This window comes from Vidua macroura, chromosome Z, assembly GCF_024509145.1.
Source record: "Vidua macroura isolate BioBank_ID:100142 chromosome Z, ASM2450914v1, whole genome shotgun sequence".
Classification (NCBI taxonomy): Eukaryota; Metazoa; Chordata; class Aves; order Passeriformes; family Viduidae; genus Vidua; species Vidua macroura.
This window is the reverse complement of record NC_071611.1, coordinates 7,325,217-7,607,313: the sequence shown is the minus strand read 5'-3', so window position 1 is coordinate 7,607,313 and position 282,097 is coordinate 7,325,217. Positions and strand designations below refer to the sequence as shown.

Here is a 282,097-nt window from a genome sequence, read left to right as displayed (position 1 = left end):
TTCTGTTTTACCACTGTGTTAAGCTTTAGCTTTGCTGTTGGAGAAGCACCAAGCACTGCTGAGTAGATCCATCAACATGAGAAAAGGGGCAGGCATTGCCTGCCATCAGTGGATGGAGAGCTATGGAGAACACAGACCCCAGAAGGATTTGGTCCACAGGAGACATGATTCTGTCTCTGCTCTTTGCTAGCCATGTAAGGAGGGCAGTGCACAGCACAGTTTGATACACCATATTTCAAGAGCTCCAGAAGTGTTATTAAACTGTAGGGAGGGAAAGGTGTTTTCCCTGGCAGCAAACACCCTTAAATTGCTGCAAGTTGTGGTTCTGCTTGTTTTCAATTTTGCTGCCTCGAGAGACCTTCTGGGTGTTATTCACCTGGCAGACCCATGCAAATCCAAACTTTTTTCTTTTTTTTCTTTTTTTTTTTTATCCATACCTAAATTTTAAAGGCAATGAATCATGCTGTAGTGTCTCACTGGAGAGGTAAGACTCATCTGGCAAAATATAGTAATCTGGGTTTTAGGTCAGATGAACTCCAGCTGTCAAGCTATTGAAATATGCTTTGTAGGAAGAAATAAATCTACAATTTATACTATTCATTCTTGACAGGGAGAGTAATTTGTTGTTGGAACAGAATGCTAAAAGGTGTTGTGGATTCTCTATTGTGTGAGGTTTTCAAATTAAGACTGGCTGTCTTGCAAAAAGTTCTTTCAGTTAAACTGCAAACTGCAAGTCTCACTGGAGGAAATTTCCAGACCTCTCCACTACAGGAGGTCAGTTTGACAGGATTTGTCCCTTTTGACCATAAAACCTATAACATTTAAAATGCAAGATGAAAGCAGCCATAGATTCAATTCCTCTAGGTTTTTGACTGGTCTAAGATTATTGCTGCAGGTGCTTTGACATTTTTGGTATATCTTGGGAAGCTCTTCCATGTCTGTTTGCTCTATTCCATCTGTAAAATGGCAGCAGCAATGCTGATTTCTTTCAAACCCTGCTCTGTTTCACCTTGTGGAAGCATGAATCAAAGGCTGCTTGGCACTGCAGTGTGGATGGGAGAACAGCAGTCTCCTTTTTTGCAGCCCTTTCATCTCAAACTGAGTTTCAGCTCTCCATTTGGTAGTGGGTGTGCTGAGGATGCAGGAGCTGGTTGCATTTGCTAAGCACCTCCAGACAGCTTTGGTGGGGCTGTGCCAGGGCAGGTTTCCACATGTACTCAAAGCAGATGAGCATTGACGGATCATCTGCTTACTGCTTTCCTTCTCCCCATCCCCTACACTTTTGTGAAGAAGAGAAAATAAGTAAATGGGAGGGAGACAAGGAGAACATGCTCTCAGGCTAACGATTTCTAACCAGGATACACCTCTGAAACTATAAGAAATATACTGTCTGAGATGGTGGTTTTGTTCATTGCAGGATCACTGATTGCCTTAGCCCTTTTCAGGGAATTTGCCCAGTTTCCATTTAGCAAATCTTCTGCTCTCCCTCGTCCCCAGGATATCCACTTGCATTCTATTAATTTCTGCTGCTGGCCAGGAGCCAGCTTAATTAAACCTTTTGGGATGTGAGAAACTTTGTCTAAAATGTTAATCACTCCTCTACACTTCGTCTCAAATGAAAGTGTCTTTGACTTCTTTTTCTTGCTTGCATAAAATCTTTCACTTAAAGCATGGACACAGCTCATCTGCATCTCAGTCCATGAGTCTGGCCCGGACTGGCTGGCTCACAGGACCTGCATGGCTGTGTGACACCTGGCTTTGCAGCTGGTGGCATAAGAGGGAACAGGCTCCCTTTGAATGAAGGTAACCACCCTGGCCCAAGGGCCTGGGCTTTGGGATGAGACCTTCCCCCTGCCTCCAGGACAGCTAAGAATAAATTACCTGCTGCTCCTGCTTGCCCAGCAGCCAGGGCCATGGATTCCCACAACAGTTACTTGGGTGTTGGGATATGACTTGGTCCCTCTCATGTGTTACTCTGGTGAGGGCCAAAAATCTGCAATCTGGATATAAGATGTGAGACTCAAGTATAACTCTTTAGATGTTAAAACTTCCAGTGTCCTCCCATTTAACCATCTTCAGGAGGGAAAACACATCCCTGAGTCCTGTAACATTCATCACATATGGTGTAGATGTAATACCCAAGAATAGGGTGGGATAGAGAGATAGTTGAGGCTCTGGTCACATCTTGTTGTCCTAAAACCCCTTTTGCTCCTTGAAAAGGATCTGTGTATACTGTGTATAGAGCAGCTATACATCGGTGGGTATGATCTACTCTCATCTAATTTGGGACATCCTACATTTACCCACTTCTCAGTGTCTGGAACACCACTAGCTCTTTAAATTCATCACTGTCCCTGGTGGAAACATGAGATAAGAGAGTCTCCTCTATCTCTGAGCAACAGAGCCACGAAATGACACATTGCCAGAGCTCTCCCTGTGTCTGTTTTTTTCACAGCACTTCAAGTGCTGAGCAGACATCAGACACTGCAGCCCAGCCCTGTGTCTACCCTGATGAACAGCTGAGCTTAAGAAATATACCATAGGGATGAACATTCCTGGTACTGGGATGATAGTTGTCCTTCCAGACAGAGGAGAGAGATGATGGTGTCTCCAGACTCCAGACAAGAATGATGGAACACTGAGAAGATTTTGTGTTGTCTCTGGGGACCTGAGCATGTAAGGGTGACTATGTAAGAGTGTTGGAAAACCCATCAGAGTAGGCAGGTGCAGAAGCTATCTGAGCTCTGCAGCATGAGACAAGCACAGTGCAAGAGGGACAAATAGCAGCTGAGAGAAGTCTGGAAGCCTGCGACTCTGCTGCAACTGGCAAGTGACAACAGGAACTTCCCCTGAGACCACCTGAAAAGGAGAACTAAATTTCTTCACTGACTGTGCTGACTATGGGCTCAACTCAGTTGCCTAGGTGCAGGGGTCAGGAACCATTTGAGATGCCCTGGGTCATCCTGCCTGGCTCTAGCTGCTACGCTGGAGGGGCTGAGATCTCCTGCAGGCCCCATGTCACATGTCCAAACCCCACGCAGATAGCTTTAAGAGTCCTATGTGTGTGCAACTGGGTCAAGTCCTGGAGATCACTGAACTGGAGTGGAATTCCCCCTTGGAAACCATGGCCTGGGTAGAGGCAGAAACTCCACAAATCTCCACAGTTCCACTGCCTTTGTGTTAGTGTGTTGCATCCCGGGCTGGGTTTCAGTTGGGGGTTCTGATGAATGTTAGTTAGCCGGTTCTGTGTACCCCTGTGTACCCCCATTTCCCCTGTATCATGGTCTGCTCCAGGTCACTTACCACTGGAGCATCCCCATGTCAGTCTTGTGGTCACCCCCCCGTCCATTCCTGAGAGTTCTGTGTCTGTCGCCCCATCCCTGCATTCCTGTTCGTCCCAGAACCCTGTATCCACCCCTGTCGTGTCCCCATTGGCGCCGCAGTCCACGTCACTCCCCCGTTGCCTGTCCCCATTGGGCGGGGGGGCTTCTGCCCGTGTCTGCCCGCCCCCTATTTAACCCCATGCTTCCTTTGTTCGCTGCCATTTTGTCCATGCAGCGCTAGGGAGCGGCTGCTGTTCTCCATCGCAGCTCCACGCGACAATAAACCCTCTCCAGCCAACCGCAAGGACAGGGTGCGCCTCCTTCTCCTCTTTGCCTCATCCCAGCGCTGGTTACAGGGCACGGCCAGCCCCACACCGGTGGCTGAACGCCACAGTGCCCGGGCCATGCGGCAGCCCCGGTCCTGCCGAGAAGCAGCGCCTTAGCTGGGCTCCGGAGCTGCCCCGGACTGGGGAGAAGAACGCAAAGCCGCATCAGTGCACCCATTTCCACAGAGGCATAGGAGTGGCACAGGGAACAGATGAAAGGTCTGCCTGCCCCTGCACCCAGTCACCCACAACAGCCACTTAAACCTACCTACCCTCTTTAGGAATGCTTCAACAGGGAGCAGCAAAAACCATGTGGATGAGGTGTCTCTTGAGCTCCCAGACGCTCTTGGTTTGGTTTGTGACAGACTTCATTGCAACTAGCTCTCTTGAGGAGCTGGAGTAACACTGCACTTACATAGTAACCAAAAGGGGTCTGTTGGTTTATACAGGGAGAGGCAATGTCATTCACTATCCCAAGGAGAAACACTGATGTCTTATAATTAATACTAATTTTTTTCTAATTTTCTTGCCAGAAGACAACTTTCCTGCCAGGCAGGTTTAGCTTGTCCCAGGAGATCTTCAATTGTTTTAAATTGTATTTGGGAGTACAGGAACACCTTCCTGAAGAACCTGTCAGGGAATACCCCAGATGTGAGGTTTCTGGCTGCTTTCAGTGGTAAATGGTCCCACATGGATGTTCCCTGCCAGATATAGCAGCTAAGGCTCAGCCTGAGATACTGGAGCTAAAAGAAATGTCGTTTGAGTCAAAGAGATACACGGTTTCCTTGTCCTATCTGAACTGAGCACACTCAGGTGTCAGTCACACAAACATGTCATTTCATATGACAGGCTCTTATTAAGACTGTACCCTGTCCCTGGCCAGGAGCCACAAACCCAGAGCACTAATGCTAAAGGCTAATACTGGATAACACTCACCTCTCAGGTATGAGTCACAGGGACAACTTGTAATAGCTGTATTTTGTGACTTGACTGGTGCCAGCTTGGACCCTGAAACAATTACATTTTCACTTAAACCTTCTGGGCTTTCTTGGAACCTCTGAACTCCACCCAGCACAGAAGGGCAGAATTTCTGTTGCCCTTTAACTTTGCTTTCCCTTTCTTGCTGCATTGCTTTAGGTAATCTCCAGGCAAATAGTTGTCTGAGTCTTTTAATTTACTTTGTGCTCACTCAGGAAAAAAATTACAGGTCTATTGGCCTTCCAGGAGGAAACAAAATCATGGGAGAGGAGAAACCATGTTGATAAACTTCCTCTGAGCCAGTGTGACAGGCATACAGGTCCACAGGAGAGCCACAATCCAATAAGTCCTAGCTCAGCTACTCCCTGAAATCTAGGAGCAGTGATGCTGCTGATCCAGCACGTTTGAAGGATCACTGAGACCAAGATGAGTCAAGTTGGAAGGGACTACTGGCTGGGTCATCTGGTCCAATGTCTCTGCTCAAGCAGGGTTATCCTACAACCCATTTCACAGGATTGTCTCCAGATGATTCTGGAATACCTGCAGTGAGGAAGACTCCACAACCAGGATCCCTGGCCAGAAGAAGCTGGCTTTTGTACCAGTCCTTCTGAGATTCATAAGCTAAGTGGGGCTATGAAGGGCTGTGTGACCCTGACTGCCTGCAGTACAAGGTGTAGGTAATGTAGTCTTCCGCCCTCCCTGCTTTTGGGACTGGGATTACTAGCAGGAAAATACTGGTGACAGAAAGCAGCAAAGCTAGACAGACTATGACTCTGAAGGAGTGATGGCAGCAATAGTTCTGCTTGATTTCAGTTCAGTGACTTTTAAACTTTGAATTCCATGCTCAATGAGAGTGGCCGGAATGAAACCATTAACTTAAAACCAGGGTGCTTGGGTCTATCCTGAACTGTAGAACCAGAAAAAAAAAAAAGTATGTATACATGTATTTTGTATGTATAACCAAGGGAAAATTAACACAGGATGGAAAATCTCAAGGACTGCCCTTGGTCTCAGGAGATGGGAACTGGTTTTGGGAAGGGTGGATCTCCCTGTTTGTGCCATAGGGCACTTGTGTGTCTCCGGCAGTGTGCATGCCAGGTGTCTGGAAGCAAGGAGTGGCGATGCAGAGCTTTCCCACGCCTGAGACCCTTTGCTGGTCTGGGCACAGGCCTTTGGGTGTCTTTAAAGTAGAGAGAGAGAGAGTGAGAGACAGAGCAGCACCACCCTGCCCCTGGGCAGGCAGGGAGAAGGTGCATGCTGAAGATGATAATGTCGTGTACAAAAGGAGACAGCCTGTGCACAGATTTGCTATTCAATCATTTTGGTTAAGTGTCTTGGTATTTTCCCTTCCCATGACCTCTTCTCCACTCAGCCCTTTTATGTGCCTCTGCTGCATTTTGGTGTCTCTTAGATTAATTTGTCTTCCAGGTTTTGTCCTGTTCCTCTCTTTCATTAAGGCACTCTTCCTCCCCTTCAGTGGCAGAGTCCCCCCCGCCCAACACCATTTATACTTGTGAGTGATGGAGGCAGGGGTGAAGGACAAGCCTTGATAAAGCAAGTTGTGAATTTGGGGGCACAAGGAATCTAGGAGCTCTTGCTCCAGGCAAGCAGCCAGCCACATTTCTCTGAAGAGCCTTCATAAAATCTTCCCAGCATTTTATCAAAGAGGTGATGCTGTCATGGGTTTCTTTATTATTTCCCTTTGGGGCTTTGTCTCTGCATGGCTTCTTCCTTTCATTTTTGAAGAGGAAACATTTGCATCTCTGTCAGCCCCTGGGAGGAAAGTAACATACAAAGGGAGCAGGGGTAATGACAGAGCCTTTTCCTGAGCCAAGGTAACACAGCTTTATGGTCACCTATGCCCTAAACATGTGGGAACTGAGCTCTTCCCTTGAGAAATTTAGGCCAGGAGGTGGTCAATAGAAGAAAGCCATGGCAGGAGTTCAGGGTCACAGCCTGTGTGCTGTCCCATGTACCCTCCCAGCTCTGTTCTTCCACCTGCTCCCCTTTCCCTCTCTCCTAGGTCTCTGACCTTGACCAGGTTTCCCTTCCTGCTATGCCTGAGCCTTCCTCTCTGAGAGGGTCTTCAGGGCTTCCTCACCTCCCAGCCAGTGCAACCACTCAAACATTTCAGCCAAACCTTGGGAAAATCTGTTTAAATCCCTCCTCTGTCCTCTTCCCCTCCTATTGAAGTCTACCTCCATATGGGTTTCACTGCGCAGAGGCAAACCAGGGACTTTTCCATGGTGGAGGCGGAAGGAGGGACAGAGTCAGGTGAGTTTCCATCCTCTGGTGCTTGCCTGTTCCAGCCTTTGCCCCATATGTACCATGCCATGGCCTTGCCTGGGGCACTGCATGAGCTTGGGACCAGAGTTCCTTCAGGTGACACCCTGGTTTGTGCTTCTGATGTATCTGCCCACTGGCAGAACACTGGAAACTAAAAAAGTCCTAGGTTTAGGATAAACATTACTTAGCAACAACCAAAACATCAGTGTCTCACCAATGTTGTTCTTACACTAAAGGCAAAACCCATTTCTGTACCAGCTACTAGGAAAATTACTAAGAAAATTAGCTCTTAGCCAGGACTTATCTAGGTGAAAGTCCACAACTTGCAGACTAAGGCTTCAGCAAATCCAGCTACTCATGCTAAGCAAGTAAAGCTAAGAAAACAACATAGTATATCACACAACACTATAACTCTGTGGCTCATTAGATTTGAAACTTACTTATTTAAGCTAAACAGCTAATATATCTCAACAGTCCTCCCTTGAAGAATTCCTGCTCACATTCTGAACACAGCTCATGAAACATTTAAAATTGTGTGATTATTCGCCAAGATTTTATGTACAAGGTGACTCTTAGTAACAAGTTGAGCTTGGATGCAGCTAAAGCCAAGTGAAACATTCCTTGGACTATTATTGCAACAGCACTGCAACAGCAAAAGCAGTTGATCTACAGTTGAATGCTGGTCTCCTTCCCTGATTTTTCCCACTGAGGTCGTGTATCAGACCTAAGCCATTGCTTAGACCCTAATGCTAACAGAGAGGACCACATTGGGTGCTCCAAATTCCTTGATTCACTTGTGGTTATGCTCAATCTATGCACAAGTGCATCAGCACATATACTATATAAGAGTCTCCATCCTGTCCTTCTAGTACCAGCTGCATCTCTTTTTGTTCATCTCAAGTGGGCAATAAATAATAATACCTAAATAAATAATAAATAATATAATAAATAAAACAAATAAAATAAACACTAAAATAAATAAAAAATAAATAATAATAATAAATAATACCTACTGTCCCTAAGTGTTTAAGAGCATATTGTCCAATTTCAGATATTTGTGGGATCAACTCCTCTCTTATTAGCAGAGTCAAAATTGAATTCATTGTTGTGGGGAGAGGGACTGTAGATGGTATTGAGTCATTTTTTTCACAAGGTAAAGTAGTTGGTAGTCTGCCAAGTTCACTGTTAACTTCCACGTAACACCTGAAATTAAGAACAACTAGTATGATTGGAACATAAGATCTAATTTCTTTACTACCTCTGTCACAGTAGGATCATATGCCTTATCTGATTCACAACAAAAAATGGGAGTCAAGAATTTGGAACTTGAACCCTGTATACTCTTTGTAATTTTTTTTTTTCTTTCCAAATTTATTACTTTTCCACCACTTTGGATCATTCTTTCTTTTTAGTTTGCCACTTAGCCATGCTGTGGTTGTCACCAGAATTGACAGCATCATGAGTAGAGTAAGATCCCAATTAATTTTTTGTTGATTTTCAGGATTCTGTTATCAATCAACTGGCTTGGTGATGCACTATTTATTTGATGTGAGAATGGTGTATACAATTTTCTTTTCCTAGAACTTGAACAGCAAAATAAGAATACACTAAGACAGCATATAGCCCCTCCCTTTTGACTTCAGGTTTGATTTTCAGAAAAATACTTTAATTAAGACTTTGTCTCTAGGCTATTTATCATGTACCTGCATTTCAGGTGGTGTCACTTGGCACCGCTTGGGCATATTTTCTTTTATTTTTAACCCTTTTTGCATACATATGCCTCACTGGAGTGGGACTCTAGTCCCAGCAGTTAAAAGTCTCAGGTCATCTGTGTGCAGCTCCTTGAAAGGTGTGACAATGCTCAGGCACAGGCTTCTCCTTTAACATGCTTAATTTCGTTCTTACTTCCTTACTCTACTTTCTCTTGCATGTCTGGGAGCATCATGAAGCACATCCCTTAGAAACCCCACTTCAAAGACAGGAGGAAGCATGAACAAGTAAATGACTGAAAAATGTGTGTCTGTCTTCTTTCATGGTGTATGTCCTTGCAGGTAGTTTGGTCTCCTATTTTTCTCCCTTCTGGCATCACAGATGTTCCATGAAGGGGACAGAGTGGTGTCTCTGGGGGACAATTTGTTTTGCAGATTAACGCTTGGCTGTACCCTGTCTCATCAGCCATACACCAGATAGATAAGCAGAAAATTCTCACTATTTTTTTTCCTGTGAGGTTTTGTTTAGCTTCTTCAAAGGAAACCCAGGAAAAATCTTCCAGAGTGATCTCTGTGTTAACAAGTTCTCATCTTCAAAACAAGCTTCACCTCTGCCTTGGATCCAGAGCCCATGTGGTATTCTTCTTCTCTTGTTTTTAGCATATGAGTGCTCTGCAGGCAGGGAAATCTTCCCACACAAGCAGTCTTCTCTCCTGCAGGGGATAATTTTACTCTTGGAGACATCCAATGAGATGATTATCCCCTTCTGTCTGGTTTCCCCAGGAGACCAGGGCTATGTGATCATGCAATAGGGATGTGCAAGAGGGTGAGTGTGCGCCTTGCCTGCACTGGAGAGCATTTGGCTGCTCCCCTGATACCTTTGAAGCACTCAGCCCATTGTGGGCAAAATGGGGGAAGGGCTGATACAGCAAGAGTGAAGAATTCCTACAGTTCTATAAATGTCTCTGGGTGGATGGAGAAATGAAATAGTGTTATGACCCTGTTGGGAGGACATTAGTAAGTATGAGAGTTAAACGATGACAGCCTCCAAGGATTGGAAGAAGGGAAGTAGTCACCTGTGATAACAGGATCCCAGAGTTGAGATAAATATATATGTAAATTATTTTCAATGCTTTTTTTAACTTGGAAAACAATCTTTGTTTTGAAAACTTCTCTTGCTTAAAATATAATCAGCTCAAAGGTGACTGTGCTTTTTAGATAGAAAGGCCTGTTTTGGCTAAGCAGGTTATTCTAAATAAAACCCCCTTCTAGTTAGATAGAGCCCCCTCCACATTCAGCTGCTGACTGCTGAAACTCAGTTCTTGCTTATTTTCCCATGTCTGGAAATATATATAGTAAAAAAATATAAAAAAGGAAAAGGAAAAGAGAGACTAAAGCCTAAAGTCTGTTTCAGTATGTCATTGGACAAACCAGGCCCAAACACCAAAACTTGACTCATTGCTTTAAGTCAACTGAAAATATCTGTCATTCTGTGCTGTTACTCATTTCTAGGGAGGCAATTATGTTGGTTTCTCTGGTTCTGAGGGAAAATGTGCACTGCTCCAGGGAGTAGAGTTGGTTCATGGAAGCTGGGTGGTGTAAGATCCCAGCAGAACATTGCACCCACTGCCCACCAGCCAGTCCTTGACCTGTACCCTTGGCACTTGGTGACTATGGAGCAGACTCCTCATCTTGCTATGTTGCTCCTCATCTTGTTGTCAGTAATCTTTGTTATTTTCTCTCTCATGAGAAAACAAAAAAGAGCAACGAGGACAAGGATCAAAGCTTCAAGGCCACAGAAGAACTGCGGGTGAATCACATGGATACTCTCCAGATATGAAGCAAACACAGTCAAGTCATCAGGGTGCTACTGATCCTGCTGGGAAGGGGCCAGCTCTTTGGGGAGGTTAAAGTGAACTTAAAGCCACCAGAGTGGGGAAAGAAGGTGATTTTCTTCCAGGGCTGGTTCTTTATCCGAGCTGTGCTGGGATGCTCATTTGAGGGGCTTGGAGCTGTGGAGTTGACGGGCTGCTCTCCCAGGTTTTTTCTCCCAGTGGTGTGAATGCAGCTGGGGTAATGTAAGCCTGTTTACAGTAATGCATGGTAAGTATTACAGCACTGCAGTTGCCAGGATATAAAAGCCAGGAGCATAAACCACTTATATTTCTCAGCTACATTTATAACAGAAAAATACTTTTATTGGGGGAGTGGTGTGATTATTTTTTTCCACATTTCTTTTCCCATTCCTGGTTGCAACTCCAGGGTGTTCAGTCTCTCTGCCCAAGGCATGAAACCTGTGATTTCCTGCTCTAGGGATTTTGCAACACACTCAGGTGTGTCCCACAAGCCCACAGTTCAAAGGGTAATTTGACCACAAGGCTTTTTAAATCTCTAACAAGAAGAGAACTTCTGGAATGGGGAACACAACAATGCCTATAGTTAATTACTGTGTGGCAGTTGTAGCCACGGTTCAGTGGGGATTTTAAAGAAAAACATAATCATCAGGCACAGTCCACAGGGGTTCACCACGAGAATGTCCTGTTTAACTAATTTTTTATCCTTCTATGATAAGATCACCCACTGAGTGGATGTAGTTTTTCTGGATTTAGGGAAGGCTTTTGATACTGTCCCTCACAAGTGTCCAGCTGTGGGATAAGCAGGTTCATGGTGTGCTGGGTGAAGAACTGGCTAAAGTATCACTCAAAGGGTGGTAATGAATGGGTCCTCATCTGGCTGGCAATCAGTCACCAGTGGTTTTCCTCAGGGGTCAATTCCAGGGCCACTTCAATATATTTATCAACAATCTGGATGCAGGAGTGCACCATGAGCAAGTTGATGACTGCTGTAAGTTCCTTCCAACAAAAGTAGTCTATTCTGTTTTTCTGATGTAGAGGGACAACTCTTGTTAAGGAAACTTCCTTGCCCAGCCATCCAGGAGCCACTCTGGACATCATACTCGCACCCCTTGACCTGAGGCCCCTTCCCACCTACATGATTCACACAGACTGGGTTTGCTAACTGGCTTGATCCCAGGTTTCCCACAGAAGTAGAGTTTCAAACATCTTGATCCTTAAAATAATTCAATAATGCTGCAATAACAGAATAACAAATTGAGCTACTGCCTCTGATGAGGAACCCCAACAGAGAAATCCCTGAGCTTTTATACCCTCCCAGTCTAAGTGTGGGGAAAGCCTGGAGTCATTGGCTCCTGGTGTGTCTCTGAATGCCCAGTCCCCTGCTCAGGCTGCAGGACCCTGTGCCCTCTGTTATGCAAAGGGACAGCAGTTCACATCCTCTTGCTTGGGGCTCAGCCTCTGGCTCCTGCTCTCCAGAGCTCAACCTGCAGCGTGCACACTGACCTGCCTGTGTCAAATACATTCCTCAGCACTATCGTCCCCTTCACCTTCCACTTTTTTCTGTTTTTTCTTACCTGATCTCTCTTCTTATTCTTTGCCTTTCCTATAAGAACAGGTTGGGCTCCGGGTCTCTCTTATCTATCAGTTCTAAAAAATGTCTTTTATCTATCAGTTGCTATGGTTTCAGTGGCTTGTAGAAACTAAATATGACATACAGACCCTGTATTAGAGACAGCTATGGGATGACTCATGTTGTGTCTTCCAGCCTTGTCGGTGTTTGGGGCAGGGTTTCTCCTCCCAGCATGACTTTGTAGGGGGCTCTAAGGGCCTCACCTGCAAGCCATCAGATTATGGTTTCCCTAAAGTGACAGTCCCTGGAGAGCATTTCCTAAGAAAAACATATTTGACTGAAAAGAAAATGAAATAAGAACAGTGACTGACTGTACCTTTAGATGTTGGCTCTACAAACAAGGAGGCTTTTGTATTCCTCCAGAGCCTGTTTTCCTAGAATAGTTTTATATTGTTTTATGCATTGCTTCCCCACCTCCTCCTCTTTGTTGCCATAATGGAGAAAAATTATGGTGACATAATTGTGGACATGGACTCCCCTGTGCCTCACTTGAGGACATATGCTAGTTCATAGTGGTTATAGTCGATGCCAGACAAGAACAGCAGCTGGATGAAGAGCCAGGGGACAGAAGAAGGAAGCGAGACCCTAAGGATCAGCCTGAAAAATGATGGTTTGAACACAGAGGGGGTATCAGAAGATGAGGGACAAGGAACATTCCCTCAAGAATGAGGAGCACAGGATAAAAGATAAAAACACATATTTTAGAACCAGCAGGCAACACAGGATACCTGGACTATCTGGATTGGGACTGAAACCCTTTGTGGTTACCACTGATGGATTCCCATGCAGGATTTGACCAATTGAAGGAAATGCTCATACATGCTGGTGATATAGCACCCCATCAACCCAGTGTCTGATGAATCCTTCCAGCACTGTGCTGAGTCCTTGCCTTGATCCTTGTCAAGTTCCTTGAAAGTGCAGTCAGAATGGGAGCTGCCATGCAAAGGCTTTGCTGAATTTGTGAGGCACCATTTGCTCATCGTTGACTTTTGTTCCTCCTACCCTGCTTCAGACACTTGTTTCTTGGACATCCAGCTTGGAGAAATATTTCTGGAGCCATTGTTAACACTGCATAATGCAGCTTTGCTGCTGTTGGCTTATGCTTTTGGTCTGGTAGCAGGTGTGGGATATGATGAGAATTCAGGATTGCTGATTCTCCTTTCCCTCTTGGTTCACTCTTGACTACATGCATGTGAACAGAAGCAACCAAGATATTACAATTTAGAAAATTGTGGGGAGTTGCAATGATTGTGTGTTCTCAGTCTTTCCCATCTGTATAGATATTTGTAACATGAATCCAAAACACTTACAAATTATCCACTATTCCTGGGTTAATCAATGCTATTATTCAAAAGAAGGGAAAAAGAAGAGAAACTGGCTTAAGCTGAGGAAAGTGTGAGACAAGAAACACATATTTTGTACCTTGGTGATATTCCAGATGGAGCCAGAGTCACTGCAGGTCACAGACACTGTAAGACCTACAGCACAGCCTTCATAGGGGAACTCAGAGGCTCTTCCCACTCCTACTGCACTGCAAAGAACTTCCCTGGAAAAGTGTTCTTTTCCTGGAAATGCCCTCTCCATTACCTGTCCCTGGTGTGGTCTATGCAGGTGGGTGATGTACAGGTTCTAATCCTTTTGTTTCCTGAAGTACTGCACTATCATGAGCAGGAGAGAGCATTATCACACCCACTGATTCTCAAGAACTGCAATGTCAGTCAAGCTAAACAAAACAAAACAAAGAATTTGTATGTGACAGCAAATGAACCAGAAGAGCTTAGTGCATTGGAAGAAGAGACAAATAAGAGAAAAGCTCATTTTGTATTAGTCATCCTATGGCTGGCCTCCATCACCTCTCACTGTGCACCACACAGCCAGCCCAGGACCTCTTTCTCTACCTATCCTATCATGTTTTTCTTAGACAATCAATGCAGCCTTAAATTGTTCTTCATGGAAGCAAATGCACATTTCAGTATTTATCTTTCTTTTGTACCAAAACTCACTGTGAAGTTCTGTTCAGATTCAAATCTTGCCTCCTCTCCCCACAAACAAGCTCTTTCATAACTGACTTGATTAGGAGGTCTGTTGCCTGTGAAATTACTTACACTGAATTTTTATTGTAAGGTGAGGCAGAACTTTTGTTCTCCTACATGCACTTGCACATGAGGCTCATCACATTCTGAACTGGGTCTGACAACCAGTAAGTCAAGGATGATTTGGCTGCAACTGGTCCCTGACCTAGGTTTTGTGGGCTGCAATCTTTTGTTTTTATGCAACATGGACATGAATCCACCTCAGTTAGCAAGCCAAAAAGCTGTGTTAATCCCAAAATACAAATTACTATGAAGCAGAGGCTATTTTAGATTACCAATGGTCCATTTCGTTGGTAGTGGTGGCAACTCAGAGACTGTCTGCTGCTGACCACTCATCACAGCTCTCAGGCTGGCACAGGAACATCTAGAATGTATCTGCCTGAAACAGATCATAATTTTCTGGCTTATTTTTCAACTAAAACAACTCACTGAACCTCTCTGTGCCCACACAAAAAGTTGGCAAAGCTGATGGAAGACTGTACCTCCAGAAGCTTTGCCTGAAGACATCTTCAGAAAGCTGCACTTCAGTCTTCTGCTTGGACTAGCTGGGCTATCCCCAACACTTTACAAGGCTGGCCACTTTACATACATTGATTTGCCTGTGTTCCAAGGATGGAGATAACTCTGGTGACCAGACCCAGGGCTGGTGCTCCATCCCAGCTGTTGTACATGTAAAATAGTGTAGAAAATGCAAAGCTCAATATGCCATGGAACACACAGGTGGAAGCATAGAAAGCAGATGGAGGTCTTGTGGTTTGTGTCACCATGGCATTGGTACACGAGATCATGGAATGAGGCATAGGCTGTATGGTCTCGTTCTTCTACCCCATACCCACAGATGTCAAGTACATCTCCTATCAAGAAATATTCTATACAGCACTCCCACAAAGAATGGAAGATTTCACCACAGCCCCAACCACAGCCCTTTGCACAATAATGGTTAGCAAGGTATAAAAAATACCCCAGTGCTGCATCTAACCACAGGATCAGAATTGGACATGGAATTGCAGGGACAGGTTGACAGGTTTGTTGTCTTCACCCTCCCTGGAACAGACACCTTTTGGTAAGCCCTGTGTCCTCAGCTGTGAGTGTTGACATGGGGTATTAAGCTTGTGATTGCAATTGTACTGTTGGTGCTATGTGTAATTTCTCTGTATTATCATCAGCAAACTAAAAATCCCTGACATATTGCATTCAATAAATTGTGCAATCCTTAAATCCCCCTGGCTCTTTTGAATGTGATTTGACATATAGGTCATTGACTATTTATGCATCCGATGCTGGACCTCTAGTTATGCTTTTGCAAGACCAGCTAAAAGGTTTTTCCTCAAGTCCACTGTGGACCTCCCAGAGTTAATTTTGTTACTCCTTCTTATATCAACTGTGCCTGCTGAGAACAGCTCCACCACTGTAGTTCCACTATTTGTTGGCTCTTATTAGATTTCCCCTTCAGACTCCTCTTCACCAGACTGGTTCCAACACCCTAGAATCTGTTTCTACGACACATTTCTGTTTCCTGGTCTTGGTAGCTCTCCTCTGCTCCTCCAGTTTCTTGGTAGCCCTGTTGAACTGGAGACTCAGCAGTGGAGATTGTAACTCCTTTGCTCTGCCTGCCCCAAAAGGCCATAACATAGATCAGCATGTGGTTTGCCCAGTTTGCAATGGGATCACATAGTTGGCTCATAATCTGTCTGACATTAACAACAGGAGTTGGACTTGGTGATTCCTGTGGGTGCCTTCCAACTCAGAATATTCTGTGATCCTATGAATATGGTAAAATATCACAGTCAGGTCAGAGTAGGGCAGGAATATCCATCATCAGTACCTGCACTGTTGATGGACCCTTCCCATGGACTCAGCAATGTCAGTGCTCAATTTGCACACAAAACATGGCTCATGTCAAAGCACTGTTTTCCAGCCACCTGAGAATAAAAAAAGCCATAGCAGTAGACTTGCACTCAAAGAGACCTCAAAGGAAAATGATATTGCTTTATGATAGAGAGGTGTGATTTAACTCCTTTCTCTGACTTACTCTGAAGCCCAGTGTCCCAAAAACATATTAAGAAGCAGTGTGGGAAACACCATAATTTTAAATAATGACTGCATTGCTTGTGGTCTGTAAATATCTCATCAGATATTGCTGAGGATCTCAGCTCTGGTACCCTGGGAAAGTTCCAACATAGATAATTGCCTCCTGCCTAATTCAATTCACATTTAATAGAGTGGCAACACTCAAGTGATTGCCCTGGGGTGAATAACTGGTGGGAATCAAGAGTGCACAAAAAGCACATTAAGAAACAGAGATGGAAATCCATTGAAAATCAATGTTTGGGGAAAAGTCCTCCTCCCTTGCCTCAGGAAGTCCTGAGCCAATTTCCCACTTTCAGCTGCACCAGCCTGAGCATATGGAAAGACACCTTGGGTTGTGCTTCTTCTAGAAGGGTGATGTCATGAAGGATTACATTGGGGGTGGCGCCATGAGGGGTGCCAAAATTCTTTCTGCAAAACTCTTAACAAATCTCATGTTTTCTTCAAACCTTGTTAGTAGGTATTATATGGACCATGGACCTTTGGTTCTATGCACTTGCTGTCCCTCCTATGGAAAAAGGAAGGCATTCTATTTGCCATCACTGGTGGAAGAGCAGCAGTACTGTGAGCACACAATTCTTGTAATGTGGTGGTTGGTGTACTCTGTGCATTCAGAGCTGACACCATTTACATCCTGTGTCCATCTGTGTCCAGTATTCAAACATGCCATCTGCAAAGGAAAACCAGACATATTGCTAGGATAGCTGGAGATAGGCAAGCCAGAGGGACAAGAAAGCCTGTCTGGTTTAGACATGGCTAAGCTGACACTTGCTCCTTTGTTGTTTTCTCTTGCACACATGAAAGCAAATCTTTCCTCCCCACACATGAAGCAAATTGGTTGGTTTTGCTGAAGAAGGGAAATTGCTGAAATTGGTTGGTTTTGCTGAAGAAGAAGAAGAAGAAAAGTTTCCTGCCCTGGCAGAGGCTTCTTTCTCTACTCTATGTTCTTTGAGATTCTATCTGCTGAATTTATTGTCTCTTTAGTAGACTGACAAGTTTGCTGGGCTCCAGGATCCTCTGTGCCAGGTGCTGCATGTGAACCTAGCAAAAAATTTCTTAGAGATCCTACAGCCCCAGATGGGTCAAAGCAGGACAAGAAACAGCTGCTCCATATCAGGCGGCCATCCTTGCATAGAGGCACGGAGGGGTGCAGCTTACCTCCACCTGTCTTTGTTGTGAAAAATTGCACCACTGCCACTCCTCTGCTGAATAAAAATCTAGAGATCTCAACTTCCTTGTGGTGCTGAGATCCTTCTGTTTCCTCCTCTGGGAGGCACCTGGGTTCTGGTGGTCTTCCTCCAAGTGTCCTTTCAAAAAATTGTGCTTTGTCCTGGGAGTAATCTCAATATTACATTTTACAGTCAAATTTTGAGTGTCTGAACTGCAAAACAGCCCTTCAGAGAAAGCCCCAGAAAGAAGAATCACAGAATCATAGAATGGTTTGGGTTGGAAGGGACCTTAAAGATTGTCTTGGTCCAATCCCCCTACTGTAGGCAGTGATGCCTTCCACTAGACCAGGTTGCTCAGAGCCCCATCCAACATGGCCTTAAACACTTGAGGAAAGGGACATCCACAAATTCCCTGAGCAACTTGTGCCAGTGTCTCACCACCTTCACAATATTTTTCTCCTAATATCTGATCTAAACCTGCCCTCTTTCAGTTTGAAGCCAGTCCCCATTTTCCTGCACTACATGATCTTATAAACAATCTCTCTTCCATTATAGAATCGTGGATTTTTTTTTGGATTGAAGGAGACTTAAAAGACCATTTAGTTCCAACCCCCAATGTCCTTTTCATCTGTGCAGCCCTGGGATTCCCTCTCCCAACTCTCTTTTAACATTAAGGGAACAGCTGCTTGTGAATCCCAAGTGGTGTCCCTGAGCCAGCACCTCAGCAGGGAAGCTAGCCCAGAGCCTTCAATTCTGATCCCTGAAAACAGACCTGCTGTAGTCTGAGCAAGTACAGAAAGAGAACACCGAGAGAGTAGGACCCAATGAGATTTTTCCATTTCAATCTGAATGGAATCAATTACTCACCCAACTGTGCTTTTCTTGTTATGCACTTAAGGGATATTCTCACTTAAGGGAATTCTGAGCCAGAGACTTTTCTACAGGGTGTGTTATAATTCAAATAGCAAGCTGGGGCAGCTCTCCCTGGCAAGCTGGAGCTATTGAAAGGATCTTGGCTTCAGCAGATGAAGATAATTGGGAAGATTGGACAAAGGAGAAAGAAGACAGGAGAGAAAGCTCATTTCATCCAGTTATGTATACAGGTTGTTAAGCAATCACATAACTTAGTAGTAATGATTCATCTTGGTGATGTCTTGTTAAAGTTCTGGGCTAGTTGTGTCTTGCATCCATGCTCCAGGCTGAAATGGGGACAAAAACCATCCCTGGCTTAGGGTGCTGGTTAGATATTGCATAAGGGACTCAACTTTCTTTCCTAGTGGATGCAGAGGCTGACTCTGAAGGGATTATTGTGCCCCATGGGTGGGGACTTTTGAACTGGCAGGAGCAGACCACAGGTGGAGGAGACTACCTGAAATGGGGGAAGATATGCTTCAAGGCAGTGGAAAATATGGGGCTTTGCCAGCAGGCTGCTCTTGGCAAAGTCTGCTCTTGCCAACTGTAACCTTGGCAGAGACCACATACAAATCATGCACAAGCTAATTCTGCTGATATTAATTAGACAGCCGTTTCCTTTGAGGCCAAAGGCATTTTGGATAAGCAGGCACTGTCTTATTGTCCAGGATTACTCTGGTTTAATCCTGGCTTTGGTTTAGGCAGATTTTTTTCATCCCCCTCATGGAATCTCTGTCTGCAGCCCATAAGAGGAACTCGTTCTCTTTGACCATGACATGATGGACCCATAGTGCAGAGCAAAAGGAGAAGAAAGAACCTTTGCTTTTTTGGTATAGATGTCAGCCTAGCACAGTAGGGGATCCCATGTTACAGGCACATGGTATTATTGGTGACAAGCTTAAGTGTCATGCTCTTAGCTTTGAATCTACAGCAAGCCAGACTCTGGACAGCCTGGGGCAAAGGAAGGTCTAAGAAATGGGAGTTACCAGATCATTCCTGGAGTGGGGATGTCATAAGAGACCTATGGCATATTTGAGTTTCCAAGCATTGAGTGATGTCAGTTCACCTTCATGTGATAAGGAATTAATTTTTTAGCTTCCTTTGCAGGAGGTTCACTGAGTTTTTCAGTCCATGGTGGAGGTGGGCTCACATCCCTGAAACTGAACCTGAGATCCCAGCAAAAAAAAGTCAGGGACTGTGTGACAGAAGGAGGGGATTGTGCTTCCCTAACCCTCTGTACCAGGTCTCTGTGCTTCTGGGTCATGTTACAACACAGATTTGAATCAAAACAGAGTTTGAGTCCTGAATAAATTTAAATTCAATTAGCCAAGATTCATAAACAGACTTTAGGCAACAGATACGTTTTCATATGTGCCTGACCAGGTACATGTGCAAAGTTGGTGTGTCATTCCCTGCCAGTGTCAGCCAAGCTAAATGTGGGCAACCTTGTCCTCTCTGCCAGCATGGCCGCATGGCCCAAACACATTGCCCTTTTCATTGCTGGATGACTGTTAGATCTGCTCCATGGACTGCCTTTCCAGGGGAGCACAAGACCACTAGCAGTGGCATAAGGGAGAAGAAGGAGGAGGAAATGGAGAAGAAGGAGAAGGAGAGGAGAAGGAGAAGGAGAAGGAGAAGGAGAAGGAGAAGGAGAAGGAGAAGGAGAAGGAGAAGGAGAAGGAGAAGGAGAAGGAGAAGGAGAAGGAGGAGAAGGAGAAGGAGAAGGAGAAGGAGAAGGAGAAGGAGAAGGAGAAGGAGAAGGAGAAGGAGAAGGAGAAGGAGAAGGAGAAGGAGAAGGAGAAGGAGGAGAAGGAGAAGGAGAAGGAGAAGGAGAAGGAGAAGGAGGAGAAGGAGAAGGAGAAGGAGAAGGAGAAGGACACACAGAGCAGACAATACAGGAGAGGGAAGATGTGATCTTGGTTTAACTGCCACAGTGAGATATTATAAGGGCTTAGTGCAGTCAAATGACACCTGATTTGACCTAGAGACAGCACTGTACAATCTGTGCTGGGTCTGATCCAAAACAAAGCCTGCCAGATCAGAGTTAATCCTTGGAATACATTTCTGTCAGCAGTGTAAACTTAAGTTGCACCAAGGCTTTGCTTCACATGGCTACAGCTTCTTTTTCTGTCACTAGGAGCCCCTTGGATGCAGAGGGAGAGGGCAGTAGTTTTCTACTTCCCCAGCTCCATACCAAAGAACAATTCCTCTCTGACAGGCCAGTATGGCAGGAAAAAAATCTATTCCTTGGCACAGACAAAAGGCAGGTCAAGACATATTCCACTGTGATTTTCTGCCTCATAAATTACAGATCTTGATGGCTGCAAACCCACGTGAAGCACAAAAGCTATTCCCTTAGCAACGGGTGGTATAATGAGATCAGAGTAGGTGGAGCTACCCCCACATGATTCTATGTCTTGCCTCACCTGCACTTTGCTTTCAGAGTTGGTGATGTCTCCAACCTTGCCACACGGGGTTGTCACCACAGTGGGACTGTTGTGGGGAATGAGTGATGCAAGTACAAGCAGCAGGTCCTTTGCAGGGTCACTTTTGGAAGGGTATTTATGCTGTCCAAGAGACCACAAGGAATTCACTTAGCTCACTTGTTGTTACACATGAATGTTTGAAATCACTTAAAGAATCAGAAATCCAGCCAATCAAAACAGAAATGAGCCAAGAACTATGTGTGTGTGTGAGACAAAAGGAGAGCGAGGGCAAGGATAAAAAGGAATATGGCCTAAAATCTTAACAGCACTCAACAGTACTTAGGCTTAACTTATAACTTAACATTAATTTATACCTTAAACTTATCTTATAATTTAACCATAACAATTTAACAGAGGAATAACTCTTAACAAGGTATAACCTAACTTATAACTTCGAAGTTAAATTTAGCATTTTAGCAAAAGAAAAAACACTTAGCAGCATTTAACTTAGCTTATAACTTATGACTTTACCTTACTTAGAGGCCTAACTTAGATATCTAAGATACTTAAACATCTAAGAAAGGAGCATTTCTTCCAGATTTGCTGTAGCATATGCACATGTGCATGCACAGAGGCAAAGAGTCAGTGCAAGGAAGGTACTTGTGAAAGATTCCCCTTTAAGGTAGGGAAATACTCACTTTGGATGCCTTTGCACCTCCCCAGTGGTCCAAGGGTTGGGCCCCGAGGCTTAGGGCTGTTGGCCTAGGATTCATTGTCATCCAGCAATTCTCTGAGTACAGCAAACATGAGAGTTGGCTGGCTCTGAGAGGTTCCACTCAGAGGGAGATTGCTGGTCACAGACTGATAGGGCTCAGGGGAGCTCCAGGGGTCTCTTTTTGGACCATTTCTTGTAGGGTCACAAGACAGTGGGCTTTAGTCATAAGAATGTTTCATCCCAGCCACAGTTCAGGTCGGCACTTTCTTTGAAAGTGTGAGAACAGGGATGCTTCTGCTATTCAGGAAGAAATATAATTTCCAAGGCTGTTCATAAAGAAAACAGTAGCTTGTTAGACTGCGGCAGTGCCTGGGAGCAGTCTGTTTCTAATAAGCTCAAGAAGAGCTGAGCCCAGCTGCTGTTTGCCAAGGCCAAGGCCTAGTGAGCATTTCGCAGCTGCAGCACAGCCTGGAAAAGGCGGGGGAATGCACCACCACTAAACCTGAGTTTAGGTCTCTTCACTGAGGGATTTAGGACCTGGGTGTTGCCCCTTTCTATGCATACACACAGTGCTAGCATAACTGGATCTGTTGCAGTTAAATTTCTCTAGGGATTGTGTCATGCAAAGCACTATCAGAGTGTCTCATGAATCTGTGGGTTTTATAGCTTTGGATCATCTGATATGTGGAAAATTGTAAGGGTAATGCAATACCTCACCTCCTCAGGTGGGATTGAAGTTGCAGGCTAAGACTGCAGTTTGGGCAACCAAATGCATTTAGGCAGCATTTGAAATGCTCCACAGTATGTGAAAAATCCCAGTGTGGGTGTCAGGCCTGACACAGGAGCTGCAGCAGGCCCCTAGGGGCGGCTTCACATGGCCTTTCGAAGGCAGCATTTGGCAGATTTGAGCACTACGTCAGTGACTCTGCTTGGGGTCCCATCCTGTCTTCAACAGGCACAGTTTGGTGCCTCAAAACTGATCTTCACCCACAAAACTTACAGGATTTGGAAGTCCAGATCCCAGTGGTGGGGTGTGCACTCTATGCTTCATTTATTTCTATGGTCTTGGGATATGCAGTAAGAAGAGTGTGTCTTTCTCAAAGCCCAGGTTCACCTTCATTTTCATCTGTGTTTGCAACCTTTTTTGCCCTGGAATCTAGAGTGAGGTGGCTCTCATAATGAGGTTTTTCATGAACCAGTGAATGTAGTTTTGGCGTTCCTCATATTGAGGTACAGATGTTTTCAAGTCCTCCTTAAGACCATACAGAGATCTAGAACCAAGCTGTACTCCTTAACCTTAACTATGCTTATGCAAAAGTTAAAAAATAAAGATGACAAAAACTTTCTTGAAAAATATTACATTAGGGATTTTTCTCTTATAGGCAACTGCCCTAGTCTTTTAATAATCTTATAATCCCTGTTTTAAATATCTGCCTTTCTTCTTTCACATTTGTTTTCATTTTCATTCTATATCCACCTGATTATCATTTCCATACATTTCGTATCACTGGGGTTGGAATTTCCCATGTCTTATCTATATGGCATTAAAAAAAATTCTCATTATACTGCATGATTATGTTGTTATGTAAAATTCTTTTAATCTGTTTCCATAAAACCTAATGTCTCTGGGGCAGGCTCATTAAAATCTTGTGGTTTCCCAGATGATTGCTTGGGGCCTAAAAGACACACAGAACACCAGCCATTTGTCAGTATATCATCCCTATCAGCTATATTTGTAACATGCCAGGCTTGAAGTAACAGGGCAGACTGATTACAGACCACATTTGGGGGGGATTTTGTTTGCATATATGTCACCGGTAAGTTAAGAAACTTTTTATTGGGGATATTCCTGTTGTAAAATTTTAATTTCATATAGCCAGGGTATCTGTAGCCTGATCTCCTGACTTGCTGAAACCAGTGACTTTTTGGTTGGTTTAGCAGAGTGAAGGCCTATCTGTGAAAATGTATTCATTATCATATATTATCCTGGAGAGAGCTCCTTGCCAGAATGTTTTTTATCCCCACAACCATGCTGTTTGTTAGTGAGTGAGAAATCCTGGTCCATGTGCTTTTGGGATCATAATTCCAACTTTCAACTCACCACCACCACACATTCATCACCAAGCCATGCCCTCAGGTGCCACATACACATGTTTTTTGAACGCCTGTGGTATGATGACTCCACCATTTCCCTGGGCAGCCCATTTCAGGGCTTTACAATGCTTTTCAGTGGAAAAACTTTTCCCTGTATCTAATCTAAACCCCTCCTGACATGACTTGAGGCAATTTCTCCTTGTCCTGTCACTGGTTGTTTGGGAGAAGAGATTGACCCCACCTGGCAACACCCTCCTGTCAGGGAGTTGTAGAGAGGGAGAAGGTCCCCCCTGAGCCCCCTTGTCTCCAGACTACTAAACAACCCCAGCTCCCTCAGCTGCTCCTCGTCCAACTTGAGCTCCAGACCCTGCCCTTCTCTGCTCCCTTCTCTGGAAATGCTCTAGCACTTCAGTGTCTTTCTTGTAATGTGAGGCCTAAAACTGATCACAGGTTTTGAGGCACAAGTCATGGAAAATTTGATTATCCCTTGCAAGGCCATTCAGGTGACTTGGCGCTTTCTACCTTCTTCGTTCCAATCTGTGCAATATCAAGGTCATTTTTCTTGTGGCATACACAGCTCTGGACACGGGCCAACAGCATCTGACACTGGTTTCAGAGCTCTGCCATCACTGGTGAAACCAGGTGGGAGGTAGCTGTGTGAGCACCTGTATTCCACACTGGACAGCTCCTTTTGCTCTGGATCTTGGAGGCCAGCATGGCACCCCATACCCAGCCTGCTCCTGGGACCTGAACCCATGTCTCCACATGGTGCTGTGTCACAAGCTCTTCCAGCTGGTGCTGAGCTATGCCAGGCACCTCTGTGCTGAATGCTCTGGAGTTTTGCTTGGATCTCTACCCCTGTAATTCATTGTTTGCTGTTTCTGGATATTTATCTGATGTTTGCTGTAATATTTGAACGAACAATCTCAGAATGGTTTGGGTTGAAGAGACCTTAGAGGTTGCTCAGAGCTTCATCCAGTCTAGTCCTGAATTCTTGCAGGCATGGGCTTCCACAGATTCTCTGGACAACCTGTTCCAGTGCCTCACCACCCTCACAGTAAAGATTTTTTTTTTTTTTTTGTAATATCTTATCTAAACCTACTCTCTTTCAGTTTGAAACATCCACACTACTACAACTTGTCAAAGAGTTGTTTTGTCTGGAGGCCTGCCTTGCCTTGAGCAATGGATGCATTTCCTTGTGAATGTGTGAGAGAATAAAAGAACAATCAGACAAATCCAATGACAGATTTTGCTTTCTGAAAGTGACTGATGATTAAAAAATGCCCAGACCAATGCAGACTTTCAGCAAACATGATCTTCTTAACACTATCTGTCACACTCATTTGGGAATACCTTTATTTTATGATGCTTATCACCCAATGAATAATGTTCGACTGGAAAGGGATGGGAAAGATGAGCATCATTCCGAAAGCTGGGGTCATGTCTCCATGTGCTGCAGGGCATGGGTTTCCAGGTTCTTCCTTATGCAATGTGTTAGGCTTCACACTAAAGGCCTGGAAAGAGGAGATAGAAACTGACGCTGAAAAGCACATAACACCTGGGCTCACTGGGGATGATGTGTGCACACTCAGGAAAAATCCTGCAACAGAAAAGGATGGCATTGATGGAGTAACATCACACTACTGAGAGATGGAATGCCAGAAGTTGTAAGGAGGGTTCAGTCAGTTCCAGATTACTTCAGCTTAAGAAAAAGTGGTAAATGAAGTTGTCTGGATCTTCACACTTCAAAGATCTCCAGTGTAAACAGACAATCTGCATCTGTGTAAAGGTTCAAAGAAATGCCTTTTGCACCATGTGGAGAGTTTGTAGCCACACCATAGCCTTTTATCACAAGCCTAGTGGTAAAAATTTACTTTTTTTTTTTCTTGATTTGGCTGCATCTGTCCATTTCCAAGGCACGTCTTGCTCACCTGTGATTTCTGCTTTTCATGATAAAATTTTTTTCCTGTCGGTGGGACTTGGTTGGTAACTGACTGAAAACAAAGAGAGGGTGGAAAACTGACAGAGTGATATTTTTCAGAAAAAATGCAATCCAGGGCAAAAATTAATGCCTTTGCCAATTCACATTTCCTGTTTCCAAGTATGTAGTCTGTTTTAAGGAGGCTTTCCATGCCAGACCTGTGCAGATGCATTTGCACTGCTCTACTGCAGTGGATAGCAAGAGAGAAGGAGTAGATGAGTGGCTGAATTGATCTTTGTTCTCCAAAATCCCCCAGATCAGCTTAGCACCTACAGTCTTTCAATGCCTTATCACCAGGTTGTCTTTGGCTGGCTCCTTTTTTTCCCCCCACAAAATTAGGCTTTTAAAAGAACTTTATAGGTTCCCATTGTTTTCACTAATTCCTTCACAAATTCCAGTGGGATGTAGAAGGCTGCCACTTGTCCGTTGCCTTCCCAGGACCTGGGACCTTCTTCATCATCTCCAGCTATATGGGAGACTTTTTGTGCAGAAAGCAAGAAAAAACAAAGCCATCTAAACACATTAAATCAAGTTGCCAGGGTCTTGGGGTCAGGCCACTTTTTCAAGGGACAAGAGCAGATCCAGGTTACTTGAAAGCCCACTTAGACATGATTCCTGAAACACTGACTTTCTATTTTGAGATTCCTAACCACTGCCATGAACAATAATGTGTGGATATTAATATTGTATTAAAAGAGTTCATCTTATGTATTCATTGGGTTTTTTGATACCATGCCATGCAGCATTAAATTTGGCTTGATGTACCAGTTAAAACTGGTAAACTGGTCTGCCTCCTGGAACACTCTCAGGCTGCCAGCCTGGAACACTCTCAGTGAATGAGCTCTGCTGCTGGTAAAGTTGCACATTGGAGAAGTTCACCAAAGAGGAGGTTGAAATCTGAATGTCTGACAAGAGGTGTGAATATCTAATAAGGATGTACTTTCTACATCATCCATCAATGGATTAAGCAGGTGCTTTTTTTTTGAATGCTCAAAGACGACATTGCTGATGACTCATGCTGGAACAGGGAGTTCACTGAACACACTAAAGTGCGTGCAAATTTATCTTCCTTCAGGATATTTGAAAAGCAGCTGCATTCCCTGGCAATTATTCCAGCTGAAAAGGTAACTACTGGCCAGGGTGCCAACAATTCATCAGTGTTAGTGGCATAAATGGCATAGTGTCAAAGGTAAAATAAAATATCCTTTGCACTCCTTTAAATGTCTTGATCTCTTGAAAGAGGAAGTTTCATGATTTGATAGTATTCAGCAATTTGATTCTGTGTATTTTCTCAGGAGTGTTGCTGCACAGGTGCAATAACATGTTAACTACCATATTTTTTAGCCACAGAAGAAAGCATTAAAGCAGCAGTTTTATGTTATGACATTCATATTATTTCTAGTCTTCAACTTCTCTTCCCTGGTTCACATATTCTTTGCCAACAGGAGCTCTCACCTTAAAGGACTGACCTGGCTGGCTGGAAAGTGAACCCTGAAGGGTATTTTTAAGAAAGACAGATCCAGTGCTGGCTGGAAGAGAGAAGGAGCCCCTGTCTGGGGAGAAGTGCAAGGAGAGGGCTCAGTGCAGCCTTCTGGGACCTGGCATTGGCACCATGCCATGTAAAATCTGCATGGGAAAGTAACACGTGAAAATTGGCACACTATTACAGGAATGCTGCTCTTCCAGGCACACAGTAATTTCTTTGCTGACAGACTCTTGGTTCTCTGACTCCCATGGAGCCATGGGTGTGACTTTGCTCCCTTGAAGCATCTGGGTGCCTCCAGCCTTCCCTCCCCAGGTCCTGTTTCAAGCATTGACCGCACATCAGCAGTATGTGGGGAGAGGCAATAAAATTCCCTCCTTTCTGGCCTAGAGTTATTTGGTGAAGTTCTGGGGGGAGCACAGCTGAGGGGTACCTTGGGAAGCTCCATATCAGGAGTGGCAATTAGATTTACACTGACCTACCCCTTGGCTGGTTTATTTATTTGTGCAATCACAGCTAAGACAAATGACTGTCAAATTGACCTGGTCTAGTGGAAGGTGAGATGGGCTTGGAACTACATGATCCTTAAGGCCCCTTTCAACCCAAACCATTTTGTGATTCTGTGAAAACTCCCTCAGCCTGTAGTCAGCAAGCACATGGTGAGACTCCTGCTGCTCTCACCCTATTGGGACAGATGCACTAACTCTTGTATGGAGTGGTTAGAGTTGCTGTGTTATGTTTCCTTGCCTGGTTAACCAGACTGGTAGTTTTTGCCAGTCTCTGTTCTGGAGAACTAGGAATCACCTCAGAAAATGGGTGGATTTGAGTCTTCTATAGCTTTTTTTTTTGGCTGGATGACTTCACTGTTGAAATGTCATAATACATTGTGGTTCTGTCTTCTTGCATCATGGTTAAGTGGAGGTAAGGAGACACTTGCTCTACTGCTCCCACAGAACCTGTGCCTGGGCTTTTGGAACACTGCTCTTTTACTGAAGGTATTACTTAGGCATATTCTTTCACTGGAGGTATTAGAGCTGTTTGAGATGTACAAGGTCCTGAAATCACAGACAGCCCCATGTTAGCATAGCCCAAATGTTAGCCCAGTGAGGCTGGGGAATTAGGACTGTCTTCTAAAGAGAAGAAGAAAAGGAGACACACTGTAGTTAAAAATGGCTATAGTGACAGTCCCTCTAGCCTTTTTCAGGATCTATGTCCTGGTAATGTGGGCAAGGGGTGACATCCCTGCTGTGGCTGCCAGTACTCTGGGTGACTCTTTTGATGCAGCTGAGTACCCCAGCCTTGTGTACAGGGCTTCATCCTGCCCATCAATTTGTCTGCTGTTGCAGAAAAGGGCTTTGCTGGCTTTGGGCTGCTGGGAGGGGGTCCCTTGTCACAGTGCTGCAGTGACTGTGAGGGACAAGGGCTGGCAGCCACTGTGTGCTTGCCTGGTTCTAGGGCTCTGCTGGATTCACCCTTCACCCAGGCGCATCCTGTACTTCTGGTTCCTTCTCAAGTGTTTCATCACAGGAAAAGGGTGCTTCTCTTGGCCCCAGCTGATCTTTCCATCAGAGAGTTTATCCTTAGCTCTGACCTTGCTTCTTCTTTTATAAAGCCAACATTGTAATTCTCCCTTAGGAATCCTCCCTTTGAACGCCAGTTAGGACTGTGCAAGGCTTTCCTCCAGTATCTCCTACAGGAACTGTACACCTCAGTTCTTTCTAACCTTTACTTTCTTTGTCACACTTTTGTCACTTTTTTTTTTTTTTTCCAAATCTTTCTGACCTGTGTTCTTCAGCTGTGATGTACATCTGATATATTATTTTCATGCTTTGAAGACATACCTTTATGTTTGAGCTCTTAGAATGAGAGAAAATAGCATTAGGTTGTGCCATGAGAGATTTATATTGGACATTAAGAAAATTTCTTCAAAGAAAGGGTGGCCAAGCACTGGGAGAGGCTGCACAGGGAAGCTGTGTTGTCACCATCCCTGGAGGTCTTTAAAAGATATGTAGATATTTCATTTAGGAACATGGTTTATTGGTAGGCTTGACACTATTGGGTCGATGGCTGGATTCAATGTTCTTAAAGATCTTTTCCAACCTAAACAATTCTCTGATTTTGTGAAACCCACTGGAATTTTCTGCTACAACTCTGCAGGACAAATTCACATATATTTTTTTAGATGCTCTAGCATCTATGTAAGCCATACATCTAGATGGATGTCTTTCTTCTGCTGATCATAGAATGATCTTCCTTTTCATTTTATCCCTTTTCATCTCCCCTTCCTACCAGTGGTATTTTCAGGGTTGGATTTTTAACTTTTCTTTTCTCACAGATTTCTCTGACGTCCCCAGTCTCTGTCTTGCCTCCCTGAAGAGTGTGACTACTGTGTTATCATCCTTCTCTCCTGAAGGATGCAGCATGAAACATGGACATGCTGCAGAAGACAGGCACTTCATGCACACCATGAAATTAAAATATAGAACCAATTTAGGAGGAATCTTGAGAGAGAGCATCTAATCCATCTCTCATTCCTGGAACATGATCCTATCAACTTATATAATCCCCTAACAAATACTGGTCTAATCTGTTTTTCCAAGCCACCCAGGATGGAGGATCCATACCTTCCCAGGCAAAACGTCACTATTGTTACTATTTGAAAATTCCCCCAATACCTAATGTAAACCCCTCATGATAGTTTTTCCTATCCAGCCCTGTTTTTCTGTAGACCTATATGATGTGACTGGGTATCCCCTGAGTACTTTTCTTGCTTTCACTTTCTCTAATAAGTCTTATTTTCCAGGTCTCTTATTGCTGCAGATTGTGCCTTCTCCTTGCTGTGCTTGGTTTTATCTCTAAAACAGCAGATGAAAAGGCTGCAGCTTCACACTCTCCCTCCATGAGAGGTGGGAAACAGGTGAGTTCTATATGATTCAGTGAGACTAGTGTGGTCCTGTTGTTCAGGGAAAGCCCCCAAGCACTTCACTAATCATGTTAAATGAAAGGGCATGAAATTAAAATCACCAGAGACAGTTACATCTTCTCATCTTCCTATCTGTATCTGCAGTCCCATATTTAGTCAAATGGCAGAATCACCCCAGTCTAGGTACCCCTGCCTGCCTGGGGCCATGACTTTATTGTTTGTGTGGTTTAAGACCAATAAGAAATTAATTTTAAACAGGCTGCAGTCAGGACTTTGATTTCATTTTAATATATCTACTTCTGCATGAGACCATTTCTGAGCTGAAAAAGAATTTCAGGGTGAGGATATAATTCTCCCTGGCTTCAATGTGATATCAGCTTCATGGACAAAGGGGGACCAAGGCTCTTATCTAGTGTGATTCCCATTCTTATAGCACTGTGGGCTTAGCTAAGAAGTGGCCCCACTGGACTACTCAATATATTGGGAAATGTCAAAAGACACCTGTCCCTTGAAGAGGTTAATCTCAAATGGGAAGGGGGCATAAGGGCACTTCAATTCTTCCTTTCTGTCAATTCAAAAAGTCCTGGAGGGTCTATGTCCAATATGGTGCAGGACAAGAGGATATCTTCAGAGTAGGGTATGGTTTTAATGAGGCAGCACATCCCGATAAAACCTGCACATGAGGCAGGGAACCTATGTGCCAATGGCAAGTTGGTCTCTGCCGCTTGTCATTAGCTCATCATGAGATGCCAGGGCATGGAAAACTGCTATAACCTTACCTAATCTGTGACCAGGCTGTCTTGCAACCACATCGATGCTTTCTCTATGCTGACTTGGTTTAATTTAAAGCCCAGAAGGATGATAGAAGACTTCCTTATCAACTGCCAAGTGTTTTGTATCAAAACCCAAACCCTGGAGTACTGGCTTTGCTGCTCTGACGTATTCAACCCCGAGAACTCTTGACTAAGCCTGCTCCAAGCTGTGCTTTGGCAGTCACTTTGCAAACTGAAGCTGCACTCTAGCTTGGAGAGGAAGCTCACTGCTTTGGCACTGCTGCTTTCCCGCTGTACTCTGGGCAGGAGAGCTCCTGACTCTATGATGGGAATGACAAAATGGGAAATGAGCCATCAAAAACTCAACCACAGAGGAATTTCCTGGCTGCTCCTTGCTATACTTTGTTTCTTTGAGCCTAACAGTGAGACCACACCAGGGCTTTTCAAATGTTTTCCTCTCCATATGGATGGTGGAGGCTGAATATTGTTCAAAGGGTTTACCAGAGACATACCTGGTATCACCAGGAAAGCCAGTCTTACCCCACAAGATGCACACTCTAAACAGGGGAAAACCAAACAGCATCACTCATGCGAAGAAAAAGGCAAAACCTGTGCTTTAAAAGAAAAAGCAAACACTGGTGTTAGTGCTCAGCAGTATATATATTGTTCAAAAGACTTGTCCAACTTCCCTAAAACACTTGTTTTACTTCCCTAAAACACTCCCTTTCCATCCAGTTTATAAAGCCCTTGTGGTACACAGTGCTTTGTTGGGCAAGACTTGGCAGCTCCCTGGGCTTACGTCCCATCAGCATGAGAGTATCTCTTGGACTCAGCTTCCTCCTGGCTTTCCTGGACCCAGGTGAGTTTTTTACTGGGACCTGTGGGGTTGTGAGACATGAAAGAGGTCTGGGAATTGAGTACTTAATGTGTGAGGCAATTGCTGCCATCTGAGCCATGAACTCCCCTCATTTTGGGGGATTTGCACTGCAGAGGGGTGAGGGTGACCGGTCTTGGAGGATCTTTGGTCCTATGAGCCAAAGTGCAGATGAGGGTGTTGGCATTTACATCATGAGCTCGCAGTCTGATTTTCTGTAGTGCTCACTGGTGATATAGCCAGGATAACCATCAGAGTGACTCAAGTTACCCTGAGGCAGCCAGACCTATGGTAAGCTGAATTGATCTCCAGGCTCATTTATTTTACTCATGTCCAGGGTTGTGTGACATTTTGGACATAATGTCATCTCAGCTGTCCTTCAGCTCTGCTCCAGAAAAGCACAGCTGTCTTGGAGGTATTGGGTCACAGCAGATGCCATGGCTGCTGCAAGGTGCCTTAGTTGGCACCTGGGTTTAGGGAAGTGACACATGCCCTGGACCTGTTAATCTACATGCTGGACTTTTGTGGGTGTGTGTCATGGAAGAGATCCTGTTTGCTCTCTGTTGAAATACATGCTATTCCTTTCTAAGTGCTTCCTGATGAGTATCTGATATTCTGGTCTGCTTAAAGTGTTCCAGCAGGTATTTGGTGAAGTGGTTTCCCCTAATGCCTACAAAGAGATATACAAAGAGATAATGCTTACAGAGAAAGGCTGCAGTTTGTACAGAGTATAGCCAGTACCTGCTGGCAGCTCTTGTTCCCCAGCCACTCAGGTGCCCTTATTCTCTACAAAGAGAGAATTTGGTGTCTGTGAATCCAGGGACACCTGAATGTCTGCCAGAATGAAGGGATTTTGTAGGGCTGCTGTCATCAGCAGCTCTGGAAAAGCCCAACATAGATTGCACAATGAAATAGAAGGGAAGAGAAATGTGAAAAGTGCTGATCAGTGCTGAAATCAAATGTCAGTGAAAGAGGAAGTGAGATCCCTTATGACTGCTGCTCAGGAATGTGTCCTCCTTTCCCCAGGGACCTGCCTCCAGTGTGAGGTATGTCACAGCATGGGAAAAAGCTGCTCTGGCCCCATGAAAACGTGCACTGGTGGTGAAGACACTTGTGGCATTATTCTGCATGAAGTCCTAATAGGTGAGACATCCTCTAAGCCAGTGTGGCTTTCAGAGTGGGGCTGGTTGGAGACTTGTCTCTCTCCCCACTTCTGTCACTGGTGGTATGGTCCATCCTTGGATAACCTGTTAATTTTCCTTCTACTGAGAGATGACCCAGAGATCAGGACAGTCTGGGATAGGAAAAGCTCTTTACTTTTCTATCTCAAGAAGCAGTTTTCTGCTGGGAGGGTTTGGTTCTTAGTTGTGGAGGGAAGGACCAAAACCTCAGAGTGGCAGGAGGCGCTGGTGTTTAATTCTGGTGAAGGTGAGTAGTTGAGTCAGGAAGTTGAGAGACTCAACCATGACTTACACTAAGGTGCTGACACCTAGCACTAGGGATGCATCGGTGATGTGTGGAGAGAGAAGCTTGCCCCTCCTTAAGCAGGGATGGGGACACCATGCAATCATGCAGTGCCACCAGGGATGAGCTATCACCTTATCATTGTAACCATCATCATCATCAATCAGTTTAGGTTGGAAGAAATATTGAAGATCATCTCATTTCAAACCCCCTGCCCTGGGCAGGGAGACCTTCCACTAGACCAGGTTGCTTAGAGTCCCATCCAACCCCATCCAACCTGGCCTTGAACACTGCCAGAGATGGGAGACATCCACAGCTTCCCCAGGCAATTTGTTCCAGTGTCTTACCACCCTCACTGTCAAGAATTTCTTCTTAATATCTAATCTTAATCTATCCACTTTCAGTCTGAAACCATTCCCTCTTGCCCTATTAGTTCATGTCCTTGTCAAAAGCCTCTCTCCAGCTCTCTTGGAGCTCCTTTGGGCACTGGAAGTTGCTATGATGTCACTAGAGGAGCCTGCCCTTCTCCAGGCTGAACAACCCCAACTCTTTCAGATTGTCCTCAGAGGAAATGTTGTCAACCAGTAACCATGTCCCTGTGGCTGATAAATCAAAGCTAGTGCTGAGCCCTGACACAGCTGGACACTCAGTTGTGTTAGAGGCATGGCCTTAGTCATTGCCCAGCCTTAGTGATGTGATACCTTTTAAACTGAAGTCTGGCTCATATCCTAGCAGCTTTGGTGCTGGCAGCTCCAGTGCCTGCCTTCTTCTGCTGCTGCACCCACCCTTCGTCCTTCAAGCACTTCAGCAGACTCAATTTAGCTGTTCTGCTCCCTTTTACACCTTCTGGGCTTGACTGATGGGGTAGACCAGACTTGCCAGAGTCAGGATGCTTGTGGCTGTGATGGACTGTGCACTCTGCAGAATTTACACAAGCTGAGCAAGCCTGTGCTATGGGTCAGAGGCATGTGCCACACCATAATCTCTGCAGTGTCCTGGCTCACTGGTGATGCTTCTCGGGGGGCTCAGGGATCCCCCTTAGGCCCTGGGACAGCTGCCTAGAAGTTGGTACATGATCTAACTGGAGGGGAAGGGAGTTACTTTGTGTTGATCGACTTGGCACTGCCTTCTGCTTCATAACAGGGGGGATGGCCATCTCTTCATCCATCAAGTCCTGCCTGCCATCCCACGTCTGCCACCTTGGTCCTGTCACCGTGAATTATGGGAAGGTGAAAGCAAAGAGCCATTTGGTTTGCTGCACGGGCGATGACTGTCGGACCACCTCCGTGTCATGTAAACTATTTATTTTCCTTACAGCCCATCCCCTCTCTCTCTGATCCATCCCATGGTGAGGCCTTCCAGGCTAAGCCATCAACTGTGTAATTCCTCTCATTCCCATATTGAAACCAGCTACAGCCCATGTCTTTAATTCCAGTGCCACCAGATAATGATGTGCCCAATGGATACCAGTGTCCTGCCTGCTACAGCGTGGACTCCTTTCAGTGCGGTAATGAAGTTGTAAACTGCACTGGATCTGAAGACCAATGTGTTGACCTTGCTGGGTTAATGAATGCTGGTAACTGCCTAATATTTGGGGTTGTTTTTCATCTTCTTGGTAAAATGGGAGAAACTAGTCTAAGATAAAGCAGTACTGAGATAAAAATGGGCAAAAGGTGTGAAATAAAAAAAGAGGAAGATACAAGGAACTTAAAGCTGAAAACTAAAACCTTCAAGCTGATCAAAGGGCAGACATTGTTTTCCTTTCCTTCTTCCCAGTCATGCATGGATAATTGCTGGAATTCTTCATAACATGGCATAACTGAGATCAAGAGTGGAACTGGTTTCTGGGGGCAGTCTGGTACACGAGTGTGTAACAAACTTGACCAAACCCCTGAACCTGCTGGCCCTAGCTAGGATGTATGAGTGTGAGTCTGGATTTAAGCCAATTGCCAGCTCAGTGGAGGTTCAGATGGAGCTTTGCATAAACATTGCTTTCCCATTGGGTAATAGCAGTCACTTGGGACAAGACACTGTGGCAGTGGTGCTTCTGCATGAGGAAAGCCGGGGACAGGTCACCTGCCTTGAAGTCCAGCCTTTGAACAGCTCCATCAGAAATCTTTTCCCTACCTCAGGTCCTGTAATTAGAGAGAGGAAAGTAATTTTTCAGCAATTTTTCTGGTCACTCTCCTTTCCACCCCTGCTGCAGGTAAAAGACTTCCACCTGTCATGGCACACCTGTGCTCCAGCAGGCAGGAAAAAACCCATGGAAATAAAAGGCAGCAACACTAGCTGTAGTAGCAGACTGAAAAACAATTACCTTGCATATGGTTATGGATGAAGTTTCTTTGAGTTGATAATATTGCTAGGTGATGTTGTGATGCCTGAAGGTCCTTCCTATAGAATTTATTAATGTGCTGTCCAAACCCTGAATTAGATCATGTTTCACAGAGACAACATGAAGGAAAATAAGAATTTTCATAGTCACAGCAATGAAAATAGAGTGGCAAAATTAATTCAGTGTATGACTGAAATACAAAATCCTCCCAGCTTGTCTTAACTTGATTGATCAGCCACTGTGAATGGAGAAGGCCCATGCAGTGTGATAAACTGTGCAGAGAAAGCAGCAGTGTAGGGGAGCACAGGAAGGTGAGGAACTAATGAAGTGCCTTTACATGTTATTTGTATTTGAGATAAAATTGTCCAACAAAGTATTCCAGACCTCCATAACCTGCACAGCATCAGCAAAAGCAAGCAACAGGAGCAAGAATATCAGAATGGGGAGTTAGGCCCTAAGCACCTGCTCAAGTCTCCTCTTGTAAATGCTCCAGTGGTGGCAAAGGACAAGTTCAGGCTTAAGTGGGCCTGTCAGTAGGTTTCTCTCTTGATTTGACTAAAATCCTATAAAGCCTTCAAGAATGAATTCCTCTTAATAAATGGCTCAGGCTGTATTGTCATTGAGACTTCTCGACTCCACGTCAAATCTGACTGAGAGAAAGTTATCCAGTTTGAATGTCATGAGAGGGTCAGAGAGAGAAGGAGACAATGAATACCTGGCGTACTGTTACACAGCCCTGGTTTCTTTAGGAAGCCAAAGTTTGGACAGAAGAATCTTTAAATGGGAGAAAGATAACTACTTAGGAGATTTTCACTTTTTAACTTTAAATGCTTAGAATTTTTAAAAGTCATCTTTATTTAGCAGAAAGAAAGAAGACAAACCTTAAATCACTCATATTTCAAGTCAACCAAGACGACCTTGCTGTTTCCTCAGCTTTGTTCAGGGGATGGGAACAGACAGTGCTGATGGGTTTGGAACCAACTGGATGTAATGAATGGGCAGTTCTTAGCTTGGAAATGGGGACTGCACTGGCCAGGGCAGGATTAATGTTGGGGATTGGATCCCCTGATACATGGCATGTATTTCTTGTATTTCCCCTGCACAGGTGGACTGTCTCTGAAAGCTGCCATGAAGGGTTGCACCACCATTTCTGAATGCAGTATGGTAGGAGATGGAAAAAACAGCCTGGGGATCATGGACATAAAGTTGAAACGGTTCCAATGCAGACCAGCTTCTGCTATGTACAGTGTGGTGTACAGTTCTGGGGTTGCCGCTCCACACAAGACTTTCCTTCCTGTCCTATCAGGATTCATCCTGGAGAAGGTACTTTTCTGACTCTCACTAGTGCTGGGTTGAGAAAAACCCACAGCAAATCCCAGCAGTGGTTTGCAACTTAGTCCTTTTTGCTGTAGCTTCTTCTGCATGGGGATTTTATTTTCAGATTAGCTCTTCTTTTATATTTTAACAGAATAAAGACAACACTTACACTTCTTTTGTTTCCTCATTGATTTAATCTCATTTAAACCTTCATCAGTTCAATTTCAACTTCAATCAGTTGTTGGTTTTGTGTTGCATTCCCTCAGTGATTTGGCCATACTGAGACCATATGAGACTGTGTGAAGTCTTCAAACCCTTCACAAGGAAGTGGGTGCTCTCAAGCCAGCCCTAGAGCCTACATCCACTATCTCAGTAAAAGTGGCAACTTACAAAGCCACTTTTCCAGGCTCTGAAAAGGACTGGAGATGAGTCCCTGAGAGGTTCAAGCAGAAATGTCACTTTCCCCTTTTTCCAGCCCTTGTATCCTGTTTGTCCAAGTAGGAGGAGTCCCTCAGCTCAAAGGGCTACTTCTGGCCCTGGGTCACAAATACTATTTGCTTCAGAGTAACAGTAAACAAACTGCACCTGGCAAGAAGTTGCCTTACCAGACGCTCTCCAGTTTAGTCTTAAGTTTCATGATTATCTGGAATAAATGCTTTTGTTGGGAACTTTTAATTAAGGTAACTTTCCATGGTGACTGACTGCTGGGAGTCCAACTAATGGGAAATTTCAGCTCAATGCTTATTTTCTTTCTGTTGACTGAACTACACCCACAGCTTGTGTAGCCTTCCCATTTCCATAGCCTTCCCATTTGCCACCCCCTGGCTATTCTGCCCCAGCCACCCCTTGCCTCATGGGTTGCAATCACACAAATGCATCTGAAGAAAAACACCTCATCAGGCAGCACTGCCATACCTGGGAGTTAGTACAGGCTGTGAGCTAAAGGATGGAGTGGTGAGAGCACTAGGAGATGCTGAGGTATACTGTGGAGGCATGTTAACAAACTTCAACATCTCCCTGTGTGTCTGCTCCCAGATGAATGGCCCAGTTTGGAGCAGACTACAGGACTATTAAGCAAAGTTCATGGTTGTGTCTGCCCCTAAAAGCCCCAGCTCAACAGGGCAAGCACGCATTTTGGGCACGGAGTTCCAGGGATCAAGCAATACAATTTTATCTCCTAGCTGAGTGCTAGGAAAGCCTTGGCTGCTGAAACCAGACCACAACATGTGGCAGTAGTGAGATGACTACGCCTACATGTGTATACATGAATGTATACATGATCAGCTTATAACTTGCAGCATGGGGAATGAATGTTCTTGCAGCTTTTGTCTCCCCAGACTTTCCCTTCTTCCCAAACAGGCTGAAACACCTTTCTTTCTAGAATTCCCACCAAATTATTTGGGATAAAATGTCATGTTATCTATTATAATAAAGGGGTGTGGGTCTGAGAGTAAAAATTAATTTTTGAGGTAGGGAGTGAACTGATAATACAGATTTAATGCAGGGAAAAGAGTCTGGTTAGACTCAGTTAATTATTTGCAGAGGCTGAACAATTACAAAGTGGATGTTAGAGAAGGAACACAGCTCCCTCTTCATGGTGTAGCCATACACTGATACTGCAGCGACCCACTCATTCAGCATTCTTCCAGATCTGATAAAATCCTGGAATTAAAAAAATTCTCTATCTGTGCAAGTACATTATCCCTGAACACATCTCCTGCACGCTCACGTGGAACATTACATTGCTGTCCATGGCACCCCTGTGGCAGATCTCGATCTGCTTCGATGGCTCAACCCTTCACTTTCTGCTCATTCCACTCCAACCTGTGATGTTATCAGGATGGAAAAACTGAATGGATCTGTTTAGCCTGGTCAAGACTTGGGTGATACACATCCAGAGGGCCATGGTGCTGGGGCAGTACTTCGGGAAGGACAAGGGGGAGAGCAGATAGCAATATTTCTGATGAGGGTTTGTGGTGCAGAAAGTAGAAGCAGCTTAATTTTGACCTCTAACTCAATGTTGTGGCAAACAAAGCTGTTGCAATCTGTGGCTGCATAAATGATGGAGTGACGAGTGGAAACAACCCTGCATCTTTATGACTGATACGCTTGTGCTTGGTCCTGTTCCACCATCCACATTTTAAAATGTTGTTACAAATGGAAAACATTAAATAAAATGCCTTAATGTGAAAGTCTTCAGGAGCATAAACCTGTGATCGTGCAGCATTGCGTTCTTCTCTCCCCGGTCCGGGGCAGCTCGGGAGCCTGGCTAAAGGCGCTACTTCTCAGCCGGACCGGGGTTGCCGCGTGTCCGGGCGCTCTGGCGCTGAGCGCACCGGCGTGGTCTGCCGCGCTCCGTAACCGGCGCTGGGAGGAGATGAAGGGGTGAAGGAATGGCACACCTCGCCTTGCGAGGTTTATTGCTTCATGGGCGCCACGGGGGCGCATCTGTCCCCCAGCGCCCGTGTCGACAAGATGGTGACGAAACAAAGGACGCATGGGATTATATAGGGGGCGGGCAGACAGGGGTGGAAGCCCCCCTCGCCCAATGGGGACAGGCAACAGGGGAGTGATGTGGACCACGGCAGCCTACGGGAACATAACAGGAGTGGGTACAGGGTTCTGGGACAAATAGGAATACAGGGATGGGGTCACAGACACAGAACTCTCAGGAATGGACAGGGCAGTGGCCACAAGGCTGACATGGGGATGTTCCTATAGCAGACAACCTGGAGTGAACCACTGTGAGGGGAAAATGAGGGTACATAGAAACGGCTAACTAACATTTATCAGAAGCCCTAACTAAACCAACCCGGGATGCAACATGATTCTACTGAAAAAAAAAGGCAGGGATGTGCCTTGTTTACAGGTTATTACCACACTTACGTGGAATTCATAAGATCTTAAAGGGCTCTTTTTTACATGGGAGTGCAGCAATAACCTGACAAAACCAAAGGAGAGAAAGCAACACCATCACTGTGCACAGAATGCAGCCATTAGACCAAAGGTTCATCAGCTATTGATGTCTGAAACCTAAAATGAAGACCTTTCAGAAATGGATGCAGACAGGTTAAAAACAGTTCAGGCAGAGCTGGGAGAAACGTGATAGACTGGATGAAGGTGATAGGATGGTGAGCCTTTCTGATCTCAACTTCTGGCTTCTGAGGAGGGAGATGATGCTGAAGTGTGTTCAGATAAAAGCAACACAAAAGATGGAAAAAAACCACCTGGTGACGCCAATTTACTAAACCAAATCACATAGTGGCATCTTGGTGTCATGAGCAAGGAGAGATGAATGAGCAGCACTTGCCTCTCAGTAACTGCAGGGTGTGACAGCAGAGGTGGGGGCATCTCCAGAGATCCCCTGTAAAGCTCTGGGAAACATGGGAAGCCCCACTGCTCACAGGTTTAAATTGAGGATATGCAGCAAGAAGCAGCCCTTGAGGTTATAAGCAAGGAGAGCTGTGGCCAACACCCACCACTGTAAATGGAATGACTCCTGATGATTTTAATGGGCTCTGAACCAGGCCTTAGACACCAAAATGGGTTGTTTCCATTTCAGCTTCTTGTTATAATATATACAAACCCTACTCCCACACAGACGCACATATGCAGACATGTAAATACCAGATCCTCCCTTAGATCTTGCAGATACTTCAGCCACCAGAGACACAGACACTAACAGCCCTGCATGGCTGGAGCTGCCTTCCTCACCCTCAACACCCACCATGTCAACAGCAGCCTTTATCTCCCCTTTTGTAGAGCCAAGAGGGCTCAGACCACTGTCCTGGCTTCCCAGGGAGTGGAAAATTGATCATGTCCTTCTATTCCCTCTCTCTCCTCTGACGTTTTGGTTCTTACCCAAACTGCTGAGACAGCCAGAAAGCCTGGTGGCAGGCAGAAAACTCATAGCATATCTGAAACAGGAAGATGGACATGCAGGAATTTTGCTCAACAGGCTGGTGATTTTGTAGGGTAGAGGGAAAGTGGGGACACAGCCCTGAGCTCGGTGGGTGGACTGGAAAGGAGCAGAGCAGGAGAAGTCATGGAGAAGGGGTTACATCTCTGTGCAGCCATGCACCATGCAAGGCAGTTTTTATCAGATACTAAAAACCCTTGGCTCCTTCTTCCCAGAATATCTGTCTGGGAATGTTTTTTCTCTTTTTTTCTCACATATTGGGAAACATTCCTGTCTCCAGCTGTTTCACACCTGGAGGTCAGAACACCAGGACCCAGTTTATCTGACTAAAGCTTGGCCTAGGGTTGTATTTGCAGAGGAATGCAAAATTGTTTCCATCTTTAAATTTTTGTTTAATATAATTATTATGTTTCCCATAAGGAAGTTTTTCCAGTACCTTGGGCTAGCAGGTTCAGTGGGTATTTCGAGGCTCACACTTCTTCAAAGGCAAAATGAAGATAAATGGGGAGTGAACAAGAAGGCTTTATTGCAGACAGGGACATGTGTCCTGCTGCATACCAGAGACAATTTTTTCCACCTCTTTCGGGAAAGGATAGGTGGGTGTTGAGCAATCTGACCAAATCTGGGCTTCAGCAAAGGGTCTGCATCCGAACATATGTTAAATTCCCAGGATGGCTGAGTCAACACTGCTCTTGGAGTGTTGGTGGGAATGATCCCAGGTCCAGAGTGATGTATTTGCCTTGAAGAACACATTTTACCTTAAAACTGTGTAGCACAGAGAGCAAATGCTCCACAGGTCAGGAGTAGGATAACCTTGTGTCAAAGCCTACATGGTTTCACCTCCTAACTCTCTAGGCACCTCTACTGGATGAAAACCTACTGTTCCCAAATTTTCACAATATTTTCCCTTCTCTTGGTTGCAAATGTGAAGAACAGCATTTAGTACCTACTTCTATTACTGACACATGGAAGAAGCACCTCTCCCTCCCTATACAAGTCTGAACTATGGCAGACTGTCTTAGGATCAGAGAATTATTTAGATTGGAAAAGACCTCTAGGATCACTGAGTTCTCTCATGTATATGAGTGAATGAAAACAAAATTTATTCCTGCAACTAACTTGGAATCACCTAATAAATCACTCAAAGCATACTTGCAAGGCTTACTAGTTACTAGGGCAAGAGCGACATTTGGATGCTGCCACTGCTGACACAGTAGTTTGGTTGTCATAGGCAGCAGGAAGGGAAAGTTATTTTTCACAGTTCACTGCATCCCATGGTCACACCTCATGTCAAGTTTCACGTCCAGGGAATAAAGTCTTGAGCATCTTAGCCACAAACTTGTGTTGTGTAGTGATGGATTCAGATTTTATCCTCAGAAGAATCTGGTAGGGAATATCAGATCATAGCACACTCTCCAAGCAGGATTCTGCTGCAAATGGTGTGGCCTGCTAGAGAAAAACCTGAAAACCACTGGCAGATTATTTCCAAAGGAAGAGCTGGTTGTGGAGATTGGGCTCTGTGCAGGCTAAAGGGAGTTGTGAGGTTACAGTTCTAGGAAACTACGAAACCCTTTGTGGGGCCCAGATGAGGACCCATCTCATAAGGCTGGTTGGCTTAAGAGAGGCTGATGCAATTTGGGAAATAGCTTGTCACAGCCTGTGCAAGAAGTCTGATTGGAAAGCTGGACTCGGTGCAGGAGCTCTGGAGGGGTGGGAGTTGTAGCAGATAGTGTTGCAGGATGCTGAGCTATAGAATTAGTGAGAGGTTCAGGGTATGCTTAAGAAATCAGGCTTTACATAAGTGGTTAAGTTCCCACACAATCTGTCTGTAAAAGGATGGGTTTGAGATGTTTTAATTAGTTCAATTTCCTCCTCCTTTTTCTTTATTGTGTTGCAGAGGCCATGACTGAGTACTCACATACAGTGACAGTGGTCTGACACACAGCTTTGCTGGATGGAAGTTTTTGAAAAGTGTGATTCAGACTGGTTGGTCTAGGATTGTAGCTGTGGCTTTATTTATCTGCCTTGTGCTCTCAAACCTCTATGGTTCACTCAGGAAATTTGCAGACATGAGTGTGGGAAACTGTTTTTCTCCTAAAATGGGAGATGAAATGGTCATTGTTTTCATGATGACAAAAGGGGCACTGTAATAAATTAATTACAGTGTTATGAGATCCTTCATATTACAGGAAGTGATGATCACGATGCCAATTACGTGCTAGAATTGCTATAAGCTGCCAAAACTGCTAACAAGTACCACAAGCCATGAATGGCCCCAGACTGAATGCACATGGTGCTTAGGACACTAAGGACCTGTGGGAAATAAAAAACCCATAGAATTACAAGTCACAGATTCATAAAGTCTGGAAAAGCCCTTCAAGACCATCAAGTCCACCTTTTGAACTGAACACCACCACACCCACTAAACTATATAATGGAGTGCCATGTGTACTTCTACTATACCTGGCAAGTAGACCTGGTCACTGACCAACACCATGGAAGTGTTATCAACTAATTAACCACTATCATTCCCCATTTCCAGCTTCTCTTCCTTCCAGTTTTGTGTAGAAACTCCTGCCTGTGGCCTCTGTTCCCTTTGCCTGGTGGGAAAGGTTGAGGGGTAAGCTGTCAGAGGCAGCTGTGGAAACTCCCTGTTTGCATCTTCATGGTTGAGTTCTAGCCCCTGCAGAAAATCCAGACAGTCTGGACCAAAACCAAGATGTGCATCTGGCATACGTCTTTCTCAATCCTTTTTCATAAAGAAATTTGGGTGTTTCATGGCTAGTTAAAGAACAAGAATGGTGACTCAGACTGTGCAGAGGGAGACCTTCAAGCTCTTTAGGACAGTCCTGAGCAGGAGAAGGGGAAGGACGGGGTGGGGGGATCAGAAGTTACTGGACTCTGTGACGCACATTCCTGGTACACATCCATGCTCTCCCATACCTCCATCTGTATTGGTTGTGGCAGTTCCTCTCTCCGCAGCCCATCTGCAGCACATGAGGAACTGCTCACCCACCCTTTTTGGATATTTAGAGGAAGATAGTGTCTGCTTGGTGGTCTGTGGGACATGCTGGAGCCTTGCAGCTATTTCTGGCACAGGCTCTTCCTTCCCCTGTATCTAGATATTCTGCTGCCCAAGTCCTGGCTCGGGAGCAAACCCTCCCTGGCTGAGCTGCACTGCCATAAAACCTCTAAACCCACACCTGCTCAGCTTTTCAGCTCTCTCATGCCTCAACACAACCCACAGAAAAGTGTCAGAGAAAGGAAGGCTGGTTTTAAATCCAGGCATTTATGCTGGCTTATGTTTTCTGATTAAAATGAGAGCTGGTTGGCAGCTCATCATGGGGAAATAATGGGCAGGAAACCTCTGAGAGAGGCAACAAAGAGAAAAAACATATTTCTTCCTGAAAATATGTTTTTCTTCTGTTGTTGTTGGTAACTCTGTGGGAAGGTTCATGTCTCAGTTTCCCAACCTGTAAGAAGGAGTACACTTTTCTCAAGGAGGATTCTTTAGGAAGACATAAGCTGGCACCAGAGTCACCTTTTTTCTCTGCATTGTTGGCTTTTGGATTTCAATAATGGCTGGATTTCTTCATCAAGACCTGAGAAAATTCAAAAATATAAATTGAGCTTTGATGCTGTAAACTGGGCTAGTAATCTCTTAGCTGTTATGTAGGCAGGCTACAGTGACAAAAATGAAAATGAATGGAATAACTGAAAAAAATTCACAAGCAGGGGCAAATACATGTTAAAATCAGAAAAAAAAAATCAAAATTTGAAACAAAAAATCAGCCTGTCAGAGAGAATATTTTCTGCTATGAACTTGGCAGTTTGCAGGTCTTGATGCCACATGCTAATAGTGCTAAAGGTCCCTTCCCTATTCTTATTCTGCTTTTCCTGATTGTGCTCTGGATCAGCACAGCAAAAGACATGGTAAAAACTGGTAACTGCAGCAGATGCAGATGGTGGAGCTTTCTAACAGAATTTTGGCTATCTCCTCTTTCAGCATTTCAGAGTTGCTTTTCAAAGATAAAGGTCCAATATTTCAGGAAAAACCATAGCACCCCAGAAAAATAGAAATGGAGAAATCTCAGAAATCACCAGATACTGCACTCTTTTGCAGTGCTGCAAGTTGCAATTGTTTTTCTCTGCAGCTTCTCCAGAAAACTGTCAGCCAGGAAAACCAGATTTCCTGGGGGACAGGGTGGCCTTTTAATGGGGTCACACAACACTTCTGGTGGGGATATAATCTCTTGGCAGGTTTTATTAGTTAATTTCTTTTCTCTTTCTCGCTTTCCCTCTCTGGCCTTTCTGATAATCACTTGCACTTGCTTAAAATTAGCTTGAAAGTGACTTTAATGAGATCTGAAAATCTTTTAGAGGTTGCAGCAAGTGTAACCTCACACTTCCACCGTATCCCTAACTGATACTGCAGGTTATGCAGTACTAAATTGGTGTGTAAAGTTCATAGTACTGTCATTTGTCAGTATTTTAAAACTGAATTACCTAGGGAAACTAGGTGTTGCATTTACTTTTTCCCTCTATTTGTTTCCTCTTTTCCCAGTATGTCCCAAAAAGTATGATTTCTACCATACTTTTCATCTAGTAAAAGATATGCAAGATTTTAATTTGCTCACAGTTTTGTGAAAACTGGCAGCTGGATAGAGCAGAAAGATCTGTGTAGTTGCTGCTCCCTGCTCCTTCCACACAAACCAGAGGCAGAGTTCTGCACAATATACATGCTGTTGACCAAGGAGCACTTATGTCCTGGGTATTAATGCAATTCAGATACTGCTCCAAGCCAGCCACAGCACACGACCCAAATCTCCAGCCAAACTAGTAGCAGATTCTGGAAGGAGCTGCAGTATCAGGCTGGAGGAGATTGGAAATGAAACTGTAGGAAAGGTTACCTTATTAACTCCGTTGGTCACAGAACAACTTATTTTTAACAGTGTCTTTTCCCCACGGGAATAATTTTCTCTTCATCATTTCCAGATACAATTCTCATGTCTTTAGCAGCTACATCAGCATGGGATTCTTGGATGCTGCATTTGGTGCAGGCAGTGCCTGCCAAGGGCGGTCATAGGCCACAGGGAAAAGTCATGGAAGGGGAGAAGCTGCTGCTTGGCAGGACCTGTAATGGATTTACAAGAAGAGTGGAGGCAGGGGAGGAAGCTGGCTTCCACAGAGGGGCTGTAAATGCCTCCTCCACTATTGGAGGTGATCCCGCAATTCCTTTTGTGGTTGTCTCTGACTTCCATTGGAGTCACTGCTTACCCACATGCACTGCAAACTAAGAGATTAGCAAGAGGACAGCAGACACCTTTTGAAAGGCCAACTTTTTGACCCTTCTTGACATTGGATGCACAGCTACTTTGAATATTTGGCTGCTTCTTTTGTGCCTGAATGGCAGGTGATGACTTTGAGAAATCTGCTCCAGTTCTGGATACTGGTCAACTGCAAAATTAGTTTCCTTTATTTGCTTCATCTGTGTTTGCGTAGATGCTGCTGCACACACTTGTGAGGTTCCACTTATTTCCCCCTGAGGTGCAGCATGCCAGCAGAAGGCATATGGTTCTATTCCCTGCACAGCGAGTGAATTTTCCTTGCAATCCTCAGGCCTCTTGGTCACTGTGGATCAGACTGGTGGGAGCCATGAGCAGGATATAAAGGCAAGAGGATAGTACATCCAGTGGGAAGGGGACATAGACTTCTCTCTGTTGTTGCCAGTAAAGCCAGTGAGTCATCTCTTCCAACAAACAGTTGTCTTGTGTTGCTGGCTGCTTTGCACAGCCCTCAGCTTAATCAAATAACATAGCTTTGGATGCAGCTGCTGACCAAAAGAGTCTCTTCATCTGAGACTTCTTGGTAGGATATGTGGTAAGAATGAGGAGATATTTCCAGAAAACCTGAAAATTATTTTCTCATGTTGCAATGTACTATTGTGACTGGGAGAGACTTTGGAAACTGTCAAAGTCTGATTCATCTGTTGGGGCTAGGGTAGTTTTTGGCCAAATCTCACAGTTTTATTACAAGTTTGGTTTTTTTTTAAGTTTAGGTTTTAAATTTCATGTGTGGAAATAGGTAGAAACCTCTGAGTCTTCACATCTTTCTTGACTAATATGATTGCTCCACAGAAAATTAGTCTGAAACCAGCTTGACGCCTCCATGTCTTTACAGTCTGACTGTGGCTAGCCTGTAACAAAAATACCTCTCCTACATTTCCTTCCCCATATTCCCATTCCCCTCCACCTATTTTAAAAAGGAGAGGCTGGTATTGTTTTCTCTTTGTCCTTGGGAGATCAGGACAAACTTGAGAAACCACTAGATATGGTAGAAATGACTGTAAGCCATGGGAAGAAACTCCCTCAAAAACTTTAAACATTAAACTGCAACCCAGGTGACACTTCATTCTAGAATAATGTCTTATGAGAAACACTTGGTTGGCTGTTGTGTACTCTCCAAACAGTGAGGAGCCAGCTCATGAAAAGTGGAGAAGGCTGACATTATTATATTTTTAAAGCCTGAGCAGTTGAAAGGCTTCATATTCCCACACTACGAATTTCTATCTATGAATAGCTATCTCTATAGCTTTCCTATGTCTATGTGAAATGCTCTCAGAATGAACACTTTTCTTAGGTAAAAATTTATTTCAGCTGAAGTTTGGCATAGGAAGATTTAAACTAAGTAACTTTGCTGGGTCAGCTTGACAATAAAATCCATATCCATTCAAGTCTCCACAGCTTCTAACAAGCATCACTTCAGGCTTTTCTTGTCTCTATTACTACTTATCAGCTGGGCTTCTTGCACAGGTGATAATGTCACTGTGGTCTTTGCCTCTGACTGCATGGTGCAGTGGGGTTTTGGGAGATGATTTCAGTGACAGTTTTGGGCTTTTCAGCTGGTTTCAGTGATGCTCAGTCTGCCCCTTTCATGGACAGGGAGGTTGCAAAGTTGGAGCAGAGATTGGTCGGAAAATATCTGAGGATAACCTAATGAGGATGGGAGTGAGAAGCATGCTTCTCTCTTCCTTTCCAAGCTGTGGCTTTTGTTAGAAATGTGTTTCTAGCCCCAGATGGAGTTCTTTGGTCAGAATTACGTGACCCTAAACCTGAAACAATTGTAGGTGGGTCAAAGACGGTGAGCCTAGGTGTAAGTGATCCCACTCTCATTTGTAATTTCATCTCACAGCTCTTTGAGAGTTGAGAGATGCAAGAGTTTGTGGAAAGATCAGTTTGGATAAATGAAGGGCTGAACTGACAGTCCAAGAAGACATGGGGGTCAGCTACCATGTAGGCACAAGCTGGAAGTAGATGATACTTGATACTTGTTTACAAAATTTGTTCCAAAATTCCCAGCAGGAGCACCTCGAATAGCTGCAACTCTTGTTGTGAGAGTTGTCCTGTGCATCTTCAAACAGTTCAACAGACTGGATGGGTTTTGAGGGAAGAGGTTTGTGCAGGGTTCACTCCTGTCTTTGAAGCCACTGTCTGGAGAGGTTTTCTCAGCTCTGCTCCACTAGCGCCTGGCAATCAGCTTGGGTTTCTGACAGCTTCTGTCATGCTATGCTTAAAATGCTGTTATGTGCCAAAATGAATACATTATATTCATATAGAGCCAAAAGTTTTATTAAAATAGTAACTTAAGGGATAACAAATGTATTATTAGTCCAGTTGCAATGATACTAAGATTTATAATCCAGATTAATACAGAAAAATCCTTATTAGTTGTCACGCTCTTAAAACTGCTACAAGGAAAAGTTGCAATATCTAATCCTCCTTCCCAGTGCTATCCTCACCTTCTGATGTCCCTCAGTTTTGTGGCAGCCTTCTCAAGCAGAGAGGTGGTGGTGACTTGTCTCTGTGAGTCATCAGTGTCCTGAGTTGTCACCAGGACAAACATGGCCCTTCTCTCAGCTTGTCTCACCAGGACAAGCACAAAATTCACGGTGGTGCTCTTTGCTCCTCAGGCCTGCAGTCTGGGGCTATTTTTATGTTTTTTTTTTTTTTTTTTTTTTTTTTTTCTGATTACACTCTTTCTCCTTCCTAGTAGTTTCCAGGTAAAGTTTAAAAGTTGCACAACAGCTTTCCCCAGCCTCAATTAACCTAAAGGGCTATTTCTTGTTATGCAGTGACTACCTATGCTTGCCATTTTACCCTATATGGTAACACAGAGATAAAGCCAGAACAGGTTATACAGAAGTTATTTGACCACTGGCAATTGTTAATGTAAACGAACACCAGCCCAGGGTCAAGATAAGCCTGGATGCCAAAGCTTGTGTCTTTCACCAGCAATTTCAAGAATTATATTTACTGGGCTATATCAATGCTTTGACAGAGGCAGACCTCCAAATATTTTTGCATCCTATGGCAGCAGGAGGAGACCCCCAAACACAAGAACCCACCTAAGAAGAGGTGACAGGACCCTGCTTAGTAACACACCCTTGCTGATGTGCTCAGGTGAAAGTCTCACCATTGCAGGTGGGATGAGAACTGGTGGGATGTGTTTTTTTTTTTTTTTTTTTTTGTCCCAGGATGTAAGGAGCTTTTGTCTATTGCTGGCTCTGCTCATCCTTTTTTTCCACTGTATGTTTGTTCTGTTGAGGTTGTATTGTGTCTGAGAGAAGGACCATGCTTGTTTATCTTTTCTTTCTTCTTTTACTGACAACTGTGAATTGTTTTCAACCTTTAGTCTCTGAGGTGGCTGGAGACAGTTAAAGCAGCTGATATTTCTGCAAAGGTTTTTGTAATGGGCAATGCTGTCAAGCTTCCCTTGGGAATAATGAGAAGAGTCTCAGGGCTCTTTTCAATCCCAGAAGTAGTTTTCCTGCCTCTTTATTAACTTGAAAAAATTAGCGAGGTGCAAAAATTTAATTTTTTTTTAATTTTCTTTTTTTTTTTTTCCTTCTTCTTTTTTTTTTTTTTTTTTTTTTTTTTAATACGTAGTCCTGTGCTTTATATTATGGTTGTCTACAGTGCTAGGCCTGTTGCAGCTGGTGGTCAGCTTAGAGATGCTGAGGTTGTCTGAGTGGGTGGGTGTGTGCTTGCTTTTCCCCTGGGTGTCAGTGCTTCTCCCGTTCCAAGGGCAGTCCCTCACAGGAGTGGCTTCCCGAAGGCAGGGGTGCTGCTGCCACCTCTTGGCACTGGCAATAAGGGACTAGCCCAGCATGGGAAGCAATGTCATGGTGCACTGGAAGAGGCCAGCGTGTGGAAAGCATTGGGTGGGCACCTCTTGATTTTGGTCATGCCTTTCATGTGGTAAGCTGTGCTCTGGTGAAGGCCAAAAATCTGAAGCAGGTGTAAATTTTGGTCTAGTCTAGATCCTCAAACACCACCACCCTTTATTTCATTTCCAAAGGATATTTCATGGTATTTCATTTACAAAGGAAATTTTTCCAGTTCCGGATATAAATGGCATGTGATGCGGCCCTCTACAGTTTCCAGGGACAGCCGTACAGCCGTGTAATGAAAGTCATCTTTCTGAAGCTATTATTGCTTCTAAAATGCTATTAAAATTCTTCACTGCTATATGCATTACTTTCATTATGATAAATGGAAGGGTGGAAACCAGGTTACTTTAAAGTCACACTAAGATCTGACCTGTTCTCTATGTAACTGCAGTCATTACTTTCTGTTCCTTGCTATCCTGGTTCTTAAGCGGTGTTTATCAGCATAATATCTGTGTGCTATCTAGGAATGCATTAAGCAACAGATGTTAGATGCTGAGCTCCCATCCTGCTCATGGGAGAAAAATATGTATAATTATACTGTTTTGTTTGAAATGTTCATTGCAGCAAGTCAGTCTCTCCCTCGCTTTTTCACAGAGGCACATGTGCAGACACACATGTAGAGCTCTCCTTTTAAGCTTGTGGAGGTACACCAGGAGCCAGGGAGGCATGTGATGGCTTTTAGCAATGGGAAAGTTTTGCTCCACAGTGTGGCTGCCCCCACACAGACTCTTCCTCCTACAGAGGAAGATAGAATCCAATACTGCTCAAAGTACTAAAGGCAGCCTCAACCCTGAAGCTGCAGGCTCTTTTAGACAATTTGGTCTCCTGCTACCAATACCTTTGCAAACAGAGAGTGGAGGTGATTTGTGCTGCCCTGTGGGAACGTGGTGGCAGCTCGCAGCAGCCCAGGATTCACAGAGAGCCTATAATAGCCCAGGCTTATCCAGGCATTGATGTGTTGTGCTGCACAAACCATACCACACCGAGTCTGGGCACACCACCCTCCTGCTTCCCAGTTTTTCCTCAGACAGTCCTTCTTGTTTCCCCTCTTTTCCCCCCAATTCCTCTGTTTTTACCCCTGCCCGTTTGAGTGGTTGGAATTGGAGCTAAGCCAGAAGCTGTCCTGCTGTGAAGGTCCTTGCCTGTCTGAGGCCAGCCCAGCACAGGGCTCAGGGCAGGGACCCATCCTGCAGCAGAGATCCAGACAAGACCTCTGTGTTAAGGGTGCTACCAGCGCTGTGAGATCTCTGCTGTCTGGCTGTTGGCTTCTAGCTGAAGGCACCATCTCTGATTTACAAGCCCTCTGTGACAGAGTCCTGATCTGCAGATCACCAGCTTTTGAATTTTTCAGGTGCTAGATGCTGGGGAAATGAGATAGTGAACAGCAGCTCCTGAAGGAATGGGGAATATATAAACCTGCTGGATCAGTCACATTTGGTGTCTCTCCTTGGTGTAAGACTACAACACAACCTTGCTGGCAAGTTAGTTGGAGAGCTGCTGTGGCAGGAATATGCAAAACAGTTTTTCAAATGGCCTTTGTTTGCTCTCTAATCATCATCTGAAAAAGATACTTCATTAAAATATGTTTTACTGAAAGAGAGGAGGGACTGGACTGGTGCAAGGTCCAGTAGAGCCAGGGAGGTAACTACAATGCAAGAGAGCGGTCCACAGCACATTTCAGTCAATTATTTATAGAAACTATGAAAAGGAAATACGAATGCAGGAGAGGGACTACAACAACCAATTTTGTGGCATTTTCTGTAAACAGCAATTGACTGATGTTCCAGTGACTCATTCACATGGCATGTTCCCAGATCTGATAATATCCTGGACTATGAGCAACTCTCCTATCTATGCAGGTTTTTTTTTTTTCTTAAACATATTTCATGCACCTTTGTGCATAACATAACATTGTTATGCGTATAATTGCGTAGTGGAGATCTCTATCCTCTGTTTCTATCCTTTGCTTACGTTTGCCTTGGCTTACGATCCTATCATGTGCTGAAAGCTGAGCAGGACAGATCCGGCAAAACGGGTCAGCGCTTGACAGGGAAACCTCTGATTAAACCTCTGAGTGCTGCAGCAACTGCTGACAGCATCTGTGAGGGATAAACTCCTTCCAGACAGGCTGGGTAGGATACTGCCCATGGGAGCACCATTTTCCTTATATGTGGTCATCCAAGTCAACCACCAGCTGATACTGTAGGACTTTTGCACAGGATTTGCAGTTTTCTTCACAATTATGGGTTGTCAGCAAGCAGGAAGAAATTGAAGGTATCAGGAAGGCTTTCTTCAGGACTTTCAGGACATTATCTTCATTTCAATAAATAGATGGGTGTTGAATTATCTGATACAAAACTCAGAATAATGTAGACTTTGACCCTGGGTTATGGATTAGAGTCAGTCTGTTGAGAGCTTAAAGATGATCAGGATTCATTTATCAATCTCAGTTGCTTCATGTTGCTCAGTCTTGCTATCCTGTTAGCAAGAGTGAATCAACAAATGCAAATTATGAACACGTTTTTTCCCTCAGTGCTGACAACCTAGAACATAACATGTTTATGTCACTCCTGGATTATATCTTGCTCTATGCAGATGTTGATCAGGGCATGATGTCTTCCATCAGGCTATTGCCTATGGGTACAAGGCACTGTGATGGATTATTTTGGCAGTGTTTCCAAACAAGTCAGAGTCCAAAAAATATGGGGCAATAGTATGACAGAAATAACAGCTAACGGGAACTTATCCAAAGCTCCTGAACAAACACATGCTTTGAGAGTCCAGCTGCAGCCCAAGGAGACCATGGTGAAGCCAGACATCTCTGTTCTCCCATACCACTCTGTGTCTTCAACCAATGTACTGTGTCCCACACAATTGCTGATTGTAAAATTTCCCTTTTGGTGCTTCTAATGTGATTGCCAATGCAGGCTTTAAAAGAGGTCGCGTGAGTCCAGAGGATCTTTTCATGTCCTAAATTTCCAGGATGGCCCATGGCAAACCCCATGGCACTTGCAAGGGAGTGAGATCCTGCTCTGACGCTCCCCTGACGATCCACTACAGCTCCCACGTGGATCAGGGGCTGGACTGACCAGGAGGGAGGAGGGTGCAAGCTCTCACCCCAGGCACAGAGGAGGGAGTGTGGCCAGGGGTCCTGCAATGCTCTCAGGGCTCTGGCAGCATTTTTCTCCCCCAGGCCCTTGCTGACAGTATTGTGTGACTGCAGTGTGGTGGTGTGGCATCCAAAGCTACCAACCCGTGTAGCTGAGCAGAAGAGAAAGCACAGGAGGGGAGATGGTGTTTGCACAGGGGCGGAGAGAGGCAGGTGAGCAGAGAGCAGGCTCTGCTCTGCTAGGTTGCCTTCTCCTGTGAAGCACTGTACAAACAGAAAAGGTCATAAAATATGAGATGAACAAGACAAAGTCAGTTATTTATTGCCCTCAGCTTGATCATTCCCCATGGTGAGTTTTCAAGTGTCTTTTGCTTCAAGTCTGCTTTTAAATGATGCATATGATGTGGCTTCCTCCAGCTCCTGAAGGGAAAGAGAAAGGAAGATCTACCACAGTGCAATAGATATCCCTCAACTAAAGCTTTTGCTGTATCTAAAATGCCATTTGAATTGCTGCATTGCTGTAGGCATTATAGTAAGTGCTCTGGTGAGCTGAGGAGTTGCTCTGCTGGCTTGACCTGTTGTGGGTATGAAGGATGCTCCCACTTGTCCCTCTGACCACTGACATCGCCAGTGGTGAAGTGGATGTCCTTGGCTGTCCTGGAACTGGAAGAAGTCACTATCTGCACTGCACAGTGGAGAAAAGAGTAATGAGAGGGATGACCCAGCACTGATGGCACTTCCAGCACTCATCTGGGGCAGGTGTTTTAGCAAAGATCACACAAAATGCTGGTGCAGGTGCCAATGTCTCCTCTGCCCACCACAGGCTGCATCTGAACAAGGTGTTTTGGCCACCTCCTGGAGATGGGGAAATAGGCAGGGAGGAGAGTGGATGCTCAGGTCTCACACTGGTGAACAGTAGAGCCAGGAATATATTTTTACCATTTTCATGTCATCTCAGATGTGAGCAATTCAAAACAGCAACTAGTAAAATCTGTTAGTCTTCTGTTCCTATGACTTAAGTACTGAAGCAGTGGACATCCTATTCCACTGGACAGCTCAGGTAGCCAGGCAGTGGTTACTGGGATGGGTTGGACCCGTGAAGAAGATCTATGAGAGTGTGACATGAGACGAGTGTGTGAACAGAACAAATGTACTTCCCCAGAACTATTTTACAATCTTCAATGATTTACAGTTCAAGGACCACTTGTGATACAGCGGTGTTCATGTTTAATAGCCATGGGTGGATTTTTACCTTCATGAATTTAGTCTATCTTTAGATGTTTTTTTAAGATCTTCAGCATTCTGTGTCAAGGACTTTTAAACATTCATTACATAGCCTAGTGCATAAACAGCAGTTTGAGCTTAGTCTGAGCAAATTCATTGCAGCAGTCACATATTTCCCACCAGATTCTTCACTGGCTGCTGCTGTAGGTGTGAGGTCCAGACAGGCACCTGCTGTGCTTAATGCTGCAGTTTGGCACATGTATGAGCAATTGAGGTGCCAAATTACTATCCATATCTTCACAGGCCTCTTATGGTTTGTATCTCATGGCAGAGCCTGGGGGCTGTGCTGTGGCCCATCACATCAGGTCCTGTGCAAATACACCCCAGGTAGTTCGTGAGAGCTTAACTGGTTCGTGTCAGAAGTGACGGACAGATCCTCTGCCATTCTCATAAGATTATATATTGGTAATTTGATTTGATAATGAGGTTCCTATGTAGTCAAAATTCAGAAGGTGGTGTGTAACAGTTACTTCTTCACTAGGAAATGGCTAATAGGGATGTGTACATTTGAGTGTCTGTGTAAAAACAAACAAAGGGACAAAAAAGACAGTGACAAAATTTAGTAATTGCCATGCGTTCGGGATGTCTGCACTGTCAGTGGTGACTGGTATGTGGTGTCCCGTGCTTAAGGAAATAAACTGCATGTCAGTGCTATGCTTACTGTGAGACAATTCATGAAGCTGTCACTTGTGTCATCCAGGACTTGTGCTGGGAAACTACATGAGCTAGGAAACTGGCTCGTTTTCAGGGCCCATCAACAGATGGATTTTTAGCTTCTCCGTGTTCCTCTGGGTCAATGTCTTTACATGCAGGAACTGAAAGAATGGGAACGGACAAGAAGCAATCCAGATCCACACCTGGCCCCTCTTTCCTCTGTCTCAAGACGGCACAAGAGGCAAAAGGGGCTGAGGGATCATGAGGGTGGTGGGGACTAGGTGATGCTGGAGGAAACTTCTACTTGCACTGAAATGCCTGTGGGGATCCTTGGAGCTCCAGGAGAGGCTGGGCAGTGTCTGAGGGGATTTGTGGGCATGTCTGCAAGGAATGTGTGGCATCTCCCCACAGCTGAGATACTGGGAGCTTATCGGGGTTTCCTCTGGATGCCTTCACGTCCGCGCCAGCAGCAGCAGCCCTCTGGGCTGGGGTGGGCTGGCGCTGGGAAAGCTGACCCAGCCATCTACGTCCTGGCCTTTCCCTCCCCTGTGGAGAGACAAATCCCACGGGGCAGGCACTGCTCAGCACTGATGTGAGGCATGCCAGATGCTGTATGGTCTTCACACACCCCCTGGAAGGTGTGATATGGAGGGCACAGTCATGTTCTGGGGAGATAGCTGGGTAATTCACTGGTTACACATATGGGCAATGATTAGTGTCACCAGCTGGTTCCTCACACCGTAAAACGTCTGGGTAACAGACTGCAGAAAAGATGGACTTTTTACAAGGGCCTGAAGTGATAGGGCAAGGGGGAATGGCTTTAAACTGGAGTAGGGCAGGTTTTGATTAGATATTAAGAATAAATTCTGTGAGGGTCATGAGGCCCTGGCACAGGTTGCCCAGAGAAGCTGTGGCTGCTCCATCCGTGGAATTGTTCAAGGTCAGGTTGGATGAGCAACTTGGTTTAGTGCAAGGTGTCCCTGCCTATAGCAGGGGGCTGGAATGAAGTGGTGTTTAAGGCCCCTTCAAGCTAAAATGTTCCATGATTCTGTGATTCTATGGTCTGCCTATGGGTTTAGCATCATCTCTTGAAAGGTTTACAGGCATAACTTCTATGGGTGGAATGTATGGATGCAGTACACCCTTAAGCACCTAGTGAAGAACTACTGGCTCAGCCTTGCTCTGCTTGCTCAGCAGCAGAGGGAGCAGGCATGGCTGTGTGATTGTCAGCAGGCACTGCTCTGCTTTTGCTTTGTGAATGTCAGCGCAAACTTGTGCTTTTTGGTGCTGCTCAGGTGGATGCCGGGCTGGTGTGTTTTGCAGAACATCCTGCACTCCAGACTGGAGTGCCTGGGGAAAGGATGAGGCAGAAAAGACAGTATGGGATGAAGTATAAGGGGTTTTGTCAGTGGCATTGTTTGTTAGTGCCAACTCACTGCAAACTGGTCAGCAGGACACAGCCACCCTGTGCTGTCTCTGGGTACAGTCAGAGGCAGGGAAATGTTCAGAGCAGTGCGCTGGCTTCACCATGCTCTGCAACTTCAAAACCTCTTTTACCTGACCCAGTATCTCCTCCTCCAGCCTACAGCTTTTCTCTTTAATCTCTCCTTTCAGAATGTGGGTATTTGTGCTCCTCTAGGAGAATGACTGGCTGCTCTTTTCTCCAGGGTGATGATGTCCTGTGAGCCCATAGCTTCCCCAGCTTTCACTTTATCTGTGGATTGAAAGCAGACCAGAGTAGGCGGCTCAAGGCTCAGAGAGAGCACTTGAACCCACAGAGCCTGCTGCTCCCTGCCTGGGTCTGTGCAGCCCCACAGCAGAGTCCCAGCACAGGCAGGCAGATGCTCTCACCCAGAGGGGTAGAGTGGGAACATGGCCCTGAGCAGGTCAGGAGAACAAGATGATCATGGAAATTAGGGATGATGGCAGGTCAGGAGCCAGCATGACCCTCTTGGAAATCCCATGGTACTTTGTGGGACCTCTGCTGCTTACAATTCTGGTGCCCCAAACATAAGAAAGACATGGAACTGCTAGAGAAAGTCCAGAGGGGACCACTAAGTTAATGAGAAGACTGAAGCACTTCCCCTACAAAGAAAAGGTTGTGGCTATTCATCCTGGGGAAGAGAATGTTGTGTGGAGGCCTCATAGGAATTTTCCAGTACCTGAAGGGGCCCACAGGGAAGCCAGAGAGGGACCTTTTGCCAGGAGCTGTAGTGATAGGACAGGGAATAATAGGTATGAACTGAAAGAGGGGAAATGTAAACTAGATATTAGGAAAAATACTTTACTGTGAAGATGGTGAGATACTGGAAGAAGTTTCCCAGGGCAGCTGTGGATGCCCCATCCCTGTCAGCATTAAAGGCCAGGTTGGATAGGGCCCTGAGCAACCTGGTCTAGTGGGAGAGGTCCCTGCCCATGGCAAGGATGGATTGGGACTGGCTGCTCTTTAAGGTCCCTTCTATTCCTTGACATTCTATGATTCTATTACCTGATCTACTCATCTGCCTCCATTTCATTCTCTGTTAAATATTTGGTGGGGGAGATTTTCCAGGGCTTTTCACAGATCAAAGCTGGTGGGTGCCTCAAAAAACTATCACATTTTGCTCCATTTAAGAGTGACTTCATCCTGTCTGATAAGTCAGACAAAGGCAGGAGGAGTGTGGAGGAATGTTCCTGGTGACCAGGAGGGTTCCACTCTGTTGCCCAACAATGAGGCCAGGGCCACCCCTGGCAACCCCATCACACAGAGTCCTGCTCTGCCCCTAAAGATAGACAAAGCCAAGTAATTCTGCTCCTGCTGGCAGCATTATCTCATAGATTACCTCTGTCTGAGTAGCCCTGTAGCTGTAGCAGTCCTGTGTCTGTAGCAGCCTGGGGCAGGGCATCACTCTGCCCAAGGCAGGACCCCACCCATGAACAGCGACGACGTGTCTCCATATGGCCCTCCACCTCCCTCTTCTGGCCAGTATGACTGGAGCAGGCCTAGTATCAGGAAAAGGCAGCATGCACAGGTGATGAACTTTTGGCTGGCTTCAGGGCAAGAGACAATGGGTGAGCTGAAAGGCTGTGGAGGCCAGTATCCTGGGAATGGAGAGGGGGGTGGCTGTACAGAGAACAGACATCTGCTGAGAGACACATAGGGTGTGTGAGACTTGCTTAAGTTGTGCCTGCCATCCATAGAGAAGAGAAGGAGACAGACCATGAACGTGGAACATGAGACGATAGGGAGCAGGTGCTCCAGGTTATGTCAAACAGGGTCTGTCCTGGACAGCAAAGGTCATACCAGTGCTGTTATGATCTCTCTGACTGCATCTTGCTTCCTGAAAGGCACTGGAGATATTTCAGTGCCCTGGTTATTTGGTCAGATTGAGGAACAAGCTGTTCTTGCCCACGGTGAGCAACTCTTCTGCTCAGCTGTCTGCTTATGCTCTTCTTGGCCTCTGTGGAGAAAATGCTCCACCAGCAGGGCTGAAGTGAATGGAGTGGCAATGTTCCACCTGCTGATTTGCCCAGTTAAGAGATAAATGAGCTCCTGGGTGCAGAGGAAGCATGTGCACTGTCAAATTGAGTCAGAGAAGTTATTCCTTGCCGAATGCTCTGGAATGCCGGGGGACTCATTCTTCCCAGGGCTGCTCTTGCAGGACCCAGGGGAATTTTTCTTCTGGTTCTTCATTACCATGGGTATCAACACCAGAACTGTTAGTGGACCTTGACTGTGCCAAAAATTTCCTTTCTAAACTGAGACTTTTATTAGTAGTGCTAAAAGCATACCTGTCTTGGGGAGGAAAGTGGGTTTGGTTTAGCAGTTGGCTGCTTAATGTGAAGTGGAAAACGTGGCAAAATCATTGTCAGACCACTGTTGAGTGAAGTTTCAACCTGTGAGGATATAAAAGCAAACATCAGGAGGTGGTATGGAGCTAAGCATGAGCAGCCAATGCCCTTCTAACAAACCTTATAGGATCACTAAGTGATAGCACCCGCAAAAGGTAAGTTAACTCATGACTCTGATGGGCTAATGCTGCACATGGACAAATGGCTTTGAGAATTTGGCTGGAAATTACAGGAAAGTGTCTAATCTTCAGAGTAGCAAATTCTGGTAACAGGGTACAACAGAAGGAGCTGGGCAACAATCGTCTGCCACTAAAATGCAGAGTGGCCAGGTCACCATGGTGCAGCTGCCTGTGTCAGTAGGGGACAGTATTTAGTGACCCCAGAGATCCTCGTCAGCCCTGAGGGTAAGTGAAACTGAGCAAGTATGAACAGGTTGCTGTTGGGAAACCAGCAGATATTTGCAATCCAGCCCTTGGCTGACTCACTTGGCTTGCACTTGCTCAAGATCATCATGTCTGGATGCAGGGAGAAGGGGCAGTCCAGCCCACCTGGCAGTCCTGGGGGTGCATCTTGGAGCCCATCACTCCATGTCTGTGTGCATACACTGGAGGGAAAGTGCCAGTGTCTAGCATGAGTCATAGGTCAGGCCTCAAATGCTTATTTTAGGTGAGGAAGAATTGCCCTTTGGAGCCGCCTATTTTTCTCTGCTTGTTATAAACTCGGGCTCACACAGTTTGGGTTTGTGTACTTGCAGAGCAGAGGTGCTCTGACCTACATGAGCTTTAGAAAGGTGATGGTTTTGTTATTTTTACAGTCCTTGAACACTAGCAGGCCACTTTAATGTCTAAAAATTACCATCAGAACCCCAAAATTAAAGGATTCTCACATTTTCAGCAGCCAACAGAGAAGCCCTTCTGAACATCTTAAGGGGAGAAATTAATGTCTCAGTGCCATCTTGTGGAATGACCTGTATAAAAGGACAAGATCCTAGAAGCATGCTGGAGTTTTATAGAGTTTGGTGGTAATATTGGGAATTATGCTGCAAATATTATCACCAAACCAAAGATTTCTATGGCAAACTGGGATTGCATTTTTCCTTGAGGAGAGTGCAAGTCCACAGAAACCCAGTATTCCCAGAAAGTGCCTGTTTTTCAGCCTGAATCAGAATATTGAAGATGCCTACAATTGATGCCTGAATGCAGGAGACAAAGCATATCAGATACACAGCAGCTTCACTGTTTGCCCACAGGAAAGGAATCCACTTGGAAATTCCCTGAGATCTAGGAGGAAAAACAAAGTTGTAGGTCCAGTTGTGGGTGTTACTGACCCACTGATACCTTGTCCATCAGAGAAAGGCTGTGAGATCTCCAGCACATGGAGACACAAGGATCTCAGGTGACATGTAAAGTCAGCTGGAAATCACCATGAGCAGAAGAAACTTGAGGGTCTTGTCACCGCCCCAACCTGCTGCTCCAGGACCCATAGTTTGTGCTCCACCAATAAACATTTGCATGGCAGAGAATGAAGTGACCTAGAAAGGTTTATTCTGTGCTACAGCATAGGTCACAGACCCACAGGACAGAAACCTTCCCACCTAGAAATATGCTGTAGAAACACCCTTGCAAGCAACATGATTATCATCTATCATAATTAAATGATCCTCAGTATCAGAGACAGACCAGTAATTTACTGCATATTTAGCCAGGTGTTCACTGAGGTCAATAGCTAATCTGTTGCTGGAGGAGGGATTACCCCAGTACATAAAACTCTCCCTGCCACAAGACATACAATGATCTATGGAGCAGAGAGGAGAATCAGCTTCCCAGGTTCTTCCAAACAGCTGCTGAGTGCCCTGTGGGTGAAAGAAAAGCTCATGAACTTTTGCCATGCAGTAGAGGATAGGGAGGCAAGGCCAGGGGCAGCATGAGCAGAGCACCATGTCCCCATCAGGGCAGCTGCTGACACCACTGCAGAGCTGTCCCCTCCAGAGCCACATGGAGAAGCTGCAGCAGGTTGAGAGGAAGGAGAAGAAAACCAGCAAATAACCAGAAAAGACTTGAGGGAAAAGGTCTTGAGTGTTCAGTGGATATAAGTTTTTCCATGATTAATCAAAGGTATTAAAAACTCTTCACCGTGGAAAGGTAAGAGCACCTGGTGAGCAGGGAGATAGGCAGAAGGAATGAGGAGATGGAGGAGGAATCAGGACAGCAATGGTTCTGCTCTGGCAGCCAGGTAAGACTGAAGATCTCTTGGGCCACCTCTCCTTGCTGAGGTTGGTTCCTCCTTGCCCTGTATGAAAGGACAGACAGGGTGGCTGGTGGCAAGGCTCTCTGTGAGTGTGAAGGCACTGCAGAATGCACAGGTGCATTCAACAGGAGCAAGTATTCCACCTGAAACAATGCACTGTGCTCTTCCCAGCTGCAGACAGCAGAGCACACCAGCTCCAGGCAGAGCATCTTTGCTACAGAAGATGCATCCAGTAGTCTTGCATGGGCAAACAGTCTCAATCTAATCTGCTTAAAAAAACCCGTACCGAACCACCAGTCAATGGGTTACAATGCAGAGCAGAGACAAAATTCCTCTTCAGTTCCTGTAGAAAAGGTTAAGGAGAAAAACAGGCTTCAGGAGCACATCAAGGCTTTTTGACAGCTCCACTGTTCTGGGGTTAGGCTCTCCTGGGCAGAGGCACAGTGTCACCAATGCCCTCATAACAGAAATATTGCATCCCTACCCTACAGCTTTTAAAGGATGGATGCTGGGGGAGGGAGAGAAGTGGGGGGAAAGACTTTTAAGCTAGCTGCTGCTTTATTGGCTTGTTCATGGTTAACCAAAGGAGAGAAGGTGTCTGGGGGTGAAGAGAGGGTGCCAAGTTTCAAAGGCTAACCTGGCTCAGTGCAGTGAAGTGTGCCATCACAACAGGAGCGTGCAGGCAGCTTTAAGGAGGCGGGGAAGACAATGTTGGAGAAGACTAAGAAGGTGTTCAGGATTCGTAACACTGCCATAAGGAAGTTGCTGGCAGAAGCACTGGGAACATTCATCGTCATGGTAAGGAGGAGTCTGTGCATGTGCATGTGTATGTGTGTGTATGTGCAGCCATTTAAGGCAGCGATTTGTGAGGTCAGTGGTTTCCTACCACATCCTCAGGGTTGCCCAGTGGTTGGTTGCTGCTGCTCACCCTTCTGCTTTGGTGGGCAGTTTCCCAGCAGGCAGACCATCTGCCAAAAACCTTCTGGAGCAAAAAAGTTATGTAGGGAAAGGGAGGTGGGTACTGGGATAGAATTAAAATATCACAGAATTATTTAGGTTGGGAAAGACCTTTAAGAGTTCAAGCATTAACCTGGCATTGTGGAGGCCACCACTAAACCACGTCCCTAAGTGCCACATCTACATGTCTTTTAAATACTTCCAAGACATTATATATTTAATATCTGTAAACCCACCACTTCCCTGGGCAGCCTGTTCCAATGGTTGACAACCCTGCTGGTGAACGGATTTTTCCTAATATCCAATCTAATCCTCCCCTGGCACAATTTGAGGCCATTTCCTTTTGCCCTGTCACTTATTACATAAGAGACCAGCCCTCCTGCCTAGACCCTCCTGTCAAGGGGCTGGAGAGAGTGATCAGGTCTTCCCTGAACCTTTTCTCCAGACTGAACATCCCCAGCTCCTGCAGCTGCTCCTCATCAAGCCTATGCTCCTCTGGACCCTTCCCCAGCTCCACTGTCCTTTCTGGACATGTTGCTCTTTCAGTTTTCTTCTAGGAGAAAATTGAGGAAGAGTTTGGGAATGAAATCAAAGAGTAGTGTCTACAATGCTTGTAGAAGATCCCATACAGTGAATGGAAGCTTTTCCTTCTGCTGTGCCAGAGGTGTGGTGTAGCTGGGGGGGGGTCTGAACTGGTCTGGAGAACAGACCCAGACTCTCCTATCACTGACAGCTGCTGCAAAATGAAAATAGCATTCACCCATCTTCCCCTCGGGGTTGCCAGGGTAATGAACGTCCCAGAGAAATTCTCCAGAACCACAACCCACCACTAGGAACTGTAATTACAGGGCGTGAAGCATGCCAGGATTTCACTTTTGATTTTCTTGCTGCTAATCGAACAGTGCTTATATAAATCATACATAAACTGCCCCCTTGCCTTAGGGATCTGTTTCACAAAGAAATAATTAAGCGGGTTTGAGCTCCTGGGCTGCTTCAGAAATGCTTGGGTAGAGGATTAGGAAGGTTTTGCAATCACTTTGGGGTTGGTGGGGGTGAAGTACCCACTAGAACCAGAGATTTTGAGTGTTTGATAACAGAGCAGAATGGGATCCTCCCTCTGAAAAGGCCCAGTATCCATCTGTGCCAATTTGCCACACCTGGACTTAGCTGGGAAGAGACACTTTAGATTAGACAGAGGCTGGCATGCAAAGGCTGGGCATAACCTAAATAACTTGTACTTGGCGATTTAAAGAGGAAGAAATTAAGATTTGTGTAAGCATAGGGACCTTCTGTCACAGCTTTCTGTACCAAGGAAGGCACTCCTTTCTAAGGGCAACAACTGCCTGTACAGAGCATGGTTGCTTTTTATCACGTAATTTTGCACATCCAGCTCTTTGAATTTCACTCCCAGGTAGGTTTGCATCCATAGTAAGTCAGAGTACAGACATCCATGACTCCTCTGCAGCAGCTTAGCAAACCCTTTTGCTTTTTCCATTCTCTGTTATTTGGTGGTAGAACTTCCCAGGTGATAAAGAACAACTTCAGAGTTGTCCTGTCCGGGAAGCAGAATGAGGTGGAGAATTTACTCTGCACTCTGACAGTTCAAGGTAGATTTTGCAGCCTGCAGATCACACTGGCTCCTCCTTCACTGATCCATGTGAGGGAAGAGAGAAAAGGAATGCAGTGCACATGGGCCCCATCAAGGGCTGAAGACAAACAGCATCCAGCATCAGAACAAAGCATAGAGCACCCAACTCTTCAGCAGCCCCTTGGCCCTCAGTGCAACAGGCAGTGTTCTGGATGCACCCCCAGAATGCCTGAATGGCTGTTATTTGGACAATAACACTCACCCAGGGCCTCTTAGTTTAATGGACAGGAAGCGTTGGTAAGAGGAACCAGGCAGCAGGACTAAGCAGCACAAGGACTAGGGAAGAAGAAATTGAAATAAATGGTGTTTTGGGAGGATACAGGAAGAAAACAAGTTTGGCTCTGTGCTGAAAAACAGATTCTGTGTCCTATCTTGTGGTTTTTTTTTTCAGGATAGTGCTGTTTATGCACAGTCATGTCTCCTCCCCTGCAACCCTCTCTCTGCACCTGTGTCCTCTCCTGCAAAACTTGTGCCTTACATAATTGTTGTCTTTTGTATCTGGCTTTGGAAAAATCAGAGACAGAATTTGTGTAATTTGCAGATGTTAAGGAGACATCACAAATTGTTTCTGGGGTCTTTTGCTGAGGCAGACTGAGAAGGGCTCACTCTGTGGGGGCTGTAGCTCTGTGCAGAGCACAGAGTGTGGTTTGTGTCTACACGAGCGATAAGAAGAGCAGCCTCTCTGGGGGACAGGGGATTTGGGTGATGTCTGAAAGCAATGAGGGGAAGCAGACACATGAGATAAAATTTGGATGCAGGCAGAGTAGCCAGAAAAAAATCAGAGTCGAATAGTAGAAGCCAAATTAGAAGTTTATGTGCTGGAGAACATATTGACTTTCTTGTCTTTGAAAGACATGTCACCTTGGATAAACATTGATGCAGTCCAAGGAATAGGATACACTTTCCAAACCCTTAGTGGTTTGTGAGGCAGAAACCTCAAGAGATGCCTTGTCCTTCTCTAGATTTCAGTGTAAGAGCATGCAAAGAACTGATTTTTCCACTCTTACCACATCAAAAGCATGAAATAGAATTCTCTCTTTCAGGACAGAGCAATGTCTTGAATACCTGTTTTCCTGCTGCAGAGTGTTTACCTCTAGTTCTTTTCCCTGGTTCTCCTTTAGCCACTAAAAAAACCCACTAAAACTTTGGCTGTTTCCAAACTGAAAATATATGTATTGAATGGAAAAGTTAAAGCAGAATTTCCTTTCTTGTCTTTTGCTCGAATATTACCAAAATTAGAGTTGAGTTTGTCAAATAGCTGTGTGCTGCCCAAACTACATATTTAGTCAATAAATTGCCTAAAACACCAGGAAAAGAAGGACAGTAAGAATTTGCACACCTTCCTTCCATCCATCCACCTTGGATGTTGTCTCCCAGTAGTCCACGGTGATGCTCCACCAGTTCATGTCCCTGGTTTAAGGCAGAGACATCTGCACTGTGGCTGAGTGAATGACCCCCACTGAGCCCCAGCTCTTGGTGCGAGTGTTTGGGGGTTTGTCTCCCCGTAATGAGAGTGTCTAGTTTGGTTTGGTGAGCACCAATCTCAGGTATCACTTCAATTTTTGCAGGGCAAGGCTGTTCTTTGTCTTCTGACACCGTAGAGACTTCCTGTCTTTGGGAGCTCATTACTTTTGCAGAAAACATAGCAGAGAAGCTCAGTCTACCACAGCAACAAGAATACTTTTAACACTCCTTTCTCTCTTCCTTTTTACACAGGTTTTTGGCTTGTCCTCTGTGGCACAAGTGGTATTGGGAAAAGGAAACAATGGTGAATATCTGAGCATCAATATGGCATTTGGCATTGGCGTTACCTTGGGCATCTATGCAGCTGGAGGAGTATCTGGTGAGCAGCACTGTCAGGCATGGGACATATCCATGTCCCATAAAGGCCAAGAACATTAGGGACAGGAGGAGTGGGGTGTGGAAGGGTGCGTTATGGCATGGGCAGTGCCCTCACCCAAAAGAGCAGTCCTACAGTCCTCAGGGAAGAAAAGCAGGAGAGGCCAGGGACAAGGCATGCACAGCATACATACAGAATACTGAACCCAAACTTGTCTTCTGAGCTGTGACAAGGCAAGTGGGACAGGGAGAGGGAAGGAGGTTTGGCCAACCTCTTCTGCTTGGCCTGCAGAGCCAAGTTTCAGCAGCTCCCCCATTTGGGACATGCCAACATGGCCCAAGGAGACAGGGAGCTCCCAAAACCTGCTGCTGATATGACCCATGGGGAAGTAAATAATTTATCGTGAAGGAGAGCTTACTGCTGATGTTGCAAAAGGAATGGCATGCAAATTTTCTCCTTATCACACACACCCATACACAGATACCCCACATGAACTTGGGATGTGGTGTTTCAGGGCCATGAGGTGGCATCCCTCACGTGACAAGAGCATTACCTTTGCCTTCTGCAATTTCTGCATTCATTTGCACCAAGAGAAAACATTAAGGGCCCTAATGGGTAGAAAATTAAAGCAACTCCTTGCTCTTAAACTGTTGGAGTAGAAAGAGGTGCAAACCTGGGCTTGGCTTGGAAATGAAAAATTTTCCATGTGAGCAGTCAGGAGCAGTCAGCTCTTGATTTTCTTGTCCTTTTGGAGCTGGTGGAAGCACGCTGGGGAAAGCAGACTGAGGAAAGTAGGTCCTACAGTCCCAAGTGACTTTTGAGAAGGAGCTGATCTGTTAAGGGCAGAGGGCAGTGCAGAAGAGATCTGCCAGCAATAATATGGTTACAAAACAAACTTCACACCTTCCTGACATAGTAATGTGGCTTCATCTGTGTCACAAGATGTTTTTGTGGTCTCTGAAATGACTGGCCATACCCACATAAGAGCAGAGGGTCTAAGAAGGGATCTGCCCCCATTCCAGTTGTGATTGTTGGACTGTAGCAGGTGGTACATGCACTTCCACTTCACTCTGTCCTGCACTTTGATGAAATGATGGGTGTCTGCATCTTACCCCTTTTGGATTCTGGAGCAGAAGATGGTCATGAAGGCTGGAACATTTACTGACCCTCAAAATTTATACCTATCAGGCAGGAAAAATAAATATTTTCTTTAGAATCCTGGGGACATGAAGCCTGGAGAACACATGTGTGTTGCATCAAGGGCAATCTTCAAAAGCACCATTGTGATTCCAACCTCCTCCACAGAAACTGTTCCATCAAAACACAGGTCCTCATCTACCAGTAGCTACTTAAAATGTGCTGAAGTATGGTCTCTTTTTAAGCTCAGTAGGGAGAAGTTCATTGAGAAGCTCATAGGGAAACTCATGCCATCCCAAGAGAGGTTTATCTGACAGTCTCTGGATGCAGCCTGTCCACAGAATTCTCAGAAGACAAGCTAGGAGCTCTTTTACCAGCATAATTCAGCTGTACAGAAAGAAAGGATAATTCTGTGTCTGTGCAGGAGTAAAACCCTGACCTGAGAGATTCTTATTGTTCTTGGTCTCTCTGGGTGATTACTGCTGGTCATGGGGCATAGAACCAAAGATTAGTTTGGGTTGGAAGAAACCTTTTTAAGTTCATCCAGTCCAACTGCCCTGCAATGAACAGAAACACCAACTAGAGTAGGTTACTCAGAGCCCTGTCCAACGTGGCTTTGAATGTTTCTAGGGATGGGGCATCCACCATGTCACATGCATCAGTGTTGAGGCCTCTTTTTTCTGTGATTTTGCAGGAGCTCATCTGAATGCTGCCGTCACCATTACACAATGTATTTTAGGAAACATCTCCTGGACGACGGCTGTAACTTATATAATCGGCCAGTTCCTGGGCTCCTTTATAGCAGCAGCCACCGTCTTTGCTCTCTACTATGGTAGGGTTGTGTCTTTTATCACAGAGGTTGCTGTAGGCATAATTTCAGTCAACCCCCAGTGTTGTCAAAATATGTCATTTTGTGTACTGCAGCAAAACTGCAGCATGATTTCTGGGCGAGGAGGGCAAGCTCCTGGCTTGTGGGACAGACCACAGCTCAAGTTCAGAGAAGGTCCCAGATATACCTCTGGGAAGGATACACACATCCTGGAGAACACAGCTCCTTTTACTCAGGGCATTCCCACTTCCAAGACCTGTCAGGTCAGGGCTGTAGAAGGGCAGTAGCTGCATTTTGTAAGCATTTTGTTTCTAGGTCTGCAGGGCCTTTATTTATGTGAACTACCATGTATTAGGTGCTGCTGGAGCACGGGGTGGGGGGGACTCTGCTGCTCTGTGGAACACAGGTTTGCAGCCATTTGGGGTTTGGAGCTGTGAGCAGAGGACCCACCACTCATTGTCTCTAGCATGTCACTGAAGGGCAGAAGGTTGGAGGCCTCCAGTGCATCCAGACCACCCAGGCTACCCTAGGTTCCTGGAGCAGGGATAGGGAGCTGGTAGGTGTAAGGAAGTGACTGCAGACCAAAGTGTGTGGGTAACAGTTATCGGTGAGATCATGCTCTGCGAGGAGTGTGTCACCTCCATCACATTTTCCACTGCCTCCCTTCTCCCTGATGTCTGTGCTGGCTACAATGGGTGGACCGGTGTATGTGTCCTGTGGGATGAATGCTGTGCTAACTTCCATAATTCCCACTTCTAGATGCTATCTATGACTACAGCAATGGGAACTTTACAGTGTCAGGACCAAAAGCCACAGCGATGATCTTCTCTACGTACCCTGCTCCCAATGTATCCTTGCAGGGAGCCTTCTTCACAGAGGTCAGTGGGAATGGCTGTGATGTGCCAGGAGAAGGTGGGTGGTTACCGGTGTTGCTGCAGGGCTGCTGCAGGTCCCCACATCCCCACATGCACAGACTAAACCACAACCTCTTTTCCCAAGGAGCTCAGCATTCAGGCAGGCATCTGAAAGGTAACATCTTGGTGGCTGGACAAGCCTAAAGGGTTCTGCCCTGAGCCTACATGTAGGCTGCTCCACAGCTTGGTCCAGTGGCTCTCCAGACACCTTCCCTGTATGCCATGCAAGCAGTGAGGAGTAAGAAGCTGAGTTACATCAATAGCCGTCTCCTCTGGGTTCTGGGCTGAACTATTCCTTCCCTTATTGGATTCTACACCCTCTCCATGCTCTTTGGCAGCTGTGCTGGCTGCCCATCCCCAGCACAGAGAGCCTGGGACTGTCTCCACATGAGCACAGCCTAGACTGAACTCTGTGTTTGAACAGATCCATTGAGACTCTGTGCAGTGGATTCCCAGCTTACAGTACAGTGTCCAGATGCCCAGAAATATGAAAGGGATTCTTCATGGGATGTGGGTCACTGAGACACCAGAGAAGGAAGATTCACTTGAATGCAAATCTTTGGAAGCCTGTGATTTGGACTCTGAGCTGATAAAACTCCTGCCTGGGCATGATGAAGAAGATGGTAGAAGAGCCTAGATGTGGGGAGGGGGTCCCCTCAGCCTTCTGTGGACCAGTGTCCTTGATGCACAAGAAAGCAAATAAGAGTGACAGTGCCTTGTCAAAAGCAGTTTCTGGTTTTGCTGGTGTCTCTGCAAGCAGTCCAAGTCTCTCCAGCTGCATTTTCTGAAGCAGAAAGAGAGAGGTGTGATCTCCTCTATCAAAACTATGCTTTCTTGATGTCCTAGGCACTGCAAATCTACAAATGCCAGCTATGTAGTCACTGATGGGAAATTCAGTTTCCCAGGTGAGAATCTGATATCTGCATACAAGCTGTACAAAACATCACTTCCTCTAGGGATGATCAGGTTTGTCTCGTGAGCAGTTTCTTATGGCTCTGCTCTTATTAGACAGAATATACTTAAAATAACCCATTTCCCTGACTTGAAAGATAGAGAAAGATGACATTGCTGAGAAGTTTGTATCAGTCTTTGTGATGAGGTTTTTGCCGAGAAAAGAATTTTCTTCAGTCCACCTGTGAGGAGGGAGTAATATTTGGGCTTTGATCAGACCATGAATCTCATCTGCCCTTTCATTCTAGGAAGTCTCTTTTGCTCTGCTGGGCAGGATCTTTCAACCTTCCCCATTCTTTCTCCTGACCTGTTCTTCTCCTTTTCTGTTCCCGCAGTTTACAGCAACAGTTATGCTGATCCTGGGTGTTCTAGTCATCCATGACGAGAAAAACAACGCAGCCATCAAATGTGCTCAGCCCATGCTCACGGGTATGCTGGTCCTGGGCATTGGTCTGGGAATGGGGCTGAACACAGGCTATGCCATAAACCCCTCCAGGGACCTGCCCCCCCGGATCTTCACGGCAATTGCTGGCTGGGGAACGGCCGTCTTCACGTAAGTGACCTGTTTTGCTCTTACCCTGCTCAGCTTGCCAGGGGAGGGGATAAGCACAAGATAAAATGTGTCATTAAGCTTTTTTTCTTTGGACCAAGTGATGGTTATCATTGCAGAGTGTGAGGATTGTGCCTACAGGAGCCTTGTGCATCATGTACACAAAATTTGGAGTACACTTATTCTCCAGCATGGGATTCACCTTGACATGCAGAAACCTCAGTTTGGGCACTGAACTGTCTGCCTGTTCACTGGAGATCCAGCTGTTTTTTGCAGTGAGCAGAGAGACAGAATTCAGCTCACATGAATGCAGGTGGATTGCTGAACAAGTCTCCTAAATTTAGAGTCTGAATTTGGACATGAAACCTTGTCTTCCTCTATCTAGTAAGATAGTGTCATGTTATGGCTTTTCCTATGGTGAGATCATTACCAGAGTCTCCTGTCCCGGACACCCATTTTCCTTAAATTCCCAGAAAATATATTTGAGAACTTGGTAGAGGAGTCACAGATTTTACTGGAAATGGGGAGGCAAAATGCCTATGTCTGTCTGAGAGTTCCACTCATCAAGACCACACAGCCCATTTATGTTGGAGAACAAGAAACATGCAGTGTGGAGCCCTTTCCATGCTGATGGGGAAAATGACCTTCCCTCCAGCAGTTATGTGGCGGCGACACTGAATTAGTCTAAGTCAATTGTAGGCTTAGTGCCTGAAGTTGGACAGACTCCTCTGCTTACACAGCTCACTCCTGCCCCAGCAGGATGTGGTGGCAGGGCAGTGATTCCAGTCTGGCTCACCAGCTGCCTCTTCTGTGTTTCATTTTAGGGGTGACCATTCCTGGTGGTGGATCCCAGTCACAGCTCCAATTCTGGGAAGTCTTTTTGGTGTTTTCATCTACAAACTCTGCATTGATTTTCACAACCAACCTAGCCATGAAACTGAACATGAGAAAGAACAGGCAGGCGTGGAGACTTCCAGACTTTGATGGTCATGTGCTGTGACGACACATGTGAAGGGCATATCTGTTTGTGCACCATGCAGGTGGACAGATGAGGGACTAGATTTCAGTAAAACTACTCTGCTTAAACAGATAAACTCGGTATCTGTGATATGGAGAAGACCTATGTAGGACTAGACCTGGCTGTGACCTGAAGGAATTATTCAATCTCCCTGTGTAAAAATTTACAAAAAAACCCTACCTAAAAACCAAAAAACAACAACAACAACAACAAAAAAAAACCCAAAACAAAACTCAACCCTCAAACAATTATAATATTCTGAAGAAAAGCAAAGCAGAGCTACAAGTCTCCAGATACGTATATATTCATATGAATCAAAATACAGGCATCAACAGTGGCAGATACAACATGATTAAGTCAATTAACACATAAATTTTGATCTGGAATATTCTTTGGTAAGAGACAGACACTACAGCGATAGACCGGGGCCTAGGCTTGCTTCATTTGCATATCCACATACCTAGTTTGGAACAGCACAGAAGAGAGAAGAAAAACAACAGTCTAAAATAGAAACATAAACTTGTTGGGTTGTTTTTTTTTTTGGTGGTTTTTGTTTGTTTGTTTTTTTTTTGTTTTTGTTTTTTAATCTGAACATTCAGGAAGCATTAAGAAATTACTGAACTAAACTACAGGGTCTCCTGAATCCTGCCACAGTTCTGCTGGAACATGCTGGCAGCAAAGAACCATGTGTGTACTGACACTCTAGACTTGAGCTACACCAACTACCACCACAGAATAGAAGTCAGGGAACTTCTGTGACAGTGTCTCCAAAATCTTGAACAAACTGCCCCCCACAAACTTTTTTCCTACTCTGAATGCATGAGAAATGTAAGATGTTGCCCTGCTGCTGCAAGAATTCTGCTATCTCCATCTGAATGAGGAAGTGGGCCTGCAAGAGTCTTAAAAGTTGGAGGTGTCATTGGATTAGAGGCAGAACACTATCAGAAGCTGCCTGTTCCCACGAGGGTGACAATAGTCTGAACTTTTCTAGAAAGTGCTTAAGCAAGTGTGGTAATGTATGTCAAGCACATAACTGCAGTCCCAGGGCTGGGTGCCATGGATAAACAAAACAGAGTTCTCCAAGAGCAGGAAGTGACGGAACATCACTACTGCACAGAATTCCAGAAAAGGGCATTTACTGGCTTTAATGGTCATTCCTATCCCAATATTAAAAGCATAGCTGAGGTATTGCTATGGCATGGGATAGGGTTGGGTAGGAAGTACTGACGCGTGCTTTCTCATAAGAGCTCACTTTATGTCAATAGAGCAGCTAGAACAGATCTTCACCTGTCTCAAGATGCCCATGGGCTTGAGAGGGTGCATTAGAGGATTTCTTGTCATCTGGGAGTGGCAGAGAGTGGCTGCTAGGCCATGCAGCAATGGCATTTGAAGGTGGGCCCTTGGCAGTGCTGGAAGCAGCAAAATATACCTGAGCAGTGGCTGATGGCTGCAGAGACTTTGTACAGTGACTGCGGGCCAGAAGTAGAACAGCTGCCACAAAGTTCAGTCTTCTGGCCTGTGTGAAATAAACTAGCAATTTCTGAGTAGCTCAAGAGGGACAAGCTAAAAGCACTGTAACCCATCCCTTCTCAGTGAGAGATTCTTTAACGCATTAAAAAACACCCCAAACAATCCATCCTGAACACTGCTCTTGCCATATATCTTTGCATCCCGTGTCCATGTGCTCTCCAAAGTATCTTCAAATACCCAATCACTTTCGAGGAAAATATTCAAATATTTATTAAAATACTATTAAGCACTTACAGAATGGCTTCATTTTTCTGAAGGCCATACAAATACTCATGAAAGCCTCACAACATCCCTGTGAGGTATGTTTGTCTTGTGTAATTATGTGGTGGTTTTTCAAAAATTAGAGATGATGCTGTTTAAATAGTAAATGCTTACTTGAAGACAGTGATTTTGATTTTCATATTCAGGCACAAAATGTGTTGGGTGCTACCATGATTCCAGTGTATTTGGAAGACAGAATAGCATAGAAAAGTAATGGAAATAAACAGGAGTAACTGAAAACCAGCAGTGAATGGGTTAAAGTGCAGTTCTAACCTGAAAACTTACAGTATAGAAAACAGCATCAGGGGCTTCTAAGGCTGTAGGATCTCAGTGGCCCCTGGTGAGATCCTGCCCAACTGAAAAGTGTCTATTTCAATGGTCAGGTTTGCAAATGAATGTATGACAAACCAAGGAGTCCTCCTGGCTGATGTGACTCAACACCATTGACTCTCTGCTCAGCAGTTCCCACAAAGGGAGGTAACAAAGGATCTTGCAGCTTCTGACTTCAGGATTATTGCAAATCATATCACCATCTGAAAAGATACAGCACAAAGGCCAAAAAGTGGTCTGGGCTGCAGAGCTAGTGGCTAGGCTAATGCAGAGACATGGAAGTCACAAGTTCCATTGTACCATGAATGTCAGAGCAGAAGTTGGATGAAGCACAGGGAAGTGCAGAGTTTGATTCTATCTGGAGTGAAAAATACTTCTGTGTTCAGTGGGTTCCAGCCTGCTCCCACAGCATGCAAGATCAGGACAGTTTTCTTTCAAAGGACATGGCAGAAACATCTTCACACCCTCTACTTCAGCATTGGTCTGTTAAAGTTACAGTGAATTACATCTACTTTCATTTCACTGCTGCAGTTGTACAGGAACAAAAGCTTCCCTATGGAGCAGTGACATCAAAGGTTTCTTCATGCCCTCTGAAAAGTACATGCTGCAAGTAGCAGAAGGGAATAAAATTGATGTATCAATTTTTTTAAAGAGCCTCCAGGAACTACATCCACATTGTGGCTATATTTCATGCAAGTGCTGCAATGTGTTTTCCATGGGCACATCTCTTCATGCACAAGGAACTTGCTCTGAACCACAGAGACTCTGCAGCAAAAAACATCAAAGCTTATTGCAAATGTTGTCTAGTGGGCTCACTTCCTTGAAGAATTCCCAGCTAGTGAGGATGTCTTGGCAGAGGTCATGCTTGTGTGACTCTTTTGGGAGCCTGGTGGCTGGGAAGGTTGTTTCTTCTTGAGCACTGGAGTTTTGTTCTTGCTTTTAAATACCTTATTGGGGTCCAGCTTGTTCACAAAGGAATCAGCTTCTTCAGACAGGAGAGCTGTATTGATGGTTATGGGTTTATACATGTTAAACCATTGCTGAAAGGCAGAATGGTGGGGAAGGAACAGGTTAAATTCAAACTGCAGTTAGACAATTCCACCTTGCTCCCAATCTTCCCCAAGACTTGAGCTTAATCCTATGCCACTTATCAGTTTGCAGTTTAGAGGACTTGGAAGAGTGCTTGTGATAAGGATACACAAGGCACGGCTACAGCCCCAGTCCTGGAACTGCATTCCAGATAGGGAAGAGGAGAACCAGACACAATCCTAACACCACCTTTCCTGCAGTGTGACTGCTGTCAAGAGCGAATCCTGATTTACACCACAGGAGGAAAAGCAAAAGGAGGGGATGAAACAAAGTGACATTTATTTAGATTCAGATAAACAGAAAGGATTAAGAAAACCTTTGGAATTTAAGTGTGCTTATAAACTGAAAACCACCTAGTTGAATTTCTCAAAATGTAAAGTTCTTCCCTCTCTTCACACATAAAATAATGAAATTTTAACTTCTTACACAAAGAATTTTGTGTTAGTTTGTCTTATTGTTTCTATTTCTAATTTTCTGTTTTTCCATTAACAGAGTCAGGAAATAAAGCTATAGTAGTTATTGTATTTCAAATCACAGTGAAACCATCAGCAAAGTGTTGAGCAGGACATACAGAAGTTCAATTCGAAAATATAGATAATATTATCTATTAATGTACTGCTTAGTGGAAAACAGCTTTAATATATCCCCTTGAAAACTTTTAAAAATGATAATGGTTAACAAACTAGGAGGATTTTAACCAACAGGGGCTGCAAATTATTAGGGAATATATGAATGATTCCTCTTGAGGTTTGCAAATATACTGAACATAATAAAATATTTATAGCAGGAAAGGCATTAGGAATGAGAAGAACCAAATTCTACAGCCACTGTTCAATGGGAAGTCAGGAGTGATTTTAGCAATTCTGGTGTGCACAGAGGACCAGGGAATCTCATGCTGGTCAGACAGCTCTTGTGTCTGGGTGAAGTGCAGGACACTCAAGTCCGAACAGGCCTTGCCAAGGTGCACTGACACTGTGCTGGCTTATAAGCTGTGTTCAGTAAGATCATCAGCTCCATTCCCTGATCTCTCACAGGAGGGAGGCAGGGATAGGGCTGAAGGCCCAGTCAAACAGAGAAGAGCAGCAGAAGCCTCTAATAGCAGGATTTTGGCATGGCAGAATAATAATTTTAATAACAATAACAAGTAACTGGAATGCTCACAAGGCTTTATGTAGAGGTTTTCTTTAACACCTCTAGGACTTTAAATTGCCCTTTTTTGAGCATAATTTTTATGAAGCCCAACTGCTGAGAGAGAAAAGCAGGGCTAACACAATATTAGTAAATTCAAATTACCATGAAACAAATGACTGCTAACGTGTTACAGGGAAAAAACTTGTGGTCCCTTCCGCTGCTCACCTGGGAGGCCCCCCTGAGCAGACAGACAGCTTGCCAAAAGATAGGAAGATGTTTTTCCAGTCTATACTTATGCAAAACACTGACAGGCTGGACTCTGCTGTCCTACCTTGGCCTGGGGGCTGACCCCATAGCTGGTGAAGGCATACTGCCATTGTGGGAGACCCAGGTGGGTGATGAGCAGGCGGTAGTAGGCTGTGAAGGTTTTGGTGAGGAAATGCCAATACAGAGCTCTGTCCAGGAACCAGATCTCTGTGTCTGGGGAGACCACTAGAATAAAACAAACACAAATTACACTGTTGCTTTGCAATATTAAGATTAATCCCTGGCCATTGTAAGGTGGGAGACACAACACCCTAATCAGATGGGCTGTTTTATGTACCTCCAGGCTTGTTCCAGCCCAGGTGCAGAATCCAGAACTTGTCTTTGCTAAACTTCATATGGTTGATGATTGCACATCTCTCTTAATTTGTTGAAGTCACTTTGCAGGGCCTTCGAGAGAGACATCAACTCCTCCCACTTTAATATAATGGACAAACTTAGTAACCCTTCCAGTCCTGTGTCCAAGCTGTTCATGAAGACACTGAAGAGCACTGGGCCCAAGATGGAGCCCTGCAGAACTCCACCAGTGACCAGCTGTCAGCCTGATGTGATGACTATTTACTATTTAGCCCTATTTACCATAAGCTTTTGTGTCCTACCCATCATCCAGTGTTCACTCACTGCATGGGTACTTGACTAGCTGTGTGCTCGACAATGAATGCAATGCTGTTCCTTCACAACCTGGGAGTGACATGCTACATTGAACATTCTTGGACATCAGCAACTTTGTAGTATATGTTCAAAGTACAGTTATGGCAAACATTTATCCGCCCCACAAAGTAAAAAGCAACTAACTCAATTGTCAGTGATCTGGATTACTGAATAGTCCAGAGTCTGGAAGTCATGGTAGTATGTGCTGCCAACAAAAACACATTTTGCAAAATCTTTCCACAGTGATCAAATATTTCTCTGGTGGTGACATCCTTTGTAGCATAAAAAGAAGGTTTTTTCTTGGGAGATTGAGATGCTGAACACTGTCATTTAAACAGACATTGTTGACATTGACACCTGTAACCAAAGCTCCCTTGTCTTGCCCAGGTTATCCACTGTATGTGCTGAAATCACTAACATGGGAGGCAAGAGGCCAAGAACTTCCTGCCATAGCAGTTGTAGTAACACACAATGAAAGGCACAAGATAATAACCCAAGATTTTTCTTAAGAATCTGTATATTGCAATTGCACAACCCTACACAGTAAACACACATACATGTGTGTTTACACATGTAAACAGATGACAACTATTTTACAAGTGCCTTGGGTGTTTCACTACTCTCACTGATAACAGTTACCTCTGTCAAAAAGAACAGCTCAGCTCCCATTTCTCACACTCCCATTAACCCTTCCTGCCACATTTTGGCTTAGTTAGCACCTGGAGACCCAGCATCTGTGCACAAGGAGGGAGACCCAGTCTAATTCTGTCTCAGCATTTTTTACCATCTACACTTTGTTTCTAAGCAGAGTTATACCCTTTCTCATCAAAATGTAACGGCTTTGTTCCAAGACATGGAAGTAACCAGATTAGTGGAGCTCTGTATTATTTCAATACTTCCCTGCTTCTATGCACACAGGAATCATAACTCAGACTCCAACACTAAAAGGAGTGAAAATGTTAGATCTAGTTAAGATTTAGCTCCTGACTTCAGTGGAGACAGGACATCCCAGTAAAAGTTTCACTTAAAAATTGCAAAGAAGATCAGAAATACAAGATAACTCTCCACATGTGGCCTCCAGATACAATCCACAAGAAGAGATAGCTAACTTTTCTTTTTTCAGTCTTACCTGGTTCAGCATGCTTATAAACAAGACAGACTTTCCCATTCCCATTGCATGGGTCTAATTCAAAGATAAGACTACGAGAATCAAAGTGTGGCTTCTCTGGTTTGTCTCCATTACCTAAAACCAAGGAAAAAAAATTATGAAACATGTTTGGAAAACTGAATGTGACACAGTTGCAAAGAGTCTATCTGTTTTATACATTAATAAATCAGTTGATGAAGAACTGAATCAACCTATTACATTTATACTTCTTGGAAATTATTAAGTTCCCTAAGTTTAAAATAAAACCAAGCAAAGAAAACCCAAAAAGTGAGAAAATTTTTCATCTCTGTTAGGAAAACAAACCACAGAGTCAAAATCAGATTGAGACATTAATTTTGAAGAATTAAGAATTTTAGGAACATTAAGATGATAGTTAAATTAGATGTTGCTGAGTTAGAGGAAGTAGATAAATAGGCTTTGTTCATAGTTAACAGTAGCCGGATCTTAGATAAGATATCCAGGATCTAGTAACTCATTGCTTGTCAACTTTATGTTTGGGTAGCTGTGCTTATCATGAAAAACAGAATGTGATAAACAGATTTCAAGGACACAAAAACAGTTGCAGACTTCCCATACTTGAGGAATCCATTGAACACAGGAAAACTACAAGGATTCATTTGTCACGTATGCATTGAAAAGGTGGAAAGGTCAGAACGAGGAAGACTTATTTTACTTCTTCGTTTTAGAGACCCCTTCCCAAAATGGACCCCCGACTCATTTCAGGGAGCAAAACTACGCATGCTTAATAGCCTTTTTGCCAATTACCATATGAAGCGGAGCAGAGGAAGTGACAGGGATATGAATTCATATTTTGTGTATTCAAGACTTCTGTAAATAAAAGGGCTTTGTAATACATGTGATTTTTGCAGTACGCATTAGGGAGTTATCCCATGTGCTGCCCGGCTGTTATAATAAACATACACTTTCTAACTTTAAACTGTTAGAGTTTTTGTCTGTCTCAGATGGATATTGATATTAGATTGATATTCATATTTTAGTAAATCAAGATGGCTGAAAATTGATAAGCTGTCTTCTATTTCCTCCCTGGCATTAATCGAGTCAAGGTTTACAGATGAGGTTTACAAACCCTGAGGTTTGTCTAATCTTTTCTTAAAGTTCTCCAGTGTTAGAGAAGGCACAGGCACAATCTCTAGGTACTCAACCCAAATCCATCACTTATCACTTAGAAGTTTTCCTCATGGATCCTGAATCTTCCCTGCTACAATGGAAGCTCATTATTTCTGTTGTATATATGATTCCTTTTTCTGTCCTGATTATTTTTTTTTAAGGAGGACAGGGAGAACAATTTATTCTTTTTCTCTTGTGACAAGACTTCAATGAAATTGAAGAGATATATATTTATCCATACATTCCAGTGTGACTTCAGCATCCTTCTCTTCTCAACAACCATATCTGACTCTTACTCAAGACCCTCAACCATCACTGAGCATTTCTAGAAGATCAGGAGTGCAGCCAAACTGTAATGTAAAAACTACTTTCAGCCACACTTAGAAGCTAGAAGAGCTTATAGAGATGCAGAGACAAGATTGAAACGAAATAGCATTCTTTTATGAAATTGGTGTGACACCTGGCTGTGTTCTTATCCTCTTGATTTTTCCAGCTGGATGTGAGAACTCTGACAAAATGAATGGATTTTCTTTTTTATTCTCTCTAAATAGCAGCATTCCCAGCATTTTTAGGCAGGGTAGCCTCATAGTTATATGTACATACCAATTCCAGCTGTGTTTTCACTACCAAAACAAAACCTGTTATCTTTTGTTCATTTAACACCTTAAGCACACAAAAATTTTGGAAGCTGAATCACTGGGGCAAGGCTCAGGTGAAAGTTTAAACAGGGAAAAGGCAGAACAGGCTGTTAAAAGAGGTTGCAAATAACACTAATCCGCACTACATTCACAGCATACAGATCTACCTTACAGCCAAGGCTGTAGGGAACTAAGAAGAGACATGATAGATGCAGACCAGGAGACAGAGAGTCAGAGAATCACAGAATGGTTTGGATTGGAAATGGACTTTGAAGATCATCTTGCTCCAACTGCCCTGACATGGACAGGTACGCCCTTCTCTAGACCAGGTTGCTAGACCAAGTAATCCCCATCTACCTGGGGATCTTTTCTGTTGCTGTATTGTAGAATGGAAGGGACATTAAAGATCATCTTATTCCAATTACCCTGCAGTGGGGGATAGCTGAGGTGCTAAGAGATTTGGGTTTGTTCAGCTGGAAAAGAGAAGGCTTCAGGGACCTAATTGTGGCCTTCCAGTACCTGTAAGGGAGCCTACAAGAAAGATGGAGGGGGACTTTTCACAAGGATATGTAGTGACAGGATAAGGGGGAGTGGGTTCACACTGACAGAAGGCAGCTTTACATTAGATATTAGGAAAAAAATCTTTACTGTGAGGGTGATGTGGCAATGGCACAGGCTGCCTGGAGAAATTGTGGATACTCCCAACCCTGGAAGTGTTTTAAGGCTATGCTGGATGGAGCTCTGAGCAACCTGGTGGAAAGTGTTTTGGTCCACATATTTTGTGCTATATTCTAATATAATTAGAACAAAAGGGATGAGACAGAGCAGGTTTTCTAGCTTGTTAACAGTGCCTTACCTTCCTCATCTGTGTCATCTTCCAGGTCAGCGAGAGTTGGAGCACTAGGTAGAGTGTACATAGAGGAACCCCCAAGCCGACACAGTTTCGAGACACTGTTAATCACCATGGAGCCCAGGGGCATCGGGGTATCTGCAACAAAACCAATCATTAATCACATCAGTGTCAGGAAAGCATGGGAGGCATTTATTTTCCTCCAGACATCAACCTCTGCAGGGTGAAGAATGGTTATACCCAGCAGATCTGGACATTTAACTTAATTAAGACTCTACAAGATCAAAAATGAGGCTTTTTCAAACACAGACTCCCACTTACATATGATGCAACACCATCTCAGAGCTTTAAAGGTAAGGGAATTACACTGCTGGCAAGGACTGTGCTGCAGCTGTTAGCTCAGTCCTGTGAAAAATTAAAATCCTGGCTATAGGATTTCAGCTACAGTCTCTTCCTCAAAACTCTTTTCCCTGCTATTGCCCTTCCTATATGAAACCACCCCATACATTCACAGCTTACTGGGCAGCCTGTCCTCTTCCACTCTATGTACCTGTTCAGGGTACATCCTCTTGGTTCCCACTTCCACAGAGGATTTTATCAGTGCATCAACATGTGGGTGCTCCTGAAAGAATCCTACAGGACTTGTCCTCCTGAGGACTCAGACTGTTACCAGACATCAAGGCAGCAAGCACTCTGTTCAGCCACGTGCCAGTGTGATGGGTCTCAGATGACACTGCTGGATGTTTGCTCAAACAAGACAGCTGTACCAGCAGCCTTGATCTCCGTGCACTTGTGAGCCCTGAAAACAAGACTCCTCAGAGGTCGTAAGTCCCACTTGAAACATGATGGGAGTCATGCAGGTGCTAAAGCACTGATGTGAACCGTCTCTGAAATTTCACTTCCTGAGGAAGACCCTGCATTTGACACCCATCTCCAGAAGTGAGCAGTGTCCGCAGCCCAATTGGAGAATCCTGCCTGAAGGCAATGAGAGCCAGGATAACAGCTGCAGAGTGAACAAATTACTTGATTTTTCCTGAACAAGGATGGAAAATGAAGCTTGGACTTTAGGTGGTGGAAAGCAGAATCAGGCTCCAACATGTACATACATGTTTCAATGAGAAAGAAGTATTATCAGAGGGTGACTCTTCCTACTGATTTATGATGGGATAATGAGCAAGAGCTGTTTCTCTCTACATGAACTACAGAGGGAGTTAGGTATGAGGTTTAAATGACACACCTAAATCTGAGTGTCAACAGATGGCCAGTGTATTACAGAATAAAATTTATGTAATGAATAATTAGTTTCTTGCCAGAAAGAAAGAGTGTTTGCACCTCTTCTGTGGGATACCAGAACATGCAAGCAATAGATTTTGCCCTGAGAGATGTGTATTGATTGGGCAGAAAGTAAGTTTGCAGTTAAAGAGGTTCTGTAAAGGAAAGACTGGCTGCAATGAATTGAGCTTCTCAGTGGAGGGGAACACAGGGACTCACCATCAGTCTTCACACTCCAGGTCATCTGGAAGCCATCAGTCATCAGATAGAAGTTCTTTAAATCCTCAGGTAATATACAGGAGTTTTTCTGCAAATAACAATCAAAGTGTAATGGGGAAATGCAGAACATGTCTCAAACTCTAAGAACAACTGAAAATGGATACAGAAATATTTGCCACCAAGTTTCTTGCTTAACCCCAAGGTGACTCAAATCAGTTCAAATATCTCATTCTAAAGCCTTGAGAAAAAAACAGTGTATTTCTTGGGACTCTACTAGTCTTAACAAAGGTAGCTTGGGAAAATTTCACAATAAGCAGTTAGTCATCACAAAATTATTACAGCATTGTTCCCAAACTGAGACATCATATTACCGTTTGAGATTAGCAGCCACTCCAAACTCACATAAATCAGAACAATCAGCTTTTTCATATATACGGCTTAAAAGAGGAGGGTTTTGCTTTAAGTGCAATCAGACTAAACTTACCTGTTCCACTAAAGCATGTATATTATTAGCACAATGACTCTCTTCTTCTGAGGGATTTCAGCTCCAAGTAGGTATAAGAAGTATGGACTCAAATGCTGCACATACTCAAGTAGATTTGATGTTTCACTTAACAAAAAACTATGTGTACAAGCACATGCAAAGCCAGACTCACAAATCTGCTGGTTTGGCTTCATCCCTCCAAACTTCAGTGCATGACTGGGGCTCCTAAGCCTGCTTCCTTTTGAGCCACCAGTGAAAGAAGCAACCCCAGTTGCTTCTAGAGCTCGAGCTTCTAGGAACCAGAAAACTTCTCCTATACCTGCTTGGTTGTGGAAAGAGTCTTTCTTTATTTAGACTCTTCAGTTAAGCTGCAAATACAAGGATGGAAGGATAAAGGCTTAATCCTCAGAACAAAAAGAAGCTCAAAGAACTATAGGCATTTGTAGACCCTGCTCCTGGGGACAGGACTAGCTGCAGACCAGTGACCCTATGCTCTTGCTGAAGTGTCAAGTACATAAAATTAAACAAAATGGAAACCTGCCAGTTTTAATAACGCAAGCAACAAGCATGGCTAAAGGAGTTATTACCTGTTGGTCTATTTGTAACAGTTTTAGAGAAAAAACCAGATTGATTCCAGTGAGTTCAAATTTAAAATAGTCACATTCAGGACTCCAAAAGAATCCGACCTCAAAACTCAGGAGAGTGTCCCATGATGGAGGTTCCACAATCTGCGCATGTTGACTTGTCCAAGGGTTGCACCACTCTCCTTGTGGAAATGTTTCATTAAATAAAGACAGAATATTCTAGTAACCAGTACCTAAGGAAAAGGAAGATGCACATGCAGTTCAAATATCCCTGCTTCACTTGGGGCATGAATTTTTTAACATCTCAAGAGATGTTAATCTCATCCAATCTATCCAGCAAGAGCAACCTGCCAGCTGTGAATCCAGCTGCAATGCTGACCTCTAGTCATCAGCTGCTGGCTGAGCAAGGGAAGGTGCTGGTCTCATCCAGTTCACATGCCCTCCCTCCCCTAGGACCAGAACAGCCTTTCTGCCAGTTAAAGCCTTATTCACAGACACTTTGGGTTGTTACAGTCTCTGTCACCTAAACTGGGGTGTACACACTATGTAGGAGCCCCTAATCTGCCCACAACCTTGTAATTGTTAATTTACTTTTAAAGCACATCCATTAATGTTGATTGACTGCTCCTGATGAGTCCCAGACACTAATGGCTTTGCACCTTGCAATAGGGCAGGTCACCTTACTTGCTTCATCAAGCAGCCTGGTCACTAGCTCAGAACTCTTTTAATCCAGATAGAGAAAATCTTCAGGATCCACAGGTCTTAAAGCAGATAACCTGACACTGCAGAGGCCATTTTGAGAAGAATTTACTACCCTATGACAAAAGTCTGCTGATGGCTGAGGACCTGGTGGTAAGTTTAAGGTGATTAGTAAACCACATGAACATATCTGAAGTTCTTCAAATGCTTTTAACAAACACACCTTCTTCTGTGGTTCTCCTCAGTCCTAAATATTTATAATATCATGCTGTGCTTTCAGCACTTCCAGTTTCAAGCTGTACCTGTAAGCACAGTGACTATGGCTAAAACTATGAAGAAAGAAAGTATGACAGACCTGCTATAAAGCCTCAGCAGAATACAAAAGTTTACATAATACTTTGACTACATTTCAAATCCCCCAATTTCAATTAATTCATTGCAGCAGTAAAAACATGTATATGAATGGGTCCCCTGGCTTCAGTGGTCAAGCAGGAGAACTAGATCCACTATGATGACAAAATCTAAGGTTTTAAAACTTCCACTGTAGTGTCCAGATAAATCTTGCTACAACTCAGGCACAGCCCAATTTAGCAAATATAGCTAGCTAAGACAAGAGAAAAATCACATCGGAATAGGTTTTATGCTCTGAATCCTTCTGTTGAAAAAGATCAACATGTGCATGTTTCTCCAGATGGCTGCTCTCTGAATTTATTTCAGGATTCTCTCAACCAATACTTGCTGGTGCAAAATATATGGATAAAAAATGCAGTACCAGAGCAGGTCTGGGGTCTATAGGAAAAGGCCTGTAAATAGAAAACTTCATTAACACCCATTTCTCCATCTCATGGAAAGGATTGATTGAGCTGTCATATTATGCTTAGTCACATGACCATATAACATCAGAACAGTAATCTTCTGACAGCAGTCAGAGAAACAAGACACTATATATTAAAAACAGCTTATCAAACTCTGTGTTCTTCTTGCTGAACTGGTAGTTCTCAGGGTTGTGTTCTCCAGCCCCATAAAATACACTGCTTCTAAATAACATGTCAGACTTGACTTAACCACAGCCCTGGCAAGCAGCTGTTTTCATTCCAGTTATCTGGTTATACTCATCGGCTCATAAAACAAAATATCCCAAGTGCTTAATATGGTGTGTGAGGTCTACTCCTTTTCTTTGTTCTCTGTAATGTCTCAAAATAGTCATACAGGAAAGCACAGTCTATTGAGTACAGTGAAAAATTTAAGAATCTGATTTTTGCGGCCAGGACCTGATTAGACATGGATCCAAAGCTAAGAACTCTGATATATGGCAATTCACTTGAAACACTGTTGAAACAATGCCTCTCAAGCAAATACACTGAAGAAACAGAAAGCAATCAAAACATATAGCTCTAGAGAGACTTCTCTAAAAACATGAATGAGTTTTACCCAACTTCTGGGGAGAGAAGGAAAGCACTCATGTCACTTCTCAGAGCTTCCAAGAATTAGACCACATCAGTAGCCACCCTTCTCTCTCCTTAATGTCCTGCAGTCCTATGGCTGGTTTGTCCTAGCTGTCAGTGAATGTTGATGTTAATTTATGTAACATATTGAAATGTTCTTCTTGCACCTTCAATAAATCTGACCTGGCGGGCTCCCGGGAGATCACCTTCATTTTCTGGGGCTAGAATAGACTTGATCCCCTGCTGCAGAGAACAGGATTTCAAAGTTCTCTTGAGGATAGTTCTCTTGTGCAGCCAGTTTTTCAATATGTTATAAAGCTTAACAAGAGAGGGAGCACTGTGTAAGGAACACTACTTACCTCCCAGAAGTCCTCCAGCCTGTTCCCCATCACGCAGCTTGAAGAAACATAGCTTTCCACATGCACTGGCTCTGCTGGATCCACTTCCCCATCTCTCCCACATCACAGCCACAAGGCAAGCTCAAGGTAGGTAGATCCTGTGCTCATGGAGATCAGGGATGGGAGGCTTAGCTAATGTTAAGGGAGGACAAGGATGCCAAAAAGGACTGTTGAAGGTGCACACCCTGCACGGATACTTGGACTCAAAAGGAGATGCTGTAGAAGCAAGGAGGATGACATTCCAGATGTGTGCTGGAAACACTACACAGTAGAGAGGGAGGTTCCTGGTTTGTGTGTAAGGGTTCCAATGAGGAACCAGGAAACTACAGGCCTGTCAGCCTGACCTCGGTGCTAGGGAAGCTCATGTGCCATCACATGGCACCTCCAGGAGATCCAGGGGATCAGGCCCAGCCAGCATGGGTTTGTCAAAGGCATAACTGACCGACCGAATCTCCTTCTGTAACACAGTGACCCTCTTAGTGGACGAGGGAAAGCCCAGAAATGTTGACTTCCTGGACTTTAGAAAAGTCTTTAACACTGTATCCCATAGAATTCTCCTGGAGACAGCAGCTGCTTGTGGCTTAGATGCTCTGTTCTCTGAGTTAAAAACTGGCTGCTGGCCTGGCCCAGAGAGTGCTGGTGAATGGAATTACTTGCAGCAGGCAGCTGGTCCCTAGTGGTGTCCCAGGGCTCTGTACTGTACTGTTTTTTATCTTTATTGATGATCTGAGTGAGGAAATCAAGAGCTCCTTTAGTCAATTTGAGGACAACACCAAGCTGGGTGTGGGTGCTGATCTGCTGGAGGGCAGGAAGGCTCTGCAGAGGGATCTGCACAGGCTGGATCCACGGGCCAGGGCCAGTTGTGTGAGGTTCAACAAGGCCAAGTGCTGGGTCCTGCCTCTGGGTCACAGCAACCCCCTGCAGCTCCAGGCTGGGACAGCGTGGCTGGAGAGCTGCTGAATGGGAAAGGACCTGGAGGTGCTGGTTTTCAGTGGCTGAACACGAGCTGGAGTGTGCCCAGGTGGCCAGGAAGGCCAATGGCACCGGGCTTGTGTCAGCAATAGTGTGGCCAGCAGGAGCAGGGCAGTGGCCATCCCCCTGTGCTGGGGGCACTGGTGAGGCCACAGCTGGAATCTTGTGTTCAGCTTTGTTTCCTCACAGCAAGAAGGACACTGAGGTGCTGGAGCGTGTCCAGAAAAGGAAATGGAGCTGGGGAAGGGTCTGAAGCACAAGTGTGGGAGGAGTGGCTAAGGCAGCTGGGCGTGTTCAGACTGGACACGAAGAGGTTGAGGGAGACCTTCTCACTTTCTAACATCTGAAAGGTACTGAAAGTCCATGAAAGCCAGGTGTGGGTCAGGCTTTCCTCCCAAGTAACAAGTGAGAAGGACAACAGAAAATGGTCTCAAGTACCTCTGTGTCCCTCTAACAAAAATGCAATTTTCTATTTTTTGAAAACCAAAACAATGATGTGACTGACTCATTTTTCTTCTAGCTGATACAAAAAAGAAAATGTGATTCAAACACTGCACCAGAGTGCCTCCTAGCAGTATTTTAGTGTAACACCTATTTCTAAAAATTGTACGTGGAGGGAGTAGGGCCATTGCCAGCCTAATTTTAGGAGTGGGAAAGGTTTCTTAGGATGATATAGTTATTAGCACTGGTTTTCTGGTGACCAGGGAACTCTGTCTCTACTCCCTCCTGTACTTCTTGTCTCTCTTTCTTGGGGAAAAGGTAACATCTTTGTAGGTTTAAATATGAGGAAATATTGGAAAATCATTTTTTTTAAATATAATGAATTGCTTACAATTTTAGGGGAAGCGATGCTTAACCGATGTAAATACACTTGGCAATCATACACTTTAAACATTTTTGTGTGCTTGCTGATTTCCAATAAATTCTTCAGGAGCGATTTCAAGCTTCATTTCGTGACAGGTAACACTTAGCAGTTCTTTCTGCATTGGAAAAAATTCCTTCTCTCCTACAGCCTTACTGCACTAACTCCTGTCATGAAGCTCAGCTTCCCCTGCAAAGCTTCATGACAGCTAAGAGACATTCAAGAAGCTTAAAATTTTAAAGATTATTTTAATCTCAGCAAGGTGAGATTTTAAAACACAGCAGTATCCAGTTACATAGTAGCACAAACATGGCACAGCACAATTTAGAAAACATGGCTGATGGAAACAAAAAATGCATATACCCAGCATGAATAAAATAATATATTAATTAATAATTTTTAAAATGTTGATTTTCTTTTAAGAGCTTCTGAACTTTTAAGAGCTTCTGGATTTTTTTCTCAGTAAAACAATCTTTCCTTGCAAAACTGAAACAGCACTGGAAAAATTGATTCCATTAAACAATAATCTAAAGAATAAAGCTTTTATTTGGTGAGTCTCAATAGAGAGAGAAGTTGCTGGGGGAAAAATAATGTAGTTTTGGGAGCAGTTTCACCAGTTTTTCCTACATCACAGAAAAACAGTTTCAAAATGAAAGATGTAGAAGGAAGTTTAAAATTTTGTTAAAAATCTCAGCCATGGAGAAATGATTACGTGCATAAGTATTGCCACCTAGTGGCCATAAATCCGATAAAAAAACCAAAACGTATTCAAATTCAAGAAAGGTAAGTTTCAGGAAAAATCAGGTACAAGTTCATCCTGGAACGGCTTTGTGAATTGTTGAGTGCATTGTACTTAATCATCACAGCAGGACATTTTGTCCTGCAACTGTGTAGACTGGGTTAGATTTACGCTTCATCTCCAGAGCTCAAGGGGAAAAAAAAAAGGAGAAAAAAATCCAGTTACCTTTCTATTTGAGAAGGGAGCTTTAATTTGTCAATGCAATGGGAACCAAAACCAAACAGACAGACAGCCAAGTCCATCACTATTGGAAGTCCAACTCAACTGTACTCATTTACTTCCACAATTGAGTTAGTTGATTGCTGGCTGGAGGGGGGAGGGTGGGAACTGAAATTTTGTTTTGGCTTCTCTTGAATGAAGTGCTTCAGCTACAGCATTTGTTTGGCTTTATAAGAATAGCTCAGTTTTGAAATAATAGCTTTGTTTGGCTTTATAAGAATAGGTCAGTTTTAGTTTTGAGGAGAAGCAGCACCCAAAAATTAGAGGAATGAGCACCATGTCGAGGAGAAGCAGCCCTCTCCACTCAACAGAAGAATGAGCAAATATCACTCTGTGTTCCCAGACCTGAGCTGGCTTACAGTCGTGGTACCTCAAACTTTCCAGCTCAGTTAACCCAATACCAGGGGTTGGTTTACACAAACCTGAAAAACAGGACATTTCTCCCTGACCACAAGTGCTGACTTCTGGACAAGCTTCAGGAAGTAACACACAGGTTTACACCACATACATTCCAAACTGGAATATATATATATATATATATTATAATATATGTTCTTGGTAAATGTCACTAATTGGAATAGGGCATTACCAAAACTAGTGTAAGACTTTTCCTCACTGTTTAGGAAAAGCAGTAAATGGCAAGGTGCCAAAGGGGAAGGTATTTTATGCAGTGGTAACAAGAGCGATCTCTTGGAGCAGCTGCTTTAGGCCACAGCCAGGGTTGAGCAGAGGGAGGATGATTCACTCAACTCCTTTCTCTGCCATGTCCCTTTCCAAAGGCCAGAGTGCTTCTACTGTCCCATCCTTACACAAGCAACACCTACCAAGCAGTTACTCAGCCATGGCCATGGGATTTATGAAGATACATATATTCCAAAAAGGGAGCGAAAATGCCAAGAGTCACACAACAGTTTTCAGGAGCCTTCTGATCACACAGACTGATGCAATAAGATCAAATAAAGCAAAGTGAAGGTAGCATGTGTCTTTCATAGCCTTCTAGAACAGGCAATGGGACATGCCCTAGCCAAAAGATTAGGCTGGGTAGCCAAAGAGGAGGTGAAAGAAAGGGATATGAGAAATTGAAGCAAATGGCTGAGACTAAAATGAGAAAAAGGTAACTGGAATAAACGGGGTAATGTTATTTGCCAGCCTGAGGCCTTTACCTTTAATGGCCATGGATAAGAAAGCGCTGCTTTGTTTTGTTTGAAAGGGAGTTGGAAAATGTTTTCAGACCTGAGTCAGAAAACTGTTTGCTCCCCACTGAGTCACCACTGCCTACTACAGTTATGTAGTTTCTTTTTAGAGCCGTCATGCTGAATGTACCCACACTGATGATGTTTCTCTAACATATCAGGTGCATGTGGCAACCTAAAAGAGTGATACCTGATTAAGAAAAAACCAACAACACCTGTTTAGACTGCACTGTACATCAAACTTGGTAACAAGCTGTCTCATAAACACAAGGTTGCCATTACATTTGACATTCTCCACGGGCTGCTGCACATTCAAACTGACCTCACTGCAGTTTTATGAGGAAAATACTCACTTGCTCCCAAGAGACGATTGTGTGGCGTTCAGCTGGCTCCTTTTCCACAAAAGTCACTTCAGCAACTCCTGGGGAAGTCTCTGAAAGGAAAAGAGGAGCATGTTTGCAGCTGGCATGGGTGACACCAACACTGTGAGACAGACAATTTTGCAAATTACTGAGTGACAGACAGGGAAAAGGCATTAATGATTGCAAGCGTTGTGCTGGTGACTGAGCAGTCACTTTCTTTTGTCTGTAACTGTACTTTGCATGTCTTGGCATGAGGATGTCTAGTGCTGCACTAAATGTTATCCTTTGATTTTTTTAATACATATAAAAATGTGCATATATGCACATATCGTGATATATCTACACATACACTAATTTAGTGGGTGGCATTCCTGCCCAGAGTGGGAGGGGTTAGAACAAGATGATCTTAAAGGCCCCTTCCAACTCAAACCATTTTATGATTCTATGATGTAAGCACACACAATTTGTCTTCAAGGTGTCACCTTTTGCAGAGGTTTTATGGAAAACGAAAAAAAAATCAGTGATGGGTTTTGAGGCAAACTCTTACGGGGAATGAATCTTTATTTGTAAGCCTGCCCTGTGTTTTTTGTTGGGTAGGATATCCTCACCTAGGGACAAGATGCAGTGCAGTGCTCCTGTGAAATGCTAGCAACCCTATTCCACAAGGGCAGGCACACTTCAGCTCTGGATTCAGTGGGTTTGGAAAGACACAGAAATCTGATCCTGCTGAAGGGATCTGGATGAGCAAACATCAGTTCTCTGGAACCTCAGCTGGACACATGAAAATTTGCTACAAGCACTGAAGTCACATCAATCTATAAAAATATTCTGAATGTTTTATGGGAAAGAATGCTATATAAATGTAAGCTACTAAGCCACATGGTGCTTTCAGGTGTGTGATAGCAGAATAGACTCCTTTACAATTACTATTTTATAATGGTTTATGTCATCCACAGCTAACTGAAGTAATTCCCACTGAGATAATTCTCTTTGGATCAAGTCCAGAGAGACTATTAAATTGTTGTGGGAACTGCAAGCCCAGCAGACAGGGCCATGGAATAGCAGTGTTAACTATGCAAGGCTTTCAAGACTGGCTCTGCTGTGAAAGTATTGGCCCCTAAAGCAGTCACACACATTACAATTGCTTTCTGGTAAAACATACACAGTGCACCAGACAGGAAAAGCAGGCACTAGACAGCTTTGGTTTGTTTTTTATCTTCAATGCCAGGCTTTTAATTCTATCAATAGCATTGTCCTTGTCTGTTCTGTTGGTGAAAGAGTGGCTCTCAGTTTCAGGAAACCTAAACTTCACTTCAGTTGGAAATATTGATTGTTAACTTGTCAGATAATTGAAAAGATAAAGCATGGCATCAGAGAAACCAACTCCAAGTTAAAGACATTTAAAAAAAAAATTCATAGTTGGTCACATAGGTAAATTTGTCTGGCCAAGCGGGACCCCCAACATACAGAAGACTCTGATCTTTCACCAAGTTTGACTTCTGGTAGGTGGGTCCAAGGCAGGGTGATCTGTCTCTTGCTCAAATATAAGCTGTCTGAACAAGAGAGTGGAATAAATTACCTAACTGGTCTTTTCCATCTAAGCTATGCAAACCTTATGACAAGTTGAGGAGATTATAATAACAGAGTAATTGTTATTTCTGTGATCAAAGAAAACAGGAGGGATGTTTAATTCATCATGCACAACATCTTGGCTGGGATGACAGAAGATTAAATTTCGTATCAGTCAAGAAGAAGATGTCTAGGAATGAGAGAATGCAACTTCTAAAGAGGTCTAAACCAAATCCAAGATCAAAAGAAAGAGAAATTCCATCTTAAAAACCCAAATATAATATTAAAAATATACTGTGGGTAAACTGAAGAACATGTTTAACAGATGTGTGTAGGTATGGACAGGAGCGCCATTGAACATTTGGGTAAACTTTGCAATGAGTTGCATCTCCTTCCAGATGGAAGAAATGAAGAAGCCACTTTAGTGGCACCTAGATACATGATAAAGCTTAACTTCTTCAGACTACACCCTAGAAATTAATCTGACTCAAGATCATGGTAAACTCTGCCCTATTTTTAGGACATTTCATTTAGAAGCTTCCAAAAATGCTTTACAGCATTAATCAGAAACAGTCAATGTAGTGGTGTGACACAAAGCTGAAGCAGGAAATCACAGGATTTTCAGTCTTTACAGTACTGCTAATACTGCCTGTAAATTGGCTAAACTCTCAGCGTAATTTTAAAATGTTTTAATAGTTACATTCTTATCTAATAGAAAGTGCTAACAGTGAAGAATGGTTCTGTCTTGGGCAGTCCAGAAGAGCTAACACCTTCCACTCTGACTTAATTATGAATAATAAATCTTTCTGGAATTTTCTATTACTCACAGAACTTCAGCAAAATGAATACTGGCAATGGGAAAGATCTCTTCCTTTTTTCCCCTCAAGGTATAGCCTCCATAATGCTTGTGAGAAATATCCCTTCTGTAGGGACTTCCACAGAGACTAAGGTTAAAAAAAAAACCCAAACCAACAAAACAATGACTGATTGTACTTTATGTTAGGCAGAAAATATCAAGTGACTTTCCAAAAGATTTAAAGTGAGATAGTTTCTAGTAGTAATAAATACCGAGCAAGGCGTCATTCTGAATGAGATAGCCTTTGTTATTTGAAAGAAACAAGCACTGAACAGACTGGTAATGTTTCCCATTAGCTAAGCAATTCTAATTAATTTGGTGGCAGAGTTGAAATGCCTTGGACTACTTCACTGGAAAAAATGTGCCGAATTCCCAGAAGGTGCGGAGAGACAGAGAAAAGAAGTGACAGTAAAACATCACTGTGATGGACATTCTTGTATTGCACAATTCAAGTTGTCAGAGACACAGAGAGAAACAGAAAACACAAACCAGGAAACACCTTCCACGCGAAAAGGATGTTGCAGGACTTTCAGAGCCAGATCTGCATTGCCATGTTGTGCTGGTGCAGACAACACACCTACCCAAAGCAGTTTATATGGCAACACGACATTTGGACACAGCTCACATCTCAAAGCTCTCACACACCTGAGGGCGGTGAAAAAGTGGGCAGGGCTAGTCCTGTTTTTTAAAAAGAGCTACTTCAAAGAAGCTTTTGCTATGATGATGATCATCAGTTTCACTCACAGAGTAGAGGTAACATTATCCTTACCTCAAAACCAACAAAACAAACAAACAGGAAAAAAAATCCACCCATCCCCCACCTCAAGAAGTCCGATAATAAGTCAGTATGACAACACTGATCAGAGATTGAGGGTGAAATCCTGTCCTCACTGAAGCTCAGAGAAAGAATTTAACCCTGATCTTTTAATCTCATCTGTCTGAGCAGCTACCCAAACCTATGTGCCACTATAGATACATTGAGGTTACCAGGTGAAACTCACTGTCCTACAATGCTGCTCTGGGGTGAGATAATAACAGAGCTCACTTCTGGCTGTAAAATTCCCAGGAAGAAATTCCAAGACTGCAACTTGTAATCTTGTTTCACATGGTTTGGGATAGATGCATGGCTTTTCAGCCTTACAAATAGGACAGTCCTGTGCTCTATCTGCTGAGGTATCAAAGGTCTAATGCTGAAATCCTTTGCACACATAAATACTTGCACAAATCCTTGTGATTACACTGATATAGTAAAGTTTTGTCTGAGAATACTTCCTTTGGATGCCTTGTAGTCCTGCTGAATTCAGAGGGAGTTGAGGGGATGCAAGAAGGCTCAATATCTGAGCAAAACCTGGAAATGACAAGCAGGGAATTTTGTGGAACAAATCTCAGTGTGGGAATGAGCTGCAGGGCAACTATTTATGGGGATCTGATCCTGAGCAGATTCACAAATCGGCCTTCTATCAGAACACTGCACCATGCTGAACTCCCCTTCATGGGGCATGCTCCCTGCTGACCCCACATTACCACAGAGGATCAAATTTAGGCATGATTAACACAGCAAGATTGTGTGGAGACCTCACAGAACACTGCAATATCTGGAGGGGGCCTACAGGGAAACTGGAGAGGGACTCTTCATTATGAACTGTAAGTGAGAGGACAAGGAGTAATGCATACAAATTGAAAGAGGGGGAAAAGGTTGGGTTGGGTATTAGGAAGAAAATTTTTATTTTGAAGGTGGTGAGACACTGGCCGGTTTTCCCAGAGAAGCTGGGGATGTCCATCCCTGGCAGTGTTCAAGGCCAGCCTGGATAAGCGCTTGAGCAACCTGCCCATGGCGTCAGGGTTGGGACTGGATGATCTTTGCGGTCTCTTCCCACCTTTTAACATTCAATGATTCCATGATTTTTCATAAAACACCGCCTTCTCCTTCTCTGGTGTTTATGAAACTCTTAAAGTCGAGAGATTCAGGATTCCTGCCGTTGCTTCCAGAAACAAGGATGTGTCCGTGTGTGGGCACAGGCTGCTCAGCTGCGCGATTCACCGGAGGGGCTGTGACAAACGGCTCCCCCCGCTCCCGGCCTGCCCCCGCCCCGTGGGGCTGTAGCTCAACGCCACTCACCCAATATCCTTGTGACGCCCAAGGTGAGCTTGTCCAGGTAGGGCTTGATGCCGCTGGGGAGTTTTTCCTCCATCCTCCGCAGGACCCTCCTGCCTCTGCCCAGCCCGACAGAGAACAATGCCTTTCTGGCCTTCCTACTGCCCCGTAGCCGCAGGGCACGCTGGGAATAATAGTTCTTCCAGGCAGCGCCATCGTCGGCTCGTGGCGGCCACCGACGCTCAGAGGACCACGATTCCCGGCATGCCTCGCACCCCTCCGCGTGCCTCCGGCGCAGACAGCCAATGGGCGGCGAGAGCCGGGGGGGCTGCGGGGGTATGCAGGGAGTGGCGGCTGTTTCAAGATGGCGGCGGCGGCCGCCGGTGTGGGTGGGAGTGCTCGCCGAGGCCGGGGCTGTATCCTTGCCTGGGGGTCGGTGTGAGGGGACAGCGGCGAGAGGGGCCGCCAGGGGCGTGCGGGGCGGCCTGTCGGGGGGTTTGGCGTGGAACCGATGCGGCGCTGTGGGTCGGGTGGGGTTCTGTGGCCGTGGCAGAGGCTATGTGAGGTCTCCGCTGGCGAATGTGGAGGGGGCTTGGCCTGGGCAGAGGGATTGGGTATCTTCCTGTTTGTAGGGAGCACGCAGGATTTCAAAGCAAAAGTGACCTGGGAGAGAGGGAAGGGTCGTAAGCCCCCTTCAGTGTGACCCAGCTGTGAAATCCCGTGGCAAGGAAATATATAGGAAATGGGGAGATTGCGTTCAGTTTATGGGGACTTGTCGGGGAATCAATAGAGAGAATGAGGTTGAACAGCTCGGAGAAGAGGAGGCTCAGGAGTGACCCTATTGCACTCTACTACTGCCTGACAGGAGGTTGGTTGTGGCCGGGTGGCGGTCGGGCTCTTCTCCCAGGTGACAAGTGACAGGAGGAGAGGACACAGTCTTAAGCTGCTCCAGGAGAGATTTTGGTTGAACATTAGAAAGCATTTGTTCACACAAAGGGTGATTGGGCATTGGAGTGGGCTGCCCAGGGAGGTGGTGGAGTCACCATCCCTGGAAGTGTTTTAGAAAAGACTGGACCTGGCTCTCAGTGTCCAGTCATAGGTTGGTCTCGATGATCTTAGAGGTCTTTCCCAACCTCATTGATTCTGTGATTCTTTGAAACTGAGGCAGGGAAGAGATGTGTCTTTTGTGACTGGCACCTAAGCTTGACTACAAGCACAGCATTTTGGGTGAGCCTGTGTGGGACTTGGAGGGCTCTGTCTGTGAGGGATGAGTGTGATGTTGGGGTGGTTTCATCTGCAGAGGACCTGCAGGCTCCTACTGTGGGAGGCTCCGTGGGACTGGACACGTAGATGGTGTGGGTGGTGGCTGTGGTGTTGGGAGCCTGGTTATCAAGAGATGTGCCTGCGTGGCTCAGAGAGCCAAGAGCTGCCACTGCTGTTTGGGCTTGTGTGGCTGGCCTGGGGGCTCAGTGACTTGAAGTCATTGGGGTAGAACTGACAGTCTGGCCTGGTGGACATTTAGAAGCTGAAAATTTAGTTCCAGTTATGAGGGGTTTGAAGCATTGCTGTTAGTCAGACTGAGAATGGGATTTCAGCATCAGGTGGAAGAAATTGGAAAGAAGAGGATGTGTCTGTGCTCCTTTATTTATGTTTGACTGCACACTCCATGGGATAATGTGCAAGTGAAACAGGACAACCATCCCATGGCCTGTTTAGGGAGCATGTCGTTATGATTTTCCATCTGTGTAAAGTAAAGAAGATTGTCTACAACTTTTTCTGTGCTGTGAATGGGATGAAGGTGTGTGGCACGTCGGATTTATTGCCATTACTCTGCTTGGTTGTGAAAGTGTTTGTGCAATTACACTGACAATCTATTTTTATCAGTGAACAGGTTGTTTCCAATGACTAAATATGGTTTATTGAGCCCAGCAGTGGCCTCATGCATCATGATATTCCAAGGAATGAAGTTATTTTCTGACAACCATTTCCATTCTACGTGTTTTGGTGAATAGGCAGTGTTGCCTCTGGTCTTGGAAAAGTTTAAATTCTTAGAAAAGCACATGGCATCATTTAAAAGTAATGGTAGTGTATGCTTTCAGAAAAAGAGGAGCGGGGTGGGGAATTTTGTAGATTGGTTTAATACCTGTGGAAAACTGAAGTTCTCTCCACCCTTGTTGAATTGACTCAGCACGGGAAGGCAGGCTGTATAGATGAGCTGTACCCTGGTGTTGAGTTCTCTCTCTGCTGTTGCACTGAACTTCAGCTATGGTGGTACAAGGCTTTTAATACTACATCTGCCTTACTGGCAGTCTAGGGAAGCACGTGGCAGTGGGTTAATGTTAAAAGGTTGATGCTGGTGCTGTCCCAGTCTGCTACTCTGAGGCAAGGGCATTGCTTATGAATCAGCTTCTGAGTCACTGTGATTTTCAGTCCAGCTGATTGAAGTAACCTGCTCTAGCTTTGAGTTGTTCTAATACACTGGAGAGTCGTCCTGGTAGCTGGGGGGAGTAATAGCGACAACTTTGACTAGTCTTTGCATCCTGCTACTAGGAATTTATCCACAACAGCTGGCAATACCAGAGGTGACGCTGTTGAGCAGGACGGGAACAGAGAACTCCTGATCAGAAGGCAAAGAAAATGAACTCTCTCCTTATTTCAAATGTACCGCTCTATATATAGAGAACATTGAGAAGACTAATTTCATTGGTCATAGAGTAAAAACATCCCACACCATTGGTGTGCAGTGAATGACGCACAGTGGCAGAGCATATCCATAAACAATGTGAATAACAAGAGAGATTAGAGAATTACTTACATTCTTTCCCAACTGCTTCCCAGGCTCTCGCCTGGTTAGAAAACCTTTCTCTTTCTCTCTGACTGAGCTGAGAATACCCACACAGAGGCACACTCTAAAAGCAGGATGTTGTTTAGGCAGATCGTATTATTTCCTATAGCCATGTGTTGACACGTAGATTAACTGTATGTCAGTTGGTAGGAACTGCCTGTGCTGAAGTTTGTTGTTTCCTGAAGCAGTGTGAGCTGAACATAAAATTCTCAGTACCCTGCAGCTTGCTGTTGTGGCTGTGCTGACACAGCTGTTTGGGTTGGGCTGTGATCCAGACTTGGACTTTTGATCCATCTTGGTGCTTTTTGAAAAGAGGGTATGCACAGTGCCTTCCTCATGGAGTTTGTTCAGTGTCCTCGCCCCGTTTGTGCTATGGAGTGTGTTCTGGCAGCTGCAGCTCACACGTGAGAACAGAAATGCTCCCAGTGTTTGTAGAGAGAGCTGGCTTTGACAGCAGTACTCACTGAATGTATTTTTAAACTGGTGTGAGGCTGATGAGTGATAATTGTTTACAAGTGATAAAGTGCATCAACAAGATCATAAATGAGCCTGTGATCAGGCCCTTCCAGTGTGACAAGTACCAGTTCTGTGATGGACAGTGGGTGTTGATTGAAGTTGCTGTCCACAGGGGAAAACTCCCAGACTTTTCCTAATTTTCTCCACTCCATGGTAATTTACTAAAATTAAGTTTTTGAGATGGTGCTATCAGAATCAAATTTTAGTTAAGGCAAGAGTTTGTATAGGGTCATTGAAATATTTTCAGAATTTTACTTTATTGTGTGAATGCAGCTGAAAAACCTTAAATGCATTTGTCTGTTAACAGTACAGAAATTAGATAATTGAGTTAACTGGCCAACCACAGAAAGTTGAGGAAAGTAAAGGGGTATAAACAAAAGATAGTGGAGGAGAATTTTGTGCCCTGTGCTTTTGTTTTCCACTTTAGTATTGCCCTAGTTTCAGCTGGAATATAGTTAATTCTTTTCCTTGTACTTGGTATGCTGTGTTTTGTATTTAGCATGAGGATAATGCTGATAGCACACTGATGTTTTGAATGTTGCTCAGCAGTGCTTACCCAAAAACATGGACTTGGATGACCCATGCTATGCCAGCGAGCAGATGCAGAAGAAGCTGGGAGGGATCATGTCCAGGAGAGCTGACCTGAACTGGCCAAAGGGAGATTCCATACCAGAACATCATGTCCAGTACATAAACGGGGGAATGTTGGCTGGGAGCTGCCAGTTCCTGCTGGGAAAAGGAACCGAGCATTGCTCCGTGAGCAGCTGTACTGTGCATCACTGGTTTCTTTCAGGTTTTAATTCTCTCTCCCTCTGCCCTTTATGTTGCAGTTAGTATTATTATCCTATTTTATTTTATTTTGTTTCAGTTATTAAGCTTTTCTTATCTCTGTCCATGAGGTTTACTGTTTCTCTCTGTTTTTCCTCCCCACTTGGGGCAGGGAGGTGGATAGGGAGTGGCTGTGTGGTACTGAGTTGCTGGCCAGGATTAAGTCACAAGTATGTTAGTTATTTATGTGGGAATGACAATCTTTATGTTCAGCTAAATGAAACTGCTCCTTTGAGGAAGACAGAATGATTTACACCCTTCCCTGAATTATATTGAGTCCTATTTTTAGTGGCTTTTAGAAGGCAGGGATTCAAGTTCAGCGACTGCTAGCAGTCACAGTGACTGCTAATAGCACAAATAATATAGTGCCCTGTTGTTTCTGATTTTAAAGTGTTTTATGTGGTCAAGTAATTCAATAGTTAAACCTCTAGGATATTTGAAAGTTCTTGTAACTTCTTAAAGAAAATCAGTCCTCAAGCTTTTAGGTCTTACTCATCATGTGATGATCAGATGAGAATGACCAGTTTGAAACCTTTTGCATTTATCCTCATTTATGTTTCTTAGAATGTATTGCCCAGAATGGATTTAATTGCAATATCAATAAACACTGTTTCAGAATTTGCTTTCCCTACACATCAAGATGTCCCATATAAACTGTTTAAATTTAAATAAATATTATTAGTTCATTATTTTAGTAATTGCTCTTGTAACTGGAGCTGGTCCCTGGGATCTTTTGCAAAGGTGACCTCTGAGATAATCTTTACAGGCTGAAAGTTAATGCACAGTGAAGAAGGAGTAAGGCCTTTTGTTTTAGCAAACTTTGTGGTTTTTTTTTCTTTTTTAACTAAGTTTTCCTTGCTTTTCTTGCTCCCAAAATGTTGACTGTTTTCTTATCAACAGCTATGCAAAATAAGAGACCAAGTACTTCTTTTTACAGTCCTGTTTAAAGAGCTAAGCTTGCACTCTTTTTATTTCCTTTAACAAAGCCACATGCAGCTTCTGATGAAGAAGATCCACTTGTACCTGTTTCAGGTATGACCTTCTAATTTACATAAACAAAGGTTTTTTTTCCTGTGGATGATAAAATTTGCAATGTCTTTTCAGGTGTGTGGTTTGTGTGGGTAAGTGTGTGTAAGGTAGAGAGTCATAAGTTGTAATGGGACATACATGATTATAGCAGAGGATTTATGTTCTGCTGCTTAGATAAGCATACTGTATAAGATGAATAGTTCCAGGGGAGTTGTTTCTGTTGCAGGTACAGTGTGGCTTTATCCAATTTATAAGGCAAGCTGAATTTTTAATGGAGTCTCCAAGGAATGTTGAAGCATTAAGAGGTGTTAGGTCTTTTGTAAATTTTGAAGATATCAACTGAAATGAAGATTCATTGTGTACAGATAAAGCAATTGTTTTTTTTTTTTGTTAGCTCTTTTGACCTTGATTTACTGAGTGCATACTTGTGTACATCGCTGGGGAAAAGATGAATGTTCTTTGTTCCCCTTCAGAATTCTCTTAATTGTTTTCAAACACAGCTCTTAAAGTGACACGAAGTCCTGGAAACATATCTGGGGATGGTTAACTCTACACTGAAATTGTGTGTGCGTCATCCAGCAGTTATAAGTTTTGAGGAATTGTACTCTCTAGGTTTGGGGTACCCTTCAAAACTACTGGCCAAACATCTCTTGGATGACAAAACACATGCAAAGATTTTTAAGCCAGGTGATGTTGGATTGTTTTTCTCAGGGCTCTGGAAAGAAAGCAATGATCCTAAATGATGGAAATGGATTCACTGTGGGAAGTTTTCTGCCACTTCTGTGGAAGAGAATTTCAGGACCATTGTTTTCGCTTGTGTACAAGCATGGAGATACTAGAGTTTATAATTTAGTTCTTTCACTTGAATTCTGGTACACTTCTGAAATTAATTATGCAAATATTTGTTATTGACCTGCTAGTATGAAGTTAATATTTTTTGTTCAAAACTTTTTGCACTTCTGAATAGTCAAAAATTAAACCTTGAGGCAGTACCAAGTAGCTATGGGCTTTAATCTGGCCCTGGGAGGTTTTAGTGTTAGTGCCAGTATTGGCACTTTGTAATTGCAGCATCAAGATTTTCAGTGCTTTCATGTTCTTGCCATTTGTAGTGGTAATCTAATTCTAATTATGGCAGGAAGTGTTTGACAAATGATCTGTGGAGTGTGCACTGCAGTGTTGCCTTGCTCATTTGCCTGGTCCTGAAAGGAACAAGCAGCCTGAGCATCAGCAGGTTGGCTGTGTAACAGAAAAAGTGGTATTTTATTATATGAGTGGTGCTTTTAACAGCTTTACTGCTGGTTGGTTCTTTCCTGTCTTTGGGTATCAAAGCAAAAGCTCAATTTTATGCTTTTGCATCTTGCTCAAACACAGTTTATTTGTACTGAACTTCAGTCTGAAGACATAATGTACATTTCAGAATTTACAAAATGTTCATTGTGATTGGGTGTGCTTCAGTGCCATGCACCTCTTTTTCTGCTGATGCATTCATCTTAATGAAATTTTGTATGGAGTGAGAGGCTGGGGGGAACTGCAGACCTATTCCTGAGGTACTCATTCTTTTCAAAAAAAGATCTGCTAAGGCAAACTTGCCTTTGTGGAAGGCAAGAATAGGGCCACTTTTCACTTTATAATCTGCATGTTCTGCTTGACTTTCATTTACAGGAGTGTCTACAAAAGGAAATTTAAGAACAAGTTGTTTGCCAAAATATCAAACAAGTCAAACAGAACTGAAGGTGCCTGTAGCTGTTGCTTCTGTTTCCATGGATCCTGATAGAGGCACAGGGCAGCAGGTCAGTAAAAGCAAACTTTTCTTGTTCTCAAGAGTGCACATATTAGAAAAAACAGCTGAAAATTCTTAGATTGAAAACACTTAAACAGTTTCAGAGTAGTTATTTTTACAGTCTCTTACGCTTTTTACCTGCTTTACATGGTGGCTATCTAGCAGAAATTATCACCTGAAGAGAACAAAGGCTGAATGTGCTAATTTATGTAAGTAGTGTGTAAATGGGACTGTGTAAAACAGATTATTTATATTTCTATGTGTGGGTTTGTACAGAGGCAGTGCATGTAGCCCTGGGTAGTGCCTAATGTATACTTTACTACATAAACATGAAAGAAGTTTTGTTCCGTTTATTCATTTTCATTGCTCTAGTCATCTCATTTAGAAATTACGTGAATAAAAACTCATTTCATGGACCTTTTTGCTGTGCCTGTTCATGTTAGAAGGGTAAAATCACTTTTTGTTTTTGATAGTAAAAGTTCAAAATGCATTTGAGCAGTACAAGTAGCTTTGTCAGTTGATGTCAGCTGCTTTGAATTTTGTGGTCTCCTCCTGTGAGACTAGGTGATGTGTTTCTACAGTTCCTTGCATTAGAAATTCCAAAGCAGCGGGGTTTCCTTTGGAAGGTTATTCTGTACTGTGACAGATGCTGTGATGTTTAGAAATCTGTTGAGAGATGCCGTTTTTCTAACGTTGTTTGTGTAGTACAATGACTCTGTAAGTCATTTGGGTACTGTTGAGTCTCTTGCCTAGCAGTCATCTTGGGCCAGCCTGTAAATCACTTCGGTGGTTTGCAGGTTTGGCATCTTCCCACTTGCAGGCAGGATCTAAAACCTTTGACTGCTTCTGCATTGCTGTTTTATTATCATGCAGTTAAATCTTGTTCTTTATCTAAGATGTCCTTCTCTGCCTTCTGTGTGCTGAGTAACTGCTGTGTGCCAGACATGTAGGTTCAAAACACTGATGTGAAGACAGGTTGCTCAATTCTTGTTGCTTTGACAGTGTCATTGCCCTTCGAATCCTTCAGCATGACACATGACTAGTTGTTAAACTAGTATTAATTTTTATGGCTTTTCCTGGACTTGTATATTTCCCTTTCTCTGTTTATTTGTACTTGCTTTTCGAGGCTGGTATGTACCTCTACTTTGCAAATGATGCTGTTAAGTGGCATGCAGATAAATTCCACAAATAGCCCCCATTATGCAGAGTCTTTATGTAGAAGCATCTCTTCATAAGTATCTACAAGCCTGCTGCCTCACAGATGCCTTCATATGCCACATTAAAATCTGTTTTGTTGAATGGTGCATTGATTGCGTTACTTGTTGTCTAGAGAGTTTTTACTCCTTTTTTGTGAAAACCATTGTATAAATGGGTTTTAGTGTACTCTTTTTTTAAATATAATGCCTGATAAGTGAAATCTTAATTGGTGACTTGTGCTTTTGTATTATTGACAACAAGATGTGTTCAAAGCTATGTTTCATTTTTGTCTTTCTAAACCTTGTGTTTTTCGCTTGCCTTGCCAAATTCTTACGGAGACTTTGTACTCTGAAGATAAGCTCTGAATACTTGAAACAAACAGAACACATGTTTTTACCCGTTATCGAAGAAGAACTCACAACTTTCTGCAAAGCGTTGTGTACATGTCTAGGGGAGAGCTGGATGGCTTTAGTATGGCATGGAGTCATAGAATGGTTTGTGTTGAATGGGACCCTAAAGATCATCCAATCCAACCTCCCTGCCATGGGCAGGGACACCTGCCACTCGTGCAGGCTGCTCAGAGTCTCATCCAGCCTGGCCTGGACATAATTCTCAGTAAACTGCTCTAGGCTGGAGTAGGTGAGCTGCTGTGGTCCTTTCTGTGATTCTGTATGATTTTGTCATGCAGTTGTCACCTTCCAAGGTGTTGAGAATATCTTCCCCGTACTGAGTTCCACAACTGTCTTCTATCGTGAACTGTGTAGAAAGGAGAGAAATCTGGGAAAAGGAGAGAGTCTTGGCCTCTACCTCCTTTGTGGTCTTCTTTAGATGGTCGAGCTGTTGCTGTGCATTATCCACAGCTTCATTTTGATCTGTGTTATGGTTACAAGTCTGCCTCTGAGAATTTCTTGTGTATCATCTTCGCATACTTGTGGGTGATAGAAAAAACTGATTTTCCTCTTCATCCCACAAAGGTTTGTCTGACAGTACATACATTGGTTTGGGTAGTAGTTTTTGAGACTTTCTTTTAAAATCCCTTTCACTAATGTGATCAAGCTTCATTCTCTTTTTTGAGAACTGTAACTTTTCATTCTTCTTAAAGAAGCTCCATCATCTGTCTGCTAAAAAAAAAAAAGTCACACATTTTTAGCAGGCAAAGTGAAATTTCTTCAACCATACGTTTAGTTGAATTCAGTCAAGTTAGACATTTTCTCTTCATTTGTAAGTGACATATTTGGGAAAAAAACTGTGAAATCAAATGCCCCTTGAAAAGTGCTAAAATTCGCCTTGTGAAATTGCTTTCCCCCTTGCCCCTGAGAAGAGTTAAAATGTTTTTTTTTTAAAGTTAAAAAAGAGTTTAAAAAAATTTAAAATGAAGGGTCACGCAGGTATAACATGAGTCTGTGTGAAAACATCACCTCTCTTTGTAGTGGACATTATTCTTTAATTGTTTTTAAGATGCTGTTTAATTAGCTAAGAAGGAAAGGGGTCACTTCCTCTCTGGTGTGTGTAGATCAGCTGCTGTTGCTGATAATGAGAGAAGCCCTGTGTTGGCTTTGTACTCTTTTGTGCACTATTGTGTTGACTTGGCCAAACTGCAGGGCATCTGGTGGCATTCTTTTATCTGATGTAAAGCACTGCATGCACTTGGTGGGGGTTTGTAAACGTTTAAACTGAAACTCCTTCAGATGGAGTGGACATACTGAAACTTGCCAAAATCCTGAACAGAGCAGCGTGGCTCTTACTGCTGCATTTATTTTCGGGTTCGTGTTTCGTGCTTACCACTAGCGCTGCGGAACTGAAAACCCGATCACAGGAATTTTTGGTGAATAAAACCAGTTTGGAGCCGTTTCCTGTGTGGAAACAGCCGAAGTCGGGAATGCCGGGCAGCAGAGTGCCCTCTGGTGGGCACACGTGGAAAGTGCAGCGGTTCTCTCTGCGTTCCCAGGAATGCGCGAAAGATCTGAAGTGCTCAGCCCTGCTACAGCCTTCTTTTGACAAGTATTATTTACGAAAGCAGCATATATTTAGTAGTATAGTGTGTATATATATATATATACATATATACGAAAAAAAATTCGTTATATATATATTCATAGATCTAGTATATATTTACAAAATAAGCAAATAAGCCATGAAAATGGAACTGTAGCCACATGTGAAAGTGTGTGTGCTTTTCTCTGTGTTAGAAAAATGAAATGAGGGATGTACTCTCTGCTAACAATATTTTGCTGTTTTGTATGCTTTGGTCATAAATGCTAAGGCACATGTTTTTTTCCTTACTCCCTATGTTATGATCCTAATATGATAAAGTTTGAAGTTGGATTTGGATATTGCTGCACTCGATTTCCAAGTCATGAGAACCTACTTCTCTTTATCTAGTATGAATCAAGGAATAGTGCATGTCTTAAAACTTTACCCAGCGTGTTTTAGTATTGAAGCTAGCAGGTAGCATTTGAATTTCAAATCTCTTAAAATAATTCTTCACAATTTGGTAATTTGTTTCATTGAAATGTACTTACATTTTAAAATATATGAATTTTATTTCCAGTTGGAATTGATCTACTTTCAGCTTCTAATTATTAGGTCTTGAAATGCTTTTAATAGCTTATGAAATATTTGTTTTCTTTTAAACAGTACATTCTAAAATGTAACTTTAAATTTTCAGGGCACTAATGAAGGAGGAATGAAGAGTGCTTCTTTAAAGGATTTGTGTCCTGAGGACAAGAGACGCATTGCAAACTTAATTAAAGAACTTGCCAGGTAAGAAGAAGCATCACCTGAAAATGCATTAAGTTTAAAGAGAGTCGTTTCTCTAATTAACATCAACCAATGTAGAACTGCTTTAAAAACCTGAATATTTGCACAAGGTAATTTCTCTTGCTGGAAAAGGTATGAAGCAGCCTGGTTGGTTTTTCCTTGCTTCCTGAGTCCCTAAATATATATTTAGAGCAGAGGCCAAAATTTCATGACCAGCACTACTGCATGTGTAATAACCTAAGGACAGGACTAGGATTTTGTTTGTTGTGTGTATCAAGTGCTATAAATAAACACATTCTGCATATGGAAATGACAAGACTTTGTTGATATGAAACTTTGTAGTGCTTATTATTTGGCAGAGGAAAGTTTTTATATGGAAACCCATGTTAAAGGTGCATTGCTGATCTTGTGGCTGAAACAGGTTGGTAATGATTTGCCTGTGTAATTTTTACTTATCTAGCCAAACTTCTTCTTGCTTCCCTTAATTTCTTCAGATTCTACCTATTCCTTGAAAAGAGAGGTAGAAATAGTGCAAGTTTCTCAGCTTTAGCAGAAGTCTTTTTCTAAGTTTCATTCCAGTGCTAGTTACATTCTCAAAGGTAAAGGAGGTAAAAAAGAAGTTGAAATGAAGTGAGGAGATTTTTGTCCTGCTCTTTGTCCCTAATACCTCAGAATCTCTGGATTCTTAAAGAGTGGCTGTAAAAATGAGGAGGAGCAAATGGGCCTTTGGCAGGCTTTGCCATATCAGTGGCGAAGCTCTTGTCAGATGATCCCAGGTCCTTTGAGCTAGAAGTTATTGTTAATAATTACTGTTAATAATTAAATGCTTTTTGACATAGATCTCTTATGTCTGTGCAATAATTGGCAAGCATTACTGTCCTTTTACATTTTATATAGGAAAATGTGGAAAATTAGAGAAATTAAGTGACTTGCTCAAGGTCATGCAATAACTCTCTGGTGCAGCTAGGAATATTTTCTCTCTGATTATCCCTATCCACTGGACCATTTTACTTGCTAATAATTTGTACTAATACAGGATTTCTTACCATACAGTATTTTAGTAATTTCTGAAGTTCTTCATGCTTGCAAGTCTATTTTATCATGCCCTGTGTTAGAAAATGTGTAGTTAAGACTGTCATAAAGAGTAGATTGGTGGGAAGCCTTGTTACAAATTGTCAGACATTTGAGCTATTCGGACACTGTTGCCACTGTTGATATATAGAGGTATATTCTAATATTAAAAAAAGCCTTTTATTACATTGTTCCTCATAATACACTGCTCCCTAGTGAATAGTAGTACAGTAATTCATTCGAGCATGGGATTCTTCTTAAATCTCAGATGCTGTGATTTTTCCCTGAGGACAGTTTGATATTTCTGCCTGACATTTCTTTGAAGAAAAATAGAAGGTGCAGCAACATTAATTTTGAAAAGTAAAATTAGTGGAACACTATTATTTTATACTTAGTTCTCTTTTATTTTTAAACCTAATCATATTTTTATTGGCTGTAATTAAAAGTCCTTTGCAGAGTAATAGGGAAGTTGAACTTTAATTCCGCTCACCTCGTCACTTTTTTAAAACTCTCCATAATTTTCATCCTTAGTTGTGCAATGATAGAGAGTTTTTACAAGCAGTAGAACATTCTTTTCTACTTTGGAGAAGAAAAAGGAGCAGCAGAATGTTGAAAGTTTTACAGGAACACTGTCCTGCAGTAAATACTTGGAATAATAAAGGTCTCACTTGGGCTGTACCTCACTGTTCCTTATTTTGCTACAATTTATGAATAGTAGTTGAGGATAATTCATGCACATTTGTTGCAGGATGGTGAAGAGAAATAGATTGGTCAGTAAGTAGCTGCATGAAAGCACTTTTAAAGTGATAAAATCCTGTTTGTGTTGCAAAATATGATTGACTCCTGGGGCTTTAATTTCAGCCAGGTCTTGCTTGAGCAATCCAGGGTAGTGGTCCTTCCTCAGCTTCTGTGACTATTGAAGGAAAGAGCTCTCCTGTACTTTTCTTTGTATTTTTTACTTCTCTTCTTCCAACTCTCAATCCCACTGTACTTTCAAATATTGAGGGTGTGTGTGCCACTGCACTTGTTAAATTGCTGAAGTGTCAGACTTTATAATGGTATGAGTAAATTCTGATGCTAGCTACATTAATATCATTTTCTCTGGGAAAAGAAAAAAAAAAAAAAGAAGAGCTTCTGGGCTATAAAGATCTCCTTCTGGGGATTCCAGTGGCTGACATTACCTTAGCTGCTCGGAATTGTACAAAGTTGGATTTTGAGACAGGGTCTAAAGAAAGGACTCAGCTGTATCCTTTCTAATCCTCCTTTCTAGGCTAAATAATTGTAATTTTTGATCTCTGCTGCTACCTGTAAATCTAACCGTTATCTTGCCCTTCTTTGAATGTATCCTTTTAAGGTGAAATGAGAGTGGCAGACTGGAGACAGAGTTTAAAATACTTGAATGTTGCAAATTTGAGCTTTTTAATTTATTGTGTCAGCAGATTCTTTTAAAATTGCTTTTATAGAGGAATTTCTGAGAAGAATGAGTCATGCCCATGAATGCCAAAGTGCTTTGTGGGTAAGTGGAGTATTCTTGAGTGTGATCAGTCATTATTTTCTAAGACAACCAGTGTGGCACCTTCATGTTTTCAGTAAGGTCCTCTTGGCGTGGCGGTGAAAGTGGCACAGTAAGAGCGAATTTTATCTCTCCCTATAAGCAAAGTCCTTTCAAAGAGACAAAGAGGACTCTCTCTGAGCTTTTATTCCTGCAGGCTGCTCCTGAAGCAGTCATCAGCTTATGTAATGAAATGAGCAGTGACATGGTGAAGACACAGAAAGATTCTTATACTCGCACTCGCTGCCAGTGTCAGGACACATTAGCCTCTTCTGAGAAGGAGCAGCGTGGGGCCCGCTGGGACGTAGCCAGTTGGCTGTTGAACATTAAGGACTTGATAGACACCACACTGAGACTGATAATGAAGTATTCTAGGGTCAAATACTTCGAGTGATACGCAGATTTTGAGAGATCTCTCTTTCTTGGCCTTTGGTTAAATAGAGAGGATCATAACTCCTTAGCAGAGGGAGTGAATGTGTGTGTGTTTGCAAGATTCACTTCACTCCTAACTGGTATATAGACATAGTTCTGTGACTTTGGTGCTCCTAGTATGGCGGGTACATCATAAATACTTCTCCCCTGATCACAAAAGCCTGCACAGCTCACATATGGAATTTACCTTTTTTTGAGTGAATGGTTCATGAAAATTTAAATTTTGTTCTTAGTGGCAAAAATTGGTATCTAACTATTTTGCATTCTTTCTTTCTTTGAATAAGATAACTTGGAGAAAGCTGACTTCCTGTTGTCTTTGCAAACAAATCTTCAAAAGCAATTTAGGTAGAAAGGTATCATAATACCCTTCTGCACCTATGAGAGGGAGTGATTTCCCTTTCCAAATGAGATACAAGATGGTTTTTGCTATTATATTAATGTTCTGGCTAAGGTCACTGGCATGCCCAGAATGACTTGTAACTGGCAGCTACTAAACCAGCCTTCAGACAGCCTATTATCCCTTATTGAGAAAATGCTTCCCTCTACCCAAGACTCTGGATTCCTAAACCCTTTGCAGGGTGCTAGCAGTTTGGGATACTAGTCGTTTCTACTGTCTTTGATATGAAGCTTAAATTGACCATCTGAAATTGAAATTTTCTAACAAAAGGTGAAAATGAGTGTCAGAACAGAACGTTAATTTGGATGCAGAACTGGAAACCATTGGAGAGGTTTCAGTAAAGCTATTATAGTGTATATTTGCTGTTTTTCTTCCAGTCCTTAAGATCTTTGAAGGAATACTTGCCCGTGGTTTGTATTACAAATCATATGTGTTTGGCCTCTTGTGTTGCTGTCTCCTGGGTTACACGACTTTATATTTAACCAAATTGTTACCTGCCTTTAAAATCAAACTATTTTCTCTTTTTTTGTGTGTTACTTCAGGGGCAATTTTGTGCTGCAGTTTTCTTAATTGGTCAGGCAGTGAGACTGCAAATGAGATATCCCTAAGCTTGTCTGGAAATTACTTTGTGTTGATAGGTAAAGCATGCCTAGGATTATTGTATCACCAATCACACTTACTTTCTGTGCTTAAAAAGTCATTTGTAGCTATAAATTCATGCTGTGAAATCTAGTTTTGTATTTTGCAGGTTGCATATAATAAAATTTATCCCTTGTGTAGCAATTTCAATAAGGTTTTGGGCCCATAGCAGGTTTTTTTTTAAATTGTTTTTTTTTTTTCTAATGTATACAAACTGCATATGATGCTTGAGTAAAATGTGTCAGGTTTGTGAACCCTGATCCTTGGACAAAAATTCTTTCTTTCTTTCCTCCCCCTCTCCCCCACCCTTCCATGGTGGTCTTCCCTGTTCCAGATGCAATTCTTTGCCTAGAATTTAAAACTTGTAGTTTTCAAGAATGGTCACTAAACTTTTTTAATCTTTGCTAGACAGTTGGCAGACTAATACCAGATCGGTGTTTATTAAAAGATAAGTGTTCCCAAGGAGTGTAGGACTGATCAGTGAAGTTCCCAGTGTCTATGTCTCTGTTTTTTGTTTAGTTTGTCTTCTGTCTTAACTAGCTGAGCTGCAGTGTTCTTACTGCATTTCAGATTTTTCTTGGTAAATGCTCATTTTTAAAAATTTAAAAAAAAACAGAATATGCTGTTTTTAATTTGCGTTTCCAACTCTGCCTTCAGTCAGAAAGAGCTGAGTTCTGTCCCTAATGTAGTGTTGATGTGAGTATTATCATGGCTCTTTCTTGTGTATGTCATTTTTTCATTAAACAAATAAAACTTGAAGTGCTGTTGACTTGTGCAGTGCTTCAAAAATCCCACCTGGAGAGCATCAGTCCTACTTACTCAGTGGAATGAGTCAGTGTCATCAGCAAACTCCTTGATCAATACCTTCTTTAGATTAGACAGAAATACTAATATCAGCAGTGGACCTGGGAGCACACAATAATAGTTGGAACTGGTGAATGAGGAATTAATTTTAACACTAAGGTGGATATCCTAGAAGGACTTTTTGTCAATATATTTGCATTACGAGTTTTTCTAAAGAGGCTCCTGTAAAATAAAATGATTTATTTAAATGCATCTAGAATTATATAGGCTTTGAACTGTTGAATTTAAAGCAAATCTTGAACAAAGATGGTGCATGTCCTATGGCACAAGGTAGGTGAATGTGAATTGAATGCAAGAAAATATTGCAGACACTAAATGGAAGGAATAGTTCCAGGGATTCATCATCTTTGCTCTCAGCTGTCAGTTGTCTGTTTGATCCTGGAAGCAAGAGCAATGGACCTGGATACCAGCATGTTTCTCAGTGAAGCAGCTGAGCCCTTTGTAGTTGTGCCTTCGTTCCTTCACTGCTCTTTTCTGACCCAAGTGGGTGAACAGAGGGTGAAAATACTTTTGAGGAGCATTATATGAGCGTTGTAATGTTTTTGTACAGCATCAGTGAAGTCCTCCATAGTTCTGCTAAAAATCATCTGTTCTTTACTGCCAGAAGGCAAAGAAATAACTTTATTAAAAAAACCCCAGCATCTCACTGAGCTATTTATAGTAAGTGACATAAATCCAGCATAATCTGATGAGATTCTTGTATTCCTTTTCTCTAACTTTCTTTTGCCACCTCCTGTGAGTAACCATCTTTTGTATCTTGCCTGCCCTTTATGGGCTGTCTCCTGCTTTGTGATACATAAACACATACTGCCACATTTCTTCTGAGATCACTTACTGTTCTCAGTCATTTACTGCGTAAGATATGTGGCACAATATATTCATGTGTCTGGGAGTGTGACAGCTTGCTGTGATATGTCTTAAATAGAAACACAGCACGTGAATGTGATGCACACTGATATAAGCAACAAATCACAGAATCTAGAGATATGTAAAGCCTGCTAGATTTCGTCTGATTTTTCTAGTGCTCTCTTCTTTCATACCTTTTTTTCTTATACTGTTGTTCAATTTTAGTGTTATTGGGTGCCAGCATAGCCCAGCGTTTGTTGCCCAAAACCCTTTCCTCATGCAGCATCACTCCTGCAAGTTACTGAGCAAGCTTCCTTTCATAGAATCCTGGAGATAATACTTGTTCTCTCTTTCCAGTTGCCTGCCCTACTCTTGTTTCATTCCTGTCTTTCATCCACGTGGTCTTTGTGTTCTTCATTGTGATTTCCTAATTAACTTTTTTTGTTTCTGCATCTTTCACTGATTATGTGAATGAAAGTCATACATGCTGTAGTCATTTAGGTGGTTGCACTGGACTCAGAGGAAACAAATGGGCCATGGTTGGATTTGAAAGCCGCTACCTGCAGCTTGTGGCAAATGTGCTGTGGCTGTTACTGCAAGGATGTTTGGTGGATATTCCTCAAAAGTTTGTTACCTGCTTAGCTAAGGAGTGCAGAGGAGTTTGTTTGGTTCCAGAATTGATACAGGTAGTTCCTGTTACAATGTTTCTTTAATGCTATGTGCACAACCCTTTTGACAGCTTGAGTGGAGGGGAAGGGGCCTAGGAGCAGGTTGAACTCATCACACCTTCCCAGGCTGGGCCCAAGGTTGTAAGTGAGACCTTGTGCATTTGACTAATGGAATGCTTTTACATGTAATCCGTGTCTTTTTTGTTTTCCCTGTACATTAGAAACTTTACAATTAATAATTTGATCCAAGCTTTCAAACCTCTCTAATTTAAAGAATTTGATTATCCAGTATCTGTTGTCTGTCTCCCTCTAGGTTTGTAGAGAAACAGTATGAGTTTCAGTATTATTATTTTCAACTTTATGTAGTCTGCTTGAGCTGATATGGGAGGGGCTGTGGGTTGATCTTGGAGTTGGGGAATACTGCTTGTCTGTAATTCACTCCAGGGGAGTGACCCAGTTGTGGTATTTATGACTTTTCCACTGGAAGATCAAAACAAATCTGTGCCCTCTTAAGGGAAACAGTGATATCAAATGTATGGCTCAGTCCTTGAATGAAACATTCTGTTTGGAATATTCATCTAATGGGACAAGTGGAAGGCTTAGTCTGATACTTACATATATATATATTTCATTTTTTCCCCTCCTCTTTCCTCTTCCTATAAGATTGTTCCACTTTAAGGAAGTTAAAATTGGAGTTTTCTAAAAGTTGTATTGCTTTGGTCTCCTGTCACCTGTGTTGTGGCAGCTGTTTCATCATCATAAAAGACTGAACTTTAAGAGCCTTCAGCAGCAGAAATTGCCTAAGTGCAGAGCAATAATATTTATTAGTCTAAGCTCATTACTTAATATTTTTGTGGAGCTTTTATAGAACCATGATTTCCAAGCCACGTTTTAGCATAGTTACAGGATCATCTGTGCATAATGATCTTCTTGCCTACGTGATACCAGAATAATTGTTTTTATAGCCTGCTCTTGAGGTGCAGAATAAATGATCATTGCAAGCCTTTCTCCCATTGTCATCTTTTAATCTTGATCCAATTATTTACACTGAGCAGCAAGATACAGGGTGCCATGCCCCAGACAGAAAGGAAAATTTACGCCTGCAGCTTGATATTTGAAGATCCTCAGAAAAGGACAAACTGTTTTGTTTGGAGAAAGCTAACAGGAAGAATTATTCTTTCTTGGACTTCTATTTGACCAGTAAAGGTGAAAGAAGGATTAGTTTATAGATTAAGAAACAGAAAAGTTTTCCAGAATTTTCTTCCTGTCATGTCAGCTAAACTCTCACATCTGAGTTTTCTGTCTTCGTGTCCTAGGTTTGTAAGTATCCTAGTGAATCTTCCTTATGGCTGCAGATAATCAGACTGGACAAACCTAATTGTGGGTTCAGGCCCTAACTTTGTTCTTCTATGCTGCCCATTAATGTGCATGTACTCTACTGAGACCAATGTTTTTGAAAAAAAAATGTATTACATAAAGTCATATGCATCTTCCTGTGTAATGTATTATAAACATTGTGTGGAACTAACCTTTTTAAGCGTGGAGAGGATGTTATCCCTTTACCTGCAAAGTGGTGGAGGAGTTGGAAGCCAGGCACTGTGGTTATGGGCATATATTTTATTTTTCTCAAATTCTTTTCAGGGTAAGTGAAGAAAAAGAGGTGACGGAAGAACGGCTGAAAGCTGAACAGGAATCATTTGAGAAGAAGATCAGACAGCTAGAGGAGCAGAATGAACTTATCATCAAGGAAAGGGAAGATATCCTTTTAAAATATGTGCAATGGCTCACTGAAATAAAAAGTGAAGTACAGAGGAATAATTGTTCTAATTTATGGCATAGAATAAATCTGCATGTGCTGCCATTCAAAAGCAATCAGAGAGATGACTTGTCAGCATGACTTGTCAGACATTGGTTCATTTGAGTTTAAACTGCCATCCAGCTGTTCCTATGATGTTGTTTTGCTATGAAATAGATATTTGTCAACTAAAAAATGACAATAAGGAATTTACACATTAAAATAAGATTATAGCTATTTTTTAAAAATTCTGTTAGGTGGTCATAAACTTGCATGGTAGGTCTAAAACTTGCCTAGTATTCCATTTCTCTCCATGGCCAGAGAAAGGGAATCTACACTAAATGAATACAAATTAAATATATGTACTAGGAGGTTTAGCTAACTTAGACTTTTTATTTGGTGTAGGGTTTGTTTGTATATAAAAACAGCAGATTCTCTTTTCTTGCTGACTGTGACTTGCATTTCTTTAAGCTGCATATGCTTAGTCCTAATCCTCGAATATCACATGCAAAGTGACTATTGCAGGAATTGCTATTTTTCTTTCTGAGATGTGACAGACCTTTACAAAATTCTCTTGTTCATTTCTCTTCTAAATCTCTGATATTGATGCTTTGTTGTTAAATAAGGATTGGCTGCAGTGGGATAGGGAAGAGACAGGACTGCAACTACAGGAAAAGCAAATGGTGTGTGATTCATTGTTGATAGGGAGGGTAGTAATGTTGTTTTAAAAAGCATGATGGAGCCCAGTGTGCAGTATTGTTTTCGGTCCTGAGCCATCCCCTGTTCAAGTTAAAAACGAAGTTAGTGACAAAAAGAGGCTGTTCAAGCTATTGGCCAGTGTTGAAACAGAAATAGAGATAATTCAGAAACTTAAACATGAATTTAGAGGAGGGTTCTTGAAAATTCTGGCAATCCTATTTCATGGGTTAGCACTGGGAGGTGTTGCAAAAACAGTACTACTTTATGATGGAACTTGCTTGGCTTAGGAAAGGCATTCAGTGATGTGTGGTCTCTGTCAGGAGAGCATTGCCCCTGATGACTTAGAACATCCCTTGTAGCACAGTGGCACTTAATTTTCTGGGAGAAAATTTGTCTGTTTGTCCTAAATAATATACACATCAACAAACCTAGCTGGCTGTGAACTGTTATTGGAAAATATTTTATCTGATGTATTTCAAGAGCCATTAGATATGACAACAGCTCTTTGACATTGATTTCACTGAAGCCAGTATTTTGTTGTATATTACATCTTGTGTATTCAGTCAGCTCATGAATGTGGGTGGGATGCATGTTCCTGATTTTTTGTTATTTATCCACACAAAGCTTTCACTAATTCACATGAAGTTTATTTGGCTAGTGAAAAGTAGACATGCTTGCTTTTTTTGTTGTTGTTTGGGATTTTTTCCCTTTTCTTTGTTTCTTTACCAGAAATAGATTGCACAAGCATGAATACTTTTCCAGAAGTCTGGTAGACATGGCAGAAGGTTAATGCATGCAATTTTACACTTCATAAAACTCTGTAAAACCTAGATATATAAAACAAGGTTATAATTTAAAACAATGTGATTTTAACTGCTGCAATACTTGCCTATCATACATGAATGATTCAAGATCTTCAGTGTAACTCTGATCACTTAATTTTTTAAAGCTTGTTACAGAGACAAGAAATAGTACAAATGACTTGCTGAGGCTGAATACAGATTGTGGCTGTATTCAAGTACAGCAACTTGAAATTCTTTAATTTCTTCTGTGTTATAGTGTCCACTTGCAAATAAGGTATCAGGGATATAATACCATAAGAAAAAAATTTCAAGTCTGTTGAAATCAAATTTTACCTTTTATTTTACCCCACATAGCTAATTTAGTCTCTATAAGATAACTTTCTTTGCTGCAGTATTTAAAAGTACCCTGCAGTAATAAATTGGTGCTTCTGATATAAATGCAGCTATCCCGCAAAGTGCAATTTCAGCTTGGTAAGGGTTTAGTTCGCTTAGCATGGGGACTGTGTGGGTTGTTTTCAGCAACATGTTTTTTTTTTTTTTTTTTTTTTTTTTTTTTTTTTTTTTTCTTTGAGATTCTTGCAGGAGAAATATTGTTTGGTGCTTGAAATCCCTGCTTTGAGGAATATCCATCCTTATTTTGTTGTGGTTGATTTTTCTACCCCGGGGAAGCTGTGAAGACCCCTCTGTTCAAATTTGCTGCTGATGAACTGTGACAGAAGCTTTGAGGGAAGGGAGATGGGTGGTATGCAATGATCTCACTACAAAACTTTTAGTATCTTACTAGCATTTGGGAAACAGCATCTGTCTGCAGCCCAAGCTCACATTTACTTTGAAACTGCTGAGTGCTGTCTGGGGTAGGGAACAACAACTAAAATTTCATCCAGATTTAGAAGTCAATTCTACCTTTCCTTGGCAGGTGAAACTTTGAAAATTGAGTACTTAGTACTAGGGCATGCTCTCAAAGGAGGAACACAGTGATGAGCATGCTGTGAACCATAAATAGTCCAGCCTATTGCCAGAGTTGTCAAATACTTAGTATCACAGAATTAAGGAAAATTAGGGATTTCAAGTAGTCAGCTGGTCTACACCTTCTTCCTAAAGAAGTATTTAGGCCTATCATATTATCTTATAATTTGGTCAAAAGTAGCTGTTTTGGCTTGATTTATCTCATGACATTGACACTTCAGACTGACTACTTTCAAAAGAAACTTGATCCAAAGTGTTTCAAACAAAGTGTTCCAAAACCAAAAGAGGATCAAAACTTTGTTTTGTTTGTAATAAAGTCTTGCTTATAATAAATTGGAACGTTCTAGTGCTGCTGTTAGAAGATGTAGCACTTAGTGGTGTTCAGGTATGCATGCTGGAATGACATCTCTTGCTGTTCTTACTAAAATTGGCCCATCTGGGCTGAATTGGATAATCCAGTAACAGCTGCACACACTCTTTTGATGCCCTCCCCAATGAAAGCATCTTACAACTATGGAGATGATAAAGTGGTGGGGAAAAATACCACTTTCTGAAAATTAAGTTTACATAAGAGATAAAGAGGAAAAATGTAAATGGTGTGTGTATTGGGAAAGTGAGATCCAGAACGTGTCTGGAAAGAAAGACTTGGAAAAGGAGGTTGGGCTGGATGTGGGTGATGTGAAAGTAACAAAAGCCTCTAACTGATGGCTTCAGAAATGTTTAGGATAATCAATTAGGGTTAATAAGAGCTGAGATGGTCGCAGGTGACCTAGTATCAGTCAGACAATTGTAAGACAGCTCATTCAAGCAGGGATGTGTCTGTTTAGGGTATTTGAGCAACCTCTGAACTTGGGACTAAGCTCATGTGAGAATTGCCATGTCACCTCCTGTGTTGTCTTCTGCAGCATCTACTCTTAGTATTTGTGTTCTCTTTGCTGCCGTATGTTGATTAAACTGCTTCTAGTGGCAGTACAGATTCTGGAAATGGCTTTGGAGTGTATGACTTGCAACTTCCTTGTTCTTATTTGTGTTATTTAATTTACATTTTCACAGTAAGGGATGAGCAGTATGCACCATGTTGTGCACTTAGAGTACTTGTGCTGCATCTTCTTCCTCTTTTGCTGGGAGCTGCTGATAGAAAAGCTTTTGGCTTTCCTTTCTTTTTTTTTTTTTTTCCCTGATGTATTTTCAGACACCTATTATTAATTTAGGTCCCAAATATAATTTATTTTAACAATCAGGAAGATATCCTTTGTGAGATGTCCCAATACTGTCATGATACGTGTCTTAGGAAAAAAATTATAATGAGATTATTAAGAAACAAATACTACTGATACTTCAGAGCTCAAAGAAATTATGTTGTGGTCTTTAGCTTTTCTTGTTATCACCATTAGGGTTTTTTTATGTAAATTTGATGCAGTTGCATAAATGAAGAAGAAAAAGCAGCTGTAACATTTCTGTAAAGTCTTACTAATAGGTGAAGAGGAAACTTATTAAAGAAATTTTAAAAAATTGGTTTTTTAATTCTGAGCTCTGTTTCAATTATTATATAGGCAATGAATACGCAGATAAAGGAAAGAAGAGATTCTGTTTATTACAAACTTTTTTTTTTTTTTTTTTTTTTTTTTTTGTAGATTTAAACTAGTCAGCTGTACTATGCTGCTGTTTTGGTTTATATTTAGAATGCACCTGGGTTACTTAAGCTTTTTGTTGGAATTATTTTCTGGCTGAACATAGAGTTACAAAATGGTTTGACCTTGAGATATCAATCTAGGTCCAACCCTTGGACAGGGGTACCTCCCAGTAGACCAGGTTGCTGAAAACCCAGCCAAATTCACACAACAAATCCTGTATGATTTACTTGGTTAGTCTTAAAATTGATCACAGACTCTGTTTACATATGTCCTTAATATTATAGAACTACTTAATTAGTTGGTTTTGCATGCAGTTAACATGAATATTAATTTAACTAAAACAGTTCATTTGCTTATAGTGTTAGTGAGACATAGAATATTAATTTGCTGGAAGAATAATGAGCTTTGTAAGTATTATCTAGAGACTTTAATAAAATGCTTTCAGTTTTGCTGTAGTACTGTTCATTACATAAGTCTTGCATACATAAATTAGGGCCACTTACATATTTTCTTCTTTTCCTATCTTAATGTGTTAATGTAAAATGAGTTGTATTTTTCAGAAGAAAAAGAGTTACTGGCTTGCTTAATGCAAAGTACAAAACGTTAGAAGAAGGAGATATCAGAATACCAAATTTACTTGCTGGTTCTGCCTTATTTTCTCTATAATGTCAAATCTGATCTTCTGAAAATGTGAACACTTCTGCTTCCTTTCCTTTTTTAATCAGACCCACCAAGCTGTCATTACACATGAGGGAACAAAGGTGGCCTTGCACAGAAGGTTTTTGGCCATGTGCTTTGTTGGATGTGTGGTCCCAGTGTCCTGTGTGGCAGGTTCATGTGTGTGTGCCTCCGTGGGGCTGCTGTTGGCAAGGGGACAGTCTGCACTCAAAGTGACAGCACAGTGTCAGAGGGAGGTGGGGCACGGATATTAACACTGCAGTTTAGCATCTATATAAGAAAATGGGTCCCTGCCTTGCTGTGCCCCCACCCCTTCGCCCCTGAAAAAAAAAAAAGGCAAGAAAATTTCTATATAAAGGGAAATTTGCCATTTGCAGTAAACTTGTGCTTTTGAAAGTCAAGCTAATTATTTAAAACTCAGTAACAATTTTAGAGATCAACTTTGGCTAAGTCTGTTCCTGATGGTATAGTTTCTGACAAGTTATGAACTGAGGATTTGAAATGACCGTCATTATTTTTCTTTTATTTCTTAACTTGGCTCCCTCAGCTTATCATTTAAAGTCTTTTCCCTTTCTGTTTTTCATATGTGAATGCATACTATATATCTTCTTGTGCATCATAATTTGTTTGAAGGTGTGTGAGGAGAATGGAGAATTAGTATTTTGCTTCTTTCTTCCATTTTATCCAAGTACATTACTCTTTGAAGGTGTTTCTTTTACTATTATTTCAGGTATCCTACTAGTAAATGTTTCTAAGCAACCGCTGTAGTCTGTTGAAAAAAAGCTGCACTTATTAAAAAGTCCCTGAATATTTATATGCTATTCTGTAACTGCAGTATTGGTTAAATAATGTATGTATTTACGAACTGAAATGTAGAAGAATCAGTCAAGGACTACTGGGTAAATAAGATATTTTGAATTTTTCATGAACTTTTAAACTAAAACAAGGTGAAACATATTGTAATGTTGAGTATTCAAATGGATCAATGGCTGGAGATTAATTTGAAACTTTCTGTGCTTAATTCTAGTTAGTGCCTTGTAGCACAATCTAGCAACACTGTCTATGATATGAAAATACCCCGAATCAGCAGGCAGCATCTAAGCAGTCAAGAACAGCCTTTGTAGAATGTGAGCTGGACAGGCTTTTTCCCCTAAACCTCTGCACTCAGTGATGTAGGGCTGTCTGTGAGATGGTACTGTCAGCATAGAAATACAGCTGTGCAATGGGAGAAGCATATTTGCTCTGTGTTTTATACCAAGGGTGGAATAGCGTACTCTGTGTGTCTGACTGAAGCGAAGATGTTCCCCCATCACCTCTTGTGTAGAATTTTGGAGTTCCCCTGAGGTGAGTGTTGAGGGCTAGTAGCATTCTTTCATCTCCCATGTTTCATGATGTTTTTACATTGTGGTGATCTGTACCTGGTACTAGAGACTTGATGATTTTGAAACTGAATAAGAGCTGGAGTTCTGCCTTGCCAAGTTGTGGATACCCGTGGGTAGCTCTATGCTTCGCAGACAGCCTGTCTCCCAGCTCTGGGTATCTGAAGCACAGATTTATGATATTATGTATATTAACTGTCTTATGGGCATGACAGAACTGGATATGATGATGGGCTGCCCCTGTCTAAACTAAACAGGAGAAGCCTGTCATTGGAGATGCACCTTCAGCCATGGCAATCTCATACATCAATATCAGGTATTTTAAGAAAAAAGCCATGAAGTAGTTCAGGTAAAAAAAAATTCTCTGTAGGAGTCAGGCTGGTCAGTTTAAGTGTCTCAAGTGAAAGACTGGTCTTTTTGCTTTTTGCGGATATTTAAACTGACCAGGCTACTTACCTGACTGAATCTGACCACTGGTTTTGTGGTTATTGCTGAAACATTTGGCTTTAGGCATGTGAGCTTTCAAAGTGATGTTTGAGTTACATTTTTTCTTTATGACATTTTGCTCATTTGGAATAAAGACTGAGTTCTTTTAAAAGGAGGCACAAATGGGAAAATGAGATCATTAATTGTTGAAGCTGGTACTGTAACAAATTGACTAGAAATGTGGATTCAGAGAAATTGATGTACTTTATCCTTCTAAACTAAATGAATTCTCCATCTGCTTCAGCTTCTCAACTATAATGAGGACGTAGGGCTGACTCTGCTATTGGTTTCTCTGTCTTCCTGCACTATTTTGGAAAGTTTAAACATTTCTTGCATAATTAAATACACTTTCAATAAATCAATCTCATAATAATTGTTGTTCAGGGGAGTTCATTATTCAGTTCAGTCTTTTAAATTACTCTTCTTCTTTAAAGGATTCTTCTGATGTAATGGCTTCTTCTAAATCCATTTGCCATGCTCTAGCTTGTAATTACTTTAGATTTGAAGAATAAAATGAATGGCTTTATTATTAATCAGTAGCAAATTTGTCTTACTGTTTTTAGAGTGGCCTTCACTCATGAAATAGTTTTAATGGTCTAGATAGCAAAACACTTCATACCTCTCTTTCAACAGAGATTTAGTGAAAGCAATCAGATAGTTTTGTGGGTTTTTTTTCTTCCATCTCTCTCCCATCAAACATTTGTCACAGTGACTGTCATCATGTGTTTGCTGTTGTATTCTGCAAGCTGCTGGCCTTCTGAAAGCCTTATTTTGCTGCCTGCTTTTAGATTGGAAGTTTTTTAGGCTGGGCTAGACTTTATTTTTGCCTTGTGCTGTGGGGAGTACATTGCACTTAAGCATAGCATTAATTTAATGTTGGCTTTTACGGTGGACATTGGCCTGTAAGAAATTTGTCACTGTTCAAGCATGATGAAAACAGCATCTGTTTCTTAACCTCTTTCTACTGATGTGGGATTTCATGGACCTTAGTGACAGTGCTTTTGTAGTCAAGAGTTGGAAGTCTGTGCCTTCCCATAGCAAAATGCTATCTTGTTTTACAGCAGGTAAGACTGCACAGGTGATTGTCCTATGTTAATCTCCTCCATTTGGCATCAGTTTTTTGTCCATAGTCTCTTGTAAGGTTGTTCAAATCCATCCTTAATTTTAAACTGTCAGTCAATGCAAACTAATATAATGCATTTTTAGCCTTGCTAAACTTCTTAGGATCTAGTGGATGTTACACTAATATCTCATTTCCATAGACTACTTAAAAAATGCAAGTCAGTTAGTTGTGGAGTTACAGACATTCAGTCAATCTCAGCTTTTAATTTCCTTAGGAATTCATTACTATAACAGCACTCTTGGTTTTGTTTCGTCTATCAGTTGTGATGTTTAACGAGGGCTAAGAATTTTGAGTAATACTGAGGAATCAGAAAAAACATCCAAAGAGGAATGAATAGCATCCTTAAAGTCTTAATTCCATAGCTCTCTGGGAGGTTATTAAAAGTGTAAGTTTAAAACTGGATGGAATTTATCCAGATGCAAGAACTTCATTGAAGACTTCCACATATACCTTTTATCATTAGTTCTATTGGCATTACACTTTCTTTGGTCTAGTTTCAGGAGTTGTAGTAGTTTTTCATTTCACATTTACAGTTTTCAGTTCAGATTCTAGTATGTATGTATTTATTTAAATACATTTTTAACTGTGGAAATGGTAAACTTTTACTGATGGCAGTATGGTCACTTTCATTGCGCATATGGCAAGAGATTTACATAAAGGTCATCCCCTTCTCGGGACAAAAAATACCCCAGGGTTTATAGAACAGGGAGTACAGTTGTAGTAATAAGGATTATGCTGCTGATAAGTTCCCCTCAAGGCCCAGTGATGGTAATACCCCTATATTTTGTCTTTAAAGAAAACTGCTGAGAGGCAATAATTTTTTTTTTGTATGTGTCCCATTTTCATTAATGCATGGTAATTGATGGAGTTGCAGTGACTTGTAACAGTAATGAGTTCTAAACATAAGAATGCACTCCTTTCTAATAAGTGAGCACTGCTGGGGTTTAAAAGCGTACTAAATCAGTTGCTTTAGTATGAATTTATTAGTTTTTTTCAGCATTAGCTTTAATAGTAGTTATTTACATAAGCGTACATCCCATTAACCGCCATCAGGGCTGGAAAACATGCTGAACTGTTCATATTTTCATATAATTATTGAACATAATGGTATCATTTGCATTTCTAAACAGTGATGTTTCTGTCAGGCTTGGAAATAGTGTCTTTACGCAGTCCCTATTTCACATCCACTTATTTGACATCGTTAAATTTTATGCTAATGTGCTTCCCTAGAATGTCATCAGTAGGACAGATGCTTGCACTTTAATATACAAATCAGTGATGCTTTTCCCTCCCCCTCCCCTGAATTGCAAAAGACATAAAAAAGCATATCTGCACTTTTTAGATATAGTTTGCTTCATTCTAAAGAATCTGTAAGAAATGAAACTTAGCTTTCACCCCCGTTAGTCACTTCCAAATGCTGTAATAACAGGTACCTTCATTGCGAACAGTGGGAGACTGTCCTCTGCCTGAAGGAGGAAGTCTTCTAAAATTCAAGGCAATTATGTTAAAATAAAAATTGTAGCCTTGAGCTTGCCACCTGTGTAAGGTATGGAGTCTCATAGGGCAAGCTGCCTGGTCAGGCAGTGGTCCATGTATTGGCTTACCTTCTTACCAGCAGAGCATGGCTGTAAAGAAGGTTAAGGGAGGAAGCAGTTTCACCTGTTAGGCTCTGTCAGCAGAAGTGCATTTTGACTTGTGCATTGTCAGGTTTTTAGTCTTAAAATATTTGTTTCATTTTGCAGACAGGATGTATATGAGAGACGTATATGAGCTCTTACCAGCTAAGTGTGAATGGTAGTTGTTGTATGAACAGTGCTGACTTTTTTTTTTTTTTTTGTATGTAAGAGCTTTGATGCTTCTACTGAAGTCAACACTGGAAGCAGAACATCAAAAACCTGAGCAACATTACCAATGATTGTAGGTCTGAATGTGGAAACTATGGAATAAAAATAAATAAATATAATCAGCACCACCACCAAAACCACATTGCTTTTCTTCCATTTAAAAATGAAATTAGTATGTTGCATTTGGTTCTGTATGAATTTATCTCGTGATGACTTGTTTACTATTGCAAGCAGAGTGCTAAAGGTAGAGCAGGTGTGTACAGCCTGCAGTATGCAGTCGTGGTCACAGGAAAAAGTAACTGCTGAGATACAGAGTGTGTTGCTTATGAGCCAGACATGACCCATGTGAATGGGCCTGGAAATCCAGTGGATCTCCAGCTCAGTTCTCTACTTTTCTTCACTTACCAGATGTGGATTAGGCAATTCTGCTGTTTTCTTTCCTACTCACCTGTTTAAAAACTTGTGGTACTGCTTGCCAGCCTTTGTGTGACATGAAAGTTAAATGTAAGCATGTTGCTCAGTTATGGCATTTCATAGACACACTCTGAAAATTTTAAATAAAAGCAAAAATTTTAGGGTCAAGGAAAAAACTGAGAGAAGCATATTACACAGGTTTGTTGTTGTCATTGTTTTATTAAAAAAAAAAACCCAAAAACTTAAAGAATGCCTTTCTTAGTCATGTCTTGAAAGAAGGTTGGTAGGAGGCAGCCAAGTAGAAAAAGGTACTTGGAGTGAAATGAAAAGGCATATTTTATGCATAAAGGGCCACGTGAGCAAACTGGAGATATACTCTGATGGGTTCTGGGCTTATGGAGTCTTTAATTATAGATGATTAACAATTTGCAAGTTGCTTTGCAGACAAGTATGGAGACAAAAATCCCTGCTGGGAAATGCTTGCAATCTAAGACCTCATTCTGGTGGTGTCTGTAGAGGTGTGTTTTAAGTCATGAGAAGTAGCAATATCAAAACAACAACAAAATATTTGCTTTCATTATGTCAGAGAGAGCCATAGGAGTTTTGAAGGATTTCTGTCAGAGTTTTGAGCTTGCAATAGGGCAACCATTTTATAGCAAGCAATTTGGAGCCAGGTGCTTTTTGGTATACTTTTTACTCAGAATTAAATATGGACGCACTGATGTAGACTAGCAAACTGGTGAGATGTGCTCATTTCAGCTATGAAGTTCTGGGAAATTTAAAGAGTGCACCTCTGGCATGCAGAGCAGATTGTTGTACTGCAGAGACTCTGAGCTGACCTCTTGTCAATGTCTCATTTAAATCCTGAAAAGAAGACTCTAGGTAATTGGCAAGTGTCCTTATTTTAATATGCGACCATAAAAAGGTAACATATGATGATTTTTAGCATCAGAAGATTAACATTTTACCTTTAAATAAAATATGATTAACTGGTACAGAATTAAAAGTAATAGAACTGAAATATTCAAACTATGACTCTGTGGTGTCAGATTATGCGTTGAGTGTGACAGTTTAAGTACTGAAGTGATTTAAAAAATGAGTCAGCTGAAGGATGTATATCCCAAGTAGTGAGAATAAAATGGAATAAAACAATTGTGGCTGTCAAAACTTTCTCAAAATATCCTGGCTGAATGAACCAAGAGACCAAAGTTTGATGTTGTTTACAGTGACTGGGTCTTGCCCAGGTGCCAGTGCAGATGCAGCAAGGGAGTATTGCATGCTGTAATGGCATTCTAATCTATAATTTTAACCCACCAAGTCACGATTATGCTTAAATTTAGTACCCAGGCCAAGACTCTTCTTGGCTGCTGGGTTCATCTACCTTCAAGAAGGTTCAAATATGATTGATTTATCAGTGCTTCTTTCAGTAGTTTGCAGACAGCCAAGCTTTTTCTCATCCCTGTACAATTTAGTTTTTGGTGGATTGGCACATGTTTTGATACATGAAGCTACATGTTTTCCATCTGAATTTCTTAGTGTCACTGTTTGGAAATGTGAAAATGCCATTGTGAAGGTTTGTCGTTTGACTTCTGCATATTTTAAGTCCTTGTTAGTAAAAATACTTTTTTCCTGCACCTAGTAAACTCAGCTTGGATTTTGAAAATAAAGTGGCATCTTGCTGTCTTCTGAAGTTCTGTAAATGAATTTTTAGAGTGCAATTTGGGGATTTAGTAATCTTCATGTAGAGGTTGTTTGTGGCATGTTTGTGCACATTAAGCTTGTGACACTTTGAAATCTTGTAGGAAGAATCAAGGGGAGGATTGGAATATGGCTTATTCCAAAATGCAGAAATAAAAGAAGGGGTAAAGAAAATGTATTATGGTCACAGAGATTGGCAGGTCTAATTTTGTTTACATCCAGAGAACAGGATACTGAAGTAAGTGTGTTGCTTTCAAGTAGTTCCTTCAGAGAGCAGAATTTTCATAATTATGTAAAAATGCAAGCAAAGCATTTAACAGCCTTTATAATACATTAACTCTTCCAGTGTGGATTTCTTCATATTTTATTATCTTCAGGGAGAAGTTTTGGGTTTCTATAAATATTGCTGGACACATTGATGAAAGATCCTTTGATTTTAAATATGTTACTCAACATCTCTTAATGGTGCAGAGTAAGACTTGAGTGAGCCCAGCTTTTAATGTCCAGCTGTCACTTCAGGTAACTGGACAAGTCCTGGGAGGCCTTATTGCTCTGTTTCAGTGCAAATAACTATATTTAACTTGCCATTGCTATTTGCTTTAACTTGCTAATAAATCTACTGCATAAATTTTTCCTATGAATGGAGAGAAATTAAAAACAAGGAATATGTTTCTAATTATCTGCAGAGAGAAGTGATGGGAGCAAATGAACTCACCTTCAAGACCGGATTTGATTATAGGAAGGATTGCCTGGTATTGTCTCTGGTAGTGAGGGGCTAGATTTGGTAACCCAGAAAGGCTCGTTGTTTCCCCAGAAAGCCATCTGGGTATTTCCTGGGTCCATCTGCTCTGATGCATGCACAACCTGTGATTACTAGTTGATTTTAATGAACTGTTTGTATTGAACTTCTCTTGTGTTGGCATGGTTCATGTTCCTATGTTACACTTGTCTTTCTGGAACCAACCACAGGACAGTGCAAAGATTTTAACAACAATATAATTGCATTGTTCTGACTGGACGTTGAATGCATTGGAGAGTCTTCCTGGCTCATCTGCAGGGAACAGATGACTATCAGGAACCTTCTGGCTCTTTCAAACAATCCTCTTAACACATTTCTGTTCCTAAAGCTGTAAATATCTGCCTTAGTTCATTTATTAGTTCTCTCCTCTGTGCTGTTTTTAAGGATCAGTGTTTTAGAAGAGCTTCTATTTTTTTTTATGACACCTCCTAATTTCCAGGCTAGACACAGTCACAGCTAGCTTAAACATGCTTGTTCTTGTGCCAGCATTTTGCTTAAATAGATCTTCCTCTCTTTCATGTTTATGTAGAAGGGATTAGAGCAATAGACATTCCCTCTCTCAAAGGGAAAAGAGAGGACAAAGTGAGAGAAGTTTCACTTGTTGTTGTATGAATGATAGGAAGTCTAGGCTTCTGGATTATAACAGGCTAGAAATCTGAGTGAAATGGAACAAGGCTGGGAAGGATTGTATGACTGAAAGGTCAGAAAGCTTAGCAAAGTCAGAACAACAGTGTGGACTAATTGGGGTTTGTTTGCTTTTTCTTGCCTATAGAAGTTGTCTTGATGAAGTTCATCTTTGCAAAGCTGGATAGGAAAATTTTTGATTGGTGTTATAGGAAGTCCCCAAAAGTCAGATTAAATGTACATGTATGTTGCAATTAAAGGTTGGTCCACTAAAGTAACTGAGATGACTGAGCAGACAAATTACAATGTGACTTTAGGCCTCTTGACTTCCCCCATGGCAAAGGCGTCTTCTCAATTCTTCCCGTTAGGAATTCTGTTCAGCCTTGCTTTATCATCAGCCAGGGACACATCACTGTGGGTATTCTTTTGCTTGTTGCTCAAGGACATTGAGCTGTTGTGAATGGTTTAAATTTTTGGAAAAAAGGCATCCTGTAGCTGGATTTGCATTAACTGAGTAGCTAGTGGTGAATGAGTAGCCAGAACTGTGAATGGTGCTGCCCACAGTAAAGTCAGAGTTTACTTCCCAGCATTATTTGACTTTTACCTTTTAAATACTTTTACCTTTTAAATACCTATAATAAAGTACTCAGAGGTTTGGGACTTAAATCAGCAACAGATTTATATTTTATTTGCTTTTCACGTTGTGAGTTTTCATTGTGCATGAGGAAATAAACATGGCTGAAATAATTCAGACAGAAATTACAGAACAACTGTTTATTAATTCAGAGTTGCTAAATGCTGTCCTTGGGTGTTTATTTGGGCTCCATCTTTATCTTCATCTGTCCCTCTTTTGGATGATACACCACTTTTTACCATTGCCATATCTGTTGCTCTTTGTAGACAGTAAAATAGATTCTTGTCTCATATTTCATAGAAAAAATATGAAAGGAAAGCTCTGTAATTAATTGCTTACTGAATGAGTAATTATTTTCTGCTGCTCCTTGAAATTAAGTGAAGTGTGGGTAACTTGAATTGCAGGAGGTCTGCACTGTGGTTTGTAGTTTTGACATAAAATTACTATGGGCATGCTGAAACAGTGGTATTTTGTCTCTTTTATATCTTTTGGCCTCAAGAGTAACCCAAAATGTGTTTGTGAGCCGTAATAAAGACTGGTTCTCTCCCCTCGCTCTCCCCTCTGTCCATATTGCATTGCTTAAGGTGTTCTTCTACTTCCTTTTTTTTTCAATGTCAGGAATTTTATTTTAATAGGACTTGTGAAATCTGGAGACTTATGGAAGATTACTAAATCTGCCAGAAGTTTATAAGGCTCATGAAAAGTATATGAGATTATACATAAACTCCTTTTCACTCTTTGGATCTGCTCGCTAGATGATGTGAATCTTCATTCCCTAGGAAAGAGGCTTTCTGCTCAGTATATTCTCCAAATTTTCCTGGAAGATAATTAGTCTAACTGTCTTTGCAGTGTGTTCCTTAATGTGAATCTATTTTTCAATGCTGTGTATTTTGAAAGGGTGATGTTATGTGTTTGCTCTAAGTTTATTCATTTTGTGTTACTTCGTGTCATGTTGTGTATATTTTGGAATTTAACATTATTTTTTCATGTCTGCTTGTCATTGAAGATTGTTTTTAGTCAGGAGCAGTATGGATGTAGGAGGAGGCAGGAAGTTTCAAGGGAAGGCATATAATGGTGTGAAGCACCATTGTTTCTTTGGGTAGCTGCATTGGAGGACAGCTACCTTGTGGACTCCAGTTACACTTACATCACATGAAGAGAACTAGGGATGCTGTCTTGGAATTTCTACTCCATACATTCTAAAAACATCCTGCTTCTGGATATGTTCTCTCTGGGACTTTCTGGTATCCTTCCTAAATAATAAATGTGAGCGATGACCCACATTGTGCATGATGCCCATGAGGTCTAAGCTGTAGTGAGATCCTTGGAGAGAAGTGCTGGAGGTCCATTTGCTCAGTCCTGCCTCTCACCCTTGGCAGTGTTTGCCTTGCCCACTTTGATCCCAGTGGCATCTCTGATCTAATGCTTTGGGTGGGCCTGTAGCTGATGTGTTCAGAGAGCCCCTTGTGTGCCTGTAACATGGGCATGTGCAGAAAGGAGTGCAGGAGCCAGTCACAACATAAATCGTGAGTGCAGCTCATGGAATTGTTCTCTTCTGAGGAGACTCAGCTATAAATTTATGTGAATGCACGCAGTATTTCTTTTTTTTTTTCCTGCTCATCTTCTGTTTTTTGTCAATTGTGTAGTAACGAACATACAAAGGATGGAGAAACTGAGTTAGTAGTACTAGTTTATTGTATTAGATACATTTCCCCCAAATTTGTTAAAATTTTTTGTTCATCTTTGGGATTAGGGTTCTTTGATCTCAATTGTATCTCAAGCAGAGTCAGTCTTCTAAAGTCAGCTGGGTAATGGACAGTAGTTTTTCCATGCTTGTAAACTTTTATACCAGAACAATCATCATTAAAACCCTTTTTTTTTTTTTTTTTTTTTTGTTATGGACTATAGACATAACAGTTTTATGTTTACAAAGCCAATTTGAGAATCAAATGTAGTATTAAGCCTAGTGCCAAGATAAGTCTCTGGTTACAGGAGAATAAATCACTGTAACATTTTAGTACGTTATGCTGTACTGAATGCACATTAATAAAACAGATACATAGAGGGATGGTGTCGCACTGCAGGATGTTTGTCAGGTTGTTTTCATTGGCCTGACAAAACTCCATTATGAAAGGTACAAAGTGTGGACAGATTCAGTAATGAACTTGCATACCAAATCATCTGTTGGAACCCTGGTCAACTGGGAACAGATGTGCTGACAGACATGAGACTCCTAGTATAGCAATGTGGTAGCTTTGTCTTATTTAAAACTCAGTTGGCCCCTTGTTCTGTAAGTTTAATAGAGATTTAGCCTCTATTGTCACAATGCCAGTTTTGCTGCAGTTTGTCCTGCAGAATGTTGAATGCTGTATACCTTGCTCTGTGAAAAGGACGCATTAGGAGTCTTGGAAAACACAGCAATGCTCAAAACAAATTTTGATTAAGATTCATTTACAAGAGGAGTCTCCCACAGTTCTTAGAGCCTTGAACAGACAATGGTTTGGTGAAATAAACTGTTATATGCAAAAATTACAACAGAATTTATAGTAGTTAGATAGCCTTGGTGCAGTGCTAGGAAATTGTTGTTAATTGATTCTACCATTTTATTATGATGGATCTTGTCTAGAAAAGAAAACAACTTATAGCATCTTATGTATTTTATTCTTTATTTTTCAGTTATTTCTTAGATTAGGAATAGAAATCTCCTTTATCAGCCTTTTGGCTTATATAGTAGTTGTTCTTAAACAGACATTGAAAATTAAGTGAATTACAGACAAGCAACAATTTTTTTCATGTAGAACTGATCAGCATTTTAAATTTCTATTTTGCAGGCATTGTTAATACTTTGAGATGCAATTTTGTTTCACTAAAATGTATTTCAAACAAATTCAAAGATGCTATGTTTTGGTTTTATGTTCCTTCATGACATAGTGAGAGACTCATGTTGTGATCCTGCTGTTCTGATGATTGTGCTCTGACATAATGGAAGTGATTTATTTGTTTTTTGAAACTGTGTCAGTCTGTCATTGCTGCATGCATGGTGTATCAATACTGAATCAGTAACACAATTAGACTTTCAGCTACTGATGGAAAAAAATGTTTTTTTTTTAATAATGAGCAAAATGTGACAATTTGTGATGAAACTTTTTTTTGAAGATGAGATGGCAGCAATGACAAGCAACTAAACATCTGATGCAAAATGAAAATATTGTCTTCTTTGAGAAAAGGGAGGATTTTCTTAAATTACAGCACGTTTGTTTTTTTCTGTTTGAAAAGTGATTTTGGTGGAACGTTGGTGTTGTTAGCAGTATATATTAGAAAAAAAAAAAACTGAAAGAGATCTCTAGGCATCCTTTTCTTTTCCAGCAGAGGATGGATCACTATCTGTCTTTCTCTCTGGCTGCTAGTTCTTTGTACAGATAGCCTGAATTTCAGTTTAGATTTTCATTCTGATTCGCAGGCTTTGCCATAGCTGTAAGCCTTTGTCTAGAAATTTGAATTGTTTCTCACTCAGCAAATTAAGCTCTGCAGTGTCCACTGCTGATAAGCTTTTCAAGCTGTCACAGGTTTCCTCTGTCCTCAGTTGTGCTTTGTGAAATGCACTGCAGTTTGGTACCATCCCACAGATTTGTGGTAGGGGTCTCAGAAATGGTGAAGTTGGGCAGATTTCAAAGGGCCGTGAGTATATTGTGGGGAAGGTGATGGGTAGCTTCTTTGATCAGCATTACCTACAATGCCAGTAAACCTTTAACTTAGCTGCCATTAATTCAGCCCGACTGAAATAGCATTTAGAGTTAATGAAACTAGTTTTAACAGGATCTGCAATGCTTTCTGTGTGTGAACGTGTGACATTTTACAAGTGCATTGCAAAGACTAAATTGATTCTTAGAAGAATACATTTCTCTAGTCCAGACAAGACTTAATAGATCTTTTTCCTAGATAGCAGACTTAACTTTTTCCTAATTTTCTCTCTTGATTAAAATCCTCAATGGGGGGAGGTTTCTACTAAATGTCTGCTCAAAACAAGCTTAGAGAAAATGGAATGTCAGCCTTAAAAATGTCACTTTAATAAGGTTTGACAGGATAAGGTCCTAGAAGTCTCCTAATGATATATATGCAAGTATGGAGTATGTATTCTTGCTGTATTTGGAATCAGTGTGCGCAGGAATGTATATTCCAGAAATATTGATGACACTGTGCTGGGGAGACTGCTAAGAATGAGGAGCACTGGCAAATAAAAAGGACTGGCAAACCCAAGATACAGAGGTGGATGAAAGGGAAAAGAATATTCAATACAGACCTTAAAAAAGAGGTATCAGGCTGTTGGGGCAAAGAGGTAGATCCCCTACAGATGGGAGAAAACAGTTCTCATAAAAAAATGTGCCTGTTAATACTTGGCTCTCATAAGGGAAATGGTACAATTCTAAGGGATATTTTTGCTTTTAGGTGTGAAAATGGGAACAGTTTCCTTTGTGTCTCTGTGTATGTGCACAAGCACTTGTATTATTCTAACATTTTTTTCATAGTGCTGACTATGTTTTTAACACAGAATATACTAGTGTTGGTAAGTTAATTTTTGTCTATCCATAAAATTCTGCTGACTTCTCTTTTGTGTCTAAATACTTGACTGATTATTGAATTCCATGCATTTATGCGTACTTCAGAAGTCTTATTTAACAATTTGTGTCTGCAAAATCAAGGAAAGGCACATGTCATGCATGTGCCACATATTTAAATCACACTTTAAAAAAGCCATCTGCTCAGCATTTCATTTTTAGGGTGTTCTCTGCTCTACAGAGAAGTGTATCATTAATAAGAGTTCAAAACTAACTTAGGTGCCTATTAGGCATAGTTTAATTTTATTGTATGTGTTTGTGTGTGTATTACCAGATGCCTACAATTCCAAATGGGTGACAATTTGACCTAAACTCCTGAGGGTGTCATTTCTCAGCTAGTAAGCTAGTTTATAGAGTCTGGACAAAGACAATAGAGCCTCATATTGGGCAGCACCCACTCACAAAACTCAAAATTTTTATTTGTGATTGTTTTTCTGCCCTTATATAATTTGAAATTGGGTAACAATTCTTTGGAATAAGCTATAACCATTTATGTGTTTTAATAATACAAGGTTTTGCAATATTGTCCAACACTTGTTGAATTTATTTTTTATTTTCTTGGTTCAGAGCAGGGACATTACAGTTATACTTTGTTTATCTGAAACTGCTATCTAAAACAATATTATGGCAACCAATTATCCTGTGTTTAATGTTGGTGGGCAAATTCCCCAGACCGTCTAAGCTTGTTTAATATCCCCTTGCAGTGTTTGGACAATGGACTGATGTTATTAGAAACTATGAATCAAAGTTAAATTGAGGGTATGAATCATGTTTAAACTGCAGAACAAAACCGTGATGATGTGAAAGTGCATGTAAGTAAAGGAAACCATAGGATAAAATAATTGCAGCTTCTTGCTTAAAGTAGGTGCAGACTGGTTAAATCCTTCCTGATGGATGTGCAGCCTGCACAGATGATGCCTGCCCTGTGCTGCATTTGGGCTGCATTGATGTGACTCTGTTCTGAAAGATGTGACACCTGTTCTGCAGCCTGGCTGCTCCTCCCTCACATCTGAAAAAGGGGTGAAAATACTGCAGATGGTCAAGGTATTCCTACCTGCAGCTGACCTACCTGATGCAGTCTGTGCTGTGGTCCCTTCTGCTAGCTTATGGTGCTGCCATTCCTACCAGGAGACCCTTGAGGATGATACGGAGAGGATGGAGGGGTTTGCAGGAGGAGCAGTCACTTCAGTTTTTTAGATCAAGAGGCAAAAAGGATCAAATAAAATTAAATTTCTTTCATTTTACTAAGACTTCCGTGAATTTGATCAGTGAAGCTTGGGTTAGAAGAACAGAAATAATTATTCCTCAAGCTTAGAAATCTCAGTGTTTGCTTTCTTTCAAGGTAGTGTAGGTGATTTGGAAGCATTTCTGTATGAGACCAAAGTTTGCTTTTCCTGAAACATGGCTTTTGTGTTTCCTGCAGCTGTGGAATATTTTTGTTTTGTGTTAGCTGCTAGTAAGTTATGTCTTTGTTCCTGCTCCTATTAGACTGAGTATTTTTAGTGTCCCACTGTCTTATTTGAGGGGGTGTTTTGATAAGAGAGTTGGTTTGAGCTTATTTAATGTGAAAACATGCATATTTGAATATGCACAGGTATGTGTTCAAATACTTAGCTAGCAGTCCCAGAGCAGCAGGATATATGCATTTATGCATCTTCTTGGATATATCTATGTCTGCATCCAGTTATGGATGCCCAAAGTAGATGCTTATTGGTGTAATGAGTTCTTTTCTGAACAGCACAGACCAGGTCCAAATGTAACAATTTGTTGTATCTGACTGCCACTAAACAGTGTAGGAAGTGTTTAATGCAATAGCATGGAAGTCTGTCTTGTAAAGTATTAAATCCAGGAAGTGCAAGGAAGAGCAATAAGAAATTTAAAATAAGGATGTTAAGTGTAACTCAAAGCCACATATCTCTTAAAACAGTAAAACTTCCCACAATCTGTGTGTTAATGGATTTTGTGATTTTCAGTTGAACTCTTGGTGCATGTGTGCTGATCTCTATGCAGAATCCTTTCAGTAAACCATGCTGTTATCTCTGCGTTGGTTTCAAAAATTTTAGCTCTCAACAGCACTGAGCAACTGCATGGTAAACAAGCCTTTTTACTTATCCTTACCTTAGACTTTATGTGCAAACCTTAATACCTTATTCATATAAGGTCTGACCTTTCCTACAGTTGCAAACAAACCTCCAAATAAACCTTGAATTATTAAACTACCCTTTATGTGAATGTAATGCAGTTCTCATGCTATTTTATATTTCCCTAGCTTCCATGCTTGTATTACAAAAGTGCATTCAAATGGCAGATCTGTCCTTCTTGAGCAAAATAGGTTTATCTTTTCCTAATTAGGCAACAAATTCAGTCTAAAGGTTTTGTTTGACCAGAACTGAGATCCTATAATAAACATTATAGGCATAGAAGAGACTTCTGTTCACTTGTTAATAGATGTGTAGGGATCTGTTTCAAGTCATATTACAGGACTACCATAATAAACATTTAAAATTAATGTTATTAATTTAGAAGACAATCTGTGACAGAGGTTCATGTTCTAGTTACTATGTTGTTTCTGTTTAATTGTGTGCAGGTGTGAACAAAATATTGTTGGGTTGCAGTGGTGTGTGTATTTTTATTTGCATTGTATTAGCAATTCATGATGAGAAGGTGAAACCAGCAGTCATGGGCTGAGGAGCTGTTATGCCAAATACAACTTTTTCTTCTTTTAAAGGTGCCCTTTCTCTGGTAGTCAGCCTCATGAATTCCCAGTCTTGAATTTGTGTGGATCACAAATGGAATTCTGGGTTTTGTGATGGGGTGGGTAGAGATCAGTAAGTGGGAGTGAATGTATGAGGACAGACACAAGTTCTGTCTTTAAAAGTAAACTTGCTTGAGTTTTCAGTTGGGGAAAAAGAAGAGCCACATTTCAAACTGGCATTTTAGGTTTCCTTTAAATGCCAGTCTGAAGCATATTTGCAGCTGTTCTTGTTAAAAAGTGCAAAAGTTTAACTTCTATGGTTTTTGGTGGTATTTGAAAGATTTCTGTGCCCTCTGGAAGAGTGCTGCATTCAGTTATGGCTATGGCACATGTACAAAAATGGAGATGGCTTTGATTTATACTGCTTCATTGCATGCACTGCTCCTTGTTTAAGTCAAGGTTCCCAGTTTAAGGAGCCAGCCAGTCTCCTGAATATAAAGGCAGAAAGGACAGGGGAGAAATTATGGCTTATGTTTCCCAGGTTGCCATTACTTCTATTAGAGGTCCTAGGAGTTAAAATTTCTTTTAAGAGAACATGTGACAGTTTGAGATAGGATACATGAAGTACGGATATGTTAATTACAGCTAATGAGATATGTGAGAAGGAGCACGAGTTGTTGCTTGTTCACCTTAATAGGCAGCAACATGAGCCAAAATACCCCAAGTGTGGGGGAGTTGTTAGTGAAACCAGTCTAGGAATTTTACAGTAGGTTTTAGTGGGGTTTTTGCATATGAGATTTTAATAAGTTAATTGTAGATTTTTGAAGTGTTGGATTTTCCAGTTATACATGGTTTTATTTTACTGATTTTAGTAAATTGTGTTGTAAGTAATACAGAATATGTGGTGTGGCTGGAGTAATGTTTGTACTGAGCTCTGATTTTTGCATGCCTTGCTGCTTGTTGCTTTCTTCTTGTGAACTGTAATGGTGAATTAAAATGTTTGCATTTATTTTGCCTTAGATTTTGATATATTTCAGTGAAGTTGACAACCCTTACATTATTGTCATAGGAGCCACAGAGAAGGTATTCAGTGTCCTGAAAGACCACTTTAGTGCATCTCACAGAAATGCTTGAGAATATAGAAGAATTTCTGTTCTAAAACTATAATTCTAGGCTTGTCATTATTGCTTGCCTAGGCAATAATTCTAGGCTTGTCATCCTAGAAAGGCACCTTCACACATCTTTAATTTCTGTAACTAGTTTTAATAATTTCCATGGGACCATCCTGAAAATAGACCTTTTCTCAGTTATGCCCTGGTTATGCAGGTCAAACTGATTTATTTTTTGCTATCACTTTATTTTTGTGATCTGGATAAGCATGCATAAACATGAAATTATGGATATTAAGCTGTACCTAGTATTTTATATTCTTTCCCATGCAACTTCTTCCTTTGTCAAAGGACAAACCATAAAAACAACCTGATGAATACTTTACTTTCTGGACATAGCAGTATGCAATCTACCTTGAGACTACACAAACTCTGGCAATTCTAAGAATTGTTCAGCTTGTAACAGCGTTGTGTTGAATTCTGCATGAACTGTGTCTTATGAATAGCAAAATTACACTTACGTTTTCAAGGAAGAGGGATAGTGTTGTTGAGGACATGGAAAATTTCAGGTGATTTTTGTACTTTGCAGTCAATTCCAAAAATAGCCCGAAACTTGGATTTGTATGTATTGTAGCTTTTTTCTTTCAGTGTTTATAAAATTAGAAAGGTGATGTGTTGTATATGTCTCTCTATATAAATGTTTCAGGCTTTATGAGAACATGCAGGGTTACTGAATTGAAATAATGTAGTTGGGACTTCGTGGAATGGTCATCTTCTTTTGCAATATAATTAGGAAACGCAGTAGCTTCCATTTTGTGAGTGGAAATAGAAAATGTTTTTATGGAGCCAATGGGTATATATCTGTACTAAACTTTATATTTACTCAAACCTTTTGAATCTTCTTCTAATTTCTTTCCTGTAACTAATTTACATATTGCTGCTGCTCACTTAAAATCAGCTTGTTCTGAGGATTGATATAATGTGTTGTGCTAATCTAGGTCCTTTTGTTCTGGGAGATCAGTGGTTTGCAAATGCTCTTAATTCTGTCCTCATTCTGTGAGTAAAAATATATTGCTGCCATCTCATCTTCATAAAAATGTAGAAAATGAAGTAGAAATATGAGAATTTGTTCAACATATTAAAGGAAGGTTGTAATAGGACTATGTTTAAAATTCAGATGTCTTTATTCTGCTGCTTGTGTTTTCCTTTGATTTTTTTTTTTTTTTTGTCTTAATTTCTGAGTTTGCACAGTAAAACTCTGGGAGAAAACTTTTGCTTTCACTGAAGGCAGAAGGACTAGGACTTCATTCAAAAACATGTGAAGATGAGATCTACTGCCAATTAGGACAGCCTGCAGTAGTCTGCAAAAACACCCTTTTGCTTACAGAAGAAGGGAACTTCAGATTCCCCATCCAATACTGTTTTGAAGTCCCTTTCCTTAAGATTTGGTATTAAACCTGCTTATGTCAAACTGTTACTTTGTTACTTGCAAGAACCTATCTGACAATGGTCTTGCAAGTTACTGCTGCCTTTGTCTTCCTATATTTTCATTTCAGACTCAGTCTTAATCTCCTCTTGGAACATTTAGGCATTTTCCATTTGTCTGCACACAGACATTAATTCCTTAGACAGCTTTAGGGTTTCTACAAAATCAAGTGGTGTAAATTGAAACAGTGCCTTTTGCCATTTCCATGTTAAGTATCTGTTTGGATGTGTGGCTGCTGATATTTTATCTTGTTCTTGAACAACTTTATATTGCAAACTTAATTTATTGTCTAGTGGAGAAATAGTGAGTGCAATATGGTATCTGTCACCTTTGGCAACATGGTCCTTGAGTAGGTGGAGGGATTTACATCAGAGAAAGTATCTTAATGCTTGTATGTTGAAACTTTCCTTTTCCAGGAGGAGTGATTCTAAAACACAGAGGAACCTGACTGATGGCTTTTCTGGTTTCTATCTAGAGATCCTTGATAACTTTCCTTAAATTAAGTTACTACAGAGTGTCCAAGAGTAGCCCTTCCTTTTGTTTTAATAATTGCATTTTTGTTTCCTCTATTAAGAGAGTTTTTTTGTTGATTGGTGGCTGTCTGTATGAGGAATGTATGTATGTATGCATTCAGATCATGTCCAAAGACTTTTCTGGAACAATACACCCATCTTCAAAATATTTGGAGTATGTTTTTATAACTTTTCTTTGTATGTACAGTTTTTGTATCCTTGCAATGATTAGGAAATATTGCTTCCTTCCCTCCTGCTCAGGGAAGGAAAGAAAAGACTTGTATGCCTGTGGAGAGGTTTGTGACCCAGCCTGCATGGTTAGTGGGAGGTGCACAGATTTCTGTTCTAACTGTAATTATGTAGTGGGAGAATTGATCAAGTGCATAATGCTAGGGCACTTTTCCTTACTTACCTCTCAGGGGGGAACTGCCATTGGCAGACAGACATCCATCCTGGTGAGATCTAGGCCTAACAGAAGACCTAAATTTTAGGGATCTAATGGAACGCTTCTAAAATGCAGAAGCCTCAGTTTGGCAGATGGAGAGATGTAGTGGTTTTGGATACAGTGAGAGGTACAGGAAATGTGAATTCTCTTTTAAAATTGAGTGCAAATTATCAGCAGGATTTCTTTATTATATCAAAACTTTAGAATTATTAACTTGGTGTGGCCCTCACATGAGTAGGCAGACAGCTGTGGATAAAGAGTGATATGAACAAAATAGTCCTCTTTCCTTGACATCAGGGATGGCCTTCTGCTGGCTAAAAATTGTTTGTGTAGAGAATGCAAATGAATTCCTCTTTGTTTTTGCTTAAACCCATGAAGATGAAATTTCTGGCACAGAATTGGAGGTTTTTAAGGACATTTTGGAGTTCAAATGAAAATATGCCTGAATTCTCTCATTCGCAGCTCATCTGTGCAAATGCAGGGGATAGTGGCATCCAACAGACTCCTCTCAAGTAATGGCAACCCACTGGTATTTAATGCCTAAGCTGTATCTTCCTAGTGAAGTCTTCGAAGTTGCTAAAATTACAACCAGTCTTGTTTTGAAAAGGAATATGTGGCTGAATATGAGTGGAAAGGATGAGGATGAAAGATTGTTCTATGAGCAGTGAGAGATGCTGGAGAGTGGACAGCTACTGTGCTCTAAGCCTTTCTGTCTAGGTTATTCTTACAGAACTGGTAAAGTGCCAGTGGTGAGGGATTACCTGGGGGGGGGGGGGGGGGGGGAATGCTTCTCTTTCCCTGGTTAAAAGTACAGTTATTTTGCCAAAGTTATCATCTACTCTGATTGCACAAGAATGCTGTATTGTATGTTAGAGGCAGCATGTTCTTTTCAAATAAGCTGTTTTTCTCCTCTCTTGATTTTGTCTAAAGTAGTCAGTTATGCTTAAATATTAGTTTTGAGGTTAATACAGGGTGATGTAAGCTCTCTGGTGGTAAATGTTGAGAATAAACACTGAGTGGTATCTTACCCCTCTTCAAAAAAACATTCCATACTTTCCATCATTACCTTCTCTTAGCAGATGATTATGCAGAAAATGAGTGAAGGTATGATATTTCAAACTTGTTCCTCCTGTAATTTTCAGACAGCTCTTTACCAGAAAGTGATCTTTATGATTCTTTGTCTAATTGTTAAAGTTGAAGATCATAGTTCAGGACCTTCTAGTAAGCTCCAGACTGCTGTACTTTAATTTGCATCCATGCTTACTTTGAGCCAAATCTCAGTTAAAGCTTAATTGCCCATATTGTGTGTCCTGGTCTCTGAAGGTGGCAGATTCTTTTCTGAATGAACAGCATCAACATTATTGCTTTGTATAATGATATCTCTTAGAAAATCAAAAAGGAAAATTCTGGTGTTCATTCCACCCTGAGGTTGGGACCTTTCTGTACTTTACTCAGAGATACTGTCTTCAAACAGGGTTCAGCTTTGTATTGCAGTAATCCCCACAAAGATGTGCAAGGCTTTTTTTCATGGGTGTCCTGTCAGACACACTTAGTTAAGATTACCCATGTTTTTCTACATCAGATAATACAAACATTAACCCCATGAGGCATTACCCTTATGAAACAGATATGCTCTTCTGGGAACCAAGACAGTAGAAGCAGATAAGCATATGGTAGTATTAAATTTGGCAAAAAAACAGAGTAAAACAGTTGTGAAAAAGAATCCAAGTTGTATAGTACAGTGTAAAGTGTTAAACATTTCAGGCTTGTAGATTCTAAGTCCTTCAGGGTTATTGAACATACTGAAAGTGAAATCTGTGGGCAGAAATGTGGCAAAATACCCCAAACTGGTTAATGATATTTATGACGGATCTTGGAAGTCGGAGTTTGAATTTCCTTTCATATCTCTGGTGTTTGTGAATGTCCTACTCTTAAGGGGAAGGGAGCATCCAGGATTTGTAGATGCTCATGGTTGAAAGGAACAACAGGAGTCAGAGGGTCTGCAAACAATCACAAAGTTATATTAATATAAGTTACACACTTGGCATGAAAAGTGGTATGTCAGTCCTTGGCCTGCTAAAAGTGCATGGCAGTGGGTTTAGGATAAAGGGGTAAGGTGAAATGGAAGAGAGAGGGAGAGAGATATGAATTAAAGAGGGGGAGGATGAAAGAGAGAAAGAGAGATCACCGGACAGATCCTGGCTCCATCGCTGATGCAGCTGATGGGCTGTGCAGGGTCCTGAGATGCACACACAGGGTCCTGGGGTTTTTGGGGATACCTTTTTATAGATGAGTTATCCTGCACTGGAGGTAAATTTCTAATGTAATTTTTGTAGTCGTGTGCAGTCAGTTCTTCGAGACCTGTCTGGAAATGAGTTGGAGGCTTCAGGGTATTTGGTTGTCTCCGCATCCCCCTACAGCCCATGGCTGCTTCTTGACTTCATTTCTACACTTGTGCTGTGTTGTGTTGTGCTGATCTCCAGGAGCCAGGACAAGGATGTCTGTCGCAGAAATGTGCTGCCCTATCCCTGTATGCCTCCTTCTCCAGCCACATCCTTTTTTTTTTTCTCATGGTGTGTTAATAACAGCTATCCTTGCTTATTACCAGCAATTCTTTTCTGTTATTACCAACAATCCATGGCTGGCTCCACGGCCATCTGGTTATTGATGTTTGAGACATACACTACACATTAGCTCATTTACCTTCTGGGATACTAGAGAGTTGCCTATCTTCATGGATTAATTAACTTGGGTGAAATTTGTATTTTAGGAGTAACTTGAAATGGGATGTCTATGCTATGAAAGAAACAAACCAAAAACCAACAGAGGGGTGGGATTAACAGAATTCATGTAAATACTCAGTTGAATGGAGCACAGGTTATAGAGAAGTAACACTGTAGTATGTGAGACTCATTAGTCATGGTTGTTGACTGTGGACTTAGATGAAAGATGAAGCAAGACCATTTACAAGGGCCCGTAGTGACAGGACAAGGGCGAATGGCTTCAAACTGAAAGTACAGGTTCCATAGATTAGATATTAAATTCTTTAGTTTGAAGTTGGTCAGGCATTGTCACAGGCTGCTCAGGGAAGCTGTGGATGCCTCATCCTTGGAAGTGTTTAAAGTCGGGTTTGATGTGGCTCTGAGCAATCTGATCAAGTGGAAGGAGTCCCTGCCCATGGTAGGGGGTTGGAGTTAGGTAATCTTTGGAGTCCTCTTCTAACCCAAACCATTCTATGAGTCTGTGACTGACCTGATAATGTGCAGTGTGTTACTTCTGGAAAGGGCAGGTTTTTGGGCATTGAATGAAGCACTACCTTCTGTGGGAAACATCTGGAAAAAGCTCTTCATTTTTCTATCCCTAAAGTTCACATTTGTGGTGAAAAAACAGATAAAATAAAAGGCAGAGGAAAAGGGGAGAGAGGAGATGGACTCACAAAAACAATAGGACGAGTAGGCGTTTTTATCCTGTCAGGATAGCAATTACAGCTCTGTGGGCTGTTGTTGGTTTGCAATTTACTGTATGCATTCAGGGAGAAGAGAAATTCTGATCTTTATAATTTAGAATCACGATGGTGATTAGCCACAGAAGAAATCAATATGCTTCATGTTCAAATTGAGTTTACCAACTTGATTATTACACCCCCTACTTGAGATTTATTTTGAAAGCCGATTGGAATATTCTGCTGGAGCACTGCTTGCTGCTTATTGCAGGCGTGTGAGCCATGCTGAACATGGCACACTGGAGATGTCTGGTCTACTCCCCTGTTTCAGCCAAAACTTATCTCAAAGTGCTGGTGTTTTACTTTTGCAGCCTCAATTTGTTTGGTTCAAATGTGCCTTGCTCAGAGCTGTATTTATGCTTTTGTATTAGGCATGTGCATTTATAGTGTTTTTACTAGGATACTTGCCATCCAAATATCTTGCAAATCAAGATGATTAAAAATAAAAACTTAATAGATGAGATTGTAGGGTAAGCATTAGTGATGAGGGCAGTCTGATGTTAATGCCTATGCAGAACATCTTTGAAAGCAGATACAGGTGCTCTTTGAAATACAGAGAACAATGGGAGTAAAGGCTGAAAACATTGTGGGCAGCAAGGTAGAGAAGTAAAGCACTGAAGTGATAGGAAGAGGTGGAGAAGCCAGGAAATGACAGCTGAGACACAGACACAATCAAGATTGAGCATTAGATCAAACTAAAATAATGAATTCCTATAGCTGACTGAATTCAGGATACGTTTGGGGAATCTCATTCAGAGAAAATACAAACTCCAGCAGTTGTTTTATGATCATGATGAGGAAAGAAATAAGGTGCAAAGTTTACTGTAAAGATTATATTCAAGTGTGAATTATTTGGCGCAGGTACAATCTTTCTGTTCTGCATCTGAATTTCTAAGGCAGTAGGTACTTAGCCAGAGTGATACAGGGAGTGGACAGTGATGAAAGTTTACCTGCATCTGACTTTTTAGTAAAGATGTGGATAGCAAGGTAGAAATCTGAATGTAGAGACAAAAAAAAAAAAAAAAAAAAAAAAAAAGGTGCTGAAAATAGTAGCAAGCTGGCAGAGCCTATGGAGTAAAATGCTCAATAACAAGATGATAGTGGTATGAGGTTCCCAAGAGTTACAGAAATGGGAGAACAATTGCATGTCTTGCAGTTCCAATTAAAAATTTACAAATTGAAGAGGACATTACAGATTTAAAACAACAAAAAACACAGCAAGCTGAATGTGTTACGGAGACCTGCTGAGGGAAAAGTGATTTGATTTTGATTGTCCTCCTGACTTGTGACATTTTTGGAAACAAAGAGGCACTAGAATGAAGATGCAGGGACTGTGTGCTGTATTTAAGGATGCAGCAAGTTCATAAGGAAAAAGTGTTCTGTTTCACTTAACCAAAGGAAGACTTTCTGTGACCAAGGTCAGCCTATTGTTGGAGAATTATGAGAAGAAATATCAAAATCAGCTTAATTATATTTTCTAGTCAGAAGAAAAAGAAATCAGAATTAGAAAGGCCTGAGCTGCGCCAGTATGGCCATCCATAGCTGCAATATTGAAATTATTTAGAAATATCTGCATGTGCTTTGTGAAGTCTTTCCCCATACAACTAAAGAAAGAAGCCTGACATAAGTAATCTTACTTACATTTCTTAAATGGGTGCTAAATCACACTTTCAGTATTTTTAAAAACTTATTTATTTATTTATTTATTTATTTATTTATTTATTTATTTATTTAATTCCAAGTGCTTCAGGCTTGCCAGGCCCTTTCACTTAAAATTGTAATCTAGAATAGTTGAAACTTAAAGAGTGATAGTTGCTTGGAGCCAAGCTTCAAAGAGGATTTCATGGCTTCAAAGCTTTGTCATTCCTAACAATGTATGTGCCTGTAGAAAGTACTGCATCAGTATTTTTTTTCTAATTTGATACTTCAGCAATGGCACAGTTCTTACTACTTCTTTGGACTCCTGTTCTGAAGTGTTACTGCCTGATGGCCAAAAGAATTTTTAAGCAAGTATCATACAATTGTGTTGTATTTGACATGAAAAGGTGCTGTGCAAAAAGTGAGAAGTTGGAGCTATGCATCATTTGGAGAATAAGTGTGGGATGCTGCTTCGCTGTCTTCTAACAAAGTCCTTGTTTCATGTCAAGCCTGAAGTACATTTTCCTAAAACATTAACCTGCTGTGGGTTTTGTAGACTTTTGTTTCTCACTCCCATAAGTAGGAAGGGTATGGATGCTGTGGATCTGTGAGGGTTGCACATCTGGGTTCTGGAATCAAGAGGAATGGTCCACGTTTTCAGAAATGCCTTTGCTTGGTGTGTGAGGGGGTCCTCCCTGGTGCAGGGGGAGATGTGGTGAGGAGCAAGAACATTATTCAGGTTAGGAGCATTAGAGCATGTGGTGGGAAAGGACATTGATGTGGCTGGTTAAATGCCTTTGGGAGGCTGTGAAATGCAGAAGAGGGTAATGTCCAGGTGAGTGTGATGAGGTTAAATAATATCTCTCAGCTGAACCTGCTCTTAAGCTAAGAGTGTCCCGAGGAGGAGCTGGGCTGTAGGGGTTAGTGGGTGAGAGAATGGCAGTGTATAACCTTTCTTTTAGGTAGGTTGAGAGTTGCTGTTCTTACATTTGCAGATTAAAGGCTGGGATCTAGCTCCTGACCTCTCTTCAATCTGATTTTGAAGTGGTGTTCTGACATGCACAGCTCTCTCTTGTTGCTGTACAGTTCTTGTTCTCTCTCTGTCCTGTTTCCAAAGAAGTATCTATTTCCCTTGATTATTTTACTCAGAAGAATTAGTTATGATGTTTTTTTCCCCCTCTTGATTCAGATAGTTGTCTCATCCTGCTAAATGCTATGTGGCTCTGTCAGTAAGACTTGTGTGTTTGTTGGTGTTCTGTTTAAAAAGCAAGAAGTTAGAGGTAAATTCCTTGTTATATATTTGGGTATGTTTCCCTTTGTCTGGAAAAATGGCCTGTGACTTTGAGGCATTTTTGTAAATTGATCTTGATCAATTAACAAAATTTAGTGGATTTAGTTTGAATTAATTTTAAAATTGCTCTTTATCTACTCACTAAAAATCAAATGTGCTACATTTAATTCCATTGAATATGTCTCGGTTTGAGTTTTTTTTTCCCTTGCTCCCCTTGGGAACAGTTTATTTAAAGTGTTCTGGTGAATGCGTTTGGAAGGATTGCAGAAAGCCATAAAGACAAAGGGAACAGGAAGCGGAGAGGGGTTTTTCTGTTTCCAGAGTGATGATCCAGGAGTTGGTAGCTGTGGAAGGGGACAGTGGGGGTGACACTGCCGAGTCGCGTTGGTCGGAGCCGTAGCTGTGTCGCCGCTCTGTGTGGCCACCAGGTGGCAGCGTTGGACAGCGAGTGCCGTGTCCAGGTACAGGGACTCAAATGATGGCTTTGGGCTTTCTTTTGTTCTCCTTCTTCCCCTCTTTCCTTTTATTTCTTCATTATCCTCTGCAGCCAGGAGCTTCAAATTTGAACAAACTACAGGTTTCATCTGTCTCTTGCAGTGTTAATTTGTGAAAGGGTCTGTTTTTGGGCATGGTGCAACGTGCTAAGAAATCGTTCTGAGGAGTGAGAACAAAATTTCTTTGCACGAGGGTGCAGAGTGAGAGGAGATGCTGCTTTTTTGCTTGGCTCAAGAAGGTTCTTTCTTATCCCAAACCACATATATCTGTCCTTCCTCTACCTACTTACAGTACAAAATGTCATGTGAAAAAAAAAAAAAAATAGTTATAATGTAGCGGCAAAACTGTTGCCTGGAGAGTGTGCCTGCTGAGAGCCAGGCGCAATTTGGAAACAGTAATAAGTTTCCCTTGATAGGATTATTTTCACTCTGCTTTCAGGGGGAGAGAGGATGGAGAAGTGTTTGTTCCTAATGGGAATGCCCTTGAAAGAACAAGTAGACGCAATCAAGGGAAAAATATACATATTCTGCAGTTAAGATTGTAGTTCTTGTACAGACTAGAACAGATTCTAGTTAAATTAGAAAAGAGGTGGATTATGTGCCTGAGTTCAGTGCAGCAGTATCAGCCCTGCAGCAAATGTCAGCATCTCAGCTGTGATGAGTGGAGTGTGGTGTTTGTGTCATGAGATTATTTTGGGGCTCTTAGTCAATGATTTCATTTAGGTAGCAGGAAATACAAGACACGTGTACCAAATTCATATTGTCCTTAATGCAAAGAATACATTAAGCACCATTTTTCCCCCCCGCCCAATCCTCTCTCTAGTAAGTAAGACCCCATCAGTTTTTGGGACGAAAATAAAAAAAAGCATTAGCTACATTGCATAGTCTACACTGGATGTTGAAAGTCATCTTTTGTGTTTGCTGCCTCTCCTGACAGTTTTGCATCCCTCCTGCCTTAAGAAAGTGGAATAAAAAAACCAACTGTCCATTTGTGGTGGTCTATAACTAAATTGGCTGCAAAATATGAGAAAATTCTTTTGGTATTCTATGTTGTACAATTACAACTATGGGTGAGCTTTTTGCATGTATAAGATAGTTGGGGTAGTTCCTTTTGTTCTTTGAAAATACATTGAGACCAAAGTGGTAGGCTTTGAAAATGGTTTAGAAACCATGAAATACCAGCTTTTCCCTTCCAAAAGAGTCCAGGTAGATTTGAAGGGAAGTGAAACTGGTGGGAATTATCCTTCCCCATTGGAAGAAAATAAAAAAGAGGAGGTGCACAAAGTGATTTTTACATATTTGTTATGTGTTTGCATTATAAATAACCAGTGCTGTGGCTGTGACCCAGTCAGTATTACACTGGGCCTGCTGGTAATGAGTGGTGTGACATTTATCTTTGCTTTTTGTCACTTAGTTTGTACTTTCTTTACTTTAAATAATTCCTCATGAGAGAATCCCTGGTAAATCAGGGCTGCATATTCCAAGTTGCCTATTACATTAGTATGAATCTGATGTATAATTCAAGCAAATCACTAGTAAAAGATTTAAGCCTTTGTCAGTTAGCTATAATGACTTCAGCCAAATTTCTAACTAGTACACCCAAAAATGTGCTGATCTGTCTTGTGCCTTCCTACAGTACATGGAAGGTTTTTCCATTAAAAGTAGAATAAGAGGGAAATTTTCCCTGAGCTGTGAGGAAGGTGGCAGCAGTACAAGTGGCATCTGAAGGGGGTTGTACCAGTTGTTTTCCAAAAGAAAGACTTTTCAGACTATTTGAATTCCTGGCATGAGGCACTAGGTGGCTGAGATGTGATCCATTTTTGTATTGACTAGCCTGATATACATAAATCTGCTTCTGCTTTGATACCTGCTGCAGAAGTGTCAGTCTCTGTACATTTTCTCTGGTGTGGTAGTGTGGAGGCTGCCATACCTTTCCTGCCACACACCAGACTAGGATATGCTGTAGACAGCTGATTCTCATCACTGCTTTTCTGGGACTGAGGTTCAGAAGTCGGCTCTGAAAAGCAGTTTTTATTCTTTATTCTGTTTTTGCAATGCATTTTCTTCCAATTATAGTATGCCCAATTCTTACTTGTTGGATGTGACAAATTTTAGAGTCCTGTGACTGACTGTGTATATTTATGCAGGAATTTTTACTTTTGTGTATTAAAAACAGTGCAAGGACAGATTATCTAATATCAGTGTAAGGCTGACCGAATTAGTGCATGTTAAATTGAATATTGCTGGTACATAATGGACTTGAAGAATATGATTTTTTTTTCTTCTTTTTGGTGCCATTTTCTTTCAATTTCAATACAAGCTACAAGAAATGAGGAATAATTTGTAAAATATTTTTTCAACCAAAATCAGTTTTTGGTCAGCCAAGATGTTTTTTTATGTGTTTTGTTCCGTGCTTATGGCTTTATTGTTTGTGAATCTGTTGTCTTGACCCTTGCTAGGAAAGAAGATATTATTGCTAGTTCTAGACTCTTGCTAAGAGAGAAAAGATTTCTAGTTCTGTGTTTGGGCTCATACTCTTCAACAAATGTCATCATACGTTTTCAGGACTAGGGGGTTTATGAAGAGCTGTGAGGATAATTACATAGTTAATTACATAGCTTAAAAATATTTGTCATTTAAATGAGAATGTATAAATCTGCCAGATTTGAGCATAACTTGATGAATTTGGCATCTTGGTTGCATGTTACATGGAAAAGCTGCAAGGGCAGACATACCATTGACATCAGACAAGCTGGGCAAACATATTGAAAAAAAAAAGCCTAAAACCCCAAACACTAATACTTTCCCAATGCAGCAGTATACAAATTCACCAGTGTCAAGGAATATTGTTCTGCTAGTATATTTCTTATTTCATGCTTCATTTTCTCTTCTCCCAGAGCTAGAAGTGTCATAAAGTGTTTTGCATTCTAAGTACTAGGGATATAGTGTAGAGACAGTATGTGCCATGTTCTAAGAAACAGAAGGCGGCACACAGTAAAATTTAAAAAATTGAATAGATAGTTACACCTCTCCCATTTTACGAAAGAAATTGGCAAGAAGTAAACATGTGGGCCTGGGGAAGAAACTGTGTCTGTATGTGGATGACTTCTTTTCTTTCCCTCCTCCCCTGTGCATCAGAACTGAGAGAGGCACTTGTCATCATCAGGTCTGTACTTAGGCTTTGCATATTAGCCTTCACAGCAGTTAATGATATTTAGGTTCAGCCTAGCCATCAAGAGGCAGGGAAAAGAAAAAACGCAATAAAGAAGTGGCTCTGCTTCTCTCAAATGGGCTTTAATTGAGCTTTTTGTGATGAAAAGCTAATGCTATCTGTTTCCTAGAGATGACTAATTCTGTGTTCCAGTTGTTAACTGAAGAGATAGGACTGTAGTTAGAGACAGCTTGTACCAAAATATGGTAGCAGGCATTTGGTTGTTGACTAAAGGTTTTAAATATATTAAGTTATGCTGGAGGGGTAGGAAGAAAAAACTATCTATTTTTGTTACAGGTTGTACACTTAGCTGTAACAAATAGGAACACTATGGCTGGTGCTATACAAATATTTTTAACATAGCTGTTTCCTGCCCTAGTTCTTAGAACAGGAAGTAAACATCTGTATGAGAGAGGATTTGCTATTACCACTGATAATTGCAATGATTCTCTTCTATGAAAGCTACTTAACTCCAACAGCATATTTAACTACGTATTTTAACATATTTGTATGGCGTGCATACAAATAAGGTCTATTTTCAGTAGTATTCTATATCTCATTTCTGCATTTATCAGCTGTAATACATTCCAAGTACTTCTGTATATCATTGAAATGAAAGATTTTACTGCAACTTAAGAATGAACATTTATGCTTCCAGTTTCCTCTGGTTTTTTTTTTTTTTTTTTTTTTTTTTTTTTTTTTTTTTTCTTTTTTTTTTTTGCCAAGGTTTCTTCACTCTAAATACAGTGAGATGCAGAAAAAGGATAGTCCCAGAGACTGGTGATGTTCAAAATACCAGTGTCTGAAAGTGTTGCCTCAGATTGGTGAGCTTATTTAGGCAGAGCACACGAGAGCCAAAAATGCAGATTTTGTCAATAAGTCTGCACTCATCTCTTGCTGAAGCAGGGAACATTACTACATCTCATGTTGCTGTGCCTGACTAGCTCTTTTTGGAAAATGTGAGCCTTTTCTGCTGTTGAGTTAGAGGATTCTGCTTTAACAGTCACAAAGGAAATGTGAAGAAGTCGGACATTTAAATTGGTCATAATGTTTATTTGTGAATACCTTGTGCTTAGACCTGGGGAATTTCTTTTCTCACAAGAGTTTCAGTTTAGGAGGTGTCATATTGACAGTAGTGTTCATTTTCTTCTTATACTACAAATTGGAAGATATTTAGCTCCCAGAATACTACTTAAACTTAAGTGTGAGGTTTTTTTTACCCCTCCGTTTTATAGCCTTGAAAACTGTGGCACATTATAGGCTCAAAAAGTCACAAAAGAGTGCATCTCTCTCGGTGTAATGTAAACGGAAGAGGCTCTGTTCGTGAAAATGGAATACACAGGAAAATCTTTGTATCAGTTCCTGCATGGCTGAGTCTGCAGTGAGCTTCAAAGGTCTTGCATCTGAGGAAAGTGATGACATGAAGAAAGTGTTCTATGTGGAAGATCACGTAGAGATCAAGAGAATTGGAAACGAAGTCAGCAAAGTAATATTTCTAAAGAAAGCCTTGTGTAAGAGAGAAAATAGAAGATAAGTTGGAAACTATGTCTAATATCAAAGGTTTTAGGAACAGAAGGCATGAAGGTGAGAGCTGAAGGAGGAACCAAAAGGAACAGTTATGGCCATAAATATGTCATGATGACTGTAGCAGGACATGAAGTGAGAGAGAAGAGCTGGGTTTTGTAGGACTGAGTGAGGAGTGGATCATGAATTCTTGTGTAAGGTACTGGGCAGAGAGCTGTTACCTCACTGTTGAGGTGAGACTGCATCGAGCAGCTGTGAAATTTGAGGGCACCTGCTTGTACTGGGGGCAGTTCTGCTATTGCATTTAACATTTCCCTCAGGGGTGCATGCACAGCCCTTTGGATTTGGCCCTGATTCCAGTAGGGGCTGAGTATCTAGGTGAAACTCTGCACCAACAGGGCTGCTGTAAGCATCAAGCCTCCCTGATGGAGCTATTTCTAGCTCTTCTAGTTGTGAAGGAGGTGGCTCTTCCTCTCCCAATCAGTATGCTGCTGAGTTGCATGGCCTATGGCTATGTGGACTGAAAAAATACTGAAGAAGTCCGAACTTCAGCATTTGTCTTTTAGAGGTGACTAAAACTCCTTGTCCCTGTCCATCCATTTGAACACCAGAACTTTCACTGAAAATAAAAATTAGTGTTAAACATAATTCAGAGCCTTATAATAAAACATGTCACGTGGTTAACCTTTAATACAATGTAGCATTTAAAGAATAGTTTGCATCTTTTGCTGGTAAATTACTACATAAATATTTAGATTAGGTGTGAATAGGAATGTGGCATTATTTATGGATCCATATTTCTCTGGCATTTCAGATGCATGGTTATTTTGCTCCTTAATAAATGCAGACATTAAAAGAACAAGCATAGACAAAGTGCTAATTTTAATGCTTAGCAGCTTAGGGGAGAGAAATCTCGTGTTTTGTTAGAGCTGCATGTTGTCTCCATTCGCACAGTAGAGAGAAATCTTATAAAACACTAGAAGTTGCATTAGGCTCCTTTATTTCTCATACTTGTCATGGGGTGACATGTCTCACCTGCTTGTGCAGATTGGTAGCAGAGCAACCTGTCAGATCTGAAGATGTTTTGGTGCTGTCTGCTCCTTCTTACTTCAGAGGCAGATGTGTTATGGTACAGTTACTGCTTTAATTTTTGTCTGTATTTTGCTTCAGTTCTTTCTCACCTTAATCTTTGGAAGGGGAAGGCAAGAATATTTGAAATGTCTTACTTACTTTTGAAAAAAAGTGCACATCCCTTTTTTCCTGGTTTAACTAGGGATTGGACTGTTAGGGAGGCTGCCCAGAAAGCCACATCAGCAGCATGGAGTGCAACAATTCAGAGAATGGTGCTGACAGAATGGCGCTGCAGGCTGAGTGGAGGCACTCTCAGGTCTGATACACCTGGGTTTTCTTACTTCTCTGAGGTCCTGTAAATCACATTCCTTGTCTATATCTCAGGTTCCCCCATATCAAATGTGACCTTCCCTGCAGACTGAACATACAGGGATGATGGCAGTAAGTCTGTTGATACAACCCATGAGCTGTTGAGGTACTGCAATGAGGAAAGTTTCTGGCTATTAGTACAGGAATAAGTTTCCATTTGAGATGGAAAAGGTATGGATGTTTTTCCTTGACCAGTTGAAATTAAGGAGAGGTACCGAGCAGCTCTGCCGCAGTTTTGGCTTCTAAATTAATCCTGCACTAAAGAAGTTAAATCTTTGAGGGCTCCATAGTCTCCATGATGTTTATGAATGAGAAAATCTGACTAAATGTTCAGTGCTTTTGTTTGCCCTTTATTTGTCTTCTGTTTTGAACTTCTGGGAGAAAGGTAGCTGTCTGTATTTATTTATTTGTTTAATTTTATTGTGGTCTTTTTCCTGAAAACCAGTCATTCTAGTCCAGGGTCCTTGCAAGGTATTCACATAACCATGATTTTCCTTTCCTTCTTGTTGACAGGGAATAGGCATTCCCATAAAGCTTGGTGTGCATGTTACCTTGATCACCCGTTGTCTGGAAAATATCCCTAATTTCTCTGATTTTTCTAGGCCCCTGTTATATAAAACCTTTTTTTCCCCCATTTCCTTATGTTGTATTTGGTTTGGCTCAAAAATTTATTATAACCACGGGAATGTATTTGACAAGAAGGCCTATTCAATTCTTGAGTTGACTAAGCCCTTCTAAGCATCCGTGGTGATCCCTGCATTATCAGCAGTTGCTGTATGCATGGAGTCATCTCACTGTGATTCTGACTGCATTGCAATAAGTAAAGAATTTGCCAAAGAACTATTTGCTTACTCAAATATTAATCCTGTGAGAAGACTATATCTGAAAGTATCATTTTCTTGCTGCCAGTAACTGTCTTTATGCAAACTCTTTTCAGCTATTTTTTCTTCTGATGAGCACTTTTGAGTTTAGATTCAGGAATTCCTGTCTTCAGGAGTAACAGCCCTCCGGTACTGATACCCTCAAGGCTAACACATAGCAATGTTTCTCTAAGATGAATGGAGAACTATAGTGGGAGGAAAAAGAAGTCATAGCTATGGGGAAGAGGTTTTCTCTCTTCCCCACCAACACCTTGGACTTCTGTGTCCACACACATCAGCTGTGTGCCCTGGTATGCTCTTTGTAAGAAGCCAAGAAGACCTTCAGGATGTCAGCTATTCTTTAGTGGTAATAAATGTGAGGATTTAGGGATGAGTGTTTTTTCTTGCAGGGGGTAGCAACTTCCAAAACCTCATGACTGTTTTTATCTGAAAGCATGGACAATTCCAAAAAGCCTGAAGTTCAGTCTGAATGGGTCACTCTGGCCTGTCCCAGCAAATTACATTTTCTGATACAAAATTAATCAGCCAGAGTAAACATCTTTAGCTCCAAGAACAGTAAAAAAAAAATAATAAAAAAAAAATCCTAGGAGTTATACATTTGGCCTGTGGAAGTTAAGTCTTTGCTATCAGTACTTCTCAGGAGAATCATTCCAGGTCATTAATTTCCTTTCTGTTCAATAAGTATTAACCATTTGATTTGAAAACCTTTTTGTTACTATAGGGTGGCTTCAGAAAGTAAGTTGTGAGGGAAAGGGAATTTTGTAAACATGCTTTCTAACAGTGTACAAGGGGTAGCAATTCTCCTCAGATGACTGGAGAAGAGGTATCTTCACTCTCCTTAGAATGTTTTAGTATGTTTAACTTACTAGCTGTAATATGATGAAAATATACAACATATGTACTGTATTAAAGTGCAGTGTTACAATACTGTCAGTGGCCAAAAGCATGTAGCAAAGTATAAGGGCAAGATAATACTTAACCCCCAAAGTCTCAAAATGTCCAGAAACCTGTAAATAAAAACTGCGGTCAGAACATTTCTGTGTTTGATAACATCAGATGGTGGTGGTGGTGTTGTTTTCAGGAATTTGTTTAGGTGAATCCCTATAAACATTTGCAGCCTCCTGTGGAGAGCAGTTCCACAGCTTGGGGGAACACAGGAGGGCTTGTAGGCACCTAGATCTGCTCAGTTGCTGGACAAGTGCTTTTTCTGTCCCAAGATGCTTGCAAACTCATAACAGTTCATGCAAGAATAGGGGCCGACCTGTAGCCTTTGGTCTCCTGTGAACATAACAGTGGGTATTTTTTCCTCCCCTTCATAGAATTTTAAGGTACGTTGTTCTGGCCTCCCCTGCTTTGGACACAAAAGTAATGTAATCTGGGGAGGTGTTGTACTGTTCTTACCTTACAGCTTCCTTTCCTTCTCTGATCATCCAGATCTGAAGGCTTTCAAAAGGCCTCTTAATTTGAGGAGCTGTGGGTCACTTTGCATACTTCTACATCTCAAATTGCCAGGAGCAAAGGATACCATTATTCATTAGACTGGGAAAGCAGAAGTTTCCTGTCTTACAATATTTGAATGGTCTGGGTGTAAGGGAACCGAAATCAAGAAATGAAATCCAGAGTGTTGGCAAAACAAATAATTTTTATTTTATATTTCTCCCAGTCTTAGACAGCCCTGTTTACCTACCTGTGTCTCTAATTTTGAATTGTGAGGCTTATTTTTGAGTACTGTTATTGCAAAAAGAGCCTATCACCAGAAAGAGCAGCTGAACACACCCTGTTTCAGGCAGTAATATTTGATTCCTGAGTGCTGTAAATGATGTAGAAATGTGCATGTATTAATGAGGGGTATAATAGGTTTGAGTGAAAGTGGGAGATAAGATGTGTTAATCTTGTATATTAAATAGTCCTACAACAATGAACCTTATAATGAGGCTGTTATTAAATCTTTCCTTCACTGGCCTCAGTTCAGTAAAAAGTCAGTGCTTCTGAGTTTGGCATGTTTAAAGCCACATTTCACAAGAAAGGACCAACTCTCTGGGATCTTTGTCATTTTGAAGTCCTTACGGCATTAAAGATGTGTACAGCACGTGGTTGAAAAGATTTTTCCAGCACTCCATCATGTAATATTTTCCCTAGGTTTGAGGACACCTCCCTTAATATTAGTGTGCTGGTATGGAATCTGTTTTGACCTCAGCTGTATCTTAGGAAAAGAAGCACTGTGTTTCTCTCATCTACATCATGCAAACAGATTGTGTTCTAACAAGGTTAGAAAGACTGTCAAAATAGCAATAGTTTTAAAGGAAAAAAATTATCTAGAATGATCTGTGATTTTTACATTTGGTGCTCTTCTAGCTATAGTGCTGAGGACAGTTCCATAAGAAGGGCAAGATTCCTTGGTTCACAGTATTTATTTTTTTCTATTTTTGTCCAGCACCATTTACAGATTTTCATCTTGCCTCTTGCACCATTTGCCAGTAGTCAGATTAAAATCTGCATGGTGCTATCTGATTATGTTCTGGTTTAAAAAGAGGAAATAAGAAAGTTAAATACCCAAGCCTGATGCTCACTGTGGAAGATACAGAGTGGCAACCGTGTTAGGAAGCAGCAAACAAACACTTTCCCTAGCTTCCAGGTTTTCTTTCCAGTAAGGACCCAAACTAGGACTTCCTCATTCTGAAGGTGGTGGGAGCTGGGCTGAAGGAGACTGCCTTTCTCCGTCAACATTATTTCTGTTTAAGGGGAAGGAAAAGGTTCAGTGAGAGACATCAAATATATAAAATTAAAAGTGATGATTGATTGTTTCCTGCAAGGAAGCAACAAGACAGACACAGTTGTGTATTCTCAGGTGATCCCCATTCTGATAGTAACCAAGACCAAACCTGATTAGCTTACTTATAAAACAAGTTGATGTTTTGTGATCTTACATTCTCATTCCCTGCAAAGCAGACACCTTTTTGATTTACTATGCATGTTCTTCAATTGAGATGGAGGTGCTGTAGTTCTGCTCTCAGTAAGTTCAGCTTTTACATTCCATTTCTCTTTTGCTTCCTAGTCTCCTTTTCTGCACGCTTTTGACTCCAAGCTCACATTTACCCTGTTAAATAACTCCTCTTACTGTGTCTAAACATAAGAGGCTGACCATCCTTTCTCAGATACTTCAATTCCCACCTTATCTCTCCTTGGGCTTCTGCCAGGAGCTCCATCGTCAAATTAGAGAAAGGAACATGTCTGTTTTAATACTGAGTAGTACTGAGACGACAAATGGCTTTTGTGTAAATGGTAACTGTGGCTGGCTATTGCAAAAAAATTTTCAATTCTCACAAAGACCTGCAACTAAAACAGCAAACGTTCCCAGCGATAGGTGTTTCACATAAAGCCGTGACTCCCTCTGCGGGTGAGGCAAAGTGTGATTTGAGGAGGAAGAGTAGCAGGAGGCTTGCACGGCGCATTTTCAGGTCACAAAGCGATGCTTTTCGGTAAGAAAATGAACCCCGAGCGGTCGCCCGGGTGCGTAGCGCGGGCCGGGCAGCGGCAATACCCGGAGCGGGCACACGGTGGCGCCACAGCCCCACTTTTGGCGCGGCCGGGGCCGGTCAGCGCCACTGCCGGCTCTGCAGATGCACATATGGCACAATATTATCATTTTATGGTTACAATTATGAGCAATTTGATACAAAATGAAAGCTAAATTATGCAGTGTTCCTTTTATTTGTTTAATTTTGCGCTCTAAATATGTAGAAGGAAAAATAGTGCTGGTTTTCTGTGGATGGTGATAGGTACAATGCCTTCTTTTGGCTTTGTGTTCTCACACAGCGCAGGTTGTGATTATTTTCTCTCGTACGTGACGAAATGTGTGGAGTTGTTCTCAGGTGCTGGGACTGTTTCGCACAGAAATTGTGTATGTCTGAATCTCCAGGCTCCTTTCTTCCATAAAAAATGCATGGTACATTTACTGGCGGGTAGACAAATACATAAGTAACAAGTTCCTTCACAGTTTCCAGTGGAAGAGGCTGGGTAGCTGTGCTGTTTAAGCAAATGCCAAAGGAAGTCTTTAAATTCTGAAAGTCACTATAGTCATTGGCAGAGCTCCCCTGAAAGGAACAAGTATGTTCTGAACAAATTCCTTCTTGCCAGTGAGGAAAATCTCCTGCCACTGCAGTTCTTAAGCTAAAAGTAGAAATTTTCATGGCCCATGCCAGGATCAGTATCTTGTTAACGATGTGTGGGGTTTGTATTTTTTGTATTCAGGTTCTTAGTTTTTCCTCTCATTAGGTCCCCTATATTCATTATTATGAGAATACATATTTTTGGCAGTATATGTAGCGGCATAATTTATCTTTTGTGTGTTATGTTTTTCCTTCCTTTTCACTAAGAGAAAGTTGTTAACAGAGCCAGCCTGTGAAATAAATCTTCGATTTATTTTTTTTTTCTTTGCTTGTAGGTATTCTTTTGTTTGTATTAATGAAGATAAGGCTAGAGATGTGCTTTCCATTTGGAATAGAAAATGCAAGCTCTGAGATGGTATTTGCATTTATCGATCCAGGCACATCTGCTGGCATACGATGGTGTGTGATATTTTTGTCCTTACCCACCTTTGAACCAGAGAACATGGCAGATAAGCTGTCCAGTTTGATTGGCATATCCTGTGCATATCAATACGTAGAATCAAATCCTGTACCCTAAACTGCTTTTGCATTTTGAAAGTATGTTAGAGACTTCTCTGAGTTCGTCTGCTATATTGGGAATTAGTTTTAGGTTTAAATGCTTTCCTTGCTGTCATCAAATCATATGGGCTATCTTCTTCTTTGGCCAATTTTAGATGCACTATATTTGCGTTGTGTATCTCAATATTTTCCAGTGTTAAAGCAAACTTGAGAATTTCATCATCTGTGTGGAACAGAGTATCTTGGTAGATAATATAAAATTTAGGCTGTCTATAAAAGAAATTAGAAAATTACAAGTAGTAGGACAAATCATAGCGGTGAATTTAACCACGGTAGGAAATCTTGTATTTTTTATTGCTTTTTCTTTGGGATCAGTTTTAACAGTGGCTCTACAGGTGCTATAGGTGGAAATGGAAAAATTACTTTTTGAGAACAACTCTTCAGCTGTTTAGGAAACTCTGTTTTTTGTTTCTGTTCACACCTGACATCTGGGAGTCCAGAGAGTAGGTTGGAATTTGGTGTTTTTGGTGTGCTTCTTGAAAGATCCAAAGGGATGCCCTGGCTTTGTCCCTAACTTTCTTAACTCACTAGCTTTTCTGTAGGTACATAACCATAACTTAACTAATTTGTATGCACCATATGCAGTCTCAGCTCACTTCAAAGTGTAATCAAGTCATGAACTAATTACAATACCATATTCCCAAAGAATGTAAATTTAATTTCCCTTCAAACAGAATGGGAATGTATTAAGCAATTCCTTTATATGAGAGCTGTGGTATTCAACAACATAATGCTGATGCTTCGAACAGAAGTGAAGTTCTTAACTTTTGTGGACCTTGTGACCTTTTTCCCTATGCATCTTCCCCTTTTATTCTTGCATCTTGAGTTAATTTACTGACTGGATAACAACATTAAAATATTCAAGTGTAAATTAAAATGTAACTGTTGGGCTTCAGATTGGAGATCACTCTGTCTTATTGTATGTGACTTGCTTTTTTATACTGTTTTCAGAATTCTGCTTCCTAAGGCATTTGGATCAGAAGGAAATTGTGTTTTGAATTGAAGGCTCATAAGGTTCAGACTCTCACCAGATGATTTCTTTAATACATCGAAAAGTGGATGTGCAGAAAGTTCCCTACAGGTTCTTAGCATCACTCTGCCAGGGAGTCCACATAAACTCAGTTATATAAGAACGAGCAAAGTGAAGTTGTTCATAAAACATTTTATTACCTTCAGTCTTTGCAGCAACTTCAATCTTAGATAATAAACCTTCATAGAAGTTACTAGTCTCTACCCTTTCTCAGAACAATGATTCACATGGAGTCAAACCACTTATTTTATTTCTCTTAATTTTAAGGCAGAAGAAACATGTTAGGGTTGACTTTGATCCATGCCTGGATAGTCTGATTTCTAAAATGTAGTCCTGTTGCTCTTCTGAGATGAAATTGTCAAAGCACAGGACTGTATGTATTAAATCCAAGTAATAGTTTAAAATTAAATGTGGGTCAGCTTCCAATGAAGTATGTAATTGTTAAATGCTAAAGGAAAGAGCTTAGAAGATCTTAGTTTATATTTTAAAGTGTTCCTTTTAGATGTTAATTCATTAATACCAGCAGTTTATTTTTATTCATATGACTTTTCATATGTAAGTAGTTGAAGCTGCATTATTTTAATCCTTTCTTTGGTTAGGGAGAAAAAAGCCTGCAGGTGGAAATCAGAATGACATACATATTGCTTCTTTCCCAAAAGGCATGGTATCTCTCTCCTATTGATATGCAAAATAATAAGGCAGAAAATAAACCCCATTGCTTTATGTGTCAAAATAGTGTAAAAACGATATGCTTGGGTGATGCATGAAAAAAAAGTGTGGGTCCACTTCAAGCTGAACACACTTGTAGTGGAATTTGCCATTGGTCTATTGTGGGTCTTTGGGGCTCTGTAGACTCTATAAATTTGGTTCCCTTAGGAACCAAAGTGCTTAGATGTAGCTTGATCCTTAGTTGTAGTTACAGGGATAACACTGTTTGGAGACCCAGCTGCATGAGTCCCAGCCTTCGCCTGAGTTTGGTGAAACGCTTTCTTACTCTTGCAGCATTCTTTAAAGTAGTTTTTGGGCTGCTAACTGTACAGTGAAATGTAGTGGTAGTACATGGTGCCGCAGTTATTGATGCAGTGGTGTGTCTGTTAAACAGCTGTGAGCTTGCTGTGACATTCTTCACGTGCCAGGCGTGGGCCAGAGGCATTTTGGAAGTAGTGTAGTGTTGCTGTTGCTGCCAGAAAAAACCCAACCCCCAGACAAACCCCACAAAAACATCAAAGCAAGGTAAGTTAGATCAGGCATGTGGTGCTTGATGCTGTACTGCTGGGACTGTGCGTGGCTCCTTGAATGGGTCTGGCACGCACACCTGCTTGGGCAGTATGCAGACAAGCTCAGGTCTGCCTGCAGTTAATCTGAGGAGATTTTTCTTGGGAGACTGAAGACCTCTCAGAGCTTAGTGTAGCTTTGTCCACCCACTGTCAGTGGCATTTCTTCAGCATCTCCTTCCTGGTCTAGTTTTTCTCACAGCATTTGTTTTCAAGGGACTACCTGAGGCAGTGAAAAGAGTTGAGTCTGCTGAAACTGGCAACATGATGATAACTAGTCAGGTTTCTAGCTGCATGTCCTTAAGCAGGAATTTAAAAAGACCAGTGTGTTGTGGCTACTTGGTTGTAGTGCACATGTCAAAAAACTTTCTTCATCACATCACATCACATCACATCACAGAAAGTTTCTTGTATCTCTACCACAGCGTTCAAGTTAATGCTGTCTGATTTAAATTTCAATCCAATTTGTGTGTGTTTGACTTTTTCTTTCCTTTGATTGCTTTATTCATCTTTGCATATCTCTGTAATAGCTCTGAGTCTCTAGAGAGTCTTCCATTGGATATGGGGGCTGATGGGACTGCAGCATCTGGTGACTGACGATGGAGATTCAGCTCCTGTGTTCTGTTCTGGCCATGGATCAGAGAATGCAGCCCTGAGTGAAAGGACAGTCCAAGCTGAAGCTACAGTCAGGGACTACAGGAATGAGTCATCACTGGACATCTTGTTTGATGCTTGGGAGGTCTATTAGGGCTTTTCTACATGGGTGAATGCAGGCAAACTCAGACTCTGAGCTAATCAGGTGCAAGATGAATCTGGTCTGCTAGTGCTGTGCCTGAGCTGTGCTAGTTTACCCTGCAGCTGCATGACACATGTCCTGGAGCTGGCTTGAGGAGTGTGGGGCTGCTGGGCTGCAGCTGTGTGCTCACACATGCCTGAAGACTCCCTGTGACACAGTTTTCCCGTGTGTAAAAAGGGAACAATAGAGCTGCTGCCTGTCCCAAAAATGCTCTTGGCAAACCCATGAGGAAAGTGTCACTAGGTGGTGAGTTCTCGCAAACATTCTGAAAATACAAGAAGACCTTTGTTATTAGATTGATTGCAAAGAACCTCAATAGCTGTGTTCTCTTCTCTTGCTAGTAGCTTCTAGAAAAGTTTTTTCCTGACTCAGTTTGCTGTGATTGGAAGCTGCTTTGAATTTAATTTTTTCTTTTAATAAAGTGAGATAAAATGAAACATTTCTTCTTAAATTATAAAGGCCCCCCAAAGGAATCTTCTTTCCAAGGAGAAGATTCTCTATCTTCTGATTTGGTTCCCTTTTTCCCTCTTACAAAAAGTGATATAAGAAAAGCAGAATTTTGGTAAATAATCCTCATGGATCAACCTGATATTGGCTTCATTTGGAAACCTGGACCTGAAGAGACCAGTAGCTGTTTGAATTGCTGTAGCATGAACATTGCTTGCACAAGCATGTGGAGGCTGATGTGTAGAATTCAAGAGCTTCTTAGGTAGATGCTGAATGCTCTGAACTAAAACATTTCAGATTTTAAGCTGGGCTTCACTTCTACTCAAAGTGGCAGTGGAAACAGTGGACTGGGAGCAGTGAAGGGAGTCAGTGGGTGTGCTAGAGATTGGCCTTTCTCCTCCCAGTTTCTGGGGAAGCAGAAACTGTATGTTTTCTTTTTTTCTACTTCAGCCTGTGGGAGGCTGACAGTATTTCAGCAAGGAGTAAGCTGTGAGTAGTTGAGGTAGCCTTAATATGAGATAGCCCTAATGGAGCAGACTTAATAGCCTGAGGATTAAGAGTGGAACTGAAGGAAGGAGTTGGTACTTTGCAAGTCACCCAGACAGGTGACTGTTGCTGGAAGAGGTGTCCACTGCTCCCAGCCCCACTCCCTCTGCATGCCTCATGCCAGATCTTGTGCCTGGTTGTCCTTTTGCCTTGCTGGGACAGTTTGCTCAGGCCTGGAGTGAGAGATCTAGGGGGCAGCAGAGCTGGTGTGGATGGAAGAAGTGACTGGGAGAGTATCTTTGGAAGCAGTTGAACATTAGGTTGGCTGTGCCTTCTTGTGGAGCTTCACCCCAAGGTAAAGCTCTTTGTTCCCTGCCTGGCTCCCTAGACATCCATTCCTGGCTTCTATAAGTGTGTCTGTAACCACTGTGTGCTGGCAGCCCCTCCTCTCAAAGCCAACTATCTCCACTGGGGTTATTATCTCATAAGAGCCATAAATGAGCTCTTAATTCTTTGACTTACATTCAGTGAAAAAATTAACTAATTTATTCTATAAAATACGTAGCACTTGCGTTATTACATGTAAATGTAGCTATTGAAATCCTAACCTTTGCATTTCTAATTTTTTTTTGTTTCCCCCCCTCCACATCCAGCCTCAATACTTTACTAATAAACTGCATAAAAAGTATTTCTCTAATACATTCAAATGCATATTTCTTGGACATAAAACTACCTTTCAGTGAAATGCCAAGTACCACTTCTCCCAGGTAACTAACATCTTGCAAATTCAATATTTGTGCTCCTGAACACATGAAGAATTACCAAATATGTCTATTTAGGTATATTACTTTTTTTTTTGAATGAAAATCTGTAGGACTTCTCCTATACTGTTTTTTCAACCTTACAATTTTTTTTTAAAAGCAGATTATGAAAATAGTTATAATGCGCATGTCTGTCCAAAGACTGTATTGCCTTAGTAGGTGCATGATCTTGTTATATCTTAATGACTTAAATATTTTTGTGGCAGCGTTGTGTATTATCTGGCTAATTTGTAGGAGAAAAAAGGAGATAATCTTCCTGCTTTTAGCAAAAAATTCAGTAGAACGAGAGGGTAAGATCTAATATTAAGGCTTTATTTTTTTTTTCTTAAGAAGATATTCTACAGTAAATGTACCAGCACATTTTTGAGAATTGCCATAATTTCAGCTATGTGTCTCAAACAAGTGAACTCTTTTTTCATATTCGAAGCTTCATGTTTACTTAAGTAAACAAAGCAGGGCTTTAAACTCTTATGCTGTGGTGGCTGTAACAATACTTTGCTTAATGTAGAGTGTGTGAGTGAACAAGGTTTTAATCTTCTAATACAATGAGTTTTACTGTGGCTGACCAAATCTCACAAGAATTTCAGGGACATCTCGGCCACCATTCAACCTCACGTGAGCCATTGCCCTTCCCACTCATGATCACATAACTGGCCTTTGGACAATCTGGATTTGCCTGCATACTTTGCTGATGTTAATTTTGCTGGTCCTATTTTAAACTGTATTTTAAATGAATTTGGCAGCCACATGCAGGAAGTGGTGGCATCGTGTGTATTGTGAGGGCTCCGCAGCCTGTAAAACACAAATGGGGCCTGGGAATGCGGGCAGTCTTGCCTGGCTTTCCAGCAGGACTGATACTTAGACTGTGGCAAGAGTGAGGATGGCTGCCTGGCCATCACTCGTGTGCCCCAAGGCTGTTTAGGGTGCTCGTTTGTGGTGCCAGCTGTGCGCTCGCTGGAGGGAGGAGAGGGCAAAATCTGTTTTGTGGGGAAGGGGTTGCTGGAAGCAAAGTGAATTAAGACGGCTGTAAAAAATTGATAAAGATAGATAGGACTGTCTGTTTTTATATTCTGCCACATAACATGGGTTTAAATGAATTTCCCTATAATTTGTCTTCAAATACCGACATTTAACTCTTAGGCTGTATAAATGAACTGGCTTTTGCTAGAGTAAAATTCATGCCCTGCGTCCAGGCTAATATGTTCACCTACTATAAACATTACTGCCTATGGTTACAACTGGAATAAAAAATTCCTTTTATATACATCATAGCTGGCAGAGACTCCTGAGACCACCACAAATCACTTCAGCCTTTTGGTGCTCTCTGACGAAATGAACTGAAATGTAAAACAGCTCCGGCTTCAGGCAGGCTGGCTCTGGAAAGCAATTAGCTTGTTAAGACCATTGTTTGTACCCTCCCATATTTCCAGGTTGTAAGCAAAGGTGTTATGAGAGCTCTCCTGATTGATTTCAGCATTGGGGTTTATTAACCTTCCATTCCTTCCTAAAATGTTTTGCTTATTCTCTTGGTAGCCTTTTATTTAAAGGAAAGAAAACCAACCAAACAACAACAAAAATGAAGCCCTGGCAAGGCCACCCTTCCTGCAAAAGAATAAGAAGAAAGAAGCGGGGGAGAGAGGGAAGGCAACAAAACCGAACCAAAAAAAAACCCCTTAGGGTCATAACAGGGAATAACAAAGCAGTGAGTTATTTATGCAGCCATGATTGGCAAAAGTGATTGCAACATGAATTTGCCCAGAAGCAATGATTAGATCATAAAAATGTTAAGGAAATCTGTAACTCAACACCATTTTAAAGATTGAAGAAGTTTTTGTTCCCTACCTTAATTGCAGTGACTTGTTATTAAAGTATTTATTCAGAGTAATCTCTTTGGACAGCGAGCCCTTATCCCATCTGCATGCATAATTAAAAGTGAGGGGGGAGAGAGGGGAGCATAAATGGTTTACCATGCTACATGAGCAAGGGAGGGAATTACACAATGACAGGTGAAGAGCAGATTTATCTCCTGTTGGAATTTCAATGCTGCAAGCAAGGCAGGACACTGTTGCTAATATCCTTGCAAACACCACAGTTGCTGCTTCTCCAGATTACTGTCCAAAAATTATTGCTGGTCTGTAAAAGGCCTGTAGCACTGCATCTGTGGCTGTGGGGTTTTGAGCCATTGGCGCTCAAGCAAAGAGATTGGATTTGGGTATGTGGGCTTGTGAATTGATGTCTGTGCTTAAAAATGGGCTATTTGCTTACTTGGCCAGCTATTTATTTATTTATAAATAAACATTGGTAATGGCTGGCTTAGCTGAATACGAATAAGAGGGTTGTAGCTGTTCCAGCTGAAACAATGTCGTCACCTGCCTCCTGCTGCTGTCCCTTTTCCAGTGGTAAAAGAATTTCATGCAATTCTTCTTTTTCCACTCTGAGTAAAGAAGAAGGTTGTACTTGAACATTTATCTCTAGGCAGATTTATCATCATTAGGCACTACTCAAATACACGGTATCTGTTTTTAAATTGAACTGTTATGGATCTAAATCAGATTTACACAGAGTAAGTTGGTATATATTTGGCTATAACTGTTCGCTAAAGAGTGTTTTTCCCTTAACTTCTGATGTCTCACCTCTGCAGCAGGAGTACAGAGAATGCCAAGAACTTTTGAGTCTTTATCAGAAGTACCTAGCTGAGCAGCAAGAAAAACTATCACGCTCCCTTTCTGAACTCAGTGCTGCCAAGGAAAAGGAGCAGAAGGTAAGCTCTTTTTTTGCCTTCTCTTTTTTATTTAAATTACCTAGTCAAAACATCTTTTTGAGACTGTGAGTGTATTGTCTTACATCATATGGTGTTGAATACTATTTTGTGATTGGTTTCCCATGAGTCCTTGCCTTAATACATGGATTGCAGGAAAACAAAGAGAAAAATCCTGACAAGTTTTGGGTCAGTAGAAGGTGAAGTTAACTGACCATGTTGTAATGGAGTAGGAATCATGGGAACCCACACCTTTGCCAAGGAAAAAGTTAAGATGCTGTTATGTTTTCTGTTCTGTTATTTAAACAGGAAAATATTGCGGTCACTGTAGATATAGCCTTTCACATTTTCACTGTGGCTTTTGATGGTTGAAAAGGGCATTACAGATGATGCATTTGGTCAATAAGAGCTTTCTCAAGTCTGTAAAGCAGCTCATCTGATTTGAGCTATTTATAGAAGACCTGTAGTTCTATATGCAGTTAAAACCAGAAAATTTTGACTAGGGATATGTGTTAAATTAAGTGGTAAAATGTTTCTTGTATGTAGGTGCCCAAAGCCTTGAGAACATGGTTGCTTGAGATTTTCCCCTGGTAGCTAGGTGCTCGGTTTGCATCCCTGCTGATGGCAGATTATATCCTGGAAGAGAAGACTGCCTATGCATGTGCTCTAATCCATGTCCTCGCTTGCTGTTCCCTGGTAGCAGCTTCCATCTGCAGATAGATCTCCAGAACCCATCATGCCTAAGACTATGCCTTTCTGTAGAGGTTATGCCCTTGATCCCCTCTTCTGCTGGAACAGTCTTAAAGACTTATTTATAACAGGGCTAGAAGTAAAGTCATCAGCACAGGGTATCCAAAAGGAGGTCTGATTCTGGCATCTCAGTGGTTCCCTGCTGTGAGAATTATACAGGCAGATCCTGCTTCTCAGGAGACTGGGGACTGTGCAGGAAGGGGTCTTCTAATTCTCTCAGGAAGCAGGTAGCAATACTCTGTGACTTCGTTGGCATCTGGAATGGGTTTTTTTTTTTTTTTTTGTCCTGATGATTTTTTTTTTTTTAGGTTTTTTTTAGCTTTTATTTTTTTTTTTTTTGGTCCAGCATTGTTGGACATCGAGCTATTTGTCAGGCTTTTAACCTTTTATAAACATTCCACTTTCATTCTTTTGTGGTTATATATATATATATATATATCTGCCCTCCATTTTTGTGATGGCATTGAATTCAAAACAAGAATATCTTCCCAGAATGGATGATGTCTGTGTTGCTTCTTGTATGGCATGCAAATTGCTGGGAATCTCTGTGAAAAATTGTCCAGAGGAGTCCATGTAGTCAAAGGCACTGTGGTAGCTGTGTTTTGGGTGATGGCAATCCTGTTTTCAGTTTTTGCCCTGAATGTTTCATTTCTAGCCTTTCAACTTCAAATACATTTATCCTATACTAGGTTAGCCCTTAGTATTGAGAGATCCAGTGCATCTACATCCATCAGCATCTACAAGACAAAGTCATGGAACCAGATAATAGGAAAAACCTTCAGCCCACTGACTATCAAATTATTTCAACAATTCATGTTCATCTCCTCTTGTTCTTCTGTCTTTCTAATCACTCTATCAGTGTATACACAGAGACTTCTTTAAAATTGTTTTCTGGTTTCATGTGCAAAGTTGTATCAAGCTCATTTTTGGTTCCATTATTTCTTTTCTCTATACTTACAGGTACTTTTGTCCACAAATGCAAATTCAGATATTATATCGAGGTTTGCCTTGACATTTCATTTATGCTTACATACTCTACAGCTCCAGCCTAGCAGGTCTGAAATTACCCTAGTCCTCTTCTTGTGTGCAAAGCATTGTAGGCATAGGTAAAAACCTGTCAAAACATGCTTCAACTGTTTTTTTTTTTTTTTTTATAGCATGCAAAATGTTTCTGATGTTCCTAGCCTTCCTCTTCAATTTTCTTGTTCTTTGCATTTGGCTTTAGAAATTGTTACCATTTTTCACCCAAGCAAGCACTTTGTGCTGTGTTTCTCCTCACAGTTTAGAAACTGTGAAGAGGTGAGTAGGACTGCCCCACTCTGTCCATTCTTTCTCTCATGCACTCCTTCATGGGGTAGCTTTTGAAACCCAAGAAGGGCCACTGGGCGCTTCTTCATGCGACGTGCGTCTTATTTTCATACATCTTTTAATACCTGAGCTGTGAGCTCTTAAAGTCCTGATGGGTCTCTCTCTGAGTGTTGTCTTAACACAGTAGTTGAGGCTAGCATTGTTCTGTCTGCCTGATGGGGTCTGCAGAAAGGGAGCACTGCAGGGAGGGATTTCTGAGAGGAAGGAATTGGAAGAGGGCAGACCCAGAACACTTTGGTCCTGCTCCAAGTACTGCCCATGCCAGTTCCTTCTGCCCCACTGAAGCTTTTGTGCTCTCCCTTTCTGTTTTAAGGTGGACTTTGACAAGAGCAATTTTATTGAAATGTTAGAATAATGGAAGTCTTTGTGAGTTTTGTTTGAATCCAAATCCATTTGAAATCTTTTCCTTTTCACTTGATTTTCTCCGGGTTAAGGAAATCTTGGGTATGTCTGGGTTTAAATCAAGATAGGTAGCTTGCCACATAGTTTTCTCTTTGCAGAACTGTCTAGGAGATATAATCAGTGTTTCCCATTACAGGACACTGCTGATCTTACTGGGGTCTCTGTGTTTCCATGTATGATGTTGTTCCAATTTTTCCCGTCTCTTGCAGAAACATTGGACTGTGCAGCTGTACTCCATAATGAAGCACTTCTTTGTTCTGCCTGTTTTGAGCTGTTCTTTCTTGTTTCTGTTCATTTTCCCCCCTTTTTCTTACTTGTTAGTTTGGAGTAATATCTACTGCTGCACCTGTATCTTAACGCCTCCTGCTTCTGCTTTTCACCTGCCTGTCTCCCTCATTCTTACTGTACCATAATTTGGATCATGAGCTGTCACTTTCCCCTGGGCTTAGATAGGTATTTGGAAACATCTTCTTTCAGTGTTTAAATGCTGGGTTTCCTGTCAGAATAAAACAATTAACAAGTCAAGAGAACAGCAGCTTACCAAACATCGATGGCATTGTAGTAAAAAGAGGTGGAGTTCTGACTGCAGTAGCTGTGTGTATGTGGCTGAAATGCAGCCCTGGTTTGTAGCTGTACTGAACTAATGCAGATGCTTTGGTGCTAACTTTTATTTTTGTCTGGTTTAGTATCACCAAACAATAGCAGTAACTCTGAAACCATGTTTTCCTCTTAGCTAATATTACTTCTTTTTAATGAAAGTCAGCCCTCAAAATGGAAAGAAGCATCCTGGTAGTAGTGAAATAAAATGGCTGGTAAGATGGTGGTAAGATGATTTAAGTCAGAACTCTCGTGGAGTCAATAATCAGTAACTGGAACATGGAACTTCCTTTTTCTGTGAGGTAAAGTTAATTCCATTTGAAAAGATACTTAAGGTGACATGAATTGAATTATTCAAACTGGCCTTCTCAGCATTAACTCTAGGTTAATATCTCATGATGCCTCTGGTTTCATTATAGGAGTTTTAAGTACATAACTTTTTATAATAAATTCAATACCTAGAAGCCGAACTGAAATTGGTTTACCTTCTACCAACCCATAAAAAGAAGCATTAATTGTAAAGTGAATATTAAAGTAGTCACTAAAGTTGACTCAGATATGGAGAGATAGCACTTTGGTAAAGGAAGAGCTCTTCTGAAAAATAGGCTACTGCCTTGCTGTTAATAGAAAATATCATTCATAGTAAAATGTAGTTAAACTTTTCTATCAAAAATAGTTTTTGGCTATATCCTCTGTAGCACCCAAACATTCAGTCTTTGCCATTTTCAGAAGCTTTACACAGACATGTGAAGAAAATTGCCCTTGTTCTAGGTAATCATGTCTGACCTAGTTTATATACTCGCTACTTCACTGCCATCTCAAACAGTGGCAAGACTCCAGTTTGATTTGGCATGTTCTAGCTGATGAATCTGTAGATGTTCTGCGGTATAGGGTAGGACTTGAGGCACGAAAGTTGGACAGACAGCTGAGTTTCTGCGGAATTGGGGTTCTTGAGCTGTATCACCTTAAGGAAAGATAATACCTGTAGTCTTAGCACTGCTTATTAATGTTAATCTTTGAATTTACAAGTACAGCTGGCAGCATTTGTTTCTTATTTGTGGAAGATTACGAACACATCTGCTAATTCCCTCGGTTCACAATGATTCTGGTGTGTGTGTGTGTGAGGCTTCAGTTCTTCCTTGTGTAGAAGAAACATGGGTATGAAGTGGGATTATAGACAGAAAGGAATATAAAGAATTTATTTTCCATGTTGTATTCTCCCTTTCCCTCTGTGTTCTGATGTCTGCCCCCTCTTTTAGGATTTGCCAGTGGCCCTCATAAGGAACAAGGTATTGTTCCATGCGTCCTGAAAGACATGGTCTGCTTTGGGCATATGGTAAAATCCTAACAAAGCTGACTTTCGGGAAGGCCTTTTTTTTAAAAAACCCTTTTTTTATTATGTTGCTATTTGTAGTTGTATCACTTCACAGTAAAGTCCGAAAAAAGCCTTTATCTGCAAAAACTAATAAGCCTTCCTTTCTTCTGATATTGGTAACTAAGATTCTCATCCATTTTTTTTGCCTTAATAAGGATGATTACATACTAAAGCTTCAAACAGTACTTATTTGTTTTATTAATTTTTTCCTTTGAGAAAGATATTGAAACATACCAATCTTCAGAAGCCTTTCCTTTGTGATTGTCCCCAACCTTCCCCAGTTCCAATTTTTTTCATCACAGGTCACCTTTAAACACATTCTTAGCTTGCTTAAAGAAAGAAAAAAAATCCCACATATGCAAAGGGTTTTGAATGCTATAAGGTAAACCTTCATCATAGAACTGACTTTGTCTGTTTACCCAGCTGTATGGGAACAATGAATGAGCCCATCTGAAAGATACTTGAAAACTGGGATAATAAAGAACTAATTTGACTAGAGACTCAAGGGTATTGGAATAATTTTGCAAGGCCAGACAGAGACAGTTTTTGCATGAGTAACTGTCAGGAATAGCCTTGCCTTACCTGTGTTGCTTTCTGCAAATCCTCTGATCTCTCTCTGTGCCTCTCTTATCTGTAAAAATGAGATAATGTTTTTTTTTTTTTTTTTTTTTTTCCCCACTAAGAATGTCAGGTTTCAGGTGCTTTTTTCATGGGTGTTCAAAGTGATTAGCAATGATATTTGAAACAGGGTGGTCTGGAATAGACTACCCTGTAATAGCATGAAGAAAAATGTTTTTTTCCTTTTACCTCTAAGATACTAGGTCATAGTTAATTTACCTGTCTTTTCTAAAAAATGTTAACACTGAAGAAGAATGCAGGTGGATATAAATATTTAAGCAAAAAGGAAATACCCGTGCGTTGCTAGCATTCACTGCAGAATTCCACCCACACTCAATCTCCTGGAATGTGTGCCACAGTAGAACTGTTTGGCTTGCCCAGTCTGTTTTCTTGATGTGAATGACACTGTATTCCTGGTGATAAGCACTTCACTCTCAGCTCACTCAGTTCACTGCTTAACTGAGATCTGTGCCAGTTCACCATCTCTTTGTTCTATGGTCTTTAATCAGCCTTGTCTCTAGACTCTTTTAAGATATTTTCATTTTCCTTTTGTTTTCTTTGAATATACCTCTTTCAGTTTCATCCATTTAGCTTTAAAAACTGTCCCTCCTATGGAAATCTTTTCCTTGGGTGAATAGTCATGTCTGGTGTATATTTTTCTGTTGGAGGATAAATCTGGAAAGAAGACAGTGCCTTCCTTTCCATTCTCTGAGATCAAAACATCCTCTTGGCTTTGTAGGCTTCTGATGATACTGTTACACTTGTGAAGCATCACCTCTGGATTTATACAAAAATTCAAAATTGCAGCAGAACTGCCTGTCCTTGAGAAGCACTTTGCAAGCTCTTAGATCTGGTATTGCAATTTCTCCAGTCTAACGTTGTAGTGGCTCTTGGGAGAGTGAATTGTGGCCATACTCACCATCCTCTCACTTCGAAGTGGGAGTAAGGCTTTCTTCAGTGGATTCAAGGCTGCATATGAATGCACTTGCCGTCAAAGATTTTGTGTTATGCTACAGGCCTTGAGGAAGGAAACTTCTATCCATCACTTTGTAGAGTTACCTGTTTACCTGGCAGCCATTAGGAGTGTAAGCATACCAGCTGCCTAGCCATATGCTGTCACTACTGTTGTATAGTCCATTTGACCTATGCACATGCCCTTTGATTCAGCAGTATTTAGCCTTTTGTCAAAACTCGAGACTCTTGAAAATCAGTTTCTCATGTACTTATATCCTTGATTCACCAGTTCCCAGTTCCTAGGCTTGTCTGATTCCTCCAAGTATGGCATGTTGTGATCCTTCATGTTGTGTTTAACATTACATTCCTGAACTTCAGGAAGATCAACTCTGTAAGCTTTCAAAGCCCAGCTGAACCAGGAACCTAATGTACTTTGAAGCTTGCCTTGTTTTGGTGCGATGTAGACCAGATAGCTAGCACTGTTCCCATCCAACTTGAATTTTTCTTTGACTGTTGTGTATTCTCTCTTTACCAGCCTTTCAAGAGGGCGATCAGCCTGTGAGAACATATTTTGGTAAAAAGAGAAAATGTTTCTGGGCCAATCCAGTTTGGATTGGATTGGAATCCTGTTTCTGAAAATGCAAACACTTTGAGTTGCCATTTATTGCTGTTGAAATGAATACAGTCAGTAACTCTTCTAGGATTTCATAATCTAAATACCTTTATTCATCATTGTAGATTACTGATAGTGTGATATAAGTGATTACTATATTGAAAGATAAATTGCTTGCCATTTCTTGCCTGCAAAGCACGCATTTTTGTGTGTTGATCAGGTTGTTTAATTAGAAGTGTCTTTATTTAATGAAAGCCAGGTGATTATCAGTTCAGGGCACTAAAGGTTGGTCTTTGTATGGCAGAAAGATTTTTCATGAGAGCTGAGGGTGTAATTTTCTTTCAGCTAAGAAGGTGGGAATTCGTTATCTGTCTGTACCAGAATGATTGCCTGCAGAAATATCTCTTCGAGTTAGTTCTGAATACCCTAAGATTTAGCTTGAGTCTTTCATTTTGAGCTGCAAAAAAGTTTGAACTTAAAATTCTTCTGATGCACAGTTTGCCATTTGAAATTTGTAAGGAGTCTCCTTCCAGGATTTTATCCACCATAGGACAAATTTCTTGAGACAGTTGCACTCATCTCCTTATATAAGCAGAGTGTAACTGGTGAGGTGGCATGAGCACAGACCAGGCATCTACAGCATTTACTGCACGTCTACATACATGTTGCATGTGATTTTTAGTTGATAGCAATGTGATTGCCTGTCTCTGATCCAGTGAATGCATTAAATATCATTGCATAACAATTTTTGGTTGCTGTCTATTTATGGCAAATTCTAGAAAGTGTCTGACACGTTCCTCTAAGTTACAGTAGCACACATTGTTCTTTATTTTGAAACTTTCTTTGTATAATTTCAGATTGTGGAACATGGGTAGAAACAGATCATTCAGTGCTATCATGTGCCAAAGATGTTTTACAGTGCCATCAATGGAAAAAGGGATACACGAGTTTCTCCTGCCTATACAAGAAAATGGTCAATCTGAAACATAAGTATTCAAAGCTACCCACACATATGCATGGGCTCACAGGCTGACGGAGTTACTTACTAAGATTTAGAGTACGGGAAAGCAAATGATATCCTCTGACCTCTCTTGGAAGTCTGGATTACCTTGAAGTTGATCTCTGCCTTGAAATAAAGTAATTTCTCATTAATCTTTAATAAATGCATTTAATTCCATGTTAAATCTTTCCCCATCCGTTCTCCATAAGTGGTAGCAATTCTATTGACTGGAACAGACCAGAAGAACACTCAGGATGTCTTCTGTTTTCTGGTGTGTAATTTCAAAAACTCCTTTTTACTCTCTGGAGCTGAGTCATGAACATGAGTACCTTAGTTGTATGATGCATCTGATTAATGTCTCTGCTCTAAAACTTCAGAAGAGTTTTCATGAAGAAGACCTGCTTGGTGGATTAGGCAGGAGATGGTGTCTACCTGTAATTTTGTAAAGCTTTTGACTCTGTCTTCTGTAACATTCTCCTGGAGAAACTGGTTGTTCATAGCTTGGATGGGTGCACTGCTGACTGGGGAAAAATAACTGGCTGCTGGCCTGGCCCAGAGAGTGCTGGTGAATGGAATTACTTGCAGCAGGCAGCTGGTCCCTAGTGGTGTCCCAGGGCTCTGTACTGTACTGTTTTTTATCTTTATTGATGATCTGAGTGAGGGAATCAAGAGCTCCTTTAGTCAATTTGAGGACAACACCAAGCTGGGTGTGAGTGCTGATCTGCTGGAGGGCAGGAAGGCTCTGCAGAGGGATCTGCACAGGCTGGATCCACGGGCCAAGGCCAGTTGTGTGAGGTTCAACAAGGCCAAGTGCTGGGTCCTGCCTCTGGGTCACAGCAACCCCCTGCAGCTCCAGGCTGGGACAGCGTGGCTGGAGAGCTGCTGAATGGGAAAGGACCTGGAGGTGCTGGTTTTCAGTGGCTGAACACGAGCTGGAGTGTGCCCAGGTGGCCAGGAAGGCCAATGGCACCGGGCTTGTGTCAGCAATAGTGTGGCCAGCAGGAGCAGGGCAGTGGCCATCCCCCTGTGCTGGGGGCACTGGTGAGGCCACAGCTGGAATCTTGTGTTCAGCTTTGCTTCCTCACAGCAAGAAGGACATTGAGGTGCTGGAGCGTGTCCAGAAAAGGAAATGGAGCTGGGGAAGGGTCTGAAGCACAAGTGTGGGAGGAGTGGCTGAGGCAGCTGCAGGGACTCAGCCTGGAGAAAGAGAGACTCAGGGAGGACCTTCTCACTCTGCAATGACCTGAAAGGAGAGTGTAGCCAGGTGTGGGTCAGGTTTTTCTCCCAAGTAACAAGTGAGAAGGACAAGAGGAAATGACCTCAAGTTGTGCCAGGACAGGTTTAAGTTGGATATGAGAAAAAAATTCTTCACTGAAAGAGTGGTCAATCGTTAGAACAGGCTGCCCAGGGAAGTGGTGGAGTCACCATCCCTGCAAGCATTTAAAAGACACGTAGATGCGGCAGCTGGGGACATTGTTTAATGGTGAGCAGGCAGTGCTGGATTAATGGTTGGACTTTGTGATCTTAGAAGTCTTTTCCAACCTAAATGGTTGTGTGATTCTAAGAACCTTGGTCTCTTCTGTGACTAGGTCAAGGACCTACTCTTGCAGGCCGTCACTTTTAAACCTGAGCAGATAAGCTTTAATTCACAGTCATACTGAGAACATAATTTTAGTCAGGAGCCATTTATGTTCATGGTTACAGAAAATGAGACTGAAAATTTTAATGGAGAACTTGTCTCATTAAGTGAGAGCACAGGACTGCAAAGGTAGTGTCTGTAAGCAGCTGAAGTCACTCATCTGAATGTTAAGTGACAGCTGTGGAGACCATTTCTTTTCCAGAGATCCTTATGCCCCTCACATGAAGTGCAACATTCTGCAGTTAATGTGGCTTCTTTTTGAATACTTATCCTTCAGAACTTCTTCAGCTCTGGGACTCCTTGTCATTTGTGGTTTTGGTGTATTTGAGTTTGTCCCTTACGTAATGAGTGCACATTTAGGTATGGGGTTGAAGGGGACGGAATGATTATGTTTAGCTGTAACTTCTGCATTAAGTGTGAGCACAATTCCTTGGGGTCCCTGGAGGTTTTGAGGTTGAGAGGGGTAGAGGACCTGGGATGCACAGTGGCATTCTGGTATCAGCATATGTGTGGGAAGGACTTGCTTCTGACCAGCACTGCCAGTGCAGAAAGCCATCTGGGTGCTTCCTGGATTCCTGGGTGCATGTACAAACATCATGTGAATGAATACACAGGCTCACTTGTAAGTAACCTCCTTTTTAGCAAACCCATGTTTAGCACTTGTTGAACACAAAAACCTATGGCTGAAACATCAGCACAAGTTCAGCATTCCCAGTTGAACTGATATATATGTAATCAAGCTTTGAATATAATAATCTGTTTGGTTGTGTGACTATAGTATTTCCAAATTTTTCTAAACCTTAACACAGAAATAAGTCTGAGAATTATTTATTTATTTATAACTTGAACATTCTGGTTAACCAGCTGATGATGTTAGCCTTTTGAAACATTATCTTACGCCCTTACTGTAGATTCCAAGCTTCAGGTAAAATCAGAGCCAGGAGTAGGTCTGGAGGCAGTTGTTTTCACTTGCAGAAGTGAGAGTTCAGACACACATTTAAAAAGGTCTTTAAATATTTAGGCCATTGTTTTTCATTTTTTTCCATGGAAATATCATTAAAGGGACATGAGAAATTTTGATTAATATTCTTCATTACTTGTGCTGACTATGAAAATTCTACATGCAAGTGTGCAGCTGGGACTGCTACTGTGGTCTACCCAGATAGGTGAGGGCTGGCAAGTAGATGAATTGGGATCGAATTCTGTTCTGTTACTGTATTGCTATCAAATTATTTAATTGCTTTCTGGATTAGTTTGTTGTTCTTTAAATAGGAGATGATGCCCAGTGTTTGTTAAAGAATGTAAGCTCAGTGAATTTAAAATGCTGTGTAAATGCAAAGTTGAATTGTAGGTCTAGTTGTAGAATAATGTAAAGAGAGCTCAGTTAGCCTGGGACTTCTCCACAGATAAGTTAATTCTTTAAAAAAATATAGTCTTTTTGCTTGTGCTAGGTTAGAAAAAACAAGTACTCAACATAGGGAAAACTTCCTCCAATGCTGTATGATACAAGGCAGATTCACATATTATATGATCCATTTCTTGGACGTGTTTATTCATCAGAAGTAAAAAGAATCACATCATCTGAAATGGACAGTATGTGCTTCTGTGAGTAAAATACAAGAAGACACTAGAGTCCTCTATTATATAGACACATCCCTCTGCATTCTTAGTATCAGTTTATTTAAGGATTCTGTTATAACAGAAATCCTGTTATAACAGAAAAAAAAAATATATATATTCTGTTATATTAATTCTGTTGTAAGTTTATTGAAAACAATGTGGTTGTAATAGTGTGCTTATTTATAAGAAGAAGTAAATGTAAAGGACTACAGATTTGCTTGATAAAAAATATTGGAAAACTTGCAGCTTTTCCCTTTCAGTGCTTTCAGTCAGACCATGTAACTCAGTGGACACATACATATTGGGAAGTTACTCCCTAATTCCTTCTTTCTAATGATGAGTGACAGCAATGTCAGTCACTCTTGGGTCTCTGTGTACATGGCAAGAGTGCAACTGTGAGGCACATGCAGAAAGTTACTTAAATCCAGCACATGATTCAGTTTAGATGAATCTGGGCATCTTCTTTCTGAAGTCCTTGTTATTTTTTATTAAATATGAAGATACTCCGTTTACTTTTTCCTGAATGATTAGATGCAATCATCACTAAGATGATCAACACTGCATGTGAAATGCACAACCCTATGCAATAAGCAGCAGCATGTTTTTTTTCTGGTCTGGCTTGTTGATTTTCAGAGCCTTTTAAGGCTCTTTACATGTTGAACTAATCTCTTAAAATTAATAAGTATTTTGAGCATTACTTTTAATTTGTCTTTAACCTTTTGGACCCGTAAGTCATCACTTCTGTATGGGAACAAATAGCTGTCAAACAGATCTGGGCAAAACTAGAGATGTTCATTATCCCCTTTTAACATTTTTTTCCCAAATAGAAGCAAGTTAAAAGGTTGAATTAAGAGGTTAAAGTTTCTGTTAAAATAAACATGAAATAAAAAGTTTAAGGATATTAAGAAAACACTTCAAAATGTCAGAAACATTGTAAAGTGGAGGGCTGGTAATTTTTTAATTTATCAGAAGCCTAGGAGAAACCTTTTCTTACTTTGGATGTAATCACCAGTTTTTTTTTTCTTTCTGTGTTAGTGAGGAATCTTTCCATATTATGGTTTGATGGACAGGATGACTTGAGTGAGAGCTAATGTGGAACTTACCAGCCATCACAGTAAGATGCGCTATTTCACAGTGGTAGGGGGCAAGAAAAAAGTTCATTATGGGGACATCTGGGAGCAATAAGGCTCAGTTATTTGGGTGGCAGGTGCTGTTTGAAGTAGGAAAGATCTCAATGTGTGTGCTAGCAGATGTGAACTGTTGCAAGATCAGTAAGTTGTGAGTACATGTGACAAGCCTCTGGGTCAGGAGGCCACTGTTCCCTTGGTGCCAGGTGCAGAGCTGGGAGCTGCTGCTGCCAGCATAACCATCACCATTGTGGGTCAGGAAAATTTCCTTTCTCTGGTGGTCGTATTCAAGTAATGAAGATTTAGACATCTCTAACGGAAAGCTGTTCCTCCCAGGAACTGGTCCTCACACTTACAGTTTTTACATGTATTTATCTCTTTCCACAAAGAGGCAATTAAACTCCTATAAGTCTGCCAAATTTATTACATTCTGTCTACCTAAATATTTCCTGTCATTTCAGTTGAATGTGGCATTTTCCGGTTCTTTTTATCTTGCAACTGCTTAACTGTCACACGTTCTTTCTGAGCTGGCTAAATGTCGAGGGTGGAATAAATTATTACTCACATACTGTTATTTGTATAACTGTAGTATTTGGATTGGAGACCAATATCCTCTTGTATTAGGTAGGCAACTGAATTTGAATCTGAATGATGGTCACTGTTCCAAAGAAGTCACAATGTTGATGTGTTGAAGTATTTTTTTTAAATCAGTTGGATATGAAAGCTGCTTTGAAGATAAATGCAGCATGATTAAATTAAGTATTACTTACTGATATATATTTCTTGCATAAATCTGATTTTCTATTTACATTGCTTCCTGAAAATGCCATTGTTAATAGAGTTCTGACATCTTATTTCCCTTATTGCTGTCTCAGTAGCATTTTATTTCTGATGCTCTAATAACTCAGTGTAGACTGAAAGGATAAAACTGGGGGAATTGACTGAACTAATTAGACCCTGATTTGTCTGGCTGTCCAGTGCCTGACAAACGTGTCTTTGACATAAACAGAATAAAACATTTCTGCTATTAGCCACATACAAATATCTATTTTGGCAGAGCTTTGAAACTATTTAATTCTCAGGGCATATTGTGCTGGGTAAGGAACCAATTCAAGATTTTTCTTTTGCCATTGTGACTCCCCCTTCCTGTCTGTGTTGAAATAGAGTCATATTTAGTAGCTTCACAAAAACTCAAAAACAGTTAATGCACTTACCACCCTAACAAACTGAGTATTTCTGAGAAAGTGGAAATGTTCCCATTTCAATTTCTGGTTAATGACACACTTGAGTATGGGATCTGAAATGTCAGTCTTTGTATTTTCAAACCTGTAGAAACTTGAATAAAGCTTATACATAAGAGCAATCAACTCTGATAGCAGTAGGCTAAATATCAGTTTCTGAAAATAAATTTTATATGGATCTATTCTCCAGACAATTTGACTTTTAAATGTTTAAAACTGTGACATCTTTATATAAGTGAATATAGATTGAGGCAGGAGCTGTAAAAATTTGAAGTTTCCATGCATCACCTACTTTTCACTATCACCTGTTAAACAGCACAACTGGATACAATGTGGCTTTACTACTTTCTATTGCAATAATTTACTGCCCTTCTGACCTATAAACAGATAACCATTATCATGACTTGATACTGTTAGAAGTTTGGATACATGCTCAGGTATAATTCACAGTTTTAAATGTTGTATGTGTGAAAGGTTTTATAACCCAGCATTTGGAAGATGGCAGCATTACATTTCCTTGAGCAGTGTTCTGGGAGTAATGATTTGTCACTGCAGCCTTGTTACAGGTCTTCCAGAGTGAGTGTCTTCTCACCTCCTCCTGGATTGCTGCATCCTTATGTAGGGACCATTGAAAAATTCATTAAGCACCTTCTCTTTTGGCATTACTTTCTTTGAGGGTGACCTAACTGCAGTCTGCATGCAGAAAGTTTTTGGTGACCTCAGTTATTGATTTACACTTATAACTTCCTTGCAGTGTGGGGGAGGCGAGGGGGGATGACAGAATTTGGGAGTGAGTGTAAGTACCTCCTTGTCCTGCATCTGCTACTGATTCGCTTTGTGACCTTTGGATAATTACTTCAGCTTTCTGTGCCTAAGCTCACTGTTTGTACAGTGAGGTCAACAGTGCTTCCCACCAGCACTTGTAAAGCTTTTCAAGTTCTGTGCTTGCAAACCACAAGAACAAAGCACTGCCATGATTCATAATGGCATTACTCCCTTTGTACCAAAGTCCTCTATTGAAATAAGAACAGTTGGGCTGGCTTAAGAGTGGTCTGTTGTCCAACAGAATCAAGTCTGTTGTCTGTTTTCTATTTTTGAGATAAAATAGCCGTAAGAAGTGTTCATGCAAAATGGCAAACATTTAAATGCCAGCAGGGTTGTGTTAGACTCCTCAGGTTGCTGCTTCAGAGCGCCGCTTCTCATTTTGGTCCTAAATAAGGCCGAGAACACCAGCTGACACACAGGTTTTCACATTTAATTAAACTGAGGGTGCAGTAATGTGCCCAAACTGTGCCTGTTCATGGAAACCAAAGGATTGGCACCAGGTACAGGTGCTGGCTAGGAAGTGAGCTAATTGCCAGTGAACACTTGGTAAGGTTCATTTCATCATTGTTTCAGTCAGTCATTTAAAAAGGTTAGGGGCATGGGTAGTAATCTTGAAGCATGTCAGCTGGACTGGGTGTATCCTTTGAAGAAGAATGCATGGAAGGATCTTGAGTGACTTGCTAAAGACTGTATGTTAGAGAGACATGAGGTGCTCAATCCTTATTTCTTTTATGAACTTAGTTTTTAAAGCTTGTTTTAGGACATAATTGAGAAGAGGGCTCATAGTTGTCCACAAATACTTTACTTGGTAAGCTAATATAGATTAAGAATGATTGAAGATAATCAGAAGACTTCTGATGTTTGCATAATGTTTATCTAAAGCATGCATTATAACTTGTTTGTTACAGAAGTTATTACCTGGAGATTAATAGTAAATGGGTGAAATGAGAATGTAAGAGCAGAATGAGTAAAAGACAAAGGGTAGAAACAGGGAGATGACATAGCCATGCTCTGTTGATACTTGTGAACTGATAATCCTATCTCAGTAGATATTCCCAGAAGAAGAATTCATCCAGGTTATTGTTTCTTGAGAAGGTAATCTTCTGAGATAGGCATTGTGAAGAGTATCTGTAGGTGCATGGTAAGAGGGCTTTGTGGATACCCAGACTTGATATTTCTCTCAAACTTAGAAGAAACTCTGTAATTTACTCTACAAGTAAGAGTAAGTATGTGCCTTTGCTACACAGCAGGTGTCTTCAGTTTGCCAAGTTCAGCTGCCCATCAAAGATGAGATCATTTAATTAAAAAAAGACTTTTATGTTTTTTGTGGTAAGCTGTAGAGAGATTGTGGGTAGAGAATAAAATTATTGGAAGAACAGTAGAAAGTATGCAGCACAGGTCAATGAGAGGTCCTCTGTAATGACAATAATTGTTGGAAACATTTTAAAATACACTTAATCAGTATTGGGGTTATAAAGATTTAATATCTGACAGACAGAGATTTCGACATAGCCATGATTAGAGAGCTTGTTTAGGCAGTGGAAGATCTCTATTGAACTAGTGAAGATTGGGTTAGTTTCTGACTGTGGCCTAATTTTATATCTTTACGATTTTGGAGGCATTTTGGGATTTGGTGTTGCAGTTATGCTGCATTACTGAATTGAAATTAGTTTTTCATACATCAGAAGCAAGTACTACACACTTGTAGTTTTACTGAAATATTAATACAAAAAGGCCCTTTCATTCCTCAAATGCTCTTAAAGTGTTCTTTCTAACAAGATAATAACTGTAACCTAACAATTTTATATGCATAACCTTTTGTAGGCCAGGCAGCATGTGCAAGCAGAAATAGCAGATTATAAAGAATTAGTGTGGTTGTTTTTATTGTGTTAGTGTTTAGAAGCTCAAGCTCCATTCTTTTAGGTATAGCATGAATACTAAAGGAGGATAGAGATTTCTGGCCTATCCTGCAATTTTGCAGAAGCACAGCTTGATGCCCACATCTGTATATGGGCTCTTTACTGGGCAGTCTGGTGGTATTCTGGGCAACAGGGTCCTGAGCCCGGTAATACATACTGATGGCCAAGGGAGCTGTAAGGTTTTGTGTACTGCTGTAATAAACTAGAAATAAAATTTGTATTTTCTGCTTTATTGTTGTCACTGCAGAGGTGTAGGAAAATGGAGGGGCCACTGTTACCAATCCTGGAGTAATTTAGGAAGGCAGTGCACGTGTAAATAAAACAGAATTCCTGTCCAGTTTATGATTTGGGGTGCTAGCAACAGAGAAATGAAAGAAAAATATGTAGTGGTGATAGCAGAGGTGGAAAGGCAAGGATATCCGTCGAGCATATTGCCCTGTGCTTGCTGGGAGCACAGTGGTGCTCTGTGCCTGCCTCACTGTTATCTTATAGCAGGAGTAACCAGCAGTTGTTGTTACCCCAAGCAGGGCTTGCTATTCTGATTGCAATCTTGCTTTTTCCCCCTCAGCTTGGATTCCCATGTAATTTTAGCAATATTCTTATGGAGAACTGTTAGAGCAAGATAGGAAGCGAATGTTTTATGGTAGCTCAAATTTGTGCTGGAAAATGGCTTAAAGTGTTCTCTTTTAACCTGAGCACTTAGTACAATATTTGTGGCAGTCTAGAATGCAGGAAATGAGGATGCTTTGTAGCAGAGTTAATGAAGAAGATTTCAGTGTCTGCAGACCCTTGGCAGCAGTTATGCTGGTGCTTAGAAGGTGCTTATTTTCCTGTCTTTCAGGCAGTCTTGCAGGAGCATTTTCTTTATGTGGCAGATGAGGCACGGAGGAGAGGGCCTGTGGGAGATCGCCTGCTGGGTCACCGGTGAAGAAACGGGATCTTTATTTGTTGTTTGTTATCAGAAATGAATTACTTGAGGGCATGCTTGTGCCCTGCTTTGGTCAGGTACCCCCTGAACAGGCTGATATGTTGTACCACATAGTGGTATTAGCTCATCTCCCAGAAGCAGTAGAGCTGCATCAGTAATTAGTTCTTCTCAGCAAGCTTAATTAGCAGGCTCAAGCAGATACTGCACTGACATGGATACTTAACTTCTGGTTCCCGAGCCAGCTTAAGTATGTGTGCAAGAGCCAGGCGCTGTGCAGTGTGAACTTAAAGTTTTGCCATCTTTGCTTTATTTCATTTACAAAACAGATCTTAAATCTCCTTTAAAACTTCTTTTCTCAAACTTTTGCTGCAGCCAGTGCCTTTAGAGGTCCTTTTTATCTATGTGAGTAAGGAATAAGTACTGCTTCAAACAAGGCCCACACATGTCTGATTAGAGAATATTATTTTTTATTACAATCCATTGCTTAATTATTCAAACAATTTTTTGTTGCTTTTATTATTGTTTTTTAAATCAAATCCCATTTCAGTCATCATTTTAGGCAGGAGATATATATAGAATGATCTTAGTGTTTATTTGAACATCTAAATGCAATAAATCTACTCAGTATTTCAATAGCATGCTTATTAATAGAACACATTATTCTGTTCAATATTGCATTGTCTTTAAAATTTAGCAGAGCATTAGTAGTAATGAAACTAGCTTAAATCAATATATCCCTGTTACGAGCCCATCTCTGCGAGGAAGAAAATTCAAAAATTTGCCTGTAGCACAATAGCTAGGTGATAGTTGCACAAAGAGATCTAAAAGGAAGACTTTCAGCGAACTTATAATTTCTAATTCAGAATGTGTGCGGATCACAATATATTAACATTAGTTTTAATAGAAATCTTTTCAGCATTAAAAAAATTCCCCAGAAAATACTTCCACTGCTTAGAATTAAATTTTGATCTCACTGTCAGTAATGAAAAAGCTCCAACTCACTGGAGTAGGCTTTGTAACTACACCACATGCAACGACTAAATTGAGTATTGTGAATGCAGTCCAGAAAATATCACAGATATTTTCCTATTCAGTTGCAGAAATTGTGTGAAAAAACAAGTGCGCAAAGAAAAACTAAAATTAGATTTAACATTCTCAGCTTGGCAATCGCACACTTCCATTAAATGTATGGGCCAGAATTTTTATACTTAGATGTCTAAAATTAAACCCCCGAATAAAAGACCTGATTGTAGAAAGTGCTTAAGCACAGTGTTTGTAAAGAGATGCATGCCCTAGTTCTGGTAATTTCATTTTAGTTTTCTTGGTGGGTGACTGTCACTTCATTTAAGTCAGTGTTGTGGCAGAACAGTGTCTTGTTCCCTTGATTTGGGCTGGTTGAGTTGAATGGCACTGAGTGCAGGGATGTGCCCTTGCAGCACATCAATCCAGGTGGGTGGAACTGTGTTTTACCACCAAGTATTTACAAGTAAGGAGGCAGAGAGAAGACCATTGAAAGTCAGACCACTCATTCCTTGCAGGAGACTTTTAAAATGTAAAGTAACCTGCTGTTGCTGTGGGGAAAAGCTGCCTGGTTTCCACTTTGAGAACCAGACTAACACTCTACACAAATTGATTATCCAGTTTCCAAAAGGCAACTTGGGGTTGCATCTCAGTAGTGTTTGCTAAGAATGCTTCCATATTGAACACTTGGTTGCTTTTAATGTTTTTTGTTGTGTATTGCCTGCATTTTTTTGCGTTGATTTCAACTTGCTTAATTCCTACATAAATTATCCACTAACCTCCAAAAATCAAATCAAAACAAAATAACCCAGACCAAAACCCCAGTAAAAACCTCAAAAAGCTCTCTCCCAAAACTTCAGAGATACTGTGGAGGAAGCAGTTTGCTCCTCTTCTCTAACATCCTCCACCCATGAAGCTGAAGATCTTCAGCAAACATTGCCTCACAGTGCTTTTGTGAGATGGGTATGTAGTAAAGTGTTGTAGATGGGTATCTTGAGTCATGGATGGGTTGAGTGATTTACTGTTGAGATATCAGTGGAAGAGAAAGATGAGTGACAGCATTCCTGCTCTTGAGCTTGCTAGCTCTTTCCCTTTCTTAAGATGTTGAAATGTAATGAAACTTAAACATTTTTAAACAACTTCCAGATTAAATTTTAATAGGAATGAAAAATGAACAATATTCTTACAAGTAAGAAATGGTCTTCATTATTTTTTAAAGTCCATATCATAAGGAACAGCACCATTAATAAGAGCTTTGAGTTTTTTTATATTATGTACACTGTTCAGATAGAAATTTAACAGGGAATTTTAATGAAATGATGGCAGAAATCACATTTTTATTACATCCCTTTGCAGAATATTTCCTGAGAGACCAAGATAGAGAGAGGCCAAAATTAATGGCTTTTCATAGGAACTCAGTGATAAGTTATGGAAAGCTTATAGAGATAATAATTTTAGGCTGCTGTTTGGATAGCTAAACAGCCTTATGGAGAATTGCTGCTTAATAGACATATCATGGGAATTAAAGACATTTGGATGTTAATTTGTATACTTATTTTTGGTATAGGACCACAAAGAGAAATTCATTTTACAGATACTTTGCCTGCTGCTCTGTAGAGAGAGGGAAAGAATTCACTTATCGGAGAGTTCCTGTCACTCAGCCACTTAAGAGAACATGGAGAGTTGTCAGGGGGCTGCCTCTTTTTCCCTTTTTCTCCCCTCTTGTGGTTTTTAATCTGAACGTACGAGAGCATGATAAGATCTTGCCATGGTTTTGTTCTCATTAAAAATTAAAGAAATTGTTATTTTGGGAAATGGGAGTTATGTTTAGGGAAAATAAGTACCAAAAATATTTATGAAAATCTAAGCAATCTAGCATATTATGTTGACTTAGAGTTGAGCTTGTATTGCCCACTTGGCAAATATATTTTACCATATTGCTGTACAACTATAATAATAAATGAACATATACTAAAGCCCCCATCTACTATGGCAACTGGCATTTTAAAAGCACTTCACGTGCTTAGTTTCCTGTATTTTAAATGCAGATGTTCATCCAAGTTTTAATACCAATGGGAGGCCCTGTTCAAAACCTGCATTAGAGTGAAGCACAAGGTGGCAATAAACTTAATTCGGGCTTTTATCTTTCTTGGTTCCACCTCAAAGCTTTTAAATATTGCAGTTCTGAAGTGCGAATTTCTTTTGTGTTAGTCATTTCTGTGAACACCTGTGAGCGGCTGGGTTTAATTGGCCTACAGCTGGCACTGACTGTGTGCACAGGGGCTGGGAGAGGCACTCCTGACAGGCTGCCTTCATGGAGGGCATCATTATCTCCTCGCCTTCCTTTTCAGCTCTTTTTTTCTTTCTTTTTTTTTTTTTTTTTTTTTTTTTGTCTTATATGCAGGTTAGAAAGGTTTAGGGATTAGGGACTGAAAATAGAAGGGGCTTCCGTGAGATTTGATGGCTCCTGGACGAAGTAATTTTGGCAAATATATCTGCATGCATCAACACCTTATTGAACAAGTCAAGTGTGCATTTGCTAATCTTGTTAGTCAATTTTCAATACTTCTGTGGTTTTCATAGACGTGACTGTGCCAAGGGCCAGGGAGGCTGAAGTGCACAGCAGTGACAACAGGATAGAAGGAGGGAGCAAAGATTTTAAAAGTCTGTTCTCCATGTCAGCTGTTAACAGTGTAGTGGAAGGTGTCACCTTACATATGGCTGAAACAAAATTACTGTAGTTTTGTGTATAGACATTTTTGGTGGGATGGCTTTGCTTTAGTAATAGATGGTCTCATTTTCATCAAGACTCTCTGGATCTCAGTAACTCAGTTTAAAGTAACAGACTTCTTGTTTCCTTGAGTCTCTTGTCCTTCAGCTTTGAAATAACTGCTGCTCTGCTTATAGTTGATTTTTAAGCTGATTTTCAGAATTAGGTACTGGCATAACAAATCTTCTTATTTCATTGAAGAAACTGCTGCAGAGTGCTTGATTAAAAGTTAAGAGGAAGTAAAAAGTTCTTTACCAGTTGCTGCTTTGTAGCAGATCAGTACATTGTTCTCTACCTATAGGCTTCCCTGGGCTTTACAGATGAAGTTGAATTATATTGAAATGGAATGAGGGAAGGGAGAAATGCAGCCAAATCACTTGAACTAAGCCAAAATTTCCTAAAGGTAATATTTCCCAGTGCTAAGAAGGACAAAATAGTCTTTATATGGAATATATTATTCACTACAGGAGCAAAACTGGAGTTTTGAATCTAAATTGAAAGCTGCATCTAAATTGAAAGCTGTGAACAGCCACAAGCCTATAAATACAGCTTTTGGATTATAATAGGCCTTGTAGTCTTTGTGTGTCCTTTACAATTTGTAATTTGGAGAAGGGTGTAGTTAGTAAATCTTGAGAGTTTACTGCATCCTTTTTGCAGGTGTATTTCCATTAGGGATTCATTGTATGTGGCCTGTAAGGGCCCTTCATGGCTGTGCATTGTGAATCCTCTATGTGTTGTAGCTTAATGGTCTTCTGCCAGGTGAGACTTATTCTAGAACAAAAACATTGCTTAAATAGGCATGAAAACTAAGGAAATGCGTCTTCACTTTCCTATTAAAGCAGCACATATATTACTCTAGCTATATTTCCTCATTTACATGGCCCACAGACTTGATGATTGACTTTGTCCCAGCAAAAGGCATGCAATTATTATTTTTGAACAAATGGAGCTTCAAAAAATAAATGCACAGTGGGTGCAAAGTGAATACTGGAGAAATAAGGTCAATGAATAAACTCTCCCAACTTTGATCCTTGGTTTTTTAACTTGCTGCTGTTTTTCTGGGATCTCACTCCTACTTGTTATGTCAAGCTTGTTGCTTCCCTTTAACATATTTTCAGTGCAGATACATACTTTAGGGAAATATCATGCTACAGAGAACACCATTGCTAAACAGAAAAGTGATGCATACTGGAAAGAAAGAAAGGGTAACTACAGACTGAGTCTGTATTGGTTACTCTGTAAATACATGGACAATATTGGTGAGATAATTTAGGCTGGGGAGAGCGGAGTACGGGGATTTTTTTCAATCTGACTTCAGCATAATGTCTTTCGTCCTTCAAGGTTTCCATTAAACACCATCAGTGTGACTGACTGCATGCCCAAGAAAGTGTAGCAGCACTCCCTAACTTCAATACAACTTGTTCAAGTTTCCTATTTGTGTTACCCAATTGTGTTTAATTGGAATACATTAATATAGCAGACACCTTGCCTTCGTCTAACCAGATTTAGGGCTGAGAATGAGTAGAAAGGTCTTATCTTAATGAAAATGAATTTTCTTCTGTCTGAACAATAATGCAATAAAATGATCAACCTTCTTTTTTTTAAGCTGTTAATTGCCTGCATGTATAATGCTACCTAGCGACATTTTTAGCAGTGCCTGGCGAGGGCCCTGCTGTTGGTCAGAGATTTTCGGAGAGGGCTGAAAGATAACATTATTAGTAACAATTAAGACAAATGTTTCTTTTGTGGCTTGAAGAAGGCTCATTTAGCAAAATCTCTCAAAGGCAAGGCACTGAGCATTGCAAAGCTTTATTTGTTTTGTGGGAAAGTAAATTGTTTGAGGGGAGGGAAGAACTGGAGTGTAGATTAGACCAGGCATAGCAGCAGCCAAAGGTATTCCAGTAATGGCACCAGTGCAGGCCCAAGTGCAGAGCAGTGGGATTTCACATACACTAAAGGATGAGAAACAGCTACCTCGAATATTCTTCTTACAGTAACTGAATAGTTCCTGAATTAATTAATCAAAGGCCCTAGACTGCAATGTCATTATGAATAGTCAGAACATTTTCAGCTTGGTGCTTGGCTCATCAGTCTGGCAGACACTGAACTCTGTCAATCCCTATTGAAGTTGTGCCAATCTTCTCAGATGAAGTTGATTGATGTGAGCCCTTTCCTCACCATTCATTTGGACAGCCAGACTGTGTGTGACTAAATTCTTGGCCATCACAGACATTCAGATGAATTCATTTTGATTAGTTCTAGTTGAGACTTTGGGGAAACATGAAGACTGAATTGCCGTTCTTTTCCTCCCTTGCCCTGTGTCATTCGCGAGCTCTTCCCTTGTCCAACTGCAACCATTATGCTCATGCACGCGTGCAAGTGAATACACATGCACACATTTCTGTTGCTAGGCATTAATCCATGGGTCCAGGCAGAGTTCAAGAGCTTTTTTTATACTAATTGTCTTTTACCAAACTACTTCTCTTCTCTGTACAACATGATATTGGAAAATCGTGCTGTTTTCTCACTTGCAGCATTTTAATGCTTGCTCTGTCTTCAGTGAGTTGCTTTGCTTTTTTTCTGCTATGTGGGACAAATTTAGTGTAAATTAAATGACCAGTTCATTTTTTTGCGCTCCATAGGCTGCAGCAAGTAATAAACAGCTTATGTAATCTCCTAATCATCAACTCAGCCAAAAAATGTCATAAAACTCTGCAGTATACAGCACCTCGCAATGATTTTTGTAGCCTGCAGAAACTGTATATTATGAATATGGTTTTCTATGGGTTGTTTTATTTAAATTGTCATTATCCTCCATTTGCAGAAAAGAGAAAGACTTTCTTTTCTTATTAGATGTTCCATTTTAAACCCATATTTATTGCCTTTCTGTGTGCTTGTTAATTCTTCTTGGAAATTGTTGCTTGCTTTCATTGCATTGGAAAAATGATGTAAATATCAGAAATATTAGGGACAAAGAACTTCTCTAGTCTTTCCTTCTCTGCCCCTCTCCCACCTAGAGTCTTCTGGGCTTCTCTCAAATTTCCAGTGTTACTTTGGTAATTCATCTTACCCTTGCAGTCTCCATCTATGTATGTAACCAAGATTTTCATCTTTGACTCCTTGCTCCCACTGTAGGATTTTTCTCCTTCTAGATATTCTTTTAAACATTTTTGTCCAGCCTAAATAGCATGAAAGTTGGTTTCCATTGCTTCCCATGGGAGGCTTCTTTTGTGGTTTGTTATCACAAGGCATTTTCACAGCCCTTATATCCCATTTCATCATTTCACACCTATTTTTAGTAGCCTGTATAACAGTTGCCTGTTATTTGGTATTAACCTGTTAGTGCATTATGTTTTGCTTTTTAAATGTTTGTCGTTTAACCAGATCACTGGTGTTATAAACTGCTCTCTGTATCTTAATATATCTTAATTTTTTTAATGGTAGTACTTTGAGAAAGCATTATAAACAACATGCTCTCTTTCAGACTCTGTAGTGTGAAATACAGTGTTGAGCATTTTCTTCTCAAAACCTTTTAGAGGTAATCTTTCAGTTTTCATGGTGCTATCATTGATGCCAGCCGTATCTCAGCTAGTCTTCCTTAGTGCAATGCATGGAAGAGAATTGATTTGAACAGAATGATAAATCAGTCTAAAAGTTACTTTGGGAAAACTTTTTAGGGTGATCTTACAGTATCAGAAGGATTTGAAATGGTTTTATGTGCCTTCAATTACAAGGGAATACTGTCCTGGGATTTTTCTGAAGGACATTCTTCTTGGAAGGGTGATTTGCTACTCCCTTGCAGTTGATCTCTGCCTTGGGAAACTGGCTCTCTTAATTCTGTTCTGTGCAGTTTTCGGTTATATGTGTAGCTTACTTTACATATTTAAATATATGTTCAGATAAAGTGATTTGACATGGGCTTGAACTAATACTACTGATACTGAGTGTTCTTGACTCTTTGAAATTGTTGAAAGGTGGGAGCACGCAGCTCCTCAGCACCTTTCCAAACTACTATGTTGCTCAAATGTCAGAAATGTATTTTATATGGGTGGCAGAAACTGCCTTCTGGTGAACCTTCGTCTTTCTTTTTAATTTGAACTAAGCGATTGCTCAGTGCCATTTGATGAAATTGTAGCAAATTATGTTTTTTCAGGTCCAGCCATTTAATGAAGGAAAACAATCTTTTAAGGTGAGCTGATAGGAGTCTGAGATGCAGTACAACATAGCTGTACATAGGGATTAATCCAAGAGAAGTAAACGCAACATGCATTGAGGAGGAAGTGTAATGGGAATAATTTCTGAAAGGGAATTGCAAATTCCAGCCTAATGCAAGGAGGGAGGAGAGAATCCTGGCTCTCCTTTTGTGGTGCTGTAGATACTAGCAGAGGAATCCACATACAGGTTTATGGGTCATCATTGCTTGTGGTGCTCTTGCTAAGTACCTTAATAGAACTGTGTTTGTGAGAGGATACAAATTTAAATGCTTTAGTAAACTACAGAAAGATGTAAAAGGGGGAAATACGTGGGTGTTCTAACTACCTACAGCTTTGGCACCCTGTCTGCTTGTTTAATTACTGTAACACATTTGACACAGTTGAAAACTTTTGAGTTAAAATCTTTGAGTGTATTTTATATAGAATGATGTCTTTTATATTTTCTCCTCTGGATTGATCTGTCCTTTTTCTTTAGGCTTTATTGCTGTAATACAGCTGTTGGTTATTTTTCTTTTTAATGCTTAGCTCTTGCCCAAGGTGCTTTATGGGGAGGAGGAGTAGATCAAAATAATAATTTTTCTTCTCCTAACATTAAGATAGGACTTTTCAAATGACTCAAGCCAATTTATTGCAGAGTAGATTCATTGCGGATACACTCAAAATCTATCGGATTGATTGACGATGCTGTTCTATCGACATGTCTGTTCCAAAAGAGAATGTGGGATAATAGGTTGAAGATTTGATGAATACCATTTTGTTTAGAAAAAATTATATTTTGGTGCATTTAGTATATTTGTGATGTAGGAAAGACTTTGAAAGTTACCTTCAAAAAGTGTCTTTAGGAAGGTTTGCCCTGCTGATACCAAGCCTTGTGGTAATGGACGGTTCTGGCACTGCTCCAGTTCCAGGGAGATCCCACTGCTGGAAAAACACAAACAAAATACATTACTATGAACTTTGTAGACTGAAGGTTTAAAAAATCCCACCAAAAAAATCCAGAACTTTCATTTGAACTTGACTTGTGTACAAGTTGTATATGTTCTTTTCAGATATTGGTGAGTTAAATTTGTTGTAATGAAAATATTTATAATTTTCTAGATCTCTCTTTTATAAGTGAGCAGCCTGGCTCACTTATTACCCTTGTGAATTGGAGGGTGATACTTCTTTTAAAATTATTCCAATCTATGTAGTGATTTTTGTGGGTTTTATGAAATAATACATTCTAAAATTAGTGGAATTTGTGAAACCATGTGGTATAGTCCCTAACAATGCATGTGAACTCCTAAGATTCACAGGGAAATAAGCTAATAGATTCCTCTTACCATTGTTTTATTGAATTGATGCTTCCATCTTTACTTTGAAGGTAAAAAGAGTATTAGATTGCATGTTGAAAGTTCTTTTTCATCTTTTCCACATTAATTTTACTTTCTGAAGCATGACATCCTCAAGTTTAAATCTGAATTTAGAGCAGAGGCATATTCTGAGTGAAGCAAGTGAGACACACAGGAAGAAAAAGCTTTATTTCCAATTCTGTCTTCTTTATGGTTTATGTATGGCAGAAATGAAAGGCTTCTCCCAAATGAGTTCTGCCTGAGATGTTTGTTTCAAGTGTTTTTTGACACAGCTTGCTTATTTCATGATTAAGCTTTCTAACCCACAAGTCTGGCCTGGCATTCCAGCCAGCTCTGCTAAATTATCTCCAGGCTCTCCCTTCTATATTGGGGTGAGGAGGAACAAGGACCAGCAGTTGTTGGCCCTTCCTTGGCCATCTCTTGGGCCATCTTGGTACTTCTGCTGTTCCCTTAATTTGAAGAGTCCCTAAGCTATGACTTACTCCCGCATTCACACCTTGGTCCCTGGTCAGCCTGGGGTGGGAAAAAGAAAGCCATGGAAGAAGTGAGGTTGTGTTAGCAAGCAGAGAGCAAGACTCTTGCCCTATTTCTCAGGCATCTTCAGTATACATTCATATTAATACCCATGGCTTTGTCTCTACTTCATGTGCATGGGAGAATGGAGATTTCAGGATGAAATAGGGCTCTCCAGGAGAGAACAGCATCAAAGTATTATTTGGTTCTGGTGCCACCCTTCCAGCAATTCTCATAACCTCCTTTATTTTCCTCTCAGCTCTGATATGGGGACTGCAGTTCTCTGTGCTGAAAGAAATTATGACTATTACTTTGATTATCCTACTTGGGTAGTGGCATGAGTACTGTACACGCAGGTGCCAATTTTTTTTTTTCAGCTGGAGAATTGAATTCAGAGGTTGATATTGATACAGTTGAACACCTACAAATTTCAGTGCAAAACACAGGACTCTGAGAGTTCTGGTTAGTTGCTTTTGATGAATTGAAATAAATTCGTGTTCTCTTATTAAAAGCCCAGAGAAGAAGCCAAAATGCAACTCTGTATGCATGATTCTTTTTAAAAATGAAGGCTAAGAAAATCCCAGTTGATACATATAAGACATAGCTTTTTAATTTATTGCTCAAGCATATGCAAAAAAGGCATTAATTTTCAGTAATATAAAATTCTCGATATGTAGTGCCTGGAGCTACGGTTTTGAACCTAAATTGCATGTATTTACTAAGCCATATAGCTCTGCAATGTGGAAAATGGAAGTGCATTTCAAATGTGTGCAGGGATTGCTATTACTAAAACCAGTTGCAGTTCATAAGTGAGAAAAATAAAGCTTCAGATGGCAGATGAAGAGACACCTTTATTGACTCCATATGCTTGACTGCATGAGGTGCGTTCCTGAAAATGGGAAGTAAGTGCCATATTTTAAGGAATTTCAGAAGTCAAGCATCAAGGGGTAATAGAGTTGACCTCTAATTTCAGAAATCACAGGCTAATGTTCGAGAACATTTTGCTTCCAAACTTTATTTAAAGCTCTGCTTAGCACTCAGTTCTATGACAGTAAGGATTTTTGGCTGGGAGGCACATCAGTTATACTGTTACCTACCAGACTTTTCACTTTAACAGCAGACACCAATAGCCTCTAGGAATGAAATGCTGCTACTTTCAGACTGTGTAGAGGTGTGGCTGGACTGGCCTTCAGTCCTTGGTTAAATGCATGGTTTTGCATCCTCTGTTCTTTTTGCCTTGAAGAAAGTATGCTGTACTTGTTTGATTTATTTCTAAGAGGAGATTATTTCATTTTGAAAGGCTTGTTGCCTCCTTGCTGTTGAAATATTTTAACTGGCATTTTTTTTGTCTGTCGCTTCCTAGAGTGTCCATTATCCATTCCTGCCATATGTTATCTAAAGGCTGAGTCATGGAATTCTCAGTAGGCAGTTCTCTGGGTGCTACTCATTTTGCAAAGGTCTTAGGAATACAGGGTTTGAATGTGTATTTAGTGTAGAATTGATTCCACCCTCAGTTCCCTCCACCTAGAAGTAAAGATTCAATATGAACACAGTGTTACTCTTTCCAAGATGATTGAACTTTTGCTTTCAGTACTTGTGTGTAAATTTTTAAAAAGTACCCATTTTCCCACTAGAAGCTCTAGTACAGATAAGGTAGAACTATGACTTTCACCTGCTCTTAACTTGACCATGTTCTTGTATGTCTGCTTCTTTAGGTATGAATAGAAAAAGTTTTGTCAGTATGGTAACTGCCACCAGTAAGATACAGGAATATAGTGAAACATCCCTTTGCATGTTCCAACTGATTATTAGTGTAACAAACTACCCGTCATCCTTTATGAAAAATGAAGGGAGGAATTTAAATGTATTTTCCGTAAAGCAATTTTCTTTGAGTTATTCATAAATATCCATATCTGCTTTCTGAATATAGAATTTGAGCCTTATTAATACATAATACATAAATTTGTACAGGAGCAAAAGATTCTTTTACCATCTGGACTCTTAAAGCGACAGGTTTAAAGATGATTAGAACACTGTGGATGAATATAGCTTCTATTTAAAAAATACAGGATAGGTATAAAAGCAAATATGGGACAAGATTTCTAGATAGGTTTACTATTTTTTGTTAAACAAGACTGATAAGACTGGGAAAATTAATAAGCTTCTGGGTAGTCAAGCTTCTTTTGAGATCTGAAAAAGAAGCAGCAGATTTCAAAGGTAAATACAACTTGAGAGCAATTAACAGTTTGTTTAAAAGCTAGTTAGGATAGTTAGAGATTTGTCCATCAAGTGTAAAATCCTAAGTGATCTTAGAGTTATTCAGCAACTCCTTTACTAGAAGTCGTGTATGCTACTTAGTTTCTTTTCCAAGTGCAATTGTCTTGTACAGATACCCAGACTGGTCTGTGTTTTTAGCAATCTGCTCTCATGCTTGATAGTGCCTAAAAGCTGCAATGCTGTTTATAGTCCTGGTTGCACTCATTTCAGATTTGAAGGAAAGAGGGAGTTAGCTTTAAAATACAAAATGATTAGTGGCAAATTCAAAAAGTTTTTTCTACTGAATTACTCCTTTGTCAAATGACACTTCTATTTACAGACAGGCTATTTGGACAATTCAAATGAAGTTGAAACAGTCCTGATGCTTCAGCACCACAAATCAGAGACTGGAAAATAAGAGGAGAGAAGGCATAGTTTTCATGCTAAGGTTCCTACTGTGCACTACTGCTGAGGGAATGAGCTGCCACATCTGCTGTGCTGTGACAAGATCTGCGCAGGATATGTCCAGAAGACTCTCTGGGAATAGAATACAGGCAGATGATTCAATTGTTTGAGCTGTAGGCTATCTATGCTGTCACATTTAATGGCATATATTCAGCATCATCACAAGCAATAGTGAGGCAGAACACAAATGTGTGAAGCAGTGCTCTTTTTTTCCTTTTTGGAAATGAATTTCTTGTATTTTTTGATTAGACTTGTGCAGAAACACTGATTTTCTTGATAAGGGTATAGCAGAAGTGCTAAGAACATGGCAATTTAAGCATTTTTCAGTTTAGCACTGCTTACCCAAACCTGAATAAAAGAAGAAAATCAAAGCAGAATTATTCCTAGTAGATGATTTTGCAGCAACCTTACAAAATGAGCAGCATTAGTGTAGCTGATTGGATTTCTCTTTACATATAAAGTTACTGCTGTTTTGGATCTGGATTGCAGTTTTGATTTATTTTTTTTTCCCAGTGACTTTATATTGGCATTCAGATTGATTCTAGCTCTCAATTTCAGACAGATTAATTTATGAATGATTTTTTAAAATATAAAAATTGTTCGTAATGCATTTAACTCCTTGGAATTGGTAAACTAAAGTAGCCCTTCTGCAGCAGCCTCCCCTTGCACTGCAACTGGAGCTATGGGTTTTCTGTTCCTCCAGAATTTGTGCTACTTCAGCTCTGAATTTTATAATACGTAATATCTTTAGCAATCTGTTTGTGACTGAGATTCAGAGAGGTCCTGTGTATTCTTTGACCTCAGTGTCTTCATCTATAGACCAAGGAGAAGAGTGCTTAGTTACTGCCAGGAATATATAAATACCTCTAAAGGTTACGAGTTCTCTCAAAGTGCCTTGTGTTTCTGCTGATTTAATGTTAAGTAAAAAACTGTGTTTATGTGTAGTGGGGGGAATTCAATCATCAGATGTCAAGTTTTGTTTTATTTTTGTAATGATTTGTGCAGTTGTTAATTGGCAGCTGACTCCTCAGAGGAAACTTCAGAGAGATCATGTATTTAGAAACAATCTGGCTTCTTGTATTTTTCTCTCCATTGTAGCTTTCTCCCTTTGTTCTTTTGTTCTCTATTATGAAGGACATTTGCATGAAAACAAGATTTTTGTTTTTTAAGAGTTCAACTGCTCCTGCTGCTTATTCCCCACCTGGCCATAATCCTCCGTTAGTGACATCTCAATTGGTGGCTGTGCCAATGATTATGATGTCAAAGACAGGATTATGACTTCAGGTGAGAAACAAACAGCAGGAACTGGTGAACTCAGGAGAAATACACATTTAGATTTTTCTCTAACCATTTTTATGCTAAAGGCACAAGGAAAATGCAGATAATAGATTATGTATGCATATATAAAATAACTGATGTATAAGCAAATTGTATCATACCAGTGAGTAAAATGACAAATCTATTTTTTAAATTGCTTCAAATGTTCTTATTCTCTACTTTCATCTGCAGAAAATTACATAGCATCCAGTAGAATAGTATCCAAAGGCAGTGTGATTAGGACACATTTATTTGATGTTACCTGGTTGCAACTCTTGTGAGAAACTTGTTTTGTTGTAGCATGAAGTCCTTAATTCAAAAATAATAAGGTTTGACAAAAAATGTAGCATCAGACCCAAACTGTGGACAATTAAGAAGTTAACAAGGGTCCCCGGTGACAATGTAGTTTTGGACCAGATCAAGTTAATACAATGGAAGGTTCTTGAATTCTTCTGACTCCTTAAGCTTGGTTTTTTTTCTCTCTCCTATTTAATATTGTGTTCCTGAGGAACCCCACTGCCCCCAAAAACTAATTCCGTAAGGAGATTTTTGCACAGTATCTCCTTTTGAAAGTTCTTGTCTACAGTTTGAAGTCCTATGACAATAAATGGCATTTATGGCTCTGCAGTCATTTGCCGCTGGGAATTGGGTAGTGGGAGGGAGATATTTGCTATAAAAGCTTTGCTGGTATAAGAATTACAATGCAAGGAGGGTGTGTGTGTGTGCATGTGTTACAATACCAGTTAATGTAACTAATGCCTGAGATTGTCTCTTCAGTAAGTTAGTGGTGGGTTCTGAAGAGATTGCTCCATGGAAATCCTCTTCAGGGAATTAGCTCATATGTGTCTGCTGTTGGAGTTGTTACAGTCAGAGTTACCACTTCTACTACCTAATGCCAAGGTCATCACATTGACAATTTTTGATTATGAACAGTTTCCCCTTCTGCCTTATTTCAAGAATGCTTACTTATAGGTGCATTCTATTTATCTTTTGAGGTGTTTGGCACTTTTTTATGTAGTTCATGAAATTAAATGGAAGAAACTGTGTTATCATATAGGCACTTACTGTCCTGTGTCAGGGTGACTGGGTGAAAATAGAAGGGAAGAGAGGAGTTAATAATCACAGAAATAAAGACATGCAAAATCATCAAATCCAGTTTTGGTATTTGAAGTACTCCCAGCTTCAGAGAAAACATGGGAAGTGTTTTTGTTGTTTTTTTTTTTTTTTTTCCTCAAACAGAATTGAAGTAGTTATCTTCAGGAACCCAGTAATTAAAATTAGAAAGTTTGTAACATTTTTATTGCAGGCAATTCTAGTGGTGAGATTAACATTAGATAATCTTATCATGAAATAACCAGGCACCCTGTGATGATCTGACACATGAGAGGCTGCACAGAGTGCACAGAGCTTTTGGTCCCCCAAGGGCTGTGATTGTTTTATGGTTTTATCTTATGATAACTGTGCTTTGGTTTTGCCCTTTTCTGAGAGTTTCATATGGTACACATCCACTCCCACCCCCCTGTAAATTTGTAATTTAACACTACTCTAGGAAATGGCAAATCAGCATGAAACTATTAATCTTATCTCGTATCATGAGACAGACACTGATCCAAGAGATCTGATTACTTTGCTTCTGGTCATTATCCAGACTGAAAGCTGGGCTTGGGCATTTGTATCATCAACAGTTCTGCCATCAGAAAGCAAAAGATTTCAAAAACAAGGGGAAATTCTATAATCAATCCAGTTTTAACATTTCATGCCAAAGATACGGTGTGGGACCAGACTCCTTTTGCTCATCATGTAGTGATCTGCTGTGGTATTAAGGCCCTCATTTCTGCCCTGTGTCTACAGCTTCTTTTCCTGGACATTTATAGCATAATAAAGGACTTGAATGTCAGGCATAAAGACTTTAAATAATCTGTAGTGATTTTAATGAGTTTAGTCACAATTGCCACAGGTTTGTCATGCCTAATAAGTATTTCTGAGATGGAGCTTGCAGTCAGACTTTCTGCTGCCAAGTTGCTTTTTGGTTTTTTTGAGAAGGATGGAAACTGGCTCCTGTTCAGTGCTGCAGAACTGGACTAGATTGAACTGCTCTGGAAATAGCCAGCTGCATCCCCTCCCCTCCAATGAATATACTATGAACAAGAAATTCAGTTTTAATTTGTATTACAGTTCAGCTAATTAAAGAAAATTCTTTTTAAATACCTGACTGAACCAATGTGATTTGGGTTTCTTCTTGACTCTTTTCTCTTCTTCCTTTTTTTCCCACTCCCGCTCAATTCTTCTGAATAGTTGCGACTTCATATCTTTTCCTCCATCAAGTTTGTCCACTTCAAAAGAGGTACTTATTTAATATGTAACTATGATGGATGTGCAATCTCTATTTTTTTACTTCTCCAGCAGGATAGCGCTTTCTGCTCTACAACAATGTTTGGAAATCTAAAAAAAATTTTTTTTTACTATTTACAAATCCCAAGGGACTTTACAGATATGAAAACATGCGGTGAGAATTTCTTCTCTGCTCAACTGGATGGTTCAAACTCTGTTCCTGGAGGGAGTGAATTTTACTGTTGACCTAATTCTGCTCCTGTTAAAGTTGGCACTGAGTGGTTTTAGAGATTTTCAGCCTCAAAGCGTTACTATTCTTTGTTGAATCCAGAGTTTAAGGAGGAGAGCTGAAGTGCAGCTCTTTCAAATGGAATAAGAAAGGCTTAAGCCTGGTAATCAGAATACATTTATTAACTAACTCTATCCAAAGAAGTGGCCTGGGAACCCAGATAGAGGGTTCAACTTTGCATTAGAATTTTGTCAGAACTTCAAAAATTTATACCTTTTGGCATCATGGCCTGTCTCTGCTTTCTACATCATGTTTCTGCTTTCAGCATTTGTGCAGACCTACTGTACAAATTGAGTTCACAAAGTGGGGAAGAATAAACCAGAGGAAAGATAAAATACAAAACCCACAAACTTCTATGGTTTACCCTGGGAAAAAAAAATTAAGGTCAAATTTCATTTGTCTTATATAGGCTAATTGCTATCACGTGGGGAAGAGATTTTTCTTTTTTGTATGTATGCCTATTAGGATACTGTCTGGAAATGGTACAAAAGAGGTATGGAGTGCCTGCTTATCACAACAGAGCTCTTAAATTGGCACAACACAGAAAAATAATAGTTCTCTATTGAAAGGAAGGCCCACATCTGCAACTTGAAAGGACTGTAATGTAGGGGTTCACAACTGGAAACTGTCCTTCCATGTCCCCGTCCTGCAGCTTGTAAGCAGGGCACAATGTTTTACTAACTATTAATGTGAGACATACTTAATTACTTTGCATATTTTTGTGTGCCTGTGACCAAGGCCCAGCTTTGTGCAAGGATGTCCTTTCCTCTGGCTCTTGCAATTGCTGAGACTTTGAGAATTTTATGAAACTGAACTCACTTTAATAAACTTGTGGATAGTTTTACTTCCGTCTGTCCAGATGGCAGTGCCACATAGTGAAAGCGATTGCCTCACAAAGTCACTGCTGCCCTGGAGTAGTGAAGGGCCTTTCAATTTATTCTTGGTCATGCCTTTTTAACTTAATGTTCTTCTTCACACAAGCTGGTAGTGATGGATGTCCATTCAGACAACCTAATGGCCTATGGTTACTATAGAAGAGCCTTTATATCAATATTCTGCAGCTGAGACCCATTAGGCTGGACTGTCAAACTGCTCTACAACACATCTAGCACCATTTTATGCAAATAATAGCTGTGACAATATTGCTATACTTTATGGTGTTAAGAAAGACTGTAAAAGATCCATTTCCATAGGTCAAGAGGAAGTTGATCTTTGTAGCTTGATATATCAGAGGTCATTTCCCTCTGTCAGTAGTTGCCACCTCCAACAGTACTAAACCCACTTCAGAATGCCTTCAGCTCTTAAGGAGCCTCAGCCATACATGGAATATCTGCTGGGACATCCATTGTGGCATTTCAGGTGCGGTGGGAATGTTGTGGAGGCGGCATCTTGGTGGTGAGCCTCAAAAAGCAATAGCTGGCTTACCCCAGGAATAAGAGATTGCTATTTTCTCCATGCCTGTTCCTATTCCTTGGTTCAACTTTGCATGCAGTCTTTCTTTACTTAATTTATGTACCTGTTTGACATACTGCAAGCCTGCCAAAGAGAAAACATTTAATCTCTCACTGAAACCACAGCCTGTATGTCAAGAGAACCTTGAATTTTTATGTTCAGCAAGCTAAGCCTTCCAGAATCATATGAGATCATTTGCCTGTGTTGCTCAGAGGTCTCAGCAACTCATGTCCAATGCAGAGACTGTCAGATTAGGTAACAGATCATGAGGTATCATGCTTAGGTGTAACTTCTTCAGGACTGGTTGTAGTTTGCACAAAACTTCCAGCTACATATGTTCTTAGTCAAAAAAGTTCAAATCCTTTCAATTTGCAGAGTGCTTTTCATACGTAACTGTAAATTAAGATGCTGAATTCTTGCTAAGGCAAGAGAATCTGACAAGAGCAGGGATATGAACTGTGAAAAGACTGAAGCAGGAAGTGGAAGCATAATATATATGCAATACGTAAGCCCACGATAGAGTTGTGCCACCATTCAGGTAGAACTTAGTGTTCTAAGCACTTAGGTGCCAGCTCTAATGCTCTTGCTACTTGTTCATTTATCTCTCTATTGCATTGTTGCAGTGTGTTGGGAGCACGCATGCCTTTCCAGTATTACTCCAATACAGGAAATACTCTGTGCTCCCATTTCTTTGGATTCCAGCAGGTTAATTTGTAGTTTCTTCACTCCCTCATTTCAATCAATTATTCCCCTTGGCATGACAGTGAGTTTCTGGATGTCAGCTGCTCTGGACTGGCTGTTTCCTCTCTTAGCTTCATACCCAGTGAGAGAGACATAAGGACCCCTCTTGCATTTACGAAGGGTTAGAATGGGGTAAAAAAACCACACAGGCTGGGATCTCAAAGCTCACAGCCTTGTGTGGCTGATGAGATGTGAACAGTCACTTAGAAGCTGCTATCTTATAAATGGTATCTGTACTCTTTTGAAATGTGGAGAGGTCAAGTACTATGGTTCTGACTTGATTCTTTTAGAAGACGCTCTTAATTTTCTTCTTCCAAGACTATTTACCACATAACTGTGTCTTGCACCAGCATTTGTCCAGTTAATGTAAAGCTGTGTAACAGTCAGGTCCTGAAGCATTAGTCTTGTTCCAGTCTTTGTTCTGAAGACCAGCATAATTACAAAATAAAAGAATCCTTCTAAAAAGCTTTTATTTCCTGTGTGAAACTTCTTCTTTGACAAGATGAAGTGAGTCAGTCTGTCTTTAATGGGATTGCACTGAAATGTCTGCAACTCTTGTTGTCATTCCTTGGCATGATCGTTACTTGAGGGGCAGATTAGAGGTCAATCAGCCAGAGCCACGAGGGCGCCAATGGCTAGCCTCAGGATACTCCCTACAAATGTAAGATCAAAAGGGCAGGCATATGAAAATTACTGTTTACTTTTTATGAATTATTTCCCAGAGATGGGATCATTAGCAGAATCTAAATGCTGTCTAGCTCTTAGTGCAAGGACACTCCTGACAGAAAGCGCTTGCTTAGGCACACCTTTCCACTCTTAAAATCAAAAGATTTTCTGTTCTTCGCATGTGTGGGATTTCTTTATTATTTAAATAACTTTCTAGTTGTTTTGTGGTTTTTTTTTCTTCTTTTCCCAAAACACTGTCCCTACTTCTGAACATGTTTTTGATTCCTAGATGTCATCTGTTCCTTTCTTTGTGTAGCAAAAATATTTTAAAGCCTTTCTCCATACCCCAGGGATGCTGCAGGAGACACCTGAAGGAAGTAAAACTTTCTGTAATTTTCAGAGTGAACAGTGGCTGTTACGTACAATTCATCCTTAGCCAGTGGGTACCAGAATTATCCCTACTGCAAATCCAAGGGAAAGGTGTATTGGCTGTCATGGTGAGGTGCATGTTGGCAAATGCTGATTGAGTGTCTACTTCTGCAGTAATCTTCACACATCAAACTCTTGCACCTTCTTTTCCACATCAGTATCTGGCTTCTGTTTGATCACAGTAATCAGAGCTGTTTAGAAGGGTCACAGTATATTTGCCCTTTTGTTTTGTGACTGGAGGTATGAAAGCATGACTTTGGAGCAAATGCTGATTGAATTCTAAAGAGACTGGGAGTAGCTGGGAACATGTGTAGCCTGTGATATGCTAAACTTGTGATTCCAAGTGGAAAACTGTTTGCTTTTTAAAATAACTTTGAAAAAGTTACCTTGAAAAACCAAATACATGGTGGATATTACTCTTTAATGAAAACCAATATGAACTTCCCTCTTATCGTGCAACATGTTACTACCCTTAATGTGAAATAATCAAATGCTGCCCAGTGTAGCAATGAAGTTAAATCTGGCTGCCAACCAAAATAAAATCCCTTATAGCTATTTTTGTGTGTTCTTAAAATGTGTGCTGAGAGATTAGGCAGTTGTCTTCCCCCCCCCCCCCCCTCTGCTATTTTTCTTTAAAAGTTTAAAAAGTTTAAAAAATCACGGAGAACTCTGTTGCAGCACCCTCCTATGATAAGGTCAGGGAGCAGAAAATCCAATGTTGTGTGCTTTATCTAAATCCTTATTCTTGCTAATCTGGCTAGACATTTTGGATATGTGTGTTTTTACTTATTTGGCATGATGTTTTCTCTACATAATTTTTTTGGCATTTATCTTGACAGCAGTAGCTTGAGAACTTCTTGCTATAGTGTTTAAATGGATAAGCTGAGCATCTCCCTTTCTATCTTTTCCTTTTGGTGTTGGATAGATCTCAGGAAACTTTTTAATCCTTGCAAAGCAGTGGGCAAAGGAAATGTGTATGCAGATGATTGAGGTTGCCGGGTCCTCCAAGACAGGAGTCTGCAAGTGACCATCTGGAGGTGTGGGTCTGGGGTTTAGTTTAGCAGCCTTCAGAATGCTGAGGCACAGGTAGTATAAAAATAAGTCTGTTGGTGCTAGGCAGAGTTTAGGCTTGTAATGAGAACACCCAGTCTCAGAAGTTTTCTACCATATGACTTGGACTTCTCAGGGTGGATCAGCAGTGAATGGGGGGTGATGCTCACAGGCTCATGGGATTTGGAGCCAGGATATGGCATGCTTGCAATGCATTTTCTGCAGACTTCACACTGAGGCACAATAAAATATCTAATGGTGCTGTTCATCTCATCATCTTTGTTGTTGATATCTTCTAGTTCTTCTTGTAGTCATTATGGAAAATGATGGTTTTAAGATATCTTTTATTGCATCTGTGCTTCGGAAGCTGTTGCATTCACTTTTTTTTTTTTTTTATGATGTGGAGCAACCTTAAACCTCTCTAAAGTGTGATGTCTTGAAGCAAGTACCCAAATCCTGATGGGTTTCTACATCACTAGTGTCTCCAGTGCTGTTGGGACAGAAGAATGGTGAAAGTCTGTTTGCCACCCAAATGGTGAGGAATATCAGATGCACTTCAACTGTGCACTGTCAACTGATAGCTGTTAAATTAACATTTCCATTTCCCTCTGTGTAGCCTTATCTTTATAGGCAGGTGTATCTGTGTTGAGAGAGGGGCTATTTTTGGCTCTACTGTAGGAGAGCCTGAAGGTAATGAGTTGTGCACAGTAAATCTTGCTTACTCCATAATTTCCACTACATTTCAAATTAAGGGCCTAAATTAGGGTTAGTGTCAGACTTGCTCTTTTGCTATGTCCTAATTTTGTTTTGAAAGCACATAGCTAAGGACTTTAATATGTTTTAGATTCAGGGCTTGTAAGTTACACAAAAATCCCTAAGGGAGGCAAAATAACTTATTAAAACCTTGCAAATGTTTTTGACTGCTGCATTCTATTATTTTCTATTCCAGTGGTAGCATACAGCCTCTGCTGCTGATGGGTGGAGGAACGCAAACCTCCAGGGCCCATTAGACTTAACTTGTTTACTGCATTGATATCTATATGTTAAATGACAAGAGAGTTCAGGTTATTGAATAATTTAAAATTCAGCTCTAATTGGTGTCATATGACCTGGAAAAGGCCATGGATGACGCCAGGAGCATGCTGTGAAATTCTTATAAATAATTCATAAATTAGATCATTCATTTGCCTGGATGTCTTGTTAAATGCAGAAGTTTGTAAGTAATAACTGATGATATAACACCTGTAAGTATTTAGTTCATATGCTGGAAGGTAATCTACCTTGATGATCTTCTAGCACAACCTGCCAGAGTACAAGAGTTAATTGCACTAGGGAGAATGCACTACATTTATTTGGGATGGGCTTTGGCAAGGCATACGGTGCAGATGTTGCATTACACATTCTCTATCAGCTAGACAACTATTCTGTATATGCCCATGTTAAAAATGCAGCTCATCACTCTTTTGCCCTTATTTCACATGAACTCCAAATGCACTGGGAAATGGTAGTGACCTGCTCTGCTCACAAATAGTATAGTTTTTGAAATATTTATCTAGGTCTTGAACTACTGATTCTTCAGTAAAATAAAGGGCAGAAGTAAAAAATTGAAGTCAGAAGATCGGGATTTTTTTATTACTATTTTTATAATGTTGGCAGCACATTGAATCTTAGTAGTTGGACCTGGTACTGTCAAGATTAGGGTAGTGGCATGTTTCTATAGTGCAAACAGGAATGGTACATTTTTGTTTTGAAAAGCAAACATGTTTGCTTAAATTTAGTGGCCAGGTATTGCACTGCCACGTGTGGGTACCATGTGGGCTTAATGGACATTTTTGCTCACAGTGACTTCCAAGACTTGGCACGCAGACACCTCTCTTTAGTTTTCTTGGAGCACTGTATTATTAACTGCCTTATCAGGCAGCGTAAAACCAGTCTGCTGATCTGAAATGGGGGCCTTTGTTAGCAATTATCAACAGTGTTTGGGTAGCTGGAAGAAGAAGGGTGGCATGTTTATGAATGCAAAATATACACTTAAGCTGAGCGCCAGCAAATGCTCACACGCTACTTTGAATGCAGGTTTTTTGTGCACCTGGCATGCCAGCTCAAACCTTCTTAACAAAGAGGAGAAAAAATACTGAAGGCAGCACAAACATAGGAGGTGTTCCTCTGCTGCCAGCCAGCAGCTATAGATTCACTTTTTTGTGATGTGATACTACCTTTTTTTTAGCTATGCCTGTTCTGTATGTTTAGTTCAGTGGATTTCTACAGGAAAAATACAGGTTGGTGACTGTCATTCACGGTATTTTTCATTTGAGACCACTTGTTTTATTCAGTGGAATATAGCAATCATAGCTATACATAATTTCTGCAGAAAATAGTGCTTTGTTTCTTGCTTGAAAAATAGTCGGCTTACCTTAGGAGTTATCTGCTGTATTTATCTTAGGTAGTGACAGAGATAGTTGCTGTACTATTACATGGCACTTTATAATAACTGATATTGTGTTACTTATGGTACAGATTTTAACAAAGGATTGTATGAGTTAAATAAAAAAAAAAGTAGACTTCAGTAGATCCTACTAATATACTTTAAAATCTTTGTGCTTTTTCATTCTGCCTGATAAATTCTTACAGAATCTTGGAAAGAATAACTCCTTAATCACTAATAACATACTTCAAATAGTCCTATAATTTGATGTAATTGTTCTTAAAAACAGCATTTCTGTTGCCCCAATATCCTATCTGAGCTTATTTATAATGCATCCTCCTCATTTTGCTGACAAAAGCAAGTGCTTATACTGTTGATAGACCTGAAACCCACAGCCAAGCTTTATTCAGATGAGACCCATATATCAATCATTCCGAGCGGTGACTGAGTTCCAGGTTTAGGTTGTATACCTTAGTGAGAGTGTCATCTGGGTCACTGATGGAGTCACAGAATTGTTTAGGTTGGAAACCACCTCTTGAGTCCAACCATTAACCCAGCACTGCCAAGCCCACCACTAAAACTCATCACTAAACACCACATCTACATGTCTCCTAAATACCTCCAGGTCTGGTGACTCCACCACTGCCCTGGACAGCCTGTGCCTTCCAGTGAACAAACTTTTCCTAATAAATTTTGTTGGTCACGTCCAAAGAACAACGACACTGGTGATGAATCTTAAATATGTGCTGGTGGTGCTCTTGAAGGTGTTTCTGTGTGTCTCTGCGTCATCCTTAAATATCTTTAAATCTCTGTATTTCTCCTCCGGTTGCTGCTTCTGTTCATTCTTCTTGGTTTCCTTCAGCATTCCCACTTAGATCAGCAAAAGGGACTAGTTCTGAATCAACATGTTCCTTCCATTCTTTCTACCCCATCAAAAGAAACTCCTGAGCTGAAAATCCAGGTTAGAGAAATGTCCTCAAGATACAACTGAGAATTTTTTATTTCATTGTCTCTTTTGCCTGTGTTCAGACATATTTCCTCTAAAAACTTCAAACCCGGGTGCTATGAACTAAACTCCTAATGCTATTAGCATCTCTAGCAATTTTGCTCTGCACCCTAACAGCATTGTATTTTACTGGCATACCAGCTTTTGTTCCTCAGAATGCAGGACTTCTCAAGGTAATACTTTTGGGCTGTGTCTTAAAACATGTTTGTACATGTAATGAAATCTGTCCAGACCTTGCTTGTGCTGGTATTGTAAAGATATGCTTTGTTACTAGTTCATCCCTTGCAGTACAAAGCCCTTTTGTGCTGGAGTCAGTCTGTAACTGTGCTTCCTCTGCCAGTGCTGTGAATTGGAACTGCAAAGCACACAAGTTGCATTTAAGAACAATTTGCAGAGATCATAATGCTGCGTGCATAAAACTGATGCACTGTTTGTCTGTTCATAGGAAGTTTTAAGGACTGGATGTTTGTTTAAGCTCTGCGCTGAATCCCTGAGCAAAAATTACTGGGGTTGCTGTAAAGGCTTTGTAGACTTCCACATGTATCTCCATCTTCAAATCCTTCTAAAGATTATTAAAACCATTTTTAGTATCTCCTTGTTTCACAAGAGTTTCACATCTGATCAAGTCTTATTAACTCCTTACCTTACAAGGAGCAGTCTGAGTTTGTTTAAGCCTCAGTTAAAGGAACTTGTATCTTTAAATATGGCACAGCAAGCCTGGAAGAGCTCCATGGAGGAGCAAGCACAGCTGTTCCACCATGGCCCGTCATGGTTTCCATGTGTCCCATAGGCAATATCTTTCTTAAACTCATCTTGTAAAATTACCTGATTCCTTATGTTTGTGTGTCTTTAGACTCACAGAAGTCTTCAGGATATTTCTTTCCTCTACTTTTCCCCTTTACCTGGCCTGTATTTTGCAGATCTTTCATGTCACGCACGAGTCTCTTTTCATCCCTCAGAAGTGTAAATGTCAGTCCATTTTCCCTGCAATATCTGCCATCCAGCTGTATTTTCAATTATGGCTTTAGCAGAAAACCCACAAATTACTAAAAAAAGTTGTTGGCTAGTTTCTGACTCCCAATAGGTAATTTTTTCTTTGGAGTTAGACCTTGCAAAGTACTGAGTAGCCATCAAAGGCATGTTGGAACTCAGTCTTCTGCCTAACATGACCTCCTCCTTCTAAAGGAATAAGAAAATCCCACTCATATTCAATGACATTAATGAGAATTTTCCCCCCTGCAAACATACTGTATCTGTGAAATAACATTAAAGTTTCTCTGCCTTGTTATGAAGTCTTTAAATGTCAATGCCATTTCTGAGACCATCAGGGCAGACTTAATGGCGGCCAAGGTCAACAAATGCTAACTGGTACCTCTCTTTTAGGGCCTTCAGGGACTCGTAATAGAGTCTCAGCCATGAAGTTAATTTGCAATGTGGACCTTTATTCTTAAACCTGATGATTATTTTGTAAAATCTTCATTCATGTGCTTAGATTTCTTAACATTCTCTTGTCTCTTCAGTTAGCAGACTGCTAAAATAAAGGTGGTGTTCTCAGATGTTTTATCTTTTGGCTTTCCTTTTTTTATGTGTTCTTTTTCACTACTATTTATGGGCTGTAGAAGGACAGGTGTTTGCTTTCTGTGACCACCCTACACTGCCAGCCCTGATAGGATGCTCTAAGAATATCTTCAGATCTGAGACCTTCTGCTGTCCATGGGGACTGGAGAACCCTCCACCATGAAAGCCTCTTCTTGTGGGTGTCCTAAATGCTCTATAAGCAGAATTAGGGTGATGTGGGAAATGAGAGACTGCATCGTCCTCTTCTGTATTGTCTAATTCAGATTAAAAGGGCTCTGTAGCCTTTATTTATCTGGAAAATACTGCCAACAAGGATGGCATGCTGTAAATAATAAATAACAAAACTCCGTCTTTTTGGCAGCATGTTGCATTTCTGCTCAGTTGCCCTGCCAGCCCCTCTGACTTTAAAATATTTTAGTGTCCTGCACTTTTCACCCAGCCCAAGCACCAGACTTTCCTCAGACATTTAGCACTGACATTAATGCAAATGCCTCCAACTCAGTGAGCCCTTTGGGGCAAAACATGACATCCTTGGCTTTCAGTCACATGGGAGAGAGGATATATTTGTATGCACAAAACTGGAAATAATAAAATATCAGTATTCAGGTGCTAATCCACATTAATTTAAATTCTGTGAAGTCTACAAGAAACTTGTAATTGGTTGTCTTGAAGGGCAGCAGAGTATATTTGGTATTTTGTTTATTTATTAAAAAAAGAATCTAAATTATACAGATAAATGCTGCATAGATTTATATTATATCTCTCTTCTAATCATTGTGGGACACTTGCTTGCATTCCTAAATTTGAGTGGTTTGGGTCTGGCTGACTATCTTGCACTCCATGTGCACAATACCTATCTATTGTAAGCATTCCCAGAGGGCAAATAATACCTTTTTTTTCATCAGTGGATTCCAAATTTCCCTGCAAAACTACTTACACTGCAGTGGTTTTGCTATCTTTAACAAATCTGGCTTCTGTAATTAAAAAGTCCCATATCTGTGTGGAAGGTCCCAAAGGCTGGAGGAGCTTAAATTCAGTTTGTTATTGAAATTAATGCGCAATTCTAGCAAAAGAAATGTGTGTGCCTGATACACTGCTGTTGTAACGTTCATAAAAGCTCAAATGCTTAACTGCCTAGATGAGTCTTAGTGCAAAGATACTCCAGGATGTAACTAGGATTGTGATGTCTATTACATAATATCCATGACTATAACAAAACCGCTAGAATTTGCTTGTACTGGGTTGACAAATGTGAATTACAGTTGCTTATTTTCTTCAGAGTTTTATCAGACTATAATCACTTGCCCAGCTTAATTGAAAAATCACTTACATTTATAGCTGTATTTAAACATGTTTTGTATTTAAATGACAGCTTTTGATGTACAACCATTTTTTACAGAAAGTAGTTGGTTTTTATCTGTGTTTCTGTAAAGATATTTCAAAAACTCTCATCAAATTTCCAGCGGTAAGTAATATACCATTCAGTGCAAGGTGAAATGTTTTACATCAAATCTCCTGCTGTGTAATAGCCAATCAAAGAGTATTTATAGTGGCTGAATGGATTTTTTAGCTCGGTATTCAAAATTAAACATTTTCAAACCTTAACATTTAATGTTTTTTGCCACTCTTCAGGTTGATTTTATGTAACCCTAGATGCTCACAACTACTTGATAGTCTAAAGTGACTCATTTTATGCTGAGGATCCTGCAGACAGTAGTTTTACATTTATTACACTTGTGTAGATGGAATGAAATGTAGATTTGATAGCACATTTGTGTCTATGTTCTGGTAAACATTTTGTTGGGGTTGGCTGTATGTCCATCAACATGGACCAGCAGCTCTGTTTTGAAGAGAATGCATTTACCAAGGGAAATTGGTGAACAAAGATGAATTTTAGTAATTTACAGGAAATTGTTTCTCTTGTTGCAGGTATCCAGTAAGAAGAGCTTGTGCCAGCAGCACTCTTTGGGGCTGGACAGCTCCTACTTGGGTGTTGGAGGACCTTGGACTCTGCATAAGAACAGTAGTGCACCGAAGGCTGGAAGCCCAGCCCGTGTTGCATTGTGTCAGCCTTGCAGGAATAACCACGATTACAGGACTGAAATGCATTACAACCATCAGGAGTGTCTGAAGGAGTATCCAATGGAAAACGACTTGCGCAGAAAGTGCAACAACGAGATTTCCCCAGCCAAGCAGAAGAGCCCTCACCATGTAAAGCAAGCTCAGGAGATGGACCAGAGAGCAAGTGAATTTCAGAGCACATGCCCTCAGCAAGTGAGTCATGGCTGTGCCTGGAGGCATGTGGGGAGCTCAGGTAGCATGGAAGAGAGCTGCTGTGTCAGCGAGGTACTTAGAAAACACTGTGGGACAGTTCAGAAGACCTGTGATCATTCCAGGCACTGTCGAGGTTCTAGGCTGAATCACAGCACAGACTCAGGCCCTAAGGAAACAGAGCTGGCTAAAAAGTTATATGAAGAAAGAAGGCAGAAGCTGCTTCTTCAAAAAACAGAGCTGGAAATTGAAAAGGAACGACTCCAACATTTATTGACTAAGCAAGAAGCAAAACTGCTCCTAAAACAACAGCAACTACACCAATCCTGTATGGATTATAACAGGTGATTTTGATACTTACAATTAAAAAAAAATCCTAAAATTTCTAATAAGCACATGAACAATAGTTTATTTAAGTGGGAGAACAGAACATAGCAACAATAGATAGAATAAAACAAGACAGGCAAGGCTTATGGCACAATTTCTAAGAGTGATTCAGAGGAGGGGAGACTTTAGTTTATTAGTGTATACTGTTGGGAAGCAGCATGACAGCTGTGGAAAGCAGCAGAGGAAAACAGTATGTGGTAGAAAGAAAGGCAGAAGAAAAACACTGCTAAAAGACTAGGTTGGAAAAGAGAAGCAGTAGAAGAAAATGAGAGGTTGATATTTGTGCAGGCACTTGAAAGGAATACAGACATTTGGCAAGAGAGCAGTGTGAGCATGGATAACATAAATGTGGCATTCTCCCTTCTTCCCTTGGAAAGGTCAGTTTTGAAGTGTTGCACCCTCCTAGGTTGGGACTGGAAGGAGTGTGTTTCACAGAAAAGATGAAGATCATTACATATATATACACACACACACACACATATATATATATATGTGTGTGTGTGTATATGTATCTTTTTATATATGGAATATATGTTTTTCCTCCATATATTTATGGAAGAGGAAGGGAGCGCAGTGTAGCCAAGACATTTTCTTTCCAGTGATGTTAGTGAAAAGGGAGAATGCCAAGACAGAGGCACATTATGTGCTTAAAACTTGAAGAGAGATTGAGCAGCCATGGAAATGTGATATGTGACTTGAAAGGCCTGTGAGTTTGTTGCAGAAGGTAACACTTTTCTGGCAGTGCAAATAGAGCCTTTGAGAAAGAGAGAACAACTGTTTTTCTTGGTATGATGGAACAGTGAATGGAAACAGGTTAAATTAGCCATTGCAGCTCAGCTGAGTACTAGCATTTCAGCATTAGAAAGTAAAAACAATAGGGAAAAATCTGCAGTCTTTTGGAAGAGGTGGTAGGAGTGTTTCACAGGGATGGATATTTCTATACTGTTTTAATATGGCAACTGCTTACAGCACCCCATGAGAGTCTGCATTAGATGACCCACTTCCTACATCCATGTACTATAACCACCATGGAGGAATACATCACTTTTCCTTCTTCATTTCAGCCCCCTGGTAACTTTTCAGACTGTAAAAGAGAGTACTGTAATCTAGGTCGTCTTTTGTTTGTCTTCTTGGATTGTTGTTTACATTGAAAATAATGTGTTTATATGGCTTTAAGAGTACCTGTCTTAGAGGAAATCACAAATGTGTGTGTTGAAAATGACTTGAGGTTGCTAACAAAGGATTATGACTTCAGGTGAGAATTAAGTAGGAACAGATGGATTCTTAATCATCAAATACCTTAATTCTATGCATGCATCTCTCTAATGAAAAACAAGTAGATATGAAGGACATACAAACTGAGTTTTTTGGTGCATTTTTTTTCTAATGGAAATATTTCAGGTTTGGAGGCGTAAGTTCAGAAAAAATGCACCTTAAATATCTGTAATGATGTGGTTGTTAGTACCATTATATCTATTATAGCTAGTTTTTTTTCTGAACAAAACCCCTTTATGGTTTACAGAGTTTTAGTTAAATAAAAATAAAAATAAATAAAAATAATTCTTTGAAAAAATCATGTATTACCAATCTGAGGACTTTGTATTTTTGTGATCTCTTCACAGGTGCATGTGAAGTCAGATATGCCATATTCTCTCTAAGAAAACAACTAGAATATAATGTGTTTTCTCTTAAAAATATTTCAGTATCTTTAGAATTAAATGTTTGATATTTAGAGGTAAATCTCTTAGGCATCACATGTTTCAGTTTCAAATATATAATTCATTTTGCACTTGATAACAGAGAGAGTAATTTTATATACTGCTAACAATAAAAATTTGTTTAGCTAAGCTCAAATACCCTTTGCTTCACTGTCAGGAGGTTCTAAGTTATAACATCATACAGCCTAAAAAAACAATACAAGAAAAATTATTTTCCAGATAGTGTTTATTTTTGTCTGTCCTTCTGCCTGGGTGGAGTGCTGGTAATGGTCCATGACAAATAAGAGGTTTGACCATTTGCAGTTTTTGGCAACAAAGTTTTCTAATCTTTTATCTGAAGTATGAGTTGATCCTTTTTGCAGCCACAGTGCATCACAACTGCTTTAATTTTCCACATTTCTCTACTTAGCCTCATGTGACCGTAGTACCTTCAGTTTGCACTTACTCTTTATGTGAAATAGTTGCTCAGCTATCAAAAATGCTGTGTGTCTGTGCAGTTCAGTGGCTCCTCCTGGTTCAAGCCTCACTGAAGCAGCCCAGTAAAAGCAAAGCTTGGAAACAGGAATTTTAGTCAAGTAAAAAAGAAATACCTTATCTTGACTTTTCTGTCTTTGTTGGAGAGAAAGGAGAAGGTGGAGTGATCTGTTAAAAATGGAGCATCATTTGTGGGCCCATAGTTTGAAGACACACAACCGTCTTATACAAATTCGGTTCTGTGCAGCATGATGCCTTTGAGCGCTGGTGCTGTAATCAGTAAGTGAAACTTTAATGTTTCTGTAATGAAAAGACTGCAGATTTTTCCCTATTGTTTTTCCTTTCCAATGCTGAAATGCTAGCACTCAACTGAGTTACACTGGCTAAGGTTGTCCCAGTGGTAACCCTTAGAAGCAAAGGCACTGGGCCTGAACCAGCCTTCCAGTACAAAACTATATTTGAAAGTGTGAAGATAATTGTGAAACCATTTAATGTGTAAAAGTGCCCTGTTTGTAGTCATCTTTTAGTGGCAAGTTCCTGGTGTGATTTGACCAGCTGCAGAAGCAACTAACTTGTCTTTTCCAGGATTAGAGGCCATGTACCTGGCTTAGAAGATGTGCCCATTGCTGAAGCACCCAGAGATCTTGCTCTGATGATGAATGGCAGCAGCATGGGGCTAAGGTAATTTCTCTCTTCACTTCTAAGTGCTTCACAGGGTCAGTATATCTTCTTGACAGTGTGCTGTTGCCTGCCAAGTATATTTGTTCATGTGTTTGTTTCAGATTAAGAGCTTTTCTGGAAGGGTAAAATTCATTGGCTGCTGTGTTTTATGAGTCAACTCAATAGTTATGCTGACCTGTTATTACTCAAAGTTTAGGTGACTTCCTGAAGAGGCTTCAGGCTTTGTGTGCCACCTCTTAGCCCAGTGCAAAATGGAGTTTTCACAAAATCTTAGTTTTAGTTCTTTGTTCTAGGTGCTGCTTGTTACTTTTTTAATTAAGATCAGAATATCTCTTTAGTCTTTATTTGGACCTGATGTAAATAATACGTTATCCTTTAACTCTCAGATAGATCTTCCATGGTTGGTGACAGTTACTTGTTTTTTAAATACCTCTCATTGCACTGCTACTTCAGTATGATCAGAGCAAACCACCACTGAAATAACTGGAAGCAGAGTTAAGCCAATATTTAGCACTTTATCTCCATCCTGTTTGCTATTTAAAACTTCAATCAGTACACTATTGTACTTTCCTTCTGTCCTACCCTGTCGCATTCAAGTTAACACTGGAAGAAGATTCAGGCTTATTAGGAAAGCAACAAATAAAAACTGGCAAGGTTTTCTCCTTTTCTCAGAAAGCAACAGCTTCTTGTTCTGTGCTGTAACTATAGGTGTTCTTTTGACCAAAGAATGGTGGACAAGATGAGCAGCTGTGCTTTGAATGGCTCCTTCTCTAGTGGCAAGAGAATACCTCAAAGTAATAAACTTCTCTGTTCTGAGAATACTGGAAGAACTGATAATTCATTTATAAACTAAGAGTCCACTACCTTATTTTTTCTTATTTTTTAATTTTGTTATACTAATTTTATTTTTCTTTTTGAGATCCCTTTTCACTGAAAAGGGATAAGCCTTTTTTTCTCCAGAACAGCAGGAGTTGTTAGTTTCCTTGGAATACTTCACTGCTTAACCAGGTGTTTGGCTGCTGTGGGTTACTGGCATATCTTTGTTGTATTCGGATGCTTTTTTCTTTCATTTTCACACAAACTGAAGTGATCAAAGTATTATCACTGTAGCAGAAAAGATGGAGAGTCATGACACGTTTAAGATGCAGCAGCATTAAGCCCCTTGGAGGAAAAATGTAACCTAGAACATCTGCAGAGCTTCTTGGCAACAGTTTACCAAAAACCTGCAAATATCTACATATCTTAACAGGGAAAATGAAGAAAACCTGTGCTGTTAACAGAATGAGAGTTGCAGATTTCAAAAGGTTCCCCACCCTCTCTACATTCCCCTGGTTTAATTTACTGTAATTTTTCAAAGTTATTGTGTGTTTGAGCAGTCTCAAGGTGCCATGCCAGCTGGTTATGAAGTTTGGCAGCAAAACACTTGGAAGTTTTTCTTCTTATATGCCATCTTCAGTTTTGCAAAGGTTACCAGATGAATGGTCCCTAAATAATTTACTCTAATGTAAGGCTTAAAAAGGCTGAAGAAGACAAGTCCATTTATCTCTTTTATGCATTTGAATATGTAAGTGATGTTTTCTTCAGTAGAGAGAGGGAGAGTGTGTAAGTGTGTGGCCATGTCTTAGAATAGAGGAAGAGCTGGTAGATATACATTCTTTTTTTAACTGTCTCTTTTGGTGATTTTTTTCCTGCCTTTTTATTTTTTTAGTGTGTTTTGGTTTTTTTTATAATGTGAGGCTTTTTTTTTTTTTTTCTTTTTTTTGTGTGTGGTGGTGGTGTTAGCTTTTTAATTGACCTATCAAACAGTTCTTGTTACAGCAAATGCCAGCAGAACAGTAATGGAAAATCAGCCCTCTCTGACTTCCAGTTCATACATGAGAGCTCTTCTAGCAAATCGCACAGCATAGAGCTTGATGTCAGTCTTCAAATAAGCAAAGATTGCTTTAAAAATATCCTGGTGTTTTAAAGTAAATGGTGAAATACTTTTAAAATGCGAAACTTGCTGAAGTGAGAAGTAAAATAAATAATATAATCAAGAACTGAAAAAAAACATTAGTTTTTTATATAATTAACAGCTCATTTTGAGTTAATTATCTACGATTACAAAAATCTAATTGCAATTTATCCTCTACTATCTGTAGGAAGAATTGTAGACAAGGGAATGTGCATCACTGCCAGGTGTAAATGCTATAGGATGGGTACAAATAATAAAGGAACCCTTAATGAAAAAAAAAAAGCAAATAGGAGCATGCAGCTGTGCCAGACTATTGAAAGGTAATTGTAGTCAGAAATGAGGTATGTAGTTTAAAAGGCATCTTGTCATCTCCTGTAGGGATTAATTTTTTCTCTCATTGAAGAAAGCAGAGAAGATTCCACAAGCAAATACAGTGCAGAGTTTGATTTCTGATACAGTTTCCTCATAGTCTGTTAGTGAAAATGAAAACTTTGATCTCAGGGGTACTTCAAACTATAGCCAGATTTTCAAAGGGTACCTGTCTTGTTGTCTCTTCTACATGTGCTATTAAGGTATTTTTGTTGTCATTGTCAGCAAGTATTGTCTATCTCAGCCTGTTTGGATACCTATTCTGTTAGGAATTTGCAGTGTTGGATTTGTGCCTTCCCTGATGTTGAGAGAAAATGTGCCTGTCCCTTTGCCTAGCTGCAGCTGGGCCAGCATTTGGGACCTGAACTACCTTCGGATTCAGGATCTCTATTTCTCTTAGGTTCAGCAGTCAGAACAGGTTTTATTGAGGATGGTTTTCAGTAGCTTGGAGTGCTCCTAAGTGAGCCCACAGACAATTTGCAGCTATGGAGAGGGTAGCTTGTGCAATTAATGGCAAGTTGTCTGTATAATTTCTTTTCAAGTCTTCCCCAATGTGTAAGATGCTTTAAAATATTCAAAATAAAAACATAACCTGATGCATTTGTTTAGCATAAAACAGCCTTTTACAAAGTGCTTTCCATCTCCCAGACACAGATGCTTGGTACATGCTCAAGTACCCACTCCATGCGTATTCAGTAGGATCAATACACCCAGCACCTGCTTTTGTGTGTGCTCCTGACATCTGCATCTGGGAAAGGAATTTTAAAACTCTTCCCTCCTTCGTTTAATCTTAACTTTGATCTGAATGGCATGGAAATATGATGTATTTAATGGCACCAACTTGAGGAGACACAGTTTTTCACTTTGCAAGCACCCCTCCCCAGAGCACTGCTGTGTGCCTGAATCTTAACATTCAAGATTCCCTGCTTTTCTGAGTCTTAGGTTTCCTATAAGGCTCTGCTGGTGTGGCTCTTTATTGCCTCCTCTCTAATGGGCATCTTTGCCTCGGATTTCACACAATTCTGCTACTGAGCCTCTACACAAACCCGTGCAAAGTGTTCTAAATAGGAATTGTTGGATACAGCTGCTATCAGATGTGTTTACAGTTACCTGCAGGCACTTGTTCAATGTATACTACCTGGTGAAAGGATTTTTTCTTGGTATATTAAAGATTTGCAGGTGGAATTTGCCACCTTTAATTTCATTGAAGGCTCCTTATGTTTGTGTGCCTCATTCTACACCACCCATGCGTATTTTTGCCAGTTTGTATTTTTAGTTACTCGGGGAAAAAAAAAAAAAAAAAAAAAAAAAATTCAGTGGTACTTCCCCTGTATGTGGATGCTCATTGCTATGGTGATATTTCCAGAAGGGAGTGCTGTCAGGGGTCTTCTAAAATATTTTTATGTTTATGATGTAACTATTTTTATTATCTAGTGAGAGAAGGTGACAATTATCTCTTGCTCCTTGCTTAATGCTTTGTTATGAACTCTCTTTTCTGAGGCTTGTTAGACATGCAGGTATCTTTCTGTGGTGATGTGCAAGCACACTTGTGTGCTTTTGTCCAAATATTCAATGCAATTAAATAGACCTGCAGAGGAATGCAGACCTGCAGCTCCCCCTGCTGTCCCAGGCATATCCAGGTTTGTTCACTCAGTTCCCCTCTCCAAATAGTTTAAATAGAAAATAAAAATCATGTGCAATCTCATGGCTCTGCTACTGCTGGTTTGACTTTTGCTAGCCCCATTACTCCTGTTTTTGAGGAGAAAAGAATTGAAAAACAATGGCAGCACCCATTTGGTTTCCTATGGGGAGTTTTCTTTTCAGTTCTTCATTCCTGCATGTCACCTCCCAGGTCCTGAGGTGTGTCCAGGTCCTGAGCCTCTGAAGGAGAAACTCCCACCAGAGCTGCAACTGGCTCATTGTCCAAGACTCCCAGGTTTCAGGTCATCTCTGAGTTGTCCTTGGTCTCTTGAGGTGTATCTATATAGGACTTGGCCAAGTTTTAGGAATATACTGAATACAGTTTGTTAGGATTTTTGGATTTTTTTCTATTTGCTGTTTTGGCAGACTGGCACATTAAATTGGGATGAAATCAACTGTGCTTGCAAATGGCCCATAAAATCTGTGTATCTGGAAGCTGCTTTCCCACCTGTTAGTGCTCCTTTTAACGACCAAGTTACTTTCTTGTTACAGATAATTTTACATTGAAGTTTGTATCATTTTTAGATGGGATATTTGTGGAGCGAACACTTGTTTGGCCGGTAAAAAAAAAATGGTGCTTGCAGATCTGCCAATAGTGCACATGCTGAATTAGGTGCAGATATGAGTTTTTCTTTCTCTCGTGGTGATGTCTGGCTATATATAGGCACAGCATCCTTCCAACAGATGGCTGTTGGAGTCTGCTGTGACGTATGGGAGAGTACAGTCAGAGTTAGACACGCATTTCTGCTTCATTAGTGCCACGTGCAGACTCTGAAGGTAGTAGGTTTTCTTGTAAGGGGTGAAGGTTTTTGTTCTGATGAGGTTACTAAAAGCATAAAGGGGACTGTGGCAATTTTTTGCATATACCTATGCATGCATTTAATGTTGGGTTTTTTTTGTTAGGGTAGGCAGTGATCCTTATCGGACTGGAGAGAGTGGAGTTCATTTCTGCTGACCTGGTTCCTTCACTAATCTAATTTTCAGGTTTACTTTCAACTGCAACAGTGATTTCAAGCTGCCTATCTAACATTTACCTGAATTATGCTGATTCTGTTCTCATGATCATGTCTGCTGCACACAGCAGTATTACATCATTCCCATTGCAGTCTAAAATAACCTTGAGCAGGAAGCCTACTGAGTGACTGGAGGTATAAGATGTAAGCAGGAAATGCCATAAGTGGTTTCCATAGGCAGATACACTCAGCCTGTAGGTGAGGTCTTCAAAAAGCACAGACACTCAGGCTTTAGAAACACTGCTAAGCTTAGGAGGGCAGTTGGTGAAAACCAGCTTGTTAAAACACAAGCAGTTTGGTATTTTCACAAAACTTGTGTTTGCTGCCAGTGTTCTGCATGGGTTTGGTTCGGTAATATCCCACATCAAAACGGAAAATGCTTGGAGAATTTTTTCTTTGAGTTGAAATATGTGAAATGCATGCATCTCCTGAAGGAGTTTGTTCCTTGCCAACACTTGCAGACAGTGAGAGACATTTTTGCAAGTCATTTGCAGATGCCTCCTTTATGGGAAAATATAGACACTGTTAGTTTACTGCCTGAATTGAATTTTGAAAACCTGAATCCTATTTTTATAAATTGGAGTGGATTACTTTTTCAGACATACTGTTTTGTTACTTTTATTTTTATGTGTAGTCTTGGATGAAGAGAATATTTTGTTTAATCTAGACATTCGTATGTCCCAAGAATTTATCAGTTGGAAAAGTTAAGAAAAACCTCATAAAACAAAATGTTCTGGAAGGTAGTTTTGAATCAGGAAATTTTAAACCCACCCACACAACTTTCATGCCATTTAAAGCTTATATCAGAACTGGTGGGGCAGGACTAAGAACAAAAGTTATTGGTATTACAAAGTTAAGCAAGAAATCCTCTGTACCCTGCTATTCTGCCCATGATCACAGCTACAATAAGCTAAAACCCACTCCCCACCCCTCCTGTGACCTTGGCTGCACTTCAGCAGTCACAGAATTGAAGCAAAAGGCAAACTTTAGTAAATACTAGATTCTGCCACTTGCAGATTTGTGGACTACATATAAAGATAACAACACACATGCTCTCACTTCTCAGCTCTTGCTCTCTCTGAAGTGGACTTTGTGTATTTGCCACTGAATTATTCTGGCATAAAACTTCCCAGACCATACTGATGTATTGAGTTGAACTCTGTGGCTTTGCACAGGTGCTGAGGCTTTGCAGACTACCCATTATATTTATAAAAGTGCTAATTTTTGAGAGCCATGCAGAGAAAATTTTAGATTCAGCCCAGCTGATTTGTTCTTCACACTGCTCCTGCAGCGAAGAGGATTGATTTTTGTGTTTCTTTCAATATTTGGCTTCATTTCCTCTGGTACCCAGTGCTTCAGGCCTTAATCCTTTAACCTTGAATTCGAGCATCAATGCTTCAGGAGGGATCAGGCCTTTTGATGGAGAGAGAGCATCTTTTGTTGTACCAAATGGCTGGGAGTGGTATAAGGCAGTATGTATTTCACTGTTGTGTTAGAAGACTATAAACAGAGGGTGGGTTTAGTGGGGATTATAAATAATCTGGAGGAAGGTGGGGTATTAGAAGAAATGGAAGAGAGTTGATGACTTTTTCTTTAACATTTGACCACTAACCAGTGTATCGTGACAGATGTGTACTGGGTTGCCAAATGCTGTAGTCTGATTTGGGTAATGGTTCAAAGCTCAGCATGTCATGGAAATGGCACTGTGGTCCCTGATGGAACAGGGGGAAAAAAAGCTTTTGAGCTTCTCAAAGGGCAGTATTTGTGGAAGCAGATGCTTGCTTGCCCTACCCAGCATAAAGAACAGTTCTGCGGGCAGCCAGGAGAGTTCGTACTGCTGGATTTTTATAGGATCATTAATTATATGTTATAAGGCAGCTAAGCATGGCATTCCTAACTCGATGAATTCCATTATGAATGGCCTTTTCATATTCCTCATCTCATTATATTAAATGCATGTGACCTGAAGTTTAGCTAAAGTTATTGTTCGGGTTAACTTTCATTTAGTGGTTGCCCTAGTTTTAGAAACAGTATGATCTTTAGATTTTATGGAAAGTCAGGGTTTTTTTATGCATGTTTTTGCAGCACTATTTTAGATAATTTCATTTGAAACTAGGTAGGAACCTCTGTGAGGTGGCAGGGAAGGGATTTAGTCACTCCTTGATTTGACTGGAGATTTCTGTACCCGCTGGATGACAACATCCTGTTACACGGATTTGGCTATCATCTCCCTGCCAATAACTCTTAAACCTTCTGCTCTGTTCCATCTAGTCTTGCATATCTGACTGCCTCCCTGACACATAATCCCAGTTGTTTTGCCTTCAGATCATTCCTAATCTGGCCAAAACAGAACTCTTTACTTTTTTCTTATGAATCTCTCTTCACTTCTGATTTTGATAATGCCACATCCTCCCTGCCACTCAGATTCATAACCTCAGGATCACTCTCCTTCTCTGCATGCATCTGGGCTGCTGACAGCTATTGCAGTTTCCTTCTCCTTTGCAGCCAAAATATCATTTTTCTGTGTCAACAGAAAACCACCCCTTGCTTTAGTCCTTCTTCTTGCACCTTGACTACTCTAAAGTCTTCTTTAACTGTTCAGTATTCATTCACCTACTTCAAAATAACTTTTCCAAATGGGCATCTTGGCTGCTTCTTCAGGTCTTGTCTGCTTTGCTTCTTTTAAACTCACCTTCAGGGGCCAGTTTTCTGTTAAAAGTCATAAAGCTGTTTCTTATTTTATTTTCTCTGCCACCATCTCTTCTTTACTCTGTCAGTTATGTGGCACTTGGAGTTTTTTTGTGTGTTGGATTAACTTTCAGCCATTTGCTGCTACTACATTCTCTAATTCTTTCTGTCTTTCAGAACCACTGGGTCATGTCATGGAGACTTCTGTCTCCATCTGTGTGTTCTGACAGTGTCTTTCTTGTTTTACATTTTATCTTTTCCTTCTTTTTTTTAATCCTCAGCTTTTTAAGAGCACTCTTTTCCCCTTCCCACCCTCAATCCTAATTTGATGAGTTTCAAACAAATGTGTTTCTTCACACTGATCACAAATATGGTCTCTGCCTGGTAAATCCACCTAAAATCTAAACCGTACCCAAAATATTTCATTGTGATCTGGAGAGAAAAGCATTAGAACTCCACTTCAGTGACAAGTCATCAGCTCTTCTTTATAGAAACACTTCCGTGTGGCTTCTAGCACATACAAGAGTTTGAAACAAAACAATTTGCAAGTGTCTTCAGTCTTCTATCAATAGTGCCAGGCTTCACCTCTTTGTATAACTACATACCCTTCTATTTGATCAATGCATAGTTAATCCTTCTTTTCTTTTTATCTCCGTGTTTCTTTAATCTCCATTTACATCTTTGCATCCTTTTTGAGCAAACCATGTCTCTGAGAGATGGGCTAAGTTTATATACCAGCTGTGGACTCAGCAGGGCTGAGATGGTTTGGCAGCACAAATAATGCAAACCCCTGAACCCACATCACTGTGTCAGAGTGGCACTCGTGGCTATGCTCTGGACAAATGTTTACACCAGGTTGTAACAAACACATGCAAAGGTAGATTTTCACGCCTCAAAATCAATAGTGGTAGCTCTAAGATGGCAGAAATCACTTGTGTCTGGATCAAAAGGGTTTCCAGAGGCTGGGAACTGGTAATCCAGAGCCCAGAGCTTCACTGCAAACAGCCTTGTCCCAAGATCTCTTCCCTTTGTTCTTCCCCTTGATACTGGACATCAGAGCAATGCCAATACATATCTCAGTGGTAACTGCCTTTTAGTGAGGCAGTGGTTTCCGTCTGCTTTCAGTTATTTTATATCTGAATATTTTCTAAATACAAGTGCAAAAATATGTTAAATCTGTTCCCTAAAAATCCTGGTTGAGTCAGTATTTGGTGGTGCTGTCAAATTCACATAAAATATATGCACTGAAGGGAAATCTTTAGTATGTTGCTTTTTCTGTGGGGCCCAGGGCCATGGTTTTTATAGTTGTATGCCATTATTTAGGCATCTAAGTCTGTATTGCTCTTGCAATAAATACTTGATTTTACAGTCACTAGCCATCAAACATGCCCTGTGAAATATGTAACGTCAGTGAATTTAAGGCAACTGAAGTGGCTAAAATTGTTATTTTAAATCTTTACCAGGAGCTATCTTGTCAAATCTGCATCTGTTGGGCATGGTAATCTCCTAATCAGAGTAAAGTCCAAAGTCTCAACTTCTCTATTTGCTTCTTTTCAGGCTATAGGATTTTTTTTAAGCAGATCAATAAACAATCTCAGTGTTTTCATTTTACTAAGCAATATAATATGGATGAGTACTAGTGTAGTGGTAAATCATTAATATACTCTTTAATCATAGAGTGACCATGTCCCACAGATGTGATTTAATAATGGAAAAAAGGCCAATGAGGTGTGAAGATCCATCAGGAAGTGTGTTTCTAACTGATCTGGGACAGTATGGGATCATTTTAAAAGATGTAGTATGAGAATATTTAGGATGCCATGTACATTTGTAGTTACAGACCTGGCAAAATTCTAACTTGATTGTTTTTTTCAAAAATCAAAACCCATGTTAGGTTTGTATTTGAGAGAGGAGCCAAATGGCTTTTTGGAATAAGTAAAGCACTGCAGCTTCCAGATTCAATAGTCCCAAGATTTGTAAGACTTTGGCACTAACAGACTACGACCCTAAAAACCTGTAGTAAGCTGTGCTTAACATGCTTGATTCAATCATCCTGTGATACAGATAAAGGTGATAGAAATAAGAGGACAGAAATTTCATGGAAATTTCATGGAAAATACCCGGTCCTGCATGGGTGCTTCTGTGTTGTTTTCAGTGGTAATGGTTCCTGGTTAGAGAAATCAGATTCTGAAGTATCAGAAGAATAGACAGTATAAAAATTCTAATTGTGTTTATTATAGAATTTGATGCATTTATGAAAGACTTTCCCTGTGACATGTTCCTTGATATCGGAGGAGCTGTCAGCGACCCAGCAAGTCACCTCAGTATCGTTAGGGATATGTCTGTTTGCCCAGTTTAGTGGTTATTAATTTTAATTTCTATCGGTGTGAGAAATCTGAAATTTTGTTCCTTCATTTCCTCACTTAGAAACCAGGTGTGAAAGTTTATCCTACTGGTATCTTGAATGTTGAAACTTAACATCAATCAAATGAAGCTCTGTCAATGAACAGAAGCAACTGTAGTTGCTGTGTCTTTTTCAACTGTTCTGATCCTCCAAAACTCCAGATTTTCTGTGATAACTCTTAATACCCACACTAAAAAATTCAATCTTGAATATCTGTTTCTCTAATTAGGAATTTCTTCAGAATATCTTACTAGTAGGGCATACTGAAAACCCTCTATCTATTGCTCAACTCCTAGTGTGTCCCTCCTCTGCTGTATTGTCAGTTACCCTTAGCAAATTATTGCTCCATTATGTAATCCATGATCAGAAAAAGAGCTTTTGCAATTGCTGCTCATTTACTGAAAGCTGCTGTTATCAACACCTTTCAGCCTGTCTGGAAACTTCTGTAGAGGAGAGAGTGCTTGTGTACTAATAGTCTTAGCAAAGGAAGACATGAGGTGATTACCTGCACACCCAGACCCATCTTTGCCACAGCCTGTTTTGAAATGCAGCCCATCCACTGTGAAGCCTTTTGCTCTGGGTGAGCCGAGTAGAGAAGAGATGATGTGCTGTTCTTCTATGCCTTTATCACAACCAAATTACAATCCAATTTGGGGCATGTTTGTTCAGGAGATAGCTTGCATATGGCATTTCGATGGGTATCTTGTGACTGGGGCTGGCTCTCAGCCAGGCACTAGTGATGCTGGATAAGGCACTGAGACTGGCATGTGATTCTCCTTCTGAAGGAGAGAGTGATGCTGCCTGATCTACTGAAAAAGTTTAGATTTAGTTCAAAAACTTTGTCCTAAACAGGGTTTTGCATCATTCCTCGTGGTGCTTTGACTGGTGACAGCCAGGCAGGCTTTTCAGATATATAGACACTGTTTGGAAGGATTGTTTTTATACCTGGGACTTGACATTTACATGACTTCCTTTTGTGAAGGCTGACAGCAGAGTTTGCTGAAACGACAGCTGCTTTGCTCTGCTCTGTAAGAAAGGCCAAACAAACAGTCACAGAATTTTGCCCTGCTAAAGCCTGGCCGGTCTGTTTCCCGTGGCCATTTCTCTGTGACTGTCTGAAAAACTTTATGCTAGAATTTTCTTTGAATTCATAAAAGATAGAAAAGTAATCACAGCTGTAATTTTGCTGTTTATTAGGGAAACTCAGATATGTTGGAAAGGTGCTGATAGGGAGTTGAAATGTGGTGAACTTAAACCAGAGGAAGGAGAGGGCTTCAAAGGAAAGCAAATATAATTCTAGGTTAAATTTAGCTTAATACTTGCTACAAGTGGACCTCTAACCATGTAAATTAAGTGAAGTCCTGATTTCATTGAAAATAAAGACAGTAATCTGATTGATTCATTGGGGCTAGGGTTTCACCTATGGCTGGTATGATCTAATAGGTCATTGCTAATTAAGAGCATATGTGGCCTGAGTTCTTGCTGCTGGAATTAAATATCTGAGCACCAGCCACTGAGGGAATGGGGGAAGAACTGGTTCCTGAAAGAGCGGTCTGGGGAAGCTGTGCTATAGATTGCTGTACCCTGGTAGAGCTTTAGATATGGAAAAAAATTTAGCATGTATAACAGTGTATCTCCTCCAAGATGAGAGAAAAGTAAACCAAATGCAGAAGATTTGAGAGAGAGAGCTCAACAGGGGGGAAAAAGCCCAAAAAAACAACAGAGAAACCTGACACAGCCATGGGCATTCCTAGATTCAAGGGCATTGAGCCTGAAGAGTGCTGTAAGAGATGAAATCTCTGCATGACAGCTCAGCAATATATTATCTGCATAATAACATGTAGATTGTAGGCAATCACTGTCTATTTTCTGTGATGAAAAATCCTTTTATTACAAGCAGATTTGATAATATTTATATTTCAGTTCCAGAACTCTCACTAACAGTTGAAGTGTTTCCCTACCTGTCCCTGCCCTCCTGCCTTTTTCCTAAAAAATATATGAGAAGGGAGGTGGATGTGATCTTGAAGACAGGTGGAGGTGAGGTGTTGGGGAAACCTGACTGCACCTTTTCAATGGTTAAAGTGGTCTTTTAAGAAAGATAGAGACAGACTTTGGAAAAGGGTATGTAACTACAGGACAAGTGGTCATACTTTTCATCTTAATGGGCAGATTCAAGTTAGATATGATGAAGAAATGTTTCACTGTGAGGGTGGTGAAACAGTGGTACAGGTTGCCCAGAATGGTGGTAGATGCCCCAGCCCTGGAAACATTCAAGGTTACTTTGGATAGGCTCTGAGCAATCTGTTCTATTTGAAGATGTCCCTGCTCATTGCAGGGTGATTGGACCAGGGGACCTTTAAAAGGTTCCTTCTAACCAAAACTATTCTCTGATTCTGTGATCTCAAAGCTTTAAATGCACATGCTCTCTAGAAAGGAAAGCAGCTGTTTCTTATTGACATTCATTGGATCCCAGCAGTGCCATTAACATGCTGATGCATCTAACATAAGCCTCAAAATGCCAGATTTCATAATTGGCTCATGAAATCTCACTCTGGGCTTGAATGTGGTCTTCAAGGTCTGTATTAGAATAGGACTTTTTCCCTTTTTGCTTCTTAAATGGAGGAAAAAAGGGTAAGCTAAAAAAGCATATTTTAGGAAAGGAAGGGTGATGGCATTCAGGGATGAGAGATTGTCCTGAAGTTCACACTGTGCTTCTCCTCCTCACCAGCATCTCTCTTACCTCCCTTGCATCTCTGCTCAGCTCTCCTGTGGATTTGTGCACCCTGCACAAAGCAGTAGCAAGTAGATCAATCTCCCTTTTCTTTCCTGTGTGCTGCTCTGTTGGCTCGTATGTTCTGACGTGTTTCTCCTCAGCTCCACTTGAGGGGACTGGAAAAGTTGTGATTGTTGTGAACAGACCACTGCCTTTCAGATCCACACATCCAAAGTCTACAGTGCTTCTTTTCTCCCCAGAAATATTTTTTTATTTGCTCTGCAGACAAACAACCTCCCAAGCAGCCCTACTTTGGAATGGGTGGTTTTCAAAAGTGCTGTGTGGTAACAAGCTTGATGTGAACTGATCTAAATTTAGACCCCTACTGAAAAGAAGATCCTGGCATCTTCTTTTTTGTCCCTGTGCTTGTAGTGGTGCTGCTTTATACTGAACTGACTCTGGAAACTGATCTGTCTGGAAAACACTCCTAGCCAAAGTGGCAGGGGAGGAAGCAATTTTCAGCCTGTTTGTCAAACTGCATCTGAAATGGCAATTCAGGTTCCAGCTACAAAAACGTATTGCTTGGGTTGTCTACTTATCACCAGTTTTGCATCATTAAGTGTTATGCATTCTTGGCCTGATATAATTGCAGCAGATTGCACACATGAACTGTTAATTATTTTATTTTTAAAACAGAAATTACGGAACAGGAAAATAACATTCCAACATGTTTGCTTTTGGAGCTAAGCTACCACGGCAATCTGTTAGTTTGATAATGGTTAAACTCGCAAGCCCTTGCTTCAGCAGAGTGCAGTAGGGTACCATTAAGCCAGCCATCTGTTGAACATACATAGTGGAGGCATGAATTGCCTCGCGTTTTGGGTTTCTGAGTAGTTACAACATAGTCTCGTTCTCTGAATGCCACTGATCTGCACTGAAAAATGCGTGGAAAGATCAGAGTTCAGTGGAAGGTGAGAATCCAAATCTGGGATCGAAGACTGATCCCAGTCAGCTGAACACTGGGTGTGGAGCGGGGAAGAGAGGAAGCCTCGTGGGCGAGGTAAATCACATGCTGATAGTAAGCACAACTCTGGAAGAGCCTGAGCTGCTTGGGTTGCTTAGCGATTCAACAGATCTGCAAAACTCCATTTGCAGAGCAAGGCTGCCATTATGTTGGATTGATTCTTCAGGATCAGAAGCTAAAACAAGTTATATTCTATCAGAGTTTTCCTGCATTAGTTTAAAAATGAATTTAGTTGGCTCTAAGTGGGCATTTATGTTAGTATCTTGAAGAACTGACTTTCCTCTATTAAAGCAGAATAATGTATCTATATGATGCCCTAACTTGAACAGTACATAAAGATTAGTAAATAAGACCCCATTAAAAATACTTATAATGTAAGTAACATGGGTCCCAATAGCCTTTCTAATGTCCATTAATGCTTATTGTGAGGATCAGAGCTCATTTTACTGAGCCATTTAGTCAAACCGTGTGATTATTTAGAAAGTTAATTCATGCATACTAAAATCTAGCTTAAGTAATGCAGAGGGTAGGAGGTAAAACTCTATGGAGACGATAGTCCTTTTTGTTATTTAATGATCAGCCATAATTAACTTGCAAATTTGAAATAATTAGAACAAATTAAAGGTATTTAACTTTGCCTCCCTAAAGAAAAATTCAAATTGCACCAAATGCAGCTTTAAATTATTCAAGTCTCAGAGGTCTGTGCCGGGTTTTTTTACAATGCCTTTTCTATGATGAGAATACCAATCTGCTTTTTGTCAGAAAGCATCCTATCAAGTAATTGTTCTTTGTGTCTAATAAATGACAGCTATTCTTCTTTGTAAAAGTATTTCAGTCTCTGAAGACTACATCAGCATTTCCGTGGCATTTTAATTCAATAAAACAAAAGGTTAATGTTTTTCTACTTTTTAAGGAATGCAAATACTAGCAGTATTCAACGGGTCCTGAATGACATTTAAAATTTGCCATTCGCGCTCAGCGGGGATATCGCGATATGAGGCTCAGACAGGATGGAAGGAATGTTCAAGGTGTGTTTTCCTTTGGTGATGGTGTACTTGGGTATTCATAACGAGGCAGCAGTGCTGAGACTCACTTCTTTTTTGGTCACACTACATCTCCTACCCTGGTATGTAGGGTAGGTAGGTTAATAAGGTCTTTATTTAGATGGTCTTCTCTGTTGGGTAGTTTCAAGGAATGCTGTGAAAATTTGTTGGATATTGTGGTGACCTGCAGGAAGTCCTACTAACTGTGGTACCTTTGAGTGACATGATGGGTAGTTGGATTTGAAAATAGACAAGAACCTGTTTTGCTGCTAAATCTCTCCAGACATAAACAACTGATTCCTTTTGACCATATGTTGAGTTTAAATTTCCGTGTTGCAATAGTCACATAATTTGTTTTACTGATTATTCCAGAGGTGAATGAGTAATTATGTTCTGAAACAGATTTTTTTCCTTATGTTTTCTTTGTTTAATTGTGGTAGATAGTTAATTACTGATTTTTTTTATCTCTCTGCATTATCCCTTTCTCTACTTGGTCTGCACACCTGTCATTTTAAGATTTGAGACTCTATCCTTACTTAAGCAAAACGTTAGCATAAGCTGACTTCTATTATATACTAAACAATGAGGCTGTAGTTGTTTATTAAGGTTATAAATGCAAATACACTTGCTTTTGTTATTTATTATACCTTAGCTTATGTAATTTCTTCTTAGTGTCTGTTTCTGTTTGAATTGTGTCTGCCAATGCAGTATTTATAACAGAACTCAGTATTATAGAGGTAACTGCACCATAGAGGATACTGCATTTAGAAGGAGAACCAGTCAAGTAATCACCTCCTTATCTGCAAGCCAAAGGTCACTGTCTTCACATGAGGACTATAAGCTGCAATCAAATGTGCTTTAAACAACTCAAAAAGCATCCAAATAATGACAGCCTCACTGTTTTTTTAAATGCTGTTAATCATCCCAAGTACAGGCAAATGGAATATCAGGTCCTGTTTTATCAGGGAAATCTGGTCAAGTATTACACCTTTAAGCCTCTTTAAGTAGTTGCTAGGATCCAAAACCACCTCTTGGAGCTCTTGTAGTTGCAGGAATTAGTAGGTTAATAGTTTCATATAATTCAAATAAGATACTAATTTAGTTCACCATAAATTTTAAAAATACTTTGCAGTATTATTAGTGGTCACACAGTTAGAAGCCCTAAAGTAAACGAAGGTTATTTGGAGAAGTTATATCCAACACTTCAGTCAGTTATTATAGGTCACAAGCCATTATATACTGTTCTGCATTAATAATACAGGAGTAATACTAATTGTCCAACAGGCTCAGTGGGCCCTATTAAACAATGTCTTATACAGAACATTGATGGGAAACTTCTAATTTAGCTATCATTTTCTGCTTTTTCCTCAGATCTACAGTAACTTCAGTCAGTGCAAGCTTTTAGGTAAAAGATTCTTGTGATTCAGCCTGCATGAAGCTGTATCCTAACTAATAAAAGCTCAGTGACAGTCTTTGGGTTGCCAGTGTAAAATTGGTGCTTAAACAGGAAAAAGATTTATCATAGAAATATAGAATGGTTTAGGTTAGAAAAGACCTCTAGGTTCACAGAATCCAGCTGTTAAGATTTGTTTAATCTTCTAATAACTTATGAAAGCTGGTTTTTGCTTCCATGGTTGCAAGTAGATCAATATAATCTTGGAATGAATTGTATTATTTCATGTGGGTAATACAAAGATACTTTTTTATATTTTTAATTTCTTTTATAAAGGAGCCTTTAATGACAGGGACTAATGACTTACATATGTTGGGAATTGTAATTTAAAGCAGTAGTTATTTCCCAGAGAGCAGAATTTGAAAGCAGTAGCTTTTCTTTACTGAGAGAAATGTGGATCTTCCTCCTGTCTGCCCGGAACATTTTAAGATACTTGTATCTGCAAAGCTTGAGGTCATGATTGCTCCTCATCACCAGATTTGCTTCCTGCCTCTATCATGCAGTGTTTATGATTGTGTGTTGAAGTTCATCTTGAACCATAATGGTTCTGATCAACTTTCTTTTTCCTTACTTTACTCAAAGAATTGCACTTCTGTACCAGATTCTCTCCCACCAGTTTGCTCATACATTCTCTATCATGTTTAAAAGTACCTCTGTTCATCAATCTCACCTCTTTGTTTCCTCTCTTCTCATCCATTTTCTTCTTGAATCAGCTTCTCACCATTCCTGGAGGCTTTTAAAAAACATGTAGATGTGGCACTTGGGAATGTGGTTTAGCAGTGGCCTTGGCAGTTGTATTCAGATGATCTCAAAGGTCCTTTCCAGTAAAAATGATTATGTGATTCTGTGATCTGCTTCCCTTTTGCAAACTAAAATTTCAGATTTCTCTTCACATGATTATGATTATTCTTTGTTTCCCCTTTATTCTAGCAAAGTGAGTATTTTATTAATTATTCTTTCTACCAATTTTAGCCTGTTGTGCTGGACAAAGTCTGTCTTCATCTGCATTCGCATTTGCATGTCTTCATCCCACTGGTGCTGTTCTAACCACTCGAGAAATCCAGGACCTAATGCTTTAGGGAATGTGCCCAATGCTGCAAAACTCCAAATGCAGTTGTCAAGGTGCTGCTGGCTGCTGATAACCAAAGACTCCTGATAAAGTGTGTTGGTAATTCTTCAAGCCTTAGGCATTTTCAGAAATTATAAATGGATTCAACAAGAGCTCAACCAGCAGCATGATGTTTATGCTTCTGTAGAGTAAAAGTTGGTAGAGAGCTTGGTGCAGTGTTAAAGGGCCAAATGTATCATGTAACAGCACGATCTTTCTTTCCTCCCAGTGTCCCGGTGTTGAAACATGAAGATTATTTACTGAGGACATCTCCAGGGAGCAAAAACTCCAGAAAACGAGGGAGCAGTCATGGGAACAGTTCAGGGACGCAAATGGTTGGCTTTGGTGTAAACATGGATGATGGACAAAACCCTCAAATGCAGACCAAGAGGGAAGGCACCAAGTCCAGGAAAGGTAAGGGGAAGCATACTGTATTACAGGGCCATGAGTGTGCTGGTGTGTTCAAAAGGATGTCAGTAAAATGCACAATTAAAGGAAGAAGTTTTGCAGGTGTTTAAAACAACCTAAGAGAAGGTGGTAGCTCCTTATTAAAAAAAAAACAAGTGGAGATCCTGCCTATTCTTCCTGATGAAAGAGGAAAAAATAGCCCCTTAATCTCAGAAAACTCCTTCAATGATTTGTTTTTTAAGTTTCCCAAAAGGTAGTAAGAATAAGTGTGGTAGGGTTTGCTTTCAAATGTAATCTTTGCATTCTTTTCCTCTTCACCATCACAACCTGCTATTTTACCACACAGGGATGTCTGTACTGCTAGAACCTATCCTGTCCTTAACTTAGTGCCTCCACTTAAGGAGCAGAGATGCAATCTTTTCTCTCTTATGAAGAGAAAAGGTTGGCAACAAAAGCAGCTTGGATGTTTCACTGCTTAGCCTTGAACATAATCCTTGGTTCAATTATGAGCTAGCTTTTTTTTATTATTTTTTTATTTTAACTTGTCAGCCAGTTTGCTGTATATGTCAGCATAAAAATAAAGAAAATGGCAAAATGAGAAGAAATGTGGTGCAGTTCTCAAAGGAACAAATAACTTGTGTTATTGGTTAAGACCATACCAACATTAAAAAGCAGTCCCTGTGAAGAAACTTTCAAAAGGGTATCATCAGCCTGGACCCAAACAGTGGCTGAGGTTAATCTCTTCCAAGGCACAGCTACAAAAGTTGGAAGCCTGTAAAGGGCTTGTGTCCAAAAAAATCAATTTCTAATTTGAAACAAAATCATTTTTGACTAACAGGGGTTCAGGACCCATTACTTTTGCTGTATAATCTGCTGACATTTCACACTTTCTGTTGTGCACAATGAATCCTAATAGTCATTTTATAACATTGCTACACCAATCAATTTAAGCAAGAGAAAGCCGTTACAATTCTGCAAAGTTTCAGGGGCAATTTTCACTGATGGTTTTCTTTTATGGTTTTTTTCAGCTATCATTTTTTTTTTCTTCTCTTTTCCTCTTCCTTCTGCCCCCCTCCTTCTCTATGCTGCAGTGATGAAACAAGGATTTTTCACAGCTGGATGGTGGTTTTTTTCCTTAGATTGGGGTATTCCCCAAAAGTAATTTATTTTCCATAGATTCAGGGGAAAATATCCAATCTGGCCTCTTCTTCATTCATTCATTCATTTCATTTTGTGGGACTGAGGAGAAGTTACAAGCTGCATCAGGCTATTGCACATAGCAACTGAGCTGTACCTATGCTGATTTAGTGATTGTAGTGGTCAGCATGATCTCTGAAGATGGTGGGCATCTTTTGCAAGCGCTTTCCGGGATTGCTGGCTTTTATGGTGTAGAGCTGCATTGCAAAATTTGACTTACAAACATTGACACTTGCTGTGATAGCTGATAAAGTTCAGAGGAATGCTTTCAAGCTGTGGAACAACCTCAGGTCTATTACTGATTTGAATGGTTGTTTATCACAAGGCAAATTACCTAGCACTAATCACTGAAGTTGAAGTCTTCTGTATTTAGTACCTTTTTAATTGGCTTCCTTCTGTTATATATTTGGACTCCTTTAGCAAGTACACACACATATTTGTAAAGTGTTTTTTCCATCTTAGAGATCACCAGGACACAATGTCAAGATTTTTAATTCTGGATAGCCTGGACTTAGTCGCCTGTGTCCTTGCTTTTGTTGGATATTCCCATCTGCTGCTGACCTGGGATTTCTGGTTCAATGCACTATGAGAAAGGGGAACAAAATTCACAAGGTGATATCTTGAGGCATGAAGCTCAATGTCATTTAGCCCCATATCTGAAGGTGGCTTTTTGGTTGGAACACAGCAATGCTGTGTACAGAAACATGTTCAGGTGAAAACTTCTCAACCATCAGATGCTGACCTATTGCTACAGAGTTTTTTTTTTTTCTCATGCTGGTATCAGTCTGGTCTGTTTGTATGTTCTCCAGGCTGGTGACTCTATCCAAGCACTCCTTAGTGCAGTGCAAGTGCTGATCTGAGCCCTTGGGCTTGCTGCAACACCGGGAATGGTGGCTGTATCAGTAGTAGTGTCTCTCCAGAGCAGCACAGGCACTTGTATCAGGTATAAAATTATTGATCAGGAAGCTGTTCTCATTCTGGAATGGTGGAAGGCTTTCCTGCCTACAGGACTGCTCACTTGCTGTGATGACAGTGGGTTTGAAAATGGTGATTTCCTATCAAGTACACTTTTTCTTTCTCCCTGACAGTGGTTAGTAACTGGGAGAAGAGCATTGTTAACATGGTCCCTTCACCTTGTGGAGTGGAATCTGCTCTCTTGAGGGTGGAAGCTTACTGGATCAACTTAGGAAATCAATTTTTATTCCCTCATTGTTGATTTTGACTTCTGTTTCTGCTTGCTTCTTAGTTTTTATGCCCGTGCTTCAGCAGGTGTTTGTGTCTTTTAGTCAAACTTTTTTAGTATTACCAGCAAAACTTCAAGCAGTTGAAGCAATCCTGAAGTCTTAGATCCTTTCAGCAGTAAATTGTTTTTATTGGTGTCACCACCAGCTATGTCAACGTGTACTAAAATCTAACAACTTGTCTAGTTAAAAAGCACTGGAGTACAGAAATTTGTGTTTCTCTTCCTTTCTGCTCTTGAAAATTTTGTTGTGGGGCTGGGAGACTTAGATCCATTGCACTGTGCAATATTGGGCAATTCTCTCTACATTTCTGTTAAAGTATTCATCTTTACTGAACGTTTCGTGAAGTACCTCTGCATTGAAACAGAAGAAAGAACAATTTTCCCCTTTGTTTCTTCTTGTTGGACATAACGTCTGCATGATGTTGCACACTGTAGTGTGCACAATTTCCTTTTTATATGCAAAAGAAAAAGCCAGAGAAGGAAAATTATTTTAGCTCATTTTAGCCCTCTACTTTTCCAGGGGCTGATTTCTCTAGATAGTGTTTGTTTTTCAGTAGTTTTTCTGATGTAGCTTCTTAGGGATTCAGGATTTGGAACTTCTTCCCTTGAGGGAAGACTCTTCCCTACAATTGAATAGAGCAATTAGTTAATATTAGTGAAGTGCTTTGAAGATGTGAAGTACTATATAAATGTTAAGTCTTATGAATATTACTATTATTCAAATCATAAAGATTTCTTTTATGATTATCAACCTAGATTTCCCACTGCTTACTTTCATTCCATTGCTGCTTGAACCAGCCTCATCCATATTTCTTCGTTCTTAATGTTTACACTTCTAAAATATAGACTGCTGTATTTCCACACTTTCATAATGTTTTAGTTGTCTGTTTTTCAAGCAGAAATATATGGCTATTTGACTTTTCTCAAATGATTCTTTTATCTACTTTAAATCATTCTTGTACCGAGTTAGCCGAATTGAAAATAGTATTCTTAACATTACCATTTAGGAGACATTTATAATTGCTTTGGGGGTAGCTTGCCTTGCAAGCTTGTATCTAGGGGTTTTTTTTGTGATTCTTTGCTGCTCCAGGTTCTTTCCACTGATGTCAGGATTTAAATTACCACACTATGGAAGAGCTTTTTCTTTTTTCCAGGGGTATATGTGTCTATTCTTTTTCCACATTTCTCGCTTCTCTAGATCATCTGCAATGTCTCCAGTCTCATACTGTCTTCTAACACCTGCAATCTAATTAATTTGCTGTCATTTGTATCACCCCAGTTCTCTATGACTTTTCATAAATAATTACCAGTCACTTCATAAATTCATTAACTAATTCCCTTTAGCCCTGAAATATATATCCTTCAGACTAAAGACTTTGTATCTTTTTTTTTTCCCCTGGTAGTTTCTTTTCATCAGCTTTATATAGACAGGTATTATACATCAACAGGGTCTTCATTATCCTCACTTGCCAATTTTCCCTTCTTTTTTTTTTTTTTCTCATAATATATTTTAAAATTAGTAGTAGCTTGGACATTTTTGGGAATGTTATTGATTTAATCATCTTTATGTATTTGCTTGTTCCTGAGTGTTTCTTTTTCCTCAAAAGACTTGCATGCCTTTTCCAAGATGTATTTTTAAACTTTTTTTTTTTTAATATACATTTATTTGGGATTTCTTTATGCCTCTGCTTTATGTCTGTGCAACCTAACAGCCTCAGTAAATTCCTGCTGAGTTCCTTTTCTTGTTTTCTGTTTCTAGCTCTGGTAATATTTTCAAACTTTGGTATTTGAACAGTCCCCTTGGGGCTGTGTTGGCCATTTCTGAGTCCATATATTGTCTTTTTTTGCAGAGATACATCTCATTTTCTGTGGATGTAGTATGTTGACGGTGTGCCAGCCTTGTCTCATATTAGCAATTGAATATTTTCTCCCGTGTTAACAAGGTTTTTATTACTTTGGTGTTAGTTTTTTAGAATGCAGCTGCCTCATTCCATTGTCACATGAAACTATTTCTAAATATCTCTTATTCAATCGTAAAGTCAAAACTCTAAGCAAGACGCTTCCAGTCCTTATATGCGTACCCACTTTGCTCATCATGAATTGGCACACTATCAAGTTACCAGGGACACACAATCAGCACATATCCCCATGATATTTCCAGACTTCCTTCACTGATAATTAACTCTTTGTTAGGCAAGATTTTTTCACTGCACGGTGCTGAAACACAGTTCATTATAGCAGGGTGGTAACTTTTTTTTTTGTTAGTCTCCCTAAAATGCATCATAAAACATGTGGGTTTATTGAATTGTATATATTTATATAAATCTTAGATCAATGCATTGTTTTGAATAATTCCTTGGACATTGTACATTTTACACTGAAGCTGGAATTACAACTTTGTGTTGCTTCACGTTTCAACATGGCTGATAGAGAATGCTTCTCTTCACAGAGCTGAGAAATATTTGATCATCACAGGGAACTAAAAGGAACTAAACATTGGTTTGACTTCAGTTTTTGCTGATATGTTTAGTTTTCCCTATACTGACTCTAGTTAAGTGATGTTGGTTGCACACAGCTAATTAGGCTAGATTAAAAACGCCCAAATCCACAGTTTTTGTGTGGTAGGGCAGATAGCTCCTAATTTTCCTATTTCCCTTTACCTCTTATTTACCTGTATGCTATTTGTCTTATTAAATCTGATCAATGAAACTCAGGTGAGAACTGAAAAGTTGGCTGAACCACCAGCCTTCAAAGGTTGTCTTAAGTCCAGCTGGCATCCAGTGGTTAGCTGCTTAACATCAACAGCCTGGGCAGCGGGACCGGTTGCACCTTCAGCAAGTTTGCAGGCTTGGGAAAGCAGTCAGTATGCTGGAGAACAGGACACAGTATTCATGGGACCTTAAGAGGTTGGGAAAATGGTTTGACAGAACCTTTTTTAGGTTCAGCAAAGGGAAATGCCAGTGTCCTTCAGCTGGGTTGAACTGACACTGAAAAAACCCTGAACGCAGTTTTGCCAGAAAAGAATGGGGTGTCCTGCTGAACAGCAGTGAGTCAGTGATGTGCCTGTGTGATGGACCTCTTACTGGGCTGTAATCATACAACTGTGATCATCAGAGTGCTGAAATGACACTTCCTCCCGGTTAGCTCAGTGAGACTGTGTCCATAAATGCTGTGTCCAGTCTGGGACTCCACAGTGCACAGACAAACAACACTGACAGGAAGTCTGACAGAGGCAGCCAGGACAGCCATGGGGCTGAAGCAGGAGGCTGAGAAGGCTGAATGTATTCAGCCGTAAGAAGACATGACTCAGCATGGATCTTGCTTCTTGCTTTAGCTGCCTTAGGAGAAGGTGTAGAGAAGAGGGAATGAGCCTTCTTGGAAGTCATCATCAGCCATGCAAGAGACAATAGGGGAAAGTCACAACTCAGAAAATTCTGAGTAGCTATACAGGAAACATTTTTGACTATGAGGCTGGTCAAACAGTGGAACCAGAGGAGTTTCCCAGAGAGGTTCTTCTATCAGCGAGACATTCAGCACCTAATGTGATAAGTGTCTGAAACCTCTTGATGCTGTTTGAATGGAGGATTGAACTTCATGACCTCTAAACTTCACCTTTAAACCTAGATTATTTTGTAATTCAAGAGTTATTTGGAGGTGGGAAGAAGGAATGGATTCTCAATTCTATTTTATTTAAATGAAAACACTATTGTAGTTACATTTACACTTGGACAGCTAACATCTTAAAGCACATCATGAAAACTGCATCTGTGAAACAAGCTGAATCCTGTGGGCCACTTAAGGAATAATAACCATGCAAGTCTGTCAAGCTCTGGGCAGTAAGATGGGGGCTGGAGAGTGTATCTTATTCTACAGATTTGATTCTGCATGGTCTTGAAAAGGATGCTGTGCACAGTACTATCAACTGATGAGCTCTCTGTCATTTCTCTGTGTATATTTCTCACTCAAAAACCGTTTCAGTTTTTCATCCCAATGTCCCAGTAAGGTAGAATTGAGAAACATCTATTCCAAAATCTCTAGCTTCTGATGGCTGGCTTGTCTTCACTTCATTCCACAGGGACAACTTCAGGATTTAGGAAGGATGCAGCCATATCTCCTGGGTTGATGGGCAGCAGCGAAGTGCCTGCAACCACAGCCGTATCACCGATTCAGCATGACCCTTCACAGTAAGCTGCTGGGTAATCTCTGGTTTAAGATTCTGCAAACACAACCATCAAATTCTCCCAGATGCAGGGAAGTGACTGAATTTCTATGATGTTTCATATTAGCACAAGCTGAATAATATAAACTAAAATCTGCCATATCCTTTTGACATTTATAGTAAGCTTAAGTTGCGTGTTAGAATAAAAAAAGCAAGAATATGCCAAGTTCTAACATTTTAATTTTACTTAGATTTTGAAGAGAAAGTATTTTATGTTCCAAGTCCTGACACATTAAATACCTTTGTAAATAATTTTAATGGACAGTGTTAACCCTGTTAGGTTTTACATTCGCTTGAAGATTTTAATCCCTAGCCATTTGCCCGCCTCCTCCCCCACTCCCATTTTTATCAAATGGCATTTCTTTTAAAATGTTTTGTATGAGAGTTATTTTATGTTTAACGACAAGCAACAAAATCACATTAAGTCAGCAATTCCTGATTATACTATATGTCTGCACTAAATGCACTGGAAAAGCAGAATTATCACTTCTGTTCCAATGAAAAAACTGAAAGCAGCATTGTTGTTATGCTTACAGGTCTGAAAACAACTCCCCTTCTTTAGACAGATTACATTTCTAGTGGTAACTGCCTAGAAGAACGACATACAATCCCTGCTTTTCTTTATCATATCCCACATTTTCTCATAATAAAATCTTCAGTTTAGCAACAAAAAGCAGGTTGAAATATGAACTTGCACTATTTTATACCACTAGTTAGATAACAGTACAGTGGCATAACAGGAATGTGCAACTGTTCATCAGAAGAGTTAAATGTTTCTTGGAGGATGAGAGGGCTAGAATCAGATTTAATCTTTTCTTGGCCCTGTGGACTTGGAAAATGTATGCTTAATATCATCCATGTATTCTTGGCAGCAGCTGGCAGTTTATTTCTATCTTCTGAGAGAACTTGTGATATATAATAGGTGAAAAATCACTATCAATATTGACAAATTTGTACTTACTTGTTATGGAAACACTTTCTCTTCTGATGGAAGGGATGATAATTCTTGGAGGATTTAAGAACTGAGCTAGATTGGCTGTTTCCCACAAGTAGCTGTTTGTTTAAACTAACAGAAACCACAAGGTTGCCTAACCATTTCTCTTAGAAGCAATGGTTACTTTTGCAAGGCAGGAATAGTAGATAAAGTGTGTGTAAAGTTACTGCTTGATACTGTCTAATAGTGCTAGGTTGAGATTCCATTCAAGCACTGAGGAGTAGATATAATTATGCACATCATATGAAGGCTTCTCAGAAAAAGAAATTTTATTCAAGAGGATTGATGGTCTATTCTTTTCCACAGAGGGGAGTAAAATATTTGTTGAAATATGCTTTTAGAAATCATACCAGGTAAGTGATCAGTAAAAGGAGTCTGATTAGCTGTCATCCTTAAAGTATTATTTTACCAGTTGATGAAAAATCCTGTATTTCTGGGCACTTTCTCCCATGCTTCCTCCCTTTCTTTCTCACCATTGGTGCTGTAGGTATTATTAACTACATTAAACAGCCATGTTGTGCTTTCCCTTACTCCTGGCCTTCTCTAATTAAGAATGGCAAATGGACAAGTATTTCTGAGGAAACCTGAAGCTGATTCTATCCTTCATCAAAAAACCTGCTTGGGCAGCAGGTCAGTCTCAATTTATCACTGAATGGTTATAAGCTTAGACTGCAGGTTTAACTAACTAAATTAATCAATATTGAGAATTATTGCTGCTTTTGTGCCACTAAAGTTAGGGTTTGTCAGCATGTTCATTATGATCTGTGATTTGGGGGGGGTTAACAGCTTAACCACAACAGTTGGCACAGATCTGAAACTTGCAACACAAAGCCCTAGCCTAAGAGCAAATTTATTTATTCAGCAGTACATGTAAACCTAATTACTTTTGACTATTTAAATTTATAGGACTAGATTCAACTCGTGTTTGTGCCAGCTTTAACTAGCACAAACCCTGGCACCTGGCAGCAGCAGCAACGCAAAGCCTGCCAGAGAGAAGGTGTTGGAAAGCGACAGAAGTTCCCTGGCAGTGAGAGGCATCAGGGTGCTAGCACAGCTTCTGGGGAGGGCTGGCTGGGTAAGCAGGCATGGCAGGTAGAAGATATGTTGGCATGATAGCCTGCCTTGGCAGGGATCAGCTGGAGGCTTCAGTGTGTTACAGCTACCTCCTGCTTGAGAAAGAATTGCTGCGGTCCTGCTTCCTTCTCTGTCTCAGAATGAATCATGTCATGAACAAGAAATAAGTGTCCCTGGAAGGTAGATGTAAACCTTGGGAGCCTTAGTGCTAGTCCTCTGGAAGGACTAGTCTCGCAAAATGAGTGTGCACAAGGTGATTTCAGTGATATCTCTGAAAGAAAAAGGAAACCGCAGCATTTCCTTATCTGGCATCTGGAGCTGGGCTAATAGTGAATTTGTTTACCTGTCAGGCTTCTGTGCATGCCTATTGCTGCCTTCCATAATATGGCCAAACACTGCAAGTTTGGTTATCCAGTGTTCTTAAGCCAAGTGTCTACACCTGCATGAGGCCCTTGAAATTTTGTTCACAGCAAGTCTGGAAAGCTCTTCTACTCCATGTGCTTATTTATCTAGACCAAAGCCAATATATTTGGGAAAAAAAATTCACAGGCAAGATTGGGGCTGGGCGAATTTGGAAGAGTAGGTTTGTTCCTAAAGCATGGTTACTCTGATTGTGTTAAATATTACCTTTTTGGTGACCAGTTACATTTTTTCAGAACTGGTGTTTTCCTAGAAGAGAGTGTCTGTGTTTCTGCTGAACTGGGGGGGAGCTGTACAGGGGAAGTACTGGCATATTGATGCTTTCATTTGGTAATGAAATTTTTACATAAACTAGATCTTACCTTAGTTATTCTCAGGTACTGACTTCAGCAAAACTAATGTTGTATTGCATACAGAAGGGAAACTGCACTAAATTAAAGTATTCAGCTATTTCTGGGAGAATAAAAAAAAGGAAGTTATAAATTGTACATTCTGAAATACCATTTAATTTGATTACAGCCCTGTTGCAATTGTCAAGCTCTCTCCACGTAGTGTAGAGTTTGGCACAGTAAGTCCTATAACACTGCAGAAATTAAGCACTTAAAAAGACACAGGCAAAGTTTGTTTTGCTCACCATGGAAACAGATAATTCTCCTGTAGTGTTTTTCACTTTGAATAAAGCTAATTCAAGAACAGTTAAGTAAATTAAGGGACTGTGTGATAGTCAGAGATTTCATCATTAAGTCTGTGGTTTTTGGTTGCAGTTTCAGATCAAAGCTTTCATACTTGCTGAATGCATTGTCTTGGAGGGAAGTTTCTTGTAGTCAATAAAAGAGATTTAGAAGTTCTTGCAATATGAATGCTGTATTCAAGCTGTATTATTATCTGTTAGTGTTACAGTGGCCTGTTGGAGTTCTTATAAACAGATTGTATTGTGTAAATTTGTGTTTAGGGACATTTTAAAAGCAAAAGTATTTACCCAATTGCCCACCACATCTCAGGTGAATGTGTACTCAGGGACTTTTAAGCAAATTAATATCTGATGTAAAATACAATGTGCAGAATTGTATACTTAACAATGCACATTGGAATTGTCTAAAGTAGATCTGTTGTGCTGAGTATTAGGAAATATGACAGTGATGAGATTCAAGCTTTTGTCTTACTTACGTGGTAGTTGATTTTCACATCTTTGCATTTTGGATGCTTAAATATGGATATCAAGACAATTTCTGAAGTTCCTTAGACTGTAGAATCTAAGCAAGCACTGCCAAAGAAGTAGAATTGTTTCTTCGCCCTTAGGATCAGACACCACTCAAGATTCAAGAGGAGCAGAAAACTTCCATTCCAGATTTAACTTAGGAACATTTAAAGAGATTTTTGAAAGGATGTATGGAGTAGGAGGGGGAGTTAGTTTCTGAAAGTGGTAGGAGACACAAATTTTGCCTACTCCCTGAGAAAACCAGCAGTGCAAAAAGTCCAATGTAGTTCCATATGCAAGTGATAAAACCAGACATTGGCAAATTAATCTCTCTTATTCACAGTGTAGGTTGTTAATTGTTCTCTCTGCTGGCTGTCGATATAATGTGAAATTTTCATTCCCCATTCAAGATGGAAAAAGTTGTGGCTGAAAATGTTAACATTTGCATTTTTATTTGTTGATTTATTTAAAGGACAGCCTCTCTTACAGCAATCCATCACTCAGTGACACCCCAAATATGAATAATGTATTGTAGACTTGCGGTTACAATGTGTAATAAGTGCCAGAGACAGTAGAAGAATGTTAACTATGTTGCAAATGTAATATTTATCGACTCATACTTTATTGCTTTCGAGGTTCAATAATACTGACCATAGGACATTAATATCACTTATCTTGATTTTAGTTGGGCACCTCTATATGTAGAAATAACCCATCTATCCCATACTTACAAAATAAATGTGAATTTTACAGCTCTTTGTAAGAAGTGCATTGCAGGTTTCTTGGCTTACTGCTCACAGTTCTCCTTTTCTGTCTTCTCATTTACCTGTACCTCACACTGATCCTCCTCCAGCTGCCTGACCTAGGTGGTGAACACCTCAGCAGTCTCTTAGAGGCTTCATTTACTGGCTGCATCTTTGCCTCAGATAGGATTTCAGCTAGGTCTCTTTTCCTGTTAAAGACCAGGATGGAAAGAGTTTTCTATTGCTTCTCTTAGAAAAGACAACAGCTGAGAGGCTAAAACAGAAATAACCTTCTCTTTTGGAAAGACACATATAGCAAATCTAAATCATCTCTTTGAAATTTACAGCTATAAGAAAGAGAAGTGTTTAATAAGTTCAACATTTGCTATAGACATGGAACTTATTTTCAGAGAAATTTTTACTCAAGGAGTAGAAATATGTTAAAGCAATTTAGTAAGATTGAGATTTAAAATTCAGTGGGTTTGAGAGCCAAAATTTTTTGATAACCTGCTTAAGGAAAGAATTTGCAATAAGGTTTTGCTACAGTTGCAAATCCTTCAGTAGTGATTATTTCTGTCTTTAGTAGTTGCTCCAGAGTTCTGCTGTGGAAACTGATACCGACTGGGCAAACGCTCCTCCTTATCTGCTCTATTCGGTTACAACCACTAAAGGCTTTGAAGTCTCAGGGGGGAAATGCAGATGTGAACTCAGGGCTGGGATCTAAACCAAATTTAACAATGGGAGATTTCAAGCTTGTGTTGAAATCAGATTTCACCTGTGAAGCCTGGCTCTTGGGAAACTTGGAATTGGGTTCAGCCATGAAAATGATAAGACTTGATTGTATTTTGTGTTGTAGACATCAAGTAAATTTTTGAAGTGACATTCTGTATTTACATCTGAGGTTATCAAATTTAACACATCATTGGCTTCTTTCTTTACTGTGTGTAACAGGAACACCTATTTGCGTCAAAGCAGCCCACCTAATAGGTACTTTGCAATAACAGTTTTGGTGTGTCCATTGCAGACAATGAAAATCATATTGGGAAATTCTGATTTGCAGTGCAAAAGGATTAATGTTAATTACCAACTGTTGGCTGTAATTGTCACCCTCATTAAAATGCAGAATTATGTATTTCTTAGTTATAAATAACCCTTCTAATTGTACTTGATGTATGCCAGTTTAATCAAAAAGTACACTTGCAAACAAGCAGATATTTGCATTAATCTAGCACTGGATCTTTGAGTCTTTTTTGATCGTCTTTTATTCCAAACTCGACTAGTTGGGGGAGGTCTATTACAGCTACGTATCTTTTACACATTTTTTTTTCAGCTCCATGGATCTGACAGGATTTTGTATTAAAATGAGGGGAAACGTCTTCTGGGAATGCTCAGTGCAACAGAAAACGTGTCAGTTTTGAAGTAGTTGGCAAGGTTTCCATCATTCAGTGGTATGACAATAAGTTGACTGTAGTTTGAAAGTAATAATAAGCAAAAGAAAATAGAGTACAAATCATGTTATGAAACTGATTTAACTCCTTGCATCATTTTCATTGTTATTTTAATTAATATTTTTTACAATTTTCCCCATGTGCATTTGCAGGTTCTCAAATACCACATCAAATCTTAAGAGAATGTTAGTTCGTTGGATATAATTCCTGTTTGCATTTGTAATCACAGCAATTAAAACAGCCTCAAAATATTTTGAGGTTCCTCTGTACTTTCCTCTACTCCTTTGTAAAAAAAAAAAAAAAAGTTACTGTCTCTTTTTCCTGCACTGATACCTTGAGTGTTCTGCCCTGTACTTCTAAAAACGTTTTTAGAACTACTGTGATGGCAATTTCTAGAAAGCTTGGCAAGGTAAGATCAGTCTTGAGTCCTGTCTTCATGGTTCTCTAAGCAAGTATTCTGTTCCTAGTATTGTAGTAATTTCTTTTCTCACCTGAGACATTTCCTCTTGTTTTTTGGAGATTTGTTTTATTTTTGAGATCTTACTTTAAGAAGCCTTTGCCCCAAAAGATGTCTCTGCTATCCTTCTACCATATTGCTTATGCTTAATAAATTCCGTTTTTCTTCTTTCCTTCACTTTCCTGGGCCTTTCAGGCTGTAAACTCCTTAGGGCAGGATCTTGGCACAGCACTTCTTCGTGCTTGGCTGGCCCATGCAGTAATGAGGTTTACCTGTGATGATGGTATAGTTAGGATGGAATTTGTCTTGCTTATCTTGAGACAACTGAACTAGTTACCCTCACTATTTTATTTTAGAACCAGCTAAATATCCTTTTGGTCATACCTGTTATCCCTGTGAGCTGTAAAATAAGCCTGGAGTAACACACACTGACACCTTATCTCTCTTATAGCTGAATATGTGGAACTGAAAATAAGTTGTCATTCATATTTTCATTATGGATTGGAGGCAAATGCAGGGTTAACCTATGTGCTGCATGGTCAGTGCCCTGATTATTAATATACTTTTAATGCTTGTGCTATGAATTGAAGGGCTTAGGCATCAAAGATGTAAAGCCCTCCACTTTGGGAGAGGGTGTGTATATGCCTGATTGTGAGCATGCAGCATCTATTTCAGCAATACATGAGCTTGTAATGTAGAAATATTTTCAATAAAAATCGTGCTGATGGAAGTTTGGCTGCTTTGGAGAGTCCTGTTTTGAACTGTTGTACCTGGTGATGCCCTGTAACTCGAAACTGGGGACTGTGGTACTGCAGTGATTTTTGGTCATGCCAGGGCCTGGCACCAGTCTTGTCCCATCCCTGCCCATCAGATGTGCTGTGCACCAGGGGATGGTCTCAGCATGCAGACACAGCTCTATGTTCTTAGGTATTTCACAGTTATTTCCACCTGATGAGTTTCCTCCTTCAAAAATACATTCCTGCCTCTCTGTCACCTAAGGACAGTAACCAGTTCTTGCTTTATAGCGTCTGATTTGCCCCATTTCCATACTTCTTTAAGCCTTTGTGATATTCTAGTTTTCTGCCTCTATAAAGACATCTAGCTTTTCTTTGAGCTACCATGAATAGTGTAGTATTATCAACAAATGTCTCTTCCTTATTTGTCCTTTCTCTAGGCCACTTGTGTATGCATTAAAGAGTTCAGGCCGTCACAAATTTCTGTGAACTCCACTGGTGACCTCTCTGGCCACTTTATAGCAGACTAGTTTTAATGTTTTCTCTTAATTTCCTGAATTTTAGCCAGTTATCTGTCCATTAATGGATTTTTCTCTTAGTTTATGTCAGCTTTTAAGTCTTTGGTAATAGATTTGCTGGAGGACTTTTGGAACTCCAGATAGACTATATAAACTATATTTTCCTTGTTTATATGCATAATAATCTTACGAATCTTGTAGAGGTCCCCAGTGAATGAGGAATTTATATTTAATCTCTGCCAATATGTCAAGTTTATTAATTCCTTATTATAATTTCTATCAATATGCTTGTTCTAAACATTAGACCTCTTCATTTGTAGATTTCTCCTCTTTCCAGATCACTTAAAAAAAAACCAAAACATGCATTTGCTCAGAACTGAAGCAGTTTTAGGCAGTAACTTACAAGCTACAGTTAACAGTTCAGCTGTTTCATACCTGAGCTCCTTCAGAAGTTTGAGTGAGTATCAGCTGATCCCAGCAATTAATTTTTGTTCATTCACGTAGAGTTCTTCTGTAATTTATTTGCAAGACATTTCACCTTCAAACAGGTCTTCCACCATGTCCTCTGTAGCTTCAGAAACTTCATCATAAGTCCTCACATGGAGTTTTTCTGCTGTAGCTTTATCATCCTCTTCCTTTTGTAACTTCATTTTCTTCTAGCTTTAACTTAAACTTTCTATATTTTATATACTTAAAACTGGGATTTGTTATTGGACCTAATGCTTTCAGCAGAATAACCCTTATTCTTTGGCTGGAATTCTTTGTGGGGTTCGATGTTGTGGGTTTGTGGTATTTTTTTTCCTTCCCTTGAGGTAGCAGCTTGTTCCATTTTCTTCATTTAGACTGGACTGGCTGACAGTTTACTGTTTCACGTAAACTGGTAAGGTTTCTTTTCATTCCTCTGAAGTCTTTCTCCATAGGTTGAATCTCCATTTTTGGAGCCCTAGGATGACCATTATTTTTAACAAGCTTTCTCATTTTTATATTGTTTCCACTTCTGAAGTGAAGGACTGCTGTAGCAAAGTTTCGCTCAATAGAGGTTATTGTGTGTTGGTTGTTACATCTGGGTAGTGCAATCTGGATTGCTCGCAGATGTGAGAGAGATTTTATGGAATGAACAGCACAATTAGGACTCTTCAGCTTGGAAAAGAGGTAGCTGAGTTAAGGGTACTATCAGAATTTAATAAAATTAAAAGTGGCCTGCAGAAAATGAGTAGGGAACAATTCTTTCTTGTCTTGTCTACTGGAAAAACTGGTGGGCATCAGACAGAGTTGTGAGATGGCACATTCAGATGATATAAATGAAGACAGAAACCAGCAGTGAGCTTGTATCCTGACCTTTTATCATTATTGTGTTTCTAAATGTCACATATTTCAAGATTGTTATTGTCATTTCCTCTAATTCATAAAGCTTTTTAAAGTAATTCTTAATATATGTATTATAATAATGATTTTTAAATATTTATTTTTTAAATAACTATTATCTCTTATCATCCTTGTTGAGACATTTCTGATTGGAAAAAAACAGTATCAGGCTTGTGTCTCAATCTTAACATATTATATATCTATCATGAGTTCAGTAGGATATCATAACAGAAAATTTGGGTCCTGATTTTTCCTGGGTAGAGTAATGAAAGAGCCAAGGTATCTTCTACATTTGTTTGGGGAAAGTAATGGTGGTGTTTCAGTATAAAGAATATTGAACTTTGAACTACTGAACTGAATATGTTTTTATTTTATTGGCTTTAATTTGGGGAACCCTGAAACAGGTAACATCCCTTTAGCTTTCTGATACTGAGTTGTACGAAACAGAGAGTGATGTTATAGTCTCTGTTTACAGATCTTTATTCATGCTGGGTGCACCAGTTTCTACTGCAGGTGTGACCTTTTTCTCTTACTAAGCCACATTTCCTTTCCAAAAAAACATGCTATTGATCATTGTTAAGTTTGGCTTTGTGATGGGCTATGATTAGAGCACTGAAGCTATCACTTCAACATTTAAATAATCGAAAAGGAAAAGAGTATCTTGCTGGATTTTTTCACCATTTATTTAATTGTAGATACTGATTATATTTAATATTTAAATTTCTCCATGCAACATGTTTCTAGCTCCCCAGTAGATTGGGGCCATATATGTTAATTTTGATCTGTTTTGTGTTGTTTTTGGGATGGTACTTAGTTTATGGCCCTCTGAGGGGCAAAAAAAAAAGAATTATTTCTTTTAGTCTGAGTGTGTTAGGAGGGAAATAATTTGGAAATATGATGGAAATCTAAAATTTTACTGAGAATAATATTGTATCTTTGTTTCTGCCCTGTACTAAGTTAGCACTCTGTTTTAATGGTGGTGACTTAAGTGTTGTTTTTCACCTTTCTTTCTTCCCACCTGTAAGTTTTGAAATATTTTGCTTTGTTCTATAGTGCTGGAGAATATAGAGAAAATTACCTAGTTTAAGATGTCCCTGCTTACTACAAGGGATTGGACTGGATGACCTTTAAAAGACCCTTCTGACCCAAAGTATTCTTTTATTCTATGAAAAAAAAAATTGTTGATACAGTTCTTTTTTCTAATGTAAAAAACAAAGACATTCTAGAGTACTAATATATAATATATGTATTTAACATCTTTTAAAGTATATTCTCAAAGCCTCTAATGCCATTGTACTTTTAACTTTCATTTTTGCTTCATCTGTGTTGAATCATCTTTTACTACTTAAAACAGAAATTGGGTTTATTGAAACATTTCAGTTCTGATTATTTTATAATAAAGATGAAGAAATCTAACCTAATGAAATCACTGGAATGAAATGAGAAAAATTAAAAAAAAATTAATAAGCTGAAGACTTGAAGTTTTTATTAAGTCACATTTGGCTGTATGTTTCTCTGTATGAACCGTCTTGGATCAGCAGAATGAGAAACTTGTCTTGTAAGAAATGACCTTTGCACTGTTAGACTGACTTTCTCTATTATATTTCCAGAAGGGTTACTGGAAATGCAATGCCAGTAGTTCTTGCAAGCATTAACTTCTGTGCCTGTGATCACAAAACTGTGGTTTGAGATGAGCAGTATTACTGAATTTCGATTCTTCCCCCACAGAATTCAGGCCTCTATATTTTATAGAATACATGCATATGTGTCAGTCTGTTGGGTCTCTGTGAAACATCCTAATGTACAAGCAGCTTTATGATTTATGAGAGACTTTTCCATACTCTTAGAAATAAAATGCTTCCTGCTCCCTGCAAAGTGTCTGGTGAATCCCTGTGGGACTGTGTTGGAGTATCTGCAGTACAAAGGTTGCTTGCTTTGCACGTGACCACTGTCATGTGGCATGATATTCTGAAGTGTCTGTGGCCCTGTGCCTGCTTCTGCCCGGAATTTTTCAAGCTCCTCTCTTGTTCCAATGACCTTGTCCTTGCTTAGGAGCCAGTGTTCTTCCAGCACAGCCTTTTCTTTTTACTGTAGCAGGTGAAGCAATTCCTAGAAGGACTTTAACAGTGCTCCAGCTGCTGCTCATCCCAGCTTCTGCTTGACTCTGTTAATTGCTCTGTGCATCCCTGTTCTTATCCATATGCTTGGAATTTTGAACCTGTATATCTATCTTGTTTGTAGGGAACAAACTGACCTCATAAGAGAGTTGTTTTTTCCCTTCCCCTTCCTTGCCAATCTTTTTCTTATTTCCTAATGGCCTCTCAGCAGCTAGATTTCTAGACATGAAAGATAAGTGTGTTTTCTTAAATCAGCCTGCACTGACAGCCTGATTCAACTGTGATGAGCATCTTAAGGGATGTCTGGATCACTAGAATGTACAGGTCTGTTGTAATTAGCTGTACAATTTTCTTGCTTTTGCCTCTACTATTTTGCTATGAACTTTTTAGCAGCAGACTCTTTCTACCAGTGCACAAACCGTAACATCACATGACATTGACTTTACTCAAACCAGAAGATTTTTGTGCCAAGGTTGTAACATTGTATCATTACTTCATTGTATCTGTGTGAAAATTTTAATTTCACGCCCTGCGGACTTCACTGTCTCTGTGCACTCTGATCGTGTTGTTGCATAGAAGGGTAAGTCCCTGGGTCACATTCATTTTGTAGCGTATTTTTTTTTGAGGGTTTTTTTTTTTTAAAGTTCTGTTTCCTTTGAGAGATCTTGCTGTAAAGTTAGCTCAGGACTTCTGCCAGGAAAATATTTGCAAGCTTAAAGGGAAGATACTAAAACAGTTTTTGTTAAGTTTTTTACAGTGTGGCTATGACCATCTTATTTAAAAAGAAAAGACATATGTACAAGGGTTTGGGCTACACTGCAATTTATTTGCATGTGAATAGTTCTAAGTGACTTGGTAAAGTATAAGTTGTTGCTTGTTGAAGTGACTTGTTCAAATATAACATCAGGTTTCCCATAATCCTGGTTTTCATGAGTTGCAGACTTTTCTGGGCAGAAGTCCTTGGTTCATGTTTTGATTTGTTTCTGGAGATTCCTGGTTTGCAGGCATTGATTGGTATTTTAAACTTCCCTGTTTGTATGATGCCTTCACTGCATGGGTGGTTGATCAGCAGCCAGTCCTTTGTAGCCAGTCTTTGCCCTTTTGGTCTGTGTTTGGGCAGTCTGTGCCAATGTTCAACCACCTACATAGCAAGACAACTTTTTAACCTCCATTTGAATGGAATTTCCCGTATTTCAATTTGTGCCCATTACCTCTTGTCCTTTCACTGGGCGCTCCAGAGAAGAGCCTGGCTCCAGCTTCTTTCCTTGCCATATCAAGTGTTTATACCCATTGGTGAGATCACTCTGAGCTGTGTTTGCTCCAGTTTGAACAGTGCCAGCTTTCTCACATTTTACTTTTGTGTCAGATACATCAAAGCCTTAATCATCTTCATCTGAGTCCATGTCTCTTACACTGGAGAATCCAGCACAGGGCGCATGACTCCAGCTGTGTCTCACTGGTGCTGAGTTGAGGAGGAAGATAACTCCCTTGACCTTTCAGCAGTTCTGGTCTTTGCTGGCTTCTATTCAGGGTTTTTTGTGTATCAGGACAAGTATCCAGATCCTTCTGCAAAGCTGCTTTCCAGCCAGTCAAACCTGCCATGTGCTGGTGTCTGGGGCTATTCCTCCCCAAGTACAGGACCAGGCATTTCCTGTTGTTGCAGGTTGTGAGATGCTTGTGAGCCCATTTCTCCTGCCTGTTGAGGTTCCTCTCTCTACACTTTCTGGCCTCACTCAGCGTGGAGTATATTCTGAAGAATATGGGAATGAGAGACTTAGCATCAGTTTCTTGAGCTGTTAAGTGCCCTGCCTTATTTTGTAGTGTATTAGTGACCCTATGTAGTTTCTAACAGAATCATGGACTGTTTGCAGGTGTGTGGTTATCGGAAAGTAATCCTGCAGCAGCCCAGATCATCTTTGCTAGTTACTGCTGGGAATGAACAAACTAAAATTTCACTTCCCTGCCCATCTGTTCAGTAGCTGAAAGTAGGTAATTTATCTCAGTGGGACACCTACCACCTGTGTAAAGTTTTTGAAAGAGGTTGTTAGCGTGTGATGACTATAGCCAAGGGACACCGGTCCTGAGCACCTCGTGCTCTGTGCCTCACTGTTGTTTTTTTCTGTAGGGTGCCTTGCAACCCGGTACTTGCACAGTGCCAGACCTGCTCGGTGGCTGTGTCCCTGTGAAGCAGACAGAGGCTGTGCCTGCTCTGCCACACGACCTGCTCCGGTGCCGGCGGCATGCGGCTCCTCGCCAGCAGTGGCCCCTCTTTGACATGCTAAACCAGGCACCACCAACACGCCGTATTTTTTACAGCTACTGTTTTATCTCAGTGGCTCCTCTTGAATTATGTATCCTCATCTTTGATGTATGAAATCTCAGCTGATTTAAATATTACCCCAGAGAGTTCAGCACACCTGGAAATGGAATAGAGTGACAGATAGTCCCAGTCTTTCCATGCTGGAGCACCGAGTGAGAAGTTTTACAGCAGTTGGGTACTGGAATACAATTTTTATGAGAGCATTGTTTTTTCACATATGGTCTGCACCCAAGCACTCAGTGCACTGGGATGCCAAGTATTTGAGCTCAGTTGCAATGTTTGTTCTCAGGCAAATTGGAGGGAATTGGTTCATATAAAGAGCTGATGCATAGGGAGATCATGGGTTGTTGTTCTGTTAGGAGCTGGGCACCAAATATTTCTCTAGATAAGAGATACCTAGGTAAGGTACCCCAAATTGTGTGTGCCTGTCATTGGGAGGTGAGTAGAACAGAGCAAGGGAATGCAAATCTAGCTGAAAAGCAGTTGCTATCTGATGTCAGGTTTCTGAGCGTGGTATGAAGATAAAAAAATAACTGAGTATAAGCTACATTTGTAATGTCAGCAAGATACAGAAATCACTGTGTATATGAACCCTAAGCACTCCAGCCTGTGAAGCATACTTCAGTTTCTTTTGTATGTTGTGGTCACTCTGCTCTGTGCAGGAATTAGACTTCAAATGAAGTTCAAGAACCTATTCACCTCACTTGTGGTAGTTAGTATAGCTGACATAAAGATGATGCCAGTTACTATGTCATAAACAAAGTGATACCACTTAAAAGCTGAGAACAAAAAGCAGAGCTTAAGTTTCTAGTGAAGTCTGGTCTGAAGAATGGGCTTTTTGCAAGACAAGTTATATTCAGTCTTTGTATTTTGACTGTTAATATACCTTAAATTTAAATTCCCCTGAGTTTCTACCCAATTTCAACTTACTAGCTCTCCACCACACCTCACTATGTGGTTATTTCTGCCCTTTCTCCTTTTCTGCCTGTTCCCTTCCAAGGGGCTGCTAGCACATGCACAGGGTCTATCATCATGGCCTTGCCTGGGAGATGTTTGCATTTACCTCTGGAGTGTAATTCTGACTGATGGGTTCTTATCAGGTTTGTGAAGTCCATCCATCCAATTGTCTGTTTCTGTTTTGAAGACCAAGCAACCATAAAGTTGAAAACGGTGTTGTATTTTTGGAATCTGAAATTTCAGACAATGCATTTATGAATTATTTATGAGGAATGTGTTTTCTGTAATGTGCAGCATAAAATGGAATGAATGCGTATCCATACTTGCCCTGAACTCTCCAAAGTGCATGCTAATAAGCAGAATGATAACCTACCATCACTTCTGCCCTGTAAGATTTACAGTGCAAGCACTTTTTTCTGTGGTTTAATTCAAGTCAGTTTGTCGAGTTAAAGCTCTAGTGTTTTGTTTTAAAGTACAACTTGGTGAGTGATTTTCTATTACTTAAAGAAATCCAACTGCTTTTTCCCCCCTTCTTTCAACCAGAGTTACTGTCTAAATTTCTCTAGTCAAGCTGGCATACAGCCACCCTAAATTATACTTTAATTCACAATTAAAAATGAAGTGGTAACCGTGGAGAGCAGCAAACCTTTCATTTAAAATGGCCATTATATAAGATCATGATTCTCCCAGATGATTAAGATATTGAAGAATAATTTAGATATCCTTAGGTTTTTAGCCATTTAGAAGTGCTGGGCTTATTTAATTTTTTAAGCCTCCCTGAAACAGCTTTTTCCATAATGACAGTAATGCAGGACTCTATATTATCACAACTGGATGTTTACTTGTATCTGAATTGTCTAATGCCAACTTGTTTTCCCTGATATAGCTGACAGGGCAGAGATAATTAAGAAACAAGAATTTGAGTGCTAGATTTGCTATTACACACTCCACGCCACAGCAGAAGAAATTAAGCTGACAAGCAGGAGAGGAAGGATCATGCAGAACCACAAGAAGAATTGCCATTTAGGTACAGCAATTGACTGTATGTAAAATATTTAACCAGAATGGGGTGGGGGGGGGATAAAAGGGAAAATAGAATGGTAGAATAAACTATTTCCAAGCATTCTGGGCCATCTTATTTCCAAAGTATAAAATATAGAGCTTGCAGTACTTAGTCACCCAGCACAAGAAATGGCAGGGAAGAAAGCCAACCCCAGTGAAATGGTGGCAGAACTTCCATTGGCTTCCATAGGGTCATGGTTCCACCCCAATATATACTTAAAATTACTGCAGTCTGATTTTACTCCTCTGCTCACTGAGGTTTTAAATCTTGCACAGCTACTCGCAGTTCTTGCCACAATGGTTAGAAAGTCAATGAAAGCTCACAGTTCAGTAACTAAATGACAAGGTAAGAAACTTTGGAATCATAAAAAGGGTATAAATGCTTGACCTAAAACTATGCAGATCTCCCAGTGACTGTACAACTGAAGCAAAGAGTTGATTTATTATCTGGCAGGCTGGGAATTTGGACTGAGCTTGCGAAAAAGACAGGTTGCTAATACATGTAAATGGTGATAGACTTAGCAAACTGTATGTGGTGGGGTTCTTTTTCCCCTAAGCCATGCCCCTTAGAATTGTTTTGTAGTTATTTAATACCCACAAAGTTGTAGGGTGAGGTAGTCCCAGTTTTGCTGAAAGTGTGCTAGGAAGAAGAGATGAGAAGTGCAAAAGAAATCAAAACTGAGGAGCAGCACTGAGACTGGTAGAGAGGAGGTGCAGGATTATACTGTGACTTACATATGCAACCCTTTGTCAGAAGCTTTAGTAAATTATAAAAGAAAAGGCACAATTTTGAAGATGATTCATTGAATTAGAGTTTGCTTTGAGGGGAAGGATGCTTGGGGACAAACTTGTAAGAGTGAAAAATTGAAAAGAAAGGCTGTTAAGGCAGGAGATGTAGGGGGATGAAGTATGGCAGAAAAGATGATGACAGCTTAGTTTTGGCCCAGAACAATAAAGGGTGAAGATCTTGCTGAAGATGTGCTATGATGATAGAGTGCTTAAAAGGAATAAAAGCTAAGTGTGCTCTGAAGTGCAAAGTTGTTATGTAATATCACAGTAGAATCAGGGCCCCAGGTGCTGTACATACACCAAGGTTCATTTTCTGATCTGAAGAGCTTTCAGACTTGATGACACAGAAACGGCTGTGTGGGAGGGGAGAGAAGGACAATACAAACAGAGTGATTGCAGAAGGTGGTTGTTAAACTCTGTGGTAGTTACCTGGTTCTGTAATTTCTCTCTTTTGTACTAAAACTTCATTCTAAATTATTCTTCTGTCACTGGCAGATCTGATTTAAAAGGTTTCTTCCCAGCACTCATGTTGTCGTTCACCCTCCCTCTTCCAGAATTATTACAACCTCAGTTATGCCAATTCAGCTGCAGCCTGCAGCCATACCTTGAAATAAATGATCAGTGGTGTTTCTTATTCTTGGTCTTTAGTTAGTTAGTTATTATTTAACTACTAAAAACACACAGAGACAAAAACAATGAAGCACCACTTTGAATTGTATTTGGCAGGCTGGTAACAGGGCAGCAGGAGGGTCTGAGTCCAAATAACAAAGGCTGAGTTACCAGCAGCAAAGAGGTAGGATAACTGGATTGGGAGCACTGAGATGGGAATGTAGAAAGGTGAGGAAAGCAGGTGTTGGTCTCTGATGAGCAGGTAAGTGAAAATGTCCTGCTTGTGTAGCAAGGAGGAATGAGAGCAGCAGTAACTCTTATTTCAGTAATGACAGCTGCTTGGATGCTACCATTGGTGAAGCCAGGATAAAAACTGGGGTGGGGGGGCGAAATATCTTTATCAGCCCTGCCTTAGGGCTGAAGTTTTTTGAGATGCTGTTGCTGGATCTGGTGTCCTTTAGAGCACTGGCACTGATTGGTATGCAAATGGCCAGGGGCAAACCAGAGTCCTCAGCCTCTTTCAAGTCCAAGTCCTCTTTAGCTCTTCACTACTGTTTACCATGCTGGGGAGGGAGGCTCATCCCAGAACACTGCCAAGCACAGCACATTTCAGTTAGCAGGCGTGTGATACTGTTATCTATTCTGCTGCTTCTCTCCAAATTCTCCTGTGCGAGGGCTGTAATCTCCGATGCTGCTTTCCACACGACTTGGTGATAATTGTTAGTAACCCAGAAAATGAGGCATTGAATTCAGTGCTCTGCAAGACCTACAGGTAAGGGAGGGACCTGTGGAGCAAGGAAGCAGCAGCAGAAGGGCTGAATGTGCACAGACAACCATTGTGTGGGTGCTGGAGGGAGCTGATCTCTGTTTCTGTGCAGCCCCTCTAGGGGATATGGTGCTTATTTCTGGATGATTGCTTACTGGAAAAAATTGTCAAAGATGGAAGGAGAGTGGCAAAATCTGTTGCAATGCTGGAGGTATTTATTTATGAGAGAATATTAAAATATGTGTGGCTCAGATAAATGTTGACTGAGACTAGAGCAGAACGAAAAAATGTAACATTGTTTAAATACTTAAAGTGTATTTGCATCAAAAAAGAAGACTGATTTCTCAGTACCATGCCAGATGATCTTTAGCCATAACTAATAGGGTGAAGTTTGGAGGAAGAAAATCCTCTTTGTTTAGGTGACTATCAGAAAGATGTTATTATTCGTGACACACACTTTTCCCTCCCACCAAACTCTGAAGCAAAAATTCATGGGACGTTTGTGACACTTCACATACTATTCTGTTCTCCTTAATGGTATGTTTTATGTTTCCCACTGGGCTTTGGCTTACCTCTTTTGACTGTGTGCTCTTTTGGAGAGAGGAGTGCTCTTACAAGTGGTACTAGAGTTGGTCCCCCTGATCCTGATCAAGGCCCTTTAGGTTATACCGTGGCCCATAAATAAGTAATAATGGTAATGATAGCATGAGATATATTTGGCTGTGGAATGGCTTCCCAAGGAGAGTAGAGAGAGGCTGATTGTTAGCAACAAATGTGAGGAAGCACACTGTAGGGAGCAGTTCTGTCAGCAGGGAGAGGGCTAGATGGTCTAATAAGTCTTTTCCTTCTCTAGGTTATGATTCTGTGAATACTGCCTCGGAGAGCTCTCTTAGTCTCTGATAGTGTAAGCTCTCTATTACGTGGGTGTGGGTTTTACAGCACTCCAGGAGGCTCTTGCTGAGGACACTGTATAAATATATTCTGTTTTACATTGTATGATATATTTTAAAGAAAAGGCTCAGATCTTTTTTTAATTGCTTTGAAATATTCTGCAGTCTGATCTTTTTCTTTAAGAACTAAGAAACTCTGAAATGCTTTTGGAAGATACAGACCTGTTGCAGGTGAGAAGTATGCCTCCACCTGGATTTGTTTTAAATACATATATAGCAGTATCTGCTTGAGTTCCAGCCTGTTTGAAAGTAAAATGGGAATCTCAGGCTGTCACAGTCCCTTTGTCTCTAATTCTTAATTTAATCTTGTTCCTTCTCTTGATATTTCAGCCTCATGAATTGTCCTTCACTGTGTTGTAGTTTATTTCAGTTTTGGTGTCTTGACATTCAGTACATGGGAATATCCCCTAAGGGTGTGTTTTGGTCTCTGAAGGTGCAGTTCACACATGAAAGACAAGCTCCCTTATCCTGATGTGTGGCCTTTCAGGGAATGACTGCAAGATCAGCTTCTCTTTCTCAGCTTTCACTTCCTACCCAACCAAACTCTAATGTTCATTGACATATTCATCTCAGGTTTCCTGGGCCAAATAGCCTGCTGGTTAAGACTTGGATTATTCTCACAGAGCAGGGAGTGGGGAAGAAAGAAGAATCTAGGGTATCAGCTCAGCCCTATGCATTTTCAAAAGTCCTTTGCCAAGGTTCCACACCAAAAGTTGCTACAGAAATCAAGTTTCTGTAGGATTGGAGGACTATTCCTTCTAGGGATTTACTGGTGGTTAAATGATAGCAAGCAAAGTGACTTAATGTTCATTTTTTAAAGTTAGCAGAGGCATTCCCCCGGATCTCACTGGGCTGGTTCTTCATCAGTGACCTGGGGTGAGAAGTGAACAGCAGAATATCCTGAGTGACCTAATAAATTTGTGTGTTTCAGTATTAAGTCTTTCAGGTAATCCAATAATATGTCAGTAGTGAATAACTCCTAAAAGGCAAATCAAAATGGAGCGAAGGAAACTGTAATTTACCTGGGGAAGAGTCATCAGCACCATGGCTACGTGATATTGAACTCAGAGCAGGTGGCTAGGATTTGTAGAGTTCAAACCTTTCTGGAATTTCTCAGCAGCTTATGGATACATAGGTCTTGCTGTAGCCACGTTTTGATTCTGCTTGATCTTTGCCTCTCAAGAAAGCTGTAGTGGAAGCTAGGAAAAGTGCACAGAACAATTCATTTTATCAGCAGGATGAAGCAGTTTAAGGAGAGACCAAGAAGCAATGACTTTGGATAGGAAAAGACTGAGAAAATGATCAGGGGTTCAAAATTGTGAAGGTGGTGGATAAATTGAATGTGCAGCTGTTTTTTACCAGATTCCACCATGTGAAAGAGACTTAACTGCAGTTAGTCCTTAAGGCAATACTAGCAAGGTGTTCAAACACAAAAGTATGTCTGTCAACAGCAGTGAACTTGCTGAGCTTGCTGTCACAGGATGTGTTGGAAACTGCAGGTTGAAAAAACCATTAGGCAAATTTATGGATAGGGGGTTGGTACATAGGTGTTGAAAGTACAAGCCATGGAGATAACTTCTCATCCATTATGCTGTAATTGTGGATGCCAGACTAAAGATGGCAGGAGGTGCTTAGGACCCTTTAATTTGGGTTGAGTTCTTCCCTTCACATGTAGAGCTTGGGTGTGGATGATAGCTGTTTCTTCCATATAGCCCCAGGTTGTATCACTAGTGTGGTGTCTTCATGTTTTAGGTAGTTTGGCTGCTCAGGCCACTTCTTATGTACATCTGTTTTTTCTCTGCTTTTATTTCCCCTGTTTGTTCCAGTCAAACAATGATTTGATATTTGCTCTATCATAACAATAAACTGTTTAATTTTCTGTAAAATGGGTCTATTCCCTACCCCTTGAATGTGGTTTTAGCTGTATTTAGCATTTGTAAAGTGCTTGGGGGCAGGTGGTGTTTTATGAATACCAAATAGTGTTAGGCTTTGTACTTAGGCACAATACTGTACCGTAATTCAAAGGCAATTCATGTAACATTAGTAAATCACTTTGAACTTTATGTTGAAAATATAAGCAGTAGTATAAAAATAAACCTTTTTATTTCCTCTGGTATATACAGTTAAATAAAGTTAGCCTATACAGCTACAAAACTGTATTGCCAGTATGCTTTGTTGAAATGCCATCACCTTGCAAAGAGACAGTCCATGTGTTTTCTACATGTTTATGGTTGAAGAATAAATTTTCAGAGACTGTAAATGAAAAGATGTCTCTAAATATAGTGATCAAATATTATCTGACACTGCTTGTTTAAAGAAATATACATATATTTTACTGTCAGAGTATTTATGACTCTAATAAGTTTAGTTATTTGCCTCATAAGGAGATTCCCACTCCTCCAAATATCAAACTTGTTGAAGTTGTGCTGTTTTTTTTCAGGAAGGAACAAATAATATTAATGGCTAAATGGGACTGCATGATATGAAAATACAATAGTGTAGTTTAAAAATGGGATCATGTGTAAGAAATACAATATATTTTACCAACAGTGGGAAATAGACAAACATTAAAAATCCATTGGCATATCCCAAATGTCTAAATAAATAAACATCACTGTTCAGCCAGTTGAGGCAAGCAGACCTTCAAGATTACTGTTCTTTCTAATATCCTGCACAGTTACGTGTTCTGTGCATCACTCATGCATAATCTGACCATTTTTTAGGTACTGTACATTGTGGGGCTGTCTGAGCTCTGAGTGCCCTGAAAGTTTTATCAGGAGGAATACCAAGTGGTTTCAGGTGATTTCTCACCAAACATCCTGGGCATAAGCGGTCTTATGGTTCCCAGAACCTCAGTTCTATTTGTGTGTTCGCCACACAATGTGAAAGCCTTCCTTCCGGTTCAGTTTGGAAACACGGGACAAAGTCAATTTACCTGTAGGCAGTCGTTCAGAGAGCTGTATTCCTGTGGCATGAGCAGCAAAAAAGACACAGTGTGGAAAGAGGGATTTGAGTCTGTGCCATCTTGTGTTTATTTTTGTTTTCCTTTTTAAAATGTGAATGGTTAATGATCTGTTCTGAATCGTAATGGTTTATGATGTTTCCTGTTATCTTAGTGATAGACTACAAAACTCTTCTTACATTAAGAGTTTATAAAGTCTACTAGATACTTATTTAATTAAGAGCCAATGCTGAGAGTATCTAATAAAATTTCCAAAAGAGTTTTAGTGGCTGAGGAGACAAATTTCTAGCAACCTATTTTAGTAATGCAGAGGAGATGAAGGGAATGCTTTCACAGCGCTATGCAGTGCCTGACCAGGGTGGATTTTGCTACCCAGGTTGCAGTTCTGCTCTGTACCAGCTTGGTCAGCTTGATCCCAGTTGTACCAGCCTCCCAGATTGAGCATCTCTTTGCTGCTCTGTGAGCTGTATTTGGAGTTTTATGTTCTACAATAAAAGCAAAGGTGAAAGTTCTTCATTGAAAGAAGAGTTTCAAAGCTTACTGTGGTCTAGTCTCCCTACTCTCATCTCTATTCTCTTGCCTATGGCCCTGCCTTCCTTCTGCTTTGTACACTAGCTCTTAGTGTTCTGTCTCCTGATGAATTTTTTTGAGACTTTAGAAGATTGCTTTCACCAACCTTTATCTGTCTAAATAGTTAAGACTTCTAATGCAAACTTGTAGACCTTACAAATTTTCTTCTCCCATGATGAAGTGTGCAGACTTTCAAGCTCATTAAAGTTAGATGAAAAAGTATACATGGGAGAAGTGTCAAAAAAAAAGAGATTATTTTCCAGTCCGTTGCGGAGATGCTGTGAGAGACTGGACCATTAATGATTAATGACTCATAACATTTGCCCATTTGTGGAGGTGCCAGGCTGCTTTGTGAAGGCCAGGTTTGCATCTCTCAAGGGAGGAGGTGAGTTTTTGGGAGTACATATGCTAGTCTGCATGAGACAGAAGAGGTGAATTATCAAAACCTGGATCCTTCGAGGTGAGATGGTGCTTCTTGCTATGCTAATTGCTCTTCCTTACATAACTCTCTTAGTTGTTAAACTGCTCCCTTCCCCCAGGGAAGATCTGATGGAGCATTACTGGCTCAAATGAGAGGCAATCCCTGAGAAGGGATCATAAATTATCAAAGACTCCCTAAGTGCCCCCAGACTCATTTCTGGGGCCCTGCACCAGAGGAATGAAAGTTCCCTCCCCACTCAGGGGAGGTACCTGGACATTCTCACCGAGCCTGAGTATATTTTAACCCACTGGACTATGTGACATTTCATTCTAATCCACTCCAAAAGATGCATTGACAAGAACCTGGGTTACACTCCCCTTGCTCACTGACCTTCCAGCACACTGGCAAATGTACCAAAAAAGTGAGGACAGACTGAATTATCACCATCCTTAAAGGGACAGTTGCCCATGCCATTTTCCTTCTGTTGGGAGGGCAAAACCTATCAAAGAAAATGTGTGTAAGCATCAGCACTGATGGGACATTTGGTTGCTTGGTTGAACATCTATACGTGAGGAATTTCTGTATGTCGCTTAATGTACAGTGCTGGTACTTCTGCAGGATGTTTGGGATTTTTTTCTCCTCTGAAAGCAGTAGCAAAATAAGGAGACTCTTGGCCATTAGTTTCCTTTAAAAGAGCATTCACTATTGGCAAGCCAAGTTTGTCAAATCAGTTTTCCTGTTTGAAATATTCTGACTCTTGGCTGGGCGATCCTGTAACTTTGACGTGACTGAAGCCATTAAGTGTTGTAGTAGTAATAATAATAATAATAATAATAATAATAATAAAGCCTGTTTTTACTTATGTTTTTATTCAAGTCATGCAAAGAATACATACCTTGGTTTTAGAGAAAGTTGGATTCAAGCATTCTGACTGTGTCTTTTTAAATAGTAGGATACAAATAAATGGTGAGAAAATTGTCTTTGCAAGTTTCAAACCATTCTAGGTGTACTTTGTTGCCTCCAGCCAGATGCTGTCTGATGTTACTTAGATGAACCGGGCAAACCATTATCCTGGGATTAAACATTAAATACCTGCAAGGAGCATTCTCTTTATCAGATAGTGCTCTGTTAGCAGAGTTCATTCACTTTATTGCATATATAACTATGGTGTCAAATAGACTGATTTACAACACCTGGTCTTTTGCATAATCTTTGCTATTTGCTGTGCTTGTAATCTGCCAAATCATTTAGCCTTCCTGATAACAGAAATGCTGTAAAACTTAGATAAACTTGCAGAAGAAATGAACTCGAAGGTACTGCTGAAATCTAGGGCCTGCACGTTTGCTGTAAATGCACTGGCTGGTTTGGTTTCCCCTGCCTAATCTGTGATTGCATATGGCTGCTGGACAAATTGAAATTTTATGATAGCATTACTGTCAGAGGAGATAAGCATTTGTATGCTAGACTAGATTAATCTAAAAAGAAGTTTTAGGTGTGGCTAATGAAAGCAGTGTGTGTGTTAACTGGGTTTCTTTGGGGTTCAAACCATATGTGTGTATCTATATAGAGTCTAGTCTTAAACTTTCTCCATGTGAAAAATCTGATATATCTGTGCGCTAGTTCTTGCTATCAGTGCAGCTCATTCCATTTTATGTTGGAGATATCTTTGAGGAGTTTCAGTTTTTAAAGGGTACTTTCTGAATGCTAGTACGAACAACAGATTTCTCTAAAATTATCTGGTTTGGCTACCCAAAACTCCACATCCTTCTGAACTTTTTGGTTAGGGTAACTAAAAGACATCACATTTGCTTAGGGTTAGCCATGAACAAGATCCAACTGAAACAAAAGCTGCATTTTTTCATTTTGAGACACTCATTTTTTTGCTACTTAGATAATAGAAAGATATGTAGACAAGCTTAAAATGTGCAAAAGAAATTTGCAAATTAGCTTTTTGACTGTGAGTGAGATTAAAGCTAACACATCTGCAGGAAAATAAAACAATATGTAGTCAAGCAGGAGAGAGCCCTGCGAGGCAGTAATGTCAAGTCAGACTGTATTAGAAATTACACTGACCATCAGATTGGAAGAAATAACAAAAATTAAAATAAATAGCATAACTTCAGTAGTCCATTAACACCATTAATACCATTAACACTGGTATTAACTCATCAGTGCCACTGCTAACTCCTTTGAGCCGAGAGAGTGGTTCTGTGTCTCAGACATAACAAGGAGTTATCTTGTCATGGGTGAAGTAACTTGTCATGTCAGGCACTGGAATGGGCTTCCCTGGAAGGTAGTGGAGTCACCATCCCTGGTGGCTTTCAGGAAATGACCGTGTGTGGCACCTGGTGCTCTGGTCTGGTTGGCAGGGCAGTGACCAGTCAAAGGTTGGACTTGATGTTCTTGGAGGTCTTTTCCAGTCTAAATGATTTTGTGGCAGTGTTCTGATGATGGATGGGATGTAGCACTTACTTGTGGAGACAAAGAAGGGTGTTTTTCATGGCATGGCTAGTTCACGGTAGGAAAACCTTTTACCTACTGCTGCACAAGGCTGTTAGCACAGGTGGGGGTCTGCCTTTAGGAGATACATGGGCCACAGCTAATCTCTCATATCCATAAACTGCTATAGATGTTTGTTGTTAAGGATTTTTCATCCCATCTGAGTTGAGAAACCTCCCCCAGCTGTCTTAGTTGCTTAGTCTTTCTAGGTTCTTACAGTCACAAAAGTAAAAACAGAGGCTTTTCTCAAAGCAGAGAACAGCTTGAGATGTTTCCTCATGCTATAGATGAACTCTGTTTGCTCACAAGAGAGATACCCTAAGGATCCAATCACCTGTGCTGATAGTTTCATTTGGGTGAATAATGTGAATAATGTTCTGTGCATGGAAGTCTTTGAATGTGTGAATCACTTCAGGGTTGGGAACATTCAGGCAGGTTGGTGCTAACAACAGCATGGAACAAAGGGACTTTTGGGTAAAAACTTTGGAGTGGTATCTCTTACATATCACTGAGACATCACTGGAGAACAGGCTCCCTAGGGAAGCAGTGGAAATGATATTGCTTAAGACATTTAAAATTGGACAGGAGGAAATATATTGTAATGATCAATCTTGTGCTGGTATTTAGATCAAGTCTTGTCTCCCTTGAATATTAATAGAAAGTCCCCGTCTCAAGTACCTGCCATTATTCAGTGAGCGTTACCAGATCACATTGGCTTGCCACCTTCCCCCATGTCTGTACTTGCACTTAAAGGACAGTCTGAGTGATGCTTAGCACCTGTGCCTTTCCTCTTGATGCCTCAAGTGTTGATTTTGTATTGCCTTGCTTAGATTCTATTCCTTCAGTTCTTCCACCAGACAGACTCCATATAGTACACAGAGATTTACAGGAAGCACATGTAGTTTGTGGCAATAATAATAAAGTCTCCTGCTGTTTTCAAATCCCTGAGAAACTAAATCAAGTGTAGAGGTCTAGTCAAAGGAAAAAAAAAAAAAAAAGAGTGCAGCATGTGTATAAGTCACTTTACCATTACTGGTGTGGGTATGCCTTGTTTGGTGTATTTGGCTGTCATCTCTCTGAGGTCTGTGTTCAGTCTCCAGAGTGCAACTAAGACATTACACACCTCAAATGGAAAAGCTGATGAAACAGCCTAAAATAACCTGAGCACCCATGCTTTGCTTGCCTCTTTTTCAGTACCTCTGTGTTGTCGTTATGAACAGGAGTCCATACAGCAAAAATAGTTCTGTGCCGGTGGCCCCTGTCAAACAAATCTAGGTCTGGTCTGATTTATGGAGGCAGGAAAACTGGATTCAATTCCTGCATGGTGCTGTGATCTTAACAGAGCTCTGTTTTCTCGGTGTGTTTCTGTAGGTACCAAGCCTTTCTTCTTGACCTGGTGGAAGCTATGAACCCAGTATCAGCTCCAGGACAGCTCTGCCGAGAATCGCGTGACAGGAACAAACCTCATGCACCCTGCTGTGTGAACCACAGGCTGTCCTCCTCTTGGTGCCAGAGCCCCTGCAGCCCCAGGAGCAGAGCAGATGAGCTGGAGGAGAGCCGGCTCCTTGAGGAGATCTTCTTCATTTGACACTACTCCTTGGTCTACAGCTACTCTGAAATTATTTGAGTGATCACCGCTTGTTTTCCCTCTTCTAAAACACAGCTAATTAGCATCCAGGTTTTCGATTTAGTGATCATGATGCAAGTATGTTGTTGGGGTACGCCAATCAGAAAGTGTTAACTTTTTTCCCAGACCTTTCATGTGCCAAGTAACCAAATTACAATAGCATTTTTTAAAATCTACAACATTTTCTAATACATTGAAGTCACAATTTTGCCAGCCTTATATCGGAAGTATATTTCATTATTGATTTTTTTGGCTCTAAAGCAGTTTGCAAGAACTGCGTAACATTCAACAACCAGCATGTTCAAAGTAGATTATTTTCTAATTAAACAAGTCTGTTTAAAACCTGGCATATTATAAAGGTACAAGCACTTTAGTACTTTTTCACTGATTTTATGATCTACTTTTTCCTTCAACATTCTGATATTTAACACACTGAGTTTTTAGGGGATATATTGTAAGCTCGACTCTACAGTGTCTGATAATGTTAATAGATGATGTTGAAGGTTGATGTACTAGGCACAGGTTTGAATTATATTCCTCTTTAAATCAGTGCTATTTGACAGAGTTTATGTGCTAGGTAATGTAACCCTGAAATAGCAGAACAGAATCAGACATCGTAGAGATCCAAAACCTATTTGATGTACTTTTCAAGATGAAATACATAGTAGTGCTGTGTATAAGAGCAGTCTTAAGACATTTTCACTAACTTGCACTATTTTGATCCAGGCTCCATTGTAAATAAGACAAATCAGTAATTATTTCTACTAGCAGCTCACAATGCACACTTTCCTGCCAGCTTTAATTATTCATGCTGTATCTATTTCAGTTTATTTAAATGCATTTCCATCTACTGCATGTACTTGGTTATTTAAAGAAATGTGCCGAATTGGTAAAAATGACTGCACATTACAGGATTAATGGTCATTTTCTCCACAATGCAGTGTTCATATTTTATTGTAACAGTAGCCACCGGCATGTGTTCCTAGAAATATGAGACTAAAATACTCATTTTGCACAGTAAAATTGCAGCAAGGGAAAGGTAGGCTTGATCCAGTATGGGCAAGTTCTAGGCCATTTGCTCCCAAACACCACTTCATGGGCCAGTACTCCTTTTCAGACAGTCTCTTTAGGCAACCCTGCTTATCTTAATGGCTGGGTTGAGTTGCTGTACTGATGCTTGGGGTATGGCTGCTGCCTGCCTCCTGTGCAATGTGTGATGCTCTGCAAAGTGGATCTCAGACGAGAGCACTGCAGCCCCTGGCAGCACCATGCTCCGTCAATGAAACAAAAGGAGAGTGAAGGGGAAGAAGAACCTCAGGTTACACTGGGCTGCTTCATTCAGGCCCGGTCTTAATCAGAAATTAGGTGATATCCTTTCTGTGCATCCCAGCTGAATTTTAAAAGCTGCTTAGAGGAGTTAAAAGAAGGAAAGCAGCATTGCTGGACCAGAAAATTACTGCTGTGGAAAGTCCCTGCATGGTCTGTCCTGCTTTTAGTGAGGTATTACAGTTTTCTGAAATATGTCCATCTGCTGTTGAATGTCCCTCTTGTTCTACTCCCTGAGCCTGTGAAGGCCTAGGTTTCTGCTGAGTCCCAAAGATGTATTCAGTGCCCTGGCCCAAGTAGAGCAGATGAGAACATAGGTTTTCTTATTCTGTTGGCTGAGTAATCTGCTGCTTAAAGAGGGCAGGAAAAAGGAAGAGAAAGAAGAGAAAAATATACAAGGACCAGCAGGAAATTTGGGGATAACCATCACATAGATCTTAGAGTTTGGGGTTGTTTCCTGGTGGTTTTTTTAAGTATTGGCATTTATAAAGAGTTCTCTGATTTCAGTCCAATTGCTACTTGTCTCTTTTCCAGTTTGACTGAAACTTTAATTGCCTTTTCTGATAAATGCTAACTGACCTTTCAAAATAGCAAAAAATACATGTATATTTCTTGAAAGGTGCCTTTGTGTTGAGAACACTCCATGACAGCATTCTGTTCTTTGATTCTTTTGTGGGTGCCAATATTTAACTGCTTTGGGATTTCTTATGATCACTTAAAAATTTCTAATTCTGAAGGTGACTTTTGACTTGAATCTATAGTTTTTGGTTGTAGTTCTTTTAAAAGGACATTGTCAGGGTTGCAGGCTCTATGCTGAAGGTGCTGTCTCTCAGTCAGACCTATACAGGGGGCACACCTTTGTGAATCAAAGTCTTCTAGTAAAAGATGGTTGAAATGCCTGATGGGTGAAGAGCTGTGTGCTTTAACTCTCTGTGAGATGTGGACAAAAGAAACAAAAGCTATTAATTTCATAGACCCTGTGGAAAGTAATTTTTTATAATGCTGGCTCTTGCTCTAGTTACCAGCAGTACATTAGGAATAGTGTTTAGTAGTCAGTGCAAGCAAAGATATTTTGCCACGAGGCACTACAAAGTTGAAGTTATTAAAACATTTATAGCCTTAGAAAAAAAAATCAATGATTGTCAAATAGGAAAGGACAAAATCAGTAGTTGGTACTGGGAGGGGAATTGTTTTCCATCTGCTAAAACAGTAGAGGAAATGCAAAAATTAAACTAGCAAAAGCAATGACGTGACAGTGTCCTTTTAAGTTTGAGCTTCTATATTGGGAGCTGCTTCTGGGGAGTTGGTCTAGTATAGACTGTTTGTCCAGAGTGTTCCCAGTGGATATCCTTTAACTACACATCAGGCTGAGTTTTCCATGAGTAACATGACTGCTGCTAAGGCTCCTACCCATGCCTTCAGTTTGTGTCCTTCCCAAGTGGTTCGTGCATACACACTTGCTGGCTGTTTGTGTAGTTATTGCTTTTGTGCACCTTGCACATCACAGACCTGTAATAATCACAACCTTTTTATTTCTAGCCTTTCCAGTCTTGCTGTTGAATCCCATCTCGAGCACATATTTATATGTGTATGTGAGGTCTTTATCTAATAAATTATCTCGGGGTTTAATTTATTCTTCCAGACTTTTTATTTGGCTTATCTTCTGATTTTTGTCCAGCTCAGCTGTCAGTCCTGACATTGACAATGTGTTCCACTTCCCACAACATCACATCATATTATGTTGTGAGTCTCCAGTTTGCTAAGGTTCATGAAGAATTTGTTTTAAGCGTGCTCTTCCTCTCCAGGACATGGGTCTTACTGTGAGAGGGAGCAAGGCCTCCTTTGGAGTGTGAAGTAAGAGGTCTCAAAATACAAAGGAGAAGAGAATTGAAGAGCCAGCACTATGTTCCTTGACAAAAAAAAGTGAATTAAAGAGTAAGGAAGAAAGGATGGAGATGAAGGCAAGAAAGGATGAAGATGCAAGGCAGATAATTGTACCAAAGGTGGAGATGAAGTGGGAGTGAGCCAGAGGGCAGGGATGAGTAGTTAAACTAGAACAAGACAGTGAAGGACAATTGTGTGCTTGTATGTTAAGGTGAGAAATGTTTTCAAACACTGGTTCCCATAAGAACCACACCCTTTTCCAAATCATGTTCCTGCATTTGAGGAGCTACTGTCCCAGGTATGCTTGGCAAATGAGGGAAAGAAGGAAATTACCTTGACCTAACTTTAGCATCTCCCCTTTAGAGCAGCTGGGCAGGGAGACCAGAGCACATGGAGAGCAACTGTGCAGAACCCAGGTATGGCATGGACTGAACTTAATTGCTTGCAAGGGATGGTGACTTAGATGACTGAAGAATGGGAGACTGGAGAGCAAGAATCAGAATAAACAAATAAAATTTGCAGTGATCCAATGAGCTGTGGAGATTTGATGTTAAGGAAGGAGAGAAATGAGCTTAGCTGCACTTCAGAGAGATTGAGCCTGAGCTATCCAAAAGACAGCCCTTGAAAGTTCATGTGAGCCTGGGGTTAAACTCTAGAAGTTGCAGCAGAGATTTTCTCAAATACGACCTCCAGGTTGTGTTTGAATTTGTACCATCTGTGGGGGAGAGAGCACAGCCTGGTTAGTTAGAAACCTCCTTTTTCACTGTTACTAAATTTATGAAATTGTGTGCTAATTAGTGTATGATTTATAAATTTACATAACTGCATGCTACATGAGACAACACAGAATATTGAATGAGGTGATTTAAACCAGCAGAAGCAATGTAGTCTGCTCTGATGGGGTGGCTTTCCTCTGGAAAATGCCTCATCCTATCCAGACCTGCTCACTGCATCATTGGAAGGCTTGTCTGCTCACAGTGACAATAAATGTTTTACAATATTGTGACTCCATGTAGCTGAGAGACATCTAGCTCGAGCATCTCTGGCATAGCTGTGCAGCAGAGCTTTCATGGTGATCCCTGACTAGGGTGTTTGAAAGCAGAATTCACCTAAAAAACAGCAAGAAACCCAGCTTGGCCTGGCCAATGTTGGTGCTTGAGGACTCCTGCATTTGTTAATGGGGGGTAGAAGAGCATCCCAGCTGCAGGAAAAGGATGGGCTGGGGGGCAACTGGATTTGTTTCCCAGTTGCAGGGAAGCCAGTTTGCCTCCCTCCACAGCATGCTGTGGGTTCTGTGCTGAACTGTGTTTAGCGCCACATCTCAGAGGGGCTGGGACCTATATCAGTGCCCATGGCAGAAGGCACTGGAGGTATCCACCAAAATATGTCTGTGAACTGTAATCTGTAAGAGCAGAAACATATGGGCCAGACATTTCTATTGAACAGAAGCTAAAGCTCTCAGGCTTCATGTATTTTGAGGCTTGAAGGGAGGCTTGAAGGCACTGGGGAGCTAAACTGGAGAAACTCAGATGTCACTAAGAGGTGAGGTCCTGACATATGTGAGGTGAGAGATGCCCAGGTGGTCCCAGCAGATGACCTAATCCATGAGCTGCAGTGAGAGCCTACCTGAGTATGTAAAACAAAATTTCACTCAGAGAATGCAGTAACCAGTGTGAGTTTGTTCTTTCTGGTCTCCCGTCTGCAGACAAGAGGAAAGTGAAAAGCTGAAAAACAGGTGTATTTCCTGGTGCTTACTGGCAACTACATTAAAACCTCGAAGCATGGGTTTGATTAAAACACTTGCCCAAGTGTTGAGTATTGTGGGCATTAAGAACAGAGTGGGAGCTCCTCTCTTACACCTGAAGGAAAGGACAAGATGAATTCACAGACACAAAATCTAGTTCATTCTTGAATTAGAGATGACTGCGAGAAAGTTGCACTGAAATTTTGAAAGTGCCTTGTCAAAATCTTCCAGCATGCAATTACTCTTGCTGCTACAAAACTGCCTTATTTTGAGGCTGAGGTTATGTACCTGGATTTCCAGCTGCTGGACTTTGTTGTGCCTTTAGAAGCAGGATTACAAAGTTGCCATGTTGCCAGACTGAGTACCCCGAAGGGAGTGATAAACTCCTGGTCGCACCTTCTCTTTGTTGATATGGCTTTGTGTCCTAATGTCTTTTTTCAGCCTCTGGATGACTTGGAGGGCCTGTTTCTGAACTTTGTGTAACATTTATGCATCTTGCAAGGTTTACACAAGAGCAGGATCCCCAGTTCCAGTGCTGCTGATGTGAAATGGTGTCCGTGTGGCCTCATTTCTGTACAGACTTTCCTTTTTGCCACTTTCAGAAGCTTTTTTTTTTTTTTGAGGTGTTGGGCTGAGTACCAGGTCTGATTGTATTTCAGATCATTATTCTGTTTCCTGAAGCAGGAATTGTGTAAGAAGTGAAACCAGGAGGTCCTGCTAAATTTAGAAGAGCTGAAGAGGAAAGAATAACATGAAGTAGAAGTACCAAGCAGGAAAGAAAAAGATTGCAGGACTCAGCTTGGGACAGGGCATGAACTTGTAGGTGCAGCACCTGTGAACTCAGACACCTTGATAACAATCTGCCAGGCACATTCTTGATGGGATGGGGGAGACCCAGACAACACAAACTCTCAAAAGGAGAAGAGTGAACAAAGCACAAGGCAGTGATAGCAACAAAAACAGACAAGAAGATTTTTGAGCTGCAGGTGGGGAGGCAATGACATCTCTGAATTGCAGAGGAAATGGCTCCTTGTCAGTGGAGCTGGTGCCCCTCTATTTGCACTTGTGCCTTTAGCACAGGGATCTCATTACCAGAGAGCTTACTGGCAGATTGGAGAGATCGCAGTGAGGAGTAATAAAAATGATCAGGGACTGCTATAATTGACATAATGAGGAAACAAGATGAGAAGAGTCAGATATTTATAGCATGGGTGAGAGAGACAATTAAAAGGTGGGGTGGGAGATGGACTGGATGACCTGAAAGCCTTGTCTGCTTCTAATAACTCCTTGTTGTCTGCTGAAGAGAGGACTTGAATTTACCGAAGCTGTCAATCTGACTCTTAACAGCCCTAACTTCCTGTGTTGAAAAGCTCAGGTGGGTGTACTCTGGCTGTATTGGCGCTGTCAGGATGTCACTGGTGCTGTACTTTGTTTAAAAAAGTAGTCATCACCCATGTTGTGGAAAAAAATTGACATGCTGACAGTAAAGAGAAAAAAATTAGGCCTTCATAAAGTAAAAAGCCATAGAAAACTTTGCTGAGGGAAGGGGCTGCCTGGGAAGGGCTGCCTGGTTGTTCAGCTGATGATGCTGAACTCTGCTGCCTGCAGGGTGGCCTGTGGAGAAGGAAGGTCCATGGGGAGGGAGAAGATCTGAGAAATTTTCTCTGTGAGCTGGCACCCAGCTGCGCACACAGCTGAACAAAACCACTGCTCCCCAGGATACACAGATGTGCACAGGCTGTTGTCCCCAACAGCTGCTGAGCTCCACAGAGAGCTCTTGGAGCAAATTCTGGGCCAGGCAAAACCCTGCCAGTCACACTGATGGCTACAGCCATGCGTGGGGTTTTGCTTCCCTTCCTAGTTTATCCATGTTTGTTCCTGCACTGGGGCCAGAGTCAGTGTCCAGGCAGTGTTTTAGAGCCCTGTGTTTGCTCTAGACTTGGGAGACTGCAGCAGGATTGGAGGCAGCCAAGCTGGAGACATCTCAGCTCCTGGGTTGCAGTCAAATTAAAACACTGCTATGGAAAGCAACGGGGCTGTGTGTGTTGGAGGCACTTTGGGGAAATATCAGAGCAGTGCTTGTTGAGTCTGGTGGCGGAGTAGCCGCTCTTTTTTAATGATACCTGTGTGCAAAGGCCACAGCTGCTGTCATCCGTTTCACATTAGTCTGACTTTCACAGAGCAGACATAGCCTAGGGTGGTGGAAAGGAGAGAAAGGTGACCAAGAAAAGAAGAAGAAGAAGAAGAAAAAAAAGAAGCCATTCATTTTTCACCATTTTTTCCATCCCTCTGAGCTGCGATACCAGTCTGTGGCTGAGCAACAGTAATCTTATCCAGTGTACTGTTGATTTAAGCCTCTTGGATTTATATAACTTTGGAAATGGTAAACTATATTAATTTGCTATGTTTTCAAGGGAAAGTTATTTATTGAGAGACATTTTTAACTCAAGTGCCAGGAGCCTTAAATCATTATAATAAATTCATGCTATTCAGGGTTTCTTACATTGTAATAAATTTGTTTTAAACATGAATGAGGAGATCCATGATTTCTTTAATATACTGTTATGTATTTCCTTTCAAAATGACACAGCTCACTATATCAAGTGGGAGAATAATAGTGAGAGATTTACAGCACTTAAGAATAACACAGCCTGGGAATGTGACATGTGAACCAACACGCGGCAGGGGGGCTAGAAGCTGCAGGGAGCCCACCACTGCTCCCGGTGGCCCTGCCCAGGGTTAAACAGCAGCAACAGGTCAAGATCCGTGAGTGAAACACAGCTGGGTGGGAGGCTCCCTGCGGGGTGGGATGGCCTTGCATTTGCTTCCCATCTTAATGTGCAACAAGCACCTGAAAGGTGACGAGGACCATCTGCCATGACCTGGGAGGGTGACTGCCCAACAGCTGCCTGACTGGGATGAGAGCTGAGGTAGAGGTTTGCTTGCTCCCTCTTACCAGGGACTGATCCCCTCTGGCTGTGGGGGTGTGTGGGGAGCAGACCCCTCAGCGGTGGCCAGTGGCCCAGGAGCGTGGCGAGGAGGCACCAGGTAAGCGCTCAGATAAATTTCAGTCTCTGTTCTTAACCCCTGACCCCCCATTAAACCCCTGCTGACCCTTTTGCTCACTGTTACACACATGGACAGCTGTGAGCACAGGACAATAAAACTTGCAGCTGGCTTTACATCAAGTCCTCCGAGCTTCGCAGGGAGGAGGAGCTGGCACAGACAGCCTCGGTGGCGTCAGCATCTGAGGGCTGAGACAAGCCCACTTTGGCAGCACAGTTCTGGCTTTTTTGGGAAGCAAAGCCCTGTGCCTCATGTAACATCTCCTGAACTTGTGTCCCAGCTTCATCTCATCGTGGAGTGCTGCAGAAACGAGATCTCGTGTTTGTGGTGACCTTGGGATGGAGGTTGACTGGGGCAAAGCATCACAATGCCCAAACCACAAAGGCCAATTGGTTTCCTGGTGTCTAATGAGAGCAGTTACCCCCCGAGATACCTAAAAACCCTCCAGGTCCTCAAGGCACAGCCTTGCTGTAGAGACTTGAGGAGCTGTCCTGCCATAACATCAAAGTCTGCCCTTCTGGATGCCTGTGCACGGAGCCAAGAGCACTTTCCTGTCTCTGAAGGGTTAATAGGTCTTTGGTGGGTGTGGCTGTAGCGGAGGGTAGTGCCTGGGGGAAGGGGATGGTCCTGCTGCTGCTCCTCCCCTGGCGGCAGGTGAGGTGTAGGTCAGTGAGGACTGCAGGTGCCCAGGGAGGGGGCTGATGATGCCCTGAGGATATCTGTGGGCTGCTGGCATCGCGGGGTTGGACAGCTCGGGAAAGGGGAGGAGGGGACGGGGGAGGGACTCTCGTTCTCAGAGAAGTGATGGCAGGACCTCATCTGTCAGCGCAGAAAAATGTCTGGCTAATAAACTTGCCAAACGTCCCTAATAAAGGGCTGGATGTGTTATCATGTAGAATGGTTTTATAGGGGACAGCCATAAAACGTGCACATTGCCCTTTAAAATGCCAGGACAAGGATTGATTCCAGCAGGGTGGAGGGAGAGGAGGAGGGGAAATGAGGCTAATTGGAAAAGGGGGATAAATCCAGGGGCTCATTTCTCTGCCGCGGGTCCCCAGGGTGTCAAGGAGTAGTAACAAAGTGGGATTCACTGCCTTATGGGCTGTGCCCTAGCCTGGGCTTCTCTGCTGCGTCCCCACGCAGTGGGGAGAGTGCAGTGCTGGGGCACCCTTTCTGGCATCTGCTCCTGCTGCAGGACTCTTGCTCTCCTTGACAGCCAGGCCAGGGAAAACTGTGGACATGCCTCCATCAGCCTCCTCCTCATCTATGCTTCTCCTTTTAATCCCAGGAGTCCAACACCCGTTTCCTCCACCTGCCAGTTCTGGTAGCTGTGCCCTGCCTGCCCAGTGGTCCCATCACCAGCTCATCACTCCCACTCCTTCCTGTTGATTTCAAGTCCCCTGTATGTGGGAGTGCATCACTGCTGAGAGGTGAAACACAGAGGCTGGGGCAGCAGTTTTGTGTCCCCGTTCCACAGACAGGGCACATTCTGTCCTGCGGATGCAGGTGTGTGTCTGCTTTGAGCTCTGCTTGAATAAACAGGAGAGGGGAAGCTGGAGGGAGGCCCAGGGTGTGTTTAGTAGCAATCAATAAATGTATTGTACTCCAGCTCACTTTTAATGCTGCAGAAAACAGGCAGTGATTTCACTTAATAAATGTAGACAGTATTGCAGAACTACAAGAGCATCTGTCGTGTAACACTGAATGTCTGCACCACGAGGCTGCACATGACCACTGCCTGGTACTACTCACAGCTGAGGTCCATCAGCTGCCATGGGCACAGGGGCCAGCCTCTGCTTTTTCATTTTCTTCTTTCAGTTTCCCTGGACAGAGACACTGGGCAGCCAAACCTCTATGAGATCTGGTGGAGGGAGAAATAAAAAAACCCTAACCTCCTCAAAGTTACTGAAAACCTTGTGTATTTCACCACTGGGTGGAAGGTGGGCAGGTACTAGAGAGATGGATATAGAAAGAGCCAGGAAAAGCCAGATTTTTTGTTGGCCAGGACTGCTTCAAAGAAGTTTGTCAGTGTGCATTTGTTGGTGTGTGCCAGATCTCACTTGTCTGCCCACTCTGTGCATGTGGCACTGCCAGATTTCAAATTTGTTGAGTTCCTGGCAATCCCCATTGGAGCTGGAGGTGACACCCCTGGGATGGAGGTAGTGCAGGTGGGGCACCCGTGTCCCCTGGCTCTGAAAATGCTCTTTGGCTACCCATGGTTATGGACAGAGATTTTGAATGCTCCAAGCTGAATAGTCCATGTCTTTCATCCCTGTTCCACAGTTGTGAAGTTCAGAACAATGTCCAGGCTCCTGAGGTCTGTATTTGCTTCTTTGCTCCCTTTTGGCTCAGGCCCATCTCTACTGCACTCACCACAGTGAAATTTTCATTGAACACAGTTTTAGTTCTGGATTTGTAATTAAATTTTAGGGCTGGTAAATTTTGCTATGAACATTTTTCTGGCTCCCCTCCTAAGCATTTGGTCTGTTCAAATAGTACTTAGTGTTTTGCAGATGCTGTTTGATGTTACACTGCCAACCACAAGTACGAAAAAAAAAGAGCGTGATTTAGAAAAATACTAATGCATTTGAGGTCTTGTTTTTGCTTTTATTATTACGCTTCAAAGCTTTTTCCAATGTTTTTTTCAGTTATAAACTTATGTGGCATGTGGGAATATCATCCTAGCACTTGACTTCAAGAGCTGTGACCTTTCCACTTCATCAAACCTATGATCAAAACATGGGCATGGCAGCACTGCCCATAATTGCTTTCTGAGTTAAAAGATTTCCTCCAATCCCCAGTAACAAGGAAAATGAAATCTTCAGGTGGGGTTTAGTAGTTCACCCTGAAAGAGTTCCATCTCATTCTAAATATTAGGCCACGTAGTGATTTCTGGGCACCTCTCTGCTTTGAGACCTGTGGGAGGATTAACTCAAATTCATTTTTAAAGGAGATTAATTAAACTGAATCAGGACTCTGTTTCAACACTCAGAATTAAGATGAGTTGAAGTAAGACCACTTCAATTAAGCAAAAGAGATGAAGACCTCTTTGACAGCAAATGAACGTGCCTGAGGAGCTGCTGGTGTGGTGTGACCAGTCCTGTTTTCATATATTTAATTCAGACTAAATGACCTAGTGTAGACAAACCCTGGGATGTTAAGACTGGCTGTGATCACACTGGGAATATCCACTTTCCTAGGTGTTTTGTGAGGGGACAGAATGTGTGTAAGATGCAGCTTGATCTATAAAAAGAGACAGTCAGTCTTGGTCTGTTCAGAGTCCAGTGACACCATGGAGCTTTCAGAGGTTTAGCAACAGACATACTCCTTAAAAAAAAAATTTAAATTGCGAGTCATTAATCAAGGATGGGAAATCTCAATAGCTCCAAACTTTTGTTTGACCAAGTTTTGTACCATATCACTTTGACTGGGGTCTCTTTGTTAATTTATGGGGAGGAGAGGGGTTAAAGTTTAATCAGCTTTTGTGTACATTGGGAAAAATTTTACTTTTAATAAGGACTCAGACTCCTTTAGCTAATTAGATATCAAGGTGATGTGTGCACTGTGTACACTTCTGACACTTTCTTTTTCTTATCTGTGCCATCAGTTTCTTGGCTGTGAAGTCTGATGTCTGAAACTCTGCCAGGATTTCTGAACAGAGTCCTTCACATGGGATTTCTCCAGCTTTTAGTTCCCATTTCAGGGTATAAGAAGTTTTCTGTTTACTTTTGTCTTTTTCTTTCCCTCCTGTCTGATTTCTTCCAGTTGGGGAGCTCACACATGATTTACTCTCAGTGTGTTGGAGACACTCTCTAAGTATCCGTGGACACTTCTTTTTAAGAGGAGAACTGGCCAACTCACTTTCCTGCAGCAGAGGGGTTCAGAGTGTAGTGGGAGTAGGGGAAGCTCATGAAATTGTTCCTTCAAGGTTTGTGCCAGTGTGTATTCATATGGGATTTTCCCAATATCCAAATAAAGCTGTTAAATTCTCGAGTGGGGTGTCTGAGGAGCATCCCGTGGCTCGGAGCTCAAGATCCACCCATGGCATGAATGTTCCAGTGGGCCTCAGTGTGAAGTCCAGCTGGGAAAGGACAGATTCCCACCATGCCATGCCAAAACCCATTTGCATGTGTCCTGATCAATAAGCCATCATGCAGTGTAAGACACCAGATGTGCAAAAGAACCACCTAAGTACTCCCTAGAAAATGCCAGGAAGGTGTCTGGGCCAGCCTTTGTGGTCCTTGGGAGAGCTAGGGCAGCCAAGGTGGGACATGCCAAGGCTGCTGGGGAGCTGTGTGGATGGTGGGGTCTGGCAGGGTCTCTGAAATCCCTGAGTGGGGAGTGCTGCCCCGACAAGTTCTTTGAAGGGCTGGGGGTGCTAAGGACAGCCTGATGTGCTGGTTTTCCAGAGTGATTTGCTAAAAGACCTTTAGCAGGTCCTGTGGGAGCTTGGACAAAACCCACAGGTCACTGCCTGTTCTCACACAGGCCTGGGGATCACACAGCCTCTCCTGGGTCAGTGCTGTTGAGCTGGTGCAGTGTTCTCCCACCAGAACACTGAGCCTGGGACTGAAGGACACATGAGGATATCCTATGGGTAAGAAGAGGTGCAGGAGGAAACTTCCCAGGAACAGCCTGAGAATTTGTGTTTTTGCTGGTCAGGGCAGGGAGGCTGGGAACCTTCACTAAAGGAACAGTACAGAGTTTTCTGAGCTGGAAAATTAAACTCTTTACATCAGAGAAATCCAAAGCCAGGAATTAATTTTGGAAGAAGAGTTCTCTATTTTACAAACTCCAGCTGCATATGAACAGGTTCAGTGTGGCTTTGCTAAATGCTTCTCTGAGCCCTGACAATCTTTGGAAAGGAATGCGGTCCTCCCCGCCAGCTCCCCAAGAAGGTGAGCGTCAGCATGGGATGTGATTTCTACAACTCCTGCACAAAGCAGCTTAGCAATGGGCTCACTGGCTGGTGCAAAAAGCTCCTGGTGCTCCACTTCGTTGCTCTTTCCTGAATGTCAGCCATGGCTCTGCAGAGAATTGTTTGCAAAAAGGCAAATGAGTCCAAAGAGAACATGGTAAATGTAGCCGTGCATTATACTGGGGATTTTTAGGGTGAATGTAATCCTCTCCCCCTAATATTAGCACTGTCCTGGGCAGGCTGTGCTCTGGGCCATACACTTCAGGGGTGAATTCTTAATTTTCCCATTTCCCATCACCTACCCCTGAATGGGATACACCCGCCTGGCACATGGGGCTGTACCAAGATGAAATCCTACACATAAATCCAATGTTCTCACAAATACAACTGGAGCCAAAATCCGTTGTTTTTTAATGTTAAAAGCTGATGTTGTTTTCCTTCCTTGCAGAAGCAGTTGGTTAACCAAAGGCTGTTCACATGGAGTTTGCTTTGAGATGAGGTTAGAAAAACAGAAAGTCTGGATAGGGCAAGGAGTTGGGAAGCAAGAAGAAATTTTCTCGGGTTTGCAGACTGGGATGTGAGTTGCTAAAGATTTAAGGGGCCTTGCAGTCAAGAGGCTTAGCTGAAAATGTTTCATTTTGACACAGAACACACAGACTCATTATGGCCTGCTTTCCAATTTTCCAATTCACAGAAAATTCCTCAGAGGAAAGAGCGATTCCCAGGAGTATTAGGATGCTGGAATAGACAGAGGTGTGCTGACAAGAGCAGGGGTGGTGAAGCTGGCTGTGTGACCAGAGGGCAGAGGCTTTGGTGTCTGATTTGGATCACAGGATGATTCAGGTTGGCAGGGACCTCAGGAGGTCTCTGGTGCACCCTCCTTAAAGGCAGGGCCAGCTGTGAGATGGGACCAGGCTGCTCAGGGCTTTATCTTGGTAGTTCTTATAAACCTTCAGGAAAGGGCATGCCATAGGCTCTGGGGTGGATAAGCTGTCTGGGTAGCTTTGCCAATGCTTGACTGTCTTCATGGGGAAGAATCTTTTTCTTATATGCATCCCAAACTTTTCTTGTCCCCTAATTCTGGCATCACTTGCAAATTCTCATCCTCTCTCCAAGCTGCTGTTGAAGAAGTTGATCCAGACTGGTCCCAGAACAGATCACTCCAGTACTCCTTTTGTCTCTGGCACTTCAGAGATCTGCTTGAGAAATGGATTTTTTCCCTCTTTCTGTGTCACATGCCATGGGCTGTGAGGACACCCCAGATGCTCATCACATGGGCTTGGCTCATCCAAACAAAGCTACAAAGATCCTTTTTTTGTAGTAGCTAACATCCGTAAGAGCTATCCATCCAGGTAAAGGTGAGGACTATTTTCACCAAGTATTCGCCTCTCCTCCCTCACCCTCATTCCCTCTGCTCTCCCACCAGCAAACAGAGGTAGAAGAACTGATCATTGGAGTCCAGCTGGGGAAAGACAGACTGAGCCATAACTAGGTGAGGTAGTCTTTATTGGGATCAGAGGGTTATGGAAAACAGAGTGCAGAAATGCTAAGAGGAAATTACAATTTCTCTCTTTTAATTTTTTTTCTCCCTCTCCTGTCACTGGTTTTTCCTCCTAGGTGTTGGGGTCTTTCCAGAGGCAATCGTTACTGTTAATGATTTTAGCTTGTTGGCTATTATCACATTTGTGCCTGGGGACTGCAGCTGGCTATCTGGGCTCTGGCAGGCCTTGACAGCAATCAGCTCCTTCCAGCTTCACACTAATTTTCTCGGGGGAGCTCAGAAGAAAATACTTTTTCGTTCATTTTTCCCTCTCTTTCTGTGTGTCCCTCCCGTCCCACTTTCCTGCCTCCCTTTGCTGGGAGCTCTGGCCCAGCATGGGGGCACACAGGGGAGTCTGGTGGAGAAACCCACAGTGAGGTATGGGGCATTTGGATGTATCAAGGGGGGAAACATCTCCAGGGAAGAAGCACCCCAGCTGTTGTTACCCAGACCATGTTTTGGCCCAGGTTTGCATCGCTGCTGATCCCCCAGCTGTTACAGAGACAAGGAGAGATCATTGCAGTTATTTCATGAAAAGTGTACGTGGATCTTTTCCAATGGCTCAGCCTGAGAGCAGAGCTTTTACAGCCTTGAGTTTAATATTCTCTTTTTTCCCTCCATCATCATTTTATATTATTCAAAGCAAATCAGACAGCCTTTGAAGAACAGCTCAAAACCTTTTTCTTACTTTCTTTTCTTCTTCTTCCTTTTATTTTTTTAAGGCGGGAAAGAGTGGGAGCCACCTGGTACATTTTCTTTCTCAATTCAGTGATTTTATTCACTGGGGAAGAGATCGCTTTGCATCTTGTTCTTTAAAGGAGTGTAAAAGGCAGGTAAGATCTGTATTTCTAAAAGCCCCAAAAGAGAGTGCTTTTCTTTAAGGGTGACCGGCATCTTCCTTGCACTGAAAGCAGCCTACCTGGTGAAAATGTGACTACTCATGTGGGGAAGGGCTCTGGTCTGGAACCACTATTGCACTCAGAGCTGCTTAGCAAAATCACTGCTCTGAGGCATTCCAGTGACCTGTCCAGACTAATCTGGCAGGCTGAGAATCTCCAAAGACCACTGGATCTGGTGAAGTGACCATCAGGAAACGTTGCCCTTGTGTAAGTTGCCCTTTGGAGGGTTTTTGGTGGTGGGCACTGTGTTGGGAAGATCTTTTGCAAGGAAAAGTGTTTTTCCCCACTGGGGAAGTGGAAGCAGAGGTCTGAGGCTGCAGCTTGTCAGGTGTCAGGGTGCCTGCTTTCACAGTTGCACCTGGGACCCCCAGGTGCCTGGTAAAACCATCCCCTCCACAGTGTGTACTTGACAGCTTTTGTCCCTGCTGAAACTCGGGCTCGTGAAGGCTGAGAGTCGGTCTGCAAAGGGATTTTGCCCAACTCCCCACTGAGACCACCAAGACACTGATGCTCAGTGGGTATTTTCTCTAAAGAGCCATTTTCACCTCAGTCAGAGTTAAAACACACTCTGAAATGTAACATTTTAATGAGTTTACAAACACTGTGCTGTCACATCATCCACCACCCTTGGTAAGGGCACTGTGTGGCATTGCCAGAGGATGTCCTGCATGCTTTTGTTTTGTTGCCACCCTTCTTTTCTCCCAGTTTTGCAGAGCAGGAAAAATCCCTGACAAAGAGTCATGTTCCCTATCAGGTCTCTTCCTCAGGTCCTCCTGCTCCCTCTTAAGAGGCCCCTGCTTGGGGCTGTCCCAGGTGACTCCACATGGGAGGGTGGGGGGCAGCCAGAGATCACCGGTGCCCTGAAAATGTGGAGATGCAGAGCTTCCTCTGGATCTTCCCTGTGCTGCTCAGGACCTTCCAGACCTGCCCAGCTCTGCTGCTCTCACCACTCTGAGAGGTGCATAAAACAAGTCATCAACCCCAAAGGTAATGGCCTCTCTGGGCAGGCTGCCAGTCATTTAATGTCTTCGCTAATCATCTAGAAGTGGGAATAAACAACATGTTAATGAAATGTGTGGGTGAAGCTAAACTGGGAGGAGCTAGAGGGGCTGGTGTGGACAGTGGAAGTAAAACAAAAATATTTGGGGAGGCTGGAAAGAAGCAGGGAATGATACCTTGATGTTTGGCTGGGGAATAACATGAATGCACGCGGGCAGGGAAGCAGAGATAAAAGGCCGCATGAGGACATTAGATACCTGGGGGTGAAGAGCAAATGCAGCTCTATGTGTCACACAGCTCTGCTGCACACTCCTGAAGGTGGGGACACAGCAGTCTGTGTCCATGGAGTGATGGGCACAGCAGGATACCTCTGGAACAGTGTGTGGTGGCTTTGGCTGGGAAGGTGTGGGGAAAACCTGCAGCAAGGTGGAGAAAGAGAGAAATCATAAAGAATGACGGAAGCACTACAGAAAGTCTGTGCCCCACATGAGTGGCCTTTGACAGAAGGCCTTTGAGTGAAAAACACTCTCAAGTCTGTCTGAAATAGCAGCACACCAGGGGGAGGGAGTTACTTGAACAGAAAGGAGGCTTTTTACTCAAATTCATTGAGTTCCTGATGGCAGGATCTGCTGACCATGGGTGAGAAGAAAAGTCACTTTACTTCAGGTAGAGAGAGTCTAAAGGGTTTGGTTTCCTTAACTCAACTAACTGGGGGCCAAGAGGGGACCCAGTGATTCCCCAAAGATTCCCTGTGGGCAGAGTGGAGGAAAATGCTTTGTGGCAGTGCTAGAATGGGAACAAACTGATGTAGAGTGCCTTGTGTGAGCAATCTAGAGGTAATTTTCCTGGCTTTTGTGGTGATGGCTGGCAACAGCCTGATCTGGAAAAAAAAGAAGGAGCATGAGCATATTCTGAAGATATCCCCACTAGCATTGGAAAATTTTACAGTGCTAACAGCAGGCCCCTGCAAGTCCTGTGTGGACAGGACAGTCTCTATCCAAGGAGGAGGTGACCAACAGCCCAAGGGGCCAGTGTGGAGGCACTGGAAATATGAACAGAGATCAGTCAAAATTGTCTGAATTAAAAATTTCAAGCGACATTTCTGTTAACATTTTTGCCAGATATTGGAAGATTTTGAATGTGCCAATTCCCTTTCACCCTTCCTTCCCTTCAGCTTTCCCTGGCAGAAAAAGAAAAAAAAATCATCATATTAAAAAGCAAATAGATGAATATTTAATGAAAATGTGCAGCCAGTTCTCTGCTCTGTTCACTACAGCATAGCTGTTGCAAGGTACCAAAGTGCCTTTGCTCTGGTCTGAGCTTCCTCCTGGCTTCATAGATTGCCTTGGGTTCATTTCATACTTGGTCTGGGTTACTAAAAATATTTTCTGAGTTCCTGAGTTGAACGTAAAGTTTTCCCACATCTCTGCAAAGTTTCTTAGAAGAATTTTCTGAGGGAAACATATGGAAACCTCAAGAGTCTGAGTTGTGGAGATGAGTTCTCCTGTAAGGAGTTAAATCTCTGTGCCAGAGCAAGTAAGATGACAAACTGAAATCGGTCAGTAAGTTTGTTGGCTCATCTTTCAGTAGGAAAACAGAAGGAATTTGTGATGCAAGGGGCCTGAAAGGAGATTGACCTAAAATTCAGTCCCAGATGTGGACTCATTGATTCCATACCAAGTGATTTTAAGAGAAGTAAGGGAGGGCAAAGGCTTATTTCAAGAAAATGGTCCAAATAAAGATGTCAGAAGCATGCCCATTAGAGAAGGACCTACATATGTGAAGAATTTAAAGGCAAAGCAGAGTGGGAGATTTACTAGGAAAGGCAAGAAAGCTGCCTCTCTCATCTCTGCTCCTGGCTCGGGTCTTTCCATGTCCACCCAACTCTGATGCTTTTGCTGCTCTCTCAGGGAGGGAAAATAAAACAAGTCATCAACCCCGAAGATTGCAGCCTCCTGGGCAGGCTGCCAGTTGTTTAATATTGCTGCTAATGATCTACAAGCAGAAGTAAACAGCATGT

At 41.0% G+C, this 282,097-nt stretch overlaps 4 protein-coding genes and 1 long non-coding RNA gene across 12 annotated transcripts; 3 read left to right on the top strand and 2 right to left on the bottom strand.

Annotated features, from left to right (window-relative positions):
• The first annotated feature begins 29,891 nt into the window (after positions 1-29,891).
• Positions 29,892-36,929, top strand: LOC128822007 (phospholipase A2 inhibitor NAI-like). 2 transcript variants are annotated; one of them, XM_054003474.1, is made up of 6 exons: positions 29,894-29,986; positions 31,501-31,624; positions 32,666-32,782; positions 34,247-34,396; positions 34,539-34,679; positions 36,544-36,929. In XM_054003474.1, exons 1-6 carry the CDS (start codon positions 29,969-29,971, stop codon positions 36,771-36,773), a joined length of 780 nt encoding a protein of 259 aa, XP_053859449.1. In that variant the 5' UTR covers positions 29,894-29,968; the 3' UTR covers positions 36,774-36,929. The 2 variants fall into 2 exon arrangements, with proteins under 2 accessions (XP_053859450.1, XP_053859449.1); XM_054003475.1 differs by lacking the exon at positions 32,666-32,782 and having other exon boundaries at positions 29,892-29,986.
• Positions 36,930-57,670: 20,741 nt separating this feature from the next.
• Positions 57,671-70,948, top strand: LOC128822021 (aquaporin-7-like). Of its 4 annotated transcripts, none has more exons than XM_054003494.1 (7): positions 57,672-57,961; positions 61,701-61,826; positions 65,350-65,476; positions 67,305-67,442; positions 68,199-68,317; positions 69,640-69,857; positions 70,679-70,948. In XM_054003494.1, exons 1-7 carry the CDS (start codon positions 57,863-57,865, stop codon positions 70,836-70,838), a joined length of 987 nt encoding a protein of 328 aa, XP_053859469.1. In that variant the 5' UTR covers positions 57,672-57,862; the 3' UTR covers positions 70,839-70,948. The 4 variants fall into 4 exon arrangements, with proteins under 4 accessions (XP_053859470.1, XP_053859469.1, XP_053859471.1 ...); XM_054003496.1 differs by lacking the exon at positions 57,672-57,961 and adding an exon at positions 57,977-58,001; XM_054003495.1 differs by lacking the exon at positions 61,701-61,826 and having other exon boundaries at positions 57,671-57,961.
• Positions 70,949-71,152: 204 nt separating this feature from the next.
• Positions 71,153-94,146, bottom strand: TPGS2 (tubulin polyglutamylase complex subunit 2). Of its 3 annotated transcripts, none has more exons than XM_054003499.1 (7): positions 94,025-94,146; positions 89,472-89,551; positions 81,464-81,551; positions 79,979-80,110; positions 77,318-77,431; positions 75,545-75,705; positions 71,153-74,033 (listed from the first exon to the last, which is right to left on the bottom strand). In XM_054003499.1, exons 1-7 carry the CDS (start codon positions 94,095-94,097, stop codon positions 73,806-73,808), a joined length of 876 nt encoding a protein of 291 aa, XP_053859474.1. In that variant the 5' UTR covers positions 94,098-94,146; the 3' UTR covers positions 71,153-73,805. The 3 variants fall into 3 exon arrangements, with proteins under 3 accessions (XP_053859474.1, XP_053859476.1, XP_053859475.1); XM_054003501.1 differs by lacking the exon at positions 94,025-94,146 and adding an exon at positions 85,035-85,205 and having other exon boundaries at positions 89,472-89,552; XM_054003500.1 differs by lacking the exon at positions 94,025-94,146 and adding an exon at positions 85,035-85,171 and having other exon boundaries at positions 89,472-89,534.
• Positions 94,147-94,355: 209 nt separating this feature from the next.
• KIAA1328 (KIAA1328 ortholog) lies at positions 94,356-266,645 on the top strand. 2 transcript variants are annotated; one of them, XM_054003892.1, is made up of 11 exons: positions 94,356-94,416; positions 99,186-99,221; positions 100,881-101,008; positions 104,864-104,958; positions 113,066-113,181; positions 164,059-164,186; positions 208,963-209,648; positions 212,469-212,564; positions 230,264-230,448; positions 236,958-237,066; positions 263,446-266,645. In XM_054003892.1, the coding sequence occupies exons 1-11, from the start codon at positions 94,365-94,367 to the stop codon at positions 263,660-263,662; spliced, it is 1,848 nt and encodes a 615-aa protein (XP_053859867.1). In that variant the 5' UTR covers positions 94,356-94,364; the 3' UTR covers positions 263,663-266,645. The 2 variants fall into 2 exon arrangements, with proteins under 2 accessions (XP_053859867.1, XP_053859868.1); XM_054003893.1 differs by lacking the exons at positions 94,356-94,416; positions 99,186-99,221; positions 100,881-101,008 and adding an exon at positions 103,905-104,196.
• Positions 101,334-104,055, bottom strand: LOC128822241 (uncharacterized). Its single transcript, XR_008441409.1, has 2 exons — positions 103,978-104,055; positions 101,334-103,316 (listed from the first exon to the last, which is right to left on the bottom strand). It is a non-coding gene; the product is annotated as an uncharacterized LOC128822241 (long non-coding RNA).
• Positions 266,646-282,097: the final 15,452 nt, after the last annotated feature.

What these genes read in the sequence shown, in the direction of transcription:
- LOC128822021 (XM_054003494.1), top strand. Translation starts at nt 57,863, where the DNA reads ATGAACAGCGACGACGTGTCTCCATATGGCCCTCCACCTCCCTCTTCT. An exon ending in CGTCTTTGCTCTCTACTATG is followed by an intron (nt 67,443 to 68,198) that starts GTAGGGTTGTGT and finishes TCCCACTTCTAG; the next exon opens with ATGCTATCTATGACTACAGC. An exon ending in AGGGAGCCTTCTTCACAGAG is followed by an intron (nt 68,318 to 69,639) that starts GTCAGTGGGAAT and finishes CTGTTCCCGCAG; the next exon opens with TTTACAGCAACAGTTATGCT.
- KIAA1328 (XM_054003892.1), top strand. Translation starts at nt 94,365, where the DNA reads ATGGCGGCGGCGGCCGCCGGTGTGGGTGGGAGTGCTCGCCGAGGCCGG. An exon ending in TGCTCGCCGAGGCCGGGGCT is followed by an intron (nt 94,417 to 99,185) that starts GTATCCTTGCCT and finishes AGCCACATGCAG; the next exon opens with CTTCTGATGAAGAAGATCCA. An exon ending in CCAAGGAAAAGGAGCAGAAG is followed by an intron (nt 164,187 to 208,962) that starts GTAAGCTCTTTT and finishes CTCTTGTTGCAG; the next exon opens with GTATCCAGTAAGAAGAGCTT.
- LOC128822007 (XM_054003474.1), top strand. An exon ending in CCTGGCTTTCCTGGACCCAG is followed by an intron (nt 31,625 to 32,665) that starts GTGAGTTTTTTA and finishes TCCTTTCCCCAG; the next exon opens with GGACCTGCCTCCAGTGTGAG. An exon ending in TCTGCATGAAGTCCTAATAG is followed by an intron (nt 32,783 to 34,246) that starts GTGAGACATCCT and finishes GCTTCATAACAG; the next exon opens with GGGGGATGGCCATCTCTTCA.
- TPGS2 (XM_054003499.1), bottom strand. Translation starts at nt 94,097, where the DNA reads ATGGAGGAAAAACTCCCCAGCGGCATCAAGCCCTACCTGGACAAGCTC. An exon ending in CTGGAGTGTGAAGACTGATG is followed by an intron (nt 80,111 to 81,463) that starts GTGAGTCCCTGT and finishes GTTTTGTTGCAG; the next exon opens with ATACCCCGATGCCCCTGGGC. An exon ending in GGGTCAGCCCCCAGGCCAAG is followed by an intron (nt 74,034 to 75,544) that starts GTAGGACAGCAG and finishes TCTGCCTTTCAG; the next exon opens with CAATGGTTTAACATGTATAA.